At 36.5% G+C, this 235,476-nt stretch overlaps 1 protein-coding gene and 1 long non-coding RNA gene across 9 annotated transcripts; one reads left to right on the top strand and one right to left on the bottom strand.

Moving 5' to 3' along the window:
• Positions 1 to 22,482: 22,482 nt before the first annotated feature.
• PPP1R12A (protein phosphatase 1 regulatory subunit 12A) lies at positions 22,483 to 183,825 on the bottom strand. 8 transcript variants are annotated; one of them, XM_058741927.1, is made up of 26 exons: positions 183,446 to 183,825; positions 130,284 to 130,414; positions 105,698 to 105,816; positions 97,088 to 97,247; positions 92,451 to 92,595; positions 85,955 to 86,029; positions 85,189 to 85,277; positions 84,878 to 85,035; positions 78,946 to 79,067; positions 70,265 to 70,480; positions 68,163 to 68,257; positions 67,252 to 67,356; positions 66,192 to 66,359; positions 65,621 to 65,797; positions 58,506 to 58,596; positions 57,019 to 57,219; positions 56,619 to 56,787; positions 54,199 to 54,320; positions 42,864 to 42,929; positions 37,993 to 38,009; positions 36,792 to 36,927; positions 34,740 to 34,844; positions 29,676 to 29,723; positions 27,982 to 28,012; positions 27,202 to 27,252; positions 22,483 to 24,676 (listed from the first exon to the last, which is right to left on the bottom strand). In XM_058741927.1, exons 1-25 carry the CDS (start codon positions 183,680 to 183,682, stop codon positions 27,221 to 27,223), a joined length of 3,015 nt encoding a protein of 1,004 aa, XP_058597910.1. In that variant the 5' UTR covers positions 183,683 to 183,825; the 3' UTR covers positions 22,483 to 24,676; positions 27,202 to 27,220. The 8 variants fall into 8 exon arrangements, 7 of the variants coding, with proteins under 7 accessions (XP_058597910.1, XP_058597909.1, XP_058597914.1 ...); XM_058741924.1 differs by lacking the exon at positions 27,982 to 28,012 and adding an exon at positions 26,145 to 26,314 and having other exon boundaries at positions 24,569 to 24,676; XM_058741928.1 differs by lacking the exon at positions 22,483 to 24,676 and adding an exon at positions 26,201 to 26,314.
• LOC131519168 (uncharacterized) lies at positions 44,494 to 45,003 on the top strand. The gene is made up of 2 exons (XR_009265506.1): positions 44,494 to 44,621; positions 44,875 to 45,003. It is a non-coding gene; the product is annotated as an uncharacterized LOC131519168 (long non-coding RNA).
• Positions 183,826 to 235,476: the final 51,651 nt, after the last annotated feature.

Here is a 235,476-nt window from a genome sequence, read left to right as displayed (position 1 = left end):
TATGTAGACTACAATAAGAGCACTTCTATATTTAGGATCAGGATCAACGAAATGTGAAATGGGGCTGGTGTCAAAAGAGATTTTTGCACCAAGGTTTGCAAAAATACTCTTGTTTCTATTAACATTTGCAAAGATGTGTAAATGAACAGATTGTAATTTTAAGGATGTTATTCAAGATTCACTACCCCTTCCAATATTATTACTATCCAATACCCAGAACATAAACATGCTGTAATTGATAAAATGTCACGATTGAGATGCAGGGACCCTTAACAACTGTTTAACATTAACACGCTCTCACATTAATCACTTGTCCTTATAGGTAAGTACATTTTTAACTCAGGTTTACGGATGAACTTAGCAAAAGCAAAGGTTGGCATACTGGTAAAGGGCAAATTCAACCCTTTTAAGAAAACCTGGCAATATCTGAAGTGAAATTACAATGAAAATTTAAAATAAACTTTTAAAACTTTGACAATTAGTTATATGTAAGAAATAATCCTTAAGTACACCTAGGTATAGAGGTTTGCCATTTGAAACATTCCTTAACATTTCCCTTATTTAGCCACTCAACGTATTTTGTCTCATTTTTTTCCAACTAGATAATTTAAAATCTTAAAGCACCTCAATATTTTTCTTTGCTTTTTCAAATTTATACTGTTGTCTCTTCAGTTACCTCTACTATTATTCTACCTAGATCTTTGATCATTCATTCACTCAATTCCGGGTGTGTCTGGCTTTGCCTCTGCTCCTAATGCATATATTCTAGCCAAGGGAGCAGGAGAAGCACTTAGAAGTGCATTTCGTTCTTTCCTTTTCCTTTCTTTCTTTTTTAAGTTTATTTATTTTGAGAGAGAGCGCGAGAGAGTGCAAGTGGGGGAGGGGCAGAGAAAGGGGAGAGAGAATCCCAAGCAGGCCCCACAGCATCAGCACAGGCTCGAACTCACCGACCGTGAGGTCATAACTTGAGCCCAAACTAAGAGTCGGACACTTAACCGACTGAGCCACCCAGGCGCCACAGAAGTGCATTTTTCAAGTGTACTGTCAGCAGTCACTGGAACTTGCCTTTAGCGTAGTCTTGTACTTCTCTCTCTCTTCCTGTCTCAGGCGAAGAAGTACGGCACTGGGGACAGGAGTTTCCAAACATTCCAACGCCCGCGATCCAGACGTAAAAGAAGGAGCGCACGTAGAGGGGGACGTGTACGTGTGAGCTCCCCACGTACGGCCACGAGCGTACGCAAGGAGGCTCCTGTGGGGCGCGGATGGAGAGGCCTCGCTACGCCTGTGATCCTAGCTCGCTCACGCCCCTCCGCTCTTGCTCGTCCTTCCTTCTGCTCTGAGGCGCCCTAGCCCACTCGCCCGAGGATTCTCTGGCCTGACAAGGAGAAGCCGACTGCAAGGCTACAAGATCAATCCTAAGTCTGCCATTCTGTGATGTTCACAAAATCTTTGTATTCAGTTTTATGAATGATACAATGCTCCATTAAACTTACATATTGTTGGGCTATTTTTTCATTAGACTCAAGGAGTATCTTTTTTTTTTTTTTTTCCGCGTCACGGAGCTAGTTTTATCTCCTAGCATAGCATACATATTGTTCTTTTATGCTTAAAATAGCCTCGAAAATGGATTCAATTTATACAAGTGTAAGGGGAAGAAATGACTCATATCAGGGCCTTAGACAAAAATAAGATGTGCTGCTGACTTCTGGTCTGGTGGGAGGAATTGATGTACTCACAGCCAATTATAACTACTGTGGCAGAGGCAGAAAGTAGCGCCGTGGGAGCCCAAGAAAATCGGGCTTCACCAGAGGGAGGCTGTGTTGGCTGAGTCTTGACAGCTGCGTAGCAAACAGTATATATAGGTCGTGGGCGAAGGCATGGAAAGTCTGAGGCCTGTTCCAAGAGTGCAAATATGCTAGTGCGGGTGGAGCATGGCGAGGGGCAAGTCAGCGTGCGGTCAGAGAAGCGGGCCTGGCACGGTGCGTGGCATACAGCAGGCGCTCAGTCAACGATGGAAGGAACGAAGATGGATTATGCCACTCTCATGCTCCAAATCTTCCCGTCTTACTTGTAATACAACCCTGGGACCTTACTGTGGTTCACGAGGCCCTACGTTTCCCGCCTCCTTAACTCCCCCACCCTATTTGTTACCTACCCTGCGTCCTTCTACTCTTACTCTTTTCCCTTCCTCAAGCATGCTAGATCTGTTTCTGGCTCAGGATTGACATCTGCAGTTCCCTCTGCAAATACCACTCTCCTTCCACATATGCACACGGCTCATCGGTCACTTTCCTCAGGTCCTTCCTCAGAGATGCCTTCCTTGGCCACCTTACCTGGAATAGTCATCCCATGCTCAGTTACTATCTACTTACTCTATTTTGGTTTCTCCATGTGGTGCACACTATTGCCTGGGAGTGCTTCCTTTGCTTACTTGTTAATATTCTTTCTTCCCTACTAGGTTATAAACTTAGTCACTGAGGATTGGGACTTCATTTTGTTGACCACCATATCTCCAGTGTCTCTACATAGTAGGTCTCAATATTATTTGAGGAAGGAAAGGAGAGAACAAGGGGCCAATCGGTGGAAGGCTTTGAATAGCATTTCTAATTATTCTGCAGGCACACTCTCAGAGGCCATACTTATTTATCTCTGATGAATACGTTCTCCTTGTCCTTTTCTTCATTAAATAGGAGTATATTTTAAAAACTGAGAATGTACTTAATATATCATGATGCATGAGAAAGAAAGAAATCAACGGACAACAAATATTTAAGTCAACAAATATTTGTTGGACACTTTTTATTGCCAGGTGCTGGGCTAGGTGGTGGGAAGAGAGCAATGAATAAGCAGGTGTATTCTCATTGATCTTAGAGGCAAGTAGGGAGAGATACAGTGAAGTGTGTTGAGTGTTTTATAAAAGGGAAAAGCATAGGTATTCTTGTCTAGTGGATGAAAACTTATAAATAATGTTCAAGTTGAGGGGCGCCTGGGTAGCTCAGTTGGTTAAGCATCCAACTTCACCTTAGCTCATTATCTATCTCATAGTCTGTGAGTTCAAGCCGCGCGTCAGGCTCTGTGCTGACAGCTCAGAGCCTGGAGCCTGTTTCAGATTCTGTGTCTTCCTCTGTCTCTGCCCCTCCCCTGCTCTCCTGCACTCTCTCTCTCAAAAATAAATAAACATTAAAAAAATTAAAAATTAATTAAAAATAAAACGAATGTTCAAGATGAGACCTGACAGGTGAGTTAGCTGAGGAAAAGGAAAAGGATGAAGACTCTCTCAGAATGTGCAAAAGGAGGTGTGAAGAAATCAAAGAAGTTGATGCCTGAGGCCTTGAGCTCTCAGTTTTCCAGTACTCTTGTGCCAAATGGACAATGGACATTTGAGACAGTTGTAAAGAATTCATGAACCTATAGGAATAGGGCCAGTGGTTGTAGTACCGAGTGAAGTGGATCTTCAGTCCAATGGAAGAGGAGAGAAATGAGGGCAGAATGGGGGCTGAACGTAACTGCCATCTTCAGGGAGCAGAGGCATCTGAGCAGAACATGGAGAGGTGGTTGGGATGTGACTGGAGGTCACATTATAGGAAACAAATATGAGGTGATAAAAGTATGCAGGATAAACTGAGTAGAAAGGTTAGTACTTCGAGCCAAGAGAAAGGGATACACATGAAATACTATTTCAAAGTGGGGAAAGAAAAAAAGAAAAAAACCTTGAGTGGTGATTAAATATGGTGAACAAGGCAAGACAAGACTTTTGGATCTTTGCTTCATTTATTTTCCTACCTTCCAATCTGCTTATCCCAGTACTGAGAAGTTGGTCTGAAGTTACGACTTTTAAGGAATTGAGTATTGAGTGAGCCTGATAGGTTTCAGGTTATTAAAAAAATCTCAATTTATTGGGGTGCCTGGGTGGCTCAGTTGTTAAGCATCTGACTTTGGCTCAGGTCATGATCTCATGGCTTGTGAATTTGAGCCCCGTGTCAGGCTCTGTGCTGACAGCTCAGGGCCCGGAGCCTGCTTCGGATTCTGTGACTCCCTCTCTCACTCTGCGCCTCCCCTGCTCATGCTCTTTCTCTGTCTCTCAAAAAAAAAAAAAAAAAAAAAAAAAAGTTAAAAAAAATCTTAATTTATTTTACAAACAACTGTATGACAATTTAAGTGATTTAAAACAAGAAATCTCTCTGTTGCCTTACATGGGTGTCTTACCTAAACCAGTCATGAACTGTGTGATCAGTAAGTTGTAGTAATTAATAGTCGAAATAGAACCAGTACATTGTATATGGTAGGTGTTTAGTAAATACCTGTTAAATGACTGAATATTTTCTAATTATTTAAGTTAGAACAGAATCAAGGTTTTCTGGATAATAACATTCTCACTTACTTGAATTCTAAGTGTGTGCATTCCTGAGTGGAAGAGGAAAAGTGGCGGAGGGGAATGTCTTACTGTAGGCCAAAAAAGAGTTTCCCATAATCTCTAGTGTGTTCTTACTTGTGCCAAAGGCCACTATCTAGGAATTCCATGGGAATGTGAAAGTCACCCATTTTGTGTGTCCTGCGGGGAAAAAATTGAGATCTGCTGCATTAAAAAATCATCCCCAAATTTCATTACTCTACTAGTTGTTTTCCTTTTTCAATAACCCTTTATGATTTGCATGAAGATGCATACAAGTTAGTTGTATATGTCTGTTAATTATTTTATGTAATATTAAGTTGGAAATTTTATTTTTTGATTTTAATTTTATTTTATTTTTGAAAGAGAGAGAGAGAGAGGGTGCGAGTGGGAGCAGGGGAGGGGCAGAGGGAGAAGGAGAGAGAGAATCTCAGGGCTCAATCTCATGACCATGAGATACTGGCCTGAGCCGAAATCAAGAGTTGGATGCTTAATCAACTGAGCCACTCAGGCCCCTCTGGAAATTTTCAATAAAATGTTTAAGGCTCTCTATGGCAGATTCAGTTATTCTTCTACTACATAAGGTAATCCAGCAGGTTTACAACTCAAGCTCTTTGGCAATGAGTTGAGAGAATTGTCTTTGATATGGCAGAGTTTTGTTTCTTTACACTTCTCCGCCCTTGCAAAACCATCCTGCTCCCACTCAACAGCTGACCCAAAGATGACTCATGTTCTTCACATAAACACACCTTTTACTCTATGTACTTCCTACTATTTGGAATACCTCTCCTTCTCCATGCAAGTTGTATCCACTAAAAAAAAAATGTTTAATTAAAAAAAAATCACATTACAGAAAATTTAGAAAATAGAAGGTAAATATTATCTATAAAACTAATCTCTAGTACAAAATGCTATAGTTTGGTCCACTGGTTCTAGTCTTTTTATTTTTTAATTAATTTTTTTAGTAGCAAAAATTAATTTTGGCTCTCAGTAAGAGATACTAGGGCACACATTAATTAGTCCTACAAAATCAATATTCATTTTAGTATAGTAACAGAGGAATACAGTTGTCAAATTACAACAAATAATCCTGCAATGGCATAACGATGTTGTAGAAAATAAACATCCTCTGTGTAGAGTGTAATGTAAGATTTGTTAGGTTTGAGACCCTGCTTAGCTCCATTAATGGCACTTGACTCTAACTAGGTCCACATTATCTCATTAAACCCAAGTATATAATAGTAGTATATAATATTTTTGATCACTTAATAATTGAATACATGTACTAATTCATTGAATCCTCATAATACTATTAGGTAAATTTTATTATCAGTTGCATTTTATAAATGAAGAAACTAAGAAACAGAGAAGCTTGGTAAATTGCCCACCTCACTCAGCCAAGAAATAACAAAGTGAGGATTCAAACCTAGGAGCCAGAGGCTGACATTAACCACCATCTCAATAATCTATTATTTGCCTCAATAATCTATTAGAATAATCCACAGATTATTAATGAGACTATTAGGGACGTCTTGAAGCACAGTCTGACTGTGCTTTTTACCATCTGATACATCAAATGCAAGTGTTCTTCAATAATTTACCAAATTCCACAGTCCACTCTTATTTTCACCTTGTACAGGTTCCATATTAGCAACAGGATCATCTTTGTGTCTTGGGTCCCACACCTTCACAGGTCCTGTTGTGAATACAAGTCAATTGGCAAAATTCAATAGTGATTGATGACAATCCTGCATTCTCTTCCTATGACTTCCTACATACAGAGCGATATTACAGACACTCTAACACTTGACACTGTAACATGTATTTTTGACTTCTAATTGGGAAAATTGTATTTAATATCAGAGATATTACCCATATGTTACTGTCTGACTTGATTTCCAAGTTAATAGGTATACAGAAGAGCCAACAACTGTTCCAAAGTTATCAACAAGGTCTGACTGACAAGGCAAACACAAATGTTACATAATCCAGATCAGGTCTTATTATCTTTGAGCCTAAAACTAATGTACTATTTATTTAGAATAATATCAGCGTCATCTTAATTTTTATTTTTTTTCCATACTACCCATTAATTAATTAACTTTTACATTGTGGATGTGCTTGGGGGGAGGCACTGTTTTCTGAGGGGGGTGTCTGGGAGGTGTAGGTTTGGGGGTTGGACTGCAAAAGAATTGCAAGGTTGGAGGGTTGCACTGGCATCCGAGCAGGTACCTGCTGCCCCCACCACTGCCTTCAGTGTGGGACTACTGGTGAGTGTGCTCCCACGTGTGTATGGTACGAGAGTGTGCACCCACCAGGGGCCACTGGGTGCACATGTTTGGTTCAGAGAGAATGAGGCAAAATTTATTTTTCTTAAGATTTTATTATTTTTATGTATTTTTAAAGTCTATTTCTTTATTTTTTAGTAATCTCTACACCTACCATGGGGCTCAGACTCACAATCCTAAGATCAAGAGTCACATGCTGTACTGACTGAGCCAGCCAGGTGCCCTGGTTCCAGCCTTTTTAAAAGTTACTTTTTATAAACCACAATTTCTTTATCCATTCATTATGGCCTTTTGTAGCAACGTGGATGGAACTGGAGAGTGTGATGCTAAGTGAAATAAGCCATACAGAGAAAGACAGATACCATATGGTTTCACTCTTATGTGGATCCTGAGAAACGTAACAGAAACCCATGGGGGAGGGGAAGGGAAAAAAAAAAAAAAAAAGATGTTAGAGTGGGAGAGAGCCAAAGCATAAGAGACTGTTAAAAACTGAGAACAAACTGAGGGTTGATGGGGGGTGGGAGGGAGGGCAGGGTGGGTGATGGGTATTGAGGAGGGCACCTTTTGGGATGAGCACTGGGTGTTGTATGGAAACCAATTTGACAGTAAATTTCATATATTAAAAAATAAAAAAAAATAAAAAATAAAAAATAAAAATAAAGAAAAAAAAAAAAGTTACTTTTTAAATTATAAAAGTTATATGGAGGTTTTGCTTCCAGTAAAGGCAGAGTAGTTTATGTTGGACTAAGCCTCCCACAGATAACATTTCTGGGCTCTGGACAAAATGTAAAAAATAGCTGGAGAGCAACCAAAAGCAGGCCTAAACTACAGAGGACTCAACCCTGGAAAAAGGAAACCACACTTGGTGAGAGCCATGTTTAAACAGTTTCACCCCTCTGAGGGCATTGCCCAGTGAGTGCAATAGAGGGTAGCTAGAACTTAAACTGAATTAAGAACTTAAACTGAATTAATCTTACTGGATTAAGGCAACAGAGAACAGAGTTTCGGGCTACCAGAAGATCTGAAATTAAGGGGGGGAAATTCTGGAAATGAGAGTCATAGAGATGGGAGTCCCAAAAATCTATGAACAAATTTCCTTCAAATATTTGGATGAATTGCATACACCTGGTTTAAAAAAAACAAAACAAACAAAAAAAAAACACCAAGGAAGGAACAGTTAGAAAAAATGGAGCAGAGATTTCAATTGTTGTCAACACAAAAGAGGCAGAGTTTGGATATTGAATCCTACTGTGTTAGTCCAATTTGGCCTACTGTAACAAAAATATCACAGTTCTCACAGTTCTTTTTCTTTCTTTCTTTCTTTTTTAATGTTTAGTTATTTATTTTGAGGTTGGGGGGGAGGGGCAGAGAGAGGGGGAGACACAGAATCCCAAGCGGGCTGTCTGTATGGAGTCTGACGCCAGGCTCAATTTCATGAACCTTGAGATCATGACCTGAGCCGAAATCAACAGTTAGATGCTTAACCGACGGAGCTACCCAGGTGCCCCTATTTCTCACAGTTCTGAAGCTAGAAGTCCAAGATTGAAGGGCCAGCATGGTGGGTGAGGGCCCTCTTCCAGGCTTCTTGTATCCACATCTGATGGAAAGGGCTAAGGAGCTCTGTGGGGTCTCTTTTATAAAAGCACTAATCCATTCATAAGTGTCCTATCCTCATGACCTAATCACCATCTCTGAAAGGCCTCACCTCCTAACACCATTACATTTGGTGTTAGGATTACAACATGTGAATGTAGGGGAAACAGACATTCAGACAATAGACCTACCAAGTCAGTGGGGCTTGGTAAACATTTCAAGCTTTTCATCAAAACTCAAAAGGGGCTACACCTTTTTGAAGTATTTCCTGGGACTAAAGATTTGCTCTAAGACTAAGAGTAAAATTGAAATAGAGCCATTCTAAAACTATAAAGAGTAAGCTTACACAAGTTCAAAGTCATAAGCCACTAAAGTCATCAATAACTTAGCTCCCTGCTAGAACAGACATTAGAACCCTTCAGAGGAAGATAAATTCATGTGTTATCCACAATGTCTAGGATAAAAAATATTAAACATGTAGAGTGCCTGGCTGGTTCAGTTCGTGGAGCATGTGACTCTGGATCTCAGGGTTGTGAGTTCGAGCCCCATGTTGGGTGTAGAGATTACTTAAAAATAAAATCTTAAAAAAATAATTAGGGGTGCCTGGTGGCTCAGTTGGTTAAGTGTCTGACTCTTGATTTAGGCTCAGGTCATGATCTCATGGGTTCATGAGATTGAGCCCTGCTTGGGATTCTATCTCTTTCCCTTCCCAACTTGTGCGTGCATGTGCCATCTCTCAAAAAATAAAAAAAATTTAAAAATTAAATGTTTAAGAGAAAAAAAAGAATTAAACATGTGGGGCACCTGGCGGGCTCAGTCAGTACAGCATGTGACTCTTGATCTCAGGGTCATGAATTCAAGCCCCATTTTGGGTGTGGAGCTTACTAAAAAATTTAAAAATTAAAAAAAAATTTAAAAATTAGGGGTGCCTGGGTGGCTTAACCAGTTAATGTCCAACTTTGACTCAGGTCATGATCTCACAGACCATGGGTTTAAGCCTTGTGTTGGGCTCTATGCTGACAGCTCCATTCAAGCCCCATTTTGGGTGTGGAGCTTACTAAAAAATTTAAAAATTAAAAAAAAATTTAAAAATTAGGGGTGCCTGGGTGGCTTAACCAGTTAATGTCCAACTTTGACTCAGGTCATGATCTCACAGACCATGGGTTTAAGCCTTGTGTTGGGCTCTATGCTGACAGCTCAGAGCCTGGAACCTGCTTTGGATTCTGTGTCTCCTTCTTTCTCTTCCCTTTCCCCACTCACACTCTCTGTCTCAAAAATAAACATTAAAAAAAAAATTTTTTTTAAGTTAGACCTGTAAAGACTTAGGAAAACATGACTAAGATTAGAGAAAAAGTTGTCAATAGAAACAGACCCTGTGATGATCCATATGACTTTAAAGGACTTTAAAACTGTTATAAATATTTTCAAAGACTTATAGAAAATATAACCATAGTGAGTGAGCAGATAGAGGAATTTCAGGAGAAAAATGAAAACTACCAAAAAAATGAAATTCTAGCACTGAAAAGTATAACATTTGAAATGAAGAATTCTTTGGATGGGTCTAACATCAGATTGGAGATGGCAAAAGTATCAGTGAATTTGAAGAAAGATCAACAAAAGTGTCCAATCTGAAGAAAAAGAGAAAAAAGATGAATAAAACAAAGCCTTAGTAAGTTATTAGACAATATCAAGCAGCCTAACATGCATGCAATTGTAAACCAAAAGGAAAAGAGGGAAAATATGTAATGGGGAAGAAGAAATAATAGCTGAAAATTTCCCAAATTTGGTGAAAACATCAATTTACAGTTCCAAAACTTTCAGTGAACTCCTTGCAGCAAAAGCACAAAGAAAATCACACCTATGTACCACCAAACTGCTGAAAAACAAAAAAAGAGAGAAAATCTTAAAACAACCAAAGGGAAAAAATTATGTAGGGGGAAAATGAAACGAATATTTCTCTCACGAGAAACAATGAGGACCAGAAGACAATTGTATGACAACTTTAAAGAGCTGAACAGAAGGAAATATAAGTTGAACAAGAATTCTATATGTAGAGAAAATAATCTCCATAAATTAAAGGTAAATACAGAAATAAAGATAAAAGAAAAATTGAGAGAATTCATCACTAGCCGGCTTCCACTGCAAAGAATGCAAAAAGATGTTCTTTAAAAGTAAATGACATGATATGACAATTTCAATCTACAGGAAGAAATAAAGAGCACCTGAAAAAGTAAATACAAAATACTATCTATATTGGTTTCCTATTGCTGCTATAACAAATTACCACAAAGTGGGTTGAATAAGATAAATGGATTGTCTTAAACCGGGAGGTCAGAGGTCTGAAATGGGCTTCACCGAGCTAAAATTAAGGGGTTAACAGTTCTTCTAAAGAGGCTTTAGAGTAGAATCCATTTCCTTGATTTTCTACCTTCTAGAGGCCACCTGCATTCCTTGGCTTGTGACCCACTTCACCATTTTCAAAGTCACCAATGTCAAGCTGAGTCCTTCTCATGCTGCCATTTCTATTGTTTTTTTTTTTTTTTCTGCCTCTCTTTCCCCATTTTAGGGATCCTTGTAATTACTCTGAGCCTAATTGGGTAATCTAAGATAATATCCCTTTCTTAAAGTCAATTGATTAGCATCATTAATTCCATCTACTACCATAAGTCCCCTTTCACATGTAACCTAACATATTCACAAATTCTGGGGATTAGGACATGGACATATTTTGGAGACCATCATTCTACTGACCACATCAACTCTTTCCCCTTATTTAAAGGACAACTGATTATTATTATTATCACATAGTCCTGTGGTATTTATAAATAAGTAGATATAAAATGTATGATACCAATAGCACAAGGAATAGAGGGTGGTAAATGACATAAACTGTTGCAAGTTTCTGCCGTTTTACATAAAGTGCTATAATACTAACTTGTAGTGGACTATGACAAATTAAAGATGCGTATTGCAATTCCTAGAGTAGAGTTTCTTCACTGGGGCTCCATGGAACCCAGGTTTCTACAAGATGTGGCTCAGAGTTTTGTTGGAGATCATGGTTTGATGAACTGCCTGAAACAAGCAAAGGCCAAGATGTGTTAAACGTTTGTCTTCATATCTGGAAACAAAAGGTCTGTCTTTAAAAAAATTTTTTTTAATGTTTATTTATTTTTGACAGAGAGAGACAGAGCATGAGGGGGAAGGGGCAGAGAGAGAGGGAGATACAGAATCTGAAGCAGTCTCCAGGCTCTGAGCTGTCAGCATAGAGCCTGACGTGGGGCTCGAACTCATGGATAGTGAGATCATGACCTGAGCCGAAGTCGGACACTCAACTGGGCCACCCAGGCGCCCCAACAAAAGGTCTACCTTAAAGGAACTTGTGTTGGCATCTGAACTGATGATGCCCTATCAACAGCTGGCTGCAGCCTCCTGTTAAGAAAAAAAAATCCAGGTGTTAATGATACAGCATCTGTTTTCTTTACAGAGAGACTCTTGTGTCAAAAACTACTAGAGTTGAAATTTGGAAATTTGGAAAGATTGTATATTTAGGTTAAAAAAAAACAAAAACAAAAACAAACAAACAAAACCTTGCCATTTTGCAACTGTGGTTTGATGTGGTTCATTAATTTTGAAAAATTCTTGACCATGATCTCTTCTGTCCCATTTATCTCTCTTTTCCTCCTGGGATTAAAATTACACAGATAGGAGACTATATGATATTGTTCCATAGCTCTTGTGTGTTGTGCTGTTTTCTTTTTCTTTCTTTTCTTTCTCTTTTTTTTTTTTTGAGCTTCACTGTGGGTAACTATTGACCTGTCTTCAATTCACTCTTTCTTTCTTTGACCATGTCAAATCTACTGATATGACTTTAGAAGGCATTCTTCCTATCCATTACCATAATTGTTCATTATTATTTCCATTTAAACTTTTATTTTTTCAGGTTAAAGTTTGTTTTTTTAAAGTTTTTTTTATTTTGAGAGAGAGACAGAGAGAGTGAGCAGGGGAGGGGCAGAGGGAGAGAGAGAGAATCCCAAGCAAGCTCTGCACTGTCAGCTTGGAGCCCCATTCAGGGCTCAAACTCACAAACCATGAGATCATGACCTGAGCTGAAATCAAGCATTGGATGCTTAACTGGCTGAGCCACCAGGTGCCCTACATTTATTTGTGTTTTAAATAAGCTCTATGCCCAACGTGAGGCTTGAAGTCATGACGCCAAGATTGGGAGTTGCGTGTTCTGCTGACTGAGCCAGCCAGGTGCCCCAGTGTTCATTTTTATTTTTTTTATTTTTTTATTTTTTATTTATTTATTTATTTAAATTTTTGTATGTTTATTTATTTTTGATAGAGAGAGACAGAGCACAGGTGAGGGAGGGGCAGAGAGAGGGAGTCACAGAATCCGAAGCAGGCTCCAGGCTCTGAGCTGTCAGCACAGAGCCCAACGTGGGGCTCAAACTCACAAACCATGAGATCATGACCTGAGCTGTAGTTGGATGCTTAACCAACTGAGCCACCCAGGCGCCCTTCCAGTGTTCATTTTTTTTTTTAATTTAAAAAAAAAATTTTTTTTTAACGTTTTATTTATTTTTGAGACAGGGAGAGACAGAGCATGAACAGAGGAGGGTCAGAGAGAGGGAGACACAGAATCTGAAACAGGCTCCAGGCTCTGAGGTGTCAGCACAGAGCCCGACGCGGGGCTCGAACTCACCGACCGCGAGATCATGACCTGAGCCGAAGTCGGCCGCTTAACCGACTGAGCCACCCAGGCGCCCCCCAGTGTTCATTTTTTTTTTTAATTTTTTTTTTCAACGTTTTTTATTTATTTTTGGGACAGAGAGAGACAGAGCATGAACGGGGGAGGGGCAGAGAGAGAGGGAGACACAGAACCGGAAACAGGCTCCAGGCTCCGAGCCATCAGCCCAGAGCCCGATGCGGGGCTCGAACTCACGGACCGCGAGATCGTGACCTGGCTGAAGTCGGACGCTTAACCGACTGCGCCACCCAGGCGCCCCTATTTTTAATTAATTTTTTTTTATTGAAGTATAGTTGACATATAACATTATAATATTTCCAAGCATACAGCATAATGATTCAACATTTGTATACTCTGTTGTAATGATCACCACAGTAAGTTTACTTACCATTCATCATGATACAGAGTCATAATTTTTTCATATGATGAGAACTCTTAGGATTTATTCTCCTGGCAACTTTCAAGTATGCACTACGATATTTTTGACTATAGTCACCATCCTGTGCATTACACCCTCCTGACTTACTTATTTTATAATTGGAAGTTTGTACTCTTGACCCTCTTCACCCATTTTGCACACCTCCAAACCAACCTCTCCTCTAGCAAACACAGTTCTATTCTCTGTATCTTTGAGTTTTATTTTGTTCTTTAGATTCCACATGTAAGTGGTATTTGTATTTTTCTGTCTGACTTATTTCACCAAGCAAAATTCCCTCAAGGTCCATCAGTGTTGTTGCAAATGGCAAGATTTTGCTCTTTTTCATGGCTGAGCAGGATTCCATTGAATATATATTGTGCATATATATATATATACACACACCACATGTGTATATACATTTATGTATATTCCATTGCATATATGTGTGTGCACATATATACACACACCACATGTTCTTTAGCCAGTTATTCATCAGTGGAGACTTAGGTTGTTTTCATAGCTTGGTTGTCATCATGCTAAAATAAACATAGGGTTGCATGTATTTTTTTGAATTAGTGTTTTTGTTTTCTTTGGATAAATACCTGGTAGTGGAATTGCTGGATCATATGGCAGTTATACTTAAGTTTTTGAGAAAACTTCATACTGTTTTCCATTCTCACCAACAGTGCACAAAGGCCTCCTTTTCTCCACATCCTTGCTAATACTTCTTCCTTTTTTTTTTACACTAGCCATTCTACAGGTAGGTGTGAGGTGGTATCTCATTGTGATTTTGATTTGTATTTCCTTGATGATTAGTGATGTGGAGCATCTTCTCATGCATCTGATGGCCATCTGTAAGTTTTCGGTAGAAAAATGTCTATTTGGAGTGCCAGGCTGACTCAGTCAGTAGAGCATGAGACTCTTCGTCTCAGGGTTGTGAGTCCAAGCCCCACATTGGGTGTAGAGCTTGCTTAAAAAACGAAAAGAAAGGAAGAAAATGTCTATTCAGATTCTCTAATTTTTTAACTGGAGTTTGGTGATTTTTTTGGTGCTGAGTTATATATAAGTGTTATACATTTTGGGTAAGTGGTTTACAAATATTTTCTCCCATTCAGTACATTGCCTTTTAACTTTGTTGGTTTCCTTTGCTGTGCAGAAGCTTTTTAGCTTGATATAATCCACTTATTTTATTTTGGCTTTTGTTGCCTTTGCTTTTGGAGGTCAGATGCAAAAAAAATCATTGCTGAGACTGGTGTGAAGGAGTTTATTGCCTACTTTTTTTTCTTCTTTTAAAAAAATTTTTTAAAAGGCTTATTTATTTTGGGGGGGCAGGGGAATGGGCATTGAGAATCCCCGATGAGGGGCTTGAATCACAAACTGTGAGATCATGACCTGTGCCAAAACAAGGAGCTGCCACTTGCCACCTAACCTACTCAGCCACCCGGGCACCCGCCTATGTTCTGGGAGTTTTACAGTTTCAGGTCTTGCATTCAACTCTTTAACATATTTTTTTAAAACTCTTTAATAATACATTTTGAGTTATTATTTGCAGTTGGTGTAATAGAGTGTTCTAATTTCATTCTTTTGCGTGTGGCTGTTCAGTTTCCCCACATTATTTATTGAAGAAGCTGTTCTTTCTGTATTTTTCATAAATCTTTTCATAATTTTTTTTTCATAAATTGATTGACCATATGTATGTGGGCTTATTTCTGAGATTCTTTTTCTTTTTTCTTTTTTTTTAAGTTTATTTATTTGAGAGAGACAGAGACAGTGTGAATGGGGGAGGGGCAGAAAAAGAGAGAGAGAACCCCAAGCAGGCTTTGTGTTGCCAGCATAGAGCCCACCACAGGGTCAGATCTCATGACCTGAGCTGAAACCAAGAGTCAAACACTTAACTGACTGAGCCACTCAGGTGCCCCTATTTCTGGGATTTCTGTTCTGTTCTATTGATCTATGTGTCTGGTTTTATGTCAGTACCATACTGTTTTGATTACTATAACTTTGTAATATAGTTTGAAATCAGAGAGTGTGAGGCCTCCAGCTTTGTTTTTCTTTCTCAATTTTGCTTTGGCTAATGGAACCACAAAAGACCCCAATTAGCCCCCTGAGCTGAAATCAAGAGCAGATACCCAACTGATTGAGCCACCCAGGCACCCCTATACTATCTCTTTTAACTGTTAATACAGGATACCCACATTCGGAGTTCTCAGAAGAGATTTCATTTTCAAATTCTCTATTTCCAGTCAAGAGATGGACAACTGATATTATAATGCTGTATGTCTCAAAATACATATATCCCTCAACGAGCAGTATCAGCATCACCTGTTAACTTGATAGGAATGCAAATTCACTGGTCCCACTCCAGACCCTAAATACTGAATTAGAAATAGGAGTGAAGCCCAAGATCTCCAGGTGACTCATATTTGAGAACCACTGTTTTAGAGGAATGATTAAGTTAACTATTCCTGGGACATTCCTAGGACAAGAAAGATGGTGGATACTGCTAGTCAGTGGGATTAAAGTAAACTGATCCTTCTTGGAACTATGTCTTAGCAACTATAGAAGCACATTTTACATTCTCGATTTTACTTTTGAAAGCAGAAATAAAAAATGACCATCTGAACAAATGCTACAAAAAACAGACATAAATGAAGGCAATGCATTAGGTGTACAGACCAATTGTAAAACCAATGGGAAAATTCTTTTGAGAACTGATCTAAAATATCAATTTTGCCCAAAGAACCAGTGTGCTTCTTTTAGGTAGTATTGATGTGTATAATAACCCATTTTTCCATTTCTAACTTGGCTGTCAGGAGTCTTAGCAAATGTTTTGCATTTAATTAATTTTCCCCTGAGGAAACTTGTTTCCTATTCTTCTCAATTCAAAATTTACAATCTAATTCTTATTTTTAAATAAATAGTATTTGTAGTTTTTATTATAAAGAGCTACAAATTATTATTGGGAAAGGGCATAGATAAAAATAGTAAGGTTGCTGGGGCACCTGGGTGGCTTAGTCGGTTAAGCATCTGACTCTTGGATTTCGGCTCAGGTCATGATCTCACCGTTTGTGAGATCGAGCCCCACATCAGGCTCCTCACTGACAGTGTGCAGCCTGCTTGGGATTCTCTCTCCCCCTCTCTCTGCCCCTTCCCTGCTTGCACTTTCTCTCTCTCAAAATACATACGTACATACATACATACTTAAAAAAACAGTAAGGTTGTTGAAGAAGCAAGTCTATCACTCAGGAGCAAGGCTAGTGCATGGTATGTGGTCAATACATGTCTAAACGAAGTCCCTAATTTAGCTCTCCGTTGCTTCTCTGATCTCTCCTAATCTTCTTGTTCACATGGCTGTAACATTAACCTTCTGGTTTGTCAGACACTCGAGAATACCTGCATCTCAAGTCCTTTGCTTTCCTAGCTCCCTCTGAAAAAGCTCTTCTCCAGATACCTGCAGTATTTTTCCCTTCTCCTTCTTCCGGTTTTGGCTCAAGTGTTATTTTTTAAAGATTTTATTTTTTAAGTAGTCTCTACACCCAACATGGGGCTCGAACTTACAATGCAGAGATCAAAAGTCACACATTCTGACTCAGCTAGACACTCCTCAAATGTTACCTTCTCAGTGAGGCCTTCTCTAACTCGCCCTCATCCCTGAAATCTCTTGTCCTACTCTACTTTTTTTTCCAGAGAACTTTATCTTCTACAATAGTGTATTTGCCTACTTTCAATCTTTTCACTATTTGAATGTAACCTCCACAAGGCAGGCTTTTTTTTTTTAATATACAGCTTTTATTTTTAAATTCTGTTTTCATGTTTATTTTTGAGAGAGACAGAGTGCAAGTGGGGGAGGAGCAGAGAGAGAGGGAGACACAGAATCCGAAGCAGGCTCCAGGCTCTGAGCTGTCAGCACAGAGCCCGATGTGAGGCTCGAACCCACGAACCGTGAGATCATGACCTGAGACAAGTTGGGTATTTAACCGACTGAGCCACCCAGGCGCCCCAAGACAGGGGTTTTATTGCTGCCTGCTTTGCTTCTCAGTGTATACCTACCAGGCAGGGCAGTGTCTGGCTTGTAAGGGTTAACAGGAACTTGTTGAGTGACCAAGTCTGCAGGAATCATAATGTTTATTTATGTTCAATAGCTTAACAGACTTAAAAAAATCTAGAAGCCAGTTGAGATTTCTTCTTCCACAAAATGAATATATCACAATTTAATTATTTGGGTTTATTCTTTCCTTTTTAAAATATTCAGCAAACATCTACTATGGGCAAGGCACTGTGCTAAGTGCTGAGAACAAAAATGACAAAGACCCTGTTCTTTCAAGGAGCTCAGTAAAACAAACAGCTTAACAAAAATTTTTTTTAAACCAGAAAACCAAGATATGTATAGGATGTGGTACACAGGAAATAGTGAAATTTAGCTGCCTTCCCTCTGGTTTTTCTACTGCTGATTGCAGTAAAGCAGGTACTTGACACAAGAGGTGCAGTCTAGACAGGGAGCAAGAGTGAGAGGCAGGACTGCAAATTTCAGACAAAAGAACAGGGAAGATAATAAAGCTCTTCTGCAGAAAACCATTAGTCACAAGGTTAGTCCGAACTGAAGGCTGGTAAATAACCCAGATGACCTGAGGATATTTTATGAGAAGCATCATGTAACCTTTAAAAGCATCCAAAGCTAGTGATAATCCTGACATTTCAACAGGCATACATTTTAATGAAAACAAGAAATACTGAGTAATAATTACCACCTATAAGCGTGAAAACATTTACTAGCCCATACTTACCACTTGCCTCTTCTGTATGGCAAATAAATTCTAGGTCACATATATAAATTCTCTGCCACTTTCCCCATCTTTCCTCTGGTAACAGCAACTGGGGTCCATAAGTGGATTAGTCACACCGCCAGAGTCAGTGTCCCTGGAATCTGTTGGCACAGATGTGGCATGGTTACACAGGTGTACCTTTTCCTTCTTTCCAATGGTGGAAGGGAAGTCCTCTGAAATCCACCTCTTATTTATTTCTCTTTCTCCCTTCCTGATCCTAGAGTAAAAAATGAGGTGTTCATGGGAACTGGGTAAATTATTCCAAAATTTTGTTTTAATGTATTTTAAAAAGAAACAAACTTTTTAAATAAACACTACAAGCTTCTTTGGAAATTATCTTGGCAAAAATAAATTATATTCCTAAGTAAATTAGTACTTAAAAAAATCACAAATTAATGTAACTTCTTCAAAGTAATAATGTAATTGCAATTTTGGGCATCCACTGAACTCTAAGTATTCAAGGCATTTTATACAAGTATGTCGTTTACCTGAAAACATTGAGCCCAAATGGTTAAGTAGTTGGACTAATGGCACACATAAAGCTGAGATTTACATCTAGATCTGACTGAATCCAAAGCTCTTTCCTCATCATGATTAAAAATATAGAATTAATAAGCAAGTGAGAAAATCATGCTGCTGTCATGCTACTGTCTTAGGCTTATTATTAAGTCTTGAGTAACTTCTTTTGGGGTGAGGTCATAGCTATTGAGTTAACATAAACACAATTTTTACCTGTTATATATCGACAGTCCACATTTTCATTGGGAGAGAAAAATTTGCTGCTAAAACCATAGCACTATCAATATCACCTATCTTACTTGGAGATAAAAAGGTTCTTGGAAATTAAGCTCTAATCATAAGTTAAAAATGTGTATTAAAAAATTTTGGGGGGGGAGGGGCGCCTGGGTGGCTCAGTCAGTTAAGCGTCCAACTTTGGCTCAGGTCATGATCTTGTGGTCTGTGAGTTCAAGCCCCGCATCGGGCTCTGTGCTGACAGCTCTGAGCCTGGAGCTTGTTTCGAATTCTGTGTCTTCCTCTCTCTCTGCCCCTCCGCCACTCATGCTCTGTCAAAAATAAACGTTAAAAAAAATTTTTTTTTTTAACGTTTATTTTTGACAGAGAGAGTATGAGCAGAGAGGCAGAGACAGGGAGTCACAGAACCTGAAGCAGGCTCCAGGCTCTGAGCTGTCAGCACAGAGCTCAACGTGGGGTTTGAACCCACAAACTGCAAGATCTTGACCTGAGCTGAAATCAGACGTTTAACAGATTAGACCAGCCAGGTGCATCTAAAAATGTCTATTTTTTAAGAATGCAGAAGTTCTTTTGCATGTGGGTGTGTGAAAATATTTTTAAAACTATGATGGTCTATTGGACACAGAATTCGTGTCAGGAAATCAACCAGCTGCTTGAGAATTAAAGCCTAAAAGTCTAAAAAAATTCCACTATAGGACAAAATGGTTTAGTAATAACAAGTTCTAAGGAAAGACGGAGAAATTTAGTGAATGCGGGATAAGGATGTGGAATTAGAATAAGTATGTGAAAAAAAAAATCAAGAAACACTACCCCTGAAGTATTTTAAGCCTAGACATATAAAATAGACCCACAGGTAATTTATGCAATTTCATGCAAATAAACCGTCCAACCGACTAACTGATATAGTAGATAAAGTCCTGCATTGAGAGTTGGGAAGAACAAGGACAACCACAACAAAGGTTGGGTAAGAGCTCTGCTTTGTATTAGCTTGGAATGCTAGATCAGTTATCTCCGGTTTCTCACTGAGAAGATGGAGATGGACTTTATTTACCCAGCCTGTTGTAGGTATCCTATTGAAATAGATTTGTATTGAATCAGACCTGTGAGAAATACTGTGTGAGAAAGGGAAAGGAGATAAATTTCTTCTTTTCTACTTTCAGTCTCCCAGAAACAGAAGCACAAAGGACAGGCCCTATTAGCTGTATCTACCAAAACAGAATCTACTAATAGTGATAATTTCTTAAACACTCCCTCCTTTTCATTAGCCTTTTATTATTTTTTTAAGTTTATTTATTGAGGGAGAGAGAGAGAGAGAGAGAGAGGGAGAGAGAGAGAGAGAGAGAGAGAGAGAGAGAGAGAGAGAGAGAGAGAGAGAGAGGGAGAGAGAGAGAAACGCGAGCAGAGGAGGGGCAGAGAGAATCCCAGGCAAGGTCTGTGTTGTCAGCACAGAGCCCCATGACTTGGGGCTAGAACTCATGAACTGTGAGATCAGGACCTGAGCCGAAACCAAGAGTTGGATGCTTGACTGACTGAGCCACTCAAGCATCCCTTTCATTTACCTTTTAAAATGAAAACCTAGTTAATTTTTGTGACCTATATATTTATTGGAATTCAAGCAGTGGCAAGTTGTGACAGACCTGCTCAGAAAAGCTCACTTATAATAAACTTTAAACAACTTGTAATAAGGGCACTTGGGTGGCTCAGTTGGGTAAGTGTCTGTCTGACTCTTGGTCTTGGCTTAGGTCATCCCAACGTCCACGAGTTCAAGTCCTGTGTTGGGCTCAGTGCTGATAAATGCGGAGCCTGTTTGGGATTCTCTCTCCCTCTCTCTGTTCCTCCTCAGTCTCTTAAAAAAAAAAACCAAAAATAAACAAAAACATCTTGTAATAAAATTTCAAGTTATGGTAATAAGCAAATTATGTTACCTTATTATAATATCTTAAACTCCTGACTCCTCGATGTTTCTATTTTTATTTATTTTCATTTTTTATTTTTTTTTGAGAGAGAGAGAGAGGGTGCAAGCAAACAAGGAACAAAAGAGAGATAAGCGGGGCTCAAACTCACCAACTGTGAGATCATGACCTGAGCCGAAGTCAGATGCTTAACTGAGCCACACAGGAGCCCTAAATTTATTGCTGTGTAATCTGGTCATTTTGTAGGCAAAGAACAGAAATAAAACACTCTCCGTCACTTACCTCAGAGAAAGACCAATCTGTCATTTCCAAAGCATTTAACTCCAGAGAACCTTTCCAAAATGAGTCAAGCAATGTATTTAGGTATCTAGAGCTATATACAATAGGAAAAACAATTTTATTCTATACTCCATCCTTTTTGGACAGCAGCTTGTGTACACGCACTCATGCACAGAGATTACACGTATACAGTATAACACGTGGACATCACAGAAAAGACTGCTCATCAGTCAGACTTCATGTTTGTGGCCAAAGGTTTTCACCAATGGGTAGTTCATAGTTGTTAGTGGAGTCTGCTGTATTCTGCTTCTAATGATGAAGTGGAGGGCAAACTACAAGACTATTGTGTCCTAAGGGAAACACATGGTCCTGGTCTGAAGAGAACTGGGCTCTGGATGATTTTCTTATGACAACTTATGACATGGAGAGTCATGACTGTTCAGATTGGCCAGGAAAGACTAAGTGATAACAAACTTCTAAGCAAAAGAGTAAAGTAGTCGAGTGGATTGGTAAATACCTACTTTTTGTATGAGACCTCTCTGACACAGTTCTATAGCTGCTTTTCATTTGGCTTTGAAGTATGTGCATGTGAAATTCTTTTATGCAGGACAAACAGTAATGTTCTTAGTTCTGTGAGTATGCTTAGGGAAAACAAGTACTGAAAATAGAAAAAATAGAATTGAATTCTTATATTAATGTAAACAAAGGCTTGCCACAAGTCCTTTACCTAAGTTCCCCAAATTAAAAGTGTCTCTTTTATGTAGTTATAGATGTGCAAGTAGATGAGGGGCTGAACTTGGGACAAACCCAGGTTGAGGAATGATGTGTTATTTTACATTTCAATGGAGTATTATCTTTATATGTATTCCCAAGCCTATGTCTGCAGCTAAGAAAAAGCACAGGTTTAATTTAGAAACCACAAAATGTCTATGTGAATGAAATCTCATGCTACAAAGCTACTATCTTGAAACTCGCTATTATTTTTTACCCAGTTATTATCATAAAAAAACTAGTTCTCAGATTCTGCATACAGACAGCTTTATGTAAAATATATAAACATTTGTCGAAATTGGTACACAGATTGCATAAATATGGCAATTAAGATTGCATTTACAGATGTGCATGTACAATGTTGTGCAAATTATCACATTACAATTTTGAAAATTATTCAAATTGGAATCCAAGTAAAGCAATTAGTGAAAAAATACCCATGCAGAATTTAAATATCTCAGAACAAAATTTAAGTGTCTTCAGTAAAAGGTCACACATTTAAAATAGTTTTATTCATTTTATTTGTATATGTCAAAATACATTTTTATTTCCAAAATAGTGGGTTTTGCAACTAGTTTCATGCAGAAACAAGGTCTGCTCAATACTACCAATAAAATCAATATAGCACAGTAGCTGTTCAGTTTTAGATACAAAGAATAAATAACCTAAATACAAAACACTAAAATATTAGAAACATGTATTTAATCATTCTTCACAGGCATCCAAACTTCACAAATATAATCCTTAGCATGCCTAACTGTTGTGCAACCAGAACATGTTGCAGTCACTCAAACTGATCAATTATCTGTATATTTTACGTCCACATAAGACCATGGAAATTCTCTATATTCAGACCCACCATTCATACAGTTCAAATATAACCAAAAATAAAATTCCCATAACTATCCTTGTACCTTTAAAAATCAAGAATCCTGAGCTTGGTAGTAAGAGCATAACCTTATATCTTCATAAAACCAATCAAGAGAGACAGGACTTAAAATCCTGCTTACCAAAACACCCTTTCCCAGCCCCAAAGTAATCTAAAATAGGCAGTAGAACACAATGACCTTTTAAAATGAAGGGGTACAAATTCACATTTAATATAGTATACAATACAATCAATAATACAATTAGCTACTATAAGCTTTACAATGTACAATTTATTCAAATGGCTGAACTGTTCAGTGGTTAAGGAGACAGTTATGTGCCAGAAAGATGTGGTATTTTTTTGCATGGTTTGATGAAAATATAAAAGCTATTTGTCCAAATAAAAGCCATCTTCACTATGTACTTGGTTTTGCTTTTTTTTTTTTTTTTTTTTTTTTAAAAAGGCCACTGAAATGTATAAAATGGTCTGAACATGATGGTGGTATCAAAGTCAATGCCTCTTCACATGGCAATAACAGTGCATTTAACATTAACTCACGGTTAAGTCTGCAAATGATTTCATAGCATTACTTTGGCTAGCACAACAGTTTTAGACAGCACTCAGATAAATATAGGTATGTGAAATGTGAAGCAATTATCTTATGCAACTTTAGTTGTGGTTGAATACTATCAAATGAAAACTGAAAATAAAAGTAAAAGCACTTTACAGTAGAAAACTTTTGTAAAGATAGGGCCCCACATAATGTGTTACTTTTTAAGTCTTTATATCACATTGTTAGCAAATTTTGTTTTTAACACTATTATGGAGTAGCCTACTTTGCATTAACAGACATTTGAATTAATAGTCAAGCATGCCATGTGGTGGTCTAAAAATCAAAACAATACACTTATTTATATATACAGCATCACTCAGTACCTGCTAAAATGAATGTGAAGATTATATACTACAATAATAAAAAACAAACAAAAACAAAAAAGTGACCAACAAAGGCAGAAAATAGGACTTAAAAGAATCTAATCTCAATTGACTTTAAAGCATTCATATAAGAAATAAATGCATATTGCACAAACAGTGAAAGCAAATGTTCCACCAAGCAATTCAGTTCCAGGCGGAAGACAACAGAGCATTAGCCTAATACATGACAATGATATCAGGAGAACAGGTGTTCTTTTCTGTAAATGAGAAAGCTGTGAAAACATAGATGAGTCTGCCACATGAAGAGTTAGAAGGAAAAAATACAAACCCAAACTTAGATGTAAAGCAAAAAAATATCGAAAAACTGGAAACTGTGGCACATCAAAAAATGTTGAATAACTGTCTTCTGTGAGAGCTGAAAGTTTTTGTTGACACAAAAGTATTTATGTACAACTAAGGCTTACTGGTTAAATATCTCTGAGGCATATCTGGCCTTGAACACTTTCCTTAAATGCTGGAGCTGTAAACAAGTTTTCTCAGTCATTAAAAAAAAAAATCTTCTCAGCAGCTGCATTAACATGAAACAATGGTCTTGATACAAGAAAAAAAAAAAAAAAAAAAAAAAAAACAAAACCCAGAAAATTAAACAAAACAAAATTCCTAGATAAGAGGGCATTTGGCAGGATATCCGAAAATGACAGTCTCCCTGGATTCTTCCCAGGCTTCCAGTGACTGTCAATTATGGTCCGCTGGGTTGCTCATATGTGCAATTCCATTACTTGCTGCTTTTTTTTTTTTTCCTTTTTTTTATTTGGAAAGTTTGCTTATAACTCTGATCAAGGCCCCATTTTCATCCTTTAGCCTCTGGTTGTCTGCTTTTAGGTCTGGTAACATCTATGAGGGTAAAAATAAAAGAAAAGGTTTTACTTCAATAGGAAGATAAAAATGTTACCCTTAGTGTTTTTATATTTTCACCACAAGACACATGAACAAGCTTTGTCAGTTATATAAATTTCTAGTGGCTAAAATGTAGAAGAAAGAAAAAACTTGATTTGTGACGCTAATTAGTTTAATAAATGATGGAATGAGAAGTTTATTTTCCCAAAGTTATCATTTGGAATATACTAAATCACTTGATATTATGACTCACAAGCACACTGTATTAGAGCAGCCAAGAAAATGAAGCCTGTTTTTGTTAGGATAGGCTCTCAAAGGGAGTTCCTCTAAGACTTCTATCAGCACCTAAACCAAAGCCTTTTACTTTATTTACATCGGACCTTAAATATTATTCCACAAGAAAACCAGCCTATTTAGGGAAGTTTTGAGGGAGTTAGACTTGTTCTAAATTATTAGAATTCCTTAAAGGATTCAACTGTAGTACTAAGCTTACGCATGTACTACAGTGTCTGATCCAAGATAGGTGCTCATTAAACGATAACAATTATTCCTATTATTGGAATAGTATAAAATAACTTATAAGCCAAAATATATTTATGAAAATATCTAAGCACTGAAAAAACAACCAGTATTTGGAACAAAGAGAAAAACACACGCTCAGGTCCTCAAAGGAAATCTATTTTCTGTTCTATAGACAAACTGAAGGAGGGGGTGGAAATGTTACAGTAAACTGGATTTTCTACTAAGAATGACTTAAATTCCATGTGCTCTGCCAGATTTGCTAGGAAGTAGAACAGTTTATACTTTGGACACTAACATACTTTGCAAGACACTGGAAATAGTTTTCTACTACCTTTCCTCAGCTTTCAAAATGTACTAGATTGTAAAATTAGACAAAAGTAAAACTTCTACTTGGCAAAATTACCTTAAGCAAAATCTTTATGAAGAGTTTAAATTTATGTGGAATGAATCAATTCTTGTTTTCAGAATATATGGTTATAAAATACAGTAATGTGAAGTTTATGTATCAGGATACCACTGTAAAGGACTAAGTGAATATTACCTGAAGTGGTTCTGAGTGAAAATGACATTATTTTGAAAAACAGATAAAACATGTTTAATCGTCACCTTCAACATATTAATTGTATGTAAAATACATGTTACACTGTTTACGTTCCTTTTTCTTTCTAGTCAAGAATTTTAAATGGTCATAGTTTTAATCCATAAATTATCTGTAGAGCCAAAAATGTGCACAAGCTTTTGCAAAAGTGCAGACAAGTCTTTAAATCCCTAAACCGTTCTCTAAATTCACTGTAGGTTATCAGTCAGAATATACAATTAGTGACACTTTCTAACATTCTGAGAAGCCATGCATAATTAACAGTTATATGATAAGCTACAGACACAATGGCATTAATTTGTAAAAGTGAGCTCAAGACACGCTTACTAATACAAAAACACCTGCCTGGCTCTACCAAGAAGAAATGATGAAACTACAAGTTATAGGTTCACAGACTGCAGTTGCCTACAGAACCCTGAGCGCTTGGCTACCACTCTTGTCAAGGCCCTATTCTCAGTCAGCAGTCGTTCATTTAACTCTCTCAGAGTCTGAATTTGCTTTATTTGGTGCAGGTTCTGCAGGAATTAGAACATAAAGAAATAGAAAATAAAAAAATAAGAAAATGGAAAAGAGGACAATAAAAATACAAAGAATCACAGATAAATGAATATAAAAGGAAAAAAAATTAAGAGTCTTAAAAGGATATTCCATGAGATTCACAAAGGTAAATAGTGTAGTCCTAAAATTCCATATCAAACAAAATACATAAACAAACAAAATCCAAAAAATTTGTCTCCAAAGTCATTCAGTAATAATATTCTAACAAAGAACCAAATTCAGCAATACAATAATTAAATCTTGACAGTCTAATTCTATAGGCACATTTTCATAAGTATCAGTTCATTAATTCATAATGTGATAAAGATATTTTATGCAAGACAATATGATAAAAGGTAACCAATTAACTGTGCTATTTTTGTTCCCTCTGCAAGAAGTGTTCCTTCCAACATTCAAAACAAATTGTTACTTCTACAGGAAATTCAGAGTTCCATAAAATAAAGCTCTGCTGGCCCACTACCGTAAAGTCCTTTATTTTCAAAGGAAAACACTTTTGTATCGATCCCCACTCCACCATTTACTCTCCAAGAAACAGAGTATGTGAAATGTGAAGAATAAATACTAAATCCCAAATCTTACAGTCATTATTGTCTAATTTCTTCTACACCTGACTATCAAAACAGCCATAAAAATTGATTAACAAAAAGATTTGAATTATAAATGTTCTCCTAGCTCACCTAAAACCTAGATTTAGGAATAAAGAGAAGCACGGCACATGGATAATTCACAAATTACACAATCAGTGTTGAGAACAATTAATGTGAACACAGTATGTTATTAGTTCTGTAAAATTTAAGTTCGTAAACAGCACGGTCTCTCGTAAGTAGTAGCATGGTTTACTTACTTTGAGCTCTTCTTCCATTTCAGATATTCTTCTTTCTAGAGCTCTTCGTTCCTAGATCAATTTAAGGTACCAATATTTATCACATAATTATTATATTCTTAATTCTCTAAGTTGTGAAATAGTGACACTTTAGAGTCAAAAATCAAATCAGGAGCAGTGTGGAAAAAGATGTGATGCCAGTGATGTGCAAAGAGCTTTCCAAATTTCTTTCAAGAAATAAATATGAAGATTATTATTTTTATTAATTTCTAAAAGCTCTTTCTTTAAAGCTTTGACTTTAAGGTAAGATGCTACATAACATGTTCAAACTGTTTTTTCAGTTCATTTAAACTTAGGCATAGAATAAACCAATACTCAAGACTGAGGATTATGTAGAGAGGAAAAAAAACCCCACACATAGATGCAATTATTCTACAGTGACAGAAGCAGAAACGCAAGAAGCAAACATGCCTAAAATATGTGTAAACTTTCAAAAGGATCTAAGAGAAGTTCATCTCCTCCACCTGCAAGGTTTACTAGCCATTATTTATCCAGTTGGCTTTACAGTTTTGTACTGAGCTTGGTACTGTGTGCAGCACTGATGCCGTGACTCTAATGAAGCAGCAGCTGCAGCATGTATTTTCATGTTCCTCCTTTCAAAGAGTGACAGGCAAAGGCAACATACAATACGTTACTGCAGTGTACTGTTTTATTCTGCCTTAAATAATAAGCATTCTAGGGTGTTATGCAAAAAGCAAGCAGCAGTAATTAATGTGCTGTAAAACTTTGGTTAGGTCATACCGCCCAGAAGATACTGACTCTTGCCGGTCACCTTTCAGATACAAACCATTTAAATTTAGTTTAATCACTATGAATTCCCAAGACATTCTTTCCCAGATTAATAATTAATGTTGATATTTAGTAAAGCAGTACATTTACTGTAAATGTTAATGTTTTAGGTTATATGATGTAAAAAAAAAAAAATAGGATCCTACTCATAGTCTTTTAAGTACCATGTTATTCTATTTTTAACTTGTTTAAACACTATTACATAGACAAAAATGTTATTTCCTATGAATAGGACTTTCTGCTAGTTAGTAATACAGCCATGACTAATTCATAAAAACCAATGCATTTCCCAAAACACTAGGATATATAGTGTCATATTTGATCCTCGTAACTTGGTGAAGTATCATAAATAGCCTATTTCCTTCTGCCCCATCATCCTTAATTTTATTAGGTATCTTCAAGATTTTAACTATTTTCTGGTAAAGAAGACAAGAACACTTGTCTATATCTGTCTTATCACCAAAATAGCAATTATAAAGATGCAGGCAATTTCTTCTGTTTGGCAAACTTATTAACATTAAAAAGTATGGTTACGAGAAAATGTATGTAAAGTGCTTAGCCCAGTGCCTGCCTGGTACACTGAATAAATGCTAGCAGTTATTATTAATACTATGATTACTAATGTCTGTTAAAATGGAAGCAGATTAGCTACTCAGTAATTTATCTGCATTTGACAGGCAGGCAAAGGAGTCAGAGTATGAATATATGTATCATGTATGTGCAAGCCAAGAATAAAAAAGGACAGACATCATTTCTCTCTCTCTCTCTTTTTTGTTTTTGGTCAAAAAGGTAAATTGGCTATTTTTATAATGGAATGGAAGAAAATGTTTTATCAACTGCTCCTGATTATTTATTCTTTGACTTAGAGATCACAGCTACCCAGGATATAACTTCTCTAACCACAGCTCACGTGAACAGACAGACACTTTTTGGGCATTTTCCTTTAACTTTTGATCATTTATACATTCTGAACTGCTCAAACTAAACTTGTAGAGTTATTCCTATGGCCACTGTAAGACCCTTGAGCAATAACAATAAATGAAGAAATACACGTGACTATTATCACAGCCAGCTAAAAAATTACAGAGAGACAAAAAAGAGCAAAAAGGCTTTTCTAATCATTTTTTTGTTTAAAATATCCTATTTAAGTTAAATATTTAAATTCAAAATTAAGTAAAGCATCATTAATTTAAAAAGAATTTTAAAATTTGATGTTCTTAGAATCTTTATAAACTTTAAATTTTGCAAACAATTAAACTAAATGTATACATGATCAAAATGTTTTAAGTATATCACCACAGAAAACCAAAGGAGATAAATGGCATATCAAAAACATCAGATTCATTACCACAATGTGTACATTTCAGAATGAAGGCAAAGATTTTTTTTAATCCATTAAAGGAATAACATGGTAAATTAAGTCTTAACACCTACAGAGGCAGGGTTATTTCACACCTACAGAGATCCCATAGAACTGTATAAAGAAGCTAAACCAGAAAACATTCCTAATTAAATTAACATTAATCTACACTAATTAAAACTATCAACCATAAAGCCAAAACTAAAAGAAAAAAATCCTCCACTACTGCTTATATAAAACAATAAAAGGGGAAAAAGATTACTTACTCAATAAAATGGACACTTACCCTTTTTTCCATTTCCAATAGTGACCGATCAGCAAACCTTTCTTGCCTCTGTAACAAAGTAAGAAATATAAAAGGGATCTAAGTACAGTAAAGGTGGGGGGTGGTAGTGGAGGAGGACCACAGTAGCTCTCCTCTAGTGGTATTCAAATAAGTCACACTATTCAGGTAGAGGAATACACAGGTACAAATAAAAATCAGTTTTGTATTGAAACAATAAAAAGTTAAAGGAATGCTTAGAAACAGAATGGTGTCCACAGCTCTCACGGACTACATTCCACTTTCCTCAGGTCTTTACATAGTATAGTACGGGGTAAGGAAGGAGGAGAACTGTGGAACAACACCAAAAACATCCTCCAGTTTCTCCTCCAATGCTCAAACTCTCTCCTTTCCTACACCACCAGGAGGAGTGGCTAATCCGAATGGTCAAATTCTAAGACCTTGACTGAAATGTAGTTCGGACTAGATTGAGTGAAATATCCATGCAGACAAACCAGTGAACTGGCCTAAATTTTGTTTTCTCTCCCAGCTTAGTCTTGCCCACTCTCTCTCTCTAGAGTTTTTGTTAACAATCACCCATGTTCCAAAATTGGTAAGTAAGGTTCATACTCCTGGTCACTTAGAAGAAATCCTAGCTATATAGCTTTTCTTCTCCTGGTGAACTTAGGACTCATTTTCCTGCTTCCTGTACAATGTGATCAACTCAAAGTTGACAAAGTCCCCTGAGATTTGGGGGATGGAAAGGACCCTTGGGATTTTAAGTCATATGGTGCATGTAACACCACAAAGCTCTGCATATGAATACTGAGTAAAAGACCCAGTTAAAAAACAAGTTCTATCCTAGTTCTTTCTTACACTGACTTCTGTACATTTATCTCCCTTGGGATTCCTGGTCACTTTGCCGGAAAAAAAAAAAAAAAAACAACCAACAACTCATCAAATGGCTCACTTCCCAAAAGTGAATTTGCTGAATAATCAATCTTATCAATTACTAGAAGTGTTTTTTTTTTTTTTTAATGTTTATTCATTTATTTTTGAGAAAGAGAGTGTACAAGCAGGGGAGGGAGAGAGAGAGAGAGAGGGAGACACAAAATCTGAAGCAGGCTCCAGGTTCTCAACTGTCAGCGCAGAGCCTGATGTTGGGTTCAAACCCACGAACCATGAGATCATGACCTGAGCCAAAGTCGGCCGCTTAATCGACTGAACCAACCAGGTGCCCCCAAAAATAGTTTTTGACAACTTTTTTTAAATGTTTATTTTATTTTTGAGAGAGAGAAAGAGAGCTGAAGTCGGATGCTCAATGGACTGCGCCACCCAGGTGCCCTGTTTTTTGGCAACTTTATTAACAAGAATGCTCTTTTATGACTATTAACTACAAAATTTACTTAAAAATGTATTTCATCATTAAACGTTTTTTTTTTTTCTTTTTAAAGATTTTATTTTTAAGTAATCTCTACACTCAACACAGGGATTGAATTTACAACTCCAAAATCAAGAGTTGCAAGCTCTACTAACTGAGCCAGTCAGGCACCCCTAAATGTTTCTTTATACAATTTTCTGTTCTGTCAGCCCTTTCAGTATTCATGCTTTAGTATTATTAAGACTTGCAACCGTTACTTTTTGATCCTTTTATCACAATTTCTTTTTTTGTGGTTATGGTATATAAAATTTAAAGATCTAATCATAGCTGGGTATCCTTCCCTCTCTCTGTTGTTTTAAATGGTTTTATGCTTTTGTGCTTACTCTCTCTGGAAAAAGAAAAGTCGACATTTTCATTACTTATTGTTAGAAATCAAATATAAAATATATATGCATCAAATATAAAAACTTTTCAACTAATTCTGATTTCTTTTTGTTTTTAAATTTATATTTTAATTGCTAGAAATACAAAACAAAGGCTAATATAATGTGCCCCTTGAAGATCTGCAAATGAATCCTAAAAATATTTAAATGACTGAAAGATGTAGGGGCATCTGGCTGGCTCATTCAGGAGAGCATGTGACTCTTGGTGTCAGGGTCGTGGGTTTGAGTTCTGTAGCGATTACTTTAAAAAAAAAAAAAAAGAAAGAAAAAGAAAAAGACTGAAAAATTTAAAAATGGCATTCAAAAGCACCCGAAAGAAATCAGAAATAGCTGAAACAATGCCATTATATGTAAGTTAATAAAAGTTTAGATGGAAAATTGGCATTTTATTGAGGAGTTTTCTTCATATAGGGACATTTTAGCAACTTTATGATTTATGTGCTAATTTCTTATGTTAAAAATCAATTTTATTAACTAGTTAATATTTCTGGTAAATCTTATAGTTTATAAGCTGTTAAAATCATAATTACTAAATCTAGTGAAATGACATTTGACAAAATATTCATCAAACCAGTTTTTGGTAAATCAGCCTATTTCCCTCTGTTGGAGACTACATGGAGGAGGGTGGCTGGACTAAGATGGGACTTAAAGATTCTAGAGTCCCTTGGCCAACTATTATCAAACATATGATTAATAGGATGATATCCCTTGGAAAAAACTCCATGCAACTATCAAACTGCCACCACTATGTTATGGAAGTAATGCTTAAAAAAGAAAATTAAAAAATCAGGTGGAATGATTCATAGTAGACTTAAATATTCAGGATAAATACTCCAGAGTTGAACAAAAACCTTAATGTTTATCAGTTCTGCTTTTACATATATCCTTAAATTTTACAAATAACATTAACATAGGTTTTCCAACTAAGATAGTAACTCTGAATACTTACCGATGTCTTAAACTCTGAATTACCCTTCCCATTATTCATTCAGTATACTGGGCATGGTACTCAGAATGTGTGCTAAGGCAGAAGCTGTCATACTTTTTAATCCAGTGACTTTTCTGGCCACAGTCCACAGGATCAGAAATTGGTACAGGACCCAAAGGCAACTTGCTATAGGTTGTCCACTGTCCTATGAAATTGGACTTTTCACTAACAAGACCGTGAGCTGTAACAGGCCTGCTCCATGCTGATAATAACTGGCTAATTCTATCAGTTCTCCTCTCTTGTAGAATTCGAATGAGAGACATATAGGAAGAATGAAATGACAACAGGGTAATGCAGAGAGCAGAAAAACAGAGAAGGTAGTAAGCAGTAAAAACACAGATTAGTTGACTCACCAGTTACAGGACACTGCTGTAGAAAGCAGTGAGCTTTTTTTCTTTTTAAAGCAGTGAACATTTTTATTTGGAAAACATTATGATCAAATCTCTAGAGCTAAAGCTATTTTCAGAAAACTAGTTATGATATTTTTATATGAGGAGGCTCACAAAGCTACTAATGCAACCCAAAGAAAGATGACTTTCCAGTTTACCATAAAGCCTAAGCATAAACCAGCAAGTTGTAACTTGTATGACATTCTAAGTTTTTATGACACCTCACTGTGAAATGTGTTCTTGCTCTGACTTACTTCTCTGTATATCCTTATAGTAAACCCTCATCAACTGATGGAATCTGCAGAGCTGAATAACCTCATAAGGTTATCTTAACTCCTGGAATTTTAGCAAAGCCTCCACTGTGCATTGCCAATTGCTTCACAATGTAATAGTGGTTAACAACAACAAGAAGGGACCTAGTAACAAGTAGAAGTTCACATAGAGAACTTAAAAAATTACAAAAAAGTATAAAAGAATGACCAATGAAAGTATACAGTCTCATTTATACAACTGGAGATGCCATTTTTAGATCAGTGACTTCAAACTGGATTCCAAAAGTTGTACTGCAGAAATGTGTTTATACTAGAAGGTCTCATGTTAAAATTAAACAAGTTTGTTTTCTTAAAAATTATGGGACCCCTTAGAGGCTTTTAACACATGAATAGTATCCTATACAACTTCTAAGATGTAGTATAGTATTTCCCAAGATTCTTGGGTTACAAAACTTTTCTCTTTGAATGAGAACAGGTAGAGAATGAGGAAGGAATGTGTCTATCACTATCTCCCACAATTATAGTATTCCATGAAAAAAGCTTAGGAAACAATTCCTAGATCAAATGTATCCTACATCATATATACAGCTGTGAATTTTGTTCAGCTATCCCAATTTTCTTGTCTAAAATGGTCTCATGTAGGCTGCTGCATAGAAGGTAGGTAAAAAGCGTTAACGACAAACTATCTCATCCCAGCATTATTATATCAAATTACTTTTTAAGGAACAAACAGAAAATATTTATAATGAATAAAAGTGATTATAGGGGTGCCTGGGTGGCTCAGTTGGTTAAGGGCCAGACTTCGGCTCAGGTCGTGGTCTCACAGTTCGTGAGCTCGAGCCCCACACCCTGGGCTCTGTGTGGACAGCTCAGAGCCTGGAGCCTGTTTCATATTCTGTGTCTCCCTCTCTCTCAGCCCCTCCCCCACTATCACTCTGTTTCTTTCAAAAATAAATAAAACATTAAATTAAAAAACAGTGATTACAAAATTATTTTACGGCCTTAAGAAGATTCTGTACAGATGCTTTTAAAACCCTGCTACATTTGGTATTCTGGAAATAAGCATTTAAGCCCTGTATGTATCACAACATAAGCATTAAAAGGCTTAAAAACACCTCAACTTTCCACTACAAGGCTATACATCTGTGTGTGTGTGTGTGTGTGTGTGTGTGTGTGTGTGTGTATGTGTGTGTGTGTGTGTGTGTGTGTGTTTAAGTTTATTTATTTTGAGAAAGAGAGAGTACACGCTGTGCACGCATGGTGTAGGGGCAGAGAAAGAGAGGGAAAGAGAGAATCCCAAGTGGGCTCTGCACTGACAGCATCCGACACGGGGCTCTATCTCATGACTGAGATCATGACCAGAGACTAAGTGTCAAATTAACCAACTGAGCCACCCAGGTACCCCTATACTTCTGTATTGTTAATTCGTTCTAGAAAGAAGTAAAATGAAGTCATCATTAAACTGTATGATCTTGATTCCTTCTTACTGATAAGCTATTATCAGTAACCAAACTTATCTTTCAAAGAAACATCTGAGAATATTTCAGTCCAGTTTTTTAGACAGAATAAATCACAACTATTACCTTCAGGGTAACGAACAGAAAAAGGTACAAACCTGGGTGGCCTTTTCCAATTGTAATTTAAGATCTGTCAGTTCCATATTCGTATCATGTAGCTGTGCTTTCAGCTTTTCATTTTCAGCTAGAATTTGTTCATAAAGCTGTAAAAATTAGGGTAGAACAAATTACTTTTCTGCTCTCCTAATATTTTAAGATTTCACATTGATTATTTGCAATATTGAAACAGAGAGATTAATAAGAGATAGAAGCCATTAAAGGAGACATTAAAAAAGTATTTTAATGCTTTGTGGTTGCAAGGCAGAAATTTTTGGTTATGCTATGCAGGTGTTTGTCCATATAAACTCTTTAACAAATTAGATCATGTTACAAATTTAAGACATCACTAAAAAATCTAACTTTTCTATTTCCATTAAAAAAAATGCAGTTATATGATAAAGAGGGACTACATATCTACAGACCAACGACAGTTACAGCTAAGGGTTGAACAGCTTCCAAGTGATCTTCATTTGGGGTCTGTAAACCTCTCTGCCTACCATTCTCTCTTGAATTCCTGACACTGAGACGGAGCATCAGTTGTATTTATCATTTAATGAATGTATTTTTCCTTTAATGAAATTTAAAGGAAAGTGAAATATTTCTTGAATACTTTCGTAACACTTGAATCTACTACTTCTTTCCCCTTCATCTCTACTACTACCACTACAGATGGCTAAAATCATCTCTTATTAGACTATTTTAATATTAAAACTGTTTTCCTGACCTCTTTCTAATTTGTTCTATTAGCAGCAAGAGTTAACTTTTCCAAATTACAATCTCAATTTCATATGCCAACCATTCCATTAACCCTCAGACATTAGAAACCCTTGAATAGCTTCTCAGGGTCCTCAGTATGAAGATATCCTTAAAACACCCTGTAAAACAGGTATGGTCTGTTTTAAAACACCCTGTAAAACAGGTATGGTCTGGTCCTGACGTGCACACCTAACTGCAATGTCACACCTCCATCCCTTCTGCTCTACTAGCCATACTGAAAACTTAATTACTTCAATGCATCCTGTGCTGTTCTACCATCAGGTCAATGTCTTTGCAGTTCACTCCCATGTAGAAAACTTTTTTGTCCCATTCTGCCAGTTTAACTAATCACCCTTCTGGGATTCACTTCTGAAATTTCACTTCTTCAGAACATCTGTTTCTAGGCCCTGTAACTTTCCTTTGTTATACACTTTTAGAACACAGATCCTTACTTCAGGATAATTGTTTCTATTTTCAAATTATACATTTACTAGTATGACTGTATGATAACTTCTCTCTCTTCTACTACATGGAAGATATCCATAAGTGTAATGACAGCATCTTCAATCTACTGCTGATAAGTAGAAACTCACCACTTAGCACAGTTCAGGGTTCAATTCTTTATCGAATGAATGACAATCTTATTCATAATGTAAATCGACCTCCCACCTTCCTTCTCTTGCTGACTTAGTTTGTAAGAAAGTGATACAAATAGCTGCCAAATAGCTGGTGTACACATACAAGTATCACAAGGCTTCTTTTTCCCCCAACAAATTTCATCAGGTTTATTCTAAGCTCAAAAAATATAAGCTATGATAGAATCCTAGATTGTTGAGTTTCCAAGACTTACTTCCTAAATACTTCCATCCTTAATCTGTAATAGCACTTAAGCTACCACAAGTTTTTTAGTTACCTAGGAAAAACTCTATTCTCCTAGGAAAGCTCTATTCCCTTTTTTTGGCCACCTCTTATTAACAAATAGGTAAAGAAAAATGTGTGCGCATGCGCACACAAACATCCCCAATACCCATGCCTCTTTTCAACTCAATCACAGTATCACCATACTAGCCTGAGACACTTAAGTGTGAAATAAAGTCTCTTTCCTTTAAAAAAAACAACAAAACAGCTATTTATTTATAGGCTATCTACCATTTAGTGCCCCAAACTGAAAATTAAGTTGTTTCAAGATACTGATTTCATAATGAGTTCCAGGAATAATATCCAAACACAAATATATCAAATATATCAATCAACAATTATTTTTTTTATTAAATATAGCTGAATAACCCAAGTACCTTTTTAAAGTCAGTTGAGTCGTCCTTTTCTAGCCTGCTACTATAAGGTTTTCTTTCTTCTAAGTAGCTGTATGATCCAGAGCGACCCAATAAGGAATCATACCGATCACTAGCTGATGTGGAACTGGTTTCATATCTTTAAAAGATGAATTAAAGTCAAAATCTTTATTAAAGGCTTTTACAGCTCACATTAACATGCATCCTACTACATTTGAACTTGATATTCCAAAACAGCAGATAACATTCTCCCTCATCTATTATCAATCAACTTTTATGATACATTTAATAAGTGGAAAGTTATTTATAATATTATTCATTTCCATTATTTGAGGAAGAGATTCAATATATCTATATCCAAAAGTCAGAACTGGTTTCACATTACGATAAATTATTTCAACAATTTTAAATTGTACATTTTTTTTACATTTTAAAATCTCTGAAATCAGAACATAGAACATGGCTTATAATTGATGGTATATTATACTTTTTGGTAGCACTTTTCCTTTAAGTGGCATACAGTTGTCTAAAAATTTTAGATTTGATAAACTAGTCTATCCAAACAGATAATAGGTCTGCCCTAAACAGAAAGAACATATCTCATTTGTACATAAGAATTCTCTTATTATCTCGTTCTGAATTCAGGTTACCTTTTCTTGATAAAAGCTATTGCCTCCATATTTCAATGGAAATGTGTAGTATACAAAAATTTGTTCTTGGTTTTACAAGGCTTTGGTTAACAATTATGGGCAAGAGAAATGGAATGGAGGTTAGACTCAAGGACACTGTGGAGGTTCTCTAAAAGGTAAATAATTTTGAGCTAGATGACAGTTTTTAGGGTCTTCACGGGTTTTCTTTTGTTTAAAGCAGGTATTGTAGAGAAGATTCAAAATACCTCATCAAATAAATTTATGGTGGGTTTCATCAGCCCCTGCTGTTATTAGGAAAACTTAAAAAGTTATCACTGTTGTAAGGGTTTAAGAAAAAATGTTCTTTCTTAGTGAGTTACTGGGACTATTTAACTAGAAGTAAAGGCTTTGACAAAGAAAGCTGGTAACAGTTATTAGGTCATCTAAACATCTACAGATTTTTATTATTCAGATAATCTTAACAACTCACAAAATCCATAAGTATCTAAAAGCAACATGGAATAAAAATCTAAAAATAAAAATAAGAAAAAAGTCAGTAAAAATATAAAACATACCTAGAAATGGAATCCGTCTAGAAAAAAGAGAAAAACACAGGCATACTAAATTTCTATACTTTTATTAAAGCAACTTGATAGATCAAGTAAATTTAACATAACATTTATGCTATTGTCACACTACTAAACTTCTCTATTTACTATCTATATGTTTTAACTGTAATGTGATTATTCTTAGAAGTTCTAGAACAGAATCACTGTATTTTTCATGCATAATAGCCATGCAACTAATTACACTTGGCAATTTGTGGTCATCTTTTATGAATTTCTGAAAATACCATCATACAATTTTTTTTTTAATTTTTTTTTTTTTAACGTTTTATTTATTTTTGAGACAGAGAGAGACAGAGCATGAACGGGGGAGGGGCAGAGAGAGAGAGGGAGACACACAGAATCGGAAGCAGGCTCCAGGCTCTGAGCCATCAGCCCAAAGCCCGATGCGGGGCTCGAACTCACGGACCGCGAGATCGTGACCTGAGCCGAAGTCAGACGCCCAACCGACTGAGCCACCCAGGCGCCCCCATCATACAATATTTTTAATTAGAAGAAAAAAAGAGAGAGACTAAGACACATATTTATTACTTATACCTACCCTGCAGGAGAAAGTAGTATGTTTATATTAAGAGACATAAAGTTTAACTACATGATATCCCAAAACAACTATTTTTCTCATTTTTCTGTTTTTGAAGCAATAACATGAGAAGCAAACAAATGAATACTTGAAGTATTTTATGTATAATAGTATACACATATTTTGTTTAAAACTTACTTTCTTTTTTTTTTTTAATTTTTTTTTTTTTTTAACGTTTATTTATTTTTGAGACAGAGAGAGACAGAGCATGAACGGGGGAGGGGCAGAGAGAGAGGGAGACACAGAATCTGAAACAGGCTCCAGGCTCTGAGCTGTCAGCACAGAGCCCGACGCGGGGCTCGAACTCACGGACTGTGAGATCGTGACCTGAGCCGAAGTCGGATGCTTAACCGACTGAGCCACCCAGGCGCCCCTAAAACTTACTTTCTAGAAATCTAGCTATAAATTCCTCCAAGTTTAGCAATTAGGGGATAGGAAATTAGGATTTAATTTTCTCAAGTAAGTGGTATGCTATGTCAATGTTTCATAACTTTTCTTATCTAAATAGTGAAATGATTAATAGGGTCTTAGTAGGGGACAAAGCTTTTTTGGTGGTCATCCTTAGCTTTTTTCCCTTTCTACTGAAGCACTAGCTGAATCTATAATTTTCTGTAAGGTAACTATTAAGAAATGGTTTGCTAAAAAAAAGAAAAAAAAGAATGGTTTGTAAAATTTCAGAATTTAGATAATTGTATTTTTCCATTATATTTATCTCTGAATGCACTGTAAAATTATTGAGTTCTTTTGGGATTATTTAAAGTCTAACTTGGACCAAAAATGCCTTACCAGTCTATTGAAATTGAAAACCAATTGTAGGGGGCGCCTGGGTGGCTCAGTCAGTTAAACGCTCAACTTCAGCCCAGGTCATGATCTCATGGTCTGTGTGAGTTTGAGGCCCATGTCGGGCTCTGTGCTGACAGCTCAGAGCCTGGAGCCTGCTTTGGATTCTGTGTCTCCCTCTCTCTCTGTTCCTCCCTTGCTCATGCTCTGTCTCTCTTTCTCTCTCTCAAAAATAAACAAACATTTAAAAAAAATTAAAAAAAGAACTCACCCAATTTTAATTTTGCACTTGCTTCCTATTTTTTTCACACAATGCTTTACCTCATTGATTTGTTCATTAGTTTTATAACAATTAACAATTCTGAAGTGAAATTTCAATTTTTGAGAGATTCAAATTCATACACTGCTAAGAGAATAGACTTTGTAAGTTCTCATCACAAGAAAAAGAATGTATAACTATGTGTAGGAATGGATGTTAATTAGACTTATTGTGATCATTTTGTAATATATACAAATAATGAATCACTATGTTGAACACCTGAAACAAATACAGTATTATATGTCAATTATATCTCAAAAAAAAAAAAAAAGAACAGAACCAAAAAGGCCCAAGAGATCCTATTCAAATTCAAAAAAATATCCATGTGTACATATCAAATGAAAACATCACCTCTCACCTCACCAATTTGCACTCTGGTTCACTGATTTAAATTCAAGAAAAAACAAAAACTCCAAGCAGTCACAGAAATCACTCAAATTTCATTTCTTTGTCTTTAAAAATCGTTTGATCACGGTGATTATTTACATTCTTAAAATTGGGATAAAAACCCCATAACACAAAATTCACCATCTAAACTACTTTTAGGAGTAAGGCTTAATAGTGTTAACTATATTCGCATTGTTGTGCAACACATCTCTAGAACTTTTCTATCTTGCAAAACAAAATTTACACCCATTGAACAACTCCCCATATTCTTCTACCCCCAACTCCTGGAAACCAGAACTCTACTTTGTCAGAGTTTGAATAGTTTAGATACCCCATGTAAGTGGAATCATAGTATGTCTATTTTATGACTAGCTTATTTCAAATGGTAGATGTCCTTATTTCATATAGTAACATCCTTGCTCCCTGTGTTATAAAATTATTTTTTCAAAGTAAAAATACCCTTATTACAGTGCCAGGAGGTCATATAAAAGTACCATAGCGTAAAAAAGTTTCACTGTAACTCCCTGTGCCTCCAACCCTCTTAGATAACTACTGTTAACCTTTTTTGGATACACATGTAAGCGAGCTTCTGATTTGTACTGTTAAACTAATCTCAGTAAAGAATGAATTTATTACAGTCCCAAAATCTTATATAAAAATGCCTATTTTAACAGTAATCATACCAAATCTGAGCATTATTAACTTCTGCTAATTTCACTTTTTATTTTAACTGTCATGTCTTTGGTTGTTAAGATTGAATGCATTTTTTTTTTTTTTTAAATTTCTTTTTCAACGTTTTTTATTTATTTTTGGGACAGAGAGAGACAGAGCATGAACGGGGGAGGGGCAGAGAGAGAGGGAGACACAGAATCGGAAACAGGCTCCAGGCTCCGAGCCATCAGCCCAGAGCCTGACGCGGGGCTCGAACTCACGGACCGCGAGATCGTGACCTGGCTGAAGTCGGACGCTTAACCGACTGCGCCACCCAGGCGCCCCAAGATTGAATGCATTTTAAAATTTACTGGCCATTTATATTTCTTCCTTTATAAAACTTACTAATTTCATATATCCTGTCTCTCCTTTTAAGTGAGTCTTTTAATAGTACAAATACTAATCTTTTAAATGTTAAAAAGAGGGTTAAGATTATTCACTTTATAAACAGAGTAAATGTGCCTCAACTTTAATAAGGGTATCTTTTCTGTCATATTCTAATTTTACATGTTTAAATAATCAAATCTGTTAATCTTTTCTTTTTCTTGCCTTAGTGTTATACTTAAATTCTTCTTTATTTATTATTAAAAAAAATTTTTTTAATGGTTATTTGAGAGAGAGAGAGAGAGAGAAAGAGCGTGCGCGTGCGCATGAACAGGGGAGGAGCAGAGAGGGAGGGAGACACAGAATCTGAAACAGACTCCAGGCTCTGAGCCTTCAGCAGAGAGCCCAACACGGGGCTCGAACGCGTGAACTGCAAGATCGTGACCTGAGCCAAAGTCGAAGGCTTAACAGACTGAACCACCTAGGCACTCCTATACTTAAAATTCTTGATTTACTACTAATGTCCTTTGCAAGGTAAAAGTTTTATTATCTAACAACTTAATGATAGCAAATCACAATAACCAAAGCAACATAAGTCCCATTTTTAGAAATAATGAACGTTATAATTATCATACATAATTCTATGTAACAGATGTTATGATAAAGTAATGCAGCTTTCTATGATAAAATTTAATCTTAATTTCTTTTAATTTATATACTGAAGGTAGACAGCTTGAGCTTCATATGCAATTGAGAATTTTTAAGAACTTTTTGGCCTTATCCAATTTACTTATATTTGAAGCAAAAATGTACAGGGCACACACCATTTTGTAATGTAGTTAACTTGGATTCTAGAACCCTAATGGAAGTTCTGTCATCAAACACACTATTGAGGTGTTGATGACACTATTTATTTCAGAAAATGTACAGAAGAATTTTGCTGCTAATACTTTTACACAGAAAAGTAAGGGCTGATGCTACAAGGTGTTTTTTTTTTTAATTTTTTTTTTAATGTTTATTTCTGAGACAGAGAGAGACAGAGAACGAGTGGGGGAGGGGCAGAGAGAGGGAGACACAGAAGCAGAAGCAGGCTACAGGCTCCGAGTTGTCAGTACAGAGCATGACGCGGGGCTTGAACTCACAAACCGTGAGATCATGACCTGAGCCAAAGTCGGTTGCTCAACTGACAGAGCCACCCAGGCGCCCCGATGCTACAAGTTTTAAAAAGAGAGTAGCATAGTGGTGGAAGCACTGTTCTAGTCTACTGTAGAAGATACTGTTAGTGTGTTAACCTCCATTCTTCCTTTTCCTCATGGTGTACCAGTCATTTGGTTTAGGTGAGTAAAAGTAAAATCTGGGTCTGGTAAGGTACCCACCTTCTGGGTATCTTTTAGATACTTTTTGTTTTCAACTTTGAATATTAATTTACATACAATAAACTATCCACTTAGAGTACATGGTTTGATAAGTTTTGACAGTTGTATATATTCAGAAAACAACTACAATCAGGATCCAGAATATTTCTATTGCCTCTAAAATATTCTTTGTGTCCTTTCCAGTCCGTCTACCCCAGATCCCAGAGAAATGCTGAGTACTATCCCCAAGCATGCAGGTACAGTATGCAGTAACAGTTTTGCAGGAATAAATACAAACACAAGCAAATAGTAATCCTTGAAAAATATGAATGCTTCTAAACACAAAAAAATAATGCTTTCTTACCTGAGTTTCTTTCTTGTTGGATCCTTCTTCTGTATCTGATTGTTGCTCTTGTTCATTTTCATCACTCTAAAATAGATTGTAAATTTACTTTAGAAAAGTAGAAATATATTTCAAACAGTTGATATTTAAATATTTAAGGGCTTTTCTAATTTAAAATGACCTTGAGAAAAATCTACCCAGCAACAAATCAAAAGGAAAACTGATTTTTAAGTGGGAATTTTCCTACCCTGTTTAGAGGAAGTCTATTTTGTCCGCATGACACAATTTAAGTAGGTTAGCATACATGGTGAAAAAAGACCATCTACCTAAAAACAAAATGTAAGAAACATTCACAATAGGGATGAAGAAACTGGAGCCTTAGCAGAAGAAAGAAGGTATTCCATTTTATATTGTAATGATGCTACATGTGCTTTAATAGTTAAATGAACTATTTAGACACTCAATTATAATGAGGCAGCAAAAATAGGAAGTCCATTGTATTAAGTAAGAAGAGTTAGATTCTATAAGCTTGCAAGATTTATGCAGAAATCGTATCACGTGTAGGTAGTTCATCCATCTGGAAATTTCTTGGAAGTTTACAGCACACCAAATAGAAAATCAAGGTCTCAGATGGCTAAAAGCCTAGAATCCCAGACTATGGGAATATTCTAGTGAAAGGCCTTGAACATCTCAACAAACCTTAAAGGACTGAAAAAAAAGGAAAGGGAAATTTCCATTCACAGATATCTAGCTCAGGCTCACTATAAAAATGCCACAGGCTTAAAAAAAAATGCCACAGGCTTTAAAACAAGATCACCCTAGTTGCATATTGGTATAGCTATATTCAGTGTGACTGAGGATAAATTTATTAAAATTTTTTGAGCCATACTTACCTTACCCATAGGGGATAAAAACTTTACAGAATTATGTAGCACGTAGGTGGCTCAGCTGGTTAAGAGTCTTACTTCAGCTCAGGTTATGATCTCATGGTTAATGAGCCCAACACTGGGCTCTTTGCTGTCAGCACAGAGCCTGCTTCGGATCCTGTCTCCCTTTGTCTGCCCCTCCCCTGCTTGCACGTGTGCTCATGCTCTCTCTTGCTCTCAAAAATAAATATACATTAAAGAAAAAAACTTTATGGAATTATTCTAAGGATTAGAGGAAATCTTTGTATATAGGCTATCATATTGTCACCTAGCAAAAATAATGTGTGAAGTTACTAAGTGACCAGGTAAAATCAATGGTGCTGCTGCTAGTATTATTTATTAATATAAACATATTCATATAAAAATATGAATTCCACATAATGAACTGATTATTTTTAAGCACTGCAGTTTCATGGCAAAAAACAGAAACTAGAAATTTACAAAGTGGGGAGGTTCAGAGGTCCAAAAAAGTGATAATAAAAAAAGGGGGAGGGAGCCTAATAATACAAGAGATTAAAAACCTGCCTAACTATGCACCACCCTTTCTTTGACAAAGCCCTTTGTTCTTTTTGTATATGATCTGATATAGGTTCAAATGTGGCTACAAAGGAGAAAGAAGACCTGTACTTGATGGCTGATTAGAATACAATTCAATGTAGGCTTAAGTTAAAAAGATGAATATTGCCAATATGAATCCCAGGAAGGATCTTTACAATGGTAGTTAAGGGTAGGATTCCAGAAAGTGAAGTTCTGAAGGGAGAACTGATCTGAATAAAACTGGGGAAAAAGAAATACTATATAATAAACACAGTTTTGTCTATGAATCTCCTAATACAGATGACTTATTAAGAAGGTAATTTTGGGGCGCCTGGGCGGCGCAGTCGGTTAAGCGTCCGACTTCAGCCAGGTCACGATCTTGCGGTCCGTGAGTTCGAGCCCCGCGTCAGGCTCTGGGCTGATGGCTCGGAGCCTGGAGCCTGTTTCCGATTCTGTGTCTCCCTCTCTCTCTGCCCCTCCCCCGTTCATGCTCTGTCTCTCTCTGTCCCAAAAATAAATAAAAAACGTTGAAAAAAAAAATTAAAAAAAAAAAAAAAAAAAAAAAGAAGGTAATTTTAAGTAATAAGAGCTAGTATGTTAGGGTGCTAAGACTGTGAGGTTTTATTTTACTGCTACTAAAATGTTAATGGGCAATCAATTAAAATCAACCAGACATCAGATACTTTCTGATGAAGAAAGATACCTTGCCAGAAGAATTCTGAAACAATCAGATCAGTTCTCTACCTGGTAGCTGCCAAACAGTAAAATGGTAGTTATCAATTTAAAGGAAATATAAAAAACCACATTAACGTGTTAAACTACATTTTAGGGATATGACAACCCAGTTCATTCAAAAATAACTGTAAGAAAGGGTGTGCCTTAGTGGCTTAGTTGGTTAAGTGTCCTACTCTTGATATTGGGTCAGGTCATGATCTTGTGGTTTGTGGGTTTGAGCCCCACGTCGGGCTCTAACAGCTTGGAGTCTGCTTGGAATTCTCTCTCCCTCCCCTTCTCTCTCTGTCCCTATCCCACTTGTGCTTGCTCTCTCTCTCTCTCAAAATAAACAAATAAACAACAACAAAAAATAATTTTAAGGAAAAAAATGGGAAGGAGAAACTGATTAAAAGAGGCTTTAAAGACATAATTAATCACCATGTATAATCCCTATTGTATTCCAATCAAACCAGAAGTACAACAAACCATTTATGGTGTATACGAGTTAAATGGACATTAAAACTGACTGGATATTCAATATTAAGGACTTATTGTTAATTTATTTAAAAAATGTGGGCATGGTTTTGTGATCATTTGTTGTATGGCAACATATATTGTGATTATTTTTATTACTTAAAAATATACAATTTTAGTAATTTTTAAAAAGGAATACTTCCTCTTAAAAATACATACTAAAGTTTTCTAGATGAAATAATCTTCTGCAGATTTTCTTCAATAATATGGGAATTGGTGAGGTGGTAGGGATTTAGCTTAAACAATGGGTGGGGTAATTATACTTCTCTGCTACTTTTGTAGGTTTGAATTTTCTGTAGTAAAAATTAAAAGAGAAGTGCCTGGGTAGCTCATTCGGTTAAGCATTGGATTCTTGATCTTAGCTCAGGTCTTAATCCCAGGGTGGTGAGTTCAAGCCCTGTTTTGGGCTCCACGCTGGGGGTGGAGCCTACTTAAAAAAACAAAATAAAAATTAAAAGAAAAAATGGAAAAAACCCCAAGAGTCTAAATAAAACAAAACAACTCAAACAGATTATGTTTGCCCTTCTATAGTTATATGTTCTATTCAAACAGCATAAATTTCACATTAACTGTGCTACCCCACAGTTCTTTCTCCTGTATAATATGAATAGCAACGTCAGGCATATATACAATCAGGGATAAGGGAAAAAAAATAAAATTTTGTAAGCCAAAACACTACTTCTATCAAACATCACTCGAGATCTGTTATATATATTGTACCATCATATTCATGAAAATGGGTTAAATGTAAAGCATCTTAAGGAGTTCTAGGAAGATGGTGAAGTAGGAGGATCATGAGCTCACTTCCATGGACACTGAGGCAACAGCTACATGTAACTCACTCTGAAAACAACTTGAAAATTAGCAGAACAGGTCTTCCAAAGCTAAAATCATAGAGAAGCCACATTAAGAAGGGTAGGACGGACAACCCACAAATGAGAGGGATGATACAGGTACAGAGGTCCCACAAGGGGGTCAAGCCTCACATTAGGCACTCCTTACCCTGGGGATCTGCACAGGGTAGATGAGCCTCCGTAACATCTAGCTTTGAAAATCAGCAGGGCTTAACTGCAGAAGAGCCAGAGCGCTGTATGGAAACTAATGCTTTACTTGCAAAGGGACATTGTACTCTGTCATTTGGTCTGAGACTCGGCACAGAAGCAGCAGTTTGAAAAGCACCTAGATTATGAAGATTTATGGACTAATTTTAGGGCATGTGCTTGAGGGGCAGAGATTTATAGGAGCTTTCTCTGGGAAAGAAGGTACTAGCTAGCACCATTTCCAACCCCCTCTGCCTAGCTGGCCAAAGGGGCCAGTTCTGACACCCTCTATCTTACCTTATGCTCACCCAACCCGAGCTTTCCCTGTGGACGGTCCCCATTCATTCCACCCGTATTGGCAGGTACCCCTTCACAGTGACTCCTGCTCTGCAATACCTGGTGGACAGTCGTGGTCAGGACTCATGTCCCCAGAAAACAATTACTGCCCATCACACCTAGCAGGCAGCCTGGTGGTGGCTGGAGCACGTTCAAAGGAGGAGAGCCAGCCCTGTTGCTTCAGCCAGCTAGGATGAGGGCCAGCCCACCCACCAACACCCCTGGAGCACTCATGGCCTAGTTAAAACAGAAGGGTGCACCCAGGTCACACAGGGGATACACTGGAGTGTCTGGTTCTGTTGACGGGTGGTCAGAAGGGTCATGTTACAGGGCACCACAAAACCCTTTCTACACAAGGCCACTACTTTCAAGACCAGAAGGCATGGCTGACCTACCTAATTACAGAGAAACAAACACGGAGAGTAAGACAAAGTGAGGAAACAGGAGTTATGTTTCAAATGAAAGAATAAGACAAAACCTCAGAAAAAGAACTAAATGAAATGGAAATAAACAATATACCTGATACAGAGTTCAAAGTAATGGTCATAAAGGTGTTCACTGGGCTTGAGAATAATGGATGAACTCAGTGTGAACTTCAACAAAGAAAAATATAAAAAAGAACCAATCAGAGCTGAAGAATACAGTAACTGAAATGAAAAATACATTAACATCAACAGCAGATTAGAGAATGCAAAATAATTAATCAGCCATCTTGAAGACAGGGTAGTAGAAAGCACCCAAGCTAAAAAAACAAAAAGAAAAAATGAGGATAGGTTAAAGGGACCTCTGGGACAACATCAAGCATTATGTGAACTAACATTCACATTATAGGAGTCCCAGAAGGAGAAGAGAGAGAGAGACAGAAAACTTATTTTAAGAAATAATAACTGGGGGCGCCTGGGTGGCTCAGTCGGTTGGGCGTCCGACTTCGGCTCAGGTCATGATCTCACGGTCTGTGAGTTCGAGCCCCGCGTCGGGCTCTATGCTGACAGCTCAGAGCCTGGAGCCTGTTTCAGATTCTGTGTCTCCTTCTCTCTCTGACCCTCCCTGTTCATGCTCTGTCTCTCTCTGTCTCAAAAATAAATAAACGTTAAAAAAAATTTAAAAAACATTAAAAAAAAAAAAAAAAGAAATAATAACTAAAAACCTCCCTAACCTGGGAAAAGGAGCAGACGTCCAGGTCCAGGAAGCACACAGATCCCCAAACAAGAGGAATTCAAGGAGGTCCACACCAAGATATATAATAAATAAAACATCAAAAATTAACAGTAAAGAGAATCTTTTCTTTCTTTTTTTTTTTTTTTTGAGAGACAGACGGGGGTGGGGAGGGGCAGAGGAAGAGGGAGACAGAGAATCCTAAGCAGGTTCCACATCCAGTGTGGAACCCCAAGCACGGTCCCATGATCTCACAATCATGAGAAATCAAGAGTCAGACGCTTAACTGACTGAGCCACCCAAGGGCCCCAATAAAGAGAATCTTTAAAATCAACTAGTTTTGTACAAGGGAAACCCTGTAATGTTATCAGATTATTTTTCAGCAGACACTTTACAGGCCAGAAGGGAGTGGCATAATATATTCAAAGTACAGAAAGGAAAAAACCTACATCCAAAAGCTTACTTTACCTAGAAAGGTTATTAATAATTGCAGGAGAGATAAAGAGTTTCACAGACAAACAAGTTAAAGGACTTTATCACCACTAAACTAGCCTTATAAGAAATGTTAAAGAGACTTCTATAACTGGAAAAGAGATAGCCATAACTAGAAATAAGAAAATTATAAAAGGAAAAAATGTCACTGGCTAATATATGAAGATTAAAAAAACAAAAGTAGTAAAATTAATTATATCTACACACAGTAAAGGATACACACAGAAAAAGAGAGGAAATAATATGTCATATATATAAATATGGAGAAAGGAGTAAAAAAACTTTTAGAATGTGTTTGAACTTGGGGTGCGTGGGTGGCTCATTTGGTTAAGCATCCGGCTTCAGTTCAGATCATGAGTTTGAGCCCCACATCAGGCTCTCTTCTGTCAGCGTGGAGTCCACTTGGGATCCTCTATTTCCTTCTCTCTGCCCCTCCCCTGCTGGTGCTCTCTCTCTCTCTCTCAAAAATAAATAAACATTAAAAAAATGTGTTTGAGCTTAAGTGATGACCATTAACAAGATAAACTGCTACATACATAGAATGTTATAAACCTAAAATAGATACACAGAAATTGAAAAGAAAAGAATTCAAGCATACCATGAAAGCATCAAATCCAAGGGAAGAGAATAAGAGAAGAAACAGAGAACTATAAAAAGAACCAGAAAACAATGAACAAAACTGCAGTAAGTATATACCTATCGATAATTACTTTAAATATAAATGGACTAAATGCTCTAATGGAAAGACAAAGGATGATTAAATGGTTAAAAAACCAAGACTCAACTACGCGCTGCCCACAAAAGACTAATTTCAGATCTCAAGGCACACACAGACTAAAAGTGAAGGGATAGAAAAAAAATATTCCATGCAAATGGGGGGGGGGGAGCCAAGATGGCAATACCAAGATCAGAAAAACGAGACTTAATTTTTTTCTTTTGTGTTTATTTTTTTCATTTTTGAGAGAGAGAGAGACAGAGACAGAGAGAGCAAGCGCAAGCAGGGGAGGGGGAGAGAGAGAGAGAGAGAGAGAGAGAGAGAGAGAGAGAGAGAGAGAAGACACAGGATCCAAAGCAGGCGGCTCTGTGCTGTCAGCACAGTCTGATGCAGGGTTCGAACTCTTGAACCGTGAGACTATGACCTGAGCTGAAGTCGGTTTTTAACCAACTGAGCCACCCAGCCACCCCAGACAAAAGAGACTTTAAAACAAAGACTGGTAGGGGTGCCTGGGTGGCTCAGTCAGCTGGGTGTCCGACTTTGGCTCAGGTCATGATCTCGCAGTTCATGAGTTTGAGCCCCGCCTCAGGCTCTGTGCTGACAGCTCAGAGCCTGGAGCCTGCCTCAGATTCTGTGTCTCCCTCTCCCTCCACCCCTCCCATGCTCAAGCTCTGTCTCTCTTGGTATCTCAAAAATAAATAAATGTTTAAAAAAAAAAAAAAAAAAAGACTGTAGGGGCACTTGGGTAGCTCAGTCAGTTAAATGTCCAACTCCTGATTTTAGCTCAGGTCATGATCACATGGTTCATGAGATCAAGCCCTGCTGGGGGCTCTGTGCTATCAGTGAAGATTGGGATTCTTGGTATTCTCTCTCCCTCTCTTGCTGCCCCTCCCCAACTTGCACTCGCTCTCACAAAATAAACATAAAAAAAAAATAAAACAAAGACTGTAGAAATAGGCAAAGAGGGCATTACATAATGACAGAGATCAATTCAAGAGGAGAATAGAAGAATTGTAAATATCTATGAACCCAACATAGGAGCACCTAGAAACATAAAGCAAGTATTAACAGACATAAAGGACATAACTGAAAATCATACAATAGTAGGGAACTTTTAGTACCCTACTTATATCAATGGACGGAGCATCCAGAAAGAAAAATCAGTGGTTTTGAATGACACATTAGACAAGATGGGCTTAACAGACACATACAGAACACTTTATCCAAAAACAAAATTCATGGAAGTATTTTCAAATGTACATGGAACATTCTCAAGGACAGATCATGTTAGGCCACAAAACAAGTCTCAATAAATTTAAGATTGAAATCTTATCAAGCTCTTTTCTGACCAAAATAGTATGAAACTAAAATCAATGACCACAAACACGTGGTAAACAGTACGCTACTAAACAACCAATGGGGTCAATGGAGAAATCCAAGAGGAAATAAAAAATTGCCCAGAGATAAATGAAAAGGGAAATAATGGTTCAAAATCTTTGGGATACAAAAGCAATTCTAAAATGGAAGTTTATAGCGATACAGACCTACTTCAAGCAACAAGAAGTCTCAATCAAACTTTACACCTAAAGGAATTAAGAAAAGAACAAATGAAGCCCAAAGTTAGTAGAAAAAAGGGAATTATAAAGATCTGAGCAGAAATAAATGAATACAGACTAAAAAACAACAGAAAAGAGCAATGAAACTAAGAGCTGGTTCTTTAAAACTCGGCCAGCCTCATCAAAAAAGAATTGAAATAAAATATAATATGAAAGAGAAGTTACAATGGACACTACAGGAGTACAAAGAATAAGAGACTACTACAAACAATGACATGTCAACAAATTAGACATTCTAGGAGAAATGGACATTTCTAGAAACATATTATCTTCTAAGACTAAATCAGGGAGAAGTAGAAAATCTGAACAGACTGATTACTAGTAATGAAATTGAATCTGTAATCAAAAAATGCCTGGTAAAGAGTGAAGTCCAGGATCAGATGGCTTTATAGGTGACCTCTACCAAAGATTTAAAGAGCTGATACCTATCCTTCCCAAACTATTCTAAAAAACAGAAGAGGAAAGAATGTGTCCTTACAGAATTCATTCTATAAGGCCAGGATTACCCTGATACCAAAATCAAACAAAGACACTACAGAAGAAGAAAATGACAGAACAATATCACTGGTGAACATACATGCAAAATCCCTCAACAAAACATTAGCAAACCAAATACATCAAAAGGATCATTCACCATGATTGAATGGCACTTATCTTAGGGATGCAAAGGTGCAATATAAAAATCAGTCAATATGACACAACATATTAACAAAATGAAGGATAAAAATCATGATCGTCTTGGTACAGAAAAAGTATTTGACAAAATTCCACATCCTTTCATGATAAAAATTTTCAACACAGTGGGTTTACAGGAAACATACCTCAACATAATGAAGGCCATAGATGAAAAACCCATAGTTAACATCATACTTGACAGTGAAAAGCTAAACACTTTTCTTCTACGATCAGAAACAGGACAAGGATGTCTATCTACTCTCACCACTTTTATTCAATATAGTACTATTGGAATTCCCACCCACAGCAATCAGACAAGAAAAGGAAATGAAAGACATCTAAATTATCAAGGAAGAAGTAAAACCATCACCATTTGCAGATGACATACCATATATAGAGAACTCCGAAGATGTCACCAAAAAAATAGAGTAAATGAATTCAGTAAATTGCAGGATACAAAATCAGTATGCAAAAATGTTGCATTTCTATACATTAATAATGAACTAGCCAAAAGAGAAGTAAAGAAACTATAAGATATTGATGAAAGATAACACAAAGAGATGAAAAGATATACCATGCTCATGAACTAGAAAAATACTGTCAAAATGTCCATCCTATCCAAAATATTATGGTACTGTCACAAATACAGACATACAGATCAACAGAACAGAAAAGAGAAGCCAGAAATAAACCCACGTGTATGTAAGTTAATTAATCTTCAACAAAGCAAAAGAATATATAATAAGGAAAAGACCGTCTCGTCAATAAATGGTGCTGGAAAACTGGACAGCTACATGCAAAAGAATGAAACCGGACCACTTTCTTATACCATTCACAAAAATAAACTCAAAATGGATTAAAGATCTAAATGTAAGACCAGAAACCATGAAACTCCTAAAAGAAAACATAGGCAGTAAACTCTTGGTTATCAGCCTTAGCAATAGTTTTTTGGATCTGTCCCCTCAGGCAAGGGAAACAAAAGCAAAAATAAACAACTGGGGCTTATCAAATTAAAAAGCTTTTGTACAATGAAGGAAAACATCAGCAAAATGAAAAGGCAATCTACTGAATGCAAGCAGATACCTGCAAACGATATTATCTGGTAAGGGGCTAATATTCAAAAATATAAAAACCCTGTATAACTCAACCAAAAAAAAAAAAAAAAAAAAGCCCAATTAGAAAATGGGCACAAGACTTGAAAAAACATTTTTCTAAAGAAGACACATAGAGGGGCACCTGAGTGGTTCAGTCAGTTAAGTGTCTGACTCTTGGTTTTGGCTCAGGTTTGTGAGTTGCAAGTCCCGCATCAGGCTCTGTGCTGACAGCGCAGAGCCTGCCTGGGATTCTCTCTTTCCCTGTCTCTCTGCCCCTACCCTGCTCTCTCTCTCTCTCTCAAAATAAATAAGCTCAAAGAAGACACATAAAGAGCCAGAAGACACATGAAAAGATGTTCAACATCACTAATCATCAGGGAAATGCAAATAAAAACCACAATGAGATAACATCTTGCACCAGTCAGAATGATTAGCATCATAAAGAAATAACAAGTCCTAGCAAGGACATAGAGAAAAGAGAACCTTTGTGCACTGCTGGTGGGAATGCAGATTGGTGTAGCCACTATGGAAAACACAATGGAGCTTCCTCAAAAAATTAAAAATAGAAATACCATGTGACCCAGTAATTCCCTTACTGGGTAATTTACCTGAAGAAAACCCAATCACTAATCCTTAAAGACTATTCATCCCCATGTTCATTGTTCATTGTAGCATTATTTACAATAGCCAAGGGAAGGAAGCAACTTAAGTGTTCATCTACAGATAAATAAAAAAGATGCAGAAATAGATACAATGGAATATTATGCATCCATAAATAGAAAAAAAGAAATCTTTCCATTCACAACATGGATAGACCTAAAGGGTATTATGCTAAAAGAAGTAAGTCAAACAGAGAAAAACAAATACCACATGTTTTACTTTTATGTAGAATCAAAAAGCCCCCAAAATTAACAAACAAAAAACCAGAAACAGACTCATAAATACAGAGAACAGACTGTTGCAAAAGGGAATAAGGGTGGGAGATAGGTGGAATAGGTGAAGGGGATTAAGAGGTTCAAACTTCCAGTTTTAAGTCAAGGTGATGAAAAGTACCACATAGTGAGTGAATATAGTCAATAATATTGTACTAACTTTGTATAATGAGATGGTAACTATACTTACTGCAGTGGGCATTTTGTATATAATTGTTGGATCACTATGTTGTATACTTTGAAAGTAATATATAATAATAATAATAAAAATATGTAAAGCATCATTCTTTCAAAAATCTCCAAGATAAAGCAGCACTTCAGCCACTATACACTAATATATATATTACTTTTAATAACAGCCATTATTATTTTTATTCCAAAATTGGGACAGAACTGTTTAGTAACACCAAAAATCTAAGTACTCATTAACTATCCTAATAAAGAAGAACTTTTCTGATTTAATAACCGGACTCAAAATTCAGTGATGAGCTAAAAGCACATGTAATCTGAGGCATGTAAGAAATTGTTAGTATGTACTTCTAGAAAGATTAAGTATACTATCAAGTAGCTATATTTTAATAGGTTCTCACATCTTGTGTCCAAAATGAAACACCCGTAGATCTCCTTTTCTCTCTTGGTCGTCGTCGTTCTCGGATTGATTTAGGTTGTGATTTATCTTCTCCTTCTTTTTCCTCTTCTTTCTTTTCACCCTCTGTTAAGGATTATAATGAACCGCATGGTAGCAACGTATTTTGACAGTACTTTATAATAAAAATGTAGTAATATTTCAAAATCAACCTCCTTTATAAAGGCTTCTAAAATTTTCCAGTCAGAATTATTTTTGCCCCCTCAGCATTCCTATAAAACACTTGGTTTAGACATGAATTTGTATCTCCCATTAGACAGGTTCTTGATCAAGACAAGAACTAATTTTTATTATTTCATTTTCCTAGTGCCTGAAACAAAACATCTGCCAAAAGACATATTTAATAATATTTGCTGAACAGAAAATAATTGAATCCTATGAAGAAAACAGGGCTCAAGTTATTAATGTTTGATAGGGGGTTACTATACCCAAAGTTAACACTTCGAAGAAAACAAACAGTTCTTAATGATGGAACAGCTAGCAGACATAGAACGAGTTTTTCAGTTTCTGTTTCTACTATTCCCAATCCTCATTCGGTAGCAGAATAAATACAGTATTCATTTCATTTCTATTAGATAGTATCTAAGAAAAAACTCTTTTTTTCTGGAAAAAATATTTATCTTTTAAAACATGTCAACATAAAATATAGTCTTGGGGTGCCCGGGTGACTCAGTTGGTTAAGGGTCTGACTTTGGCTTACGTCATAATCTTATGGTTCATGGGTTGGAGCCCCACATCAGGCTCTGTGCTGACAGCTGAGAGCCCGAAGCCTGCTTTGGATTCTGTGTCTCACTCTCTCTCTCTCAAAAATAAATAAACATTAAAAAAAATTTTTTTTTTATGGGGCGACTGGGTGGCTCGGTTGGTTAAGCGTCCGACTTCGGCTCAGGTCATGATCTCACGGTCCGTGGGTTCGAGCCCCGCGTCGGGCTCTGTGCTGACCGCTCAGAGCCTGGAGCCTGTTTCAGATTCTGTGTCTCCCTCTCTCTGTGACCCTCCCCCGTTCATGCTCTGTCTCTCTCTGTCTCAAAAATAAATAAACGTTAAAAAAAAATTTTTTTAAATAAAAAAAAAATTTTTTTTTTAAATATAGTCTCAAAATTTGTTTCCTTCTTAGTATAGTTAAAATAGCTTTAGACTTATATTCTACAAAGGGGCCTTCAAATAGGTTTTAAAAAGTAGACATTATACGGAACAAAGTAATGTTAGAAATTATTTCTAAAAGTCTCCTTCCTGTGCCATTAGCAAAGAGTCACAGCAAAAGAAATTTCAAAATTATAGTGCCAGCAAGTTTTTTTAGAATTGTTTTTGGAATTGGTTTAGAGCAAAGATCGCAAACTCCAATGCATATAGTGGCCATCCAGATAATATAAATGGATAAAATGGACCAGGAGGGCACTATTCCAAGGGGTGAGGGGCTGTAACTTACTCCTTGGCTCTAGCCAATTGTTGATATGTGAGAATTAGAAACAGTGTTGCTAAATCTTCCCACTTTTCAATAGAAGATGAAAATCTAAACTTTTATGCAAATATCCCTAATTTTCAAAGTTGGCTCAAGGTTTTTACAAACCATTATGTGAGCCTCACGCTTAGTATTTTAAAGAACTGAAATATCTCAATGACCAAAAAAAGAAAAGTCAGCTGAAAATTGGGGAAAACTTAATTTTTCTGAAGTTTATCCTTCATGATTACTGATATTATCATGACTAATACTGTAGGATTTTCTTTTAAAATATAAAACGCCTACCATTAGAAATAATTTTATTTAGTACCAATCTCTTAATTAAAGTAGGAATTATTAAAATTTAAATACGAAGTTTATATGAAAAAATAAGAAATGTTAATAGTGATTATCAATATGCCAACATATCACTGAAAAAGAAATCTATTTCTCAAGAAATAAGCATAAAAACCATTTTGTTTTAGCAAGGACACTACATGTGTTTTAAGTGATTTTAGTTTACAACAATTCACATATAAAAAATTTAAAGATATGATCCAATAGGCAAGAAGTAACTTCAGGCACTAATAAACAGCTCCTAGAAATAGTCTCCCACCAGTTCTTCTATGCTGACTTTTCTGTGTTGGTGTACATAATGCTTTTTGTGAAGTCTTAAATTATAAAGATATATGTAACAATGCCAGACTACATAATTTCCTATTTTTATTTTCTACTCTTATTTTTCTTACTCTTCTTCTTATTTTTGAAATAAGAAAAACTCTTATTTTTCTTACTCTTCTTCTTCTTTTTGAAAGAAAAAATGGAATGACTCCCAGTTTAGAAAAGTTGTTTCTTTTCTGTAGAACTATAAATTAGAAAAAAAAATTCAAAGGATTATTTGAAGGAAACAAAGGTCTTCTTACCTCTTTCATTTTCTTTTGTTAATCCTCTGGAGTAAGCGGAAGTTATACCTACAAGACTATTTGGCCTGTTTAGTTGACTTGAAGCATAGAGTGAACTGCTCATGGTAGAAAGTGAAGAGGATGCGGTGGTAGAACTTGAAGTGGATACTGGTCTGTAACGCTGGTAAGTCTGTGAAATATTAAAATTAATTCCCACGTAAAATATTTAACAGTTAAAAACATCTAAACACGGGTTCATTTTGAAAGAAAAATGACATTCTAATCATCTCAAAATAATTCAGATTTCTGGTCCTTTTGAGTATTTTGTATATAGTTTGTCGGTATATAAATCTCTCGTATATTGAAAGTCACAAAACTAGTCATACCATTTGACCTAGCTGTGTTGGTGGTACACTATTACCTCATCGTATGTTCTGGAGTACTTTTGTTTATATTCATCTTCTCTAGATGTTTCTGACTCCTTCTTTTCTTCTTGCTTCTCTTTATCCTGTTTTTCTTTTTCTTCTTTTTCTTTTTCTTCATTTTCTTGTTCTCTGGTTCGGGTAGAACGACTTCTTCCTATTGTTTTTTCAGCTTCCTGAAGATCAGTCAGTGTTACTCCCTGTACATTAAAAAGGTAAATTTAAGAATGAGAAGCAGTATAGCTTGTTTCAAAGAAATATTTTATAAGTAGACAAATTTAATATGAATGTACTGGAAGTCAAATACACGTTTGGAATTGGTTTGCAAATTCGAACAAAATTTTTAGTGGGCAAGTCACATTCATTCTATGAAGAATCATCATGAGCAAGCACAGTAATAGGTACTGGAAAAGACAAAATACATGTAAGAAATAGTCTCTATATTAAAGAAATTAAAAAAAGGGGAGGAGATGACAGTACTATCACATGAATATGAATATAAATATTCCTAAGAAGTACAAAGAAGGAAAAGCTGACATAATACATTGTTTATACACTGAATTTATATGTACTTCTGTTTTATATATATATATATGTAAAAACATAAATATATACATATAACATGTAAACATATATATGTATATAATATATATGCATAAACACATAAATATGTATTTACTGAAAAAAATTTCAGTAAAGAAATAATTTTTAAAGGATAAGCCTTAAAGAACAGGTGAGATTTCAAAAAGTAAAGGTACAAAGGCAGGAAGAATATGTTAAGATCTTAACAAACAGTTCAGCTTGAAATGAAATACTGATAAAAGTAAGGATCAAGGAGTTGAATCTGGACTTTGGAGCGCCTCAACTATGGGAAAGGATAGACACAAAATGATATATTAGATATAATTAGAATGGCAAGGAGGTTAAGGAGATGCTAACTACACTGAGTGACATTTTCCTGGTACTTGCACATTAGCTGTTTGAAATATCTAATACAATAGACCTATTCCCCACAACTCCAAATATTTACAGAATTCTTTATTAATTGTTAGACATCATATTGATTAATTCATTAACACGCATTGAGTACTCTGTGCCAGACACCATCTAAGAAAGAAAAAGCAAATATGCAAAGAGATACAAAGGTATATGCCAATTAGATTAAATATAATACTAACATTAAATAGATTAAATGTAATATACAAAAGGCTAGGAAAGAATTACTAAAGCAATCTAAGATTTCCTCACATTATATACTAACATCAGTGTTTTCTTTCTTTTTTTTTTTTTTTTTAAAGTTTTTAAAAAATTTCTTTAAATAATTTCTACACCCAACACGGGGCTTTTACTCACAACTCCAAGAACAACAGTCACATGCTCCTCTGACTGAGCCAGCCAGGTACTCCAATGACATTAATATTTTCATAGAGAAGTGAAAAAGAGAAAGGCAATTTGAAGCTTTATATATTATACACATTAAACATACCTGTGTTGATCTTCTAGACTGTCTTGCTTGTCTAGATCTTGCTTTTCTTTGGGATTCAGACTCTTCATCTCTAACAGGAGTGAGGTATGATCTACAGTAATAAATAAAAATTGTTAGTTGGATATACAGTATCTGTGAATTACATACGAATGTATGAATCAATACACGGTAAGCATTTTAGTTTAAGAAAAAGTCTCCAAAAATGGTTTCATTCATCACGAAAATTCAACAATGCAATCTGATCAAGTTTTAGATTGAAAATAATCAGTATTAACTTATATTTTTCAAGTTCTTCCTAACCACAGTTTTTTTTTTTCTTTTGAAAAGCCATGTGATGAGTCCTCTTAGTCCCTTTGCTGATTCCCTGCAATACCATGCTAGATGATACGTGAAGGCTAAACTCTACACTGTCAATGTCTTTTCATGGTTAGAATGATTAGGAGTGAAGGCAACATTTAACATATGGGATGACTAGTGAGCAAGCAACACTCCCTGCACTCCTGTCACTACATTTATTAATGATGTTTTTGGCAGACATCATACTCTTGTTCACACTTTGAGTTATCTAAAAATTCAAGTATTTTTATTCATAAACTGCTTTAAAATCAGCATCCTACTCTTGGTTACTGATTTTCTAATATAAAAAGAACTTGACCTTTATCTTCACTATATCTGATCTCATCAATTATCAATCTTCTCAATCACTTCATTATATATTTTTTTTCACTTCACTATATTTGATCTAAGCCTATGCCCCATGCTGTCTAAGGATATGCACAATTTCAAAAGCATATGTCCATGTCAAGAGATTAATAACTAATTAAAGGGTTGAATAAGAAAAGACAGAGCCGTGCAAGACACAGAAAATAACTTCCCTCCAATGATCAATGTTACTTGGGAAGTTCAATTGTTAATACTTTATTTAGTTATATTACCATCTAATTCACATTTCTCATACAATACTCAGAAGTAGAATATTTCTATTGTCTATGCTGTTAATTAAATTTATCTAGTTTATATCACCTGCCCCTCCCCTTTAAAAAGCTCAACTTTTAAAAGGGTTCTTTTTTTAGATTTACTATGCTTTCCAATTTGTAACTCATTCTGTTCTTTAAACTTCCTGAAACTATTCATATATCCATAACAGACTTTAGAATTTATTCTTGGTTTTATGCCTTATCTTTTATTCTTTCTATGTGTCCTTTAAAGCTCTAGGTTCAAAGAACATAACACACCTCCAACTCCTTAGAATCATTTCAGTTTCTTCACAATTCTTTTAGAGAGCCCCATTCCTTTTGATTTCTCTGTCTTTTGCTTCACACTCTTAAGTTTTTAGAAATCTGTCTGAAACTAGAATACATGATTTATTATTCCTAGGATTCACCTCCTTGAATAATTAATCCTAAGATGACAAGGTCACTTGTCAACCAAAATCCTCGTTGCCTCAATTCCATCAATTAACTCTTACTTATTGGTTAAAGTTAGTACTAGAGGACAGGTTCTCTGTGTTGCTTCTACTCTAATTACAGATCAACTTTAAGCAAGGTAAGTCAAGAACTTCTCAGGAGGGTATTTTTACTTGACTGAGACATCCAACAAACTTAGAGAAAGATGAAAATCCTCTCACTACTTTACTTTGACTTAAGTTGTTTTTTCATCTGGTTTGAGAAAATATCACCTATTTTCTCTATTTGGTTGAATAACCTAGTGCACTATTTCATAATGACATAACTTATTTTTTTTCTCTTCATCCATATGTTTTCATCTCTAGGTTTCTAGAATATCCTGGGGGTGCCTACGTGGCTCAGTCGATTAAGCATCTGACTTAGGCTCAGGTCATGATCTCATGGTTCATGAGTTTGAGCTCCACGCTGGGCTCTGTGCTAACTGTTTGGAGCCCAGAGTTTGCTTCAGATTCTGTGCTTCCCTCTCTCTCTGCTTCTCCCCCGTTTGTTCCTTCTCCCTCTCAAAAATAAATAAACATTAGAATATCCTGAAAGATCGTCTTTTTGCTACTATACTAGCACTACATATATCTCACAAATCGGGCACAGCCCACGATTCAAGCATTGAAGAGTTCTATTTTACCAAATTTGGTTTCTATGAAAATACTGGTACAGATTTAAGTTTATAACCTTAAGTTTCATTTTTTTTTAAGTTTAATTATTTATTTTGAGAGAGAGAGAGAGAGAGAGCATGAGTGGGGAAAGGGCAGAAAGAGAGAGGGACAGAATCCCAAGCAGGCTCTGCACTATCAGCACAGAGACTGATGCAGGGCTTCAACTCACAAACCATGAGATCATGACCCTAGCCGAAGTCAGACACTTAACCCATTGAGCCAGCCAGGTGCCCCTAAAATTTTAATGTTTTAAAAAATTATATTTCTAATTATTTGGTCTATTGCTTTTAATTTGTCCTCCCAAAAGTGTAGGGCAAGAAAAAAATTCACTATATGCAACTTTCTTTCTTTTTAAGTTTATTTTTATTTTCAGAGAGAGACAGAGAGCAAGCAGGGGAGAGGCAGAGAGAAAGGGAAACAGAATCTCAAGTAGGCTCCATGCTATCAGTGCCAAGCTCAATGCAGGGTTCGATTCCACGAACCATGAGATCATGACCTGAGCAGAAATCGAGAGTCAGATGTTTAACTTACTGAGCCACCCGGGTGCCCCGGGTACATAAAGCATTTTAGTTACCAGCATTTCTTTAGTTTGACTTTCTTTTAGAGGTTCTGCAACATATGGCTTCATCTGTACCAATGCACAGATCCACAGAGATGAATACAACTGGTTAGGATGTCTGCCCTCTTGATGGCCCAGAATGCTCAAGCTACACTAAGTTTGATACTTCTCTTAAGTAGGAGAAACTTCTTAATTTTCATCCTGTCTGTATATGAACTCTTGTGAATTTTAAGCTTTTTATTTAGATACAACCATTATTCCCTACTTTTGTAACAACTCCAGTCATTTCTCTGGGACAAGTCATTTTAAAGGTGAAAAAGAGTAACAATAAACTTGTTATTACAGGTTTACTTTAAGAAAATTAATTCCAGAATAGAGTGAGGATCTTGTTTATTCTGGAAGTTGGTTATACATATTTGGAAAATGCTATACATTCTAACCATCTCCAGGAAAATCACAACATGTTAAAGGCTCTGAGAAGAACCACGGAAGAAACCTGTTTAACCATAACTATGTATTTCCTAAGATTATTAATTAGAACATACTTTTATGGTACACCTGTTACATGTGGAAAAGTGCTCTGTGAAACATCAATTTGGAAAATATGGCCCAATGGCCATTTTTTTTTTTTTAGCAATTCATTTGGTACTTATTTATGCATCCACTGTCCCTATGCAATGTATTGCTTTTTGGACTTCTCTCAGACGAGGAGAAGAAAAGAATAAAAGAAGATGAAACCTTAATGTGGTAGCAAATCTGGTTAAACAGAAAAACTTTAGAACAGCTCAGATGGCTGCATGTATCACTTCAGTATTTCAAGGGCTGCTCTGAAAGTAAGCATGAACATGGACTACTGAATCTGACTCCTCTATGTAATGGTCAAAATTTTCACATATAGTTTACGACAGGGAAATCTGCATTGCCATTTGTTCTTTTAATCCCCATGTTCTGCAAACAGAAGTAATCAACCAGCACACTCTCTTCAAATGAGCCTCACTACTTTTTCAACAGTTTCAAGTTGCCATAAAAGTTAAATCTACCTATCACATCTGGTTTAACATATGTAGGTTAAGGGGATAAAAATTACTAGTCAAAAGACTTATAATATCTGTTTCTGTTCATTTACATTTTCCTTACATTTGCCCCAAATCAGCATAAAAATCTAGCCTATCAATTTGTAATATACAATATGTTTCCTATTATTTTAAGAGTCCCCATCTGGCATTCAGTTCCTTCTCCCCTCTCTCGGGGTTCCTGTATAGAGCAAACCTCTGTGAATTAAATGTAGACAAGAAAGTTAATTCACATATTTTGTGTTTAATTAAAAAGAGCTGATCAAAAAGTAGCAGAATATATCAAACTCTACTGCTGCCTCCCCCCCTCCCCCAACCGTTTATTTATTTTGAGGGAAACAGAGACAGTGTGAGTAGGGGAGGGGCAGAGGGAGAGGGAGAGAGAATCCCAAGCAGGCTCTGCACTGGTAGCCCGACGCGGGGCTCGAACTCATGAAACTATGAGATCATGACCTGAGCCAAAACCAAGAGTTGGACGCTTAACCGACTGAGCCATCTAGGCCCTCCTCTACTGTTGCCTTAAAAAAAAAAAAAAGAAAGAAGGAAAGAAAGAAAGAAAGAAAGAAAGAAAGAAAGCAAGCAAGCAAGCTTATTTATTTATTCTGAGAGAGAAAGTGCAAGAGTGGGGGAGGAGGAGAGAGAAAGGGAGAGAATACCAAGCAGGCTCTGCATTGTCATCAGAGCCCGATGTGGGGCTTGATCCCACAAACTGAGCTACCCAGGTGCCCCTCAAACTCCACTGCTGCCTTAACTTACTATATCATACTACATCTCTTTCTTAAAACTATATAAGGTGCATAATTTTACTCCTTAGTAGTCTTAGATGGCTTACAATTTTCTGAGCTACTGAAAGGTTATTATTTTTAAAATAAGGATTTTCTAATAATTCCAATTATTCTATTTATTATTTCACTGATTTATTGGTTGAAATAAATTTATTTATAATATTTATATTTTGGGAAATCAACAAATAACATCTTTAAAAAACTGAAAACAACCCTTCTTTTTCATTCAGCTTTTTTCCTTGCAGAGGGAAGATAAATGAGCAAATGCAAGCTGGCTGAGCCAAGGGAAAAAGGTGGAGGAGAATAATTATACAAAGCAACAGTTCCACATGAATTTATGTTTTCATTCAAAGATATTGCTTTGTATTTTGAAAAGACTGGAGCATTAGAAACACTTAAAAAATGAAAGAATTTGCTATCATGCTATTTAAAGCTAACTTTTCTTCTCTACTTCCCACTCTGCTACCACTATTAATCCATTGGAAATCTTAACAAAAACAGAAAATCCTCATCCAATCCTGATCAATAAAAACAAAATTCAAGAATAGAATAGTGGAATTTAATAGTGAGTTTGGTAACTTTGCAGAACATCTGAAAGTATATATGTGAGGATACCTAAAATAGCATAGATGTATTAACTTATCTTTTTAGCCACAATATATACTTAAATCATAATATATACATTTTGAGGACAAATATTCAACTATACACATTTCAAAACCATTAACAAAATTTAATTGAAAGACAAACAGAAGAGGTCAACAATGTATTCAAAACTGCAAACAATTACTTGACGTGAAACAGAACACAAACATTATTATTGCAAACATCACTGAAAATGAGTAAGACAAACAAAATTTCTGTAATATACACCAGGGAAAATGTTAACAGATACATTTTGTTTCTTATGCTATTAAAATTTGTTCTGTTCTATTAATATCTCCAAATATTTAATTCTCAATCTAATGTCTTCCAGGATTAATTCTAAGAAGGTGAAACTCAACTTTCTCCAACAACAAGTCTAGAAGTTAAAAATTATATAAATAAAATACTTATGTTACCGAAGAAGAAATTCTGACCTGGAGAGCATTCTAACCTTAGGATTAAAGGAGTAAAAAACCAAGGATTCCTAACCTTTTCCCCTTAACTTCCCCTACTCCATAAAAGCAAAGTGCTCAAATTGATTTTCACTCAAAAATAATGATGGCTGCCTATGATCTTCTAATTTCTGTTGGCTATATGGTCTGACTTGAAAACACCTCAAAAGCCTAAAACTAACATTAATGTATAGAAAAATGAAGAATTATTAAAATATGGTATGACCTATACTGGTGTTCAAATCACAAAATGTTAACTGCTTATAATGGTTTTATAGAACTATCACTAAATCTTACCATAGAAATAGTAATAAAACATAATCATGCTGACAAAAAATAAAGATGCAATGATAGGAAAGAAAATGTTTAACATTAAAAAATTTAATGTTTTGTTACTTTTCATATATTCACCATGAATATTACTGTAAGGATATTAATTACTTACTACAGGCCATGTACTTTGATAAGCACCAGAGACAAAGCCTGTATATGGCCACTACATGCCAGAACTATGACAAAGTTAATCTGGTTGGTATTTTAGTAAACAAACAAAACAAAATAAAAACCAAAACACCAGTTATGTAGCTAATTTAATCTCAAAGGAATAAAATACAAAAAAGGTCACATTTTTTTCTCAAGAGGAAAAACAAAATTCAAAGCTAGTAACTATGCATGCTATAGCAGGAAAAACACTTGACTGATTCTCCTGTAATCTTGGGCCTCGCCTTAGTTCTCATTAAATAAAAGTGGAAAAGTCACTTAATATCTCTGGGTCTTAGTTTCTTATGTAAAGCAAGGGTATCACAAAAGAGGTAAGTTCCTTTCCACATCTGAAATTCCAAGCAAATTAGCAGCAGCATGAAGAAGTGAGCAACGCTCCTAACATTTAAGCACAGAAAATAAATTCATAAATCCTTTAAAATATTTAATTAATGAGTCCCTTTTATGTACTGAATTAAAACTAAGAGAACGTATTCAAAGTACTTAAAAATGATTTGGTTTACACATATGCCCAAGAAGCCTTTCTTCAAGAGAATCTTAAAATGAAAAGTCTCGAAAGTAACCAAAACAGTTTAACATCCATCAAATTTTTTAATAATAGGAGGAAACAGAAGAATGAAAAATCTGTTTCTGTCAGGTTACATCTAGTCTTCCATAAGTGTGACTGGGTGTGTTTAGATCTTCATCACAAAACCATCTTGAATGAAAACAACCACTAAAAAAATGAAGATGGCTAAGAAGACAAATGTCTGGCTCACTTCCTTGAAACAAAAACATCTATTCTGTCAGAGGGAGTCACCAAGCCTAAATGCTAGTAACTGCCAATTACATCAGTTCATGTAGTTCTGAGCTGATACAGGTTATTTCACTTATTAACCTAATGAAGAGATGGTCACCAACTTGACAAGGTTAAAAAGCAAAACAAACAACTTTCAGCACTGGGCAAGATACATCAGCAGTTCTATTAGGACCTTTACACACCTGCGTCTCTCCCTGACCTCTGATGTGGAGGAGACAGTGCCAGCAGTAGTTGTAGTCAGGGTTGTGGTTGAGGCTGCAGCATTTACAACAGTTGGAGCAACAGGGATGGTCACTGCCGTAGGAACACTGTCCTTTTCTTTTTCAGTACTATCCTCAGCCCACAAACGATTTGAGGTACTATCGCATCATAAGCAGCAACACAAAAAGAGAAAAGGAAAACAGCTAAACAATGAAAGCACTTTCTAGCAGCTGAAACATGTGACTACAGGGATGGATTTTTTTAAAACATGAGGCAAGACATCTTTGAACTATGAACCAGAAGTCTCACCCAGAGCTGTCAAAGGGAGAAATTTACATTTTAAGCAGCCTGATTCAAGGAAAGTTAATAATTCAAGAACTTCGTTTTTCCCCAGACATGCATAATTGCCTGTTTTTGGAACCAATTTTTGCTTGTAAATAATTTTAAAAGGTAAATGAAAAAATCCAGAGCCCCACAATCTTCTAAACAAAAATGCATGCACATACATAAGCACACAGTAGGCCTGAACACAAAATGTTATCTGTGACTCACCTGCTTTGTGTGCCTGTTGAGGAAGAACCCGTTGTAATCTTTGTAGTAGTGCTTGTGCTGGAAAGCAGGCTTTTCTGAAGCCCAGCTGCAGAGGTAACTGTTGGTGTTGATGTGGTGCTTGGAACACTAGAACTAATCAAATCATCTTGTCTTCTACCAAAGGAGCAACTGAAGGAAAGAGTCATATCTATATAGGATGTGTCTGTATGTGTAGTCTACAGTTAATGTCTATACATTACACAGATACACAAGGCTAGGAAAAATCTAAAAAACTGTGTTCCTAAATACACCACCGGCTCCAGCACCAAGAGTTGCATCTACAACTTGCTAGAGTCTAGATGATTTCACTAATTTGGTAGTGTATCATTTTACTGCCTCCCACCTCCCTGGACAGGACTCAAACATGTTCTGATCTGGTATTTTACGTTTCTGGAACTATTAACAGACCATATGGTCATGCCAGGCTGGGTCTGAGGAAAACACTTAGGTCTGGTTTTACTCAGGGAAAGTTAAGATCAACCTTTTTGAAGAAAAGTATTTTAGCAATGAGTCACATCCTTAGGAGTGACCCATGCCTATATTATAATTGCTCATCTTTTACTCTTCTTTTTGGTTGTTTTTAACAGAGAAAATATTTATGGTTTTTTCCCCCCTCCTCTCCAATATGACATTACCAACATTTCAATTCAAGAAATTACCATCTCTCCGAGTTCTAAGAAAAGTGGAAACTTCCAGGTCACTAAATAATGCCCAGATCAATTAAGACACTGATCTATTTCAACTTCTCTAGTCAATTATATAATGAGTTCCTTCTAAATATGCTACAACCTAAAAGATGCTTCCTAATATATCAAATCTAATTATACATAATATATATAAAAGTAAAAACAAATTTTCATCTACCTCTAAATATATATTCTGGACTTTTAAATGACGTTTTATTTAAACAATGAAAGCGCGTTAATATCATTTTCTTAATGATACTAAATTGAGGGCTCTAAACAAACTGCCTCATATTTTTATAAAAGAATGCATAAAAGTTACTTAAGAATTATATTACCTTTTATGGTAAGCTGATCCTTCATTAACTGAGCTATTCTTTTTGAGATCATCTTCCCATTTTCTTCTTGTATAGGAGCTACTCGTTCGTAAACTTGAAGAGTCTCTGTGAAAAGAGTATCTTTCAAATTCTGGTATATAATTTTAAAACAGGATTAAGAAAGCTGTCTATTAAAAAACATCAGTAGAAGCAGAAACTAGTAAAATCCCTTAAGAAAATGCTTTGGAATATTTACTAAGAAATGAAAGTAATTCCAGTTCTAAGATTCTATCCCTAAGGTATAATCCTAACTACAGTGGGGAAAATTAAGATATTTACAGAAGTTTTACTTATGATCATAAAATACCAATTTAAATGTCCATATTTGGAGAGGGGAAATAGTTACTTAAACCTCAATAGACCTACTCTATGGAACATAATGCACTGATGAAAACCAACGCTTACTGAAGATATGTATGAACACATAAGACTACGTATGAGATGTGAGGTAAAAACAAACAAACAAAAAAGTCAAGACACAAAACTGGATGTGATAACATGACTACAACTATATTTAAAAGTTCTCATACCCCATGTGCTGAAAATAGGAAGAAAGAAACTAAAATGTTGACAGTGATTAAGAGCTTTTTCTCCTTTCTTTCTCCTTTTCTGTAGGTTTCAACTATTTGGAGAGTCTGTACTAGATTAGTTTGTGACCTCATCTGGCACCACTGTCCCAACTACAATGTGTTTTGTTTTGATTTTGCCATTTCATCAATATACAAATCTGCATCTCCTCAGGACCTTCTATTTGGTGTTCTTCCCACAATCCATATATCCCACAGAGTTACAACAATGCTCATGTTTTCATTGTCATGCTAGATAATAAAGATTTCATAGTAAAAACATAAAGCAAATCATAATGAATCCACCTGTTTTCTTTCTCTTCAATGTCAGATGTACTGGCTAGTCGTCTTGGTATTGTAGGTGCAACATATGCAAGCCTAGTTCCTTTACTATCTTTCTCCTACACAACAGGAAAAAAAATGAGTGAAAAATAAATCTGTGATTACAGGAACCGCTAAAAGTACTAAGGAAAGAGTATTCAACAATGTACAATTATACAATTACAATTATACAACCATAACAGTTTACTTTATAGTATTTCCACAGCTCCTACCTATACTCTTTAAAATTAATGTCTATTAATATTTAAATACTTTAAGTGCCAGAGGACAGCCTGTTCAAACTGATTTTCTTTTCTTTCTCCTTTAATCTAGAATTAGACAATATTTTAATATAAGGAAAAAAATTCCTCATTTTAATGACTTTTTCTAAATTTCTATAACAGATTATGTAAGGTAATGCAGTATAATATAATAAAATATTCTTATTTTTTTCCAGAGAAATAAGGTCTCAAATATGGTTAACTGGTAAGTCCTAATTATTTATGCTATGTAAGTTATTCATTACTTTGATATAACGTTAAAATATTCCGAACAAAAAATACTTAAGTTATATTTATCCAAATCCAGTTGAGAGTGCAGGAGCAATGGTATGATACATTCCCACTGTACTGGCATCAAGTACTTGGAAAATAATTAGGCAATCAATTTATACAAAATAAAAAACTTTAAAATTACTTGATGAGAAATTCTATTTCTGATTTCTGACACAAAGAAACAAACACTTTAAACAGAGGGACGAAACTATATGAAAAAAGTACAAGCGCTGAAAATATAGAAAAGAAATAATCCAGCAATATAAAATATATCTGAATAAACTGCATACATTCTATTTGATATAATTTAATACTATCCTTCAAATACAGTTATTAAAACTACTGATTAAAAGGAGATTGCTTTTGATGTAGCAGATATAAAACTGCAGATGCTAGATAAATGCAACTTATGAGTATAATTACATTACAGAATAAATAAATTCTAGAATAAATGCCCCCAATATATTTTATTATAAACTGTCTAGTGGAATAAAGCATTTGTTTAATTAAGTATAGTTTCATAATTTATTTTTTGAGCAAATCTGATCTTCCCAGTACTTACAGAAGCATACTTCATTTTATTGCACTTAACAGATACTGTGGTTTTTACAATTTGCAATTTGTTGCAACCCTGCATCAAGCAAGTCTATCCAAGCCATTTTCCAACAGCATTTGCTCACTTTGTGTCTCTATGTCACATTTTGGTGATTCCCACAATATTTCAAGGCTTTTCATTATTATCATATTTGTTACAGTGATTATAACTTGCTGAAAGCTCAAATTATGGTCAGCATATAAATATTTTTAAATTAAGGTATGTACATTTTCTTTAGACACAATGCTATTGTACACTTAGGAGGCTACAGCATAAATATATATAAAATTTATGAGTATATATACGAGTATAAAATATACATAAAATTAGAGTGTATGTGTGTGTGGAGATATATGTATATATATCTGTATATATATGTGTATATATACATATATATGTACATATATATATATACATATACACACACACACACACATATATATATATGTATGTATATGTGTGTGTGTGTGTGTATCCACACACATATACATACGGGAGAGAGAGGGAGGGCCTAAAAAGAGAGAGAATCTGAAGCAGACTCCACACCCAGCACAGAGTCTGACGCGGGGATCAATCTCACAACCATGAGATCATGACCTAAGCCAAAATCAAGAGGTAGACGCTTAACTGACTGAGCCACCCAGGTGCCTTATATAAATATATTTCTTATATACAGTGGAAAACAAAAAATTCATTTGACTTGCTTTATTGCAGTGGTCTGGAGCCAAACCCACAATATCTCTGAGGTGTGCCTATAATTCCATATTGACATTTAAGGTAGGTCTATTTGTATTATCATGTAAAATTCATTAAGTCAGGTGAATTAAGTTGATACACAAATTTAATAATGACACAAAGTAGAAAATCTATCAGATTTCATGTTCCTGGAAAACAAATGATTAGAGTGTTGATAGAAACCAGATGATGAAATAAGTCACCTTTTCTTTATTATCCAAAGAGGAGGAGAGTCTGGGACTCGAAGCTGAACGTATAACACCTGCAGTGTCTTTTTCTTTCTGAGCCTCTTTAGATGCTGTGATTTCTGCAAGTGCGCCATAACTGCCAGTCTTTCTAAGTCCTAACCTCCAAGATGCAGGAGACTCGTCTTTTCTCTCTTCTTCTTTGGGAGAAATTTTTGTAGCTGAGGTTGGAAACTGTTATTTTATTTTTAAGGAAAAGAAAAAGTAATTATCAACACTGATCAATCCTTAAGCTGGAAATAACAAATTTACAGATAATATGTCTGAAATTATAGTTAATAGTTTCAGGAGAAACACTTTTACTAAGTAGGTTAATGTCTTAGTAAAAAATGTAAAGATCTAAAACTGGAAAAAAAATAGAACTACCTTTCCAAAAGTTAGATTTAAGAAAACACACTCCACACTTTATAGCACACAGAAAAATTATAATGCAAATACAGAGGACAGAAATGAGCACACCATAAGGACTTTAAAACCATGCATCTCTGGAACCAATATTCATATTAAACTTGTTATATTGTAACCTCATAAATCCTTGCACATAGGAATGCCTCACCATGGATTTTTCACCCTTATTGGGCACAAGAACAATGCCAGTTTTGCGCAAGCCCTGCCTCCATGATGCAGGATCTACTGATTCCACCACAGGCATGATAGGAGCAATGAAATCATACTAAAGCCAATTAAAATAAGACAGGTAAAGAGATAAAGATTGAAAGCACAAAACAAAAAAGGAAGTTATAAACAAAACATACTTTTTTCTGTTTAAAAGAATTTTGTAACAAAACCCAATAACTGGGTAATGATCCAATCTTAAAAGTAACTGGGAACAAATCTAATTTTAGCATAAGAGAAAGAATCTGAAAGAATCTAATAAAGAAATTTCTAAAGCAATTAAAGGCACATGGAGCAAATACTATAGTACTTGAATGAACAGACTACTGCATTTGAATTTTATTTTTATTCATTTATATACTTGGGTTAAGAATTTTTTTTTAATCCAGCATAATCAACAAAAAGTACTAAGTGATGTTATCTTCCACTTAGAATATTTAATTCAGTATATTTTTAGTATCATAGCCTTAAACTTACTTTTTGATTTTACCACCAAATATTAATTTTAACATTTCAACTAAAAACTATTCTTTTGTACAAATATTTATTTCATTTTCAAGGCTTCCAAGAGCCCTAAAAATGAAACATTTGTTGTCTTTAACTAGTTCATTTCATGAACTTCACTGTTTAAATATTTAACCACAGTTAAGAACAGATGGGTGAATATAGCAACTAACTAGTTGCTATAAGCATAGGATATGGGTAATTAAAAAAAAAAGAAAAAAAACTTTCTTCCATATTTATTGCCAAAGTTTGATATAATTAGCATTTCAGAGTGCTTGCTTGTTTAAGCACCCAGAATGTCAGAGGGCTACTTCATAGACAAAACTATTATGATGGTAAGATATCTCTGGTACTTCTAGTAAGTAATTCCTATCAATAAGGTCATAAATAGCCTCATGATATACAGTGCACTGAGGCATTCCAGGGATGCCAGAATAAAATCACAAGGGCGCTGTGGTATACTTTCAAGTTTTGAGAGAAAGCACAGTGACATCTGTTGGACATGGCACAAATTGCCACTGTTAACTTACTTGCACTTAACTATTTAATAAATGAAACAAATACTTCTTTTGGCCAAGTGGCACTGTGAAAAAAATTAACAAAACATTAAGGATTCCACTGACTGAGAAAGTCCAAGAACCTCTGTAACATTTTATACAACAATACAGACACTGAGATGACAAGTTTTTGATTTCTGTGTCTAAACTCATAGGGACCATCTAAGAATAGAGATTGGCCAGCTTTTCTGTAAAGGACCAGACTGTGAATTTTAGGCTTTGCAGACCACAGAGTCACTGTTGTAACTATTCATCCACAGTGTTGTACAAAAGTAACCACAGGTAATACAGAAGAGAATAAATGTGGCTGTGTTTCTAATAAAACTTATTTAGATATACTGAAATTTAAGTTTGGGTTACAAAATATTCTTTTGATTTTTCCCCTCCAACCATTTAAAAATATTAAAACCTTGGGGTGCCTGGGTGGCTCAGTCGGTTAAGCATCTGACTTTGGATCAGGTCATGATCTCACAGCTTGTGAGTTCAAGCCCCGCGTTAGGCTCTGTGCTGACAGCTCAGAGCCTAGAGCCTGGAGCCTGCTTCGGATTCTGTGTCTCCCTCGCTCTCTCTGCCCCTCCCCCACTTGCTCTGTCTGTCTCTGTCACTCTCTCTCAAAAAAAAAGTAAAAACGGGGGCGCCTGGGTGGCTCAGTCGGTTAAATGTCTGACTTAAGCTCAGGTCACGATCTTGCAGTCCGTGAGTTCGAGCCCTGCGTAGAGCCTGGAGCCTGCTTCCCATTCTGTGTCTCCCTCTCTCTCTGTCCCTCCCCCATTCATATTCTGTCTCTCTCTGTCTCAAAAATAAATAAACGTTAAAAAAAATTTAAAAAAAATAAGTAAAAACATTTGGAAAATTTTTTTAAATATATATTAAAACCAGGGGTGCCTGGGTGGCTCAGTTAGTTAAGTAGCCGACTCTTGATTTTGGCTCAGGGCAAGATCTCACAGTTCCTGAGTTTGAGCCCCGCATCGAACTCTGCACTGACAGCGCGGATCCTGCTTGGGATTCTCTCTCTCCCTCCCCCTCTGCCCCTCCCCTGCTTGCACTCCGTCTCTCAAAATAAATTAAAAAAATATTAAAACCATTCTAACTTGTACAAAAACAAGTAATAGGCCAGTTTCACTCGACTATGGTTTGCTAATCCCTGCCTTGGAACCTCCCCAAAACTGGAAACAAAGTTACTCCTCCATGATAAAATAGATAACTTAACATTTACTGAATGTTACAAGAGAAGCTAACATTTAACAGATGTTTGCTCCCGCCAGTCCCTAAACTAAGTGCTTCACAGGAGTTATCTCGTTTAATCCTTACAACCACCCACTGAAATACTATTAATACTGCTATTTTAGAGTTGAGAAAAATGAAGCAGTATTAGCAATTTAAAATGGACATTTCTTGCACTGTAATGACTGATCTACCCCCATTCTGCCTAGTGTGAATTTGGATTTATTGGTTTATGTGTTTAAAAGTACCTTTCAATTTTACTTGGTCTGTAAATGAGTATCTCTGAAATATTCAACTATACCTATTCCCTGAAACTTTTCTTTTGGCTTTTGTAACGGGACACTGTTTTGACTTTCTTACTCTTTTGCCTACCCTCCTTCTTGGCCTTGTTGCTTTTGTCAGCACAGTCCTGCAACACAAGCATTTCAAGAGCCTGTTCTCCGATCTCTCATCTTCTCTTTCTACTTTCTTCTGAAGGCTGGGAACAGGGTCTTTTCTACTTCCTCAAGCTCAATATGAACTGTGCTCAGCTTATTTTCAAATTTATTATTTCTAGTTGAGTCTGATTCCTAAATTCCCAGTCCTAAATTTCTAATTACCTGGAGAATGGACCATCTAGAACTACAACTGGAACCTGAAACTCAACATACTTAAAATCAAACACCTTTATTTCCAAACTGGCTCTCCCTCAGTTCCCTATTTCTGTTAGTAGCACCAATAAATTTCTTCAATTCCCTATGTTTGAAACTTCATAGCCATGTTAGACTTCTTCTCTGTCATCGTCCTTCATTTATAAATTAGCTGCCAAGTCTCTGAAACTCCTCTCCTTCTGAAGAGAAACTCTTCTCCTTCTAAGAACTGCCACTTCTCTATGTTTTTTTATCATCTTGGGCAACTTCAATGATTTTCTAATACATCTTCTTTCAATTAGTCTCTCACCTTCAAATACACCTGTACATTGCTACCAAAATTATATTCTATAAAGAATAATTCTTTCACGGCCTTGTTTAAACATCTTCTGATTCTCTACTATCCATCAAACTAAAAATGTTACCAGAGAAATGAAGACATTCCACAATTTGGCTTTACTATTCCTGTTTTACTTTGTATATGTACTCTAGATATCAAACTAAACAATTTATTTTCCTGCAGAAGATTCTACATTGTCCCTACTTTGTTCACATTGTTTCTCTTTTTTTCCTTTCAGCAAATTGTACAAACTCTCCTGCTAGTTGAAATACTACTTTACTCATTCAAGATCTCAAATGTTCTAATTTTATTACCTCAAATCAAATAGGATCTCTTTCATTTTTAAACCATCATTCTGTATTTGTACACTTCTACTGGCATACTGCAATATACCACAGTACAAAGTAGTTTTTTATTAAATTATTATTATACTTAATTGGATTCAATTAACCAAAGCATTTAATTCCAAGAAAATTCTGAACTTTTTCCATCTAGTAAAGTAAATACAGTTTACCCTATCAGAATTTATGTGCATACAGCAAAGTAGGCAATCTTTTTCCGAGATCCCAAACAATATTTATTTTTTTAAGTTTTTTATTTTATTTATTTTGAGAGAGAAAGCAAACAGGGAGAAGGAGGGCGGGGGAGAGAGACAGAGAGAGAGAAAATCTCAAGCAGGCTCCATACTCAGCACGGAGCCCGATACAGGGCTCAAACTCATGAACCATGAGATCACGACCTGAGCCGAAATTAACAGTTGGATGCTTAACTGACCAAGACACACAAAGGAGCCCCAACCAAAAATATTTATTTTGACAAAAGAGGGGTATATAAACTTACTGTTACAATTTTAAAGATTAGAGATGCTTGAGTGGCTCAGTTGGTTGAGCATCTGACTTTGGCTCAGGTCAGGATCTCACAGTTCATAGGTTTGGGCCCATACTGGGCTCACTGCTGTCAGTGCTGAGCCTGCTTTGGATCCTGTTCCCTTCCTTCTATATCCCTCCCCCACTTGCACTCTCTCTCAAAAATAAAAATATTGGGGCGCCTGGGTGGCTCAGTCGGTTAAGGGTCCAACTTCAGCTCAGATCACGATCTCGCGGTCCGTGAGTTTGAGCCCGGCGTCGGGCTCTGGGCTGATGGCTCAGAGCCTGGAGCCTGCTTCCAATTCTGTGTCTCCCTCTCTCTCTGCCCCTCCCCCATTCATGCTCTGTCTCTCTCTGTCTCAAAAATAAATAAACATTAAAAAAATTAAATAAATAAATAAATAAATAAATAAAAATAAAAATACTAAACAATTTTTTAAAGATTACTTATTTTTAAAAATAATCTCTACACCTATCGTGGGGTTTGAATTCATGAACCCAAGATTGAGTCACATGCTCTCCCAACTGAGCCAGCCAGGCACCCCTACTGTTAAAATTTTAAATCATAAAACCAAACTGATGGTATTATAGAAAACATCTCCACAAATCATAAGCCTGATCTTACTGCTACAGAAATATTCTTTAATTTTAGCTGAAGAGTTAAGAACTTAAGGGAAAATCATTTAGAGCGAATATATCTATGTTTCTCTGTAACTGCCACCCTGAGTTGTTAGAAAATGTAAGTGATATTTAATACTGCTTTAGAGCTTCTGTTTTGTGATCTATTCCTTACCATGAGTGTATGAGTATGTATTTATATATAGTTTATGCAATGGTGGAGAAAACAAAACTTAGCATACCTCTGTGCAAATATCGAAAGCAGAGTAGTGAGTGAGAATCTAAAAATAGAATTCTTAACTGCAAAATCTTTTAAGATGCATTTACAGATTAACAATTCATCTAAGGCAATTCATCTGTTAGGTCTCTAAGTTACAGGAAAATTCCTGAAACTAACTTAGAAACATTAAAATGCTAAATTAACATTACAAAGTATCACTGAACAAAATAAAAGGCTTTAAAAAGTCATACAAAATAAGTAAGATTGCTCCATCCATTAAAATAATACTTCACATTTTCTATATACCACAACTTTGTTGATTTGAATAAAATTTGGCTACAAAACCCTTAAGATCTTAAGACTGAAACAATATAATCTTCCAAGTAAGTTATGATGCTTGAAATTGAGAATAAAGTGGAGTTTCTAAATATACAAATCATAGAAAACACTTGTTATTAGATCAATTTAATTACAGAATCAGAAGTAATTCTGAACAAGGATTTTTATAGCAAAGAGGTTAATCTAACAGATATTAAGAGCAATTAAGTTATTAAATTTGGGGCTATGCTTGAGAAAAATATAGTTGATTGAAAGAAGTCCACTGTAATTGTTTGACTATAGCAGGAAAGAGACTGCTTAGCTAAATACTGAAAAGAATGAGAGCCAGTTTTTCTTGGCCAGATATTTCAGAGGGATGGAGCTTCTTGTGAACTTCTGATAATCCTATAGTTTTAACAGATAATAAATCAAAAAAGCTAAAGTTTGGTAATCACTGAAGAAGTATAGAAGGACTCTAGAATTAAATAAAGTTTAGTTAAAGCAGCCTATGTTGACTCCAGTTATACCATGATAATCATGTTGAAAATTCTACAGAGAGATTGCCCCTGAAAAATTTCATTTTTAAGCATATGTAATTATGATCTTATGAACATGAGTTCTACCTAACTTCAAGAAGCCCTCAGCTCTGGAATACAGAAGGTAAGATAAATCACTCATATAGTTTCCTGATATTCAAACTGTACCAATGAAATCCATGCATTTCTACTACTATGAACCCACAATACCAATTTCCTTAGGAAGAGTTTTAGAAGAGGATCATTACTAGTGGTATGGATTTTCTCTAGTTTATTATTCTAAAGGGTTCACATTTTGATCACTTGAAGCCAAATCCAAAATTAGCAATACTGACAACATAACAGAAACACTATGGGAATTTAAAAATCAAACCCACACAAACCAAATAATGTCAGATAAGCAACAAAATAAGAAGTCCAAAGGCACAGACATGACAGTTAAACACAATGTACAATCCCTCAGTGGACCCTTGATTTGAAGAAAAAACAAACAGAAAAACATTAGTAGGAGGACAAGTGAAAAAATCTTCACTATGGTTTGTATATAACGATCACAGATCAGAGTATTATATCAAAGTTAAATATCTTAAATAGGATCATTTTAGTATGGGAATGAAGGATAATGCTTTTGTATTTAGGAGATACATATTCAAGTATTTAGGGGTAAAGTGTTATATTGATTGCACTCAATTCTTAAATGTTTCCACAAAAAAGTGTGTGTATGTGTGTGCATATGTGTGTGCGTGTATATGTAAACAGAGAGGGAAATGAATACGCTCATTAAAGACAAGTAAGGGTTGGTGGGGAGAAGCTTTAAAAAGAGAGAGCAGTGGTAAAAAAAACCAGAAACAAAAAAAAACCCCACAAAATAAAACAAAACCTGTAATCTTTAATTTGGGTCAAATGAAGTACAGGTTCTGGAGTAGCAGGGAAAAGCAAAATCTTTAAAAATATCAACAAACTAGTTGGAAAGCACTGTTTGGTGGAGAAAAGGAAGCAAAAGGACAGAGCCCACGTGGAGAACAGAATAAAGGAGAAGAGGAAGAAATGAAACTAACATTGTGGGAGTACTTTGTCACTAGCCAGGCTCTCTCTCAACCAACACTTACAATGCTAACTTACTCTTTTGTTTTTGTTTTGTCTTTCTTTCTCCTGACAGATAAGGAGACAGTAACTTGCTTAAGGTCCTTACAATTAAAGGGGTAGAGGGGTTCAGGTGTGGATCTCTGCTTTGTCTGACATCAGAGATCATGCTCTTAATGGCATACCATACTTGCAAATCTAGTGCTTTGTAGAGTTAGAAAATCTAGATTCCATGTAAGAAACACAACAGATGAGGGGCACCTGGGTGGCTCAGTTGGTTGAGCATCTGACTTGGCCCAGGGCATGATCTCGAGGTTCGAGAGTTTGAGCCCCACATTGGGCTCTGTGCTGATAGCTCAGAGTCTGGAGCCTGCTTCAGATTCTATGTCTCTCTCTCTCTCTCTCTGTCCCTCCCCTGCTGTGCTCTCTCGAAAAGGAATAAACATAAAAAAAAAAAAAAGAAACACAACAGATGAACAAGGGGAAGGGAAGGAAAAATAAGATAAAAACAGAGGGAGGCAAACCATAAGAAACTCTTAACTACAAAGAACAAACTCAGGGTTGTTGGAGGGGAGGTAGGTGCGGGGGGGGGGGGGGGCGCGCTAAATCGATGATGGGCATTAAGGAGGGCACTTGCTGGTATGCACACGGGGTGTTATACGGAAGTGATGAATCACTGGGTTCTATTCCTGAAACCAATACTGTACTGAATGTTAACTAACTTGAATTTAAATAAAAACAAAACAAAAAGGAAAATCTAGATTCTAGCTCTGTCCTTGACTTGTGGTAGTACTTTTTGTGCTTAACTCACACACATGTGAAATTAACAAAATGTACCTCTACTTATCAACAGGGATAAAGGATACAAAACCCATGTTTCTCAAAAATTCAGTACAAATAAAAAATACAAAGCCATTAGTTTTTATATGCAAACTAATACTTTAAAAATTATATTAAAAAAAAGAATGTAATATGGTTCAAAGAAAATCTTAGTCAAATTAAAAAGGAAAAATACATTCTTGTTCTAAACTTTACTTTTGGAATAAAGTATACAAATTTAAGAATTGTCTTAATGCTTTAGTATTTAAACAGAATAGATGTATTTTTAGCAGACAAAAATTTGGCTTACCTTTTTAATAGGTGACGTAGGTGTGGCCTGACCAGATGACACAGGTGTTGTAACAGCTACAGGAGCTGCTTGTGTACTAGATGTATTGGCATTAGTTACAGAAGCCATAGGTTTTGTCTTATCTATCACAAAAACACAAAAAAACATGGAGTCAAGAGTTGGTATGGACTACTTCAATGTCTAGATAAACAGTATTTTATATTCATTTTTGCTTAAGGTTTTGTTAATTCAAGTCTTTTACCATTTTTATCCCTTTTAACAAGTGAATTTTTTCAAGGAGTTCCTAGAAATGCCTCAATATGTATGCTGAAATACATAACAGAACATGATGACAAACAACAAAGCTTCTAAGAATAAAAAGCAAAAACGGAATCTAACTTTTGTACTTTTAACACTATAAAAATACAAAAAAAATTTTAAGTTGAATGCATGAATACAGTGTAAGTATAAAGATTAAGTACATAAAATATTAAGTGTAAGTAAAAAGATTACAAGAGCTATGCAATTTTTCTAATACATCTACAATTTACCTTGCTTATTTAAAACTCATAGTTCCTCTTTATTCCAAGAAATTTAAAAACTGCTTTTTGTCAATAATCAGCTTATTTTCCTGTCAAATAGTATGCGTGTCATAAGGAGCATGCCTGCTCACCACTAAAAAGTCTACACTTAAATGAGAATATCAGCTGAATTAAGATTTAAATCTCTTTTCACAATGTATTGAGACAATTTCTAATTAACAATGAATTACTTAGAAAAAGATTTTTGAAAATTTAATGAAAATCAATCTGATGCTAGAAAAAATTCCAACTGTATTTGAAAAATTTACCTATAAATTTAAATCTATAAATTAACAGTAATTTATAAATGGGGCAGAAAGGTTTATTTTTCAAATGGTCAAAAATCATTTATCTAGTTTTAAAGTATTTCTTTAGTTTCAAAATGGGGGAGGACAGGTGGTATTCTACACTTTTGGGAAGAAGTATAGTACATACTTTAAAACCCTAAGAGATACTCATTTTCATTATACCTCTCTTCCTCCTTTAGGTCACTTTTCCAAAATTATTTTCTACCTTATCATTATTTTATGCTGTTACACTTTATAAGTAGACAGTATTAAAATATTCTTATCTTTAGGGCAAGTATAAACTTTCACTAAATAGTTCTGATTTGCACTGATTCATTCAATTCTATTTGTGACTAGGAAAATATCCACAAGAGGTTAATAAGGTGAAAAGCATCATATCTCAAACTATACCAAAGGACAAGACTAAAGTGACACATTTAAAAATCACTAAAGTCTTAGCTTTTCGAATAAAGTGAATGAGCTAAACTCAGTCTCATAAACTTTATTCTCAATGCTAAACAATACCTCTTTATTCAACAGAAGCCAAGCCTATTCGGCATAGTTAAGTACAAATCATGCATAATCTATTAGACCATCATCCTGGAAAACAGTCCACCTAACCGGAGAGTAACTCAACAAATATTTATTAAATGTTTCCATATTTCAAGTGCTAGGTACTGGGTCCTTAAGTTACTGTCCTACGCACTGGGGATATATCAGTTGATGAAAAAACCAAGTATCTTAACTGCATAGAGCTTACCGTCTAGTAGGAAGAATAAATAATAAACAAGATAAAAATTCATTGATTTTTTTTTCTCCTTTTTTCTTTTGGTTTAAAAATTTGCTTTCTGGGGCGCCTGGGTGGCGCAGTCGGTTAAGCGTCCGACTTCAGCCAGGTCACGATCTCGCGGTCCGTGAGTTCGAGCCCCGCGTCAGGCTCTGGGCTGACAGCTCAGAGCCCGGAGCCTGTTTCAGATTCTGTGTCTCCCTCTCTCTCTGCCCCTCCCCCGTTCATGCTCTGTCTCTCTCTCTGTCCCAAAAATAAATAAAAAACATTAAAAAAAAATTAAAAAAAAAAAAATTTGCTTTCTGATTAGTTAAATCTACACATGAAAGTTAAAATGGATATACATGTATGTAAACATTTAGGCTTCGTTTAAGAATAATGAAACAAACCTCAAGTGCCCACCATCCGACTTAACATTATTAATATTGTTAAAGTCCTTCTATAATTTGATTTCATTGAAGACTAAAAGTGTCAAGTTCTAGAGGAAAACAAACCAACCAACCTGAAAGCAAAAATATGCTTCCCTCCTCATTCCCTCAACTACCTCTAAAATTTATAAATCATTTGGAAGGAAATTAAACTTTTGGTTGAGTTCCTAATTTCAGCTGATTTATGAGGAAAAAAACACTCATAAAAAACAAACTCAGTAAATAATTTATGAAAGAAAATTCAGCACAATAGTTATTTTACATCAAATAGTTTCCCAAGGAAATAACCTTACAAAAAAGTAGAAAAAGAAATAGTTTAGAAATTGTCAAATCAAGCTATAGCTCTACAGGGAAATGACTGCTTTCTGAAGCTTGCCAAATAAAGTATGATAAAACCTTGTTGATGTTAAAAAAGTGAGACAGAGCAAACCATACAGCATTTACAAGGATTAATTCTTGAGATAGAGTCAAATTTTCCTGGCACAACCAACCACTAGCAACAGGAAGAACAAAATTATGATAGTACAATACTTCAGAGGGATATTTAAAGTTAGTTCAGTGAGAAACTGAGCAGAGAGTGATTGGTATGCTTAAACTCCAAATGTAGAATACAATGCAATTTGATGGCAATTAGTTCTATTTATAGTTACAAAATAGTACAGTTTAAAGAACTATCCGGATCATCTGGTCTAATTCTTATTTTACAAGAAAGAAAATTTCAACCAAAAGAGGTCAGACTTGCTTGTTAATGGCAAGACTGGCCTAAATCTGAAGTCTTGTTTGTTTTAAATAGTTCCCCAATGTCCAACACGGAACAGTAAATTGTATAGAAGGGGCCAATTAAGAATGTATTAGATAACAAAACCGCAGAAATTCCTGTGAGATGCTTGGATTCTTGAATTCTACTATGTAAGTAGTAATAGACCTCACACATTACTTAAAAGATCTGCGTGCTAGTTCTAGTTTTCTTGTGCATATGTACATATACTTAGTTTTGTAATGATGAATTTTACTACACTGGGGGCCAAAGCAGATCTCAAAGGGGGTAGATTAACTGTATAAAAATAATTTTAAAACTTGTGAAATATCTGAGTGAATTTAAATATCAATGATGTCATTTCATTTCCTAGTTTTCATAAAATAAGGGAAACAGAACAAATTTAACTGAAATGGTATTAAGCATTTATATTGATCATATTTAAACTAGTAGAGTTGAATTTTATAAAATTATTATGCAAAGCTAGCATTTATTATGGAGCACTCTTATAGAGTATCCATATAAAGTATTATTATCCTATTTTTATGGAGAAATCTAAGATCAAATAAGTTAACCACAAATACAATTACACTCATGAATCAGCCTGTGTTCTTAAACACTGTGCATGCCCATTCTCATATAATTTGCTTTTATAATTACAAACATTTTAATTAGCAGGTTATAAAAATGAATTATAATACTCAGTGATTACCTGTTGCTTTAGTTTCCAATTTTACCCAGACTGTCACCAAGGCAAAAGATATGCTGACTCACCTGACCAGCAATATGACAGCAATAAATTTAAAAATTATATACCTGGGGAATAGAATCTAGCCATTTATATAACTAAAAAACTCTTTGTGTATTACCAAAAAATAATTTTCCTGTAGGATTAGTAAGTTTCAAAAAAAAAAAAAAAAAAGGAATTTAAAACAAACAAATGGAGTACCTGTATGGCTCAGTTGGTTAAGTGTCTGACTTCAGCTCAGGTCATGATTTCTCGGTTTGTGCCCCACGTCAGGATCTGTGCTGACAACTTGGAACCTGCTTCAGATTCTGTTATTTCCCTTTCTCTCTGCCCCTCCCCTGATTGCATTTCGTGTGTGTGTGTCTCTCTCTCTCTCTCAAAAATAAACAAACATTAAAAATAACTAAATAGGGGCTCCTGGGTGGCTCAGTCGGTTAAGCGTCCGACTTCAGCTCAGGTCACACTCTCACGGTCTGTGAGTTCGAGCCCTGTGTCGGGCTCTGGGGCTGATGGCTCAGAGCCTGGAGCCCGCTTCCCATTCTGTGTCTCCCTCTCTCTCTGCCCCTCCCCCGCTCATGCTCTGTCTCTGTCTCAAAAATAAATAAAAATGTTAAAAAAAAATTTTTTTTTTAAAATAACTAAATAAATAAGACAAACACACTACCTGGTGACAAAGCTGGCCTTTATCTGCTTAGCAACATTTTGGTTTTTTGTTTTTTAATTTTTTTAGTGTTTATTTTTTTCAGAGAGAGAGAGAGAGAGAGACAGAGACAGAGAGACGGAGAGACAGAAAGACAGAGCACAAGCAGAGGAGGTGCAGAGAGAGAGGGAGGCACAGAATCTGAAGCAGGCTCCAGGCTTTGAGCTGTCAGCACAGAGCTGGATGCAGGGCTCGAACCCACAGACTGGGAGATCATGACCTGAGCCAAAGTCAGCGGCTTAACCGACTGAGTCACCCAGGTGCCCTGCAACATTTTGCTTTTAATGAGAAAAGGTAATCAGTATCTTCTTTGACATGTGTTTATTTAGTAAACTTTAGCTTCCCACATTTTCTCAGAGGAAATATTTTGCTCAGTGAGTAAAAATAAAATGATCTAAAACTGTTGTTTTGTCTAGAGGAAATATAGGGAACCCAAGAAATTTTAGGGCTTTAATTTGTATTTACCGATGATGACCATTAGGTCCTGATAGTGATAATTCTTCCTGTTTTGTTTTTTTTTTAAACATTTATTTATTATTGAGAGACAGAGACAGAGCATGAGCATGGGAGGGGCAGAGAGGGGGGAGACACAGACTCTGAAGCAGGTTCCAGGCTCTGAGCTGCAAGCACAGAGCCTGACGCGGGGCTCGAACTCACCAACTTCAAGATGATGACCTGAGCCGAAGTTGGACGCTTAACCGACTAAGCCACCCAGGCGCCTGATAATTTTTTCTTTGATCAAAACATCTTAATGGAAATGGAATATTTTGTGTGTGATAAATTTACAGGTTAAAACGGCAGGTTATACAACTCAAATACGGCAATACTGGAATTTCATGGTGCTCAGAAGATTTGAGTGATTAGCTGATGCAGAGTAAGTTATTATTTATTATGCAGAGTAAGTTATTTATTATTGTAAAAGCATCTGGTAATTACTTCTGAATGTGTCAGTGTGTAAAAATAGACTGGAAGATAAAATGAAAATACTCAAGATAGTGACTGACTTTGGAAAGAAAGGAAAGGGAAGTAGATTAGGGCTCCTGGTTAAAGACAACTGTAACTTTTTAAATTTTATTAAAAGAAAAATTTGAAGCAAATGTAACAGTCAACAGCTGTTCATTCTTGGTAGTTGGAATATGAAGGTATACTTTCCTGTATCTTTAAAATTTCTCTAAACAAAGCAAATTTCCCCACATCCCAAAGGAAACTATCTTGATTCAGCCTCAACTTTCTAAAACTTTACTCTTGTTTAGGGAATATTTGGGAAGATATCAGGACCAGCTTTCTGGACTTTTGGGCCTCAGAAAAGTATCAGGAGCATTAGTTAATTGTTGGGAACCCATTTACACCCTACCTGCACCATCCTAAGGAAATCTTCACCTTCTTCAAATCTAAAAATACAGGTCAGCAAAAAACCCAAACCAAACCAAAACAAAACAAAACAAAACAAAACATAGAGGCGAGTAAGAGCCTCCAGGTCATTAGACAATAAATTCACAACCATACTCAAGTTTTTAACACTCCCTGAAAGGTAATTTACTGGCTTCTCAGGTATCTGAACAAGTAGCAAGTCAATCAGAAAAGCTACAAAATTAAAGCCTGATCTTACCTTACTTTACAGTGCATCAAAATTCATAGAAAATCCAGTTATGCTTCAAATTTTACCTGTTTCAGCTTCTGATTCTGAGTCGTCTTCCTCATCTTCTTCACTAGAGCAGCTAGACTCATCTTTCTTTCCTTCTTCTTCATCATCAACTTTTTCTTGTTCCAAAGATTCAATACGGGATGCATTTTTCTCTGGCTCAATAATCAATGTCTCTTTGCTGTGCAAAGAAAATAGCTTTCAAATGAGTATAAACACAAAAGGCCAAATACGTTAATTTTTCTCAGATCCACAAAGTCTAATAATCACGTTCATGGCCATGATGCCAATTCATTCATGACATTAACAAAAGTGACTTTAATATTTTACTTACTTTTTAAAGGTCTTCTGTGACTGATTATTGTCCATATTGGCTGTTGATTCAATTAATGGAGATTTCTTCTCCCGTTTTTCACTATGGAGCTTTATAAAAGTTATGCAAAGGAAAATAAGAATAGTATTAAAACAGTATTAATGAGTAAAATACAGAATTTAAAATAAAGTAGTTTTCCAAACATGAAACAAACCCAAAACAAATAAAAGATTTAAGTTTTAACTGAAAAAAAAGGAGGGGAGGGAAGGCAGCTCGGATAAAGAATAAAAAGGACTAGATAGTTAAAAAGCTAAGTGAAGAACAAAGTTGAATTTTCTAGATCTCTCCAACTGTTAGATCACTGAAAAAGTCAGGCTCCATCAGCCACTTAATATGCCTGATGATATTTTACTTAAAAATGTTTCCTACTTACATAACTTCTTCAATATCTAGGGCCTGCTATTTTAGAAATCTGAGATTTTCTTCCAAGCAAACTTTGTTACGAAATTACAAAAACATGTTATTCTTGAGTAGATACATTACAGAAGTATTCATTTTGTGAAAGGGAGATAAGAGAAATGGGAATAAGCAATACAAAAGACTGAACACTACCACTATTCCTTTACTCTTTTTCACTGTCATTTAGTTTGATTGACAGGACTAACTTAAACCAAAAGCGTAAAACATCACAAAAATACTTTAACTGTCTGAAAGTTAAGGCTTTAGAAGAATTCTAATTAGAAGAATTCACTAATAGAGATAATATTTAGATCTTCATCAAACATACCAGATTTTGTTTCTTTTGCAACTCTTCCAAATATCCTAAAATATCTTCATCTGCTACATCAAATGCTGTCTGGCCCTAGGTAGGAAACAAAGAGGATTGGTAATGGTAAAAAGTCAACAAACTATAAAACACCTCCGGTTGACTCTGTATAATTATACACAAAAGTTAGAAAACATTTGTTACATATGTAGTTTGTTATGTATGTAGTAATACAACAGCATACGACTTAACAGAGATGTATGAGAAACCCATTGTGAGAGAAAAGCAGCTGATACACCACCCCTTACTTTTGGTAACAGCTTTACTGAGATATGACTCACCATACAGTCATTTAAAGTGTAAAATTCAACTGTTTTTAGCATTCACAGAATGTTACAACCTTCACCATCATCAATTTTAGAATATTTTCATCATCCTGAAATGACCTTACTTTTCTCATCCCTCCTCCCAGCCTTCCAGCCCACGGCAATCACTAATTCTGTTACTACAGATTTGCCTGTACCGAACATTTCATATTAATGGACTCACACAAAAAATCATTTGTGACTGACTTCTTTCACACTGTATGTTTTCAAGTTTCATCCATGTGCTGCGTTAAGTACTTACTACTTCAGTCCTTTTTATTGCTGAATAATATTCTATTGCATGGCATACCACATTTGCCAATCTATTCATCAGCTGATAGACATTTGCTTTTGCTTTCTGCTGTTTAGCAAATAATACTTCTATGAATATATGTGTACAAATTTATGAGTGAACATATGTTTTCATTTTCTTGGGGATAGAGCTATAAGTGAAATTACTGGGGCATGTGGTAATTCCACATTTAACCCTTCGAGGTTTTTTTTTAGATACCTCCATAAAAATTAAAGTCTTGCTACAGTAACAAAATATATATATATTTCTAAACTGCTTAAAGTTCAGCCAGCCACAGGTATGACTTGGTTTCAAAATTAGTTCAGATGAACATATGTCAATCTATTTTTATTCACTGTGGAAAAGAAAATTTCAAAGAGTTGTTGACCAAACATAGTAAGGTTTTCTCCAGTTGACTACATTTGTCCTTATAATAATAACTGAATGGGATAAGTTTCTAGAATGTCAAAAAAAGTTCATTATTTAGAATACATTCTACTTTATATGTTGGCCAATATATGATCCTTTCTCAGAAGAAAATTCAACTTTTTTTTCAACTAGAAAATATATCATTCTGAAAGGCAACTGAAATTTCTTTCATATCAGGGGTCTCACAGCTACAACAAAACCAGATTGGTAGATAATAAGTTCTAAAATTACATAAACTCTTCCATTAAAAAACAAACGTACAACCTTCAATTCTGTAACAACATTATGATGTTGCCATCTACTTGGATAGGAATTACATTTTCTGGCACTATAAAATGAAGTATTAAGCTACCTAATATCTGAGCTGGTTTTCATTATCTGTTTATAAAATAAAAAATACGGTCTATGAAGTATGTCATAAAAGTACATGAAATGCGACTTTATCAAGATACAGCAATATATGTATTTAAAATTTACAGGGTTCAAAAACACTTGTATATCTGCCTTTTCTTGTTGCAAAGTCTTCCCAGCAGGAATTTAAGAGGCAATCTAGCCTTTCCCCACTCAGTCCAGGAGACAGATTTAGCTTTAATAAATCTTCCCCCACTCCCCCACTTTCAACCTTGAGTATTAAATGTAAGAATTAAAGTCCTGAAGAATAAGTGGCTCTGAAACAAAGTGGCTCAAATTTTGAAGGTGCCCTTTAGATATGAAATACAGACACGTTAATCCATTTTGCTATATCACAGTTTCTTTGTTCTACATAGTTCTACAATGTTACACATGCTATGCTTGTTAAGCAAATTGTTTTCAAGATCATGTTGGGTGAAAATAACACAGTGGCTTCTTTTTAAGTATCGTTTTAAGTATTTATCAATCCTTCTCATGAATGAAATACTGCACCTTAAAAATTTTTTTGAATTGCAATTAAATTTTAGCAGCAGTTAAATGCAATGGGGTTATTTTAGTAACTGAGGAATTTTCCTTTACAAGAATAAGAAATTGGATCACCTTACTAACCTTTCTTTTCACTTTCTCCCTTGATAAATGAGTCTACTTTGCAAACAGCAGCTGATAGAGAATAAAAACTGGAGTAAAATGCAGGCTATAAACAGAGAAAAGTTTCTAATTTCAGAAAAGCACACCCCTCAACTTAACCATGCTCATTAAATAATATATAGGACAGTTATGAAGCTATCCAATTGTAAAGTTATAAACATGACCTGGATCTATGCTTCATTAATGGGGTGCTAACTAACAGTAGCACACATAAGCAGAATCACTCAAAGTAACCAAGAAGCAACTGAAGACAGCATAATGATGACGTATGAAAAAGTAAGACTCAATCAAGAAAACAATCTTAAAAAAAAACTACTACTTAATAAATCAGTTTGTAATACATCTGTAAATTACCAGAGTCACACTAGAGCCACTGTCTAAGTCTAATTTTCAGGACTCTTCATTCTTTCCTCACTCATTCTAACTGAATTCTGCAAGTGTGATCTCTCTTCATTTTCACAACAATCAGTGAAGTAGTCAGGAAGAGCTTTATGGCTCCGACTGTACAGATGAGGAAACCTAGACTGTGAGTATATGGTATTTGCTCAAGCTCACGCAGGTAATGAAGGGAAAGTGGGAACAGAATCTCAGTCTCTACTGCTCTATTGTCTTTACAGAAAATAAGAATAAGCTCAGATAAACTCAGGGGAAAAATATCCTTGTGCCCATTAACAGCAGAAGCAGTTTTGTTATTCATTTAAATCTTTATAATGACAGCTATCAAAACAAAACAAAAACTGTCTACAAATCATTGTAAGATTGCATAAAGAGAAAATTCCAATTAGAAAAACATCTTAGTTAATATTTCAAAAGGGACAATATTTGGGTACATTCTAGTAAAATAATTATTTTAAAACTTTAAGGAAGCAAAAGAAAAATCTTTATATTTAAAGTCTGTATATTTAAAATCTTTATATTTAAAGTCACATAATTTATGAGTTAAAATGAGAGGAAATGTCTTTACAAATAAGTTAAAGAAACCAGACCAAACTCTCTATTTAAGAACATGTCTCCCACTTTTATGTAGAAAGACTTTCAAATTTTCTATATGGTTTGTTGCATTTTTTAAAGTTTTTTAATGTTTCTTTTTTTGAGAGAGAGAGAGAGAGAGAGAAAGAGAAAGAGAGAGAGAGAGAAGCGTGTGTGAGTAGGGGAGGAGCAGAGAAAGAGAGGGAGACACAGAATCTGGAGTGGGCTCCAGGCTCTGAGCTGTCAGCACAGAGCCCGATGCTGGACTCAAACCACGAGATCATGACCTGAGCCAAATTGAGCCACCCAGGTGCCTTGATTTGTTGCATTTTCTACATTACACATTTACCAAAATTTTATTTCCTATTAGTAAAGAATTCATCTAAACTCTAAAGTTTAGTTGTAAAAATATATTTACATTTCTCTGATATCATTTTAAGAAATCTACTAAAAATCTTCAATCTATAAGTACTGAAAAAGGTATCAAATGACAAGATAAATTCATTTAAGCAGGATTACACAATAAAGACTAATTTTGATTAAACATGAAATATGACATAGTTTTAAAAATGTAGCCAGTGATAACAGAGAGAGCCTAACTCACACAGGCAAAATTATAAAATTAAAATTAAAAAAAATTAAGTCTTGTAAAAATACCTTCCATTACTGTAGAATATAATCTCCCTTCCCACCCCACAAAAAGCTTACATTTGGGTATACTTATGGCATAAAGGTCTTTAAAATGCTGTATATATTAGGTAGCTCCTCACTATCAAAAGAAGTCTTTAAAAGCTTGATATTTTAAAAGAAAAATCCAATTTTGATAAAAATTTTAAAATCCTGTTTTTACAACTCTTGAGTTAGTATCTGGAAAAATAAAGCATGAGAAATAAAAAAACTAAGTAAAAACTGCAGAGAAACACAGCAGGTAAATTATTCTTAATTACACTTAATTATTAGGGCTTTAGGAAAATACTCAACTTCTCTGATCATGTTCTCAAATCTGCATAACTCAGATAACGTTATAGGGTTGTTTAAAAGGATAGCATTAGATAATAATATATGTGAAAACAAGTTTAAAATTATAAAACTCTAAGAAATTATGAGGCATTAATTCTTTTAAGATCATATAAAGATACACTGAAAAGATGAAATAAGGGGATAATACATTAAAATCCAGGATGAAAGTGCTATCATATTGGGGCGCCTGGATTGCTCAGTTGGTTAAGCGTCTGCCTTTGGCTCAGGTCATGATCTCATGGTTTGTGAGTTAAGCGCCATGTCGGGCTCTCTGCTGCCTACATGGAGCCTGCTTCCGATCCTCTGTACCCCTCTCTGTGACCCTCCCCCACCTGTGCTCTTTCTTCCTCTCATAAATAAATTAAAAAAAAAAAAAAACTTAAAAAAAAGAAACTGTTACTATAGTAACACAGAAACAAAAAGAGATAAAGCAAAATGATTTATATGCAGTCTTTCTCCTAGAGCATAATTATGATAAACTGAGGGCACAGGAATTAGACACTTATAGAACAGATGCAAGATAAAATAACTTTTTTCATACATACTATATATATTGTCTATGTATCACTACCAAAAAATAACGTATTTAAACCAGAAAATGATACAATGTTCTCAGAAAACCTTTCCATTAATAAGCTTCTCTCTTCTGGTCCTTATCTGGAGGCCACTATCAATGAATGAACCAATTATCAGCACTGCCCATGTCAGTGGACAAGTGGCCTTTAAGAGACATTGTTTGGGAGAGAGACAGGAATGCAGAAAAGAGATTAGAAGATAAGAGATATTTACTAATTTCTTCAGAAAAATCCCAACTGCTGGGGGAATTTCTACATGGAAGGAGAGGAAATATGAATTGTCAAACTAAAATTAGCTGGCCTTTTATACTTAAAATTAAATAGTATCAACATTTACTTGTCTTCTAATGCTGATAACAAAATGGAAAACTGTTATAAATAAAAAAGGGCAAATTATCAAAGTTTTGACTAAAAATTTAGATAGAAGACTTTTATACTTATGTATAAAAGCAAACCTATACTTATGCTCTCAAACATTTTTTCTCTTGACTTCCCTGAAGATTTTCACCACTTCCTATGACTTTCTTGCCTGTACATTTCTTACTTAAAATACATTTACAGGTACATATATGAAAATACATTTATAAGCACATATAAGTACATATATGAAAAATACATTTATAAATACATATACGGAAAGCACATATCTAAATACATATATAAAATACATATATAAGTACATATATATGAAAGGAGTTCAGAGGGCTTCTTTATCACTTTATGTCAGCAACTAGAACATGAATTTCCACTAACTGCCTCAACTTCCAAACACTTAGCCATGGGGAAATCTTGGGCATATGGTTATCATTTTTGCTCTCTTCCCTTTGCAGATTCCCAAGTAGAAACTGCTGTTATCAGAATGTAATCAGCACCAGCACTTATATTAATGGACACAATAGAATCAGATGGCACCATCTGAATAAAGAGGCGATCGTTTTAGGAACCTCTGCTAAGTAATCTACCACATTATCCTATAAAATGCAATATATAAAGGATATTCTATGGAAGCTAAAGGTAATCAAGCTCACTAGAGGAAATGTCTTGAGCTCTGCAACTGTTGGTATATAAGAATCATGAATACGAATAGGAGGAAAACTAGTAGGAATACTGGTGACACTGGTAACTGACAGTGCTTGGAAGGGAGTACAGAAAAAAAAACAAACCCTAATCTAGTAAGGAATCTGACAACCTGAATCTGTTCATGATTTGTAAAAAACACTTATGTGATATTCACTCCTTCCTTCCCTCTACCTAATTGGGTGATATTAAGTGAATCTTCTACCTCATAAACTGTTTTCTCACCTGTAAAACTAGGAGACTACATGTTACATCTCAATAATTTTATCTGGAATAAAACTTTATGGTTTTTCTATATTCTCACCTGCTTTAAGACCTCACTGTCCGAGCCATTTAAAAAGCTACTGTAAGCAAGCTGTCAAGACCACCAGCTAAAAAGAAATAGAAATATACTTCTGTATGTGTTCTAACCCATAGTGATGGGAGAAAATATTCACAGAGAAAAGCAAAAGTTTCTTAATTTATGAATTCTGAAGTACCCAAATCTACTCTATTGCATATGGTAATAGGATTACTCAAAGAGTAATACTTCTTTCTTTGAGGAACAAGGTCAAACCACCTTGTAGGTAACTGAGAAATAATTAATAATAAAAACCAATAAACGGCTGATAAAATGTTGTTTTGTATGGTTCATAAAACTTAATTATAAAATTTACATTGCAATATTTTTGAGACTTCTAAAACACTTATTTCTAAAAGTTAAATATTTAAAATATATTTAAAAGGCCTACCACTTTGTTGACCATCTCCATATCACACAGATTGTCCACTAAAATTCGACATGCTTCTTCTTTACCCCAGTGAGCAGCAGCATGAAGAGGTGTCCAGCCATCATAATCTTTAATATTAACATCATAGCCTGCCTGTATTAGAAGCCTAAAGAAATTATAGTGAATTAGATAATCATTAAAAAAATCTAAATGTGAGCAAACATAATCAACAGCTTTATACCATGCAAGCTAACAAAAATCTGTGATATATTTCTTTTCCTAGTTCCCATCTCCTTTTCCTTCAATGAATTAACTAGGAGAAAAGAAAAGAATTCTCAGAAAACACTGGTAAAGAGGATCTTGAATTACTGCCATAATAATGCATTCAGCTTTAACTAATTCCTAATAAGTGTAATGGTTTGGTGGGACACTGATTAATTCTTGTTAATATGAATTGTAATTGAAATTTTCACAGGAAAGCCAATAATTTTTCAATGTGAACTCAAAAACCCCTGGATCAATTTGTATATTAAACTAATTTATTGCAGTGAATGTCTTCAGGTGTCCATATATTACCCCAGGCTAAATGTGTTCTAAATATATACTGGGATCAAATAAATTTCTTTTGAAGTTTTTCTGTGGTCTTGCAGTTGAGGAACTAGTTTGTGAAAGCTTTCACAAACTTAACCTACCTACCATGGGTAATTTTCATAGGAAACTGACAGTCTGCTAGGAACAACACAAAGCAGAGGCAGCGGGGCGGCTCAGTCAGTTAAGGGTCCAATTCTCAATTTCGGCTCAGGTAATGATCTCATGGTTCAGGAGATCCAGCCCCAAGTCAGGCTCTGCACTGACAGCATGGAGACTATTTGGGATTTTCTCTCTCTGTCTCTCTCTCTCTACCCCTCTCCCCACTTGTGCTCTCTTTCTCTCAAACTAAATAAATACACATTAAAAAGAACAAGGAACAAAACAAAGCAAAACAAATATTCCAAGGGATTGAGTCTACTTTTCTGCAGCAGTAAAAAGCAGATATTCTGTCAACAAAGCTAGAAAAGAGGAATACATTTTAATACAATGCAAAGACTTTTATAAATTGTTAGTATGCCCTCCTAGCTGTATATTCACATCGACCTTTATTTTATCTAGAAATTAAGCTCAGAGAACAAAAATTGGGTCTATAAATTGCACACAGCACAGTCTCACAAACACAAAGAAGAACAGTAAATACTTTATAACTCATGAAATCACTTACTCTCCAAGAAGTTGAGCTTGAGAAGGGCTTCTTTTTACCTACGAGAGGTGGCAGTGATAGCTAATACATAACCCTTCATTTATTTATATTTCAAGAATTGATACCCTATTTCCTCAGAATATTTAATGCAGCTGTTTCTGATTCTAAAACAAAACCATCTGAAGAGCTTGTTAAAAAAAAAGATTCCCCAGCTCCACCCAATCCTATGCAATTAAGCAGCATATTGGGAGATGGGCCCTGTCAACCTATATTTTTAGTAAGTCCTGTGTCATCTGTCTGCAGACCAGCATTTAAGAGCCACCAATCTAAAGAACGAGCTAACTGGGGCGCCTGGGTGGCTCAGTCAGTTGAGCATCTGACTTCGGCCCAGGTCATGATCCCGTGCTTTGTGGGTTTGAGCCCCGCATTGGGCTCTGTGCTGACAGGCTCAGAGCCTGGAGCCTGCTTCAGATTCTGTGTCTCCCTCTTTCTCTGCCCCTCCTCCATTCTGTCTCTCTGTCTCCCAAAAATAAATAAACATTAAAAAAATTTTTTTTAAAGAACAAAGCTAACAGATATAAGTCTAGAGATTTAAGTTAAAAAACTCCATTAACATATATATTATTAAAAACTTTATTAATAGAGACAGAATACTGGAAGATAATGAAAATAATCTCCCATTAGAAAACAGAAACTATAATAATGTTAAATATTCTGAGAAACATAAAAATTAGAAGTATTTGGAAGTCTATGTGGAAAGGGAAGACAGAAAGGTAGTTACATTTTATTCCCCATAAACATATGGCTCTCTGTATATGCCAGGCCACATAAAACTCAAAAAAATAAGACTGTACTTATTATATTCAAGGAGATTCTAGTGGAGGATGAAAGTCAAGTAAAACAATAATCAACCCTCAAAGACAGGTTCTGTGATGAAGATGTAAAGGCAGTACAGAACTGAAAAGTATCAAAATCAATTGCAAGGGGTTATGTATTTGTGGGGGAGCGGGAGGGGGTGATGGGTAGGGTTACATTTGAAACCAGTATCTTCTATTTATTTCTCATGTCATATACATATTTTTACTTATTTTTTTAAGTAATATATTTAGAAAGTTCAAAAATAAAAAAGACTAAATGGCTACATAGGGAAGTCACTCCCACTGCTGACCTTTAGCCCAACAGTTCAACAGGTTTTCCCCCCTTAGATAACCATATTACTAATTTTGATTGGATCCTTACAGAGAGATTTTATGTATATATCAGCAAATAACAAAAAAAAATTTTTTCTTAAAGATTTTATCTTTAAGGGGTGCCTGTGTGGCTCAGTCAATTAATCATCTGACTCTTGATTTCAGTTCAGGTCAAGATCTCACTGTTTATGGGATCGAGCCCCACACCAGGCTCTGTGCTGACAGCATGGAATCTGCTTGGGATTCTCTCTCTCTCTCTCTCTCTCTCTCTCTCTCTGCCCTTCCCCTGCTCATGTGTGCACGCGCACACACGTGCACACATGCGCTCTTTCTCTCTCTCTCAAAATAAACATTAAAAAAAAAAGAGATTTTATCTTTAAGTAATCTCTACACCCAACATGGGGCCCAAGCCCTCCGAGACCAATACTCCCATACTCCACTGACTGAGCCAGCGGTTGCCCCTAAAATTTAAAACAATAACACTACCTATTAGTGTTTTAATTGGTATAGGAGTATTCCAGTCAAAGGATGTATCACAATTTAGTCAACATTCTCCTACTCCTAGTATAAACAATGCTATTAGCACATACCTTATTTCCTGTGAGAATATCTGTAAAAAAAAAAAATTCTAGAGGTAGAGCTAACTGTTAAGCCAAAGAATAACTGATACTTTGATAAAATCTGCTCAACTGTCATACTTTCACCAGTAATGTCAGAGTGCCTTTTCCCCAACCTTGCCAACAGTGTGCCAAACATTTTAATCTTTGCCAATATGATATATGAAAAGTGGTAGTAATTCATTGTAGCTTCAACTGCACCTATTATGAATAAGGTTGAGTTTTTTTTTTCATAGGCTTAAGAGCCTTGAACTTAGTCAAAGGATCGAATGGAATTTGCCTCCAAGTTGAAGAGATGGTGAATGAAGGTATCTAAACAGAAACAAAGTAGGCATTAAGACATCATGACAGAACTTCAATTAGATATATATAGTTGGATAATGCATGCCTGAGGAGCAATGGTAGCAGCTTAGCTTAAAAGAGGATGACTAATGGTCTTATGTACTAATTTGAGGAGTTGAAAATATATCCCAATCCACATTGAGAGTCTTCACAAAGAATTTTAAGAGCCTAGATAACCTAATTACAAACACCCCTTAGAGCTGTCTAGAAAACTATTTTACGGTGCAATCTACTACTTAAAAAGTATTACCTTTACTATTTGTAATATTCTTAATGTTTTCAATTTTTCCTTTAAAAAATGCTGTTGTCAAGTCACTAAGGTTCATTCATGACCTGCTATTGGGGTCTGAAAGTTTGCTACGTTTTGGATTAGAGAGAAATACACAGGGGGACAAGAAAAGTAATTAAAAGTTAACTTCACTATTCTAGAAGGCTTCAGTTATTGAAGTCAGTAGGGATTGAAAAAAGGAGGAACTTGGGAATAGCTGACCCACTTACACTTCATTGTTTTTACTGAGCAGGGGGAATAAGAATAGACTGATATTAGAAACTCTTGTCAAACATAATATAAAGGGTGTAGAAGATTTTGCCGAGGGCTAGTCTTACTTCCTTTCACATATATCTAATAAAAGTTACACACAGCATTATTTTTTTCATATAGCTGATAACACCTTTGCATTGCAGAAGTAAAAAAAGGAAAACAAAAAAATTTATTGTGACATAAAGGAGTTTTGTTTCAATGAAATTTGCTGACCAGTATATAGCCCTGTAAAATCTCAGTTGCTTAGGTCTTGATATTTAATATTATGCTAAAAGCACTCTGAGCCCCAGTGTTACGCAGTAAAAAGAAAACTGCATTTTAGATAAATTACATGTAAATAGTCACCAGGAATCAAACTTTGTGAATTTGATATGTTTATAACATAACACTGTTCTTAGTCTCAGTAATCAGAGTTAGCCACTCTGGGAACCTCAAAATGACTCTGTAGTAATTTATCAGCTCAGAAGTTAACACATAATGGTTGCCTGATGCTTTAACTTATTGGGAAATTACAACCAAAGAAAAAAACAGTAGAATAATCAAAATTCAAGAGAAAAGAAAGGGCTTTAGAAACAAAACAATAATGTTCAAGGTAGTTTTCTCTTTTTCCTGTAAACAGACATTAAATAACTTTTATAAACTGTTTCAAAATAATGTCTGCAGGTATCTTAAGAAAAGGAACAATGAAATAAGGAAAATAAAGTAGAAATAGGACTGTGAAAAACAATACTTACTTTAAAACTTCTGTATAGCCTTTCGCAGCTGCAACGTGAAGTGCCGTACCTCCAGATTTTGCATGCCGGACATCATTTATTTGACCACTATTTAGCCATTGTCTTGCATCTCTAAGCATTATCCGTTCTTCTTCCTTTCGTGCTGCTTCTATATCAACCCCTGATAAAATAAAAATTGCTTTTATTTTTTTCTTTATAGAATGTTCTTCCTTTGTGGGAAATAAAATTACCCGAAACATTTCAAGTTTTAAATAAAAATTAAAAGTGAAAGTATATTTTTTCAAAAATAGGCTGCTAATTAACAAGCTAGTTAAATAAAGAAATGTGGGAAAGCTGTAGATATTTTATTAGCCTTCTCTACTGATTATTTACTTTTTGCCTCACAAATATTATTTTGGCTTTCCTTTTACCAACAAATCCTTTTTTAAAAAAAAAACTGAATATTTCCTTAGGTATATCATCCTTTAGTTTTAAGAAATTAAGAAAAAACCCGTACATAATTAAGCCTTAAATTCCGATCTATCTGCTTTGGCCAGTTCTCTAAACTCTACGCTACTAGGTACAAATGTTGACTGAACACTTCAACGTGGTGGTCCTGTTTTTACCTAAAATTTACCAAACTTTGAAACAGATTCTTTATAAAAACTCTTTCCTTTTCCAGCACAGTTCATTTTCACTATTAGTATCAGCATTATAATTTTACTAAGTTATATAGATGTTCATTCATTTAAAAGCATTTATTAATAAGCATGAAGTTAGGTTGAGATGGGAAGAATTCAAAAAGGAATAGGACACTCTACTTCTTTCTTAGCTTTAAAAAAGCTCAAAATCCTGACAAAAAAAATAAAATAGAAAAGATAATCTTGAAATTCCTAAATTATCTCATGTTGTCTCATAGCTTCAACTGCCGGCTAATAAACAGCACATACCACAATGTGTTTATAGTATGTCTTGCTCCAGAAGTCTATAAACTTATTAAAGGTAAAAATACTATTTTTTAAATTTTGTATTCTCACTGTCTAGATGGGCACCTAACACAAATTAAAAGGGGTCAGTAAATGTATACTAACTAAATAATGAATAAATGAGTAAAAACAATCTCACACACACCCCACACCCACACACCTCCTTAGCTAAGAACTCTCCTGTAATTCATATCCATGTATCCAACTGTCTAGTCAGGACTTTTTTCTTTCATTGATCTCTTTATCCATTCACCCACCCATTCAAAATGCACTGATTGCCTACTAGATGTCAGGTGCTTTTATAAGATTCACTGGGGATAGAAGTGAACTCATTATACTGAAGGAGATATACATATGTGAAGAAAAATAAAGCACAGTAAAGGGACAGAGGGTCATGAGAAAAAGCTGTTATTTTATAAGGTTTGGTAAAGAACAGTCTCTTTGATAAGGTGACATTACACCAAAAATAGAGTTGATAGGTACACTATATAATTTGGGCGACATTCCAGACTGAGGGAAGTCCTAGTAGGCTCAACACAGAAGCCCGATTGGAACATTCTTCTGTTTAGAAGGCCAGGATGTCTACAAAGTAATGAGAACAAAGAGCAGAATGATATAATCTGACTTAATTTCAGAGGATCACTTAAGCTGAAAAGTTAAGAGAAGAAACTGAGGTATTAAATTGGAGGATACTGCAATAATTCTGTCAAGAGATGACAGAGTTTAAACCAGGGTGGTAGCAGTGAAGGTTAGTAAAGGGGTTAGATTCTGGATTCTTCAAGGTACACCAACACAATTTGTTGTTAGTGTGGATGTAGGAAACAAAGAAAAGTCAAGTATGAATCAAAGGTTTCCCACCTGAGCAACTGGAAAAACTAAATTTTAAATATAAGAAATGTGAAGTTTAAGATGCCCTAACAGACATCTAATTGGAGATATCAAGTTGTCAGTTGGATTATCTGTGCTTGGAGAACAGAAAAGAGCCAAGATGGGCAAATACTATAATAAAATTATATGCCATAGGTATCTGAAACTTCATGCTAAAATCTTAACTCAATTTCCCTAGCCAGTCTGCTTGCTCCCTGTCTTATATTTACTATACCAAGTACCACTACTTACCTAGCACTTTACCACTTTACCAATTAGTTCAGACTTTGAGTTGCCATCTCAGACTGTCTTCTTGATGGTATCTTAGTTCATCACCATCTTAGTTCATGTCCTATATCCCACACTTTACTACTATTACTGACCTGTAACCATCTTATTTAAGATGCCTTCTACTGTTATTCAGAAAAGAAATTATAAAGCTGTAATTATGATACATTAAATGTAAACTTTTTAAAGTTTATTTATTTATTTTGAGAGAGAGAGAGACAGAGACAGAGAGAGACAGAGGGAGAGAGTCACAAGCAGGCTCCACACTGTCAGCGCAGAGCCCGATGTGGGGCTTGAACCCAGGAACTATGAGATCATGACCTGAGCTGAAATCAAGAGTCAGCTGCTTAACTAACTGAGCCACCCAGCTGCCCCTAAATATAACCTTTTTACTAAATGATTTTCCTCATGCTTTATTCTTTTACTATGTTTTTTAAAACATGAACCTCTTATATTATCTTTATCATTTTTGTCTTTGCCATCTTGAACATTTATATTATCTTTTACTATTCTAAATTTCCTCTGAACTTGAAATTAAAAAATATCTTTCTCAATTTATCTAATTTCATGCTATCCTTAGCTACTTGCAAAGCAATTACCTTTTTTCTGCTTCCAAATCATGCTGTTATATGAATATTATGTAAAAACAAAACAACTCAAGTTTAAAATTAAAGTATGTGTGAAGGGAAATTTCTTATGCTTAAGAAAATCTAGTTAGAAAGAAAAACTCTTCTGTCATATTAAAATTTTTTTTAAATACTACTGATATAGACCCTGCTTTAGTTCATTAAAATTTAGAAAGAAGGAAAAAAAGAAGCCCTTATTATAGTACATACTACTTGTTTTCCAGTTCCATTGTTTTAAGTAGCTAGTGACCTTGAGAAAGCCATAACTTCTTTGAATATTAGTAGAATGGGTTAAGAACACGGATATTGAACCTAGACTGCTGGGTTTCAATCCCTTATCTGTGACTTACTACCTCTATTATTTGGGGCAAGACACTTAAATCTATGCTAATATTCAGTTGAATTGTGTAAAAAAAAAAAAAAAAGAGGTAATGAAAGCACCTATCCTATAAGGTTGTTGTGAGGATTTAATTAATATATGTGAAATGCTTAAATCAGAAGTAAGCACCCAGGTGCTTCGCTAGCAGCTATCACTAGCAGCTCTAAATGCCTATGATTCTGCTTTCTTTCCTTGCTTTATGGTCTAACAGAAAGAAAATCCTATAATGCATTTACCCGGTCCTTAGCCCACCTACTATAAATGCAAGATTTCTGAACAATGAAAACAATATGTATCAAAACTAAATTGGATATAATATAATAAAGTGATGAGATTAACATCTGTCACTACTATTGAAAACCAGTAAATGTAAGACTGAAACGTAGCCAAATCTCTTGGTAAGAAAAAATAAGAATAAACTGGAGTTTGGTCACAGCTAAGAGACACAAGACTGACTTGTGTCCCAAGCTAAATACAGACAATTGCATTAAAATATAAACCAGAAATACTTTTAACTATTGTTCAATCTTCGAGATCAGGAATTGCATGCTCTGACTGTGCCAGTGGGGCACCACAAATCATTTCTAGTTTCAAAGGCAGTTTCCTTAAGGATGACTAGTTACTGATCAAATATATTATATGAGAATTAGAGCTGGAAGAATTAGAAAATTTAAAATATGAAATAAAAACATATCAGGATAAACAATTTGAGTAATCTTATCAATGCAAGAGATATATTTAAGGGGCTCTTTTTAAAATTATTAAAATCTATCAGAGATATCCCTTCATTTTGTTTCTCTGAAATAAAGTTATGCTATAGAAATTCATGTATTCCCATTACATGAATAAAATGAACATCATGAAGTATCTTCTAGGAGACACTCTTAATAAAATGCAGTATGCTAGTGATGGAGAGTGTGGGCTCAAGATACCTGTCACACTATTTGGGACTAAACTACAGTACTTACTTCCCACCCATATGATCTTTGGCAAATCACTGAGCCTCAATTTGTCATCTGTAAAATGGGGGTAAGAGTAGTATTAATCTCTGAGAATTGTGCAGATGAAATGAAATCAAGCCCATTGCTCAATTTCTGGCACACATAATCAGACTTATTAGCGTTAGCTTTTCACTGTTCAGTTCCAGGGTCATCTCATCTATTATTCTCCCAGATTTACATTTTTCCATCCTGGTATCTCCTGAGTTCCAATAATGTACCAAACAATGTAATCTGGATGTCCTTTTGCTGCCGCAAACTCAATATATCCCCCAACTCACATACTCTCTAAATCTGTTCCTGCTTTGTCCCACATTTTCCCATATGAGTTTAGCCATCATTAATTCTTTTTTTTTTTTTAAGGGGGGGGTGTCTTTTTAAAGTTTATTTTGAGAGAGAGAGAGAGTGAGAGAGAGAGAGAGAGAGAGAGAAGGCAGGTGAACAGGGGAGGGAGAGAAAATCATAAGCAGGCTCTGCACTGTCAGCACAGAGCCCAATGCGGGGCTTGAACTCACGAACTGAGAGATCATGACCTGAGCTGAAAGCAAGAGTCAAACGCTTAACTGACTGAACCACCCAGGTGCCCCTAACTATCATTAAGTCTTAAACTAAACTTCAGGACGCAAACAGGTGGCCTCAATTCTTCCTTTATCTCCACATTCAATTCTTCATCAAACTGTTTTAATTTTACCTTAATATCAAGACAGCCCTGCTCTTTTCTATCTTAAATGTAATTGCTTTGTTCTTATCATCTTTCAGCAGACCCAATTTAAGAGCCTTCTTCAAGGAAGATATGCCACCATGTATTTCCCATTCTAAATCATCCTCCAAAGTGCCATCAGCTGTACTAACAACCAAATCTAATCAGGCTCATTTCCTTCTTGGAGATCTTGGATGCATCTAATGCCTATAAAACGGATGTCCTTCGCCATCTAGCTCCAGTCTTTTCAGGTCTCAACTACTACTCATCTACTCCATTCTGACTTTCTATCTCCACTCCAATTCTAATGTGTTCTCTGCATATGCTATATCTCCAATTCCTTTTCTTTTGCACATGTTGATACTCCTGCCTGACATGCCTTTTCTGTCCACCAACTCCTTTCTCTGCTAAGCAAACTCATTCTCAAATGTCATCAATCTGAAACCTTTACTATTGCAAGTAGTTACTCATAGACTTTTCTGTTCTCCCACATTTTGTCCCTATCTATATTTTAGCACACAGCACACTACATTGTGAAGCTGTTTATACATCTGACACTTCTGCTATACTGTGAAATTCTTAAGAGTAAAGACTATCTTGTTTATTTGTTGCTGTTTCTTGTTTTAATTATTATTTTTTTAACATTTATTTATTATTTTTTTGAGACAGAGCAGGAGCAGGGCAGGTTCATAGAGAGACACAGAATCTGAAGCATACGCCAGGCTCTGAGCTGTTAGCGGGCTCAAACTCACGAACCATGAGATCATGACCTGAGCCGAAGTCAGACGCTTAACCAATTGAGCCACCCAGGTGCCCCTGTTATTTTTTAATACCCAGCACTCAGAACATTTGCTGGCACATTCATCAACGCTGAAATCACTGTAATTAAAATCAGTCTTTGCAAGCAGCTTCCTTCATATATAAGGAAACCAAAGGCAAGAAGTTTTCAGTACATCTCCATGCCTTTCCTAGTTCATAATAATTACTAATATTAGTATAAAAAGATTTATTTTAACTACGGTTTAACAGGAAATGGTGAGCTATCTAACTAGGCATTCATCACAGCCAGGTGGGCTGATAAGGTAGTATTTCTTTATAGGTTGTGATGCTTGCCTCTTTTTGCCCAACTTCCTCAAGTCCTGAATATCCCATTATTCCAGAACACTGCCTAGAATAGAACATGCCTGTTAAAAGCTCTTCTGTGTTCTTATCCAAGTTCCAGTTTATAATTACTTATCTAATGTGTGCCCTGTTTCTCCTGGGCTCCAGGGGATCTTCAACTGCTTGTTAAAATGCCTCAAGTATATTTAGGCACTTAAATATCCTCTCAGCTTCAGTGTCTTAAGATTTTTTTAAACATTTAGTAGTTACGAATTTTCCTAATCCCAAGGAATAAAAATCTCTTTATCAGAGACTAATTTAGCTTCTACTCCTTTGCTTCTATTTCATGATGAACGACACTTCAGTACGAGCCAACCTTCTAAACCAATATCCCATACTTTTAACACCTTAATAAAAGAGTTCTTTTTTGATAATACGCATTTAACCACTGCCTAAACAATGGAATTTGGTGGAAATCACACTAATTTTATTTAGCAGTACATATTAATTTTTTAATTTTTATTTATTTTATTTGGGGGGGGGGCAGTACAAGCAGAGGAGGGGCAGGGAGAGAGGGGGAGAGGGAGGAATCCCAAACAGGTTCTGCACTTCAAACTTCCACACATGAACCGATCATGACCTGAGCCAAATTCCAGAGGTGGAAGCTTAACCAACTGAGCCACCCAGGTGCCCCCCATACATATTAATTTTTAATTGTGGTAAAATACACAAAAATTTACCATCTTAATAAACAATTTTAAGTATGCAGTTCAGTAGTGTTAAGTACATTTACATTTTTGTGCAACCCATCTCTAGAACTCTTTTCATCTTGCAAAACTGAAATGCTACACCCATTAAACAACCACCCACATTCCCACCTTGTGACAGCCATCATTCCACTCACTGTTTCTATTAGTCTGACTCTTGAAGTACCTCACATAAGTGAAATCATAGTATTTGTCTTTTTGTGACTGGCTTTTTTCTGCTTATCATAATGTCCTCAAGGTTCATCCATACTACAGTATGTATCAGAATTTCCTTTTTAGTGAATAATAGTCCACTGTATGTTCATAACCGCATTTTGTTTATTCACTTACCACCGAAAAGACACCTGGTTTACCTCCATCTTTTGGTTATTTGAATAAGACTGTTATAAAAATGGGTGCACAAGTATCTTTTGAAACCTTCCTTTTAACTTTCTGACTATATACCCCCCCCCCAAAAAAAAAAAAAAAAAAGAACTGCTACATGGCACTTGGGTGGCTCAACTGCTTAAGTGTCCCACTCTTGGTTTCGGCTCAGGTCATGATTCTCACAGTCGTGAGATCAAGCCCCACGTCAGGCTCCCTGTGGAGGTGGAGCCTGCTTAGGATTCTCTCTCCCTCTCTTTCTGCCCCACCCCTGCTAACTCTCACTCTCTCTCTCTCTCTCTCTCAAAAAAAAAAAAAGGATTTGCTAGATTATATATAAAGATATTATATATACATATAAAATATACATATTATATATTATATCTCAAGATACAATTCATACACCATTTACAGGACACCATTCAGTGGTTTTTAGTATATTTGCAGAGTTGTAAAACTATTACCATCATCAGTTTAAAACACTCATTATTCCTAAACAAACTTTAGCCATAAACAATCATTCTTCATCTATAAACTGATGTCTCCTACTAAATTTATATTTTTAGCCTATCTCTCTCTGTTCACATATTCAACTGCTTAAACATCAGCAAAACAAACTTGGCACATCTGAAAATGAATCCCTAAACTTTTCCCACAAACCCTACTTCCCCCACAATATTCATATCTCATTTACCCCTTCTTTCTTGCATACCAGACCCCTTAATCACTCAATATTCCTCTTAGCCAAACCTTCAAAATACATCTAAAATCTAACCTCTTCTCTTCACTTTGTTCACTACCACCTACTTCAGCCCTTACTTTCCTACAATCTATTCGCAACACAAAAGCCACAGAGATCCTTTCTAAAGTAGGTCAGATCATGTCACTCCTTTACCTCAATTCCTCACAGGCTCCCTAATTCACTCAGACTAAAAGCCAAAGTCCTTCCAATGGCCCACAAAGCTTTATGTGATATGGTTCACAGTTACCTCTGTGACATCATCTCCTTCCAGCCTCTTCCTTGTGCTGCTTGCTTCAGTCATACTAGCTTACTTGTTGTTTCTCTAAATATACCATACACCCTCCCCTCCTTGCACTTGCTGCTTCCTATCTGGAATGTTCTTTCCCAGACTCACATGATACATTCCCTTACCTATTCAGATCTTAGCCTAAATACCCACTCATCAGTGAGGACTTCTTGACCGCTCTATTTAAATTTGCAATGTATCTCATCACCCTGTGCATTTCCCTACCCTCTTTGCCTATTTTATTTTCTCTCCCAAGTTTTTATTACCATATAATTTTATGTCTGATCCTACACCTTATGATATTTTTTCAGTTTTAACAGTATTAAAAAGATGTACAGTTGAGAATCATTTATTTTTTCAAATAGACTCATACTACATATATTGTTATGCAAGGTGATTTTTTTCCTACTAAAACTATGATTTCTCCTTCAGTATCAAAAATTATTTTATTGAAAAAGTCAAGTACCATATTCTTCCTAAAACAGTTTTAAACATTTCTTCCATTTACGTTGCTTTTATATTTATTACCTTGCCGATTAACTTCATTTTGAAGTAGCTCTTCCATTGCCTCCTCCTCAGCAATATCTAATGGTGTATCTCCTTCACTGTTGACAGCTCCTACATGTGCTCCCTGACCAATCAAAAATCTGTAAAATCAAAGAGAAGACAGTTAAGCAATGATGGTATCACTAAGACCAAATGCATAACCAATGAGGAAAATTCCTATGTAAGAGCAACAATAAGAACCAAGGATAGTAGATATACTAAGTTTTAAAAAAGTACCATAGAACATGTTTTCCTGTTTTAAATTTGTATTTCCTAATATTTATATAATGTACACACATTGCTTTACTAATACAAAAATGTTAACATTTAATGATAATTAGAAAGTCTTTCGTAAGATCAGTTCAGATGACCTCCACTAAGATTTTTCATGATCTCCATATCGACTGCTTTCCTAACTGATCTCCATTTTCCCAGTCTCATGCCATATCCCACAGTTCTTAACCTGGGGTTGACAGACCATCAGAAGGCCACTGAACTGATGCATACTTCTTAAAATATTGTTTATGCTCAACACAGTTTTGAAATTAAAGTATCGGTCTCTTTGTTTAATGTGTTACTAAACAAGCACATATAGAACTATACCATAAATGTGTTTTTCTAATATTTTGATAAATGAAATCCAATATAATTGGTTTTCAATGTACTTTGTATTTTACTTTATACATCCAAAATACAATCTTGAGAAAAGTAACCACAGGCGTCATCAAATCTGACAAAAGGGATCCAGATATAAAAAGGTTAGGAATCTCTTCCACTGTGTCATCTATACATCACCCAGAGTCACCTATTTAAAATGACTGGGGTCAATATCCTACTTAAAAGATCGTGGCATAGTTGTACCATACTAAGAGAAAACATACATGGCCCTCAATGATCTGGTTTTATCTTCTTTTTCAGATTCATTTCTCTTCCATACTGTACCACATGTCAAGTTCCAACAATATGGAACTGCTCATAATGCCAGACTAAACTATGCTCCTTTGGCATTCCTGATTTTACGTTTCTATATATGAAGAATGGGCTTTTTTTCTCTATGTCCCTAACCACCTTAACTCTTACTCATATATATATTTTCATGACTATAAAAATATTCTCATTGTAAAAATAGTAAAACAAAATAAATCCAGTTTTAAAAAAGGAAAAAAAGAACTCATAACTTTATATTTCTCCTTCTACTATTATGTTCCCTCACCAGAGATAAACATTATCTATAATATTTTTCCAGTAAGTTTACTATGAGTTTATATGTGTGAATGTAAACATATATACAGAGTCACTTTTGAGGTTCTTTTTGTAAGACAAAAACTAATGAGATTATTTTCAATGCACAGGAACCCAATGCATTATAACAGCTGAAAAATATTCCGCAGTATGGCTGAATCATACTTTTCTTTCATACTGTCCTCCTAATGGACATGTTCTTGAATATACACTTAACACTATCAATCTTTAAAAATTTTCCCAACATGATGGGGACCAAACTAGTTCCTGATCACACATGAGGTTGAAAATATTCGGATATGTTTACTGGCACTTGTATTCTCTCCTTTTGTGAATTTATTTACATCTTTTGCTTGTATTTCTAATGTGTTCATTAATTCAACAAATACTTATGGGGTGTTTTTATAGACTGAATGTTTGTATCCCCCCAAATTTCATGTTGAAATCCTCACCTCCAATGTGATGGTATTAGCGGGGTGGGACTTTTGGTAAATAATTAGGCTTAGATGAAATAATGAGGGTGGTGCACCCATGATGGGATTACAGTTCTTACAGAAGAATAAGGGACTACAACTCACTGCTTCTCTGCCATAAAGGACACAGCAAAATGGCAGCCATGTGCAAGGCAGGGAAAAAACTCTCACACCAGACACAGAATTGGCCAGCACCTTACCCTTGAACCCCGGAGTCTCTAGAACTACGAGAAACAAAGGCCTGTTGTTTACGCTACCTAATCTACGGTATTTTGTTATCCCACCCAAAGCTAAGACAGGTGTCTAGTAGGTGCTTGGTACTATATTACATGCCAAGAATACATTCGTAAGCAAAAACAGGCCTTTTCTTCAAAGAGCTTACAGTCCAGTAAAAGAGATTATTCAAAGAGTTAGATTACTGTAAAATTTTGGTAAGTCTGATAACAGAGAATTTTGTGGTGTCTAAGAGTGAATAATAGGATAATCTGATTCAGTGAGGTCAGGAAAGGATTCTCTGAAGAATATGTAGGTGTACGGAAGGAAAGTGTGTTCCAGGTTAAGAGAGAATAAAAGGCACCAAATAACCCTGTGACAGTAAGTATATATGGTCTACAACGGCCTGGTTCATTTTTCTGAAAGAATGTATCAATCTCTATGTACTTCTTAAACACACACACACACACACACACACACACACACACACACACACAGAGTCAATGAGTGTCTATTTTTCTAAGATGGTCTATGATAAGGAATGTGTTTCAAAAAGATCACTTTGTGCAATACGAAAAATGAATTAGAATTTAGTACCAAAGTAGGCAGATCAGTTAAGGAGCTACCACAGTTAGTACAAAAGAATTATGTTGGAAGCTTGAATTTAATGGAAGAAATGGGTAAATTCCAGAGATGCCCAGGAGATACTGAGAGATCAGTTGGAAATGAGAAGGGAGTTTGAGGAAGTTATCTAGGATAAACTGAAGTTCTTGACTAGTATGATATGATAGATGGTGATGCTAATTAATGATATATAAAAAACTAAGTTACTTCCTGCATCCGATTAATAGATATGTTACAAATATTTCTTCCATATTGTCCCTGCATTTAAGAAAATTTTTCTTACAGTATTTTGTATATTACTAAGTTTAAACGTTATGTAAAGTCAGGTCTGTCAAACTTTTGCTTTAAGAGGGCTTTTATCATCTTATTACATTGATCTATGTAGAGATGTAATTTTTAGACACACACATAGAGAAAAATGAAAGAATATATACTGTAAAGTTAACAATGATTATCTCTAAGTGGTAATTAGGGGGGATTTTTATTAGCAGGTTTTTTTGGGGAGGGGGGTAAGGATTTTTTGTTATCCAAGTTTTCTGCAGAAAGTTTATTTTGTATATGTGTATCAGAGCACAAAAGTAGCTACCATACCATTTTGTAGCCTGATGATTTTACACTGAATAATACATTGTAAACATTTCTCCCTCTACAAGGTAATGTTTCAATTTTTATGATCTTCATGGGACTTCTACAAAAAAGTCATACTTGAATTGAAGCAACTTTTTACGTTTCAGAGTTTTAAAAAAATGTACTAAAAACTAAATAATATATACTACAAATAAGTAAATGAATCTGGAGCAAAAGAGAAAAAAAGATATAAGTGGTGTAATAAACTATGCTATATGCGCCACGAAAATATGTAATTAATCTGCCAGGCAAAATATCAACCAAACAATCAGGCAGATTTATATAAAACCACTCTGTTTTGCTTAGGGAGAAATCACTCACAGGATATAAAGAATGAGAATAAAGGAGCACTGCAGAGTAGCTTCAGTGCTTGCAGCAGAGGGAGCTACAGGGGAAGCAGAGTCCCAAGGAAGTATCAGGTCAAAGCCAAATACAGACAACCCCAAATTTATATAAACAGGAAGGATGTTAAGAGACACTAACAAGAGTAAAGTTCCATAACTACTGGCAGGAAACTGAGAGCCTGGAGCAATCCCTGAGCCAAAAGATTAGGTGTATGTATATGTATTCATACAATTCACAAAAATCTGTACTCTAGCACTGTCATTTGCAGATATAAATTTTAAAAAAGATACACAAAAAATAAATAAATCAGATCCGACAGCGTTAATTCTTACCTACCATGAATAATCTCAAAAAGCCATTCAAAGATTGGTTATGTGGAAAAAAACAAACAAACAAACATAAATATTTAAGTTCTGTAGACTTGCAGATAGGCTCCCAACTCTGCCTCCTGACAGCTGAGTGTGACACTCACTAACTTAAAACATTTGAAGACAAGACATACCACAGGGCTGTGTGAAGTTTAAATGAATTACTAAAAATAAAATTAAAACTCTATCTTTTACTCCATCATGCAAAATCGTCACATTTAGAAAGCAATGTTTAAGATAAAGTGAAAATAGTACAGGCTATCTGGAATACCAGAAATTGAATTTGAGGGGCCCTGGAGATACTGAAAACAGATGGCTATATTTCCTTCAGGAGAAAAAAAAAAAAAAGCTGGAGTACTATAAGCAGTTCATGTGACTGCTAATTAGGAAAATATATATTTACTTTAACATGTCTTGCTAAAAAAAGAGCAAAGATTTCACATAGAAGTCCCAAACTGAAAATCAGAAAACTGGGCTGTTTCTCAACTAAGTTTTTTTGAATGCTTTAGAACGAAAAAAAAAATTTTTTTTAAAAAGGGCAAGGCTTTATTGCCTTAACAATGTTTAATGATTTCCTCAAGCAATACAAAGGAGTGCAACATAGGAGATGCCTATAAATGATGAAATTCTTTATAAATGGTTGAAGTGAAAAATGTTAAACTGCCAGGTTTATTGAGATTCATTATCTAGCAACTGAGTCAATAATTTTTTTTTTTTTTTGAGAGAGTATAAGTGGGGGAGAAGTGAGGAGGAATGGAGGGGGGTGGGAGGAGCGAGGGAGGGAGGGTGGGAAGGGGGGGAGAGAGAAAATGAGAGAGAAAATGGGGGGGGGGAGGGAGAGAATCTAAAGCAGGCTCCATACTTAGTACAGAGCTTTGATTCGGGGTTCAATCCCATCACCCTGGGATCATGACCCGAGCCTAAATCAGGAGCTGGACACACAACTGATACTCCAAGTTAATTGATAATCTTGGACAAATAAATTAATAGACCTCAAAATCAAGACATGATCCAAATGGAGTTTGATAAAATTATTCGTACATGTCCTAATTTAAAAATCTGACAAAAGGTGTAAAGTTGTTAATCACGTTATTGGTTCCAACTTGAATATGGTACATTAGATAAATTTGCAGGATTCTATTCAGGTTAAAATTATTCAATGTTAACTGAATTTGGAAGATAAATGTTGACAGTGTCTATTAATTATCTTGGTTTATGAGTTTTGCCAAAAACCATCCATAGAAGAGACTGAGAGAAAGGGAAATAGTTCATTTGAAAATTTTGAGATTTTAATTAAAATTGCCTTTAATTTTAGAAGCTAATGAGAACACAGTGGTCAGAGACAAGGAGGAAGTAACTCTATCAGCAAGAGCTGAATATGTACTGTCCAAATTTAATGTATATTGACTTTATTCACTGTAGGAAAACTAGTATGAAAGAGTCATTATAACTTATACATCAACTTTTCATGTATTCAATACATGAATCTTTAAAAAGGAGAGAGTTAGTTCAGGCTTAAAAAGGAAGGAAATTCTATCACACAGATAAACCGCAAGATCACTGTGCTAAGCAATATAAGATAGTCACAAAAGGACAAATAGTGTCCTTTTAAAAGTGTCAAAATCACAGAAACAAAATAGAAAGTTGGTTACAAGGGCTGGCAGTCAAGGCAAGGGGAAATAAGTGTTTAGTGTGCAGAACTTCAGTATTACAAGATTAAAAAAATTCTAGAGAGCTGTTGCACAACAGTGTGAATATATCTGACACTACTGAACTGTAACCATTCAAAATGGTTAAAATGGTAAATCTAGTATTATGTGTTTTTACCACAATAAAAAAATTTTTTTTAAATCAGAAAGTTGGAAGGATATCACTGGAGTAGTTGTTTCCTGAAAAGTCTTTTCAAAAGGAGTTACTCAAGCTATCGAAATTATGAACTACCTGAACTTTTCAAAGATTAGTAAGTAGAACATCACACTATTAACTTCAGAAATAAATGCTATTTCTTTTGGAAGTCTCTGAGCAACAAAAATTCTAAAATAAGTATAAATAGCCTTAAGTGTTTTCGGTGGGAATGCACTTTTGCTATTTCATTCTTGTAGTTCTATACCACAATGAAAAATAGTTGAAAATAGTGGTAAGAATCCAAAGAACAGTTCTGACTTGGGACTTATAAGTTTTTTCTTTTTTTTCTTTTTTTCTTCTTTTTTGGCTTAAATAGTTAGGAACTTTATTGGTTCACACAATTGGAAGTTCAGAGGTAGACTGAACTTCGGGTTTGGTTGAAACTCATTTCAACAATGTTATCAAGTACCCAGGATAGTATTAGTTCTATCCCAAGGTGATTTCCTCATGGTTATAGGATGATAGTAACAACTAGAGCTACGTGCTTCTTTGTCTAAAAATAAAAAATGTCTTTTTTATTTTTCTAACGACTCTCACTTACGAATGAGAAAACATTTCCCAGAAGCCTCCAAGGAATCTTATTGGCATGTCTCATTGGCCTAGATGCACAGTTATGTGCCTATTCCTAAACCAGCCTATTTCTAAAGGAACGCCATATGCTGACTAGTTAAGCATTGGTTCCTAGACTAATTATAGGCAAGAAGGATCAGATTTTCTTCATTGAGTTAGATTTATCAGGTCCTGCCTCAGTTGCCCAGGTTAATTCCTTAAACTACATGACTGATGCACAATGTCAGGATGTGGGATGTTGAAGAGATGACCTCAGTGTATATTGCACAAGTAGAAACCAACATTAAGGGATAAAGGACAAATGTTAAATACAAACATGAAATAGGCCAATTCAGAGCTGGACTTTGGCTGGAGTGCGCCTTTTTGGTACAATCTGGCCAGCATGACTCCATGTGAAAGAGAAGCTTCATCAACCAGTAGCTAACATTTTTGACTTAATATTTCTTCTATATGTATGATTCAGCAGATCCCCTTATCTAAATATTTCTTTTCCTTATTTTACAATCATTTCTCAAAAATTAAATTTCCTGCCAGCATCCTGAAAATGGAAATATCACACATTCATATACTTTGAAAGTACTAAGTATTTTACAAAATTAAGAATTTTAAATTTTAAACTGTCAATAATATTTACAGTTTGGTTTAGATATAGCTCTACACTAATCCTTGGAAGACTAAGCATTTCACATTTAATACAATTTCCATTTATTTTATTTTTTAATTTACATCCAAGTTACTTAGCATAGATGTGCAATAATGATTTTGGGAGTAGAATCCAGTGATTCATCCCCTACATATAACACCCAGTGCTCATACCAACAAGTGTCCTCCTTAATGCCCCTTGCCCATTTAGCCCATCCCTCCTCCCACAACCCCTCCAGCAGTTTGTTCTCTATATTTAAGAGTCTCTTATGTTTTGTCCCCCTCCCTGATTTTATATTATTTTTGCTTTCTTCCCTTATGGTCATGTTTTGTATCTTAAATTACACGTATGAGTGAAGTCATATGATACTTGTTTTTCTCTAATTTCACTTAGCATAATATACCCTAGTTCCATCCACATTGTTGCATATGGCAAGATCTCATTCTTTTTGATTGCCGAGTAATACTCCACTATATATATGTACCACATCTTCTTTATCCATTCATCTGTCGATGGACATTTGGGCGCTTCCCATACTTCGGTAATTGTCGATGGCACTGCTATAAACATTGAGGTGCAAGTGCCCCTTTGAAACAGCACCCCTGTATCCCTTGGATAAATACCTAGTAGTGCAATTGCTGGGTCGTAGAGTAGTTCTATTTTTAATTTTTTGTGGATCCTCCATACTGTTTTCCAGAGTGGCTGCAACAGTTTGCATTACCATCCGCAATGCAAAAGGGTTCCTCTTTCTTCACATACTTGCCAGCATCTGTCATTGCCTGAGTTGTTAATTTTAACCATTCTGACTGGTGTGAGGTGGTGTCTCATTGTGGTTTTGATTTGTATTTCTCTGATGATGAGTGATACTGAGTTTTCTCATGTGTCTGTTGACCATCTGGATGTCTTCTTTAGAAAAGTGTCTATTTATGTCTTTTGCCCATTTCTTCACTGGGTTGTTTTTGGGTGTTGAGTTTAGTAAGTTATAGATTTTGGATACTAGCCCTTTATCTGTTATGTCATTTGCAAATATCTTCTCCCACTCTGTCCGTTGCCTTTTAGTTTGGCTGGTTGTTTCCTTTGCCCGCAGAAGCTTTTTATCTTGATGAGGGCCCAATAGTTCATTTTTGCTTTTGTTTCCCTTCTCTCTGGAGACATGCTGAGTAAGAAGTTGCTATGGCCAAGGTCAAAGAGGTTTTTGCCTGCTTTCTCCTCAAGGATTTTGATGGTTTCCTGTCTTATGTTTAGGTCTTTCACCCATTTTGAGTTTATTTTTGTGTATGGTTTACGAAAGTGGTCCAGATTCATTCTTCTGCATGTTGCTGTCCAGTTTTCCTAACACCATTTGCTGCCTTTATTCCACTGGATATTCTTTCCTGCTTTGTCAAAGATTAGTTGGTCATTCATTTGTGGGCCCATTTCTGTATTCCCTATTCTGTTCCATTGATCTAAATGTCTGTTTTTGTGCTAGTCCCATACTGTCTTGATGATTACAGATTTGTAGTACATCTTGAAGTCTGGAACTGTGATGCCTCCAGCTTTGTTTTTTTCAGAACTGCTTTGGCTTTTGTGTGTGTGTGTGTGTGTGTGTGTGTGTGTGTGTGTGTGTGGTTCCATACAAATTTTAGGATCGTTTCTTCTAGCTCTGTGGAGAATGCTGGTGTTATTTTGATAGGGATTGCGGTGAATATGTAGATTGCTTTGGGTAGTATCAACATTTTAACAATGTTTGTTCTTCCAATCCATGAGCATGGAATATTTTTCCATTTTTTGTGTCTTCAATTTCTTTCATAAGCTTTCTATAGTTTTCATAAGCAGGAAAGAATATCCAATGCAATAAAGACAGCAAATGGTGTTGGGAAAACTGGACAGCAACATGCAGAAGAATGAATCTGGACCAGTTTCTTACCATACACAAAAATAAACTCAAAACAGATGAAAGACCTAAACACAAGACAGGAAGCCATCAAAATAGATTTTTCACCTCTTTGGTTAGGTTTATTTCTAGGTATTTAACAGTTTTTGGTGCAACTGTAAATGGGATCGATTCCTTGATTTCCCTTTCTGCTGCTTCATTATTGGTGTACAGAAATGAAACCAATTTTGGTGCATTGATTTTATATCCGGCAACTTTGCTGAATTCATGAATCAGTTCTAGTAGTTTTTTGGTGTAATCTTTTGGATTTTCCATACAGAGGATCATGTCATCTGCAAAGAGTTAAAGTGTGACCTCCTTCTTGCTGATTTGGATGCCTTTTTATTCCTCTGTGTTGTCTGACTTCTGAGGCTAGGACTTCCAATACTATGTTGAAAAACAGTGGCGAGAGTGAACATCCACGTCGTGTTCCTGATCTTAGGGGGAAAAGCTCTCAGTTTTTCCCACTGAGGATGATATTAAAGGTGAGTTTTTCACATATGGTTTTTATGATCTTGAGGTATGACCCTTCTATCTCTATTTTCTTGAGGGGTTTTTAATCAAGAAAGGACGCTGTATTTTGTCAAATAAGCATTTTGTCAAATGCTTTCTCTGCGTCTATTGACAGGATCACGTCATAGGCCTCATAGGATGAGTTTGGAAGTTTTCCTTCCATTTCTATTTTTTTGGAAAAGCTTCAAAAGAATAGGTGTTAACTCTTCTTTAAATGGTTTGGTAAAATTCCTCTGGAAAGCCACACAGCTCTGGACTCTTGTTTTTTGGGACGTTTTTGATTACTAATTCAATTTCTTTACTGGTTATTGATCTGTTAAAATTCTCTACTTCTTCATGTTTCAGTTTTGGTAGTTTATATGTTTCTAGGAATTTTTCCACTTCTTCAAGATTGCCCAATTTACTGGCATATAATTGCTCATAATAATCTCATTATTGTATTTCTGCTGTGTTCGTTGTGATTTCTCCTCTTTCATTCTTGACTTTATTTATTTGGGTCCTTTCCTTTTTATTTTTGATCAAACTGGCTACAGGTTTATCAATTTTGTTGATTCATTCAAAGAACCAGCCATGGGTTTCACTGATCTGTTCTAGTGTGTGTGTGTGTGTGTGTGTGTGTGTGTGTGTGTGTGGTCAAGCATTGATTTCTGCTCTAATCTTTATTATTTCCCATCTTCTACTGGTTTGGGGTTTTATTTGCTGTTCTTTTTCCAGCTCGTTAAGGTGTAAGGTTAGGTTGTGCATCTGAGACCTTTCTTCCTTCTTAAGGAAGGCCTGTATTGCTATATACTTCCCTCTTATGACTGCCTTTGCTGCATCCCAGAGCTTTTAGGCTGTTATGCTACCATTCTCATTGGCTTCCATGTACTTAATTTCCTCTTTGTTAGTCCATTCGTTTTTCAGTAGGATGTTCTGTAATCTGCAAGTATTCATTGTCTTTCCTAATTTTTTCTCGTAATTGACTTCGAGTTTCACAACATTGTGGTCTGAAAATATGCATGGTATGATCTTGATCTTTTTTAACTGTCGAGGGCTGATTTGTGACCCAGTATGTGATATATTCCAGGGAATTTCCATGTGCACTTGAGAAGAGTGTGTATTCTGCTTTAGGATGAATTGTTCTGAATATATCTGTTAAGTCCATCCAGTCCAGTGTGTCATTCAAAGCCATTGTTTCTTTGTTGATTTTCTGTTTAGATGATCTGTCCATTGCAGTAAGTGGGTGTTGAAGTCCCTTACTATTATGGTATTATTATCAATGAGTTTCTGTATGTTTGTGATTAATTGATTTATATATTTGGGTATGAAAAGTTTTCTTAAAAACAGCAGCTCTTCATTCGGGACTTGACAAATGTTATTCCACATCCATGGTTTCTGATGAGAAATCTGTTGTCATTCAAGTTTCCCTCCTTATAGTATCATTTCTTTCTCAATGCTATCAAGACTTTTTTCTTTAGTTTTCAGAGGTTTGTATAGAAGATGTCCTTGTGTGGAGTGCTTTGTTTTATCCTGTCTGTAATTTTGTTTTTAATGTTTATTTATTTTTGAAAGAGAGGGAGAGACAGAGCATGAGTTGGGGAGGGGCAGAGAGAGAGGGAGACAAAGATTCCAAAGCAGGCTCCAGGCTCTGAGCTGTCAGCACAGAGCCCGATGCGGGGCTCGAACTCATGAACTGTAAGATCACGACCTGAGCTGAAGTCGGACGCCCAACTGACTGAGCCACCCAGGCAGCCCTGGAATTTTTTTTTAATGTTTATTTTCTTTTTAAAAAGTTTTTTAAGTTTATTTTTGAGAGACAGTGAGCACGGGGGTGGGGGGAGCAAGAGGGAGACAGACACAGATTCCAAAGCAGGCTCCAGGCTCTGAGCTGTCAGCACAGAGCCCAATGTGAGGCTTGAACCCATCGAGCCATGAGATCATGACCTGAGCTGAAGTTGGACACTTCACCAACTGCACCACACAGGAACCGCATTTTATTTTTGAGACAGAGGCAGCATGAGTTGGGGAGGGGCAGAGAGGGAAAAAGAGAGAGAATCCCAAGGAGGCTCCACATCACCAGCACAGAGCCTGATGTGGGGCTTGAACTCATGAACTGTGAGATCATGACCTGGGCCAAAATCAAGAGCTGGGTGCTTAACCGACTGAGCCACCCAGGCACCCCTATCTTGTCTGGAATTTGGTGGCTTCTTGAACCTGTAGGTTTATATATTTTGCCAACTTTAAGTTTTTAGCTATCACTTACCATTTCATGCAATAATTTTCCAGTCATGTCTTGTTACTCCTCTTCTGGGACTCCAATGGCACAAATGTTAGCTCTTTGTTATAGCCCAAGTCCCGAAGGCTTTATTCATTTTATTTTACTCCATTTCCTCTCTGTTGTTTAGATATGGTAATCCCCACTTATCTATTATTCAGTTTACTAATTCTTTCTTCTATCACCTCCATTCTACTCTTGAGCTTATCTGTTTTTATTTTGGTTGTTAGATTTTTCAGTTCAAAAATTCCCATTGGATTCTTATTTTTTTTTTTTTTGCAGATTTTCTTTTTGCTGAGACCCTTAATTATTTTGTTTCAAGCATGCTCATAATTGGCTTGTTGAAGTATTTTTATGATAGCTGCTCTACGATCTTTGTCACATAGCTTTTTTTATTTTTTTAAGTAGGCTCCACACCCAATGCAAGGCTTGAATTCATGACCCTGAGATCAAGGCCTGAGCTGAGATCAAGAGTTGACACTTCACCTACTGAGCCACCCAGGCACCCCTTTGTCAGATAATTTTAAGAGTAGTAGCTTTGTCATCTCCATGTTGGTCTCTACTGGCTGTCTTTTTTCATTCAATTTGAGAATTTCCTTTGTATGACAACTGATTTTCAATCAAAATCTGGACACTTTGGGTATTATGTTAAGAGAGACACTCTAGATCATGCTTAAATCTTCTATGTTAGCTGGCTTTGTTTGGCTCTGCTGTAGCAAAGGAAGCTGGGAGGTACTATCTCATTACCATGAAGTGGGAGCAGAAGTCTAGGTTCCCCACTCAGCCCTCCACTGACACCAGAGATGAGGTGGTGGCTTCTAGCCTAGCCTTACTTCTAGTTCACCATCAAGCCTTCACTGACATCTCCCTTGATGAGAAGAGTATGAATGCTTCACTACTACTCCCCATGTGGCCTCCAGTGACAATATATAAGGGGAGGAGGTAGGCATCTTTACTGGTGGGTGATGGTGAAAGTATTCATTCTCCACTAGGTCTCTTCTGACACACTCCAAGAGGGAACTGGTTGGTATCTACTACAGTGTGTGTTGAGCGGGGGTTGGGGGGGGGGGGCGGCGCTAGTTAACCATTTGGCGGGGATTAAAGTCTTGGCTGGCTATGTATGTGGCCTAATCTGACATTACTGCAGGAGGGGTGTTGGGTGCACCTCAATATAGTCTGGTAAGGGTGGAGGTCTACACTCCCTACTATCCTTGCTGGTGAGATGTGTGGGATTGTGGAGAACAGTTTTGTTTCCTTTGGACTTTGTCTGATTAAATAGAGTAGTGGTTGTTGTTGTTATTACAAATTTTCTGTCTTGCTAATGTGCCCCTCTATGATGATGATGATGATGATGATGATGATGGTGATGATGATGTTTCTGTTTTGCTAGTGTGCCCCTCTCCTAGTATTTGGCTAAAGAAATTAAGCTTTTTGTTGGGACTTCTTTTTTTGGGGTGCCCATTGGTGTGCTTCTGGGTTATCAGCTTCTCCAGCTCAAAGTGTGGGATATATGACACAACATGAAAAGCCAGAAAATTCTCTCCTATGTCATTCTTTGGGTCCTGTGATGCCTAGCCATTCTGCCTTCTCTCGACCTCTCATGAGCTTATGTTTTATATATAATATTCAGGTTTTAGTAGTTCTTAGAAGGAAAAAACAAGGGAAAACTGTGTCTAGTCTATCTTCTCAGAAGCAGAAATTCTCTCTCATTTTTATTGTTGAATTACGATGCTTAGAACCATTACCAATTTTAACCTTAGTTTTTTATAATTTATCAAAACCCTAAAGGCAAAAAGTATTATTTTTGTATATAAGTCATGTTATCAGTCCAACTGGTTAGTACTGATACCTTGCCAAATACTTTGCTTAACTTCTGACATCATGGTTCCATAATTCTGCTATAGATACAATTACTTATGCCAATAGCAAAGACCAGGCTAATACTTGTGAGAAAAATGAATCTGTGACAGTGGGGTCTATCTTCCAGTTGTCTAGGAACCTGGATTGTCATTAGTTAAAAAAAAAAAACCCTCAAAATGTGGGAAAGTATTTAAATTCCTCTATTCTCTTTGCGAAGCCACCTTTAAATACAGGAAGTCCTCAAAGTTCTCTCTTTAGCATTTCCTATTTCTCTCAATTACTCCCCAGAGCAATGACTCTATACTGCTTTGATAATACACTAAGTCCTGAAAAGGCATATTTATTTAAATTAATTATATATACTCCCGTCTTACTTTATTAATGCAACTTTCCATTCCCAGAGGCAAAATTCCTACTCATTGTGCAGCAAATTCTAACATGCACATTTCCCTCACATTTTATCACTGAAATCTTCCACAAATCGATCAATGTTACAATCCATGATGCCTTATAATGGCTATCGGCTAGGTGGCAGAACACAACATGGTTGTGATTATCTGTCCTCATGTGCCTTCAGTCACAGTTATTCATATGCTTTTCACTTCAGTCAATTCATGTGCATCCTTGTTACCTATTTACTGAACTTAACTATTGCTTAAAATGTTTTCCTGGATGTTGTCTGAAACTTGTTGATATCTATCTTCTGGTAAGATCAAGAAAGCATCAAAATCAAAACTTGCAGAATGCACACAAATGATTTAGAATATAATCCCAAAGGCAATAAGAGAACATTCCTTAAATTTTTTTTAAAGTTTATTTATTTTTGAGAGAGAGAGAGAGAGAGAAAGTGAGAGAGAACATGAGCGAGAGTGGGGGAGGGGCAGAGAGAGAGAGAGGGAGACACAGAATCCGAAGCAGGTTCCAGGCTCTGAGCTGCCAGCACAGAGCCTGACATGGGGCATAAACCCACGAACCGCAAGATCATGACCTGAGCCGAAATTGGACCGCTTAACTGACTGAGCCACCCAGGCATCCATACGAGAACCTTTTTTTTTTTTTTTTTTTTTAACATTTATTTATTTTGATAGAGTGAGACAGAGCGCGAGCCAGGGAGGGGCAGAGAGAGAGTGAGACAAAATCCAAAGCAGGCTCCAGGCTCTGAACTGCCAGCACAAAGCCCAACATTGGGGTCAACCCACGAACCGTGAGATCATGATCCGAGCCAAAGTCGGACACCCAACTGACTGAGCCACCCAGGCGCCCAAAGAGAACATTCTTAAAAACGTTGCATCAGTAAAACGCTAAATTTAGAAAACGATACTGTGTGAAAAACCCAGGTGATTAAACATACACAGACACAGAAAGTATCATAATTTCACTTTTGTAAACTTTTAAAATTGGTATATAAAGTAATTACACTGTGTTACAACAATGGCATCTTAATTAAACTTCATGAAATCCAGTATATGCATTATAAACACTCCCAATATAGTCCTGGCTTCCTACTACATCATTTCCATTAGCATCTCAAATAGGGCCTATTTAAAACCACATTCCTCTACAGTCTCTCCTCTGCTTCCCCCAATCTTGGCTCTTTAGATCTCTTAATAAGTTTAAAGGGCATCATTGTCCCAGTTACCAAGGTTAGACAGGGAGGTAGAATAGTGTAACAGCTTAAAGTGCAGACCTGAAAAGTTAGACTAGGTTCAAATCCTAGCTCTGCCACTTACTTACTATGATTACTTTTTGACTCAAGTTTCCTCATCTATAAAATAAGAATCATAATACAGGGCCATCATCATTCACCCAAACCCAAATTTCAAAATTTTTCATATTTTAAAAAGGTACCGTTGTAGATTATGTAACACCCCCCACTGAGTCTGAGGCAGCACTTTATATTACCAAACACATTACTGTTTTTTGCAAAAAAGAAATGTACAGTACATTGTATAAACAGACTATAAATAGCCTCATATCAGTTCAGATCATGGTTTGTTGACAAATGAGCCTACACCTAAAGTTACAATTAGTCTCTCATTTTTCCAAGTTTTTGGGGTTTGGAATTGTGCATATAGACCTGTGGGGTGGTGGTAATATTTTCATGTGACTGTTAGGACAACTGAAATGACTTAAAGCACTTAGAGCAGTGACTGGTACAAGTTAAGCACTCAATGAACATTAGCTATTATTATCAAGCCTTATCACCACCTTGATTCTTCCTCCTACCTTACTACCTAGATCCAGTGAATCACACCAAGCCTTATCAATTCTATTTTCCAAATTTCTTTCAAATATGCACTACTTCCAATTTCATTGCCATTGCCCTAGCTCTCTTGTCCAACAATACTAATCTGTGAACAACAGTCTTCCTAAAATACAGAGTGAGGATCATCATGTCCCTAAAAATGCATCGCCACTAAAGGTCAAACTTAGCAACGTACACTAATTCCTCTATGCTGTAGACTCAGTTCATTTTCCCAATCCAATCTGCTACCTTCCATATACCCCTAATGCTCTTCTCCCTGAAATATGGCTCCAAAATCCTCTTATCCAATGGAATCAGAACCAGTATTTGCTTGGTTAACCATAAGCTCTAAATAAGGAATAACAGGGGTGCCTGAGTGGCTCAGCTGGTTAAGCAGCCAGCTTTGGCTCAGAACATGTTCATGGGTTTGAGTCCAGCGTGCTGACAGCTCAGAGCCTGGAGCCTGCTTCGGATTCTGTGTCTTCCTCTCTCTCTACTCCTCTCCTGCTCATGCTTTGCCTCCATCTCTCTCCATCTCCTCCATGGATAAATGTTAAAAAAAATTTTTTGTAATTGGAAATAAAACAATGAATATATGAAAATAAATGTAAATAAGACATTTATTTCAACATAGAAGATACTGGAGAATGTCTCCAATGACTTAAGTCCATGATACTTTTCTTGCATAAAGCATACTCATAATGCATTTCCTAAGACTTCAAAGTGTCTTTTAAAAAATAAAGGAATGATTGGGGTACCTGGCTGGTTCAGTTAGTTGAGTGTCTGTATTCCACTCAGGTCATGATCTCACAGTTCATGAGTTCGAGCCCCGTGTCGGACTCTGCGCTGACAGCCCAGAGCCTACAGCCTATTTCATATTCTTTGTCTCCCTCTCTTTATGCCCCTCCCATGTTTGTGTTCTGTCTCAAAAATAAATAAACATAAAAAAAGTAATGATAAAAAACAGCATTATGAATAGTAACAATTAACTTAGCTAACATTTACTGAATACTAAATATGTTGTATATTGTGCCAACTGTCTTATATATGCTATTTAATCTTCTCAATAATCTTATAAAGTAGGGATACGTATTAATACTTTCATTTTATAGATATGGAAATGGTTCAGAGAAGCTGGTACCAGAGAAGCTGGTAATTTGCCTAAAGTTAATAGCAATTAATTGGCAGAGTTAAGATTATAATGGAGTTTTTGATTCCTAAACGTTAGGTCAGTAATATAATAACATTTTTCACGGGCATGGTGGTGAAGTTTATGTATTTCTTAAATTGGTTAAGAATTTGATTCTTTTACCCAAGATAGCAACATTACTGAATTCCAGACGTAGGATTCAACAGGTGCAGACTGTGAAGCAAGATGTCTAGTTTGTTGAAAGGCTCAGCAAGGGGATCAGAGTGGCTAAAAGAGACAGCCTGAGAGGAGTGAAGAATATAAAATTAGAGGAGTAATATGAGGTCAAACTATAGCCTTGTAGGCTATCAGAACTCTGGCTTAAACTCTGAATGTATTATGAACCCACTGGATGGATATGAATAAAAATGCGGTATTACCCCACTTATAAAATATTATTTACTTATTTTATTTTTAAGATTTACTTTTAATTTTTTAATCCCTATACCCAACACGGGGCTTGAACTCATGACCCTGAGGATCAAAAGTCACACACTCCACTGACTGAGCCAGGCGCCCCCTGCCCCATTTGTAATATTTTAAATGGATCATCCTGGCTGCTGTGTGGAAAACAGATGGTGGGAAGAGGATGGTTATGGTTAGAATAACTGCAACTCTAAGTCCAGTGAAAAATGACAGCGTGCAAGATTATGAAGAAATTAAAGAGGTGACAAAAATAGTAAGATACTGGATATATTTTGAAGGGTAAGCCAAGAGAAATCTTGAGGATGTTTATGGAATAAAGGTTATAATGAAGAAGAAAAGCCAAACCATAAATAAGCCACCACAAATATTTAAAAGTTAGCATATCTTTAAATAGCTGATTCTTTAATGATCAAATGACAAATTTCATGAAACTTTTTCCATGCTGCAAATAAGACCATGAGAATGTCACTGAATGCAATCCTACTTGCATTTTATAATGATATAAAATCTTCTATAGTGGTGGCTTTGAAACAACTCCAAACACAAAGAAAAATATGTGAAATATACTAATTAATCAACATTTCATTGTATGTACTGTAACACTATGTACTATAATTTTTCTCTACTACTGAAAAATTTTATGACAGACACCAAAGCTACTCAAGATAAAAGCACTTCCTTTTTTTTTTTTTTAAATGTTTATTTACTTTTGAGAGAGAGAACAATCCAGAGAGAGAGCAAGCGCACAAGCAGGGAGGGACAGAGAGAGACAGAGACAGAGACAGAGAGAGAGAGAGAGAGAGAGAGAGAGAGAGAGAGAGATGGAGAATCTGAAGCAGGCTCTAGGCTCTGAGCAGTCAGCACAGAGCCTGATGCGGGGCTTGAACTCACAAACTGCGAGATAGTGACCTGAAACGAAGTCTGACGCCCAACTGACTGAGCCACCCAGGAGCCCCCAGATAAAAGCACTTCTTTTTATTTTATTTACTTACTTAACGTTTATTTATTTTTGAGAGAAAAAGATAGAGCGTGAATGGAAGAGGGGCAAAGAGAGAGAGAGGGAGAAACAGAATCTGAAGCAGGCTCCAGGGTCTGTCTGAGCTGTCAGCATAGTGTCTGGCAGCGGGCAGGGGGGGCTCAAACTCACAAGCAGTGAGATCATGACCTAAGACGAAGTCAGATGCTTAACCGACTGAGCCACCCAGGCACCCAAGATAAAAGCGCTTCTTAAACATCTGTGGTGGGAGCTTAATAAAGGAAAAGTGGTAATGAAACTAAAATACCAAAAGATATCAGAAAAATAATCACATCAATAACCAAATATTAATAAAACATATTGTTTATGGAGTACAACTCTGCAATCCAAAAGAATGAAATCTTGCCATCCGCAACTACGTGGATGGAACTAGAGGGTGTTATGCTAAGCAAAATTAGAGGAAAACAAATATATGACCTCACTCATATGAGGACTTTAAGATACAGAACATGAACATAAGGGAAGCAAAAATAATGTAAAAACAGGGAGGGGGACAAAACATAAGAGACTCTTAAATAGAGGGTTGCTGGAGGGGTTGTGGAGGGGGGGGTGGATGGGCTAAATGGGTAAGAGGCATTAAGGAATCTACTCCTGAAATCATTGTTGCATCATGTGCTAACAAACTTGGATGTAAATTATAAAAAATAAATAAATTATAGATAGAAAAAATAAAGTTTTATTATTAAAAATTTTTTTCACATAAATATACAAATACCTATGATTTGCAAAAATAAAAGGGCAATTCCAAGGCTAAAACTAGAGTCATTCAAGTAAACAGCATTCACTGGTTAATCACAGGGACAGGCTGAATAAACTACTATGACTACATCACAATGGAGTACTACACCTAAATAGAACAATGAGAGATAGCTCTCTACCCCACTACATAGCCATCTCCAGACCAGACTATTAAGTGAAAAAAGCAAGTGAAGAAGTATGTGTATCATACTAGCTACAAGAGGGAATATTTTAAATGATGCTTACATTAAAAAACAAACTGGGATAAAATATAAAATTTGAAAAATAGTGTAGAAGGAAATAGGATGGCAGAGCAGGAACTGCCATTAGAACATGGTATTTTATGTAAATTATAAAACAAACTGAAGTTAAAAAAGCAAACTCCAAACAATAAATAAAGTTAAACAATCAACCTAATAGGCATATCTAGTTGGTAGCATAACCACAAAGAAAAGAACTATTTCAAGTGACTTCAATACATAGTAATTTGATGGTATATTTGAAGCGAGATACCTTAAGTACAAAAAGAAATGACCTCCTAAACTCTGCCAAAAAACAAACAAAACACAAAACTTCAAACTGCTTCTGGTAATCCTATTGTTGTTGTTAGTGGTATTGTTGTTATAAGTAGTCTAATGTACGTGTAATATATAATAATGAAGCAAATTAGTAATTGCGTGTTATTTTAATCTTACAGTTCCTGGCAACAGAAGTATAGGGAGAAAGGAAATACTGATACAAGATAGAAGAGGTTAAAGGAAAACACCTTGGTACCAAATCTGAATCTGAAGCAATGACCAACTCAGTAGCAATGAGTACTTCTAGCACCCATTACAAGAACAGGGCTCTTTGGGGAAATGGCAATTCCAGACCCAGGGCAGACGGAAAAAAAATGAGTCTGGAGCACCTTGTAACACTAGAGAGCAAGAAAGGTTGAAAGATGATTTTCTCTGGTCATATCCCAAGGTCTTAGAAGCCAAGAGGAAGAGATTCTTGATGACCAAAGATACATAATTTACTAATCAATAAGGATGGTAACATCATTAACCACATTAAGTATATTTCAGTGTCCTCATGTGGTCTTTTCTGTGTGCATGCACCAGATGTCTCTATTTTTTGCATCCAAATTTCCCCTTCTTTTAAGGAAATCAGTAAGACTGAATTGCCCCCTCCCCTCTCCCCCCAAGTGCCTCATTTAACTTAATTATCTGTTTAAAGGCTGCATCTATACAGTCACATTCCAAGGTTCTGGGGGTGTTAGGTAGGGCTTCAACAGCTGAATTAGGTACAGATACAATTCAGCACACCAAAGGAAAAGAATGATGTTAATGCATACATTTCAAAACCGACTCATCGGTATTCAGTAAAACAATACATATGCTGAGCATTAACATAAAAGTCCCCAAACCCACCACCTTTATTGTTCCTCTAATCCACTCTGGAGAAGGGGCATTATTAGACAATCTCTATTTTTGGTTTTCCCTAAGAATTCTACCTTATTCAAAGCAGGGAGAGGTTGAGAATAATTATTTTGGTGAAAAGGTAAGACAATTGAGCCAGAATACAAAGAGCTATCATTCATCTATTCACTTGGCTCCTGCTAGGCTACAAACCAAATGTTAAATTGTTAAATGTCTAGAAACTAAACTGTAATCTCATATTCTTTGTGTACTATCTCCAACAGAGGTCGAAATTATTTATTTATTATCTATTTATTTATTTATACACTTTATTTTTAAGGTAATCTCCACACTCAGCATGTGGCTTGAACTCATAACTCTGAGATCAAGTCGCATGCTCCACCGACTGAGCCAGCCAGGAGCCCCCAGGGGTCAAAAATTTAGAACTCACTGTATCCAAATCATACTTAAGGCATCAGAGTAAACTATGTGTGCTTCATTGTTTGTTTCATCTCTCATTTCAATAGGGATGAATTAGAACTATTCTGTGCATAAAGCAGTTCCTAAAGAAGCATGTAAACATCTGATACATTGTAGAGATGCCAGGAATTATCAGAAAAGTTTCTGGAAGAAATGACATACAACTGCATCTTGAGAGTTTGGCAGGAGCTGGTAAAGTAAAGAAATAAAGCAAATGAACCACTATGAGCAAAGATTCATTAACGTGAACCAGCAGTGAATGTTGGGAAATTAAAAGTAGTCCAGTATTAAGAGAGTGAAAAATATCGAAAGCATTATGAGAAATAAGAGGTAGGAAGAAGCCAGATCCTATTTTATAAATAGTATTAATCGTTGAGGCTAAGTAGCTTGGCCAAGGGCACACAGCTTGCAAAAAACAAAATCAGGATTTACAACAAATTTAACTTCAAATATTTCATTTGGCAGAGTGACCCAAATTTCCTAGGTCTTTCCTGGCTTATAACTGTTATTTTTTTTTTTTAATTTTTTTTTTTAATGTTTATTTATTTTTGACAGAGAGAGAGACAGAGCATGAGCAGGGGAGGGGCAGAGAGAGAGGGAGACACAGAATCAAAAGCAGGCTCCAGGCTCTGAGCTGCCAGCACAGAGCCCCATGTGGGGCTCGAACTCACAGACCGCGAGATCATGACCTGAGCCAAAGTTGGACGCTCAACCGACTGAGCCACCCAGGTGCCCCTCTACATCATTATTAATAGGGCCTTCTTTTACTCTATAAATACTCTGACTTGGGGGTATCTTTACCCTAGCTCTTAAGCCACCATGCTATTTTTTTCTAGACCAAAGAAAAATAGGTTTTCATTAACTTCTCATATTAGTGAGATTAACTGGTAAAAAAGATAATGCTGATAAAAATAATCATGTATTTGGAAGGGCTATGGACTATCACCTTAACTAATAACCCAGTCAATATTTATCAGAGTTAAATTGTCTTTTATAAACATTCTTATTATTTAATAAAAGAAGGCAGAAAGAGCAACAAAGAAAAAGTCATAATTCTTCTAATTTTGTTCAAAGTATGCATTCAGATACTCTAGTTATACCACAGCCATAAATTCAAACTGCCTAAAGAAAGGTAGATCACCACAACTCTACTCAATCTTGGCTAAACCAGGTCATTTCTGTTTGTATTAAGTCCTATGAAGCACTTGTTCCATAGCCTACCTTCTAAAAAATGAAAAGCTGTGGTTTTTCTACTGAAAATATTAACACCTGCAGCAGACTGCTTACTCCCCCTCATACTTATTTACTGACATGCAAAACACTGAATATGCCAAGTACTTGCTTTTCCCAGGGTAGACATGGGCAAGTGACAAGACCAGACCAACACAAATCCCTAAAGCGGAAATCTGATGCAGTCCGAGGACTCTCTTGGATAAGTTCCCCTCTTTGACATACACAAAATATGGAGAAGATACTTTTCACACTCTACCCACTTTTTATTTTGCCCTCTGATATGCATATGTAATAATACAACTGAGGAGTTGCGGCAATCATTCTGTCACCAGGAGGGGGACAAGGCTAAGAATAAAGTTCATATTTGGGGAAGACAGAAGAAAAAAACCTGAGAGACGCCCTTGGAGGTTTCACCAAGCAGTTTAATTAACTTGAATGCTCTTCCTCTAAACTGTATCATATACTGTAGCACAAGGATGCTTACTTTTTTTTTAAATGTTTATTTTTGAGTGAGAAAGAGAGCATGAATGGAGGGGCAGAGAAAGAAACATAGAATCTGAAGCAGGCTCTAGACTCTGAGCGGTCAGCACAAAACCCCACGCAGGGCTCAAACCCACAAACGGCAAGATCATGACAACCTAAGCCGAAGTGGATGCTTCACCACCTGAGCCATCCAGGCGCCCCAAGGACTCTTACTCTTTAGGTCATTTTAAATTTGATACTATTTAATTGCAGCTAAAATCATCCCAACCAACACAATGGTTTATCAATCAAGTGGAAGAAATTATTCAGGGTGATTATTATTGTCTTTCCAAACTCAGAAGCATGAATTACAAAAAAAGAAACACAAAGATTAAACATCTTAAGAGAAAAAAGTTGGGTTTTCATTTCCCCAGAGACAGTGTAACGGTCAAAAGTTAACACACATTGAGTATTTCCAATGTGCCAATTCTTTGTTTGATGGATTACTCAGTTAACCTTCACAACAATCCTAAGCAATATTATTCCTTTTTGAAAGAGGAAAAAAACAGAAGCATATAAAAGTTAAGCAACTTGCCCAAGGTCACACCCCGAGAATGGCTAAGGAAACATTCAAAATTCACATCATTTGACTCCAGAACTTGAGTACCAAATATTTACAGACAGCTTAAGATAAATGCACATTAGCTATTTTTTCTATGAAGAAGAGATCCAAGTCCTCTGTTGAGCATGAAAAAAACAGACAGGAATTAAGGAACTTGAGAACCATGATTATAATTATGAACGAACATAACTGTTTTTGCAATGACAAAAGACTTCCTCATTTTGCACATAAAGAAATTAAGGCCCAGAAAGGAAAAGATGAAAATAAAGTGTAATTAGTGTTATACGCAGTAACAGAACTCAAGTAACTCAGATTTTCTGATTCCTAGGCCAGAGTACTTCTCATTTACCAACCAATGCCTCCCCTTTAAAATGATGTATCCTATCTCCAATACACATGGGGAGAAAAATGAAATAAAGGTATAACAATACTTAAGGCTTACTAAAAGAGATTCACAAAATAGAACTCCCATATTTGATATTATCAGTTGATAAGTTTTGATGTGAGCAGATAGACAATAAAACCTGTTTATGGTATTGGACACACAGTAACACAAAATGAAATAGTTCAGTGAAAATATTATTTTGTCAGGATAACTATACTTCCTTGTTAACTGTTTGAAGAATCAGATTTTCTTGGAAAGTACCTGCCCATTAAAGGTAGGTAAGAATGATGACCATTTCTCATTGAATTTTCTAAAACACGTATTTTTAGAAAACAATCTTAATAGCAACGAAGTATAAATGTTTAGACTAATTGGAGAACTCTGTATCATATTCTCCTTATACCAAAGTAACTTAACTGAGAATTATTGTTAATTTCTCCTAACAACTCAGATTACACAGGGATAGGCTAGATTGCTAAATTTAACTTTGAATCATTTGACAATGCTCTACATGTACTCAAAATAAAAGGAGATGGGAATGGAGAAGTGTACCATTACTCATATCAATACAAAGTACCAAAAGCCAAAGAGGGTGGGAAGACAGGAAGATAAACTCCCAATGAGAGACTCAATATATGAATTCCCAAGAACTGCTTATTCTTCTTCCTGGGAAGAATAGTTTTCATGAATTAAGGTAATATAAGAGCTCACTCATTTATCAGTAACACCAATTTCTATAAAATCTCAGGTCTCTAAAATAGTGTTTGGATATTTGGATAAAAGTAAACACAGAACTGGCTTACTCTGCAATATCAAGATATCCACAAGAAGCAGCTGCATGTAGTGGTATCCAGCCTTCATTATCAGGTTGATTAATATTTGCTCCATTTTCAACCAGAAACTTCACCATATCAACATTGTCATCAATGCAAGCCTAAAAACAAAACAGAAAGCACAATCAGAAAAAATATGAAGCAATGCTCCTAATAATACATCCATAGAACAAAATCCCTACTTTGCAACTTTTATAACATAAATATTCTGTCAGTGTGCTGCTATTTTGATTGTATTGCCATCAAACAGGTCAATGGTACTAATGTGACTAGACAGTGCCAATCTCACGATAAAAATAAGTACATATTAAAATGATAACAATCAAAACATTATATAAGTACCAGTAATAAAGCACTGGCTTTATAGCACTGGCTCCCAAAATGCGATCTGTCGAGGGGGGAGGGATCCTTTCAGGAAACTGACAATGCCAAAAGTACTCTTAAAATAATACTAAGATGGTATTTCACCTTTTCATTGTGTTGACACGTGCACTTGAGAGTGCATAAAGCAACAGTGGCAAAACTTGCTTGTGCTTTAGCACAATCAAGACAGTGGCCAAAGAAACTACACTAACAAGTCACTGTATTCGCCACTATGCACTCATTGTTTTTTTTTTTAAGCTATTTTTTGGGGAGCTTGAGTAGCTCAGTGGTTAAGTCTCCAACTCTTGGTTTCAGCTCAGGTCATGACCTCACAGTCTGTGAGATCAAGCCCCACATCAAGATCTGTGCTGACAGCAGATTCGCAGATTCTTGGGATTCTCTCTTTCTGTCCCACCCCCAAAATGAATAAACTTTTAAAAAGCTATTTTTTACTTATGAATGTCCTTAAAGTAGTATAAAATATAAATCTTATTAAATCTTGACCCCTGAATACACATCTTTTTAGTACTCTTTGGAACAAAATATGAAGCATGCAAAAAACACTTCTTTCAAGTATAATGACTGCCCTGAGGAAAAGTACTTGTGCAACTAAGATGCAAGTTGAACTAGCCACTTTTTCCATGGAATACAATTTTTACTTAAACGAGAAACTATACTTAGTCTAACTTGGATTTGTGTCATACTTTTTCTTAAAAATGAACAAAATCTGTCAAGAAAAACAACAGTATTTGTTGTCCATGATAAATTGAACCCTTTAGGAGCAAGTGAACCAGTTATTTTAACTTTAAAATGTTATTTATATAACACAGGTACAGTAATTCTATTTTAAAACGAATTAATAAAATACTTAAAATCCTCAGTGTTAACCTCTAGTATCACCAAATAGTAATATATTCACACTACGGAAACAAAAGTTCTTTGGAATCTTTCAATAACTAAAATTTGTTTTAAACATTTATTTATTTTTGGCAGAGAAAGACAGGACACCAGTGGGGGAGGGGTAGAGAGAGAGAGGGAGACACAGAATCTGAAGCAGGCTCCACATGCTGAGCTGTCAGCACAGAGCCCTACATGGGGCTCAAACTCATGCATCGCGAGATCATGACCTGAGCTGAAGTTGGATGCTTAACCGACTGAGCCACCCAGGCACCCCTCCAAAAAATTTAAGAGTATAAAGTGGTCTTGAGACAAAGTTTGAGAACTTACAGTAAGTAAGAAGGAACTTTTATCAATGTTTACTTTGTGCCAGGAAGTACAACAAGTACTTTATTTTACTGATGTATATACATTATCCTCACAAAAACCCTCGTAAGAAACAAGAATTTTGCTTTACCTGCAGCACCTTAATATGGTTCTTGGCATGCAGTAGGGGCTTAACAGATGAATGATGAGAAAGCTAAGATTCAGAGATTAAGTAGCTTGAATAAGCCAGACAGGTGCGAGATGACAGAGCTGGCACTCTTAACAGTTGTTTAGATTCTAAAAAATATAATCTTTTTCCACACTTAACACTGCTTTCCACAGATATTCAGTTTATCAACATATTTCTTGCCTATCTGTAATCTCAGCAACAGGATATCATAAGTTCTAGGCACTTACACAGCATGCTGTATGAATGAAACCAGTTTTTCTTTGCCCACCATAGAAGCGAAAGAAAACACTTTTATTTATTTTTAAAGTTTATTTATTTTGAGAGAGAGAGAGAGAGAGAGAGAGAACAAGCAGGGAGGGGACAGAGAGAGGGGGACAGAGGATATAAAGTGGGCTCTGCACTGACAGCACAGAGTCCCATGCAGGGTTCAAACTCACAAACCATGAGATTGTGACCTGAGCCAAAGTCAGATGCTTAACTGACTGAGCCACCCACGTGCCCCCCAAAAACACTCCTAAGTAGCACTTTCTTAGGGGAAAAAATGACAGAGTTGGTGTCAAGAAAAGCAATACGGACAAAGTACAAAGTAGGAAAAGCACTGACAGGGAATCATAGCTTTTGGTTCTAGGCTCTAACTTTGGCAATGCCACAAATTTTATAGTGTTAGACAAGTATTTTAATCTTTCTTTTCAGGCTCTAGTATCTTTATTTATCAAGTGGACAGAAGAAGCTGGTAGGTTATATATCTCTAAAATTCCCTAACATGTTTAAGATTATTTTTTTAAAAAATGTTTATTTACTTATTTTGAGAGAGAGAGAATGTGTGCAAGCAGGGGAGGGACGGAGAGTGAGAATCCCAAACAGGCAGAATGCTGTCAGCATAAAGCCCAATGCAGGGCCCAATCCCACGAACTATGAGCTGTGAAGATCATAACCTGAGCCAAAATCAAGAGTTGGAGGCTTAACCAACTGAGCCACCCAGGCGTCCAAGATTATATGTATCTGATTCTTCCCCTTGGAACAAGTTAAAGGATTCTGATGGCAAGATTTCATAGTGCCCAGAATAGTACCTTACACATAGCAGATATTAAATGAATATACATAAGTAACATTCATATGGACTTCAAGTATATACTGCTTGGGGAAAAATCTGTTTTTCAAGAAGCAGGGGTTTAAAGAAAGGGTTGGAGAGATTGGAGAACCACAGCTATCTAGTAACAAAACAAGAAACATCCATATTCTATTTATTATATTAGAAAGTAGTCTATAAAACATTATTTGAGATAGCTAATGACCCACAGTGGCTTGAATTAATATTAGATCTATTTGAATGCTTAATCATTAAATTTCCTTGAGACAAGACATTGATTTTTTGTTTTTAATGTTTATTTGTTTTGAGGGAGAGAAAGGGTGGGAAGGGAGGAGCAGAGACAGAGGAGAGAGAGAATCCCAAGCAGGATTTGTACTATCAGTGTGAGCCCAAGGCAGGTCTTAATCCCACAAACAGTGAGATCATGACCTGAGCCAAAATCAAGAGTTGGAAGTTTAACCAACTGAGCCGTCTAGGCGCCCCAAGAAAAGATACTGATTTAATTCTATCATCCTTTTCATTCCGCCTGCTTTAATTTTTCCAGACTCCAAAACAGTATTCTTTTATCATCGATTGAAAAATATAAAACTCTTATTTGATAAATACATCTAATACAAATCTGATTATTTATTTTAAAAGAGAGAGAGAGAACGTGAAAGCATGTGAGTTGGGAAGGGGCAGAGAGAGAGAGAGAGAGAGAGAGAGAGAGAGAGAGAGGGAGAGAGAATCCCAAGCAGTCTCCTTGCTGTTGGCACAGAGCCAATGTGAGGGTTGAACCCATGAAGCCGTAGGATCATGACCTGAGCCGAAACCAAGAGTGGGACGCTTAACTGACTGAACCACCCAGGCACCCCACAATCTGTTAAATTTTTAAAACAGGACACAAAAACAGTTTACCTAATATGATTACAATTTTACTAAGAAATATGTACAAAAAAGACTAGAATATACACTGAAGGTTAACAGTCATCACTGGCTGTGAGACTAAGACAAATTTTTATTTTCTTCTTTAAATTTTTCCTTATTTCCAAAATGTTTACACTGAATAGGCAGTATTTACATAAGAAAATTTAAGGCTTCTTTTTTTTAAGATTTTATTTTTGGGGTGCCTGAGTGGCTCAGTAGGTTGAGCATCTAACTCTTGATTTCAGCTCAGGTCATGATCCCAGGGTTGTGGGATTGAGCCCTGCACTGGGCTCCACGCTGAGCATGGAGCCTGCTTAAGATTCTCCCTCTCTTTCTCTCCTCCTCTGTCTCTCTCCCCTGTTCATGTGCATGCTCTCTCTCTCTAAAATAAAAAAATTTAAAAAGATTTTATTTTTAAGTAACCCCTACACCCCACATGGGGCTCCAACTTGACCCAGAGATCAGGAGTCACATGCTCCACTGACTAAGCCAGTCAGCCTGTGCCCCAAGACTTGATTCTTAAAAGAAAAATGCTAAATCTACTGTATTATAATATGGAGAAACAACCAAACCATCGGTTAAAATGTAAAATTCATACAACTTCAAAAAACCATTTGCCAATATCTACTCTAGTATAAAAATACAAAAGAATTGACAAATAAACGGAGTGGAGTGTATGTGTGTGAGGAGATTCTATTCATAGGATCCTATACATCAATGAGAAAAGAACATCAAACTAAAAGAACCACTGCTACCTTCAACAACACAGATGATCTTCACAGACATAGATGAGTGAAAAAAGGTAGACAGAAAGGATACATACTGTAGGTTTCTAGGCAAAACTATCTCTGGTGTTGAAGTTCAGAAAAATGGTCAAATTTGTGGAGAAGTAAGAGGAGCATGGGGGTGCTTTCGGGAGGACTGGAAATGTTCCCTATCTTTCTGATTTTTACTTAGGCATATTCGTATGCAAAAATTCAATGAATTGCACACTTAAAAGCCGTGTATTTTACTGCAAATTATATCTCAGGTTAAAAAAAAAAATTAATTTTTTTTTTTTTCAACGTTTTTTATTTATTTTTGGGACAGAGAGAGACAGAGCATGAACGGGGGAGGGGCAGAGAGAGAGGGAGACACAGAATCAGAAACAGGCTCCAGGCTCCGAGCCATCAGCCCAGAGCCTGACGCGGGGCTCGAACTCACAGACCGCAAGATCGTGACCTGGCTGAAGTCGGACGCTTAACCGACTGCGCCACCCAGGCGCCCCAAAAAAAAAAATTAACAGGCTACTATTTTTTGAAAGCCTACTCTATGTATTACCTCCAATATAAGACACTTTACTTATCTTTCTCTAAATTGTACATGCTAAAATAGATCTTCCTTTAATTTCTATCCCCTGGTCCCTGAAACTCCACAATCAAATGGAATCTCTCTTTTAACTGATAACCTTTAAATATGATGAACACCCTCACCCCAGAATTCTCACATACTCTCTTTTGGGCTAAATATCCCCAATTCCTTTAGCTACTCTTTTTATCATGTATACTAAAAAGTATATATGCCAAAGCCCTAGAAACATAGGGAAGCCGGAAGGATCACACTGCAATATGGCAGGCTTGCCCATAAATAACAATGATCATATTAGGGCATAACAGCAGTAGATAGAGAAGTACTACAATATCATTGGGACATAAAGATAACTTCTCAGGACTAAGATGGTCCATATAGGTCTCATTAAGAAGTATATGTCTGGGGCACCTGGGTGGCTCAGTTGGGTTGAGCATCCATCCGACTTCAGCTCAGGTCCTGATCTCGCGGTTTGTGAGTTCGAGCCCCGTGTTGGGCTCTGTGCTGACGGCTCGGAGCCTGGAGCCTGCTTCAGATTCTGTGTCTCCTTCTCTCTCTGCCCCTCCCCCACTTGTGCTCTGTCTTTCTCTATCAAACATAAAAATTAAAAATTAAAAATTAAAAAAAAAAAAGAAGTATATGTCTGAGGGGCACCTAGCTGGCTCAGTAGGTACAGCATGTGCCTCTAGATGTAGGGTCAGAATTTGAATCCCACATTGTGAATACAGTTTACTTTAAAAAAAAAAAAAAAAAAAAGGTATATGTTTGGGCAACGTTTTGAAGATTATATATAAGTTATTCAACTAGCAACTCAACTAGAAGGAACTTCCCTGTGCAAATGCACTGTGATTTTAAAAATGCGTAGAATAAACTAAGTAAATCATCCAGAGGTATACACAGAGTATTAAGTTATAAAACAGGATAAAGCTATGTGCTAAAAGGTCTTTTCCAGGTAAAAGATCTGAACATAATGCAGAGGTGACAGGATTTGATGCTAGAGATGGTTTTCATTCCACTTTCTACTCCCACACATAAAGGGAAGAGTACAACACATCCCATCAGTAATAATGGCTCAATTCAGCAGTACAGAGAAAAGCAGGAGAAAACATTTTATAATTTTAAGTAGATAATGTTTGAAAAGAGTTATTAAGAGTTTTTAAGCAGAGGAGTGACATGATCAGAACAATATTTTAGAAAGATTATTGGAAGCAATATGAAAAAAGAAGGGCCTGAACTGAGTCTTACCAGTTATACAGACTGATCTATGAGAAACTTAAGAGAAAATATGCAAGGTTTATTTGGGTGAGGGACAGGGAGAAGCCATTCACGAAAATAGATACTACAGGTTCAAGAAGCAGGTTGAGGAAAGAAAATTATTTCATAGCTTTGGATATGTTGAATTTATAGGTGTCTGTATACCTATCTAACCATGCATATCTAGTGGCTAGTGGTCAACTGGATATGCAGACCTAGAGCTTTGAAAATAAAATGTGAGATGAAATCATCAATTTAGGAATTATCTGCATTAAGATAATATTACAATGGGACTTGAAATCACTCAGGGAGAGGATGCAGAGAAGTGATTATGAAAACAGTAAGAGAAATGTTAATATTAAATTATCCGTATATTTTACTTGGAACACAAAAGTATTTTATTCAGTAAGTTAAAGAGAAAGTTCTCAAGAAGATTACCACTAGTACCAGAAGATGAATACACAACTAAATGATTATATTAAGAGGAACGTGATATAGTTACAGGGCTGTGCACTACTTATTATGGGAGCTCAGAAAAGGAGAACTAAGAAGGAATAGTGATAGTCTGGGAATATCTCCTGGAGGAGGCTCTATCCCAGAGCTTAACATATGAACAAGTGACAAGTGGTGTATGAAGATGCCAAATCACATATAGTGAGGATGAAGGTAGGCAGGATCTAGAATAAAGTTTATTTTCCACCTTATGAGTAAACCTTTGACATTGAAGAGAAAAGATTTTCAAGACAAATGGTTAATTTTTAAAGCTTCTCTATTTTAAGAAGGCAACCCCCCTCCGCCAGCTCTTTGAAAAAATTAACCTATGGGTATAGGTGATTCCTGAAAATGAAACGTTGCTGATTCTGATTTAAAATACTTAAGTCAGTATAATGTAAGAAACACCAATAAACATACTAAAGCAGTTAATGTTAAATCTGCTTTTTCCTTTGTTTATAATTTACTAAGTTTTTGAAATGTTTTAATACTAATTAAATGCTAAAAACACTGTCACAAAATATACATTACATATGAATCTCAAGTTTGTGGTACAAGTTGTTCAAAGTGTTCTCCTGAACATTTATAAAGCATACACAAGAAACCCGTGAAGTACACCCATAAAAATACTGTCGCTAAGAGAATCAAAAGCTAACACATGTAGCACATTAAGAGACACATGACTTGCTGACTTTAAATATCTGACTAAAATGTAGTCAGTTTATTAATAAGCCATATATATGGAAAGAAACAGAATGACTCAAATATACCTCCAAAATATTATCGAACATAGCTTAAGTTTTTGGTGAATACATATTCAGAGTAATTGCCAATAATGGCTGTGTGAAGACACTTTAGTCATTTAGTCCAGGTTCAGGCAGCTTTGCCAACTTGAGCTAATTCAACAAACTAGTTCAAGTACATAAAACATCTGTTTTATCTCAGCAAGTTAGCTCAAGGACAACCTTTGTTTCCCACGTTTTAAGAAAAAAGTTGAAAAGCCTAACAACAAAGAGATGAATAAAGGAACTACACAATGTTGGCTGAAGGTAGACAAAATCCATAGCTTAAAGACAGATTTTGGGTGGGGCATGTATAGCTTGAAAAATCATTAAATTTCATTCCTAGAGAAATAAAAAATATGTTTAGCAACTATGTAATTCAACTGAGTAAAATCACAATTATGAAATCAGAAGCATTTGAAACAAATTCTAATACTATAATATTCCTTTTCACGAAAGTGGTTTTCTTTAAAGTATGTACTCTACAGCCAGGTTGTGCAGGATTAACCCAGTTCTGCCACTTACTAGCCAGGTGTTGCTGGGTAAATTACTTAACGTCCTGTGTGCCACAGTTTACTCTGGAAAATGAGGATAGTAATAGTACCCACCTCAAAAGTTTACTATGATAGGTATATAAATTAATATAGAAAGCACTTAGAGTAGTACTTTTATGTTTGCAGATACATAATCCACATGCTAAATCACCCCCATTTAAAATTTTTTTTTATATTCTTATCTATAATTTACTTTTTCATCCCTCTGTAAATTATAAAACAAGGTTAAATGGTGGAGACTTGTCAAATATTCCTTTCAGTACCAGTTTGGTAAAAGTCCCAGCCACAATTATTTCTAAGATGACGATTAAATTATAAAAGATACACAAAGGATATCTTGGGATTTCAGGCTTCTTTCAAACTTTCATATGTGAAAATTTTTTTTTTATTAATTTCTTCTAATGTTTATTTTTGAGAGAGAGAGAGAGAGAGAGAGAGAGAGAGAGAGAGAGAGAGAGGGAGAGGGAGAATATGAGCGGGGGAGGGGGAGAGAATGAGAAACACACACAGAATCTGAAGCAGGCTCGAACTCACAAACCATGAGATCATGACCTGAGCCAAAGTCGGCCACTTAACCAATTGAGCCACCCAGGCACCCCTAAAAGTTTTATATAAGCTCATTCATACAAAGTATATACAACTCAGAGAAAAGAGAAAAGATTTAGTTGTATAAATGTCATTAGAGAACTTAAGTGAAAATGTAATTATAGTCAATTAGTTGAAACATTTACAATTTGTGCCTAGTCATTAGTAATACAGTTAACAAATGAATTTGAATATGGAAGTTCTCTAAATCATTTCCTTGACACAATTCTTTATGACTCTTACTAAGGAAGACTTGATTCTGTGCAACTGCTGGGAACAGAAATTTGTAGATATACTAGAAAATAGTCCATGCCCTAAGCATTCAGTGACACAGATGTCAGGTGAGAATGCTTAAAGAACTGAACTGGAGATAATCCAATCAAGTTTTTGTTTATTTTAAAAGAAAACTGAATTTGGACTATCAAAGGATGAATTACAGACGTGGTTTAAGCAAGAAAAACAATGAGGGCACCTGAGTGGCTCAGTCAATTAAGCGTCTGACTTCGGCTCAGGTCATGATCTCACGGTTCATGGTTCATGAATTCAAGCCCCACGTTGGGCTCGTGCTAACAGCTCAGAGCCTGGAAACGGCTTCAGATTCTGTGCCTCCCTCTCTCTGCCCCTCCTCCACTAGCTCTCTCTCAAAAATAAACAAACATTAAAAAAAAAAAAAAGAAAAAAACAATGAAGAACTCTATGCAGTACTCCATTACTGAATAATAAAAAAATAAATACCTTGGTCTTGCATTAAGACTGGCAAATAAATGAGCATGTATAATCCTAGGAGGTCAATTGTATTTAGTTTTGAAAACAAATAAGTTTAGCACTGCATTTAAGTTTCAAATATTTTTGCCCTTTCTACTCTTATCATACAAGCAGGTAGGAAATCTAGATGTAAAAATAAAAACTTATCCTATGTCATAATAAGTCATATACTCAAATGATAAAATGATTGGGATAATAAATTTAAAACACAGATTGTACACAATGCTGGACCATGGGAAATTCTTCATTTGGATTAAGTAAAGTTGAGGTTTATGTACATACAGTATTCTAGAGAGAATAAAGGAAGCACATATCTGATGAAGAGAAGATCCAATATATATTTGTGGATTGAATAAATTAGACATGGCAAACAGACTATTCAAAAAATCTGAAAAAAACTTCTTTGAGACTAAAAAAAAAAGTTTTCAGGGGAAAAGTAATCTAAGTATTGCTTCAACATTCATACTTCAACAAGTACTACATATTTGAAAGACAACACTAAAAACTGGGAAATATAAATATTCAAAGACTGAAATATATCCTTTATCTACTTTATTACACAGCTCTGTATATTTCCTTTACTGATAAAGATCTATAAAGTAGTAAGTGAAACCTAGATCTTTAGAGGCTCACATTTTTATTTGGGGACTCAGGAAGGGAAGAGCATTTCTTCTAAAGTTTAGAATCCTTAGGGATCTAAAAAGAATTGAACTTCAGGATCATTCTCTCACTAATAATTTTTATTGATTATTCTGGTGAATGCAAGGAACAGCACTAAAGAGTATATTCTCTTTGTCTCCTTTAAGCACAGTGCCTGGCATATAGGAAATATGAATCAAAACAAAGTCCTAACTTCTTAACAAGTAGACATTTATGGCGTAGGGCGTGTATGTGTACATAAAACTATACTAAGTACTGTGTGAGGCTTGCTGTTTTTATTGTTTCATGTGTTCAAGTATTTTCTACGAATTAGATGACAATCCCTTAAGAATAGAAAATACCTTATATACTTCACAATACCTAACAGGGCTACCCAATAAATTTTTGTTAATGAGCAATGTAATGATCTTATACTGTTCTCAGGATGCTTATAATCTAATTAGGAAAATAAGATAAGCAGATAAGGCAGAAAAATAATAAGCAATTTTCAAAGAAATATAGCATTAATCAAGAAAAAGAAAACTCAGTATGGGAGTAGAGATGAGTTGAAGAAAATTTTTTTGGAGAAAATAAATCTTTTGCCAGGTTTCATTATTGTCTGAGCTCTAGAAATAGAAGGTAGCCACAGGTTGCTGTTTTCCTTGTTACATTCTTTTATCAGAAGTGATCGCACAACTGATCCAGAGGGGTTTAATCAATGTATATATTAACAAGGAAATAATTTAGTTTCATGAGAAGAAATAACATCTACTTACTATTTGTATTAAATTAAAAAAAAAACTAGGTTACAAAAATATGTAGAATAGGATACCATTCTTGCCATTGATATGCCTAATTAAAAGTCTGGAAGAGGGGCGCCTGGGTGGCGCAGTCGGTTAAGCGTCCGACTTCAGCCAGGTCACGATCTCGCGGTCCGTGAGTTCGAGCCCCGCGTCAGGCTCTGGGCTGATGGCTCGGAGCCTGGAGCCTGTTTCCCATTCTGTGTCTCCCTCTCTCTCTGCCCCTCCCCCGTTCATGCTCTGTCTCTCTCTGTCCCAAAAATAAATAAAAAATGTTGAAAAAAAAAAAAAAAAAAAAAAAAAAAAGTCTGGAAGAATATATGGCAAAATGTTAATTAACAGAAGTCAAAGTCATTGAGTTATTTTCCAAAAACATCTCTACAGTGAGGACATAAAATCCGTATGGCTTTCCAAAACAAAACATTTTACGCAGTTGTTAGCTGTTTCTTGACGAATTTCTTGAGTATCCAAGCAAAGTATGTGGCTGATAAAGAGCAGATTCTTCATTAACTCAAAAGTATTAATATATTGAGTGTCCACCTCAGCCAGACACTATGCTAGATGCTAGAAATGCCCTGGTAAAGGACATAGACCAGATTTCTGTACCCACAGAGCTTAGACAGAGCCCAGCAGGCAAGACAGGTAACTAAACAAATAGCAAAAAGAGGTATGATAAATGCTATAAAATTTGAGTACTTCAACTGAATTTCGAAGAAAGAGAGAAGAAATCAGAATCTGAGAGTGGTGCCCAGGAATTTCCACTTTAAAGAAATTCCCCATCCAATTTGTAAAAAAAGACTAGATTGAGAACCTCTGATATCCATGGTAACTGAAACTAGACAAAATATATTCAGAAATCAAGACAAGATGATCAAAGGATCAATAAAAAATAATCTAAATATTATAAATTCCAACAAAGTAGAAGTATTAATATAGCTAACAAAACAAGATGAGGGGAGAGAAGACAAAAATGGATTAGTAATGACATCCTAATCTTTCTTAGAGAATAGTCCAATCTTTCTAAAATTGTGATGTGGTCTTTAAAAAAAAAAATCCTGTGTCACTGTATTCATAGACTATTTTCTTAGTCTTAAAGGAACATTTAATTTGAGTATCCAAGCAAAGTACGTGGCTGATAAAGAAAATTTAACCTAAAATTTAACCATTACTTCAGTCTTCAGTCGTTTTCTTTGGTAAATTAAAGCAAAACTAAATTTAACACTTTTTAATCAAAACAGTATATGTAATACGTATTCTTTTTAATAAAAGTATGTCAAATGGTCTGCATGGAGAGGTCCTAAAATAATGTTCCCTAAATGATGGTTAGTTATGGATAATCAACATCCGTCAGGCACTTATTATTATTAGCATATAACACAGTACCTCGTTCAAAATTAAAGAGCCAAATCCTGCCTGCAACTCAGTCTAATTAGAAGTAAACATATACAGGGGTGCCTGGGTGGCTTAGTCGGTTGAGCATCCGACTTCGGCTCAGGTCATGATCTCATGGTTTGTGAGTTCAAGCCCTGCATTGGGCTCAGTGCTGACAGCTCAGAGTCTGGAGTCTGCTTCAGATTCTGTGTCTCCGTCTCTTCTGCCCCTTCCCGGCTTACGTGCTCCCTCTCTCTCAAAAATAAATTAACATTAAAAAAAAAAAAAAAAAAAAGATAAACATATACATAGATAAAATCACAAAACAACATAACCTCTCTGTATTTTAGTATACTTGGATTACTGCAGTATACCTTTTATGAAACCTCAAAAATGTTAAATTTTAAAAACGATAGATATGATAGATAGATAGATAGATAGACAGTTATAAACTCAAATTGAGGAAAGGGGGAAAGATTTGGGAAGATTTGTGTAAGACTACTTTTTTGGTTATGCCCCTGTGTCACACAGATGGGGGAGAAATTGCAGGGAAGAAATAGACCAAGGCTTGAAACCATATCCCTGCATCCTTTTCAAAAAGGAAAAAGCAAAGACATGTCTGACAGGCTGAGAACCTAGTAGTTCTGCTATATTCAGATATGATTTGGCAAAAAGTATCAAAGATGAAGTTAAGAATATATAATTCTGGGGCCAAGGAAAGAAAAAAAAATCCTATTTGGTTATTTAAAAAAATTTTTTTAATGTTTATTCATTTTTTGAGACACAGAATGAGTGGGGGAGGGGCAGACACACACACACACACACACACACACACACACACACACACACACACAGAATCTAAAGCAGGCTCCAGATTCTGAGCTGTCAGCACAGAGCCCAATCAATGCAGGGCTGGAGCCCATGAACTGCAAGATCATGACCTGAGCTGAAGTCAGCCGCTTAACTGACTGAACCACCTAGGGGCTCCCTAGTTGGTTATTTTAATGAACTATTATTTTCCATTTTAGACTACCAAGCTATTCTGTATTTCTGGGACCACTGATGAAGGAGTTAAGGAAGTAGGAGTTACTATTTCCAAGTCACAAAATAAGAGGGGCACCAAACATTCAAATGGAGAGCAGAGTGTGAAAAACAAAAGCAAATGAGCAAAGATATAATCAATTTTCAATTACTTTGTTCAACAGTAAGAGAAATAAACAGTTACTAGTAAGCAAAGTAGTAAGCATAGTAAATAGGAAGCAATGGTTAAGTATTTACTAATATAAATTGAGGGATGTAAAATGCCATAAACATTTTATTTTAGCTTACTAGTGTTCTAGGTTGCCTCTAAGATGGCAATGATCTCTGCTTCATGGCAGTCCCACCCTAGTGTAAATTCCTCTCGAGTGCAGGCTGAACTTGTTTCCAACAAACAGAACAGGGCAGAAGTGATGGGATGTCATATATACTCTCTTTCCCTCTCTTGGATCACTCACAACCTGGAAGAACTCAAATGCCTTGTCAAGAGGCAGTGCTGCGGAGAAGCCCATGTGGCAAGCAAACAAAGCTGGTCAATAACATGAGTAAGTTCTGAAATGGATCCCTACTACTTACCCACCCCCCCAGCTCAGTTAAACCTTCAGATAAGACTGTGGTCCCAGCCAACTGCCTGAGGGCAATCTCATGTGCAATCTTGAGGCACCTAGATAAGCCACATCCATTATTTTAAGTTTGGATGTAATCTGTTATATAGCAATAAACAGCGGCTGCATTACTAGATTTTGGATCAAAGTAGAAGGCATTTATATCAATTTTCATTACTTCAGTTTGTGTGTATCCAAACATTATGCTCCCTTCTCTACTTAATCTCTAATTTGTCTTTTCTCATATATTTCAACTCCTTGTAAATGCCATCATTGGTCCTTTAAGCTAGGAATTATAAATTACGTAGGCCTATCCAGTTATCTAGACCTATCTATTTCCACAAATTCAAAGCTCTAATCACACTGGGCCACCCTTCATTTCTTGAGTATGTCAGAACAATCTGAAATTACACCTTTAGAATAAGTAAATAACAATCTCCTGGTAATGTGCCAGTGAGTACATGTTTGATGAGTAAAAAGGTATGAAAGAATAACCTAACTAAGCAGAGCGATCGTAAATTTAAAAACCCTATTATTCCTTTAATATTTACTTTCGAAGGAGGGCATATGAACAAAAGGAAAAAAATCTTTTATACATTCCTTTACATTGAGGGGAAGGGGTATGTATGATTTTCTATTGCATAATCTATTTAAATAATTTATCCCCAAAATGTTAGAAGATGCTAGTACTTTTACATTTACATATAATAAAGTTTTTACATTCCTTTAAATGTAGATCTCCATCAGTCAAGAGAAAATAATATGGCAGAAATAAGAATACCTAAATTTTCAATATGCCTCCTGAAACAACTGTCATTATGGAGCCCTTCTTAAAGCAACTTATCACAAAAATTTACTGTTTCCATGAAACTACTGAACTGAAAAAGTTAATAAATGGTTTCTGACCAACTGTTCTTAAAAACTTCTAAAAATTCAAAGAGTACTGGATTAAACAGATTTCTTTACTGCAGAACATGTCAAAAAGTCCGTTTTCCCACTAAACTCCATTTTTATCACCACAATCTATTTTTACATCCAAGCTGAGGCACTCAGTCTGGGACCACTATCCCAAACAGACACAATCCCTTTGTAATGTAATAAATAAGCATTACCACTGCACTGTAACTTCCAAGTCTCTTTCAGATACAAATAATCAATATGAATTGGTATTTCATAACTTTATACTATTTTTCACTTTTATGGGAAAACTATATATGCAGATTTTATGTACCAATAACTACATGGAACCAGAAACTTCTGAAAGATCTTTTTATTATTTATCTATACTACACATTCAACGATTAACATGGCTGACTCAATACATTACACATCAGATTTTCATCTTTGGGGATGATTCTCCAGTTATCTAAAAGACTTTTTAACACATAGGTAACTTTGCCAGAAAGACAAAGGCTACAAGATTTTGTTGAGGTAAACATGACAATAAAGGGTCTTTAGATAAAACCCAGTGTTAAAAATTCTATGGAAGCATATTCTCAGGCCTCATCACAAAAAAGCTGGTTGATGGGAGGAGGGGATTGAGTCCAGTTGCCAAGAAAAAGTAACCCTAGAATGAAATTTCATTTCTTTCTGATCATAAGACTTAAGGTAGTTTGGGATGTTTAACTTCTCTGGAAGATAAAGGGTACCCCTGAGTAGTAGCTGAGGCATTGCTGGACCCTACAGATTGCTCCTCAATTCAGTCTTCTTTTAACCATCTTTAGCTTTTATTTTTTAGGCTTTCCCCAGCCTATTTCAATGTAACTAGAGTTAAATCACTTTCTCCTTCCATTTTCTGTAACACTGTACACATATCTGTCCTAACACAGTTAAAACATTGTGTTACAATTATCTTCCCATATATACTATCTTTACATTCATTTTTCTCTCCTGCCTCCACTACACTATGAGCTCTCAAAGCCAAGGATCCCATTAGGTATTCATAACACCGTGTCTAGAATATATCAGTAATCAAATGTTAAATGGAGGAACCTACAAGTAGGATTTAGCTTCACTGGTAGGATTCAGAAATAGGTTGCTGATGCTTTGTTACCTATAGTTGAATGTATCAGAGAAATTAATTTTGCCATGTCATATCTGACTTACTATGGGAAGATGGAGAGGTTGCAAAACATTTTGAAATTTCTAATGTTAGGGGGAATAATACCTTTTCGTACATGAAAAATGTGTAACTATTGATACTAAGAATTTTAATATCTATAAACTATTAAACTATCTTGGAGTTAAATGTATGAATGATATTCATGATACGACCACTCAGAAAAATCACATTCTTCAAAGCAAAAATGAGGATCAGAGCTAAAGGAGATCATACCAGTGTAGAAATAAGTTATTGTTTTAATAATCCTTTTCGCCAACACTGCTATTCTTGAAGGTTCACACCTTTTTCACCTGTATCCCCTAATCAGAAGTTCCAAGGAAGAAAAGTCTCTAAGCAAATAATTTCACTTTCACTTCCCTAATACCTGCCAGTAATCAAACCTACACTTTCCAACTGCACTACATGCACATCTTCTCCTCTCCCCTGTAGTGAGATAAAATAAACCAGAACTGCTTTTAAGTTTCCTTAAAAAAAAAAAAAAAAAAATGAAAATTATATAACAGCATGTAATACTTTGTTAAAATAACATTAGCATTCTAGCATAAAACTACTGCCACAAAAGGAATTCCTTCCACTAGTAAGACAGATTCCCAACGCACATAAAGTTCTTAGTAATTTAGCTACTGTGGTAATAAAAGCAGCCAAGAAGACAGTACTGAAGACAAAGTGAAAGTCAGCTAGTTATGTTTTTTTTTTCTTTTCTTTTTTTGGAGTGGTGCCTTGCATTTCACTGAAAGTCTAAAAGCTAAGTCTTGACCATATAAGGCTTTGGGATTCCCATGGATGGAAATGCCTAGGCAACAGTCAAATCTAATAACCCTAAAATACATGAAACTTAGGTACTAAGCTAACATGAGAGAGTTTTGTTTTGTTTTCTAGTTTCACTTAAATATATTCTCACAGAGAATCCTAAAAGTGTTCCTACAAAACACTATGATCAAATTCAAGTGAAAATATATAATAAAGAGTATATAATGAATTATTGAAATTTCCTTAAAAAATACTTTTGATGGAAATCTTTCTCTAAAGTGTTACACATTCCTTTATCACTTTAACAAGCACAAAAATTATAATTTTATTTTTCTCCATCAACCTACTATGACACCAACTATTAAAATCTGATGTTACACAACAATGTCCTTATAGCCAATAGTTAATGCAGCTATAATGCTACCTAAAATGCTTTTTGGAAATCATGTTTCCTTTTAAGAGATTTTCTACCTTCTATCTTGCTTTGATCTATTGCCTCTTAAAACTATCTGATAGCTTCTTATCTTCATTTTAATTTGTAGCTCTTAATTTGTCAAACATTAAAAAAAAAAAAATTAAGCCTAAAATAAGAGCACATAAAAACTATGTGAGAACTTCTCCTAAGTAAAAATAGCTGTGGCTTAAGTGTGTGGATTCTGTAATGTCTGTTACAGTTCTAGAAGTAATGCTTATTTTCCAGGGTTTTTTTTTTTTTACATTATGAAGTTTCCAATATGAAACAAATGTATTATACAAATGATGACCTATAAAACGTAGAAGGCTGACCTATAACCACATGACATCAAAACTGACAACTACTGAAAAAAAAAAAAAAAACAACTAATAAATGTTACTGGCAATCTTTTCTCTGCATGGATGTGATTAAGAAGAACAACCAGGTAGGGGCGCCTGGGTGGCTCAGTCGGTTAGGTGGCCGACATCGGCTCAGGTCACGATCTCACAGTCCATGAGTTCGAGCCCCGCGTCGGGCTCTGTGCTGACTGCTCAGGGCCTGGAGCCTGTTTCAGATTCTGTGTCTCCCTCTCTCTCTGACCCTCCCCCGTTCATGCTCTCTCTCTGTCTCAAAAATAAATAAACGTTAAAAAAAAATTAAAAAAAAAAAAAAAAAAGAAGAAGAACAACCAGGTAACACAACTAGTGTTGATCCTTTCAGAGCCCCTGGAAAAAATAGTGGTGACCCTAAGAAAATGAGAAAGACCCTGAGATAACAGTTCACTTTTATGTTATTTATATTTGATTTACAACCTTGGACATTCATGGTCTTTAAAATAATAAAATGTACTGATGATGTACTTTATGATTTAATTTTCAAGAATCCAACAACAACAACAAAAAGGAAAAGTAGAGGGGCGCCTGGATGGCTCAGACTATAGATTTTGGCTCCGGTCATGATCTCAGTTTTGTGAGATCGAGCCCCACCCAATTGGGCTCTGGGCTGACAATGTGGAGCCTGCTTGAGGATTCTCTCTCTCCCCCTTTCTCTCTGTCCCTCCCCCACTTGTGCTCTTTCTCTCTAAATAAATAAATAAATAAATAATAAATGAATGGAAAAGTAGTTCATTTTATAGAGCCTAGCAATATGTAAAACTCAGTAGAATGCTAATGTCGGATACAAATGGAAGTATTTTCTGATACAGCTATTTCATGTTAATAAGAGAACAGATTATATAAATAAGGCATGGAGTTAAACCCAAAAACTCTTATTTGGTCATAATAATAAACTTCCTTTTCCTGAAAACATCTTTCAGAAGACCAAAACCAGTTTGGGGACTTTCATACCTCTCACCAGCACTGCTACACTATTCAGATCTTTTCCCAAACTACTGAATATCTATCATTCATTAGGTACAATATGCTTGGCACATGAAGCTCACTGGATACAGATTATGAAATATATGGTTATTTGGGGATCCAAACAGGAAATAAGATGATCTTTATTTAAGATGGAAGTTTCTAGGATCTCAGAAGACAAGAACAGCGTAGGGAGGAGTTGGCATCTAGGAGAAACTTAATCTATGTCTTTAAGGTTAAGAAATGGCGAAAGCTGAAACAATTTCCCTAAAAAGGGAAGCAGCACTTGGTATTTGTTAAGGATCGTACAGTACAAGAAAGGATGGTAGGTGATTGGGGAGAATTAACTAGAAATGAGAGGGGAAGCCTGTAACCGGCCCCATAGACCAGGCTAAGGAGACTACATTTACTAAGTACAACAGTATTTGTCAAAAATGATTAACATAAGGGGATCCCTCTAAAAGAAAAAAAAAAAAAAATTCTCACAGACTTCCCTAAAATTGACTGAAATTATTTTTATTATGTTACTTATAAATAACTGTGAACATAAACCTAGGCCTTTATACATGCTGTAGTAAATACATAAATCAAAACAAATTTATAAATTTCCTCACTGTTTTTTTCTTTAGTCTATAAAGAGGGCTGTGATGTTATCTGGTTAGGAACTGACCCTCCCCCACTGCAAACATGACATTTTCATTAAATCCATCTAGGTCTTTCCTCACTTGTCTATGATTGTTAAAGGTTGCATTTGGCACCAAACGCAACATAAATGCAAGTGTACGCAACTAAAACTAAGAAGCAGTGTTCAGTTGAAAAACAGTCATTCATCTGTCTGTCTACCCATCTACCTAGCTACTCATGTTCATACGTTTTAGATTATCTTCACAATGGAAACTCAAGAATTAAAATGCTCTTGTTGAGAATGAGATTAAGAGTTTTAAGAATGCCTCAAATTTCTGGCTGATAGGATGAGGTGGAGGATGATGCCATCACTTCCAAATGTCACTCACCTCTAAGATCTCAGAACGATGGAATTCCCAGAGAAAAGCACAGTACCCCACCCACCATTTTCCTCCCTCTTTTGACCGATTCTCTTTTTTGGGGTCCTCAATGTGAATTCCTGCCTCGTGACCCATTTTAATTATTTCCAGTCCACCGTTCACAGGCTTTACTTGCCTATTTTCTATTTTAACTATCCACTCACCAGCCCAGAATCCCTTTTAACTCCTGCCAATCTCCAGGGCTGAACAATACCATCCACTTGCTTTCTGTGCTCTTGTGCAGATACTGTTGAGCAATGCTAGAAAAACATGAAACCATGTTGTTTGGTCCCCTGTAACTTGACCCTAACCTCACTGTAATGTTCTACTAACACACTGGTCTTTTCCTTGAATTCCCATCATGTTGTATTTGCCACTCTAAATCTCCTCCAGTCCCCTTAAGATCCCACTATTATTAAATCCTACTGATATTAAATCCTACTGCTCCACGACACCACTTAACGCTATCAAGAAAACTGAAATGGTCAAAGGCAATTTTCTAAGGATAGCACTTTTTTCACATTAAAAGTTCTTACATCTTCATATCTTTCTTCTTTCTTTCCTTTGGTTTAGGGGAAGGAATGGTTTGTCCTATCATTCCCGAATGAAATTCCTAATGACTTCTTACTTTTCTATGTTCATGTATTTTCAATATTTTATCCTACACTTCAGCCAAAGTGAACTACTTACTAGTCCAATTCTTATCCTGGTATTTCTTCTAATGTTGCATCTTGCTCCTAGAATGCTTTCCTTACACCTCTGCCTAGACAACTCCTCATCCTTTCTATTCTTCTGTTTCCTAAAAGTTACATAAAACATATAAATATATCTTGAAACTATCTTCCACATACAACATTGTCCCTCTTTTCCTCCACATTTTTATTATGAAAATGTTCAAACATACAGCAGTTGAAAGAATATTACACTGAATACCTATGTACTCACCATCTAAAGTCTACTATTAACATGCTACTACCTGCTTTGGCACATAACTATCTACCTAGTAATTCCCTTATCCACCTATTAGTCCAGTTACTTTGAAATGTACCAAAAGGGGTGTCTGGGTAGCTCAGTTGGTTGAGCATCCGACTTTGGCTCAGGTCATGATCTCTCAGTCTGTGAGTTTGAGCCCCACGTTGGGCTCTGTGCTGACAGCTCGGAGCCTGGAGCCTGCTTTGGATTCTATGTCTCTCTGCTCCTCCCGGACTCAAGCTCTCTCTCTCTCTCTCTCAAAAATGAATAAACATTAAAAAAAAAAAAAATTGAAATGTACCAAAAAAGCAAACCTGTAGAAATCAGTATAGATAATTGGTAAATTACTTTCTTAAACAGTTCAGCACGTTTATCATTAAGTAGAGTTTAATATTTGTTTAGTTCTCTTCTGATGCAAAATTTACATACTATGAAATGCAGGGATCTTAAATTGTGCATTTGTTGTATTTTAACCAATGTATAAACCTATGTAACCCAAACCCCTATCAAGATTTAGAATCTGTATCACTATAGAAACTTTGTTCATATCCCCCCACTTTGTTTATTTACTTTTGAGACAGAGAGAGACAGAGACAGAGCAAGAGCAGGGGAGGGGCAGAGAGAGATGGAAACACAAGATCTGAAGCAGGCTCCAGGCTGTCAGCACAGAGCCTGTCGCAGGGCTCAAACTCACGAACCAGGAGATAATAACCTGAGTCAAGTCAGACGCTTAACCAACTGAACCACCCAGGCACCCCTTTCATGTCCCTTTCTAATTAAATTGCTCTCCAAACCCTCAGAGGCAATCATTTATTCTGGCTTTTCTCCTCTCACCATAAATAAGATGTGGTCATTGTAAAATTCCATGTAAGTGGAGTCCTAGAGTAGATAGATCCTTATTTTGCGAAAGGCTTTTTTAAACAAAATGTTTATGAGATTCATTCATGTAGCTGTGGGTATTAGTAGTTCATCCTTTTTACTGTCAAGTAAGTATTTCCCTGTTTGGCTATATCATAGTCGACCCATTCCTTTACTCATGACTACCTGAACTGTTTCCAGTTTTCAATTATTAGGAAGAATAAAACTGCTGGGTTGCCTGGGTGGCTCAGTCCATTAAGCGACCAACTCTTGATTTCAGCTCAGGTCATGATCTCACTGTTGTTAGATTGAGTCTTATATAGGGCTCCACACTGGGCATGAAGCCTGCTTAAAATCCTATCTCTCCCTCTGCCTCTCCCCACTCATATTCTCTGTCTCTCTCTTTTTCGAAGAAGAAGAAGAAGAAGAAGAAGAAGAAGAAGAAGAAGAAGAAGAAGAAGAAGAAGAAGAAAGCTGCTATGAACATTAAAAAAGAAAAAGACTTGTACATCAAGTTTATTTATTTGAGAAAGAGCATGAGTGCGCCTAAGAATGTGCAGGAGGGGCAGAGAGAGAATCCCAAGTAGGTTCCACGCTGTCAGCACAGAGCCTGAAGCAGGGCTCAAACCCCTGAATGTGAGATCATGACCTGAGCCAAAATCAAGAGTGGAACGATGAACTGATTGAGCCACCGAGGCGTCTCTGTACAAGTCTTTTAAAAAAAAATGTTTTTAGAGTGCCTGGGTGGCTTAGTTTGTTGAGCATCTGACTTCAGCTCAAGTCATGATCTCACAGTTGTTGAACTTGAGCCCCACGTCGGGCTCTGTGCTGACAGTTCAGAGCCCGGAGCCTGCTTCAGATTCTTTGTCTCCCTCTCTCTCTGTCCCTCCCCCACTCAAGCAAGCGTGCACACATGTGCACACACTCGCTCTCTCTCAAAAAATAAATAAATGTTAAAAAAATAATAAAACATGTTTTTATTCTTCTTGAGTAGATATTAGGAATGGACTTTATCTGGGTAGTTGTATGTTTACTATTGTCAGAAACTGATAAACATATTTCCAAAAGTAATTGTACCAATGTACATGTCCACCAATGGAGTTCTAACTGCTCCACATCCTCATCAACATTTGATGATGTGAGTTTTTATTCATTTAGCCACTGACTGGTGTAACATCCCCCTTACTGAACATAACTGGCATCTCAGGTGTACTTGTCTTGCCTCTATTAGAATACATACTTCCTGGGGATAACAATTGTGTTTAGCCCTCTTTTTTCCAATACAAATGTATTTAATAAAGCAGAGTGCTTTGCACACGCTGTAGCACTAAATATCAGTTTAATTGAACGGCTTAATAAAGTTTGTCCTTCTTGTTCTGGATAAGCTATGAAAAAAAAAATCCGAAAGGCAGATCTGTGAAATGAGGCTACAGAAATTCAAGGGCTGGTACCCTCCTCCAATTTTATCCTAGTCCTCTGCTAAACTATGAAGTAATCTTAAAACCATTTATTATGCTGTTTATCCTACAACAGTGTCACATCTAGACACATACATAGAGAAACATACAGAAATAGAATGCAAGTTTCATGTAAACTCCACAAGTGAAAGGATTTTCGTCTGCTTTGTTCACCAATGTGTCCTAGTGCCTACCACATAACAGGAACACAAGTATTTAAGCAAAATGTTTAGGTCAAATATGCACAACGTACACGTTTCCATAAATGTACCTCTTAAATTAATGGCAGTGAACTTACATAATGAACAAAGCTTCTTACAGCTACAGCTTTAACAGTTTTAACCATAATACCCATGAACATATCCTTCCAGATATAAATTTAGGTTTCTATCTGGGATTTTAGAATATTTTCCAAAGTTTGTTTTCATACAATCTGAAATGGTTATTTTCTTTAACTTAAGTATATGACTCCAGAAAGCATACACATTGAGTTTTAAGGGAAGGAGAAGGCTCCTGAATAGTCACTGGAGACGTACCAAATCAAGTTGGCAATTAATGAGATGTCCTGTACCATAGTACATAGAAAAACTGTCCACCTATTAAAATTCTTTTTTTTAATGTTTATTTCTATTTTTTCAGAGAGAGAGAAAGCACGTTAGTGGTGGAGGGGCAGAGAGGGAAACAGAGAATCTGAAGCAGGCTCTATGCTAACAGCGCTGAGCCCAATGAGGGGCTTGAACCCATGAACTGCAAGATCATGAGCTGAGCCAAAGTCAGACACTTTACCAACTAAGCCACCTAGGTGCCTCTATTAAAATTCTTAATTTAACTATTCACCTGTGTATCTATACACCAAATAAATTAGGGAGAGAGATTTCCAAATGTTCACTTCTATTCAAAGCCCTAAGATGAAGTTTTGAAATGGGTCACTGTGCAAATAATTCTTCAGACCATTAAACATTTCCTGCATGTCTGACCATCTGTATCCCAGGTACTGTGCTAAGTGGTAGGGCTACAAAGACAAAATTAAAAGACTTATATTTTAGTGGAAGAGACAGTGAAGTAAATAAACAACTACAGAACTGCAACAGAAATGTGCAAGAGTTCAAGGACAATACACAAGAGTGCTCTATATCAAGAAAAAGTTAGGATAAACTTCTTGGCAGGAGTGACTACTTGAGATACCTAATCACATGAGCTAGAAAAAGAGGGGTCATCTCCGAAAGAAAAACTCAGTGGTAATCGTGCTCAAGAGCCAGTTTTCTCTAGAGCAACTGGTCCTCTTCAGGAGGATTCCTATTAGTTATTGAAGGACAATTGAAGGACATTTGGGTTCTTGATATGACATCTGAAGGGCATTTCATTTGTTTTCAGTTCTTGGTGATTACAAATAAAGCTACTATAAAAATCTGCATACAGGTTTTTTGTAACCATATGTTTTCACTTTTCTTGAAGAGGCAAAAAAGTAAGCCTGCTTTAACTTGCTCCTCACTTCTTAGGAGTCATTAGTAAAAAAAAAACGTATAGGACAACTGCACAGCTTCCTTAAAGGTAACTATTACCAGGCAGTAATAAGTTATTTACTACCTGAATCTGCCAAAAAAAAAAAAAAAAAAGAGTAAGCAAAATAAAAATTACATTAAGATCTAAAGAGAAGCTACTCAATTTTTAAATTCAATCATTCAACAATTATTTACTGAGAATTCACTATGAACAAGGCACTCTGATATGTGATAAATGCTTGGGCTTCAATGGCAGGCAAATTCATAATTACACCCAAAGAGAAGTATGAAAGAATAAGGTGCTAACGGGAAAAGGCAGGCTTGAGGAGAATACAAAAGTCAGTGAAGGTTTCCAACAGGAAGTCACAAACCTTAATGAATAGGAGTTAGCCAAGGAGTGGAGAGATTCATACAGGCAAAGGGAAAACATAAATGGACTGGAAGCGTGAAAGAGCTTAGTGCGTCTATTTAAGGTATGAAGGAAGTATAGCTAGAATACAGATGAACAAGAAGAAGGGATTACCAAAGTCAGCAGGTCCTGAAAGATCTTGAGATCTTATTCCCTACCAAGTTTGTTCAACCTGGATCTACTACTTTCTACACCTGATAATTCCTGAAAATTAAGAGAGATATTCAAAGCAGATTTCAATTTCAAGTCTGTTAAGTGTTCTCTAACAAGGAACATCATTTCCTCTGAGCTTCAAATGTTACTTACTGATAATATCAGTACCAATGTTGAAGGTGAATTTTTGACATTTCCTCTTAAGCCTTTTTATTAGTATTGCATTTTAAAAAATGTATTTATTCTGAGAGAGACAGACAGCACATGCAAGTAAGGGGTAGAGAGAGAGAGGGAGAGAGAATCCCAGGCAGGTTCCACACAATTGAGCCTGCTGCAGGGCTTGATCCCACAATCCTACAATCATGACCTGAGCCGAAATCTAGAGTTGGACCCTTAACCAACTGAGCCACATACATCATTTTTATACCTTCAGTATTTCCTCTAATCCTCACTATCAACTGGTCCAATTCTTTTTTTTGTTTTGTTTTTTAGCAAAGACTAGATTTTTAAAATCTTTGATTCTCAAATTGAAAAACAGTATTATTATTATTATAAAATTCAATTCAGCTAGCATTTACTTACCTGATAAAAGATGGTTTGCAAACACACAAAAAAACGGATGTAGAATTTTCAAAGTAACTTACTCTTTTTTAAAGTCTTGCTTCCATGCCGTTTAAATTATGAGTCATTTTAAACAGATACTACCTAAAACTCCAATCGGACAGAACCTAAATTTTGTATTATTCTAAATACCACAATCTGGATCTTGATAATTTAAGTCCAAATTTCATGCATATTTGCGATCTTTTATCTATTTTGCTTATTACAATTGAGAAAATGAAGGTAAATACCAAAAATTCACAGCTCTTCAAAAGAGTAAATGTAAAACCATACTACAAACTACTACTGTCTAGCTAACTCATTTCCCCCCTTGCTCAATAACTCTGCTTCTCCTGCACAACATCAGATTTTTTTCCCCTGAAAATCTGCTTGTATTTATCATCTACAAACAGGAAAGTAATTTAACGTAAAAGCTCTTCCTATTTCTTCTCAATTCTCCTGGAGTAGAATAAAACACCATTTATGTGTGGTAATTAAACAGAAAAAAAATGTTCTAAGTGACTAAAGTCATTCAGATACATTCATTCTGTATCCCCAGATTATAAATTCAAGGGCAGATACCTCCCATTTGTTCCCTGATAAGGTCTGAAACTAAGTACTCAAATAATTACCTCTCTTTCCCTTTTGGTGAGAAAAGCTATGCTAGGTACTTTCACATATACCATCGCACTTCATAGTGAGAACCCCGCTGCAGAATATGATTACCCTTACATAACAGACTCTGAAAGGGAAAGGACTCAGATGAAGTAGCTCATTCCGGTGACAGAAGTTCTTTCCTCTACACTTTACTATCTCTTAAACACCTACACCACTGTGTAACATTTTATTAAGCAACTGGCTGTTTAATAAACTTGAAGACATCTGTAGATTTCACCTGCTCCATATTCAACTTTTTGAAAAGGCAACAGCTCCAGATACTTAGAGGGGCCAAACAAAAGTGTATGTGGTATAGAAGTAAAGCAGAAAGCGAGGTTGAGAGAACTATTTAATTATTCCAAGACACACTGAAACATCTTCACTCTGCCTGAAGTGAATACCGAGATCACACATAAGTTCGAATACAAACACGAAAACATTTTTCCAAAATCTAAAACAGCAAAATTCATGTTTGAAAATCCCCTTTAACACTTAGTACTGTAATTCAATTCACAGATGGTTTGACTAATCTTTCTTCCAGCTGCCATGTTCCTAAAATAATCTTTCTTTACTAATTCTATTCATGATTTACCATGGCTATTTTTTTTCTGCTTAGTTAGTATACTTAAAAAAACCTTCAAACAATTTTTTTACAGGCGGTTATGCAAAATTCTGTGTAAACATTCTAACAAAATAAAATTGAAAAGCCTACTAATTTAAAGATAGTATCTAGCACTAAAGTTTAATAAAACACAATGGTAACAATAACAGAATCAGAGCTACATAAAGTTTTTCAAATATTTGATTCTAGAATCATTTTTCTTTTTCTTTTTTTTCCCTCGGAAGGAGAAGCATATAGTACCTGTGTATTCTAAATCTTCTTCTGTACCTTCCCAGCAATCATTTTCCAGGCTTACATCATTCACATTTTATAAAAGAGGAAACAAGCTTAGAGGAGTTATATAAGAATAGAAAGCTAATAAATGGCCAGGAAAGATTTAAACCTAAGAAAGAACCAGTGTTATTTTCTAGTTACCATCCCTCTTCTTGTAGTGTTAAACCTGACTCATTTGTTATCTGGTATGTTTGTGTAGGTTTTTGCTTCATTCTTAACTCTTGTGCGTGTGGAAACCACCAAAATAAATTATGAAACAGATTTCATTTACACATATTTTAAAAATGTATACTCCACCTGTACTATAAATGCCAAAAATTATCCGTATTGCTTGCAATCAACTGAAAAGGGCAGATGATATATACATACATACATATATATATATACACACACACACACACACACACGTACACATATGTACAGGTCAAGTGAGGCTCCAGTAAAACAGACTCCCATTTCAAGTGGACAACAGGGTTGGGGCAACCCTCTGGGAGCAATTTAGAAATGTTTGTATTAAGTGGTTTAAAATATTCCTTCATTTTTATCCAAAAGATTCAGTTCTAAGAATCTATGCAAAAGAAACCATCCTACTTACACAGAAAAAAATTCTTATACATTAAAATGCATATGAAAAAAATAAAGTAAAATGCATATCAAAATATGAATGCCAGAATAAGCACACAATAAATATTTGGTGGTTGAATGAATAAACGAAAGAATGTGAGTTATGAATAATGAAAACCTGGAAATAGAACTAGAATGGTTAATAAAATTATAAACATTCAAATAAATATTATTCAGTGATACAAATAAAGAAAACTTAACTACATGGTAAGTGGGATAAAAAATATCTATAGTACAATCACAAGTATAGAAAAAACACATAGGATACAGACACACAACTATGTAAGGTAGAGTTCTTTCTCCTTCTCCTCTCTCCTCTCACTCTAGTATTTTCCAAGTTTTCTTTTTTTTTAATTTGAGAGAGAGCACACAAACAGGGAGAAGGGTGGGGGCGGGAGGGGGGTAGGACAAGGAGAGAGAGGGGGAGGGAGGGAGGAGAGAGACAGAGACAGAGAGACAAAGAGGGAGAATCTTAAGCAGACTCCATGTTCAGCAGGGAGCTGGATGCAGCATTCGATCTCATGACCCTGGGATCATGACCTGAGCCAAAATCAAGAGTCAGAGACTCAACCGACAGAGCTACCCAGGTGCCTCCTGAAGTTTTCTTTAAAGAGGCATATATATAACCGTTCTAAAAGGGAAAAAAAAGCTAAAAACTTTGGACATTTAGCAAGTATCAGTAGAAAAAAAATCAGCTTGCTTTTTCACTAATTTCATATAAAACTGATTATACTTAATAAATTACCTGTTTCTTTTCATCTGTGCATAAATTCTAAAATATATTTCATTATTATATAAATATAAACTATAATTCTCTAATTACTCTCACACAATGGTCCCTTAGGTGTATTAGTATGAAAGAGAGGTAGGTCAGAGGAATGTAGATGACATCTAGACGACAGCCCTTGTGAAAAAGATCAAAAAGAAAACTAAAATGTCTCTTGATAGAGGTCCCTGGTGGCTCGGTCAGTTAAGCACCAATATTTACTTCAGCTCAGGTCATGATCTTGCAGTTTGTGGGACTGAGCCCCCCATCGGGCTTTGTGCTGGAGAGGCTGCTTGCGATATTCTCTCTCTCTCTCTCTCTCTCTCTCTCTCTATCTCCCCCTGGCCCTCCCTCAAAAAAAAAGTCTTTTGATAAACTTCCTAATTACCCTAGATTATTAAGACAATCCACATCCTTTCCCTAGTTCTACTAGAACTCATCTGCCCTTATTTTTAATTTACAATAAACATACTCTGGCTTTCACAGACAACTAAGAACATAAAACTCAACTCTAGAATTACCTTCAAAATTGAGGGGAAAGGGGCGCCTGGGTGGCTCAGTTGGTTAAGCCTCCGACTTCGGCTCAGGTCATGATCTCACGGTTTGTGAGTTCGAGCCCCGCGTCGGGCTCTGTGCTGACAGCTCAGAGCCTGGAGCCTGCTTCAGATTCTGAGTCTCCCTCTCCCTTTGCCCCTCCCCTGCTCACGCTCTGACTCTCTCTTTCAATAATAAATGTTAAAAAAAATTTTTTTAATTAAAAAAAAAATTGAGGGAAAAAAAAAAATGAGTGCCCAAAGAAAATTTGGCTTATATTAAGAAAAAGATCATCAAGTTAAAAAAAAAAAAAAAAAAAGCTACAGAAAAATAAAAAACATAAAGTGTAGAGAATTTCCTTTGGAGGGGATGAAAACAAGAAACTGGTAACCAGAGCAAGTACCTTCAAAAGAAGAGGAAAGTTGGGATGTCTGGGTGGCTCAGTCAGTTAAGCATCTAATTCTTGATTTTGGCTCAGGTCATGATTTTATGGTTTGTGGGTTCAAGCCCATGTGGGCTCTGTACTGACAGTGCAGAGCCTGCTTTGAATTATCTGTTTCTCTCTCTCTCTTTCTGCCCCTGCCCATCTGCTCTTTCTCAAAATAAATAAACATTAAAAAAAATTATTTTTTAATGATTAAAGTTCATTCTACTAATGTCTACTTTCATTTAATGGCGGGCTTAAATACCTAAAAATACATCTATTTTTTAAAAAATTGTGACGACTGCTATACTTATGGTGTGTAAGTCAGTACGGATTCACAGTATTTTAAATGGAGTGATCTTCATTATTAGCCTCAGGAGCAATCAGATTGCTTGCCACAGTAAATTTCTGAAAGAGTTCTTCACATAGATGGGTCTCTGGGACTGGAAAGGTTTAGTTAGGATACAGACTCATAATTCATTTCTCCTATATAAAGCTTTCTTTAATCAATGTTACATTTTATAGTATCTCACAGAGTAATTAAAGAGTAGACTCTCTGCTGAAAATTCAATTCTATTTCAAATAGCGGGATGATCCAAAGCACTGTATTTAATTATTTCAGATCTTCAAAGAGCATACTGATAACTACCATACCTAAACCAGGCTCTAGTTTTACTTTTATTCCAAAATAGAAGAGAGCAGTTAATAGAAAAAACAACAAACAAAAAAAGAGATGCCTTTGAATTTTCTGCTGAAACTAGGAAGTGCTTTTCTTGTAGTCTTTTTGTTTTTTATCTATCATCCACAGTCCTGTAAAACGCAGAAGTTCTAAACTTGGAATCAGATTAGCCAATAAAAACAAACAAGCTTTTAGTAATGGAAAAAATGACTTAATACAAGAGCAGAAGCTAGCAGAAAAGCAGGTATATGATCCCATATATGTAAATTGAAAACGAAACAAGCATTTTAGAAGCTTTTACTAGTATTTCCCGACAAAAGGACATTTTTTTTTTTAATTTTTTTTCAACGTTTTTTATTTATTTTTGGGACAGAGAGAGACAGAGCATGAACGGGGGAGGGGCAGAGAGAGAGGGAGACACAGAATCGGAAACAGGCTCCAGGCTCTGAGCCATCAGCCCAGAGCCTGACGCGGGGCTCGAACTCACGGACCGCGAGATCGTGACCTGGCTGAAGTCGGACGCTTAACCGACTGCGCCACCCAGGGGCCCCGAACATTTTAAAGAACTTAATGGAAACCTAAGATACTAACATAAGACCCATGACCTGCTAGTTTTGTGTTGTACTTTAGCCATTATATGTTCAGTTAATATTTTTCAGGTAAAGGTATTTAGACCCAAGGGCTGATAATATAGAAATTAACCATACCAAACGGGATCCTAAATTTCTTGTTCAATAGTACCATCATAAACAGTGAGCCCTGGGACAACAGAACATGTTAGCTGGAAAAAGCTAAACCTTGATTTCTCGGGCTGTATCTAGAAAGTTTCTTGGAACACACCATGATACAGCTTCAGGAGATAATTGACCTACTGGATCTGTTCTGGACTATTGTCCTATATTTAGTCCTAGGGATTCCTGGGGATATCATATGGATGGAATCCGGGGATTCAAGTAGTACAGAAGCACTATAACATAACGTGTCCACTCACACTGTCCAGGTTCAAATCCCAGCTCTAAAATTTATAAACATTGTTGTGACTTTGCAGTTAAAACTGTTACACCTTGTTTTCTTCACTGGTATAAATGGAAGAGTAAGAATAAAAATACCTCATATGGCTGTCATGAGAAAATTAGCTGCTTAAGATAACATCTGTTATATAATTAAACACTATTATATGTTTATTTACTATTCCAATGAAATAGTGTCTTCTGGAGATGCAGAGATATTAATTCCCACACTTCTTATAAGAACCTGTTATAAACTAAAAGTTCCATACCCTAACTATAGCCTCTCTTTAATGTCATATTGTTTTCACAATAAAAAGAGGAAGAATCATTTTATAAACTGACAAGTATTAATTGGTTAGGAGTAAAGAAGAGTTTTCTGGGTAAGAAAAGGGCTTATGTGAGTTAGTCTGACAGACCTAAATGGAACAGAATGGAATAGAATAACTATGAAATTTAATTAAAATGGACCTTAAAAGTATATTTCAAAACATAATCTCCATGAATTAGTGTGTTCTTAAATTTTTTTTCTGATCTTCTAAGAGCTCCACAAAAACTAAATTCTTTCAATCTAGTTTATTATACAAAGAATTTCACTTCTGAACAAATTAGAATACAGTACTAGAACACAAATCAAAAATAGTCATAGTACAAAGATAAATACTAACAGTTCAAATTATTGAAATTATATTTGTCGGGGCGCCTGGGTGGCGCAGTCGGTTAAGCGTCCGACTTCAGCCAGGTCACGATCTTGCGGTCCGTGAGTTCGAGCCCCGCGTCGGGCTCTGGGCTGATGGCTCGGAGCCTGGAGCCTGTTTCCGATTCTGTGTCTCCCTCTCTCTCTGCCCCTCCCCCGTTCATGCTCTGTCTCTCTCTGTCCCAAAAATAAATAAACATTAAAAAAAAAAAAAAATTAAAAAAAAAAGAAATTATATTTGTCAATATAATGTTAAGTATATGAACTGTATTAAAAACAGAGAATGTAGCTAGTGGCTAAGAAAGTTGATATTACTGACTTGAAAAGGGAAAGCAGAAAAAAAGTACCAATCAATTCCTAACTCTTAGAACTTCTAATACAAATCACCCTGTAACTTAAACACAGAATTCTAAAGATTAAAATTTAAAATGCTGATTCCCCAAACAATTATTTTTCAGTAAACAGGAAACTTAACAGTATCAAATAAAATCAAAGGGTGACCATAAGGAATGTTTTCATCTCTGAACTCAACAACTGAAATGGTTTCCCAGCTGCTGTATCCTAACCTATTTTCCATAACCATTAAATGAATTCTCCTCCTACACAGACATTAGTTTAGTCACTCTTTAGGTTCCTCAATATTATTTCACATTAAAATAAGACAAAAATTTAAAACATAATTTTTTGAGACAGTTGTAGATTATAGATTCACATGCAGCTGTAAGAAGTAATAGAGATATTCCTTTGCCCAGTTTCTCTCAATAGGAAAATTCTGCAAACCTACAGCATAATAAACCAGGATACTGACATTGATATAATGGATCTACGTTATTCACATTTCCCCAGTTTCACTTATAATCACTGGTTTAGTGTGCCTTTAAGTTTTAAGAGTATAAAGGGGGCCCTGAAACCAAAAAGTTTGAGAACTGCTGACTTAAGATTTAACATTTTTTTATCCTTTTGGTTTTTACAGATTGTGTATTTATACAAATATTTGCATCTTTCTGAAATTGCTTATTAATTCTTGTTTTATGTCTTCTTCAACTCCTCAAAATGCACTGCAATCAGAATCACAATTAAGAGTAGGTAGGTATACTTGTTCAGAGGGGCCTAGCCTCACCAGCCACTGGTGATGACCTAAGTTGACATATGAATAACCTAAGGTGGATCAATTGGTTCCTTTCCTGGGAATCTGGAACTAGAACCCAGAAGATCAAAATATCAAGATCTAGATAAAGATCTCTCTCTAGATGTCTAAACCAGAATATAAACTCTGAAATTATTGTTGTTATTTTGCCTTTTGAAACAGGAAAACAAGAAATCTAGTTCGCTATAAAAGAGAATAAACTGGTCTGTTAGAAACAATGATGAAAAGTTTAGAGTACTTCCTGGGTTGCATATAGTTGCTCGTCGTAATTCATTCCAGAAGCCCAGATTCCATGATATGTATCCATAATCTCACAGTGAATTACTAAACTTCATTCAGACTAGTTCCAATGAGCTTTTCTTAAAGAATCTTAACTAATATGTGCAAGAGGTCCTTCTACCATTTTCCTACTAGTGGTTGGTCTAATACCATAAGTAGGTATATGCCTTTGAAAATTAGCTCCTTCCTTTTTTCACCGGGCTCGAAAGAAAATAGCGTTGCTCATGGTTCCGGGGGTGAGTGTCTTATGGAATATGAAGAACCTCAAGTATGTATGTGTAATTATGTATAAATTTGTTAACAATTCTATTAAAAGGATTCGAACATAGGTTTGCTTTTCTCTGTAGAACTTTGCTACACAAAGCTTTCTCCTGGTGGGTAATCAAAAGAAGTCTGTAATTGGTAAGATCTGCTGAAACAGTAGACAAATCTCAAAACTACACACAGTTCTACAGATGTGATCCCAAAGCATAGAGAACAGATTTTTTTTTTTCTTTAAATCTAGGTAAACACTAATTTTGCTCCATACTGAATTAGTGTGTTTTAAAATTATTACACTGGTGTCAGACACTAGAGTTGCTGTAGCCACTAGGCTACTCTTTGGTAGCCTTCTTTTTCACGTTTGTCAAAGATGATCTCTACCAACAAATACTCATCAATATATTATTACAAATATTTTACAATAACCAGTATCTTTTCATCTTATTATTTTTTTAAAATTTCTTTTAATGTTTATTTATTTTTGAGAGAGACAGAGACAGGATGCGAGTGGATTGGGGGCAGAGAGAGAGGGAGACACAGAAGCCAAAGCAGGCTCCAGGCTCCGAGCTGTCAGCACAGAGCCCGATGCAGGGCTCGAACTCACGAGCTGTGAGATCATGACCTGAGCCGAAGTTGGATGCTCAAGTGACTGAGTCACCCAGGTGCCCCTCATCTTATTGTTTAAAACAAACTATTTTATGGTTTTTTTTTTTTTGAAAGTTCTGTCTCAACTCCTATAGTTTTAGCTACTAAAAATGTTGAATATGCTAGGGTCAAGATTAGTTAAGAATATAAGGACCACTCACTACTTTAGTCTTCCCGCTGGGTTGGCACTGAGTGACTGATTAATCACTAGGCTGACTTGCATATATGGTTCATCTAGCGGTTAATCCATCTAATCCTAATATTCATGCCAGTTTTTTGTCACATTAACCACAAAGATTTAACAAGAGCCTCTCCAAGTGGTTTACTAAAAAATCAAGCTATACGTGGTTTGCAACATTTCCCTTATTTAAATTTACCAACCTTGTCAAAAAAGGAAGTAAGGATAAAAAAATCAACATAACTTAGTTTTCAGAAAACTCAATCTGGCATCTAGGGATCAACACAATCTCTTCTAAAACTATCTGTTTAATGATGGATATCAGAATTTTGCCAGATAAGAAGACCATTCTAAACAAATGGACATGCGACTTAAATGTCATGCCATCAGTTAGTTATTCCTATTCTTGCTCCAGGTTACAACTCTTAACGGTCCTCTTTTTGTACAGCACAGGGAATGTAGTCAAAAGTATTATTATAACAATGTATGATGACAGATGGTAACTGCACTCATGTGGTGAGCATTGTGTAATACACACAACTGTCAAATCACTATGTTGTGCATCTGAAATTAATATAACATTGTATGTCAACTATACTTCAATAACAAAACAATTTTTAAAGACCTCTTTTCACGGTCTTCAAAAATATTTTCACAAAACTCAGGTAATTTGGGGCTTAACATTCTTGATTCTATCCTCAGAGATCTGAGGCCAATATTCAATTCATTCTTAAAACATATTTACCATTAAATGCTCTTAATATTCATATAAAACAGGGCAAAACAGTTCACTGTATAGATTGCTTTTCTAGATCTTTTCTCTACATTTCTCTCACTGGAATTGTTTAAAATTCTAAAATCTAATTTTTATTTTTTTAAATCCCTTTATTCCTCAAAAACTATCTGCCTTTCTGGGAGTTATGATTATCTCTTCTCTGAATTTTCTGTAGTCCACTTGCCAAAAGCTTCAAACTTTAACTAACATTTAACTAACATACATTTAACTAACCCCCTGATTAATTTTCTTACTTATTTTAAAAACTCTCCCAAGGTGTCCGTCCATCACATTGCCAATGAGTCTTTCCTTTATAAATAAAAAGGTTAAGAGAAAAGGCAGGCATAAATGCAGAAATAAACAGTTAACCATCCACACCAGCTTCCTTAAGTGGCCAAAGACTAGCAAACTACAATTCTTAAGTTATGTCAATATCTCTATATTTGATCCTTAATACATAACTAGAAGTAGTTTTTTAAACATTTTTCTCCAATTTAGATACATCTCCATCATTTTTTCTGCTTGCTTTAAAAGACTCAAAAATATGGGGCACCTGAGTGGCTCAGTCAGGGGAGTGTCCGACTTTGGCTCAGGTCATGATCTCGTGGTTGATGGGTTTGAGACCTGCATCAGGCTCTGTGCTGACTGACAGCTCAGAGCCTGGAGCCTGCTTCAGATTCTATGTCTCCCTCTCTCTCTGCCCTTCTCCTGCTCTGTCTCTGTCTCTGTCTCTCTCTCTCTCTCTCTCTCTCAAAAAAAAAAAAAAAATTAATAAACATTAAAAAAAAGATTCAAAAATGACAAACTTTGAAATCTATTATATTTCCCTCCCAGAGATAACCACTGTTAACAGTTGGGATAATTTCCCCAGATTTTCTTTTTTTCAAGTTTATTTATTTTGAAGGCACGTGCATGCACACATGCACGCACACGCACACACACACACACACACACACACACACACACGCTGGGGAGGGGCAGAGAGAGAGAGAGGGGGGGAGAGAATCCCAAGCAGGCTCCACACTGTCAGTGCAGAGCTTGGTGTGGGGCTCAGTCCCACTCACCATGAGATCATGGCCTGAGCCGAAATCAAGACTTGGATGTTTAACTGACTGAGCCACGTAGGCACCTCACCTTAGATATTTTTCTATGCAAACTTTCCCCCCTAAATGGAATCACACCATATATACTGTCTGGAAACTTTTTCATACTTAAATATTCTTTGAAAGAGAACAATTTATTTACCATCAGTCCATTTTATACACAAACACATGTACCTCCTCCTCCCACCCCCTATCTCGGATTGGCTTTAAATGTCAAGGGTGGGTTGAAAGGGGAAAAAGATGCCATGTTAATTTTATGTTAAAGTTTAATATATAATAACCATTTCCTGTTTAGTGTAAGCTGAAACAAGTCTAAAGATGCTTCCTCAAGGTCAAAATAACCCACACAACCTTTTTGTGCAATTGCTACTGCAGCATTATTTGCAGTAATCAAGATATGGAAGCAACCCAAGTGCCCACTGATAGATGAATGGATTAAGATGTGGTGTGTGTACACACACACACACACACACACACACACACACACACAAGGATATCACTGAGCCATAAAAAAGAATGACACCTTGACATTTGCAACAACATAGATGGACCTAAAGGGTATATTGCTAAGTGAAATAAGTCAATCAGAAATAGACAAATACCACATGAATTCACTCACATGTGGAATTTAAGAAACAAATGAACAAAGGGGGAAAAAAATCACTCTTACAAAGAATAAATTGGTGTTTGCCAGAGGGGAGGTGGGTAGAGAGATGGGTGAAACAGATAAAGGGAATTAAATCTTGATGAGCACTGAGAGATATACAGAATTGCTGAATCATTGTATTATACACCTGAAACCAATATAGCACTGTATGTTAATTATACTTGAATAAAAAATAAACAAAAGAATAAATATATCAGGTTATAAGTTTCTTCTTTATAACATATTTCATCTTTATTTTCCCTGGAAACACTTAGTAAATTTAGAAACTAAGCAAAGTTAGAGATTGTTGAATCTTTCATTGTACCACTCCGAGCAAAATCCAATATGCTCTGAAAAAAAAGTACTCTCATCTCTCATTTTAACCTATGACCTTATTTTCACAATGCGTTATCTCAGGTAATAAAAAACTTTGACTGTTACTACTACTAGTTTATTCCTAACAGTTTTGTATTCCACCCCTCCCTGAGACCTCTAAAAACACATATGCTGCCCTCCCCTACAATGTCATCAAAGTAAATTTGGCTTTACTTAGAAGTTCTTAATGAATTCTTCTGAACTTGAAAGGCACAGAAAAATAAACACGAAATTTTGCATGTATTTTTAGATAGTTCACCAAAACCCTAAAAATCTAACCATGAATCCTTATCCTCTGGTTTTTCTAAAGCCTCATAAATTGTTGTCTGTGTGGTATTCACACTTCCAGAGAACTAGGGAGATATAAGGAAAAAGGCTAAGTCCAAAACAAACAAACAAAAAAGAAAACCTCCCAACAAGATTCTGATTTATTATTTATAGTTAAACCACCCCACCTCTGTGTTAGCTCAAGATCTAGTATATCCTTTAAACATACATTTCACACTTCATTATGATTTGTTATTCATTGCTAGTCTTCCCCAGTATCATTCAAATACACTCTGCACCTGACCTATACAGTAAGCACACAGTTATTTCCTGAATGAATGTATACTGTGCAAAGCACATTCACTCACCTAGTTGTCCAAAAGAGAAACCAAGTGTAAAATCAAAAGAATTTTAGGATATTCAGAGTTGTGTAACCATCACCAGAATCAACTTTAGAACATTTTTATCATCCTAAAAAATGCTATACACCTTAGCAGTCACTCCCCTTTTCCCCTCAACTCTAGCCTTTGGCAACCATGAATCTATCTTCTGTCTGTATATATTTGCCTAAACATTTCATATAAATGGAATCATGTAATATGTGGTCCTTTGTGACTGGCTACCTTTACTTAGTATAATGTCATTGAGATTCACCTATATTATATCAAGTATTAGTACTATTTATATTGCCACATAATATTCCACTAATTCCAGTAACATAATATAGGACATTTTATTTATCCTTTCAACTGATGGACATTTGTGTTTTTCCCACTTTTGGCTTTTATGAATAATGCTGCTATATGCATTAATATACACATTTTTGTGTGGACATCTGTTTTCAATTCTCTTGGACATATACCTAGGAATATAATTCCTGGGTTATATGGTTAACTCTATCTTTAGTCTTTTGAGGAACTGCCAGACTGTTCTGACAGTGGCTGCACCATTTCATATTACCATCAAAGGTAAGAGGGTTCTAATTTCTCCAAACTTTAGTCAATACTTGATATCATCTGGTATTTTTATTCTAGCCATTCTAGTAGGTGTGAAATACCCTTTTGATGTGCATTTCCCTGATGGCTAAGTAATTTCCTTCTGTAAACTCCATGAGGGTAGTGCTGATATCTGTTTTGCTTAAAAATGAAATCCCCCCAGGGCACCTGGGTGGCTCAGTCAGTTAGGTGTCTGACTTCCACTCAAGTCACAATCTCACAGTCCATGGGTTCGAGCCCTGCGTCAGGCTCTGTGCTGACAGGTGAGAGCCTGGAGCCTGCTTCAGATTGTGTGTATCCCTCTCTCTCTGCCCTCCCCCCCCCTCCCCACCGCCACTCATGCTCTGTCTCTCCTCTCTCAAAAACGAATAAATATTAAAAAAAATTAAAAAGACAAATGAGGGCGACTGGGTGGCTCAGTCGGTTAAGCGGCCGACTTCGGCTCAGGTCATGATCTCACGGTCCGTGGGTTCGAGCCCCGCGTTGGGCTCTGTGCTGACAGCTCAGAGCCTGGAGCCTGTTTCAGATTCAGTGTCTCCCTCTCTCTGACCCTCCCCCATTCATGCTCTGTCTCTCTCTGTCTCAAAAATAAATAAATGTTTAAAAAAAAAAAAAAAAAGACAAATGAACCCTCCCCCCCCCCCCTAGCATTTAATAGCATATGGTACAGAACAGGCTTTGGATTCTGTTAAGTGAATGTATAAGAGCTAGTATGGATTTGGGAACATTTTTCTTTCAGGTGTGCATGTAATGGGAGATATTAATTGTATGTGGGAAGTAAAGGAGAAAAGATAAGATGGCCTTCAGATTTCAGTTTAGTAAATGGAAGACTGATATATCGTCAAAAAATGTGGATTACATTCAAAAGGAAAAACATCATATAAAGAGAAAAACTGAAATAGGAATGAATGATATGGAAATGAAAAAAGAGAGAAACATGAGAACCTTGGAACATTCTTCTTTAAGAAAGGAACAGATAAAAAAGGGACACTGAACAGGGATATTCAGAAGACAAACAAGAAGGGAGCAGAATCATAAAAGGCTCAAGACATGTTACCTATAACCTATACATAACTTTCTCAGGGACGTCTTTCCCGATATTCTAGGTTAAGTTCTCCTAATAAAAGTTTTCATCCCACCCTGTATTTCTAACACTTACTAAAATTGTAATCATTTGTTCATGCTGCCACCCACTAGATTATATACTACATTCAGGCAAGGAACATTGTTTTTAGAGATTTGTACAATGCCAGGCATATGGACAATAACGCTTTATATATTTATTGTATGAATGAGTTAATCACTAATTTAAATGAGTATCAACATCATGTATTTGTAAAATACAAATACTGTTTAACATTTTAAATAACATATACACAAATTTTATTAACACACAGATAAAACAGATTTTCCTATGGGTGATTTAGAAAAGAAAGATGACATTATCACATTATGAATGTTTAACAGATGTATGTCAGGAGCACTTTTTTTTTTTTAACTTTTATTTATTTTTGAGACAGAGAGAGACAGAGCACGAACGGGGGAGGGTCAGAGAGAGGGAGACACTGAATCTGAAACAGGCTCCAGGCTCTGAGCTGTCAGCACAGAGCCCGACGCGGGGCTTGAACTCACGGACCGCGAGATCATGACCTGAGACAAAGTCGGCGGCTTAACCGACTGAGCCACCCAGGCGCCTGTCAGGAGCACTTTCAAGGTTAGTCTTCTATGTTAGATATACTAGAGACTTTACTGAAAATGTCTTTGCACAATGAAGTATTAAACAGTATGTTATTTTGAGCAAAACATATAAAACGTCAGGTGAAATTTCTAAAAAACAATCCTAACAATACACTGTCCTGAGCAAAGATGTACATAGTATGATATCCACCGTATCATGAAAAATTGGAAATATACAAAATATTCATCATTAGACAACTGGGAAAATAAATTTTGGGATGTACACATGCACAGGTGTACACACACACACACACTGGAGTACTACGTAGCCATTAAAAAGGAAAATGTGTACCAGTATTCATTAACATAGAAAAATTTTTAAAAACATATAATTTAAAAAGCAAGTTGTAAACCAGAAAATTAAATGTAACCCCATTTATGGAAAATTATATACTGGGGGGTGCCTGGGTGGCTCCGTCCATTGAGCATCCAACTTCAGCTCAGCTCAGGATCTCACAGTTCGTGAGTTCAAGCCCCGCATCAGGCTCTGTGCTGACAGCTCACAGCCTGGAGCCTGCTTTGTCTCGGTCTCTCAATAATAAAACATTAAACAAATTCTTTAAAAAAAAACAAAGAAAAGAAAATTATATATTGGATATAGACAGATAAAGGAGAGTTTACTAAAGTTTTAAATGGAATTACCTCCAGGCCTGAAAATCTGGATAGTATTTCTTTGTGTGTTTTTTTGTTTTCTTAAAATAGGCTCCACATCCAACATGGGGCTTGAACTCACAACCATAAGATCAAGTGTGACGTGCTCTACCAACTGAGCCAGCCAGGTGCCCCAGTATTTGTTTTTCCATGATGCTTTAATTACTTAAATAATTATTCTAAAATGTTTATTTGGGATAAAATACATATAGAACAGTAAACACACTTGAAAGTAAGCTGTGTTCAAAAGTAAAAAGGAGGGGCGCCTGGGTGGCGCAGTCGGTTAAGCGTCCAACTTCAGCCAGGTCACGATCTCGCGGTCCGTGAGTTCGAGCCCCGCGTCGGGCTCTGGGCTGATGGCTCGGAGCCTGGAGCCTGTTTCCGATTCTGTGTCTCCCTCTCTCTCTGCCCCTCCCCCGTTCATGCTCTGTCTCTCTCTGTCCCAAAAATAAATAAAAAACGTTGAAAAAAAAAATTTAAAAAAAAAAAAAAAAGTAAAAAGGAGATGGGGAAAATAAAAAGCATGAGTAGATAGAAGACACTGAGGGCTTAATAATTACTTAAGGCTTTTCATATATATCGCAGGATAAGTAAAAATGCTGAGATGCTCAGAAACATAGAGGCATTTTATGATGGCTGAAAGAGTTAAATAGCAACAGACATTTTGTAATGAAAAAAATTGAATATGAGACAAAGTTTTTATGCAGATTGTTCCATGTACTCGGAAAAAATATGGAAATTACTGAACATGTCATCTGTCCTAATCTTTTAAGGAAAGCTGTACAAATTAACATACCTTTGAGAAAAACAATAGCTCTTAATGAAATGCAGTGTTATAATCTGGCAGTAGTGGCATCAAAATCTTTTGCGGAAATACAAACAAAAAAGACTATGTTCAAATCACAAGCTAAAATACTCACTTATTTCTTGCAAAATCTAGAACACGAAGAGTACACTAGGCTAATCAGAAAGAAACTCTGAAACATACCCAAGTCCCATATAATAAGAGTTAAATAAAATCCAATAAAAATAAATTCCAATTAAAAATAAGCATTTTAGGACATATCATCTAATCACTGACAGTACTTATTAACTATGATTACCCATGTTCACCAGACAGATCTCCAAATGACTATCAATTTCAAAATTTAAAAACTCTCCTGAAAGAAAAAAAAATCCTCAATACTAAAGATATTCAAAAGAACATTCTCGGGGTGCCTGGGCAGTTCAGTCCAACTTCAGCTCAGGTCACCTTGGGCTCTGCGCTGACAGCTCACAGCTCGGAGCCTGGAGTCTGCTTGGGAGTCTGTCTCCATCTCTCTGCCCCCCCCCCAAAAATATAAATAAACATTTAAAAAAAAAAAAAAAAAAGAACATTCTGGAGCTGAGGAAGAGTTACAGAAATGTTCCAAGCAAAAATATAAATATTTGAATACATTTATGACCATCTAAAATAAGACTGAATGAAATGTACGTACTTTAGTATGTTTCCCATAAAGGTAATTGGTATGCGTGTATGTGCATGTATGTGTTTTGACAGTTAATCCAGGAAAATACACTTTTCCACATGGTTAACTTCTAAGAAGGTGTCAATTCACATTCTCACAAAATTTCTCCTTTGCACTATGCAAATATTCAAGAAAATGACACAAACTTTCTACAACCTTGTTTTTTTGTTAGAGAACATGTTAAATAAAAAAATGTAATTTCAGCTCAAATATGACTTAATAAGCTAAAGTAATGCTTTCTAAGTGACGCTCTCCCTGCAGAATACCTCACACTTAATGCACATAAGGCATTTAAACAGATTACTAAAAAGGTGACAGCTGAGGAATGCCTTCATTTCTTTCCATGGTTTCTACCGAATGTCATTTCAGAAATGCCTATACAACACATGACAATGTGGAATGTCTCCACCCATGAAAGAGCATTTGAGTTGGGAGCAAGCACACTTAGGGCAGTAACACAGAGCTCAAGTTTGTCTTTTTATGGTTAGCTTAACAATGAAAAGATAAACAACCAAAATACTAATAAGGTCAGAAAATACTGGCATACGGGGAGATTCACAGTGAAAGTGTTATTCAGAAAACAAAAGCTGCGATTAAAAATCATCTGAAAATATAAATTAGCTTCTAATGCCAGTATGCTAGCGATTCCTTTTCTAAACCAACAACCTACAACTTGTTTGAAGGAATTCATTTTTAAAGTATGTTGCATAAACTGAGCAAAATTCTCCTTGTGTTGGTAATCAGGAATATATTCCATTTCAAAAATAAGTCTACGATCCTGTTAAATTTTGACTGTAAAAATGACTCCCTTTGCATGTGAAACATTATAAAAGTAAGTTATTGGCATAAGCACCTTTACGACAACATTTTTAATGTTTGTTAGCTCTGTTGTATTTATCCATGCAAACTATCATCGTCCTATTTCTATGAACTCTACTCTTCACAAAATTGGGTCTAGAGTGTGTTCAATTTTTTTTTTCACCAATAAACACTATGCACCTGCTAAAAGAAAACTCAGATACCAAAGGGGATTTAAAGAAAAATGAATCAAAGTCTCTATTTGAAAGAATCCACCTATTTTGTCTGGAGAGAGATACTAAAAGATGATAGTGTAGAGGTGCCAAACTTAGAGTTTAAACAGTAGAGACTCACTGTGTACCCCAGTAGTCAAGCAAATCCACACTGTGCTTTGAGCTGTGCTTTAACATAAAAAAACTGGAAAATATATTCCAGAGGAAGATCACATGTGCAACAGCTTATGGAAATACAAACATGAAGCTGGTGGTTCCTAAAATATGAATTGGTGGATCACTTTCACTGATCTCCTGAATCTCTTTAGGTAAATTCTTTTCTGTTCCACATTGGGTAATCAGGGGCCAGGCACTTACACCCTGATGGTGTGGCCTGCCATCATCTGCATGCTATCATATCAAATCCTGCCAGAAGGAGGACATACGGAATAGAGTCATGAAATCTGAATTACCCTCTCTACTTGCATGAAAGACTATCAAGAACATCTGTGGTCAGCACAGCAATAATTTTATGGACTGACATGAGTCCCCAGTGTCTTTTATTTGAATACTATATACTTTTTTGTTGTTAAAATATGCTTTTTCTTTATGAAAATGATGATAGTATAAGTGATCAAGTTGTTTTTAACGTCCTAACAAAAAAATCAGGCTATCCTCTTTTAGTCACTAAAATTTAAGAAAACATTTTATTAGTCTATAAAATGTAAAATTCTGGGAATCAGTGATTGGATGGACAAGTAAATCACATGTCAAATGGTGCTCTCACTTATTAACAACAAGGAAAAAAAATTCTATTGCCATTTCTAAGACCTGAAATATAATTTGTCTAAGTTTTGCAAAATGAATTTAAAAATCGAGTACTTTTATAACTTGCATATTCTTACTAACAGAAGACTTCCAATTAAAATCAAACATGATTGGGGTACCTGGGTGGCTCAGTCGGTTGAGTGTCTGACTTTGGCTCAGGTCATGATCTCGCAGCCCGCGGGTTTGAGCCCCACGTCGGGCTCTGTGCTGACAGCGTGGAGCCTGCTTGGAACTGTGGGTCTCCCTCTCTCTCTGCCCCTCCCCCACTCATGCTCTGTCTCTGTCAAAATAAATAAACATTTAAAAAATTAAAAAAAAAAAAAAAAAGGGGGGGGCGCCTGGGTGGCTCAGCCGGTTGAGCACCCGACTTAGGCTCAGGTCATGATCTCACGGTTTGTAAGTTCGAGCCCTGCATCAGGCTCTGTGCTGACAGCTCAGAGCCTGGAGCCTGCTTTGGATTCTGTGTCTCCCTCTCTCTCTGCCCCTCCCTGGCTCATGCTGTGTCTCTCTCTCTGTCTCTCAAAAATGAATAAACGTTAAAAAAAAATTTTTTAATCAAACATGATTAACATTAAAAAGTTTGTTTTACTAATTCATAAGTTAATTCAGGTAATTTCATTAGCATTTCATGTAATATCTCAAGCCTTAATTATGAATACCAATAATCACTGTATCAGGCAGTAAAGTGCAGATTAAATGGTAGTGACAAGCTCAAGGTTGTTTTCTTTCTTTTTTTTTAAATTAATATGGATATGAGTTTACTTATAATTTATCTCTTTTCATTAGAAGTTAAATATGTGTGTATATATATAAAGTGTATACTGTAAATGCATACATAAAAATGCCTAAAGCATTAATATAAATTATTATTAGGATAAAGGAAAATGAAGATGTTTAAAGACTAAACTCTATGTCCAAAAAAAAAGGAGTTTTTGTTGCAAGTTCCTTTGCAACCTCCCAAAGCACTTGATCAAATATTCTGTACATATGGGGCACCTGGGTGTGTCAGTCAGTTAGGCATCTGACTTCATGATCTCACAGCTTGTGGGTTTGAACCCCGCCATCAGGCTCTGTTCTGACAGTTCAGAGCTTACAGCCTGCTTCAGATTCTGTCTCTGTCTCTCTCTGTCTCTTTCAAAAATAAATTAAAAAAAAATTTTTTTAATTAAAAAAAATATTCTGTACATAAAGCCCAGTCAAAAACAATCTTTGAAGTTCCTAAAATTTAGGACAGATTCTGAGGTCTTTTAAAAAATACTTATTTTGAGAGAGAGAGAGAGAGAGAGAGAGAGAGAGCGTGCGCACATGTGTGTGTGTGTGAGACAGAGACAGAGAGAGAGAGAGAGAGAGAGAGAGAGAGAGGCAGAGAGAGAATCCCAAGCAGGCTCTGTGCTGTCAACACAGAGCCCCACATGGGGTTCAATTTCATGAACCTCGAGATCATAACCTGAGCAGAAATCAAGAGTCCAATGCTTAACTGACTGTGCCACTCAGGAACCCTTGCTCCTGAGATTAATTTAGATATAGTACTACTATTTCAGTTACCACAGAAAGCTCATAAAAGTGTTGCCTAGCTACAGAAAACGTACATGAAGAAAAAATTATATATATGTGTTGTGTTGTTTATATATTTTATATATTATATAAACACATTATATATATGTGTGTGTGTGTGTGTGTGTTTAATTCTCTGCTGATTAACAGAGAAAGCTGTAACTACTAATCATCAAACATAATGACTAGATTTAAGAATACTTTCTTCTTCAGATTTAAAAGATGGGGCACCTGGGTGGCTCAGTTGGTCAAGCGTCAGACTCTGGATTTCAGCTCAGGTCATGATCTTACAGCTGGTGAGACTGAGCCCCACGTTGGGCTCTGTGTCGATAGTGCAGAGTCTGCTTGGGATTCTCTTTCGCTCTTGCTCTCTCTGCCCCTCCCCTGCTCATGTGCACGGATGCATGCACATGTTCTCTCCCTGAATTTCTCTCTCACAAAATAAATAAATAAAAATCAAGAAAATTAAAAAACACACAAAAATAAGATACCTATCATAGTTGTAAATTTGAGCTTTGGAATCAGATAGACCTGTATGTTAGAACCCCAGCTCTGTCGTTTATTATCTTGGTAATCTTGAGCAAGTGAAAAGGGATGCTGTGAGAATTAAATAAAATATTGGTTGTAAAAGCATGTACCACAGGGTTCCACATATAACAAGTCCTCACCAAATGTTCACCAGCCAAGTCTACTTCTTAATAAAACACTGTGATATGCCATGGCTAATATATATCCAATTCCAACACAGAATAAACTCAAAAGACTGTTGGAGGTCTTCAACCTTTCAAAGAGGTCTACCAAAATGCCAATACTCCATCTTTTCAAAATGATTGTGGAACCCCATAAACTTTCAAAGGAAAAGTAGGGGTGAAAACAGTATTTTTCAGGCAGAAAGGAATGAAACTACCAACTTCGGGAACTCTCAAGAAGTAATATAGTAATGCTATAGCAGTAACATATTTTTCTATATCCACTATCTCCCCTAAAAGTCATCTTTCGGGACACCTGGGTGGCTCAGGAGGTTAAGCATCTGACTTCAGCTCAGGCCATGATCTCGAGGTTCATGAGTTCCAGCCCCGCCATCAGGCTCTGTGCTGACAGCTCAGAGCCAACAGCCTGCTTCCGATTCTGTGTCTCCCTCTCTCTCTCTGCCCCTCCCCCATTCATGCTCTGTCTAGGTCTCTCAAAAATGAATAAACATTAAAAAAAAAAAGTCATCTTTCTACTCATCTCTAAAAAAATCATCTAACTAGACTTTTTTTTTTTTTTTTTAAGAGATTTTATTTTTAAATAATCTCTATACCCAGCACGGGGCTTGAACCTACAACTCTAAGATCAAGAGTTGCATGGTCCACTGACTGAGCCAGCCAGGTGCCCTTAGACTTAAAATTTTAAGTGCAAGTACTTTTACTATGTGAACAGCATTTGTAAAATGTGGTAACAAATTTCTTCTATTGCATCTTGTGCTTCTACCTGGCTGTACTAGAAAATGCTCAGTCACAGCTTGCAATCGCACTAGCTGAAGCACATGAAAGATGGGTCTTGGTTATGACACTTCAAAGTCAGACCACAAAACTGTTGCCAGGAAGCACAAAGGCAGCAACGGCAGAGAAGACATTGTAACAGTAGCAATGTGGGCACTGGTGTCCTACCCGCACACTCCATATATGGCTAGGGTTGTCCATTTATTTGCAGGAAATGAGGGGCCAGTTTGGGGTTAGAAGTTTTGTTTATTTAGGTGGGTTTTTTTTTTTCTTTTAATGGATTTAGGATGGTTTCAATAAAAACTTTTAACAGCCATCAGCATAAAGTGTTACAGTCTTTCTAATAAGAAAATTATGTAGAGAGAGTAATTTATACTACACATTCCTTAAAATAGATATTATTTATAAGTGATTCAATAGATTCTTCTAAGATCTTAACATCCCTACCTCAAAAAACAAACAATAAACTCTATCTTCAGTTTTAAACAGATTTCTCATATATAGCCATTACACTATTCTCTAACAAGAGACTCAGTATCAGTAGCTTCCAATCTCTCTTCCTTTTGGTTGGAAAACACTTTAAGTAGCCCTATTAGAATACTTTTAAAGAGAGTTACATTTCAGATTACGATTCAGTGAAAATGCCTTGGCTGAGAAGATTGAGCACTTAAGAAAAGACTGCACAAAAGTACTCCTTTTACTGTCAAGAGGGGAACCACATATTTTTACAAAGAAGCTTCAAATGACTTCCTTAGAAGTTGATAAAATTTGTATTTTAAGAGCAAAAGGACTGAATACTAAACTTATCTGCAAGTCTGTCTTTTGAAAAGTAAAAGGAGAACTTCATTTTAAAATTATAATAGTATAGAATATGGATCTAATTCAGTTTGTATTCTTCTGGAGGACCTAGTTCAGACTCCTATAAAGAAGGTGACAAATCAATTAATGACTCAACTCAATATTTTTCTATCACTTAACCAAGATTTAAACTGATTTAAGATTTTTTATTACGAAGGAGGTTAATATTAAGAAATTCTTTAAAGCTCAAGATACTAAAAAAATCTGCACAGAATATCCACAACAAAGATTTTCATTTGTCTTATAAACATGTAAGTTCTACTCTGTGTAAAACAGTAAGTAGTGGATGTGAAGTGTTTTAAAAATTTATCTTACAATATACGGATAAGTACAAAACTTCCTACTTATAATACAAGTTTTGTATCTTGTATAAAATACAAATGAAAAAAATATTTAGTGAGTACCTACAATGTGCCAGGCTCTGGAAATACAAAGATATGGGAAATTGGGGCCTTATAATCTATCAGGAAAGACAAATTTAAAAACAAACACTATTCAGCAAGAAGCGTTTCAATAGCAGCAGAAAGGCAAAATATAAGTAATAATGAGCACCCCAGAGAAAAGAGTGCCATAGTATTATACAAATTCAAAGGACAGAAAGATCCCTACTGGCTGGCAACTCCATTGAACCCGGGAGAATAACTAGGATTGTGAATGGCAAAGAAGGAAGGGAAGATATTCTAGTGGCAGAAAAAGTATTTCCATAAGCATGGAAATAAAAAGGTAAAGAGTAAAAAAAATGGGACGTCTGGGTGGCTCAGTTGGTTAAGTGTCTGTCTGACTTCAGCTCAAGTCATCATCTCACAGTTCATAGGTTCGAGCCCCGTGTCCGGCTCAGAGCCTGGAGCCTGCTTTGGATTCTGTGTCTCCCTCTCTCTCTCCCCACCCCCCCTCCCCCAAAATAAATAAGTAGGTATTAAAAGAAAGTAGAACACAATGGCGATATATCAATTATAAGCTAAATGATGAAACACTTTGAGCTTAAGGAGAGAAATGACACAATCAAAAGGATACTGTTAAAAAATTATCCTGATGAATATGAATATGCTGGATTGGACCAGAGAGCCAGGGGAGGCAGATAAAGCAATTAACCTATTATTATACTCTAGGGATAAAATAAAGGTATGAACTAGGTTGTTAATGAGAGTAGAGTAGCAAGGAAAAGAACTGATTGGATATATGTAGACAAACAGATAAGTAAACAATAACTGAATTTTAAGCCTGATCCAGAGATTAATGATATCACTGTAAGAATCAGAGGCATTAATAAGAAGAGTAGGCTTGGTAAAGAAAGATTTAACTTTTATTTCAGGCTGAATTCAAAGAAATTCCTGACATTGATGTAAAACTGTCTAACAACAGGTACCTGGATACAGGTAATGTCTTAAGATATGGAAAAAAAAAATACATATATATATATATAAACTAATGTTAAGTGATAAAAGTAGATTATAAAACTGTATTTCAGCTATGAAAATCCATGTGTGAATAAGAATTCTTTGAAGAAATCACAAAGGTAAACGCAAATACAGTAGTTGCTATCCCATGACAAAGGGGGTGAAACTCTATTTACTACAGTACTACTTAAATATATATTTTTAAGTAGAGAATCACAATATATTGAGTAATATTTCATTTTAAGTCAATACTTCATTACTAGAAAAATGGAAATGAGGGACTGGAGCTCTGCAGAAATGTGAAAACTGGAAACTGACTTGGAAGTTACTGGCACAGAGGAAGTAGATATAATTTTAAGGTAAAAATCAAAGGTTAAACTCAAAACTGTTGGAAGAAATCTCAGTCCTGCATTTTATGCAAGTATCAGTAGGACTCAGCAATAAGGCATTTTATAGAAGACTCTTTACTCTCCTAAAATCTATAATGTATACTGAAATATACAGGTAGAAAACTGTACTAGGTACCTATAAAATCAGAGCTGATTAATGCCCACCAATAAAAATAAAAATCTACTCTAGACTTCAGTTCTAGAAAATCAGAAGTTTATTTTAACTTCAGTACTATTTAGTATTGTTTTGTAGCTCTGGGAGTCAGGGGGAGGGAGGCTATTCCAGAGACCAAGACAGGAAATTTGACACGAAACACTGCTTTTTTCCAATATGGATGACATACTTCTGTACAAAAAGAATAACTGAAAATTCAGTATCTTTTGTAACTTTCAATGAGAAAGGACATTCAACCAACAAATTTTTAAATATAAGATGCTAAATATTAGATTAAGTATATTTAAGGATTGTGAAGTTTCTAAAACTATCCTGACAGTGAAATTTAAGACACTTGACTAAAACCAAAAACATAAATATTCCAAAAGACTAACCGATAGATAATCTAGCAAAAACATTTTAGGTATTGTATCATCTTTTGAGAGGTTAAATTAAAAAAAAACTATTGTAGGGCTATTATATCAATGGGTCAATTTTAGGTTTCTTAATTTAAGTATTTAAAAAAAGCACCATTCAAGGTATTTCTTAAAAGCTTAAAATTTTCTTGTGATTCTTTTTTTTAAAAAAGTTGTATTTATCACCTTTGCACTGTTGTTCTGAATTTGCCCAAAGCGAACTCCTTGTTCCCACAGTCACAATGGGAAAAAAGTACAAGAGTTGATAAAAGAGAAATGAGAGTAGAGAAAACACGATAAAAATTTTAATGCTTGATATTTTAAAGACTTTGGCTTCACTGACATAAGCAATGTGCAGATAAAATTACAAAAAGATACTATGCAAATGATTATGCATAAACTTCGAAATTTCTGCTTAACAAGCTTCTCAGCTAAAACAAAATACCCAATAAAGACTACACCTACATGTTGCCAAACAACTGAATTCAGTTAATCAGGAAAACATTGATAAGTCTGATAATTCTTGCAACATGTCCAAATTGAGAGGGGGAAAAAAAAACCCTTAAGAAGTCTGTGATGGGTATTTTCTCTTCCTACCTAAGCCAATATTAATATTACATTAACGTAAGTATTAGAAAATTTCCTCTTCCTCCAAGCAAATACAATTGGGTTCCTCCACAAATATAATAACTTTAAATTTCTATTTGACAATATTAATAAAACATATTGATGTAAACCATTATCCAATTGTACCCTGACCTCAAGCATACAATAAATGTCTTTCAGAATCAATTCCGTACTAACACATGCAAATTACACTTGAAAGATACTTAAAGATTCTTCATCTTACATAACTACATTTTTATCATTTTTAATGGCAAAAGTTTCTTTCATTCCCAACACCATGTTTTTAGAATCTAGAATTTGCTATGCTTTAAAATAAACCTCAGCCAAATAAAAACCATGCTACACATTAGAGATTCTAATGACACAGAACTCAAGACCACACTATATTTTTACTGAGTTCCACACTCTGAATTCCAGATTTGTCCTGCAACTTGTCAGTCATTTCAAATCATCCAGTCAACTTTGTAAACAAAGGCTATAAGCCAAGTTTGATATGAGAATTCAATTAAACTTAAAACGGTCATCATTCACCAAACAGGAAGCAGCAAAAGGAAAAATGCCATCACACACCTCTTTTAAAAAGGCAGTGGGGCAATATGCATAAAATACAAAGCCTTAAGTTTCAACCTCCCAAACAAGTTTTTGTTACAGTATTAAATAAAACACAGCTATGATCTTCCATACATAACCAAGGCAACTTTGAGATAGTCTACAAATCTTTTCACCGTAAGGGGAAGTTATTGCTGTAAAGTCGTTTTCTACGTTAATTCCAATTGCCCAGTAAGAAAATGGAAAGAGTGTATGTCCTGTCACCTATTACCATCACTTAAAAATTGTTTTTTTTATGCAGAACTCTACGTGGTTGTGTTGCTTTTGGCCTGTTAAAGGCAAAGCAACATTATCTCTGGATTGCCAATAGTTTCTCCTTATTTGGCTAACATTGAGAGATCCCAATCAGACTACTATAAAACTTTAACATGCACAAAGCATCCATTTTGAGAAAAGTTTCTGACCAGCTTTCTTTTTATTTTTCCACCCCCAAAAGGAAAATCAGAGCTTGGTAGTCGGCTCTGAAAAGAGTGCCCCGTGTTTATTTCTCTCTTTCTAAACCCCAGTGCACACCCCAAGACGTGGGGCTCAAGGATCTCTGACACTGCGGCAAACTCTTCTCGGACAATACACTTTAGTAAGTACGTTCGGGTCCGGCAGTGGGCAAGCCCTTTTGAACCCTTCCTTACCGTACGCACCTCCCTCCCCTCCCTTTCACCCGGTGCAGATCAGCTAATTACACCCCGTCTCCCCCTCCCCAATGACCAACAATAATAAAGGAGAAAACAGGAAATCGTCTGCTCAGGCACTCCGCTTAGGGCTCTTGATTACTATTATTATCATCATCATCATTTGTAATCAAGCCCTAAAAACTACAGCAAATCCAATGCCCACCTACAAGCCAAAGACGTCCATCTGCTCAAGTGTCCCTAATGCCCTCGTCGGTTGTTTTCTTTAGCATCCCCCGTCGTGCAAGTATATCATTGACATCGGGCCCAGGTACAAGCCCAGTACACCCCTCCCCGTCTCGACCCCAACTCGCAGACACACGTCCACAAATAGACCTGGGGCCCCAAGCCGACCACAGTCCCTTTTTCCTCTGCCCCGGAAATCACCCAATTTCCAACTCCAACATCAACTAGTCTGAAGGGGGCCTCACGCAAGAAGCCCTCCCTCCACTAGTTCTATCCCTCCCACCCTCCCTCCCTCCCTCGCGGGAAGCCGCCCCCTCACCCCGCAGCAGGGAGTCTCCCGCCGCCCCCAGCCTCCGGAGGCCGAGAGCCGAGAGAAGGCCCCGGCTGGAGGCCGACGAGAACCCGCAGGGTCAGGACAGCCAGCGGCAGGGTGCACAGACCTGGTGCAGGGCAGTGAGTCCGTCCACATTGGCGTAATTGATGTCGGCGCCGCGGTGCAGCAGCTTGAGGACCTCGTCCGTGTCGCCGCTGGAGCAAGCAGCCAGGAAGACGGCGCCATCGTCGAACTTCACCTTGGTCTTCTGGCGCTTCACCACGGGAGGCTCGAGGTCCGTCTCGGAGCCGATCCAGCGCTTCAGCTGCTCGTTCCGCTTCTGCTTCGCGTCCGCCATCTTCATCCCCTCTCCTGCCGCCGGGTCTTCTTATCGCGAGGGGGAGGGAAGGGGGAGGCGGAGAGGGAAGAGAGGGAAGGCAGGGGGTGTGTGACTGTTTCTATGAGTGCGGGCCAGAGGAGGGCTGGGAACCGGGAGGAGACGCTCGAGACTTCCAGTATCCCACAGAGCACTGGGGCGGCGCGCCCGGCCGAGCGGACCTCCCTTCCTACCTCAGAAGCCCTCCCGCCCCCAGCCCGGCCACCCGTCACCGGCGGCCAATCTAACGTAACTTCGCGAGATCCGGACAGGGAGGCGCCCTTCGACCAGCGCGCATGCGCCCTAGGCCTGTGCCCGCCCCAGGAAGAGCGCTCGCGCGAACTGCGGCGGGGGCGGCCAGGCCACCGGAGGGAAGCGGGTGTGGTCCAGCCCGCCTGGGCGGCGGGGGCTGGGACCAACCTGGAAGGGCGGAGACAGGGAAGGAAGGTTGTCCCGCCTGGCTGAGGGCTCCTGGGTTCCGGAGGCCAACAGTCGGTCTTTACGGCCGAACTGCCTCCAGGGCTGTGTGAGCTCCTCGGAGTCGTTAGCTCTGGGCGGAGGATTTTCCTATTGGCTGCGTTATTTGAATGGAATGGAGGGTAGGACGTGAATTAGGCTCTTGTAATTTCTCTTTTTGAGGGACTCGGATGAACTTGGTCATGTCAGTATTGATAAGAAGCTCTTAAAAGCGGGGTCTGTGTAGCCGAGGGCTTTGGTGGTAGTTACCCCAGATCTCAGCCCTTGGTGACCGCCGGGTAACAAGGGTTGACCTGTGGTAATTGCGGTGGCTTCCTGCCAACCTCCACTGTGAAACTTCTTTCCCCTTATGCTTCTCTTTTGTTGTTTTGTTTTGTTTTGTTTTTCTCTCACGCGTATTTCGGGTTCTCTTACCCTTCCTTCAGTGCTTTAAGCCTCCCTTGTACTACCAACGGGAGCTTAGATCAGCCTAGTTACTGGCCCTGACCTTTTAAGGGATTTCTGGTTCCTGCTCCATTGCTTTCTAAGGATGGGTAAAGACCCAGCTGCTTTTAGAGTTCAAAGGAATGTTAATATTACGCAATTAATTCAGTTGGTATTTATTGAATATTTACTATGAGCCAGTCATTGTTCTAGGCACTGGCAATACATTGACCATAAGGACATATTTAAACCACTGTTTGAGGTCACATATTAAAAAAAAAAGATTTTATAATTCATTATAATCATAAAAAAGGGACTTTTATCGTTGTCTGACACCTAGCATACGATTTGTAACAATAGCTAAAGTCTTTGAAGCCATCCATTTGCAATCTCCACCAACTGATATTTTTCTAAACACCATTGTTTTCATTCATTAAAGATTTTTAGAACATTTAGAACCAAAGCAACAAAAGTCTTAACTCTTTACCATTGAATGGAACTTTAGGGAACATCTAGACTGAGTCCCCAAAGAACTAATTAATTTTACTCAGCAGCAGGTTTAGGATTCCTTCAGCAAATATGCACCTGTACTGGGGTCAGGCATTTTCTAGATACTGGGGGTACAGCAGTGAGCAATTAAGCTTTTCTTATCCTCTAGTAGACTACATTGCAGCTTTTCATGTTGAGAAATAAAATACTTGAGTAAAATGCAATTAGGAAGCCACCTGCCCGGTAAGACTGAATTTTCTGAACTGCAATTACTAGGACAGTAATAAAAACTCAAATTAGGGCAAAATAGTTCCTCTGAAAATATTGTAGAAATAGAAAGTGAGTGTAACATGCAAAAAACACACCATTGCTATTATCAGATCTTTGAATAATGATGGTTTCACGTGCTGAAGAACTGTAGCGCTAAAATACAAAATTTGTATTCACTTTAAGAACTCTAGAATACGGCTCTTATAATAAAAGAAAGGAATCTGAGGATTGCTTTGTCAGCTTCCCTGTCTACCTAGACAAACTGACAGCTTATCCTTACTGTTTCCCAAGAATGTTATCGTCTTATTTGGTAGCACTTAAAAGTGTCCTGTAATACAGATTGGTATCTCAAGTTTTCATTTGGACAAGAGTTTGGTGGGAGGTATGCTATTTCTGATTCAAGCACTTAAAAATGTAAAATAAGGCAGTAGTTTATTAATAAAACATAAATAACTAAGTATCAGTTACCAAAGGCTACCTGTCAAAAACAAAACAACAAAAACTTACTTGGTCTATTAATGTATGCAAATTTCATTGAATTTAGCTTTCAGTCAGCAAGCTCCATGTTAATCTCATTGGAAGTACTCTTAAACTGCTACCTGCTTTGTATTTGTAGGGAGGATTTTTTTTTTGATGCTATTATTGAATTAATAATACTGAAGACCTATGGCTAATTCCAGAACAGACAAAACTTCTTGTTTAAAAAACAACACAAAGCCATCACTTCATAATACTTTAGTAGCTGAATTAACTTCAAACTTTAAGCAGCAGAAGAAATGTAAAAATAAAAATTGAACTATACTAATTTGCTAACTGGTTTTCTTTGCTCAGCAAATCATTAATCATGTTTGGGGTCCTTATTACATGCAGGAGGCTGTCAAAAGAGAATATGTACCTTTTTTTAAGATTTTAGTTTTAAGTAATCTCTACACCCAACCCCGGCTCAAACTCACAATCCCCAAACCAACAGTCACATGTCCTACTGACTGAGCCAGCCAGGTGCCCCCAAGAATATGTATCTTTTTAAAAGCTTAATTACACCACAGATATCCCCTACTAACCATTTATTTATGATTGATTGATTTGAAGAATTTTTAATTAAATCACTAATTTATTTTAAATACACACATGAAGCTAGATATTTCTCTGTGCTCTCTCTGATGTACCATCACCTAAAGAGTCCAGCAATAATATGATACTACACTTACAGTCAAGTTTATTAGAAAAGCAACTAGAGAATGTAATAACATAGGCACCAACACTTGTGTCTGTATGGCCTTAGCTTAGTACCAACCTCTATGGTGTGGAGATTTGTTTATTTATTTACTGATGAATGAATCTAAATTTGAAAATATATTTGATTATTTGTAATATGTGAACACAGAACAAGAAAAGGAAAATTTTAAAGTCAACCCAAGCCAAAAATACGAATTTCAGAATTAGCCTTTTGTTCAGTAAAAGATTGGTTAATTGCCAGATGGTAAAAAGCTCGTTTACATGTAAAAGGAAGTTAGTCTGTAACTATTAAAGAAAATAATTAAGAACTCTTGGGATGTAGGTTGTTTCTTTGCTTAATTGATAGCTCACTGTTTTGCCAGCCTTTACAATCTTTGTAATAGTGAAGGTATATATCTCTAATACTATGTAGCATACTAAAATATTCCATAAACCAACTTTCTGTTCAGTGAATCTTTTTCCCTGTTAACCTTTATTATACAATTGGAAATGTACTTTGGTACAAAGTGTACATAAGATATTGATAAGTACTTTTAGTCATACATTTAAATTCTCATCCGTAATTCAAACCTAAAATTCTAATTTTATACAGTTGAGAATAGAATGGTCGACAAGGCAGTTTGGTCTTATCTCCTATACTCTATACCTGGTCTAGCCTCTCTTCCATTGTATAATAATTTGTTTCAAATGTTGTTTTTAGGAACTTGAAGAAAAGTTTATAATCTGCCAGCATCATAAGATATTCAGACCCACCTGGATTACTGACTGGGACCAACCCTAAATCACCCTAAGTTGCTTCAGACTCTACTTTTAGGCCAAACCTGATTTCTAGATCATAGCATCTAACCCCTTCCCTTGAGTCTGGGTTACAAAGTCAGCCTCACTCCCCAGACCCAATGGTTCCTTCCACTGCTCTGAAAGTCATCTTGCTTTTAACTCTTCAGGGTAAATGCTCTGTCACATCTGGCTTCATCCCAAGAACCTAACACTTACACAGTTACTTGTGGCTGATATTCCCATAAAACTCCTCTTGTCCCTGTTTGTGGGGAATCAGATGAGTGTCTGGCAACAATTCAAGGTACAGAAATAGTGCTAAGGAGATGGTGACTTGCCTCGAATGTACGTGACTTGCAACCTGTATCATGTTCAGTGTCACGTCACGTGGCCATTCATATGAATTGCTTAATTTCGTATTCCCCAATTTGTCATGATTTTTGCCTGATCCGGGCACCTATTAAAATGCTTCTTTTAACCTTTAAAAAAACTTAAATAGATTTATTTATTTTTAAAAATAGATTTATTTTAAAAGGAAACATCATTTTTGCAAGTGGAAAACATTTCTAATGGACATAAATAAAAGTTCTTAAAAGCAAATGCAATGAAAACAACACATTATTCTAGTTAGGTTACCTATCAGAGATCTGAGCCCAAGGCCGCCTCCTCCCAATTTGTTAAAAAGGGAAGATTGGCAAGGGTTGGACATATTAGCATCAGCTTGTTATTTTTCTACTTAATATAATCATAAAGATTAAAGTATATTGAAAAGAGAATGGCTTCTTTGCTGCGCACTTCACTGGTATTTTAATTTCCATCCATTTAAATTACATCAAATACTACCAGTCTACATGTCTCACACTTTGGGGAACACTGGCTGACTTTAATTACCATGTATAATAATAATTATAATTAATTTAGTAAGGATTACAGGAAGTGCCTTTGTGACACACTCACCTCAGGTTGTCAAGACAGGCTGTTGGAAGGCCAATTTATATGAAAGCATCTATGAGCTCCGGGAGAAAACATGACAGGAAATGCACAACTAAAGGTCATCCTCCGTAACAATGAAATTACAAGAGCAACTAAAGGCTGATGCTCCAACATCTGGAAGGAGAGTTTAGGTGCACAAGCTCTATCTTGGAACACTAGCATTTAGTTGAGGGATCTATGCAAATGTCCTTCAATTCAAATCCAGGGAAAGTTTCTAAATTCCTTCAGAGACCAGAACGCAAAAAATGTGCAGAGTGGAATACTAGTGGGAATGAACACGCACAGCGATAACAGATACAGCATCACTGGTAATGACTATGCTCATTTGTGGCAGGCGGGAATAATATATCAGCTTCATGTGGTTGTTTTCAGATTAAGTGAATAATATACGTAAGAAAGAAAAAATTGAGATTTGTTTCTTTTCTTGTATTTGCCTCTTTTCCTTCCCTCACTTAAGCTCTCTGCTTCCTTGTCTCAGGGGATGTTTGTGACAGGGAAGAAAACAGAAGTTGCTTTCGAAACACTTTCCTTCCTAGCTTGAAACGGCCACCCCCAAATTACTATTTAATAAGAGTTTGAGGCTAGTAATCTGGTTGGAATTAGTGTACCAGGTGGCTATGAAATTTACTAAAGCTACATTTACGTGGTGTCATAGATCAATATAAACATTTTTCTAAGTTTTATCCTCTAAGTGAGGATAACAATGTTAATTCATAGTATCATGAATTATTATTTTTATTTGGGGTGGAGAAGAGGAAACCAGGCAGATGGGTCATCCCCATCTATCCCTGGGTACTACCATGGAAAAGAAGGACCTCACTGAGAATAAAAAGTGGTGCCTAGGCTAAAAGGATGAGAAAGAAGTCGGTGGGTCTCTAGAGCAATGGGCATTTACTACCTGATCCCTGGAAGTGTCCCTGAGTTGTGACAGGATCTGAGAGTGAATGGCTGAATGCTGCACTTGAGAGGCTGGAACCTGTGCCTGGGACTCTCACTAGCCGAACATAGCTGTGCCCCAGACTTGGCAGGCACTATTGTCTGAATATTTGTGTCCCCTCAAAATTCATATGTTGAAATCCTAACCCCCAAGTGATGGTATTAGAAGGTAGGGCCTTTAGGAGGTGGTTAGGTCATATGTGCCCATATTAAAGTGGCCCCAGAGAGCTACCTGTCCCTTTCTACCATGTGAGGGCACAATGAATAGATTACCATCTATGAATCAGGAGGGGAGCTCTCACCAGACACTGAAACTACTGGTACCTCACTCTTAAGACTTCTCAGCCTCCAGAACTGTGAGAAACAAATATTTGTTGTTTTTTAAACTTACCAGTTTATGTTTATGGTGTACTGTTATAGCAGCCCAAATAGACTTAGCCAGAACGGAGCAGTTTGGTAGACCTGAAGTTGATCAGTCAATCATTATTTGAAGTTCTGGGGACACAGGAATAAATAAAACAAATCAAGTGCCTGCCTCCTATAAGTTTATCATTCTATGGACAAGGACAGAAAATGAACACATTTTAAATGAATAAATAGATTCACATATTGCTAAGTGTAGTGAAGAAAAAAAATGAAGATGAAGGAGAAACTAAAAGACAATGTCTGAAGTTACTGTCAGGGGAATGTGGGGCGGGGAAGAAGGGATTACATTAATTAATCAGAAAGTTTTGAGCTGTAGGGGTTTCCAGGTTTTGTGGTGCTTCACATTTATGCATTCTGCTTATTCCTTTTTAAGAAAAAAACTGTAAGGGGCACCTGGGTAGCTCAGTCGGTTAAGGATCTGACTTTTGATTCAGCTCAGGTCATGATCTCACAGTTCATGAGTTCAAGTCCATATTGGGCTCTGCGCTGATTATGTGGAGCCTGCTTGGAATTCTCACTCTCTCTCTCTCTCTCTCTCTCTCTGCCCCCTTTCTCTCTCTCTCTCTCAAAATAAATAAATAAAATTTAAAAAGAAAAGAAAAAAGATATAAAATTTCAAATACTCAATTAAGTATAGGGCCTTGGGAGGAACCCATTCAAGAGAGAGGTCCTGAAGTATCACAGGAAATCTACCCCAAGCTGGAACATGAATGTCAGGAAGACACCTGAAGAGATCATAATCATGCAGGTTAGGACAGATGTTCCAGTATTAACTGGTGTGCAAACAGGACTGATGACCTGTGTAGTCTCATCTCACAAACTTGACACACAACCCTGGTGGAGGGGAAAGACCACCAAGAATGACCAATATAGAGTCTCCAGCTGTTAAGGTTGAAATTAACTTCTTTATGGAAAATTAGAAAAGAGGAGGAATTTTTTTTAATGTTTATTTATTTTTGAGAGACAGAGCATGAGCAGGGGAGGGGCAGAGAGACAGGGAGACAGAATCCAAAGCAGGCTTCAGGCTCTGAGCTGTCAGCACAGAGCCCGACGTGGGGCTCAAACTCACGAACCATGAGATCATGACTTGAGCCAAAGTCAGATGCTCAACTGACTCTGCCACCCAGGTCTAAGAAAAGATGAAAAATCTTTAAGTGAGATTCACTCCTGATACTTGTGTAAAAAGTCCTGCATATAGTTCACATGTACTTTGTTTTCTATTGGTGCCATAAGAAATTATGACAAATGTAACACCCTATAACAATACCCATTTATTATCTCACAGTTCTGTAGATCAAAAGTCCAGGTGGGCTCAGCTGAGTTCTATGCTCAGGGTATCACAAGGCCGAAAGAAAGGTGTCTACTGAGCTGGGCACTTATCTGGTGGCTCCTGTGAGCTCTTACAAATTGCAGTTATAGGACTAAGGTCCCATTTCTTTGCTGGCAGCAGACTGGGCATGGTCCTCTCCATCTTCAAAGTCAGCCACAGTGTGTCAACCCCTTCTCGTGCTTTGCTTCCTCCCTCTCTGGCTTCCCCTTCTGCCACCAACCTGCGAGAGGTGCCTGCTTTTAAAAGTTGCTGAGATGACGGGCTCCTGGGTAGCTCAGTTGGCTAAGCATCTGACTTCTGCTCAGGTCATGATCTTTTGGTTCATGGGTTCAAGCCCTGTGTCAGGCTCTTGCTGATAGTTCAGAGCCTGGAGCCTGCTTTGGATTCTGTATCTCCCTCTCTCTGTGCCCCTCCCCTGCTCATGCTCTGTCTCTCTCTCTTTCTCTCTCTCAAAAATAAATAAACATTACAAAAAATTCGTTTTAATTGCTGAGACAGGATAATCTTATTTTAAGGTCGACTGACCATATAACAAAGCCTAATCACAGAAGCAATATCCCATCATATTTACAGGTTCCAAGGGAACCCTGTCTGGGTGGCTCAGAGTGATGATCTCATGGTTCATGGGTTTGAGCCCCATGTTGGGCTCTGTGCTGACAGTGCAGAGCCTGCTTGGGATTCTCTCTCTCTCCCTCTCTCTCAAAATAAATAAATAAACTTTAAAAATTAAAAAAAGAAATCCTGCTTGACACAGGGCTCAATAAATAATAGTTCCTTACCATATTACATTTTAAGGAACATTCCTTCATCCTTTACTATAATTTAAGAGCTAATTTAAAGGAAATGAATAAGATATTATCTGTTAGGTTAAGGAGTTTACACATTAGTGGAGGAAACTGATATTGAAACAGGTAATTTCAATATGATCATAAAAGCTAACACTTTTACAGAATTTACTAAGCGCCTATTCCTGTTATAAGCACTGTGTGTATATATTACTCTATGGGGTAAGGGAGGGGATACAGATAAAGCAGCAATACTGTAGAAGCATAGAGGAGTGTACTTTAGTGGGGACTGAGGGGAGGGACAGATAGCCATGGTCTATCAGGGAAATCTTTGAGAAGTAATTCATCCTCAAGAAGGATAGAAATTGGCTAGGCACAAACATGATGTGTGTGTGTGTGAGAAGGAGGTGGGGCTGTGCAGAGTGGTGTAGGGACTGGGAACTTTATATGCATAAGGCAGAAAGAGGGACAGGTTAATAGTATCAGAACACAAAACATAAAGAAAATCATAACATGCAAGGCTGGAGAAGGAGAGTGTAACCTTATCACAAAAGGCCTTCTATATAAACAAGGAAACATACTTACCATAAAAACAATGGGGACGAGGGGTGCCTGAGTGGCTTAGTGGGTTAAGCCTCCCACTTCTGCTCAGGTCATGATCTCATGGTTCATGGGGTCGAGCCCACATTGGGCTCTGTGGTGACAGCTCAGAGTCTGGAGCCTGCTTCAGATTCTGTGTCTCCCTCTCTCTCTGCCCTTCTCTGCTTGTGCTTTGTCTCTTTCTCTATCTCTCTCTCAAAAATCAATAAACATAAAAAAATTTTTAAAAATCGATAGGGATGATTGAAGGATTTGAAAAAGAATCACACAGAATTATTCAGAGTAGCCCTACATAAAATGTGAAGAAGGCTTAATTTATCTGTGAAACATTTCTCTCCTCCTCAAGCATTTATCCTGTGACTCATTCTTGCTATTAGCAGATTTAATCAACCCTTGGTATGAACTGAGAATTAAGATTTTGGCTAATTAAGGCTTAAAATATGGCCGGTCTCATTTTAAGAGAAAACTCTCAAAAGACTGAAAAGTCATTAGTGCAAAGACAAACCACCCAAACCCTCATATATTTAGACTGGAATGGCCACTGCCTTTTCTTTCTATTTGGAAGGCTAGTTTGAATGGCAGCTGGAGTTGTAGAGGGAATATAATAGAATGGTGAGAACTGTGTGTCCTGATACTTTCTTCCTCTACTCGTTTGTCCATTTGGATTGCGTCTTTGAGCATTAGGCATGTCTTACTGGGTTGTCCCCAATTACACATCTGTCCAGTAGTCTGACTAGTCTAAATGACCTCACAGTTCCTTAGAACTTACAGAGAAAGTCTATTTCTACTCCACCATCATAACTTAAAGGTAACAAATCAATGAAGACTTGGAACACCACTATTAAGACAGTGGAAACTTGTGGTTAAAAATTAACACTAAAAAATTCTAAATGAAATACATATAGTGTGTGGTGAACATCTTTCCTTTTTTATTTTTTCAGCTTCACCTGTCTGGCCTGTCTTCCTTCTTCTGTTAATAGTAATGCATAGCTTTTTGGAAGGAAAGGAGTATTGTTTATTTCATGGCACAGAGTCTTGGAATTATCCATCATGGTCCCCTGGCTAAGAGTGAATACATGAACTAGTCAGGATCCCTGACTACAAAAAACAGACTGACACTGCCTATTTGCATTAGTTTTCTATTGCTATGCATGACATTACAAAAAATTTAATGGCTTAAAACAACACAAATTTTGAAATCATAATTTCTGTTGCTTAGGAGTCTGATACATTTTAGCTGGGTCTTCTGCTCAGGGTTTTGCAAGGCTGAAATCAAGATGTGGCTGGCTGCATCTTCACTAAGGCTTGGGTTCCTCTTCCAAGGTCTCTAGTTGTTGACAGCATTCATTTCCTTGTGGTTGTAGGTCTGAGGTACCCATTTTCTTTCTGGCTATCAGCCAGAGACTGGCTGTCAGCTCCTAGAAGCTGCTCTCAGGTCCTTGCCATATGGCCTTCTCCATAGGCAGCTCGCAGCATGATGTCAGACCAGTAGGCGAATCTCTCTCCAGGACAGTCTCAGTCCCTCTTTTAAGAGCTTTTCCTATTGGGGTGTCTGCGTGGCTCAGCTGGTTGAGCATCCAACTCTTGATTTCAGCTCAGGTCATTACCCCAGGGTCATGGGATCGAGCCCCATGTCGGGCTCCATTCATGCTGAGTGTGGAGCCTGCTTAAGAGTCACTCTCCGTCTCTCTCTCTCTCTCTCTCTCTCTCTCTCTCTCTCTCTCTCTCTCTCTCTTTCCTCCGCCCCCTCCCTGCTCCTCTAAAAATTAAAATAAAATAAAATAAAATAAAATAAAATAAAGAGCTTTATTAATTCCAGCTCACTCAGGATAATCTTAAAGTTTTTTTTACATTTAAAAATTTTAAATTAAAAAATTAAATTGTGTTAAAATATATATAACCTAGATTTCATTATTTTAAGTGTAAAGTGGCATTAAGTACATTCACACTGCTGTGCAACCATCACAACCATCCATCCACAGAAATTTTTTTCATCTTGAAAAACTGAAACTCTGTACCCATTAAAGAATAATTCCATCTTTCCACACCTCAGTCCTTGAAAACCATCATTATACTCAATCTCTCTATGAATTTGACTACTTTAAGTACCTTATATGAAAGGAACCATACAGTTTGTCCTTTTGTGACTGCCTTATGTCACTTAGCATAATACCCTGAAGGTTTATTCATATTGTAACATGTGTCTGATTTTTTTCCTTTTTAATGCTGAATAATATTCCTGTGTGTGGTGTGTGTGTGTGTGTGTGTGTGTATGTGTGTGTGTATATATCCATACATTACATTTTGTTTATTCATCTGTCATTGGATATTTGGGATGTTTCCACCTTTGTACTACAATGAATAATACTACTATAAATATGAGTATACAAATATCTTTTCATGCCCTTGCTTTGAATTCTTTAAGTTTATATTAGGAAGAGGAATTGCTGGATCTTATGGTAATTCTATTTTTAATTTTTTGAGGAACAATCATACTGTTCTCCATAGCATCTGCACCATTTTATATTTCCACCAGCAAGATAATCTACTTTTGATTAACTAAAAATCAACTGTTTGGGATATTATTTACATCCTTCATTTTTTAAATGTAATAAAACCTAATCACAAGAGTGAAATCCATTATATTCAGTGTCTCCTGACATTCAAGATGAATGGATTACATGTGGTGTGTATACCAGAGACAAGAATCCTGGGTGCCATCTTAGAATTCTGCCCACCATACTTCCATAGGCAGAAAAGATATTTATGGAAGGGATGTTGAGTGGTTCCAGAATTAGTGGGAAGACTGGAGAATGAACCCCCTAAACAAGCAGGCAATAACAGACACTAACAAATGTAAGGCAGGCAATAACAAATATAGCTTAAGATCATACTATGTGAAAACTTTAATAGAATAATATTATTGGTGCCACCACCACCAGATAGTAATTATTGTAACATAGTAATATGTAGCACAGTAATTGTGGTCACTAGTCTCCAAGAGGGCCCCCTATGATCTTCACCTCATGTATTCACAGTCTGTGTAGTGCTTACACATTGTCCCTGTGTTGTTTTGTGTGACCAATAACACAGTAGAAGTGATGATCTGTCACTTCCAAGATTAGGTGATAGAAGACACTGTGCCTTCAGTCTTGGTTGCTCTCTTACTCTTCAGAATCACTCACCCTGTGGGACTCAAGTTGCCATGTGTGAAGACACTTAGGCAACATTATGAAGAGGCGCACATGGTGAGGAACTGAGGCCACCAGCTCAGTGAATGAGCCTTCTTGGAAGCAGATCTTCCAGCACCAATCAAGCCTTCAGATAAATAATTGTAGCTTTCTCACCAGCAAGCTAAGAATGGCTTTTACATCTTTAGAGAGTTTTAAGCAAATGAAGATGAATATGGGAAAGATATTATATGTACATGTAATATATAAACTATTTACCATCTAGTCTTTTACAGATAAAGTTTGCTGACCCTTCTACACCACTGCTGAGAAACATCATGAACTTTTCTTTCAGCTTTACAAAATTTTCTCCATATTCAAAGCCCTTGGCTTGAATGCCAAATTGGCCAAGCCTAGCTCTGGTGGCCAAGATTTAACTGCTGAAGAATCGGAAAAGAGAATGTCTAGCATCATGTAGCTTCTGTAATGGGTGGCATGGTCTTTTCTCCCAACAAGACTCACAGAATGGGAATTGTCCTCAATTAAAAAGTGTTCAGGAGCAGCTAGCTGGCTCAGTCAGTAGGGTGTGTGACTCTTGATCTCAGGGTTGTGAGTTCAAGCCCCACATTGGGTGTGGAAATTACTTAAAAATCATAATAAAATAAAATAAAATAAAATAAAATAAAATAAAATAAAATGTGTTCAGATGCCAGATAACAAATAACAAACAGAAAAATGACATAGTTCCACTTAAACCAATCAGATTAGCTCTCCTTTTCATTTAGCAGACAAAATTAATTTGTCCAGATGTTGGAACCCTAAAGAAACTAGTATTCTTGTCAGCACCTACCTCATTTTCTGTACTCTTAGCTTTTTGGCCTTTTTTTTTTCTTTTTCCAATTTTGGGAACTTCTCATATCCTTCCAATTAATTAATTAATTAGTTAGTTAATTAATTTTGCTTAAAGCTAGAGTCAATTTCTGTGCTGGCAACAAAGAACCCTACCTGATAACAATATTATTATTATTCAGTGACAAAGATCATCAGATAGAATGTCAAACTTGTTAATAACATTTTATTCAAGATATTTTGTTACACCAAGTGAAAACATTTCCCCATAGGAACTATCTCATAATTACTTCACTTTTCATAGCAAATGACATCAGGGCACGTTTCTGAACATGAGCGTAGAAACAAGAATGAGCAAAAAATTATATGCTCATTATAAAACATAAGATTTAAAACAATAAAGAGTAAATGCTCAATAATTTCTTTATTCAGTTAGATCTGTAACCATTTATTCTAGAATTTGTGTGTCAGAACCCTACTCCTTCCATTTTGCTAGCTATCCCTCAAACTCAGTTTATATCATTCATTTATTCAGTTGTTCATTCAGCAAATATTTATGAGCACCTGCCATGTACCAAGTCCCATATAGTGCAAATGTTATAACAATGTAAACATATATTACCTACAATCAACAACTTATAGTGGGCAATAATGCAATTCCATGATCAAACATAATATCATGAATAGTAGAAGAGCTTACATTATGTTCCCTTGCATTATCTGTGGTATATTTTTGCCAAAAATGAATAGCATAAGTCAAGCTAGGTATTTTAGACCAAATATCATTCTATAACAAATAAGGGGGTTAAAATGACATATTAGATAATATCATAAGGATTTAATGATAAAAACTCAAATGTAGGATAGTCTACTGGACAATTGGCCTGATCTCTTAAAAAAATTAATATTGCAAAAAATATAAAACTGAGGATATTTTAGAATGAAAGAAACTGAAAAGCTTAACAGCCAAATTAAACATGTAAATTTTCATTAGGTTCTGGTTTGGAAAAAATTTTTTATAACTGATTATTGAAAAAATTTGAATGTAGATTGGGTTTTAGATTGATGTCAAGGAGTTTTTTGTTATTTGTGTTCTAAGATGTGGTCGTAATGTTGTGATTATAGAACCAGTCCTTAAGGAGATGCATGTATAAAGTGTCATGATGTTGACAGCTTCCTTTCAAATGGTTCAGCAAAATAAAAAATAAATATAAACACACACACATAAATCAATAAAGCAAATATGGCAAGATGTCAATAACATCTAAATCTAGCTAGTGGGTATTCAAGTGTTTATAATAACTATTCTTTCAGGTTTTCTGTTTGAAATTTTTCATAATAAAATGTTGAGAGAATAAAAAAAACCTATTGGTAGAAGGCCATGCTGTGCTTCTCTAATAGGACTGATACCATTGTCTCAAAGGCATTTGGAAATATGGATGGGGATGGGGATATTTTTGTTTATCAAAATAACTGGTGAGCACTACTGTGATTTAGTGAGGAGAGAGGTGGCAGAAATGCTAAATAACTTGCAGTATGAAGGAACTCATATAATATTGAATTATCCTTCTCAAAATGCAAATTAGTCCCCTATTGATAAATACTAAAAATAACCAATAAATAACTCTTCCAAAAAAAATTCCTCCTTCCCCACATACAATTTTAGTGTCTCTTCTTCAATCCACAAAAAATAATCCTGACAGATAATCTTTATTCATGGTTTCTACTTCCTTGTTTTTATTCATTCCTTAATTCACTCTAGTTTGGCTTCACACCCACCATTCCTTAAAAACTGGTCTTATTGGGGTGCTTGGGTAGCTCAGTCAGTTGAGGCTCTGACTTTGGCTCAGGTCGTGATCTCATGCTTCATTGGTTCAAGCCCCACATAGGGCTCTGTGCTGATAGCTCAGAGCCTGGAGCCTGCTTCAGATTCTGTGTCTCCTCTCTCTGCCCCTCCCCTGGGAGCACTCTGTCTCTCTCTCTCTTTCTCTCTCTCTCTCTCTTAAAAATAAATAAACATTAAAAAAAAACTGGTCTTATCAAAATGTCTACTGATGTTATTGCTAAATCCACTGGACATTGTGCAGTATTTGCCCATGATGAATATGTTTCCTCCTCCTTGAAAATTTCCCTTCATCTTCCATGACATCACTTGCTTTTGGTTTTCCTCCTAATTCTCAAACTACTACTTTTGTTTTTTTTCAAGATTTTTATTGTTAAATAATCTCTACACCAATGCGAAACATGAATTTAACAACTCTGAGATCAAAAGTTGCATGCACTACTGAGTCAGCTAGGCGCCCCTCAAACTATTACTTTTAAGACTCCTCTCCCATAGTCCTTTTTCTCTGCTTACACCTATTTCACAGGATTTCACAAGGTTTTTCTCAGATCCCCACCTCAAGGCCAGATATTGCATCCAAGTTCCATACCTGTTGATACACTTGCCTACTGACATGAAATATATCCAATCCTTACAAACATGAAATGGAACTTAGCTCCCCACATATGCTTGTTTCTTATCTTGGAGTCTTTATTTTAAGTAATGACTGGGATTTACTCAGTGCTTTGTGACCCCATTGTAAAGACATCTATCCTAGATGTCCAGGGAGGGGAGGGGTAAAGACAGGATAGCTTCTAGGAGGAGATGATACTTAAGCAAGATGATTAATCAAAGAGGGATTGGATGAAGCATTTGGGAGTGATGCAGTATGAATTAAGACACTCCATCAGAGGAAGAGAGGAGGAAACACAAAGGCAAGTAAAACTGCATTTCTCCTGGAAGTGAAGGTAACTTGCAATTAATGAAGCTACATGCTTTTTTGGCTAGAATGGTCAAGAGATAGGGTTGGAAAGGTAGGCAGGAAATAGAACATGAAGAGCCCTTTACGCCACACTAAGGAGTTTGGATTTTATCCTATCAGATTAGAGTTGGCAAACTGATTATCCACAGGCTACAGAAGTGGTTTGTTTGGGGGCGCCTGGGTGGCTCAGTCGGTTAAGCGTCCGACTTTGGCTCAGGTCACGATCTCTCGGTCCGTGGGTTCGAGGCCCGTGTCGGGCTCTGGGCTGATGGCTCAGAGCCTGGAGCCTGCTTCCGATTCTGTGTCTCCCTCTCTCTCTGCCCCTCCCCCGTTCGTGCTCTGTCTCTCTCTGTCTCAAAAATAAATAAACGTTATAAAAAAAAAATTTAAAAAAGAAGTGGTTTGTTTGGCTCATGATATGTTTAGAAAGTATTGAACTAGTTGTTACCTTTACAAATTGAGAAATTTCACATGTAAATCTGGTCTTCTAGCCTCTCCTGAAAACTGGGAATTCTGGTAACATTTTCCCAAATTTGACAGACTCTGCTGTCACCACTCTGCAATAGTACCCAACTGATCCACTTTATTCAAATGTCACTTATGCCACCTGCATGGCCCCTGAGGGCATTGGCAATTGCTACTTTTGCTTCAGATGATGGGAGCCATTGAAGAACTATTAACAGGGGAGTAGTATCATCAGATATTTGGGTCAGAAAGATCAGTCTGGAAAAAAAGAGAAGTTAGATTGAAAAGGGTGCCGTGAAGAAATGAATCTGTAAATTCTAGAGCAACAGTGGGACGTGGGTAAGGAGGGAGAAGACACTCATCACATTGACCCCAACACCATTTACCACCCCAAACTGCTGGTTAGATCAGAGGAGGCAAGACCCTAACAGTACCAGAGTGACAGATGGAGACAGCCTCAGCAGGGCGGTGATAGTACAGATGGAGAGGAAGGGCCAGAAATCAATCAAGATGAATGATTGATTGCATGTGGGTGTCAAAAACGGAAAGAATGTAGGCTAGTTTCTGAAAGGATGATGAATAACAGGGTCTAATTTTGCTAAAAATCCTCATTTATCACACTGCTAACAAATAGGTAAGTTTTCTTGCATTAATTGAATAGATTGGCTTTTCCTGGTGATCAGTTCACTAAATGTATTTTCACATTTCCCTAAATAACTATACATCAATAAGTTATACATTGTTTCTGAGTAAAACTTTAGGAAAGACAAACATAAAATGAATGCAATGCATTGCACATTTAAAATTGGCTAAGAGACTTCGGCTCAGGTCATGATCTCACGGGCTCTGTGCTGACAGCTCAGAGCCTGGAGCCTGTTTCAGATTCTGTGTCTCCCTCTCTCTCTGACCCTCCCCTGTTCATGCTCTGTCTCTCTCTGTCTCAAAAATAAATAAATGTTAAAAAAATTTTTTTAAATTGGGTAAGAGCGGGGCGCCTGGGTAGCTCAGTCAGTTAAGCATCCAACTTTGGCTCAGGTCATGATCTCATGGTTTGTGGGTTTGAGCCCTGCTTCGGGCTCTGTGCTGACAGGTCAGAGCCTGGAGCCTGCTTCGGATTCTGTGTCTCCCTCTCTCTCTGCCTCCCTCGCTCGTGCTCTGTCTCTCAAAAACAAGCAAAAGTTAAAAAATAAAATAAAATAAAATTGGTTACGAAGTTCTCATCACAAGAAAAAAATTTGTAACCTTATAGGGTGACAGACAGCAACCTGACTTAATGTGATTATTTCACAGTATATACAAATATGAAATCATTATTATGTTGCACACCTGAATCTAATATCATGTTATACATCAATTATACCTCAATTTTAAAAAGCCTAAAATGAGTGAAAGCTTTGAGAAGAGTTTAGTGATCACTATGCACAACTAAAGGTTCTTGAAAAATGAGCCATACTACAGTAAGGTCACTGGTGTATTGTTTCCCCGCTTGATTGTTTGTTTTGTTAAGAATGCGAACGAAGCTAAGTCAGGATAATGTAGAGAGTCCAAGAGAGTAACTGCAATTTGTAAAGTTTCTGTAAGCTGTGTTTGACTTGACAGCTACATGGTAAACATTGGATTTCTTAGTCTGAACAATTTCTCCAACTCGATCATCTTTCTATTTTTCCACATACTCTCCACATTATCCTAAACTTTTCCCCACTTTTTAACCCCTCCATTTTCCTTTCAGTCACCAATAGTGTTTTTTTCTTGTATCTGTTGGGCTTTAGATACTTCTAGCTTTCCCAAACTATATGAATTTTATTTAAATCTCCAATATTATTACAACTATTGTACCTATCTTTACCTCTGATTCATAATCCTTCTCATCGTTGATACACACACACACCAATTCACATATTATATGTAAATTAAATGTAACTCCTTTGATATTTATTTCTCAAATTACCTTTTTAAAAAAAATTTTAATGTTTATGTTTGAGACAGAGAGAGAGAGAGAGAGAGAGAGAGAGAGCACAAGCAGAGGAAGAGCAGAGAGAGAAGGAGACACAGAATCTGAAGCAGGCTCCAGGCTCTGAGCTGTCAGCACAGAGCCCAGCGCGGAGCTAGAACTTGCAAACCATGAGATCTTGACCCAAGCCAAAGTCAGACGCTTAACCAACTGAGCCACCCAGGTGCCCCTATTTCTCAAATTATCTTAATTTATTTCCCTTTAATCCTATTTCAGATTCATCCTTGTGAGTTCTATCTTTTTTATATCTTATTTTTATAGATAAAAGTCTATCATTCTTTTTATGCCTTTTTAGTGAAAGATATGCTGAGAGGGATAAAAGTTATATCAGCCAGATATATATAGATATGCAAGACACAAACGCATTGAAATATGAAAAAAAAAGTCTTTACTCTTATTTTTATTTTTTAAGTTTTTATTTTAATTCCAGTTAGTCAACACAGTGTTATATTAGCTTCAGATGTACAATATAGAGATTCAAGAATTCCATATCACCCAGCGCTTGTCACAAGAATGTCTCTATTCTTTTTTTTTTTTTTTTTTTTTTTAAATGTTTGTTTATTTCTGAGGCAGAGAGAGACAGAGCATGAACGGGGGAGGGTCAGAGAGAGGGAGACACAGAATCTGAAGCAGGCTCCAGGCTCCGAGCTGTCAGCACAGAGCCCGACGCGGGGCTCGAACTCACGGACCGCGAGATCATGACCTCAGCCGAGGTCGGTCGCTCAACCGACTGAGCCACCCAGGCGCCCCTGAATGTCTCTATTCTTAATTAATTTACACCCAAGTAGGCAATCAGCTAAGATATTTCTATCTGGGAAGGTAACTAATTTTCACTCTTCTTTTAGTACAGGTTAAAAACAAACCTTTGAGTAGGTAAGTCCATTCTTCTGCACGTATCCATAAAAACTGTTGTTAATGTTCTGCTTCTTCAGGTACAGGAAATATTGGTGTGGCATCAGATTAGTTGACATGAAATGAAAGCTTGAAAGTCTGTCCCTATAGTCTTGGTCTTGTACTTTTACAGCCATTCTTGTGTGCTTACTGTGACAGTCCCTTGGGCTTCCTTTATCTCCATCACTTCTATCATACTTCAACCCTACATACCTCATTTCTAGAGATGAACTCTGACATAGCGTAGTTTCCTTTATTATAAGATTTCTGGTACATTATTGACTTAATTCTGGAGACAAATTCTTGCCTGAGTAAGGGAAGAAAAGGAAGAAAATAGAAAAGGAGTACTAATATTTTGAGGTGATGGAACTGTTCTCTATTTTGATTTATGGTTATCGTTGCATAATAGTACCTTTGTCAAAAATGATAGAACTATACATGAAAATGAGTGAAGTTTACTGTAGGTAAATTATACCTCATTGAGAGAGAGAGAGAGAGAGAACCTTAGAACCTAAGTTCTAACTGTCAATATTGCAGCCAGAGAAAATTATGCCATGTTCATAAAGTCACATTTATATTCCCATGATAATTTTCCTGTTAAGATAGTAAATATTACTAACAATCTTCAATATTGCTTAGTTGCTCTCCTTTTAATTTTTTAAAATTTAATTTAATTTTTTTAAATTTAAATTCAAATTAGTTAATATCTACTAATATCTAATTAGTTATTAGTCTACAGTGTAGACTTGGCTTCAGGAAGGAACCCAGTGATTCATCTCTTACACACGACACCCAGGGCTCATCCCAACAAGTGCCCTCCTTACTGTCCATCACCCATTTTGCCCATCCCCACACCCACCTCCCCTCAAGCAACCCTCAGTTTGTTCTCTGTATTTAAGAGTCTCTTATGGTTTGCCTTCCTCTCTGTTTTTATCCTACTTTTCCTTCCCTTCCCCATGTTCATCTATTGAATTTCTCATATTCCACATGAGTGAAATCATATGATCTCTTTCTCTGACTTCTTTCAGTTAGTTACTCTCCTTTTTAAAACTTCAGAAGAAAAGGGTTAAGTTCTCAAAAGCCATCTTACACTCTTATCATTTGTTTTTCAGAAGTTTAAATTTGAACTTCAGTTAATATCAAACTGCTTAAGTGGTGGGGAGCCAGCCTCTAAGATGGCCCCCAGTGAGTCCCAGTGGTATATCTCTCCCTCCCTCCTTTTCTCTTTTTATCTCTCTATTACTCTGTCTCTATGCCTCTTTTTTTCTACCTCATTCTTCCTATATGTGTTTTTCTCTTTCTGTCTCTCTCCACATCTGTTTCTCCTCTTCCCACTGCTACTTTAATTTTCTTTCCTCCTCTAGTCCCTCTCTCTGCATCATTTCTCCCCCCCCCCAAATCTTTTCATCTCTCCTTCTATTTTTTTTTAATTTAATGTTTATTTTGAGACAGAGAGAGAGCAAGTGGGGGAGGGGAAGAGAGAGCGAGAGAGGGAAAGAGAGAATCCTAAGTAGGCTCCATGCGGTCAGTGCAGAGCTCAACATGGGGCTCTAGCTCATGGACAATGAGATCATGACCTGAGCCAAAATCAAGAGTCTGATGGATGCTTAACTGATTGAGCCACCTATGTGCCCTGTCCTTCTTTCTCTTTTTGTCTATCATACCTTCATCTCTCCTTGCCTTTCTGTCTTCCTTCCCTTCTTTTTGTCCCAACTTTCCTCTCTTTTCCTTTTGTATCTTTCTCTTTTTTTTTGTTTTTGCATCATTTCTCAATACTTATTCTATATATCTTTTTTTACCCTTCTTTTCTGAAGGAGGTCTGCCTTCAATTCTAAGATTCTAAGATCAATTTAATGGTTAAAGTCAATTTAAAAGGTCCCATCAAAGTTTTTTTGAAATACAAAACATCTCGGGGCGCCTGGGTGGCGCAGTCGGTTAAGCCTCCGACTTCAGCCAGGTCACGATCTCGCGGTCCGTGAGTTCGAGCCCCGCGTCAGGCTCTGGGCTGATGGCTCGGAGCCTGGAGCCTGTTTCCGATTCTGTGTCTCCCTCTCTCTCTGCCCCTCCCCCGTTCATGCTTTGTCTCTCTCTGTCCCAAAAATAAATAAAAAACGTTGAAAAAAATTTAAAAAAAAAAAAAAAAAAAAAAAAAGAAATACAAAACATCTCAGAAATCTAGAGGTTATGAAAACCTCAGCTATCAATGGCAGTATTGAGAATCAGGAAGACAAGAAAGGCCTCAGAATAGCCAATGTAAATTTCTCAAAGTCTACGAGCCCGTATACTTTACATATGAGAGCTCCTACCTTCTCCATTCATTTGGAGGAGTGGTCTTATTCTTAGCCTGCAGTAAATTAGAGAGAAAAGAAGAAAGAGGAGGAGAGGAACATTGCTAATGTCAGATTCTTAGCAGCAAGTGACAGGTGACACCTGAAGAACAAAAGACTATATAGTTTAAAAACTATAGCAGCAAAAAGCAGACACGAGACCTGAGAAACCACAACAGCTTAGATCCAGTCAACCAATGGGCAAAAAGTCATACTTGTCAGTAGTTTGGGACAAATTTGTATCTAATAGTGAGTATTCATTGTAATAAATTCTGGAGAAAGTATCACATTTTATTTAGCAACTTAAGAAGGCAAGAACATAGTTGTGAATATTTGGGTAAAATATTAAAAAGTGTGACCCTTGGGGCGCCTGGGTGGCGCAGTCGGTTAAGCGTCCGACTTCAGCCAGGTCACGATCTCGCGGTCCGTGAGTTCGAGCCCCGCGTCAGGCTCTGGGCTGATGGCTCGGAGCCTGGAGCCTGTTTCCGATTCTGTGTCTCCCTCTCTCTCTGCCCCTCCCCCGTTCATGCTCTGTCTCTCTCTGTCCCAAAAAAAAAAAAAAAAAAAAAAAAAAATGTTAAAAAAAAAAAAAAAAAAAAAAAAGTGTGACCCTTAATGTGTAAGCTCTAGACATTAAGAAAATTAGGTATGAGGAATATCACATTTTCAGATGGTTTCAGATAATACAAAGTTAATGATATTAAATAAAGCCCAACTGTTAGTTTTTTTTTCATTGTTGTAGGAAAAAAATTCACAAATTCATAAATTTAGCTTTTGGTACAATAGAGTACAACAGATCCTAATACACTAATGGCTTTGAAATTAGAAATTTAAAATAATACAAAAAATAATAGAGGTCTGCCTCAACCTCATCTTAAGCACAAGCATGAACCAGGTTGAATAGGTGGTTAGGAGATAAATTTTCTTCTGCCCGTGAACATAAGTCAGCGAGTTTTTACACTCTTTACTAGTTATTAGTAAAAATGGATCCTGTAGATATGTTTTCATCCTCCAGCTAGTCTAAGATCCTTTAAGGTACATTGAATTTCTTTTTTCTCTTACCCTATGAAGCATCAAGTCCCTTACATTGTGTGTGTTTGACAAATGCTTATGATTGATTAACTGAGTAATCCTGGAGTTTCCAACAGGGGCTGTGACAAATATAATAGACTCTTTTTAAGTGTGTTTCATACATGGACACTGTAAACATTTCTCAGGGACCATAGATTAAACTTCCTCCTAATGCTTATTAGAGATGTTTTAAATAGCTTTTGTTGTCTGATTATAAAAGTAATTTTTTCTCATTGCAAAATTATCAGGAAACAATAAAAATATAAAGAAGAAAATAATGCCACCTGTAATTCCATTACTCAGAGATCTGCTAACATTTTGGTGCATAGAATATCTTCCAGATTTTTTCTTTTAAATACATTCATGAATACATACACATGTTTATTTATTTATTTAAAAAACTTTAACTGAGGTATAACTGACATATAACGTTATGTTAGTTTTAAGTATACAACATAATGATTTGATATTTATGTATGTTATGAAATCATCACCACAATAAGTCTAGTTAACATCCATCACCATATATACTTACAAAATATATATTTATTAATGATGAGAACTTTTAAAATTTACCCTCAGCAACATTCAAATATGCAATATGGTACTATTAACTAAAGTCACCATGTTTCACATTATAACTCTATAACTTATTTATTTTATAACTGGAAATTTGTATCTTTTGATCCCTTTCATGCATATTTCCTGGCCTCAACCCCTTGCCTCTATCTGGCAACCACCAACTGCTCTCTATATCTGTGAGCTGGGTTGTTTTTTTTTTTTTTCTGATTCTACATATAAGCAAAATTATATGGTATTTGTCTTTTCCTTTCTGACTTATTTCACTAGCGTAAAGCCTTTAGGATCCATCCATGTTATTACAAATGTCAAGATTTTCTTCTTGGGGCGCCTGGGTGGCTCAGTCGGTTGAGGGTCCAACTTCGGCTCAGGTCATGATCTCACAGTTTGTGAGTTCTAGCCCCGCGTCGGGCTCTGGGCTGACAGCTCAGAGCCCGGAGCCTGCTTCAGATTCTGTGTCTCCCTCTCCCTCTGCCCCTCCCTTGCTCGTGCTCTGTCTCTCTCTGTCTCAAAAATAAATAAAACATTGAAAAAAAAAAAGATTTTCTTCTTTATTGTGGCCGAATAAGATTCTGGTATATTTATATAAAGTATTCTATTATATATATAATATTATGGTATGCATATATCTTCTTTATCCATTCTTCCATTGATGGACACTTAGGTTATTTCCATATCTTCGTTATTGTGAATAATTCTACAGCAAATATGGTGGTGCATATGTCTTTTTGAGTTACTGTTTTCATATTCTTTGGATATATAGTTGGAAGTGGAATTGCTTCCACTAAAATCTATTTTTAGATTTGTGAGGAACTTCCACACTATTTTCCATAGTGGCTGCACCAATTTATATTCCCACCGACAGTGCACAAGTGTTCCCTTTTCTCCACATCCTCACTAACACGTGTTATTACTTGATTTTCTGATATAGCCATTCTAATAGGTGTGAGGTGGTGTCTCATTCTTGTTTTGAACAGGTTTATTTGTTTTGTTTTGTTTTGTTTTAGAATGTTTACTTATTTTGAGAGACAGAGAGAGCAAAGGAAGGACAGAGAGAGAGAGAGAGAGAGAGAATCCCGGGCAGGCTCTGCACTATCAGTGCAGAGCCTGATATGGGTCTCGAACTCACAAACTGTGAGATCATGACCTGAGCTGAAACCAAGAGTCCAACGCTTAACCAACTGAGCCACTGAGGCACCCTTGAACAGGTTTATTTTTAATTTATTTTTAATTTTTTTTACATTTATTTTTGATAGACACAGAGAGACAGAGCACAAGTGGGGGAGGGGCAGAGAGAGAAGGAGAAACAGAATCCGAAGCAGGCTCAGGGCTCCAGGCTCCCAGCTGTCAGCACAGAGCCTGACTCGGGGCTGGAACCCACGAACTGTGACATCATGACCTGAGCCAAAGTCAGACACCTAACCAACTGAGCCACCCAGGCGCCACATTTTTTTTTTTAAATTTTTTTTTTTTTTTACATTTACTTATTTTTGATAGAGACAGAGCACAAGTGGGGGAGGGGCAAAGAGAGAAGGAGACACAGAATCCGAAGCGGGCTCCAGGCTCCCAGCTGTCACCACAGAGCCCAATGCAGGGCTTGAACCCATGGAACAGGTTTATTTAAAAAAAAACAAATAAACAAAAGCAAGATCACTTTACATAGAATTTAATAATCATCTTTTTCATTTAGCTATACATCATGGACATCTTCTCATATCAATGAATATAGGTCTACTGTATATAAATGTACTTTATTTTATTTAATCAATCTTCTTTTGATGACTTTTCAGGCGTTTACAATTTCCTACTAAAAAAATGCACAGCTAAACATCTTTGACTAATCCTTATTAAGGAAAAATTCTTGAAATGTAATTACAAAACAGAAGTTTGAGCTCCAAGCATGAGATCAGTAAATATTGATTGACCATCAAACTATATGACTGATTATAGGGGCACAAGTATTGTTTAGCTAATTTGGAATGGTTAATCTTTTAGGCATATAAAGGTATATTATAAATGTATATTTTTTGAGGTATTTCTAGATAGCTCCACTGACAAGTATTTTGAAATGATTATTTAGTAAGGAAACTTCTGATAATTTTTTTGGTCTAAAGTTTTGGACAAACTTAATACACACTTAACTGTTGAAGTCTTGATATCAATATCTCCCATGGGGAAATACTAAACCACAGTTGTTTTCGTGGTTGATATTCTCAGTGATGTTAAGCATTAATAATGTCCCCTGCCAATGATAGGGTGACTCTTTATAACTGTAGTTTGATTATCACATATCAGAGGAAGTGGTAAATTCATACAAGAAATTAAAACTTTTTTTGTTAACTCAAGGATCTTGGGCAGATATTGACCTTTATGTGACTATCTAGTTAGTTGAGTTTCAGAGAAAGATTTTTGTTTTTATTTTTTTAATTTTTTTAATGTTTATTTACTTTTGAAAGAGACAGGGAGAGATAGAGGGAGAAGGGCAGAGATAGAGGAAGACACAGAATCTGAAGCAGGCTCCAGGCTCTGAGCTGTCAGCACAGAACCCAACACAGGGCTCGAACTCACAAACCATGAGATCATGGCTTGAGCTGAAGTTGGATGCTTAATTGACTGAGCCACCCAAGTGCCCCCAGAGAAAACTTTTTGATGAAATTCTAGTTAGACAAATTCATGAATTCTTGAAAGAATTATGTAAGGCAGTTACTATTACAAAGTAAGCATAACATGGCATTTAGGTACATGCATTGGCTTTGATATTTGACAACTTGGGATGGAATCCAGTTGTTTTCTCTGGAGCAAGTAACAACTTCTTTAAGCATTAGTTTTCTCATTTTAAAAATGGAAATGATAATAATCTTAAAATAACTGACAAGGTCAAATGAAATAATGCAAAGTGCCTGTCATATGGTAAGCAGTCAAAAAAAAAATACATCAAATATCAATCCTTCTTCCTTGTAATGATACTCTACTTCCAACAGGTACCATTACTACTGTTGAGAGATCAGTGTTCAACCGCAATATGTTAACAATGACCATTAAAAGTAATTCCATGTTAGTATAGAGTTGTGTATAATTTGGAGAGTAGTCATATAAATATGTACAACCACACTAATTTTACTGATTGTTATGAAAAAAAGAACCTTGAATTAGTAAAAAGTGTGAATTACAAATTTGTGGAGGCACCTGGGTGGCTCAGTCAGTTAAGTCAGTTCGGCTCAGGTCGTGATCTTGCAGTTCATGAGTTCGAGCCCCAGGTTTTTTTGGATTCTCTGGTCTCCCTCTCTTTCTGCCCACCCCCTCAAAAATAAATAAACATTTAAAAGAAATTGCAAACAAATTTTTCTTCTAATTTTTTTTTAACATTTATTCATTTTTTGATAGAGACAGAGTGTGAGTGGGGGAGGGGCAGAGAGAGAGGGAGACACAGAATCAGAAGGCTCCAGGCTCCGAACTAACAGCACAGAGCCTGACGCAGGGCTTGAACTCACAAACCCTGAGATCATGACCTGAGCCAAAGTCGGACGCCCAACCAACTGAGCCACCTAGGCACCCCAGAAACACATTTTTTAAAAAGTAAAGATATTTATATTACTTTGAAAGTCATTTGATAACTATAAGTAAGCTAGAGGTTTTCAATAAGTTCTTTGAAGGAATACATTTTGTTACAGAAATAAAACTACCGCTTTTTCACTTACAGATTGTTAGTATGTTATTGTGTGTTCTCAGAACTTCTTGAGTAACTGCACTAACTGCACAAGTAATTTAAAATATTTCCCCCTTGAAATCTCATTCTCTTAGAGAATGTTGTGCTCATAAAGGCAAAATTTGTCAACTTAGATTTTAAAAAGTACAAGTTGACTTACTGTGATTTTCTCATGGTGTGAGTGTTCATATATAAGCTGGATAAAGGAAAAACGAGAGGAAAATAACCTTTTCGAGAAACAATTTTGATTTTAATTTTAAAGTTAACATTGAAAGCAATGTGAGGTTTAAACTAAAACATTGTGAAGTGTTAGAGACCCTAAGACTTCAACTTAATCCAACTAATAAATATTAAACTCATAATATAAGTCCAGCATTGTGTTAGGAACACAAAGCTGAATTTTAGGTGGACGTTAATGCTGGTAGAGAATTTAGAGATAATTTAATACAATCCCCTTAATGAACAGAAGAGGAAATTAAGGCCCCTGAGAGATGAAGTGGCTTTCCCATAGTTAGTAGGTTAAGTAATAGAGCCCAGATTAGCACATTACCAATTTGGTATTCCTTGCATAGCCTCACGCTAACTGCCCCAAGGTTTTACAAAGCATACTTGGTACAGTTTTTACATTGAGTAGAGCTATTGTGGCTGGGCTATCCCAACAAAGCAGGTTGGGAAAATTTCCATGATAGTCAGCATCTCAAAATAGCAGCAGGTCACTGCAGTTTTGTTCCTAACTCTGTAAGAAAAAAAGAAATTCTAATTATACAACTGGCACTGGACAACCAGTCCCTCTCAACAAGCATTTAAATGCTTAACCATGTGCCTGGCTCTGTGTTATGCTCTAGGAATATAAAGTAGACTCAAACAGTTTTTGTCCATAAGAAACTAATAATATAATGAAGGAAACAAACCTATAGGGAGATTAATTTCAGTAACATTACACAGCCTAAACCAAAGCCTAGGAAAATGCATTTCAATTTTTAAAAATCATTATTTGTTAAGATTTTGTTATATTTTTAGGGTGTTTTGGCCAGGCACAAATGCCCAAATCCTACTTCAATACCCCTCTAAGAAGTTCCTGTGGCAGGAATATATAAATGAAACAATGACAAAGTAAAGCAAAGTTAGCACCTTGGCTACTAACCTCAATGCAGAGGAATATGTTATAACGAACTGTATTAGGGGAACAACCATTTTTCTAATCTAATTGGATTTAAATTAGCTTAGGCCAAAGTACCTTTAATATTCAAACTCACATTTTAGATCTTATTCTGGTCACATGGAACAAAAATGAATGTGAGATTGAAGGTAAGCTAGCTAATTAGGCTTCTGACATTCTGGACCAGCCCCAGTCTTAATGTTCTGATAGCCTGGAAGAAAGCAAATCAGACAGAGTCCCTACCTCTGATATTTCACACTTGGAATCCCACCCACTGTCAAATATGGCCTAATCGATGGCTTTAAATCTGGTGAACCCTTTCTCTCTACTTGGGGTAGTTTGGTGCCCTTCATAAGGCATTATTTCCTCCCTAGAATATTCTTTTCCTTTTATTCTGCCAAATAACCTCCTTAAATACTCCATTTATAAAACCTTTTTTATGGAGCACTTAGGTGGCTCTGTTGGCTAAGTGTCTGACTCTTCATTTCCACTCAGCTCATGATCTCATGGTTCCTGGTATTGAACTCCACCTCAGGCTCTGTGCTGACAGCAGGGAACCTGCTTGGGATTCTCTCCCCCTCCTGCTTCCTGCCCTTCCCTCACCCCCCCCCCCCATCAAAATAAATAAATAACATTTTTAAGAAATAAAACCTTCTTTTTAAATGTTAGTGTATTGGGTCAATCCTTTCCATTGCACCATATCACCTATTATATTTATGAACATATAGACACCTAAGATTGTTAAGTCTTAGTTTGCTCTCTCCTGAGTCAACAGAAGAGTTGAGAATTTCAGCAGAGGAGCTGGCAAACCATATAGAGCTTTAAATATTTTTAGCTAGGTCTTGAGAAGTGATAAACATTTTGAATGATTACAGCTCTACAATTCTACAGTGAGCCCATTTTTATTTTTGAAACTCATTTGCCAAGTTAACCTTGGCATTACACAAGAAACAGACACTCTGACAGAATCTGATGATTATCTCATGAGGAAGTGCAGCTATGGACAACAAAAAGTGACAACATGGCAACTTTGGTCCAAAAAGCTTTGCCTTTAATTTTATATTTTCATAAACACGATCTAAGCAATTCATGCTAGGTGTTTGGTCTTTCATGTTTATCACTTTTGAGTGACATTGGTTGCATAAACTTTTCATGTCAAACCTCAATGTTTGCCCCCAAAACACATTTTTATACTACCATTAAAACAATGATTTAATTAGCTTGTTTTTCAGATTACAATCTGTAAGAGAATTAATCATTCGATTTAGGTATTCAGTTCAATTGAACACACACTGATTGCATGACTTCTATGTGGCAGGTCTTACCTAAGGGGCTAGAAATACAAAGATGGGGAATTCACAGTGTGTAAGGATAGATGGACTAGACAGCTATGATCAAATATTGACAAATGCTATAGGAACAGTAGGAGCACTGCTAAAAGAAGGCAGAACATGGAGGCCTAATTCTTGGGTGAAAGGAAGATCAGTGCTGGAGAGAAGCAATGACTGGGATCGTTGCCACCACAATATGACATCCAGTTTCAGCTTCCCCTACAGTGCTCCTTGACCTTCTGCCTGTATACCGTGATCCAGCTGCTTCCTCCATTCTCTTTTCTAACTATTCCAACATTCACAACTCTTTACGTAACTCAACCCTTTTCTTTTATTTCATCTTCCTTTGCTTCTTGCCCTCTTCCTTCTGGCAAACCACCAGTCTTCCTTGTTCAGAGAGCAAATAGTTTCTTTTACATGAGTTCCCTCAGCTTTGCTCTTCTCCATTTCCCCCACCCCTAGTGTTTCAGATGGTACTTTTTTTTTTGAGTGAATGCATGCATGAATGAATATGTCAGTCACCATTTGTACTCAGGTGCTGGGGATACACATGCCAGTAAGATGGGTTTCTCTCTGTCCTCAAGCCAGTCACAGTGTCATGGAGTCACATCTGTTACTCCAGCTATTCTTTAGTCCTGAGTTCCAGACCTATGTAGTCATCTCTTTTCTTAGTATTCCCATCTATTTGTCTTCCATGAACCTCAAATGTAAAATGTCCGATACTGTATCCCCTTACTCCCATGCTGTGCACTGATGGTTCAATTCTAGGACATTTGTCCTCTCCTAGAATAGGAGTGGGGTGGGTACAGGACTGACAATGCAGGGAGGATGGATTCCCAATGAGAGTGAGGGTGCTGTTACTCAAAGAAATGTGAAAGATTTGGCAGACAAAACTTAAGATGTCCACTATACACTAAAAACAAAATCTTTGTGTATGTGCAACTTGATGGAAGACCAGCTTGTAATCAAGATACTGAGTTTTTTTTTCTAAGTTTGTTTATTTTGAGAGAGAGAGCACAAGTGGCAGAGGGGCAGAGAGAGAGAGAATCCCAGGCAGGCTCCGTGTTATCAGCACAGAGACCAATGTGGGACTCGATCCCATGAACAATGAGAAATGACTTGAGCAAAAATCAAGAGTGAGATGCTTAATGGACTGAGCCACCCAGGAGCCCCTTAAGGTACTGAGTTTTGAATGATTGAGTTTGCTGTGGTCCAAATGGTCTGAATGGCATTCAGTAACTCACATTCATCATTTCAAGCATGTATGTCATGACAGAGTGAAGCAGTATATTATAGAAAGCATATTAACTTTCATTTATTCTTTTTTTTTTTTTTTTTTTTTAAATTTTTTTTTTCAACGTTTTTTATTTATTTTTGGGACAGAGAGAGACAGAGCATGAACGGGGGAGGGGCAGAGAGAGAGGGAGACACAGAATCGGAAACAGGCTCCAGGCTCCGAGCCATCAGCCCAGAGCCTGACGCGGGGCTCGAACTCACGGACCGCGAGATCGTGACCTGGCTGAAGTCGGACGCTCAACCGACTGCGCCACCCAGGCGCCCCAACTTTCATTTATTCTTTAGAGAACATGTGAAAAAGTCTAATTAAATGGATTCTGCAGGTGCAATGATAAATATATCTCTTTCACCAAAGTCTGAAAATCAAAGCTCATGTATATAAGCTAGTTTAATGGAGTAGCCAGTGGCTAAATTGTTTGGGTACAAGTAATAGGACTTTGTTCCCTTGTTCTAGCAAAGCCTTGGTACCACTGAAATTTTGAAGTCCTATGCCTGATTGCATCCTCCAGTGTATCTTAGGGCAGAATCACCACTTTCTTGCATTAGGAAATGAAAAATCATTTTAAGTACAAGGCGTGTTTTGAGAACAATATACTTCACAGCCAACAATCTTTACTAGACATGCTGAGATAAAAAGAATTACTAAATTTACATACAAATACTCCTAAATACAAAAAAAGACATCCAAATTTATTATCTCTATTTTATAGACACATTTAACTTTGCTTAGATGGTACATAAGTCAAAGAGGAAAGCCTGGTGATTATCACTATAAAAAAGTACTCACTGAAACTGCCTATGATAGATACTTGAAGAAATAGTGAACATAAATAAATGACATAAATTAGTAGACATTAAGTGTAAGCAAAGATAAAGTGCCTATTCTGTAGGGTTGCCAGTAAAACACAGGATACCCCATTACATTTGAATTTCAGATAAAAACAAATAATCTTTTAGTATTTCACAGGAAATACTTATAGCAAAAAATTTTATTTTTCTGAAATTCTACTTTAACAGGGCATCCTATATTTTTACTTTCTAAGTCTGGCAACTCAGCTCTCATAGCATAATGACTTAATTTCATATAGGGACACAAAAGTTATCACAAACTCTCTGTTTGTGGAAGTTGAGGCTGGAGGAATTTGCTACCACATTTTCAGTTGGTCAGGCCTCATTTCCATGAACTGAATTCAACTCAATTTAAGCAACATTTGTAGAGTATCTCCCACCCCCCTGATAGAGTTCTAAGTTCTGGCTATGTAGAGATGAATAAATTATTTTCTCAAGAGTCTCAGATCACTATTGAAGACAGTTTCAGGTCTCTGAGACAGGTGGTCCAGAAATAGTGTGTGAAAGGTAGAAAGCAGGACTATGACCACTGAGCAAATGGATATTTGAGCAAATGTGACTGTGAGGAAACAGTTGGGTGGAAAAAATAATGTAACAGATGATGAGCAAGTAGAAATATCACTTTAAGACTATACAGCAGCAGATATTAATAATGTGCTATGAGAGAGAGAAAGAGAGAGAGAGAGAGAGAGGGAGAGAGGCTCATGTGTCACTAGTGGTTATGACATTATATCAAAAATTTACTCTGGAAATAGGTTAAGAAATTATTTATCATGTCATTTTTGAAAGCAGTGTTGAAACCAGTTAATGTGTAAAAACTCCCCTCACTTTTTTTTTCAGTTCAAATTTTTATTTAAATTCTTGGGGCGCCTGGGTGGCGCAGTCGGTTAAGCGTCCGACTTCAGCCAGGTCACGATCTCGCGGTCCGTGAGTTCGAGCCCCGCGTCAGGCTCTGGGCTGATGGCTCGGAGCCTGGAGCCTGTTTCCGATTCTGTGTCTCCCTTTCTCTCTGCCCCTCCCCCGTTCATGCTCTGTCTCTCTCTGTCCCAAAAATAAATAAAAAAAAAAAACGTTGAAAAAAAAATAAATTCTAGGTAGTTAACATAAAGTTCAGTATTTGTTTCAGGAGTAGAATTTAGTGATTCATCACTTAGATACAACACCCAGTGCTCATCACAAGTGCTCTCCTTAATGCCCATCACCCATTTAGCCCATCCCCCCACTCACCTTCCTCCATCAACCTTCAGTTTATTCTCTAACTTTAAGAGTCTTATCAGTTGTTCCCCTCTCTCTTTTTCCCCCTTCCCATAGGTTTTGTTTCTTTGTTTATTAAATTCCACACATGAGTGAAATCATATGGTATTTCTCTTTCTCTGATTGACTTATTTCACTTAGCATAATATACTCCAGCTCTATCCACATTGCTGCAAATGGCAACATTTCATTTTTTATGGCTGAGTAATATTCCATTGTGTGTGTGTGTGTGTGTGTGTGTGTGTGTGTGTATATATACCACATCTTCTTTATCAATTCATTAGTTGATAGACATTTGGGAACTTCCCATTATTTGGCTATTGTAGATAGCCAATTGTAGATTATTGTAGATAATGCTGCCATAAGCAGTGAGGTTTATGTGCCTCTTCAAACCAGTATTTTTATATCCTTTGGGTAAATACTTAATAGTGCAATTGCTGGGTCATAGGGTAGCTCTATCTTTGACTTTTTGAGGAAACTCCATATTGTTTTCCAGGGTGGCTGCACCAGTTTGCATTCCCACCAACAGTGTACGAGGGTTCCCCTTTCTCCATATCCTTTTCAACATCTGTTGTTTCCTGTGTTGCTAATTTTAGCCATTCTGATATGTATGAGGTGGTATCTCATTGTGGTTTTGATTTGTATTTCTTGATGATGAGTGATATTGAGCATCTTTTCATGTGTCTGTGGGCCATCTCAATTTTGGAAAAGTGTCTATTCATGTCTTCTGCCCATTTCTTAACTAGATTACCTGGTTTTCAGGTGTTGAGTTTTCTAAGTACTTTATAGAATTTGGATAGTAACCCTTTATCAGGTATGTCATTTTAAAATATCTTCTCCCATTCCATAGGCTGCCTTTTAATTTTGTTGATTGTTTCCTTCACTGTGCAGAAGATTTTTATCTTGATGAGGTCCCAATAGTTCATTTTTGCTTTTGTTTCCCTCAGGCAACATGTCTAGTAAGAAGTTGCTATGGCTGAGGTCAAAGCGGTTGCTACCTGTGTTCTCTTCTAGGGAGATGGTTTCCTGTCTCACATTTAGGTCTTTCATCCATTTTGAGTTCATTTTTGTGTATGGTGTAAGAAACTGGTTTAGTTTTATTCTTCTGCATGTTGCTGTCCAGTTTTCCCAGCACAATTTGCTGAAGAGACTGTCTTTTTTTCCATTGTGTATTCTTTCCCGCTTTGTCGAAGATTAGTTGACCATTATTGTGGGTCCATTTCTGAGTTTTCTATTGTGTTCCATTGATCTATGTGTCTGCTTTTGTGCCAGTACCATACTGTCTTGATGACTACAGCTTTATACTATAGCTTGAAATCTGCAATTGTGGTGACTCCAGTTTTGTTTTTCTTTTTTCAGAGTTTCTTTGGCTATTTGGGGTCTTTTGTGGTTCTATACAAATTTTAGAATTATTTGTTCTAGTTCTGTGAAAAATGCTTGTAGTATTTTGAATGGGATTGCATTAAATGTGTAGATTGCTTTTGGTAGTATAGGCATTTTAATAATGTTTGTTCTTCCAATCTGTGATCATGGAATGTCTTTACATTTCTTTGTGTTCTCTTCAAATTCTTTCATAAGTGTTCTATAATTTTCAGTGTACAGATCTTTTACTTCTTTGGTTAGGTTTATTCCTAGGTATCTAATTGCTTTTGGTGCAGTTGCAGATGGGATCGATTCCTCAATTTCTTTTTCTGCTTCTTCGTCATTGGTGTATAGAAATACAACAAATGTGTGTATATTGATTTTATATCCTATGATTTTGCTGAACTCATGTATTAGTTCTTGCAATTTTTTGGTAACTCCCCCCACCTCTTAAACAACAGAATGCCAGCTCATTACTATCAAAGAAATGGTAGAATTAGAAAAATCACTGTTTGGGGAGACTGGGTGGCTCAGTCGACTGGGTGCCCAACTTCGGCTCAGGTCATGATCTTGTGGTCTGTAAGTTCAAGCCCCATGTCAGTCTCTGTGCTGACAGTTCAGAGCCTGGAGCCTGCTTCAGAGTCTGTGTCTCCCTCTCTCTCTGACCCTACCCCACTCATGCTCTATCTCTCTCTGTCTCTCAAAAATAAAAATAAACGTTTAAAAAAAAGATTAAAAAAGAAAAAAGAAAAGAAAAATCACTGTTTGGAACCCTAAATGTAAAATTGATTCAGGCAAAGATAATCAGTACAGCCAAAATCATTAGATGAGAAGCTGAAAAGGAAGAATATATTTGTGTAATGTGTCCAGGTATCACACCACAAATTACTTGTTAATTGCAAAGGGGGAAAAAAAACCCAAAACCCTTACTTTTACAGTGGAAGCACCTGATCACTCAACAGAGCTATGAAACCTAGTGTCACAACAGACAAGCTGAGGTATGTGGTTCTGGGTGTGGTCACAGGATTATAGTGTCAGCATGACAAAAATGCTTAAATCTAATCAAGCTTTTAGACCCAATTCCCAGGTTATAGGAAATGGAGAGAGAGAGAAAAAAAAATAACAAGTTTAGTGACACCAGAAGGCAGGTCAAGTTGCTAAAAGGCAGTGTTTTTGTATGTGATTTGATCAGAGAAGCCTGAAAAACCCTAGTTTTGAAGGTAGATAAGCAGAGGCTTCTTCCCTCAGCTTTTATTAAAGCCCTATTTGTTCATAAGGATAACATATTGATGCTGTTGGCCCAAGTGTTTTATCCAAATGTAAAGGAATAATTTTATGTTATATAGAAGAACAACTCCAACTTCAACGTGAGGAAGCAATGCAAATTTAAGAAACACTGAGCTTTACCAAGAATCAGAGACCTTTTTCTAAATAAAAGAAGAAACTGTTCTTGTCTAAATACGGGCATTTTGATTGCTCGGTTCCACTGATCCCTTTTTGCTGCTTGCTACATTAAGTTCTCGTTCAATGTGCACTTGCCTTCTTTGCAATGAAAGCAAATTAATCTCTAACATTGATTTTTAAAATGTGCTTTAGACTTTTAACTGGACCATTTCTTGTTGATGCTGTTACCCTGCCATGACATTTCGGACTTAGTGAATGACATTGAAAATCTCCATTTTTAAGTTACACTTAAGCTTAGGTGATACAGCAGAACATGATATATTCCTTCCCTGTAGAATGCAAAAAGGTTAGACTATGGGCTCTTGTTGATTCGGAGGAGAGGATTGGGAGATGGCAGGGCACTACGTCCTGTTTTTGAGAGAGGAGAAAACTCAGGCTCACCATTTCGGGGCTGCAGGACAGCATAGCTTCTGAGCAGAACTGCGCTATTTTTTGCTACCGGCAACTCCACCCTTGCTGCTCCCAGAAACAACTTCCAGTTTCTCCTCTTTCAACTCTGCTATTTTCTTCCCCTACTGGTTAGCACTCATCATTACTATTAAATAACAATCAAAGATGTTTTTTTGTGTAGTTGAGAGAAATCAACCTATTTTGTAGTTTTGCTCCCTTAATGTTAAACTTTAGGCAGTTTTTCTATCTTGTATATGTGAGTGCATAAGCTAGGTTAGTGGTAGAAAAATGGTTACTTTACTGCATACATGGATAGAGCAGTTTAAAGTCTTACAATAGCTACGGACAATGTGTAACCTCTAGACTTGCAGCAGCAGCAGCATCTGGAAACTGGTTAAAATTGCAGAAATCTGCGCCCAAACCCAGACTTACTGAATCAGAAACTTTGAGGACAAAGTACAGTAATCTGTGTTTTAGTAAACCATCCAGGTGATTTCTTACACATACTAAAATTTGGGAACCAGTCTAAGCCATCATATTCCCTATGTTCCTTTATTAAGTCAGCAAACATTAAGCATCTTTTGTGTACTGTGATCCGTGAAAATGTAATGTAACAATCTGTCCTGAGAGTGGTAATATGGTACATAAGGAGAACAAAATTTACATATAAGGAGCCTAGAATAGGCACTTATTATAATCTGTCTTTCTAAATTGTGGGTGTCCCCAGGTTAGAGTGGGAGTGGGTGAGCCATGTTAACCAATGGCAAAGAGGCTAAATTGACATATGTATTTGTAGAAAAGAATAGCTCCTGATGTGATTGAAAACCAAGAGTAAGTCTTAAGACTCTGAAAGTAGAGAGGTTGGAAGATGGTGGCAGAGTAGGAGGATCCTAGGTTTGCCTAGTATCAGGAATACAACTAGTAACTACCAAATCATCCTAAATATCCCAGAAATTCACTTGAAGACTGACAGAACTCCACAACTAAAGGTAGAGAAGAGGCCGCATTAAGGAAGGAAGAAGTGCAGAAACATGGCTTGGGAGAGAACAGAGCATGGCTGCTGTAGTGGGAAGGGAGCCAAGGTCCCAGAGAAGGGCAAGAGACAGATTAGCACATAGGGGAGTGCCCTGGGAAAACAAATCCCATAGCAATTGGCTCGGAGAGGGACAAATTGTGTGAGTTCTTGCAACCAGTGGGGCTTAAAGCCTGGAGTGTTAAATGTCATTGGGTTTGGCTGGGATAGAGCCCTGAGAGCATTGCACTGCTCTTGGAGAGAAGAAGGGCAAACAACCTGCAGACATGCTGCATGGAAACAGCGATCCAAAGAGCACCTGGGGCACACAGCGGGGAGGTTAATCACTCACCTTGGAGTGTGTCCCAGAGCGACAGTATTCACGGAGAAACCCTTCCAGGAACAAAGGAATCGGAAGGTGCCATTTCTCTCTCCTGTCCCTCAGCATAAGCACAGAGCCACCGGTGGGAACCGACACAGTAGTGACAGTCACTACCTAACTTGCTTACACCAAGCCCCACCCCTGGGTTCCAGAACCACCCCTCCCAGTTATACCCAGTCCCAGAGTGGCGAATCTCTCCCCAGAAGATCAGGCCAAACCCTTGCTCACACCATGTCTCCCAATGCTGGAGTTTTGTGGAGCCTCAGTCCTGGCGGTGGTGGCAACAGGTCTTATTTCACAAACAGACCAGAGCATACCTAGTTAAAGGCACCACATTCAGGCCAGGGACCAAACACTGCCCACAATCGGCAAAGAGCCTCTACAGATGACTGGCCTGAAGGATAAAGCAGCCAGGGCAAAAACAGCAAAGCCCACAGGGCACACATTGGAGCTATTCCCAGAAGCTCCGGGGCCTGGAGTACAGGGGACAGTACGTGGCAAGGCACTAGAACACCTCTTCTTTATAAGGTCATTACTCTCAAGCATAGGAGATGCAGCTGACTTTCCTAACACACAGAAATAGGCACAGAGTCAGAGAAAATGAGAAGACAGAGAAATTTATCCCAAATGAAAGAACAGGATAAGGCCACAGCTAGAGAGCTAAGCAAGATAGATATAAGTAACACACCTGACAGAGAATTTAAAGTAATGATCATAAGAATACTCACCAGACTTGAGAAAAGAGTGGAAGACATGAGTGGGACCCTTAACACAGAGGTAAGGAATAACAAGAGAGATAAAGGGCTTAATAGTAAACAAAATGAGAAACAAGCTTGATGGAATGAACTGCAGTGGAAAGTAATAAAACTGAGCAAAAGAGAGAAAAAAGAATTGTGCAAAACGAGAATAGACTTAGGGAACTCAGTGACCCAATCAAATATAATAATATTAGTATTATAGGAGTCCTGGAATAGGAGAAAGAAAATGGGGCAGAAAGTTTATTTGAAGAGATAAAAGCTGAAAATTTCCCTAACCTGAGGAAGAAAACAGAAATCTGGATCCAGGAAGCACAGAGAATGGCCATCAAAATCAACAAAAGTAGATTCATAACAAGACATATTATAATCAAATTGGCCAAATACAGTGATAAAGAAAATATTTTTAAATCAGCAAGAGAAAAGAAGACAGTAACTTACAAGGGAAGCCCATAAGGCTATCAGGGGATTTCTCAGCAGAAACTTTCTAAGCCAGAATGGAGGGACATAAGATGTTCAACACGCTGAATGGGAAAAATCTGCAGTCAAGAATACTCTATCCAGCAAGACTATCATTTAAAAGGAGATAAAAAGTTTCCCAGACAAACAAGAACTAAAGGAGTCACAGGGGACTCTTTGAGTGGAGAGATCAAAAGTCACAGTATAAAGGTAGGGAATACAAAAGTAGTAAAAATGAATATTTCTGTAAAAAATCAGTCAAGAAACTCACAAAATGAAAGGATGTAAAATATAACAACATACACCTAAAATGTGGAGAGGAGAGGAATAAAGAATGGGTTCAAGCTTAAACAACCATCAACTTAATATAGACCACTATATGCAGAAGACAATTATGTACAAACATAATGGTAACCATATATCAAAAACTATTAATAAATATGCAAAGAATCAAAAGAAAGAAATCCAGATATATCATTAAAGAAAATCAGCAAACCATGAAAAAGAGAAAGACAAGACAGGATTAGAGAAAATCTTCAGAAATAACCCTAAAACTAACAATAAAATGACAGTAAATACGTATATATCAATGATTACTCTGTTTTTTAAATGTTTATTTATTTTGAGAGAGAGAGAGAGACAGAGTGCAAGTGGGGGAGGTGCAGAGAGAGAGGGAGACATAGAATCTGAAATAGGCTCCAAGCTCTGAGCTGTCAGCACAGAACCTGATGCGGGGCTTGAACTCATGAGCCATGAGATCATGACCTGAGCTGAAGTTGGATGTTTAACAGACTGAGGAGTGACCCAGGTGCCCCAATCAATGATTACTTTGAATGTAAATGGACTAAATTAAAAAAAAAACATGACCCATCTAAATGTTGCCTAAAAGAGACTCATTTTAGACTTACAGATTAAAAGTGAAGAGATGGAGAAACATCTATCATGCAAATGGATATCAAAAGAAAGTACAACACTTATAGCAGAAGAAGTAGACTGTAACAAGAGACAAAGAAAGATGCTATATAATCATAAAGGGGACAACCTAACAAGAAGATACAACATTTGTAAATATTTATGCACTGAACATAATTGCACCCAAATACATAAAAGTTAATCACAAACATAAAGGAACTAATCAATAATAATGCAATAATAGCAGGGGATCTTACCCCACTTACATCAATGGACTGATAATCTAAACAGAAAATAAACAAGGAGACAGTGGCTTTGAATGACACAATGGAACATACGGATTTAACAGATATATTCAGAACATTCCTTCCTAAAATAGCAGAATGCACATTCTTTTCAAGTGCACATGGAACATTCTCTAGAATAGATCACATATTAGCCCACAAGAGAAGCCTCAAAAAATTCAAGAGGATTGAAGTCATAACATGTATCTTTTCTGACACAAAGCTATGAAACTAGAAGTCAACCACAGTAAAAAATCTGGAAAGACCACAAATACATGAAGGTTAAATAACATGTTACTAAACAATGTTGGGTCAAACAGGAAATAAAAGAAGACATAAAAACAAGTACATGAAAACAAATGAAAATGAAAACATAATGGTCCCAAACCTTTGGGATATAGCAAAAGTAGTTTCCAGAAGGAAGTTTATAGCCGTACAGGTCTACCTAAAAAAAAAAAAAATCTCAGAAAAAACCCTAACCTACACCTAAAGGAGCTACAGAAAGAACAAGAAACAAAACTAACATCAGCAGAAGGAAAGAAATAATAAAGATTAGAACAGAAATAAATAAATGATATAGAAACTAAAAAAACCATTAGAACAGATAGAACAGATCAATGAAACCAGGAACTGGCTTTTTGAAAAAAATCACTAAAATTGATAAACCTCTAGCAAGACTAATGAAGAAAAAAAGAGAATGGATCAAATAAATAAAATCAAAAATGAGAGAGGAAAAATAACAACCAACACCACAGAGATACAAACAATTATAAGAGAATACTATGAAAAACTATATTAACAAATTGGGCAACCCAGAAGAAATGGATAAATTCCTAGGAGCATATAAACTACCAAAACTGAAACAGGAAGAAACAAAAAATTTAAACAGACTGATGACCAGAGGCATCTGGGTGGCTCAGCTGATTAAGCATCCGACTTCTGCTCAGGTCATGATCTTGCAGTTCATGGCTTCGAGCCTTGCGTCAGGCTCTGTGCTAACAGCTTGGAGCCTAGAGGCTGCTTCAGATTCTGTGTCTCCCTCTCTCTCTGCCCCTCCCCACTCATGCTCTCTCAAAAATAATAAACATTAAAAAAAAATTTAAACAGACTGATGACCAGCACAAAAAATGGAATGTTAACAACAAACAAACAAACAAACAAACAAACAAAAAAACCTTCCAATAAACAAAAGTACAGGACCAGATGGCTTTACAGGTTAATTCTAACAAATATTTAAAGAAAAATTAACATTCATTCTTCTCAAACTATTCCAAAATTATAGAAAAGAAAGGAAAAGTTCCAAATTCATTCTATGAGGCCTGTGTCACCCTGACACCAAAACCAGAGAAAGATAATGCTAAAAAGGAAAATTATAGGCCAATATTCCTGATGAACATAGATGCAAAAATTTTCAACAAAATAAATTCAACAATACATTAAAAAATCATACACCATGATCAAGTGGATTTGTTGCTGGGTTGCAAAAATGTTTCAAGATTTGGAAATCAATCAACATGATACATCACATCAATGATAGAAAAGATATGATCATTTTAATAGATGCAGAAAAAACATTTGATGAAGCACAACATCCATTCACAATAAAAAAAACCCTCACCAAAGTGGGTTTAGAGGGAATGTACTTCAACATAATAAAGGTCATATAAGAAAAACCCACAGCTAACATTATCCTTAATTGTGAAAAACTGAGAGCTTTTCCTCTAAGGTCTGGAACAAGATTCTCACCACTTAGTGAGAATTCAACATCGTATCGAAAGTCCTAGCCCACAGCAATCAGACAACAAAAAGAAATAAAAGGAATCCAAATCGGCAAGGAAGAAGTAAAACTTTCGCTACTTGAAGATGACATGATACTATATAGAGAAAACCTGAAAGACTCCACCCAAAAACCTGCTAGAACTGATAAACAAATTCAGGAAAGTCCCAGGATACAAAATCTGTTGTATTTCTACACACCAATAATGAAGCAGCAGAAAGAGAAGTTAAGAAACCTATCCCATTTACAATTACACCAAAAATAATAAGATACCTAGGACTAAACCTAACCAAAGGTATGTAAGACCTGTGCTCTTAACTCTGTAAAACATTAGGGCACCTGGGTGGCTTAGTTGGTTAAGCGTCCAACTTTGGCTGAGGTCATGATCTCGTGCTTCGTGAGTTTGAGCCCTGCTCTGGGCTCTGTGCTGACAGCTCAGAGCCTGGAGCCTGCTTTGGACTCTGTGTCTCCCTCTCTCTCTCTCTGCCCACCTCCTTCAAAAATAAATAAATATTTTAAAAAAATTTAGAGAACCCCAAAACTGTAAAACACTAATGAAAGAAATTGAATACATCACAAAGAAATGGAAAGACCATGCTCATGGGTTGGAAGAACAAATACTGTTAAAATGTCTATACTACACTAAGCAATCTACACACTTAATGCAATCCTTATCAAAATACCAACAGCATTTTTCACAGAACTAGAACAAGCAATTGTAAAATTTGAGTAGGGCCATAAAAGGCCCTGAATAGCCATGGCAATTTTGAAAAAGAAAAGGAAAGCTGAAGGCATCACAAATTCAGAACTTCAAGTTATATTACAAAGCTGTAGTAATCAAAGCAGTATGGTACAGGTACAAGAATAGACACATAGATCACTGGAACAGAACAGGAAACCCGGAAATAAACCCACAATTAAATGGTTAATCTTTGAAAAGCAGGAAAGAATATCGAATATCCAATGGAAAAAAGAGTCTCATCAACAAATGGTGCTGGGAAAACTGGACAACTACATGCAAAATAATGAAACTGGGGGAGCCTGGGTGGCTCAGTTGGTAGAGCATCTTACTCTTGATCTCAGGCTCATGAGTTCACAGCTCCATATTAAGCATCGAGCCTACTTAAAAGAATAGAATGAAACTGGACCACTTTCTTGCACCATACACACAAATAAATGTAAAATGGGTTAAAGACCTAAATGTGAGGCCTGAAGCCATAAAAATCCTGGAAGAGAACACAAGCAGTAACTTCTTTGACATCTGGCATAGCAACTTCTTTCTAGATATGTCTCTTGAAGCAAGGGAAACAAAAGAAAAAGAAACTATTGGGACTAGAGCAAAATAAAAAGTTTCTGTACAGTGAAGGAAACAATCAATAAAACTAAAAGGCAGCCTACAGAATGGGAGAAGGTATCTGCAAATGACATATCCAATAAAGGATTAGTATCCAAAAATACTGAAAGACAAATAATACAGTAAAAAATGGGCAGAAGGTATGAACAGACATTTCTCCAAAGAAGACATACAGATGATCAACAGACACATGAAAAGATGCTCAGCATCACTCATCATCAGGAAAATGAAAATCAAAACTACAATAAGGTACCACATCACACCTGTCAGAATACCTAAAATCAACAACATAAAAAGGGCACCTGGGTGGCTCAGTCGGTTATGAATCTGACTCTTGATTTCAGCTCAGGTCGTGATCTCATGCTTTGTGGGATCGAGCCCTGCATTGGGCTCTGCGCTCACAGCTTGGAACCTGTTTGGGATTCTCTCTCTCTATCTCTCTCTGCCCCTTCTCCACTCATGTGCTCTCTCTCTCTCACTCAAAATAGATAAATAAACATTTAAAAAAAATTTTTTTTAACGTTTATTTTTGAGACAGAGAGAGACAGAGTATGAACAGGGGAGGGGCAGAGAGAGAGGGAGACACAGAATCTGAAACAGGCTCCAGGTTCTGAGCTGTCGGCACAGAGCCCGACACGGGGCTCGAACCCCGGACCATGAGATCATGACCTGAGCCGAAGTCGGACGCTTAACCGACTGAGCCACCCAGGCGCCCCAAATAAACATTTTTTAAAAAAGAACACAAGAAACAATAGGGTGTTGGCGAGGATATGGAGAAAAAGGAATACTTACACGCTGTGGGTGGGGGAAGAGCAAACTGGTATAGGCACTGTGGAAAACAGTAAGGAGTTTCCTCAAAAAGTTAAAAACAGAACAACTTTAGGATCCAGCAATCACACTACTGGGTATTTCTCAAAGAATACAAAAACACTAATTCAAAGAGATGCATGTACTCCTATGTTTATAGCAGCATTATTTATAATAGTCAAATTAGGGAAGCAGCCCAAGTGTCCACTGATTGAAGAATGAGTAAATAAATAATACACACACACACACACACACACACACACACACACACTGGAATATTATTCAGCCATAAAAAGAATAAAATCTTGCCATTTGCAATGACATTGATAGACTTAGAATAATGCCAAAAAAAATAAGTCAGAGAAAGAAATACCATATAATGTCATTCATATGTGGAATTTAAGAAACAAAACAAATGGTTAAGGGCGGGGGGAAGAGAGAGACTAATCAAGGAACAGACTCCTAACTATAGAGAGAAAAGTGATGGTTACCCAGAGGAAGGTGGGTGGGGGGATGGGTCAAATAGGTGATGGGGATTAGCACTTGTGGTGATGTATGGAATAATTGAATCACTATATTGTACCCCCAAAACTAGTAGAACACTGTATGTTAACTAACTGGAATTAAAATAAAAACTTAAACTTAAAAGTAAATAACGTGTAAAAAAAGACTCAGAGTATTGAAAGAAGCATTAAAATAAAGTATTAAAGACTCAAGTATTAAAAGAAGACCTCATTCTATTTTATCAGGAAGAAAAAAATCTATTAAAGAGCATTGAGAAATGGTGGGAGAGATGGTAGGAGAAATGAGATGATCCAGTTTGAGGAGAAAATTGAAATAAGGCACCATCTGCATAAATAGCGTCCTCTGTCCTTGTCCTCTTGATTCAGCTGGTTGGAGTTCTGTCACAGATTCAGTTCCCTACTGAGACTGGATAAATTCTTGTTCTTGGCCACACTCTACATCCCACTCACAATCCAGGGCATCAAGTACAGGTAGAATGAGGCATTAGGGAAAGATGGTGAATCATTACACATTCACCTCTAGTCCTAGGTCAATAACTGAAGGCTACTGAGAATGGGTAACAGTACCATTTTTGTAGGAGGTAGTAGACGATAAATGCTAAATTTCTCAAATTCCTTCCCAAAGCCTTAATTGGTACAGAGAGCTGTTGTTTTTGTGGGTTTTTTCCCAGGCAAATTTACCTCTATGAAGAAAAAAATAATAATTTCTCAAAGAAAGTTAGTAACGTTTAACTTAATGCTGTTGTAATTTTTATGTTATATAACTTCCAAAATGTTTCATTTGGTAAAATTAGTTCATTTAAATAATTATATCAGCACATAAACATGTAGCTCTCTTTCTGTGCTCATTAAGTAGATCTTGAAGATACTAAAAAAACTAGAGGTTAATCTCTTGCATCCATTTAAGGAGACAAAAAATAAATGCCTCACTTTTAAATATAGAAAGCTCCATCCACCAACATCAGCTAAGATGCTTCAATGTTTCCATGTAAAACTTTGTTCCTAACTCAGCCCCTTAGGAAAAATGCCTCAAGGTAAAACTTGAATAATGTATCTGTCTTTCAGCACACGTTTCATGAAGTTTCTGAGTTTAAAATTACTATAAATGTGGACAGTGTGTTGGAATATTCATACGCTTGGTTTTTCCCTGTGTCTAATGTTTGAACAAGTAGAAAAAGTTTGTAGTGGCCATCATCATAACAGTTCTGAAAGTCAGTGGGAAAAAATAATTTTTAAAAATAATTTCCCATCATCATTTAGTCCCAAGAACCTCTCCTACATGTTTTAAGGAAAAATCTGTTTCAAAAAATATCACTTAAAAAAAAATAAGAGTTAGTATATCCATATATACATAGATACTCCCACAAGCTGATGGGTGGGTGCCTTGATCTTGGGCAACCTCCATGGACATATGCCATGCTTTGTGTATGAAGATAATGTTACTTGTCAACTACCATTGAGACTGATTTTCTAGTAAAGAGGTAAATAATTACATAGAAATATGAACTTACAAAAACATATTGTTTCAAAACTGACAATTCATTGAATAGAAAGACCTGACTTTCTTGTTTTAGAATAACCAATGAAAATGATTTTGCTTTGTTTAGTTTTGATTAAAGGATCGTAAGTTGCTTACAAAGGATCATTTTGAAGCTAATAACCAGAATACTTTAGATAAAGGCTCAGTATTCGTTACTATCGGGTGGGAAGGAAACAGAGAAAATAAATGTTTAATTAACCCATTTACCAGATAATTAGATTATGCTCTCTATGAAAATCAGGAATTGCAACCTTACATGTTTGCAGGAGCCAGGCAGGTAATGTGGATGATGAAGCAGACGTGCATGGAGAAAATTCTTAAACTGAAGATTCATATCCAGTCTAAAGGAAGTAATGGTACTTCACTCAGCCCTCATAGAAATGAGAATCCAATATTTCCAGATCTTTTGATTGTCAAGAGAAACTGCGATGTAGAATTTTTACAAAATCTCCCAATCACTGAATGCTGGAAGTTAAATAGCTTTTAGAAATGTTATGTTTGTCAAATAACATACACCAGCTGGGTCGATTCGTCTTGTGATCTACTAGTTTAGGACCCTTCGTTTTAACCTCAAATTGTGGTATTTTCATCCATCTTTCTCTGCCACATAAAACATTGAAGGTCAGATGCACATAAAAACACATTTTTGTAAAAAATAAGGGAAAGACTCACAATTAGTTAATATTTTTTGAGGAAAACGAATACAATTTGTATATTTTGGGCAAAGGCCTAGCCATTATCAACACACACACCTACTAGCATGGGAACTTATTTCCACATAGGAATAGGAGATAGGAATGTTAATTTTACTGACCCAATACCACTGACTCACAAGAGGAAAAGAAAGCTGCTCTCTCTCTCTCTCTCTCTCTCATTACACGCACACACACACACACACACACACACACACACACACACAGAGGCACACACACTCACAGAAGCACTGAGTAACAGAATATGCATTGGTAGAAGTCCCTGTACAATTACAAATCTAACAGGCCAGTGTCTCTATCTCTACTGATAAAACTCTAATATATCTTCAGCCTAGTACTAGGTATCTAATAACTCATGTGTAAATATTAAATGACTGGTGTTTCCAGAACTTATTACAGCAGGCCATTTGAAAGTGATCTTGTCTCAACAATTCTTGTCTTCATTTAACTTCTTAACACATAGTAGCACAATATAGATCATTAATAGAAACAGGCAGTCCTTGGCATGAATGAATGAGCTTGTTTTACAAATTAAAAAGATGCATGTTGAGGAAAGGATGAAGAATAGCAAGTTTTCTCACTATTGAATATGTATTGATAGCTTAGAATTGTCATCATCTCAGGTGCTTATTAAGTATGTTAGAGGTTGTGCATTTTTAAAGTAAGCTTTTTACTTACTTTAAATCATAAATCATTAAATAAGTTACTGGGTATTTATGAAGCAAACACAAGGTTGTTTTTTATTTTCAAAGACCCAAGCTTTAAATCTTTTGGAATGACTTGACAATGCATTTTGCATATTTAGTTACATCTGAAAATAACATTATCTCTAGCTTGTGTTATTTGTTTCGTTTTGTTTTTTTACCCTTGACTCTTTGGTTTAGACTTTAGATCAGTTGTTTCTGTAAGCATTAACACCTATAGCCTTTTCATCACATAGCATGAAAGCTGTGTCTGGAGCAAATTCATTAATATTACTTCTAAGTTATTCATTGGATTTACAAGATAAACATTCTCCAATATGACACTTACTTTTTTTTTAAAGAAGGGAACTTAGTTATGGTATCTAAGAATGTATAAATATCAGTAAGTACTTCTACTTTTTCAAAATGATAAAAGTTTTGGGGCACCTGGTTGGCTCAGCTACCTAAGTGCTGACTTCGGCTCAGGTCATGATCTCACGCTCACGAGTTCGAGCCCTGCGTTGGGCTCTGTGCTGACAGCTTGCAGCCTGGAGCCTGCTCTGCATTCGGTGTCTCCCTCTCTCTGTGTCCTGCCCCGCTTGCGCTCCGTCTCTCTTTCTCACAAATAAATAAACGTTAAAATTCTTTTAAATGATAAAATTTTTAAAATTTCTGTTGAACTTTCTTGCAGAGATGGGTAAGAAGGCACTTAAAAAAAGTCTTGTTAGACTCAGAGCCTATCATAGATTCATCTAAGCAATTTTATATAAAGCAAATACCTACAAAATAAATACCTGTAAACATATTATGTAATGTCTCTTGTCTGAATAGTTAAAGCAGGTCACATATCATAATCAAAACAAAGATAAACACACGTGGTAACCTAGAAACATACTTAAAAATTTCATTGTCTTACATAATCAAAGCATCATTTAAGTAGGTGAGCCAAAATGATTACATATAATCCAATCTATTAGTCAAAAAATTCGGAAGAAAACTTACTGTCTGCTCATAGTAAGATTTTTTATGTCTCTACGTCTACTTGGAGTTTTCGACTGATTATTTATCTGATGTTACACTATTATAGTGGAGTTTTCAAACTGATGCCCAAAGATATTTTGTATCTTATCCAAAAGTAGGTGCAAAGTAGGCTGTCTATAATTATAATTGAGGGAGACAGCCCAAGGTTGGAATGTTTTCTTTCATCTTCAAAGATATAATATGCATATTACAGAAGCATAGGCCATTGCATCTGTAAATTGCTGGTGAAAGTAAATCATGTCATCAAAGCAAAAGATTCCAATAAAGTGGAATTTTGTCTACTGCACTGTACGTGCCAAAGAAAATTATTTTACACAGTGGCCCCAAGACAAGGCACTGTTGATCTTTTATGGTAGTCATGTGATTAGTAGAGAGTTAGAAATATCTATTGATTGGGGCGCCTGGGTGGCTCAGTCAGTTAAGCATCCGACTTCGGCTCAGGTCACGATCTCACGGTCAGTGGGTTCGAGCCCCGCGTCGGGCTCTGGGCTGATGATGGCCCAGAGCCTGGAGCCTGCTTCCGATTCTGTGTCTCCCTCTCTCTCTGACCCTCCCCCGTTCATGCTCTGTCTCTCTCTGTCTCAAAAATAAATAAACGTTAAAAAAAAAAAAAAAGAAATATCTATTGATTCAGTCTTCTCTTCAAGTATGTAAGTACTCCGTGATTTGGTCTACTTCTATAGATCCTATGTTAGGTACTGAGGATTCAAAGATGAACTCTCATGCTTGAGAAATTCAGCATCTAGTCAGGGTGACAGACACAAGAACCCATAATCAAAATATGATACTGTAAATATTAAGAAGGAAGCAGGCACAAAATGCTATGGGAACACAGAGGAACTATGTGGATTATGGTTTTCAGAAATGTGTATCTCAGGGTAAGCAATCCAGCTAGGGAGCAATTGAAATACTTTCTGCAAAAGATGGGCCTGAATCAGGGCAACAGTTTTTGGGCTAGGGGAAAGGGGACAGAGTCAAGCAATAAGTGGGAAATATAAGAGATAGGATTTAATGATTGATTAGGTAGGAGGAGAAATAGAGATGTAGAGAAAGATGGATAGATAGATAATAGATAGCTAAGAAGACAGGTAGGAAAAGAGAAAGATCATGGATGGATTTCTGGTTTAGATGAGGGTGGTATTCATTGAGACTGGCAATATAGGCAAAGAGCCAGATTTGGAGGAAAATATTGTATTGATTGGGACAAGGAGAGGTGGAAGATAAAGTAGGAAGTTGAAGTTGGGGTACCTGTGGCACATCTTTGTAGATAATGTCCAACATGTAGTTTAATATGAGTCTGAAACACGCCTAAAGGTAAAGTGTCAGTACTAGAGGAATATTTAAGCCCTGGTAGAGTAAGAGGATAATAAATAGGTCCCCATGTGAATGCTATCATCTCCTTGGCTTCACTAAAGCCAGCCATATTCTCATTCAGAGGAAGCTTTTGAGAGCTTAACATTAAAGCAGCTGAGACTGGTCTCATTTTAATTTCCCTCACAGTCTCGCTCTTCCCCTAGGTTGTAGTAGCAGTTCCTAATCGGGCTGGCTCACAACTGAGTCCCACTTCTGTTGTTACCTCAATGTATACTTGAAGTCCTCCCACATTGCTTTACTCCCATCCGTGCTCCCAGGGACTGGAACCTTGTCTAGACCTCATGTTTGGATCCCTGCTGCAAGACTCCCTTGCCTGGGCCTGCTGCCTCAGTGTGGACATTTGTTGTTTATGGATCCCAACACTTACACTCCTTCTAAGAAATAACCTTAACCAGATTTCCCTTTGGTGAATCCCCTGTCTCTGTCAGCACAGGTGGTCATTGTTAAGCTGACCCTGTGCTATTCTTAAAGAGGCTTCAGAAAATCAGCGCTTTGCATTTCCTTAACTCCAGTGATTGGCTCAAAAATGGTGTGTGTTCTAAGCAGAGGCAATGCTTTATGCTCTCCTCCTCCTTAATTCACGTGTGTGAAAGACTTCTTTCTCCTCCTGGATGAGACTAAGAAAGCACGTAGCCTTGGGCAGTGCTGGTGGTCTGAAAGTGGAAAGACAGACCACATGTGCTGATGATAGTATTTGTGTCCTGCATTCAGCTGCTTCTGCAGTCAAGTCTAAACCAGGACTCTTCGGGTTTGTTATTTTTCTTGTTTGTTTGTTTAAGAGAATTTGTGTTGAGGCTTTTTGCTTTAACTAAAAAAAAAGACCTTAATTTATTGATAATTTATTCACTCATCGCATAATCATGGAGTATGCACAAGTCAGGAGTTAGCTAGGCATTGTGGATATGGAAGAGAATAATCAGAGACAGTTCCCTGACTCACTGAGAGTTTCATGAAGCTCACAGTTGACCAGAAGACCACTGTTAGATTTCCCTGACATTGACTTTATGCTTGTCAGGACTTCTTCCAGGATTTCTGTTGGCAGATACCTTTGAGCCTGGGCTTTGTTTGTTAGGTCTCCCAGAGTGTCTACCAGTGGACATACAAAGAATTCAATTTCTTGTCTGGAGCACTTCATAGTTATGAGCCGTTAGTTATATGGGCCATCTTACTCTGATAGGTCTTGCTAGACTCTGGGTCTCAGCTATTACTTGTCACATATACCACTGCTATCCTAGCTTCAGTATGTTACTTCTCATGTTTTACTTTTTTTGCTGGTTTTTAGGGATCTTAAAAAATAAGGATTGAACAACGTTAAGGAGTCAGAAGGTAAGAAGGGAGGTGGGGACCTCTTATGAATTAGGAAAAGGTAGGTGCGTATTCATTTATCATACACAAATTCTTTCATAGAAGTATTTCAGAGGCACATTAGTGGAAAAAAGTAAAAAACAATGATCAGAAATTAACATTGATCCATAATTGTCCTCTCTGCTTCCTTCCCTCTTCATCTCTCCTCTCCTTCCCTCCCTTTCTCCTTTCCTTCCTTCTAAATGTATTTATTAAACCAATTCTTGGTACTGTTGTGGGTGCTGAAGTATAGCTCTAAACCTACAAATCCTTGTCATTATGAAACTTTGCATTTTAATGTAATAAGCATTGAATTCAGAGCTTTTACATGTAATTCCATTTGAACTTTGCAATAATTCATTTTTATGAATAATGGAAATGGAGTATAAGGAGTATGAGTATGTAGTTTGTTAAGGATCAGAGCAAGGGCAGAGGCAATATTCTAAGCATGTCTGTAGCAGAAGAAATCAAGCTAAACACAAGTGCTATGAGGAAAAATTGAGCAAGGTATATGGAATACAGGGTGATGGGACTGAGAAAGTTTGAGTTCCAGAGGTACAGCAGTGATCTGAATTACGCCATGCAGAAACCAAAGGACAATTTTTGCAGGCAGAAGGAACCGCGTGTGCAGCAGGAACATACTGGATGTGTTCGAGACCAGAAAGTAGGGCAGTGCAAGCAGGGGCAGGGTTGCAGGAAAGGCGGTCACAGGCAGACAGAAGCCTCCTGATGAAGCATCTTATGGACCACAGTAAGGACTCTGGATTTAGATGATACCTGTCACTCTGATCCACTTCTAAAACACCAGCTTTTTCTGTTCAAGGTCCAGAGGGTTGAGAAAGAGTGAAGCAGTGATAGGACTTTGAGAGCTCAGGGATTGGGTAAAACAGATGAGATAACAATGCTTGGGCTCTGGCCAAACTCACATCCCACAGTGTAACCACACCCTGCTTGGATTTCATTTCTATCTTTGAACTGGAGTCAGAGCAGGGCGGGAGTGGAGGGTCAGACTGCCTCCCTGTAAGAATTCTGTTCTGATCTCTTTCCACTCTCTGCCTGGGCAGAGAAAAAGGAAGATCAGCATGAGTGGGTGTGAGATCAGAG

This window comes from Neofelis nebulosa, chromosome 8 (assembly GCF_028018385.1).
Source record: "Neofelis nebulosa isolate mNeoNeb1 chromosome 8, mNeoNeb1.pri, whole genome shotgun sequence".
In the NCBI taxonomy this organism is placed as follows: domain Eukaryota; kingdom Metazoa; phylum Chordata; class Mammalia; order Carnivora; family Felidae; genus Neofelis; species Neofelis nebulosa.
The sequence above is the reverse complement of the archived record's forward strand: the minus strand, read 5'-3'. Positions and strand labels throughout refer to the sequence as shown.

Bases quoted from the DNA above. Each gene is read 5' to 3' on its own strand.
- PPP1R12A (XM_058741924.1), bottom strand. From the start codon at position 183,682: ATGAAGATGGCGGACGCGAAGCAGAAGCGGAACGAGCAGCTGAAGCGC. The intron at 85,278-85,954 runs GTATGTTTGATG...ACTTTTATAAAG, and splicing joins TGCAAAAGAAACAAAATCTG to CTCCATAGTGAAAAACGGGA. The intron at 70,481-78,945 runs GTAAGCCAAATT...ATAAAATAACAG, and splicing joins CTACGTCACCTATTAAAAAG to TTTCCAACCTCAGCTACAAA.